At 62.0% G+C, this 272,618-nt stretch overlaps 13 protein-coding genes across 18 annotated transcripts; 8 read left to right on the top strand and 5 right to left on the bottom strand.

Annotated features, from left to right (window-relative positions):
* Nucleotides 1-4,541: 4,541 nt before the first annotated feature.
* Nucleotides 4,542-15,152, bottom strand: LOC114806029 (interferon regulatory factor 4-like). The gene is made up of 8 exons (XM_029048714.1): nucleotides 14,397-15,152; nucleotides 12,840-13,029; nucleotides 12,092-12,141; nucleotides 11,639-11,747; nucleotides 10,093-10,203; nucleotides 7,939-8,310; nucleotides 6,852-6,970; nucleotides 4,542-6,068 (listed from the first exon to the last, which is right to left on the bottom strand). Exons 1-8 carry the CDS (start codon nucleotides 14,634-14,636, stop codon nucleotides 5,979-5,981), a joined length of 1,281 nt encoding a protein of 426 aa, XP_028904547.1. The 5' UTR covers nucleotides 14,637-15,152; the 3' UTR covers nucleotides 4,542-5,978.
* A 2,467-nt stretch (nucleotides 15,153-17,619) lies between these two features.
* Nucleotides 17,620-24,298, bottom strand: DUSP15 (dual specificity phosphatase 15). Of its 2 annotated transcripts, none has more exons than XM_029048711.1 (8): nucleotides 24,222-24,298; nucleotides 23,164-23,197; nucleotides 22,513-22,595; nucleotides 21,812-21,861; nucleotides 20,949-21,023; nucleotides 20,105-20,353; nucleotides 19,205-19,404; nucleotides 17,620-18,169 (listed from the first exon to the last, which is right to left on the bottom strand). In XM_029048711.1, the coding sequence occupies exons 1-8, from the start codon at nucleotides 24,240-24,242 to the stop codon at nucleotides 17,991-17,993; spliced, it is 891 nt and encodes a 296-aa protein (XP_028904544.1). In that variant the 5' UTR covers nucleotides 24,243-24,298; the 3' UTR covers nucleotides 17,620-17,990. The 2 variants fall into 2 exon arrangements, with proteins under 2 accessions (XP_028904544.1, XP_028904545.1); XM_029048712.1 differs by having other exon boundaries at nucleotides 20,105-20,278.
* Nucleotides 24,299-26,499: 2,201 nt separating this feature from the next.
* TTLL9 (tubulin tyrosine ligase like 9) lies at nucleotides 26,500-37,061 on the top strand. 2 transcript variants are annotated; one of them, XM_029048653.2, is made up of 14 exons: nucleotides 26,500-26,605; nucleotides 27,369-27,412; nucleotides 28,053-28,166; nucleotides 28,952-29,063; nucleotides 29,911-30,096; nucleotides 32,067-32,135; nucleotides 33,223-33,313; nucleotides 34,058-34,098; nucleotides 34,340-34,427; nucleotides 34,531-34,589; nucleotides 35,277-35,473; nucleotides 36,064-36,177; nucleotides 36,638-36,759; nucleotides 36,855-37,061. In XM_029048653.2, the coding sequence occupies exons 1-14, from the start codon at nucleotides 26,591-26,593 to the stop codon at nucleotides 36,923-36,925; spliced, it is 1,323 nt and encodes a 440-aa protein (XP_028904486.1). In that variant the 5' UTR covers nucleotides 26,500-26,590; the 3' UTR covers nucleotides 36,926-37,061. The 2 variants fall into 2 exon arrangements, with proteins under 2 accessions (XP_028904486.1, XP_039771057.1); XM_039915123.1 differs by lacking the exon at nucleotides 34,058-34,098 and having other exon boundaries at nucleotides 26,501-26,605; nucleotides 34,414-34,427; nucleotides 35,384-35,473.
* A 1,319-nt stretch (nucleotides 37,062-38,380) lies between these two features.
* Nucleotides 38,381-41,347, bottom strand: PDRG1 (p53 and DNA damage regulated 1). 2 transcript variants are annotated; one of them, XM_029048693.2, is made up of 5 exons: nucleotides 41,223-41,347; nucleotides 40,948-41,023; nucleotides 39,550-39,624; nucleotides 38,769-38,849; nucleotides 38,381-38,656 (listed from the first exon to the last, which is right to left on the bottom strand). In XM_029048693.2, exons 1-5 carry the CDS (start codon nucleotides 41,319-41,321, stop codon nucleotides 38,574-38,576), a joined length of 414 nt encoding a protein of 137 aa, XP_028904526.1. In that variant the 5' UTR covers nucleotides 41,322-41,347; the 3' UTR covers nucleotides 38,381-38,573. The 2 variants fall into 2 exon arrangements, with proteins under 2 accessions (XP_028904526.1, XP_028904528.1); XM_029048695.2 differs by lacking the exon at nucleotides 39,550-39,624.
* Nucleotides 41,348-48,157: 6,810 nt separating this feature from the next.
* On the top strand, nucleotides 48,158-63,104 carry XKR7 (XK related 7). Its single transcript, XM_039915082.1, is given in 5 exon segments — nucleotides 48,158-48,287; nucleotides 49,630-50,007; nucleotides 50,116-50,207; nucleotides 60,458-60,637; nucleotides 62,003-63,104. Coding segments are annotated over 5 exon segments (1,662 nt in total). The 5' UTR covers nucleotides 48,158-48,242; the 3' UTR covers nucleotides 62,970-63,104.
* Nucleotides 63,105-71,598: 8,494 nt separating this feature from the next.
* Nucleotides 71,599-82,452, top strand: CCM2L (CCM2 like scaffold protein). The gene is made up of 10 exons (XM_029048706.1): nucleotides 71,599-71,632; nucleotides 72,520-72,714; nucleotides 72,836-72,919; nucleotides 73,924-74,113; nucleotides 74,310-74,734; nucleotides 75,847-75,982; nucleotides 76,850-76,913; nucleotides 78,264-78,396; nucleotides 81,301-81,439; nucleotides 81,565-82,452. Exons 1-10 carry the CDS (start codon nucleotides 71,603-71,605, stop codon nucleotides 82,071-82,073), a joined length of 1,905 nt encoding a protein of 634 aa, XP_028904539.1. The 5' UTR covers nucleotides 71,599-71,602; the 3' UTR covers nucleotides 82,074-82,452.
* A 2,690-nt stretch (nucleotides 82,453-85,142) lies between these two features.
* On the top strand, nucleotides 85,143-106,798 carry HCK (HCK proto-oncogene, Src family tyrosine kinase). 2 transcript variants are annotated; one of them, XM_029048678.2, is made up of 14 exons: nucleotides 85,143-85,270; nucleotides 91,858-91,975; nucleotides 92,424-92,466; nucleotides 93,020-93,116; nucleotides 94,095-94,193; nucleotides 95,992-96,095; nucleotides 96,589-96,738; nucleotides 97,424-97,576; nucleotides 99,031-99,213; nucleotides 100,497-100,573; nucleotides 104,296-104,449; nucleotides 105,374-105,505; nucleotides 106,078-106,291; nucleotides 106,588-106,798. In XM_029048678.2, the coding sequence occupies exons 2-13, from the start codon at nucleotides 91,859-91,861 to the stop codon at nucleotides 106,278-106,280; spliced, it is 1,512 nt and encodes a 503-aa protein (XP_028904511.1). In that variant the 5' UTR covers nucleotides 85,143-85,270; nucleotide 91,858; the 3' UTR covers nucleotides 106,281-106,291; nucleotides 106,588-106,798. The 2 variants fall into 2 exon arrangements, with proteins under 2 accessions (XP_028904511.1, XP_028904510.1); XM_029048677.2 differs by lacking the exon at nucleotides 85,143-85,270 and adding an exon at nucleotides 89,181-89,218.
* Nucleotides 106,799-109,105: 2,307 nt separating this feature from the next.
* On the top strand, nucleotides 109,106-125,243 carry TM9SF4 (transmembrane 9 superfamily member 4). The gene is made up of 18 exons (XM_039910063.1): nucleotides 109,106-109,109; nucleotides 110,941-111,107; nucleotides 112,875-112,974; nucleotides 113,300-113,486; nucleotides 113,976-114,150; nucleotides 114,857-114,980; nucleotides 116,365-116,483; nucleotides 117,734-117,845; nucleotides 118,708-118,778; nucleotides 119,209-119,341; nucleotides 119,746-119,827; nucleotides 120,742-120,817; nucleotides 121,835-121,918; nucleotides 122,834-123,009; nucleotides 123,115-123,178; nucleotides 123,421-123,540; nucleotides 124,053-124,142; nucleotides 124,464-125,243. Exons 1-18 carry the CDS (start codon nucleotides 109,106-109,108, stop codon nucleotides 124,611-124,613), a joined length of 2,034 nt encoding a protein of 677 aa, XP_039765997.1. The 3' UTR covers nucleotides 124,614-125,243.
* A 9,713-nt stretch (nucleotides 125,244-134,956) lies between these two features.
* Nucleotides 134,957-142,034, top strand: POFUT1 (protein O-fucosyltransferase 1). The gene is made up of 7 exons (XM_029049438.1): nucleotides 134,957-135,084; nucleotides 135,950-136,071; nucleotides 136,802-136,984; nucleotides 138,581-138,693; nucleotides 139,240-139,432; nucleotides 140,883-141,125; nucleotides 141,800-142,034. The coding sequence occupies exons 1-7, from the start codon at nucleotides 134,970-134,972 to the stop codon at nucleotides 141,986-141,988; spliced, it is 1,158 nt and encodes a 385-aa protein (XP_028905271.1). The 5' UTR covers nucleotides 134,957-134,969; the 3' UTR covers nucleotides 141,989-142,034.
* Nucleotides 142,035-148,095: 6,061 nt separating this feature from the next.
* Nucleotides 148,096-158,087, top strand: KIF3B (kinesin family member 3B). Its single transcript, XM_029049384.2, has 8 exons — nucleotides 148,096-149,529; nucleotides 150,787-150,888; nucleotides 151,689-151,811; nucleotides 152,619-152,737; nucleotides 154,263-154,376; nucleotides 154,911-155,016; nucleotides 155,746-155,924; nucleotides 156,187-158,087. The coding sequence occupies exons 1-8, from the start codon at nucleotides 148,126-148,128 to the stop codon at nucleotides 156,284-156,286; spliced, it is 2,247 nt and encodes a 748-aa protein (XP_028905217.1). The 5' UTR covers nucleotides 148,096-148,125; the 3' UTR covers nucleotides 156,287-158,087.
* Nucleotides 158,088-160,859: 2,772 nt separating this feature from the next.
* ASXL1 (ASXL transcriptional regulator 1) lies at nucleotides 160,860-176,916 on the top strand. The gene is made up of 13 exons (XM_029049561.1): nucleotides 160,860-160,952; nucleotides 164,984-165,066; nucleotides 166,424-166,426; nucleotides 167,807-167,915; nucleotides 170,465-170,800; nucleotides 170,907-171,000; nucleotides 171,185-171,307; nucleotides 171,419-171,582; nucleotides 171,720-171,816; nucleotides 172,321-172,426; nucleotides 172,555-173,011; nucleotides 175,793-176,020; nucleotides 176,761-176,916. Exons 1-13 carry the CDS (start codon nucleotides 160,896-160,898, stop codon nucleotides 176,914-176,916), a joined length of 2,013 nt encoding a protein of 670 aa, XP_028905394.1. The 5' UTR covers nucleotides 160,860-160,895.
* Nucleotides 176,917-180,481: 3,565 nt separating this feature from the next.
* On the bottom strand, nucleotides 180,482-241,792 carry NOL4L (nucleolar protein 4 like). Its single transcript, XM_029049560.1, has 13 exons — nucleotides 241,417-241,792; nucleotides 241,256-241,323; nucleotides 222,523-222,675; nucleotides 222,110-222,221; nucleotides 217,408-217,517; nucleotides 195,166-195,307; nucleotides 183,058-183,308; nucleotides 182,344-182,532; nucleotides 182,055-182,246; nucleotides 181,561-181,683; nucleotides 181,156-181,345; nucleotides 180,742-180,880; nucleotides 180,482-180,654 (listed from the first exon to the last, which is right to left on the bottom strand). Exons 1-13 carry the CDS (start codon nucleotides 241,790-241,792, stop codon nucleotides 180,528-180,530), a joined length of 2,172 nt encoding a protein of 723 aa, XP_028905393.1. The 3' UTR covers nucleotides 180,482-180,527.
* Nucleotides 241,793-257,110: 15,318 nt separating this feature from the next.
* Nucleotides 257,111-264,356, bottom strand: COMMD7 (COMM domain containing 7). 2 transcript variants are annotated; one of them, XM_029049407.1, is made up of 9 exons: nucleotides 264,192-264,356; nucleotides 262,432-262,485; nucleotides 261,620-261,722; nucleotides 260,976-261,032; nucleotides 260,597-260,634; nucleotides 260,383-260,473; nucleotides 259,705-259,754; nucleotides 258,747-258,795; nucleotides 257,111-257,399 (listed from the first exon to the last, which is right to left on the bottom strand). In XM_029049407.1, the coding sequence occupies exons 1-9, from the start codon at nucleotides 264,273-264,275 to the stop codon at nucleotides 257,323-257,325; spliced, it is 603 nt and encodes a 200-aa protein (XP_028905240.1). In that variant the 5' UTR covers nucleotides 264,276-264,356; the 3' UTR covers nucleotides 257,111-257,322. The 2 variants fall into 2 exon arrangements, with proteins under 2 accessions (XP_028905240.1, XP_028905241.1); XM_029049408.2 differs by having other exon boundaries at nucleotides 262,432-262,482.
* Nucleotides 264,357-272,618: the final 8,262 nt, after the last annotated feature.

Here is a 272,618-nt window from a genome sequence, read left to right as displayed (position 1 = left end):
GGGGACAACCTGATCACCTTCTATCTCCCCCAGCGCTTAGAACAGTGTTTGGCACATAGTGAGCGCTTAACAAATACCATCATCATTATTATTATTAGGAGACCCTAATCCAACAGGTCGAGCAGACACGATCCCTGCCCACACCGAGCAGTCTAGAGGATCGGGTGTATTCATTCATTCAATAGTATTTATTGAGCGCTTACTATGTGCAGAGCACTGTCCCCATTTTACAGAGGAGGAAACTGAAGCCCAGAGAAGTGACTGGCCCAAAGCGCAGAGGGTGGAAGGGGGGGGGGGAACCTCCCCAGGAGCCCAAACTGGAGCCCCGCCCCCATGTCTCTCCCGTCCCCTCCCCCCGGACAGCGAAAGGATGACTGCGGCGCAGTGTCTTGAACACCCGTGGCTCAACGACTTGGCGGAGAAGGCCAGGCGCTGCAATAGACGCCTCAAATCCCAGATCTTGCTGAAGAAATACGTCATGAAGAGGCGCTGGAAGGTAGGAGGGGCCGGGAGGGAAGGGTCCGGGGGTGGGGGACGACCCCCATCGGGAGAGGACGACGACACCCTCTCAATCGATCTGTCAATCGATCAATAATGCGGTCTGAGCAGAACACTGCGCTGAGCGCTGGGGAGAGTCCAGTAGACTGAGCAGACACGATTCCCGCCCTCAAGGAGCTGACCGTCTACCCTGGGCAGAGCACTGTGCTCAGCACCGGGGAGAGGTCAGTAGAGGGAACAGAGCCAATCCTCTCCCACGCTAGGAGCTGACAGTCTACTACTGGGTGCAGAGCACTGTGCTCAGCGCTAGGGAGAGTCCAGTAGAGTGAGTGGATCCAATCGCCCCCCCACCCGCCAGGACCTGACAGTTAACAGTGCTTGGCACATAGTAAGCGCTTAACGAATGCCATTATTATTATTATTATTATTATTATTATTATTATTATTATTATTATTATTATTATTATTACTACTGTGTGGGAAGCACTGTGTTGAGCGCTGTGATTGGTGGGGAGGGTGAGAATCCCGTCCCTTCCCTGTGTCACGTGGGACAGATGGGGACGGGAGGGGGGCTTTCCCGTGGCCCCGCCCCCTCACGTTTTGTCGCACGTGGGGATCCTGACGTCACCGGGAGCCGCCCCGTTGGGGGGAGGAGATTGGAGGAGACGTTCTCTGGCCACGCCCACTATGACGTCACCGGAGCCGCTCCGCCTGGGTGGGGGGCGGCTTCCGCGCGGCCCCGCCCCCTTCCCCGGCGCGCCTGCGCGCGGGGCGCTCTCTGACGTCACCGAGAGGCGGCCTTCCCCGCGGCCCCGCCCCCTCGCCCGCTGCGCCTGCGCCTGCGCGTTGGGGGGAGGGGAGTGAGCCGGATGCCCGCGATGGCCGTTCCTTTGTCTCCCAGAAAAACTTCATCGCCGTGAGCGCCGCCAACCGCTTCAAGAAGATCAGCAGCTCCGGCTCCCTCATGGCGCTCGGGGTCTGAGCGCCCAGCCCGGGAGGAGACCTCCGGCGGCGGCGGCGGTGGAGGAAGAGGAGGAGGAGGAGGCAGCCGGGCAGAACTCCGCCGGCGGCGGGCGGATGGGGGCCACCACTAGGGGGAGCTCTCGGGGGGGCGCTGGGAGGGGAGTCCTTTAGGGCGCCCTCTAGGGGACACTTTTGGTACAGCCCTGAGGGGCAGCCCTGTGGAGGGGAGGCCTCTGGGGGAACCCTCAGGGGAAACCCTATAGGTGACCCCTATAGGGGAGCTCCTATAGGGGAACCCTTTAGGGGGAGTCCTTTGGGGGTATCCTGAGGTGGGTCCTATGGTGGAGCCCTGTGAAGGGAGCCCTATTATGGAGTCCTTTGGGGGAACCCTATAGGGGAACCCCCAGGGGAGTCCTTTGGGGTATCCTGAGGTGGGCCCTATTGGGGAGCCCTATTGTTTGGTCCTCTGGGGGAGCCCTGAAGGGGAACCCTATTATGGAGTCCTCTGGGGGAGCTGTGAGGTGGGCCCTATGTGAGGCCCTTTGGGCGAGCCCTGTAGGGGAACCCTCTAGGGCAGTCCTTTGGGGAAATCCTGAGTTGGGCCCTATTGGGGAGTCCTTTGGGGGACCCCTATTATGGAGTCCTCTGGGGGAGCCCCTTAGGAGAACCCCCTCCCCACGAGAGGCGATGGGGGAACCTCCCCGCCGGAAGCCATGGGAGGAGGCCCTGTGGCCGGGGGAGGCGGGCAGCGGATGGGGCGGGGGTCCCCCCCAAGATGGACGACTCGCCCTCTCCCCCCACCCCCCCCGGCTCCAGACCAGGCCGCCGCTCCCTCCGACCCGGACCCCACCCCCCGCTTCTGCCGGACCCCCCACCCGCCGGAGAGCTAGAGGGTCCCACCCGGGGAGGGGGGCGTCCCGCGGCAGCCGCCGTGACCGTGGACGATCCGCCACCCCCACGCTTCTGCCCCCTCCCCAGGTCCCGATCGATCGATCGATCCGAGCCCAAGCCGGCCCCCGCTATGTGCAAAACGCTTTGAGCTCCAGCTTCTGCTACTCCGGCCCTCGGTCCACCCGATCCGCGGGATTTTTGTTTGAGCGCCAGCGGTGTGCTGAGCGCCGGGGTCAGTCCGATAGGCTGAGCGGGCGCGATCCCTGCCCTCGAGAAGCTGACGGTCTCCTGTGCGCAGAGCACTGGACTGAGCGCTGGGGAGCGTCCAATAGAGTGAGTAGACACCATCCCCGCCCTCGAGGAGCTTACAGATTACTGTGCAGAGCGCTGCCCTAAACGCTTGGGAGAGTCCAGTAAACTTAGTCGACGATCCCTCCCCTCAAGGAGTTTACAGCCTAGCAGTCAGTTGTATTTATTGAGCAGCTTTGGTGTGCTGAACACCTGGGAGAGTCAAGCAGCTCTTCCCTGTCTTCAAGAAGTTTACAAGCAATCAATAGTATTTATTGAGCATCTACCGTTTGCAGAGCACTGTATCGAGCGCTTGGGAGAGTCCAATAGACTGAGCAGACGCCATCCCCGCCCTCAAGGAGCTGCCAGTCTCCTGTGTGCGGAGCACTGTGCTGAGCGCTCGGGAGAGTCCAACAGACGCCATCCGTGCACTCGGTGACTTTACAAAAGTCTCTGTTATATTTATCGAGCAGCTTTGGTGTGCAGAACACTGCACTGAGCACTTGGGAGAGTCAAGCAGTAGATGGAATCCCTTGTCCTCAGGGAGCTTCCGAGCTGTCAATCAGTAGTATTGACTGGGCATCTACTGGTGGCCGAGCACTGTATTAAGCGGTGGTGGTAGTAGGAGCGACTCCTGCCCCCGAGGAGCTTACGTTATGTCGATTGATTGACACCTACAGTATCAATTTTTATTTACTGAGCAGCTTTGGTGCGCAGAGCACTACACTAAGCCCTTGGGAGAATCCGCTAGAATTAGTCGACATGATCCCGGCCCTCAAGGAGTTTACAAGTTAATAATGACGACGGCCTTAATTGAGCCCTTAGTCTGTGCCAGGCGCTGTACAAAACGCTGGGGTGGAGATGAGCAAATGGGGTTGGACCCGGTCCCCGTCCCGCGTGGGGCTCGCGGTCTCCATCCCCAAGCTGTTTATTAATCAGTAATATTCAGTGAGCACCTAATGCGTGCAGGGCTCCGTACTGAGCGCTTGGGAGAGTCCGGTAGAGTTTAGTAGTCACGGTCCCTGCCCTCAAGGAGCTGACACAGTCTACTGTGTGCTGAGCGCTGGGCCGACCGCTTGGGAGAGTCCGGTGGAGTCAGTAGACGGGGTCCTTGAGAAATTTACAATTTACCGGGAAAGTGCTTGGCACATAGTAAGCGCTTAACAAATACCATCATTATTTAAAGGTAAGTAGGAGACTCATCTGGAAAATGGGCGTTCAAACCCTGTTCTCCCTCCACACGGATCCCCGTGTGGGACAGGGACTGGTTCCCGCCTGATGAACCGCTGTCTCCCTCAGCATTTAGAACGGTGCTTGGCACATAGTAAGCTTTGATTTGAAGCAGAGACTGTGTCCAACCTGATCAGCTGGTACCTACTCCAGCCCTTAGAAGTGTGCTTGGCACATAAAAAGCGCTTAACGAATGCTGTCATTATTATTAGTGGCTAGAGCTCGGGCCTGGGAGTCCAAAGGGCCTGGGTTCTAATCCTGGCTCAGCCCCTTGTCTTTGGGTGACCTTGGGCAAATCACTTCTCTGCCTCAGTCCCCCCATCTGTAAAATGGGGATTGAGCCCGTGAGGTCCATTAGGACCTGGACCGTGTCCCATCTGATTAGTCGATCAATCACTTGGGAGCGCTAACTATGTATAGAGTGCTGTACTGAGCACTTGAGAGAGTCCAATCCAACAGAATGAGCAGACACTTTCCCTGCCCATAACAAGCTGACAAGTCTAGAGAGCCATCAGTTTCTCTCTTCCCCAGTGCTTAGTACCGTGCCTGGTACGTAGAAGAAAAAGCGCTTAATAAATGCCAATTAAACATCCAAATACTACAATAATAATCAATCAATGGTATCTATTGAGCACTTATGTGCGGAGCATTGTTCTAAGTGCTTGGGAGAGTACAATACGAATCAGCTGTATTTATTGAGGGCTCACTGTGTGCAGAGCACTGTTCTTGGGAGAGTCCAAGAGGATTAGCAGCTGGGTCCCCTGCCCGTAAACAAAGATATTATCCCGATCACCTCTTACTCCCCAGATTAAAACCGGAAGACACTTTGGAATCGATCGGTGATATTTATTGAGCGTTTACTGTGTGCAGAGCCCCGGACTCAGCGCTTGGGAGAGCCCAGTCCAACAGATTGAGCAGACACGTGCAGGGTGGCCTATCGGGTAGAGCCCTGGGTTCCAATCCAGTCTCCACCCTTTGCTGTGTGACCTTGACCCAGTCCCCTCCCTTCTGTGGGCCTCAGATGGGGATGATGACCGTGAACCCTCACCTTGGGACAACCTGTCGACCTTGTATCGCCCCACCAGCGCTCAGTACACTGTCTGGCACGTAGTAAGCGCTTAACAAATCTTTTTAAAACAAAAGGGTCAGTGATAAGGCACAGGCCTCCGCCCGCCATCCTCCAGGAGTGAGAAGGCCCCAAGAAAACCCGTCGACCCTCCCCCGGACTCCTCAGTGGACCCCCTTCCCCGGGACGCCGCCGAGCACTGGGGGAAATGATGGTTTGTGGGACAGCAAGACTCCTGACTCGATGTAAATAAATGTATAGGTGAGATTCCGCGCTCATTACTCTGGGGAAAATGAGACCCTGTTGACGACCTCAGCTCCATCCGTCCATCACTAATCAATCAATCGGTGTATCGATTGATTTATTCGGCGGTGTTGCTTGAGGGCTTACTGTGTGCAAAGCACTGTATTAAGCGCCCGGGGGAATCCACAACAGACACGGTCTCCTGCCCACGACGAGAGTGTTTAATCAATCTTATTTATTGGGTTTAGAACAGTGCCTGGCACATAGTAAGCACTTAAACACCGTAATTACTATAATTATGCGGAGCACTCGGGGGAGGACGTAGAATCGTTAGGACCCTTGCCCTCAAGGGGTGTCGAGCTTACAATCGATCCATCGGTAGTATTTATCGAGCGCTTACTGCGTGCGGAGCACCGTACCGAGCGTTTGGGCCAAGACAGTCTCAGGGAACTCAATTCCTGCCCTTAAAGAGCTTTTGGGGGTCAATCGATCCGTATGTATAGAGCATAGGGGGTGCAGAGCACCGCCCTGAGCGCTCGGAGGAGTCCACGGTGGTAGAGTTGCTAGGCGCTATCCCTGCCCTCAAGGGAGACGGGCAGAAATCATTTTCAACTAGGCAATCGTACGTATTGAGCGCCTACCGTGTGCAGAGCGCTGTACTATGCGTTTGGGAGAGGACGTCACGGCAGTGAACAGACACGATCCCCGCCCGCGATGAGCAAAAGTCACAGCCTTTCTTATGGGGGGGCCGGCTTTCTGGGGGGAAGGGGGGGGGTCCCCGGCGTCCGAGTCGTCCGATTTAGAGTTGGGGGGCGACCTCGGGGTCGACGGGGGTGGTCCTGAGCCTCTGGGCGCGGAGGACCAGCTCCCGAGCAAACACCGGCTCCACCTGCAAGGGGGGCGAGGGGAGGGGGCGTCGGTGTGGGGGAGAGGGACTTCGGGGGGGGGGGGGTTCCTGCCCCAACCAGTCAGGAAGGGAGGGAAACCCAGGCGTCCTGCTCTAATCCGGTCCCCCCAAAAAAGGAAGGGGGAACCTGGGTGGGTAGGGTCTGGGGGGGGGTTTTGGGGAATGTGAGGACCCACACACACACACACAAAGTAGGGACCCTTTTGGGAAGGGAGGGGGGAGAGGCCTGGGAGACCCCGTTTCCATTCCCCGGGGGGACCCCAGATTCCTCCACCGTCCGAGAGACCGCCGGGTGTCAGGGGTGAGGGAGGAGAGGCACGGGAGAGATGTCACTGAATGGGAGAGAGAGGACGGAGGAGGGGCGAGGTAGAAGATGAGGTGGAGGAAAACGGAGAGAGGAGGAGAGAGACGGGGGACGTGAGAACCAGCGTGGCTTAGTGGGGAGAGCCCGGGCTCGGGAGTCAGAGGTCGTGGGTTCTCATCCCGGCTCCGCCACTTGCCAGCTGGGTGGCTTTGGGCAAGTCACTTCTCTGGGCCTCAGTTCCCTCCTCTGCAAAATGGGGATTAAGTCTCCGAGGCCCACGCGGGACAAACCGATGATCTTGTTATCTCTTCCAGCGCCTAGAACGGTGCTTGGCACATAGTGAGCGCTTAACAGATACCATCATCATCGTTAGTATTAGGAGGAGGAGAGGCGGGAGGGCGGGGCAGGGGAGAGGGGGTTGTCTGTCCCCTCCCCAACCCCTCCCTCCCACGACGACTCACGTGGGCCATAATGAGCTTGTTGGGGTCCTGTCCGGGCGGCGCGGGGAACTCCTCTCCGAAACACAGGCGGATCCGGTAGCGCGGGGGCGGCTCCCCCCTCCTCAGGAAGCCCCTCAGCTCTGGGATGGGCAGACACCGGCCGTCAGGCCCGCTCCCCGCCGACCCGGGACTCCCCCCCACCCCCTTCCCCGGAAAGCCACACACGAGGTCAGCCGGCCCGGGTTCCCAGGAGACCCCCCGCTGGGACCCTCATTAATAATATAATTAATTGTGGTATTTGTTAAGCGCTTACTATGGGCCCGGCCCCGTTCTGGGCGCCGGGGGAGATAAAAGATCATCGGGTTGGACCCAGGCCCTGTCCCACACGGGGCTCACGGACTCCATCCCCATTTGACAGAGGAGGGAACCGAGGTCCACAGAAGTGAAGGGACTCGGCCAAGGTGACACGGCTGACGAGTGGCGGAGCCGGGATGAGAACCCAGGACCTTCCGACTCCCAGGCCGGGGTTCTACCCGCTGAGCCACGATGCGTCTCCAGGGCTTAGAAGGGTGCCTGCCGCATAGTAACAACTTAAACACCATAAATCCCAGCCTCAAAGCACTTATATTTCCTGATCAGTAACTATATTTGTTTCTACTCGTGTCCATCTCCCGCTCTAGACTGTCGGCTCTTTGCGGCAGGGGCTGTGTCCGCTCTATTGTTCTATTGGACTCTCCCCAGCGCTCAATAAATACCGCTGACCGACAGAAAAGAAAGGAAGAAAAACCGATGACCTCCGACCTCCCGCCTGCCCCGGCTGACCTCGGCCTCCCGCCCCGACTGACCTCCGACCTCCCGCCCCGGACTGACCTCTTACCTCCCCCCCCACCCCCGGATGACCTCCCAGCTCCCGCCCTTCCAGGTGACCCCGGACCTCCCGCCCGCCCGGCTGACCTCTGCCCTCCCGGCCCCGACTGACTTCTGACCTCCCACCACCTGACCTCCAACTCCCACCCCAGACTGACCTCTTACCTCCCACCCCCCCCCCCCCCGGATGACCTCCCACCGCCTGACCTCTGACCTCCTCCCCCCGGGCCCGGACGCTCACGTTCCAGAAAGCTGTGGGTGTCCAGGAGCTTGTAGGTCCTGTCGCGCTCCAGCTTGTTGGGGCGCTGGCGGTCCGGGGCGAGCGGCCCCTCGCAGTAGACGCGGCCCTGGCACTGGCGCTTGGCGAAGACGCCCTCGGGGGCCACCCAGAGCAGGACCCCCCCTTCCAGATGGGGCAGGAGCCTCCGCAGGAGGGCCGCCAGCGGCCGGGGCGGCGGGGGGAAGGCCATCTGGTCCAGCCGGGCGGGGCCGAAGAGGCGGCGGTCGGCGGGGGGCTCGGGCCTGGAGGACAGGCGGCAGCCCTCGGCCGTCCGCGTCGTCCACTCCCGCGCCAGCACGTTGCGGTAGAAGAGGCGAACGTGAAGCCAGCAGTCTGACGGGGACGGTGCCCGGGGAAGAACCCTCGTAAGAATCCCGCCATCCGCTCGGCGCTCACCACGGGCCGGGCGCTGGGCCGAGTGCCAGGGCGGAGCCGGGCCGGGCAGCTCGGGTCGGACCCGGTCCCCGTCCCACCTGGGGCTCACGGTCTCCCTCCCCGTTTGACAGAGGAGGGAACCGAGGCCCGGAGAATAGTGACGATGGCATCTGTTAAGAGCTTACTACGTGGCAGGCGCCGTAGCGAGCGCCGGGGCGGATAAGAGCAAATGGGGTCGGACCCGGTCCCCGTCCCGAGTGGGGCTCGCGGTCTCCGTCCCCGTTTGACAGAGGAGGGAACTGAGGCCCGGAGAAGTAAAGCGACTTGCCCAAGGTCACCCAGCGGACGAGTGGCGGAGTCGGCTTGAGAACCCCCGGCCGCCATACTCCCAGGACCAGGCTCTATCTGCTACGCCGTGCCGCTCTTAAGACAGGGCCGAGCCCTGTGATAAACACTAGGAAGGGGGGGAGGCGGGGGAGATCCGAGCTAATCAGATCAGTGACCCTCACTGTCAAGGAATGCAGTGAGGCCTAGTGGAAAGAGCATGGGCCTGGCAGCCTTGGCACATAGTAACGGCGGAAAAGGTACCACGATTATCATTATTATTATTATTATTGTCAGTATCGGGAGGTGGGGCCGGCTCCAGCCGTGTTCAGGGGGAAGTGGCTCAGGAAGCTCGGCGTGGGAAGACCTTCCCTGAAGCGCTCAGCACGTGGCGGGAACGCTTCGCCTTTGGCACCGGTGAGGCCGGAAGGGCGACGGGTCACATCGTTATAAGGGGCGAGGCCGGTTTTATGGCGGGGCGTCGGTTGGACTCGTCCCCAGGGCCGGGCCGGGCGGGATGCCGGACTCTGATCGGAAACCGAGAGGCAGCGCGGCCCAGCGGGTCGAGCCCCGGCCTGGGAGTCAGGGGACCTGGGTTCTCCTCCCGGCTCCGCCGCTCGTCCGCCGGCTGACCTTGGGCCGGTCCCTTCGCTACTCTGGGCCCCGGTTCCCTGGACCGTGAAATGGGGATTAAGACGACGAGCCCCGTGAGGGACCTGGACCGTGTCCAACCCGATCGGCTTGGATTAGTTTCAGATGCCATAAAAAAAAAAAAAAAATGGCTTCCGAGGTAGAGGACAAAAAGCCGTTGGTGGGAGAGGGTGGGGCGGGGGAGGGATGGTAGGGAAAAACACAGCTCTGACAAATAATAATAATAATGATAAAAAGAAGACTAGCAATAGCTGTGGTATTTGTTAAGCTCTTACTATGTGCCTAAGCACTGGGGTACATCCAAGCTCATCAAGTTGGATACAGTCCCTGTCCCACGCGGGCTTCACAGTATAACAGTGCTCCAGCGCTTAGAACAGTGCTTTGCACATAGTAAGCTCTTAACAAATACCATTTTTATTATCATCATAAATCAGAGGAGACCAGGGATTGAATCCCCATTTTACAGAGGAGGACATTGGATTGGTCTAGCAGAAAGAGGCCGGGCCTGGGAGGCAGAGGACCTGGGTTCTCATCCCGGCTCCACCTCTCGTCTGCTGTGTGACCTTGGGTCAGTCACTTCACTCCTTCGGGCCTCAGTTCCCTCATCTGTAAAATGGGGATGGAGACTGAGCCCCAGGTGGGACAGGGACTGTTGTCCAACTTGATTTGCTTGTCTCCACCCCCAGCGCTTAGTCCAGTGCCTGGAGCATATAACAAATACCACAGTAATAGAAAACAACAAAAAAACCCTGAGGGATTTCTTACCAGAATTACTGATATCTTCACTGGGGCTGAGAAGAGAAGTTTCTGGGCTCCTCTGCTGCAGGGGGCTGGGGACTGCACTCCAGCTGTTTAAGGCATCTTTCAGCTGATACCCTGACAGAGACGGAGAGACCAAGAGCGAGACCCAGAGGGAGAGAGAAATAGAGAGGAAGAGGGAGAGAAGTAGAAAGAGAAATAGAGAAAAAGGGAGACAGAAATAGGGAGAGATGAATAATGAGAGAGGAAGAGAGGCCAGAAGAAGAGAAAGGAGAGGTAAATATAAAAAGTGAAGGAGGGAGGGGGAGAGAAAAGGAGAAAGAAGGAGAGGTAGATATAAATAGACAAGGAGGAGGGAGAGAGAGAATAATGATGGCATTTGTTAAAAGATGATTAATAGAAAAAGGAGGAAGAGAGAGGGAGGGAGAGGAGGAAAAATAGAAGAAGAGATAAAGACGCACAGAAAGAGGAAAAGAGAAAAAGTGAAATAAAGAGAGAAAAGGGAAAAGAGGAAGACAGGAGAGGGAGATATAAATAGGAAAAGGGAGAGGGAGAAAGTGACAGAGAGAAAGGGAGAGAAAAAAGGGTGAGAGGGAGAGAAGAAAAAGAAAAAAGAGGAAGAGAGAAATAGAGAAAGAGGGAGAGAGGAAAAAATAAAGAAAAAAAGGAGATAGATAACCAAAGGTAAAGACGCAGAGAGAGAGAGAAAAAGAGGGGAGAGAGAAAGACAGAGAGAACCAGAGATAGGGAAAGACAGAAACAGAAAGAAAAAGAGAGAACCAGAGATACAGAAAGACACAGAACCAGAGATAAAGACACAGAGAAAGAGAGAAAGAAAAAGGAGAGCGAAAGAGAGAACCAGAGAGACAGAAAGACACAGAGAGAACCAGAGAAAGAAAAAGCGAGGGAACCAGAGATAAAGAGAGAAAAACCAGAGTTAGAGAAAGAGTCAGAGATAAAGTCACAGAGAAAGAAAAACCGAGAACCAGAGATAAAGACACAGAGAAAGAGAAAGAGAGAACGAGGGGAGAGAAAGACGCAGGGAAAAAGAAGGGGAGAGAGAGCAGCCCAGAGGCAGCTGGTGAGAACTTTTTGTGGGTGTCATGACCCCTGACCCCAGGGAGTTCTTCCCCCTCTTCCTCTCCCCTCTCCCCCCCCCCCACTCCCTTGAGTCTCCCCATGAGCTTCGGTCAGCCCCTCCGGGGCAGGTATGGCGTCTACTCACTCTACCGGATTCTCCCAAACGCTCAGCGCAGTGCTCCGCGTTTCCCTTCTCTGGGCCTCAGTTCCCTCATCTCTAAATTGGGGATTCAATCCGTGTGTCCCCCTCCCGCTTTAGACTGCGAACCCCATGTGGGACGGGCCCTGGGTCCATTTTACAGATGAGGGAGCGGAAGCCCCGAGAGGTGAAGTGACTTGTCCGGGGTCACACACGGCAGACAAGGGGGCGGAGCCGGGATGAGACTCGGGTCCTCTGGACTCCCAGCCCCGGGCTCTACCCATTAAGCCGCGCTGCTCTTCGGAATGGCGGGTGGGGAGGGGTCTTTCTTACTGTGGTCAGCGGATGGGCTGGGGAAGGAGGCATCCGGTTGGAAAGAGGGGCGCTGAGGGACCCCCGCCAATTTCTCATCCTTGGTGCCTAATTCACGGTCCCTTTTCACCTGGAGAGAGGGCAGGAGAGCGCAAGCTCGTTATGGGCGGGGAATGTATCCGTTTACTGCTCTTTTGGACTCTCCCAAGCGCTCGGGACGGTGCTGTGCACACAGAAAGCGCTCAGTAAATAGGATTGAATGATGTCCTCTCCCGAGCGCCTAAACCAGTGCTCTGCACCTAGCAGACTTGTCAGCTCCTTGCGGCCAGGAGCCGTGACCACTAACTCTACTGGACTCTCGCAAGCGCTCAGCACGGTGCTCTGCACACAGTAAGGCACTCGATAAATACCAAGGGTGATGGCGATTTGGGGAGGGGGATCCAGAGGGGAGGAGAGTGGGGAGGGGGCTCCCACCTGAGCAGTTTCCGGATGGAGGGTCTTGGGGCGGCCGCCCCTCGCCGGCTCTGGGGAGAGACAGAGAGAGAGAGAAGCCTCAACCCCCCCGGGTCCAACCCTCACCGTCCCCCTCCTCGGGGAAACGCTGCTCGGCGGGGCCACCGGGACAAACCACTGGCCTGGAGCCGGGCGCTCGCTGGGCCTCAGTTTCCCCCCTCTTCTCCCTCCCCCTCCGACTGCGGGTGGGTCAGTGTGCATCCCGTCCGATGATCTTGTTAAGCGACTACTATGTGCGAGGCGCTGTACTGAGCCCTGGGATGGATCCAAGCAAATCGGGTTGGACACAGTCCCTGTCCTGCAGAGGGCTCAGGGCCTCCATCCCCGTTTTACAGAGCAGGGAACGGAGGCCAGAGAATAATAATAATAATAGTAGTATTTGTTAAGCGCTTACAATGTGCCAGGGCCTGGACATTGTAAAGCGAATCCAAGCAAATCGGGTCGGTCACAGTCCCATTCCTCCATGGTGCTCACCGGCTCCATCCCCGTTTTACAGATGAGGGAACGGAGGCCCAGGGAAGTGACTTATCCAAGGTCATACGGCAGACAAATGGCAGAGCCGGGATCAGAGACGATGGGAGAAGAAAAAGGGAAAACCCGGGAGGGCTTTTTTTGGTGGGGGTGGATTAGGCCTGGACCTTCTCCAGAGAGAAGAAGGGCGGGGTGCAGAGGTGGGGGGTGGGCTGGCTGGAGGGGGCTGGGGGCGTACCCGGAGCGTGGGGGCTGGCGGAGACGATCTGATAGACCTTGTAGGGGTCGGAGATGTCCAGCTGGCTCCTCTCCGGGACCTCCTGGAAATCCGCGCTCTTGTTGAGGGCGCAGCGTAGACGCGTCTTCCAGGTGGACGGATCCGCTTTATCCGCACCCTCCCGGTACTTGCCCTTGTAGATGGCCCAGGCCTGCGGGGGAGGCACAGGGACAGGGGCGCGGGGGCGGGGGCGGGGGGAGGTTACTTTGGAAAACCCACCAGGCCTCTCCTGGGCCTCACCCTCCTCCCCGGGTTTGCTGGAAGGGATGGGCGGGGGGCACTGGGGAAATGGGAAACAGGAGGATGGAGGCAGAACAAGGGGAAGAGGAGGAAGAGGGAGAGGAGGAGAAGGAGGAAGAGGAGGAGACGGAAGAATATAAGGAGGAGGGAGAGGAGAAGGAGAAAGAGGTGGAAGAGGAGGAGAAAGAGAAGGAAGGGGGGAGAGAGGGATGAGGAGGAAGAGGAGAAAGAGGTGGAAGAGGAGAAGGAGGAGGAGAGAGGGAGGAGGAGGAGGAGGAGGAGGAAGAGGTGGAAGAGGACCTGGGTTCTCAACCCGACTCTGCCATTTGTCTTCTGGGTGACTGAACACTTCCCTTCTCTGAGCCTCAGTTCCCTCCTCTGGAAAACGGGGATGAAGACGGGGGACACGGACTGGGTCCGACCTAATCACCTCGTATCTCCCCCAGCGCTTACTACAGTGCCTGGCGCATAGGAAGCGCTTAACAAATACCATTAGGAAAAAGGCTGAAGGAATCGGGGAGGGAATGGGTAGAGGGAGAGGATAGAAGGGAAGGAGAACGCAGAAGGGAGAGAATAACAACATGAATAACGATGGGATTTGTTAAGCGCTTAACTACGTGCCCGGCACCTGTACTAAGCGCCGGGGTGGAGACAGCTAATCGGGTCGGACGCAGGCCCTGTCCCCCGTGGGGCTCACGGTCTCCATCCCCATTTGACAGATGAGGTTACTGAGGCCCAGAGAAGGGAAGTGACTGGCCCAAGGTCACCCGGCAGACAAGGGGTGGCGGCCGGATTAGAACCCAGGACTTTCTGACTCTCAGGCCGGGGACTACACCATGGGGGAGGAGGGAGACGATAAGAAGGGGGAAAGGATCCCCCTTGGTAGTGTTCGGCACACAGTTAAGCGCTCAATAAGTAGGACCGATCGAATGAAATCCCCCGCTCCCTCGGGACCCTGCGGATTGATTTCTCTTCCCGTCCGTCTCCCCCTCTGGACCGTCGGCTCCCCGTGGGCAGGGCGTCTGTTCTATTGCTCTATGGGACCCTCCCCAGCGCTTAGTCCAGTGCCCTGCGCACCCTAAGCTCTCGCTCGAAACCATCGATGGGTGGAGCGATGGAGGGATCGACTGGGAGGCAGGAGAGAGCAGATGAGGCGGAGGAGGGAGAGGGAAGAGTTTGGGGAGGGGGGGGAGGTGACCTGGGGGAGGTCGGGGGGCGCGACCCCTCCCTCCTGGGGACCCCCCCCCCCCCCGGACCTCCCCCGCGCCCCCCGGATACCCTGAAAAGGGCGGCGTCCTGCTGGGGTCGGTAGCCCTGCTTGGCGGCGTGTTTCCAGGGCAGGCGGAACAGGGTCTTGTGTCCGGGGCGACCCGCGCCGCGACCCCCGCCTTCCTCCTCTCCCTCCTCCTCCTCCTGTCCCTCCTCCTCCTCCTCCCAGCGCAGGCCCGGGTAGCGGCCGCTCTCGATCTGAGCCACCATCCAGGCCTTCAGGCGCAGGGGACCCCCGCCCTCCGCCATGAGACCCCCCCAAAATGAGGGGGGGCGTCGTCCGGGGGTGCGGGGGGCTCGCGGGGGTGCAGGGAGACGTCCGAGGCGTGTGCAGAGACGGCCGGGGCCGCAGGAGGTTTTGGAGGGTGCAGAGACGTCCGAGGGCGTGCGAGAAAGACTTGGGGATGCAGAGAGACGTCCGAAGGATGTGCAGAGACGGCCGGGGGTGCAGGAGGCTTTTGGGGGCGCAGAGGGGCGTCCGAGGGGGTGCGCGGAGACGTCCGGAGGTGCAGAAGGCTTTTGCGGGTGCAGAGAGACGTCCGGGGGGTCCGCAGAGACGCCCGGGGCTGCGGGAGGTTGGGGGGGGGGGGCAGGCGGAGAGACGTCTAGGGGTGCGGGAAGGTTTGGGGGGTGCAGAGAGAAGTCTGGGGGTACAGGAGGCTCTTGGGGGTGCAAAGAGGCGTCCGAGGGTGCAAGAGGAGGAGGAAGAGGAGAAGGTCCGAGGGAAGAAAACCGAAACCCCCTTCGGCCCCCCCGGACCTCTTTCGCTTTCCCTTTCGCCTCCCTTCCCCTCCCCCATCGGGGACCCAAGAAGCCGCTTCCTCCCGAGACCCCCCCCATTCCCTCCCCCTCCCCTCCTAGAGACCCCCCTATTCCAACCCCCACGCCCCCTACCAAGCCCGGATTCCTCTCCCGGCCTCATTTCTGCGATGGCCTCCTCCCTGACCTCCCTGCCTCCAGCCTCTCCCCCTCGCCGGACCGGCCCTTCCCCCCGCCCCGGACGCTCTCCTAAAATGTCTCCCCCTCCTCAAAACCCTTCTCTTCATGGTCGTCTCCCCCGCGTCCCCCCGAGACCGTCAGCCCCTTGCGGGCAGGGAATGGGTCTATTATGTGGTACTGGACTCTCCCAAGCGCTCAGCCCAGTGCTCTGCACACAGGACGTCGATTTCTCTTCCTGTCCGTCTCGCCCTCTGGAATGTCGGCTCTTTGCGTTCAGGGAAGGGGTCTATTCTATTGTCGTATTGGACTCTCCCCAGCGCTCAGTCCAGTGCTCTCCACCCACTCTATTCATTTCTCTTCATGTCTGTCTCCCCCTCTAGTCTGTCAGCTCGTGACGGGCAGGGAATGGATGTTTGTCCTCTCCCAAGCGCTTAGTACAGTGCTGTGCTCACGGTAAGCACTCAATAAATAGGACTGACACTGACCGACTCAAACCCCCCCTGTGACTGCCTATCCATCTCCCCAGCACACAGAAACTCCCTCCTGTTGGCTTTTAGGCGTCCAATCAACTGCCCCCCAGGGTATTTACCCTCGCCCCTCTCCCGCTCCAGCCCATCCAGCTCCTCCAACGCCAACCTGCTCACTGTCAATCCGTCGATGGTATTTATTGAGCTCCTACTACCTGCGGGAGCTTGAGCGCCGTACTAAGCATCGTTCCTCCATCTCGCCCATCTCCCCCTCTAGGACCATCGGCTGTTTGAGGGGAGGGGTCGTGTCTACTCACTCTGCTGTCCGGGACTCTCCCAAGCGTTCAGCACAGTTTAGTGCTCAATAAACATCGCCGACCCCTTGCCCACGTCCTCCCTCTGGCCTGAAACTTCCTCCCACCTCCCTATCTGTTAGAGGAGCCCTCTCCCCATATTTAAATCCCCACCGAAATCACACCTCCTTCAGGATGTCTTCCCCGACTACACTCCTCGCTTAGAACAGTGCTTGGCACATAGTAAGCGCTTAACAGGTACCATAATTAATAAATACTCCCAACTGGCTGATACTGATCCCAGACTTCTGCCCTGCCTCCGTTCTCTCTCCGCCCCTTACCAGTCAATTCGTTCGTTCATTCATTCAGTCGTATTTATTGAGCGCTTACTGGGTGCAAAGCACTGGACTAAGCGCTGGGGAGAGGAAAACAGAACAATAAACATTCCCTGCCCACAATGAGCTTGGGCGCTTACTCTGCGCAGGACACCGTAATAAGCGTTTAGAAGAGGACAGCAGAGAACAGAGAAGCAGTGTGGTTTAGTGGCTAGAGCCCGGCATTGGGAGTCAGAGGTCAATTAATCAATCAAGTATATTTATTGAGTGCCTACTGTGTGCAGAGCGCTGTACTAAGTGCTTGGGAGAGGACAAAAGGACAATAGAACAGACACATTTCCTGCCCAGAAGGAGCTGACAGTCTAGAGGGGGACGGGAATGAAGAGAAATAAATAAATTATGGCTGTGGACGTAAGTGCTGTGGGGCTGGGAGGGACAACAGGGATCGAATTCCCATTTTACAGAGGAGGAAACTGAGGCCCAGGGCAGTCAAGTGACTTTCCCGAGGTCACGCACACAGCAACCGGTGGTAGAGCGGGGATTAGAACCCAGGTGGAAAGAGCCCAAGGCTGGGAGTCCGAGGACCTGGGTTCCAATCCCACCTCCCTCACTTGCTTGCTGCGTGACCTTGGGCAAGTCACTTGCCTCTGGGCCTCCGTTTCCTCAACTGTAAAACGGGGGGATTCGATTCCTGTTCTCCCTCCGACTTAGCCCGGGAGCTCCACAGGAGACGGGGACTGGCTCCCATCTGATGATCTTCCATCTCCCCCAGCGTTCAGCACAGTGCAGAATAAATAGCACAATTATGGCTATTATTATTATTACTATTATGACATGGGAGCTCATTTCAGGTCTGTTAAGGTGGTCTCTTAAGGTAGATTGTTAAAGTGGCCCGTTAAGGTGGCTTAACGCGCTGGTTAACGAGGACCTCATTAAGGGCCCGTTAAGGTGGCTCGTTAACGAGCCCGTTAACGTGCTTGCTAACGGGCTTGTTAACGAACGCCTCATTAAGGTGAGCTGTTAACGAGCCTGTTAAGGAGCTTATTTACGAACGCCTTGTTAAGGTGACTTAACGAGCATGTTAACGAGCTTGTTAACGAACACCTTGTCAAGGTGGCTCGACGGGCATGTTAACGAGCTTGTTGACGAGCTTGTTTACGAACACCTCGTTAAGGGGGCCCGTTACGGTGACTTAACGAACCTGTTAATGAGTTTGTTAACGAGCTCGCTGACGAACACCTCGTTAAGGTGGCCCGTTAAGGTGACTTAACGAACCTGTTAATGAGCTTGTTAACGAGCTCGTTGACGAACACCTTGGTGCGTTCGTGTGTGTGTGTGTTAACTTGTTAGCTTGTTAACGTGTCCCTCCTTAAGGTGGCCCGTTAACGAGCTTGTTAACGTGCACCTCCTAAAGGTGTCCCGTTAAGGTGGCTCGTTAACGAGCTCTTTAATGAGCACCTCTTTGAGGTTGCTTATTAACGAGCTTGTTAAGGAGCAAGCCCGTTAAGGCGGTCTGTTCAAGGTGGCCCGTTAAGGTGGCCGGTTAAGGCGGTGGGTTAAGGTGGCCGGTTAAGGCGTCCCGTTACGTTGGCTCTTTCTCTTTGGCTTGTGAGGAAGGGCGGGGTCCGGCCGCAGGAGCTGCTGGCCGGTGACTTGCGGAAGGAGACGGCTGCAGCTGAGGATCCAGGGGTGAGGCTGGCGGCCGCAGACGCAGGGCCTAAGCCTCACGGCCACCGCGGCGACAAGACCTGAGGGCACACACCGTCACACGACGTCGTCCCACAATGTCACACAAGCCCACAGCCACACACGTGCACGCAGCTCCAGGGGTCCACAGACTCACGGTCACACAGGCCCCCCCTCCTCTTCCCAGCCCGACCGGGGACCGTCCCTGTTGACGGCGGGATTGTCCTTTCCCATAGCGCTCGGTCCAGGGTTTTGCACTTTCTTTTAGACGGTGAGCCCGTCGTCGGACAGGGATGGTCTCTATCTGCTGCCCAATCGCCCCTTTCAAGCGCTTATTCCTGTGCTCTGCACAGAGTAGCGCTCAGTAAATACCCCGCCTGAATGAGTGAATTTGTTCCTCCAAGTGCTCAGCACAGTGCTCAGCACGCAGGAGACGAAGCTCCTTGAGGGCGGGGTTTGCGTCTGGTAACTCGACTGGACTCTCCCGAGTGCTCAGCACAGCGCTCTGCACACGGGAGACTGTCAGCTCCTTGAAGGGAGGGAGCGTGTCTACAGATTTGGCTAGACGCTCCCAAGGGCTCCGTCCAGTGCTCAGCACGGGACAAGAGCACAATACATCACACGGATCCCTCTAGACCGTCAGCTCATTGTGGGCGGGGAATGTGTGTCTGTTTATTGTTCGCTCGGACTCTCCCAGACACTCAGCCCAGTGCTCTGCACACGTATATTCATTTCTCTTCATGCCCGTCTCCCCCTCTAGACTGTCAGCGCCCTGTGGGCGGGGAATGTGTCTGTTAATTGCTGCACTGGACTCTCCCGAGCGCTTAGTACGGGGCTCTGCACACAGCATATTGATTTCCATGAACGTTCGCACAGCATATCGATTTGTCTTCGTGTCCGTCTCCCCCTCTTAGACTGTCGGCTCCTTGTGAGCAAGGAATGTGTCCGTTAATTGCTATACCGGACCCTCCCGAGCGCTTAGTACAGTGCTCCGCACACGGTAAGCGCTCAATCAACACGATGGAATCGATGGATTTGAGACGTATCCCGGGGACCACCCGCCCCCAACCCCTCACCCGTCCACGGGAGCCGGGCACCTGGGGAAGAAGAGGCAGATCTCCATGAGACGCAGGAGGAGGGGGGGTCCGGGTCTGGGGGTGCTGGCTCCCCCCGGGCTCGCCTCCACGGTGGACGGGGAGCCCTCGCCCCCCGACTTTTGGAGGGCCTCCCGGCGGAGACTGTCCCCCACGTCGTCCAAGGTGCTCGTCCCAAACCGCTGCTGTAGCTGCTGGCCGATCTAGGAGGGAGGGTGGGCTGGGGGTCGGGGGAGCCCGGCTCTTTCCTCCCCCATGGCCCCCCAACTAACTCTCGTGTGCTCTCCCGAGCGCGCAGTACAGTGCTCCGCACGCAGTAGACTGGAAGCTTCTTGAGGGCAGGGATCGTCTCTACTCTAGTGGACTCTCCCAAGTGCTCAGCAGAGTGTTCCGCACACAGGAAGCGCTCTGTGATAGATAGATGGATGGATTGTAAGCTCCCGGAGCTACCAACTCTCTGGGACTCTCTCAAGTGCTCAGTGGTATTTATTGAGCATTTACTGTGCGCCGAGCACCGTCCCAAGAGCTTGGGAGAGTCCAGTAGAACAATTAACAGGCCGGGGCTCTGCATACAGTAAGTGCTCAGTAATAATAATGACAATAACAACTGTGGTCATTTAAGTGCTGAGGTAGATTCAAGTGAATTATGTTGGATTACAGTCCCTGTCCCACATGGCTCTCACAGTGGTAATGTCCATTTTCCAGATGGCCCGGAGGAGGGAAGTGACTGGCTCAAGGTCACACGCGGCAGACGGGAGGTGGAGCCGGGGTGAGAACCCCGGTCCTTCTGCCTCCCAGACCCGGGCTCTACCCACTGGGCCGCCCTGCTTCTCTACTAGAAGGGAAGTGACCGGCCCGAGGTCACGCAGAGGATTCGTCCCCGGTCCGGCGGGGCGGCCTACCCTTGCGGGCGGATCCCCGGCTGAAGTGCCGCAGCTGTTTCCCGGAAGCCGGGGTTGGGGTCGGCCGCTGGGCCGGACCCCTCTGACGGCCGCCAGGGCCTCCTCCCAGCCCAGCCCGACACCGCCCATGATGTAGGCCGTCACGATGGTCGCGCTCCGCGACACTCCCGCCATGCTGGAAGACCGGGGACGCCGGGGACCCTGCTCCACCTGCTCCCCTACAGCCCGCTCCCCCTTAACGGCCTGTGGGCTGGGAATGGGTCTCTTGATGGTTGGATTGGACTCTCCCGAGCGCTCAGTACGGTGCTCTGCCCACAGTAGAGTCATCTCTCTTCATGTCCATCTCCCCCTTAGACTGTCAGCTCATGCCGACGGGGAATGTATCGGTTATATTGCGCTACTGGACTCTCCCAAGCACTCAGTACAGTGCTCCGCACTCCCCATATCGATTTCTCTTCAAGTCCGTCTCCCCCTCTAGACTGTCAGCTCCTTGTGGGCAGGGAACGCGTCGGTTTACTGTTGTATTGGACTCTCCCAGGTGCTCCGTCCAGTGCTCTGCACGGCGCAGAGTCATTTCTCTTCCTGTCCGTCTCCCGCTCTAGACCGTCAGCTCGCTGTAGGCAGGGAATGGGTTGGTTTGCTGTCGTATTGGACTCTCCCAGGCGCTCAGCGCAGTGAGCTCTGCAAGGCGGTAAGCGCTCAATCGATGTTTGAATGAATGGGTGAATGCCAGGGCCGCCCGGGCCTCTGCTGCCCCCGCCCCCCACCCCAAGGGGCTTCACGCTCAGCTCCTCCCTCCCGGGGTCGGGGGAGGTGGGGAGGGAGTGGGGGGGGGGGGGTCTCACCAGTGCACGAGGCAGTTGCCCCCGGCGAGGCGGCAGCCGTGGATAAAGTCGATGCATTCCTGAAAATGCTGCTTGCTGGGAAGAGAGACAGAGACGGAGAGGTCCAGGGACCGATGGAGAGATGGAGACAGAGAGAGGCAGAAGGAGAGACGGAGGCGGGCAGAAAGACAAGCGCAGAGACAGAGGGACGGGCAGAGAGGCAGAGATGGGCAGAGAGATAGAGGGACGGAGACAGACGGAGAGAAGGAGACGGATAGAGAGATGGAGACAGAGAGGCAGACAGAGAGAGAGAGACAGGGATGGAGATAGAAAGACAGAGAAAGAGCTGGGGTCAGAAGCCACATCACTTCTCTGTGCCTCGGTTACCTCATCTGTAAAATGGGGATGAAGCCTGTGAGCCCCACGGGGGACAACCTGATCAGCTTACATCTCCCCCGGCGCTTAGAACGGTGCTTGGCGCATAGTAAGCGCTTAACGAGTACCAGCATCGTTATTATTATTATCGTTCTCCGGGCCTCAGTTCCCTCCTCTGGAAAATGGGGGTGGAGACTGTGAGCCCCACATGGGATGGGGACCGGGTCCAACCCGATTCACCCCAGCGCTTCGTACAGTGCCTGGCACATAGTAAGAGCTTGTCAAAGACCTCCCCAGAGTTGCGGGTGCTGGGAGGCCCCCCAAAACCCTCCCGGGCTCCCCACAGAACTAGGAGCCCCGGTAGGCCCAGCCCGGGGCCCCTAGAGACCTTACCGGCCCCCCCCCCCCGACTCCTCCGGGACCCCCACAGAGCCAGTCAGGCGTGTCCCCGACCCCCAGACCCAGGGGGCACCCGAAGCCCCCCACCCCCCAGCGGGCCGGGTACTCACATGGGCACCTCAGGGGCATCGGGCAGAGGGATCCGGAGGTAGGTGATGCCCTGGACGACGCCAAGGAAACATAGAAAGCCGGACTCAATAAATACAATGTTTGAATGAATCAATACTATTATTGATTGATTGATTGATTGATAGAAGACCCTACCCCCACCCCTGCCTCGAAGTAGCCTCTCCCAAGGCTCCCTCGGGGGTCCGGGCCGGGATAGAAGTGGTCTCCGTCTCCTCCCCTACACCCCTCCCAACCCCGGGCAGGATGAAGGCCTTGTGGGAAGGAGTTCATTCATTTATTCGATCGTATCTACTGAGCAGTCACTGGGTGCAGGGCACTCTACTGAGCGTTTGGGAGAGGCCAGTAGAACAGTAAACAGAAACATTCCCTGCCCACGAGGAGCTGACGGTCTAAGGCGGGAAGACGGACATGAAGAGAAAGAAATAAAATGTGGATGCGGACGGGAGCGGTGCGGGGCTGGGACGGGGGAGGAAGAAAGGGAACCGGAGAAGAGGGGGGTGCAGTCAGGGAAGGCCTCTTGGAGGAGGAGACGGGCCTTCCATAAGGCTTTGAAGGCGGTGAGAGCGACGGTCTGGGGGCCGTGAGGCGGGATGAAGGTCAGGGGGCGGGTGGTGAGATAGACGAGACGGAGGGACGGCTAGCAGGCTGGAGGTGGGGGGGCGGGCGGAGAAGCCCCCAGTACCTGGAGCAGCGTTTGGGGGGTGTCGTGGATGGAGATGATGTGGGTGATCTTATTCTTGCTCAGCTGGGCCACGTCTTTGGCATCTGACGGGAGGAACAGGTCGAGATAAGCGGGCGGATTCACTTCGACTCCGACTGTTGGCTCCGACTGGGCGGGAAGCCCCTCCGTCCTCCCCCGTCCCCCCAACTCCCAGCCCACCCCCTTCTCCCCCACAAACGTCCCCCCGAGTCCACCCCCAAGACCAGACCTGGGTCACCCGTGTCTATCAGATCAATAATAATAATGGTATTTATTAATCGTTTATTATGTGCCAGACACCGTCCTAAGCACCGGGATAACGACTAGTCAGTCGAATTGGACACAGTCCCCGTGCCCCGTGGGGCTCACGGCCTCCATCCCCATTTTACGGATGAGGGGACGGAGGTACAGAGAAGCGAAGTGTCCAGCCCGAGGTCACACACCCAGCAGACAAGCGGCAGATGGGGGATGAGAACCCAGGTCCTTCGGACTCCCAGAATCAGGCTCTACCCACTAGGCCGCACTGCTTCTTGTAGGGGGCTGGGGGGCTGGGCTGGGGGCCGGGGTGGGGGTCGGGGGGCGTAGCCCGATTTGGGGAGCGGGGCCTGGGGCCGGGGCCGGAGCATCTCTCACCTGCGAAGCTCCCGAGGAAGAGGCCGGGCAGGACCTGCACGACACGAGTGGGAGGTGGGTGGGGGTGGGGCCGGGGCCGAATTTCGGGCGACCTCCCCCCCGCCCCCCCCCCCCCCACGGGGTCCCCCACGTGACCGCCCTCCTCCTTCAGTCATTCAATCACATTTATTGAGCGCTTACCGTGCAAAGCGCCACAGTCACATTCACTGTCCGCGGTGAACTTACTAAAAGCACACCTCCTCCAAGACTCCTTCCCTGACTGCACCTTCCTTTCCTCTTCTCCCCCTCCCTTCTGCGTCGCCCCGACCGGCTCCCTTTCTTCCTCCCCCGTCCCAACCCCGCACCGCTCACGTCCACATCCCACATATTATTTCTTTCTCTTCATGTCCCTCTCCCCCTCGAGACCGTCAGCTCCCTGTGGACGAGGAATGTGTCTGTTCTGCTGTCGTACTGGACACCCCCCAAGCGCTTAGTCCAGTGCTCTGCACTCAGTATGTGCTTAACAAATACAAGTGAATGAGTATGTCTGTTTATCTGTAGAATAATACCCTCTAGACTTTCAGTGCATTTTGGGCAGGGAATAGGTCTACTGTGTGGGACTCTCCCCAGCGCTCAGTACAGTGCTCGGCACACACTATATCGATTTCTATGCACATCCGTCTCCCCCTCTAGACCGTCAGCTCCTCGTGGGCAGGGAACGTGTCTACCCACGCTGTTGGCGTGGACTCCCCCAAGTGTTTAGTCCAGTGTTCTGCACACAGGAAGCGCCCAGTACGTACCGTTGGCTGACTGTGGGCGGGACAGAGGGTGGAAGACAGATGCCAGACTGTAGAGAGGCAGAAGATGGACAGATCCGGGACTCCAGCGGGAGGGATGGACAGATAGAGCCCTGGGGGGCAGCGGGGAGGAGGAGGAGGAGAAGGAAGAGAAGGAGGACGAGGAGGACGAGGAGGAGGAACAGGAGGAAGAAGAGGGGGAGAAGGAGGGGGAACGGGATGAAGAAGAAGAAGAGGAGCGGGAAGAGGAGGAGGGAAAGGAGGAGGAGGAGGGTCCCTTACCTGGCTCATGCCATTGCCCATAGCTGCGGGGTCCGGGGCCGGGGGTCGGAGGAGGGGGGTGTCCGAGGGGCGTCCGGGCCCGGGCTCCCCGCGCTGCCGGCCCGGACGACGGCCGAGCCCCGTCCCCCCTCCCCGCGGTGAGGCGGGGCCTGCGGGGCCGGAGGGACAAAGGGGCTCAGTGTGCACGGACAGCCCGCCCCCCGACCCCCAAAGGCCGCCTTTGTCTCCCCGCCCCCGGGCCTGGCCACTGCGCTTGGCCCACGGTGAGCGAGCGCCACCATCCATCCGACCGTCCACCCGTCCATGCAGCCAGCCGTGCAGCCAGCCGTGCAGCCAGCCGTGCAGCCAGCCAGCCATGCAGCCAGCCAGCCACGCAGCCAGCCAGCCATGCAGCCAGCCAGCCACGCAGCCAGCCTGCCAGCCCCATCATAATGATGGTGTTTGTTAAGCACGTACTATGCGGCAGGCGCCGTGCTAAGGACTGGGGGAGATAAGCAGCGTGGCTCAAGTGGAAGGAGCCCGGGCTTAGGAGCCGGAGATCACGGGTTCTAATCCCAGCTCCGCCAGCTGTGTGACTTCGGGCAAGTCACTTCACTGTGCCTCAGTGACCTCATCTGGAAAAGGGGGATGAAGACGGTGAGCCTCACGTGGGACAACCCGATTACCCCGTATCTCCCCCAGCGCTTAAGAACCGTGCTCGGCACATAGTGAGCGCTTAATAAATACCAACATTATTATACAACAGAATCAGGTTGTACCCAGTCCCTATCCCCCGTGGGGCTCGCAGTCTCCATCCCCATTGTACAGAGGAGGGAACTGAGGCCCAGAGAAGTGAAGTGGCTGGCCCAAGGTCACGCAGCAGAGAAGGGGCAGAGCCAAGAGTAGAACCCAGGACCTTCTGGCTTCCATCCATCGACTTGTAGCAGAAGGAGCCGGGGGCTGGGAGTCACGGGATCCGGGTTTTCATCCTAGTGCCCGCACTTTTTTCTTTTCTTTTTTTTAAATGGCTCCAATGGTTAGGCGTTTACTGTGTGCCAAACACTGTTCTAAACACTAGGGTAGAGACGAGTCTTATTATAATGGTAATTGTTAAGGGTCTACTATGTGCCCAGCACTGTTCTAAGCTGGGATAGAAACAAGGTTATCGGATTGGACGCAGTCCCTGTCCCGCTTGGGGCTCACAGTCTCCATCCCCATTTCACAGAGGAAGGAACTGAGGCATAGAGAAGTGAATTGACTTGCCTAAGGTCATTCAGCAGACAGGTCGAGGAGGGGGGATTAGAACCCAGCCCCGTGCTCTACCTACTACGCTACGATGCTATTAATCAATCAGTCGTATTTACTGAGCGCTTATTGAGTGCACAGCACCGGATTAGGCGCTTGGGAGAGGACAATAGATAAATAAAACAGACACGTTCCCTGCCCATAACGAGCGGACAGTCTAGAGGGGGATGGAATGAATGAATGAACGAATGCATGAATTTGTATATATTTTTATTACCCTATTTATTTGGATAATGAGGTGTCCAGCTCCTTGATTCTATTTATCGTGATTATGTTTTGTTTTTGTCCGTCACCCCCGATTAGACTGTAGGCCCGTCATTGGGCAGGGATGGTCTCTATCTGTTGCCCAGTGGTTCATTCCAAGCGCTCAGTACTCTGCTCCTGCCCCTCTCCCGTCCCATCCCCTCAGCACTGTACTCGTCCGCTCAACTGTATATATCTTCATCACCCTATTTATCTTGTCAATGAGATGTACATCACCCTGATTCTATTTATTTGCTATTATTTTAATGAGATGTTCTTCCCCTCGATTCTATTTATTGCCATTGGTCTTGTCTGTCCGTCTCCCCCGATTAGACTGTAAATCCGTCAGAGGGCAGGGACGGTCTCTATCTGTTACCGCTTTGTACATTCCAAGCGGTTAGTACAGTGCTCTGCCCATAGTAAGCGCTCAATGAATACTATTGACTGAATGAAGCGGGCACCTGCGCAGCCCCTCCCCTCCCCGGCGCCGCAGCCCCTAGAGGGCGCACGCGCACCAGTCCCCTCGCCGGGATTCGGATTCTGCGCATTGGAGGTTCCCGATTCCCTCCCTCCCCTCCTTAAGCCCCGCCCCCGGCCTGCGGCGCAGGCGCAGGCGGCGCCGCCTCCGGGCACGAACGCCCCGCCTCCCGCGCTCACTGCGCAGACTCGCGGCACGAGCCCGCTCCCCCCCCCCCCCACGGCGGCCGTGCGGACTGCGCAGACTCCGGGCGTCGCCGTCTCCCCCGCCCCCTAACGGCCGGGCCGTTGCCATGGCAACAGGGGAGGCCTGGTCGCTCGGGGACTGAGCTGAGCGACGCCGGGGGGAGCGGGGCGGCGGCGTTATGTCGCGGGCCCGGGTAAGGAGCGGGGGAGACGACCCCCGACCTCCGACCCCAGCGCTGGGGCTCCACTGGACCTTTTCCTTTTTTTTTTAATGTTAAGCGCTCACTCTGTGCCAGGCACTGTGCTAGACGCCGGGGGAGGTAGAAGCTAAGCAGGATGGATCCAGTCCCCTGTCCCACGTGGGGCTCATAGTCCTCATCCCCGTTTTCCAGATGAGGGAACTGAGGCCCAGAGAAGGGAAGCGACTCACCCAAGGTCACTTCTCTACTGTTGCTGTGTCCTAACTCTGTTGAACGCTCTTAAGCACTCGGCACAGTGCTCTGCACGCAGTAGACGCTCAGCACATGCTACTGTGGGTTGCTAAGATCGTAATCTTCTTAATAATAATGGGGGTAATCGTTAAGCGCTTACTACGTGCAGAGCACCGTACTAAGCGCTGGAGATAATCGGGTCGGACACGGTGCCCGTCTCACACGGGGCTCCCAGTCTTCATCCCCATTTTCCAGATGAGGGGACTGAGGCACAGAGAAGTGAAGTGACGGGCCCAAGGTCACACAGCAGAGCAGGATTAGAACCCAGGTCTTCCTGACTCCCTGGCTCGGGCTCTGTCCACGAGGCCATGCTACTTCACTTCTCGAGGGCGAGGATCGTTTCCGCCAACTCCACCGGACTCTCCCAAGTGTTTCGTACAGTGCTCTGCACACGGGAGGTGCTCAGTAAGTAGCACGGATGGATCGCCTCCCCTGACTTGAACTCACATCCCTTCTCTTGTTGCAGAACCTGTGCTGCAAGAGCCACGGCTACCCAAAACTGAAAGAGAAGTAGGTGGTCGATTTTTATTTTTTTTTAAAGGTATTTGTTAGGTACTTATTAGGTGCCAAGCACTGTACTATACTCTGGGGTAGATGCAAGATGATCTCCCAGGCACTTATAAATGTTCAATAAATACCACCGATTGCTGGAATGTAAGCTCCTCGGGGGCGGGGTTTGTGTCTACGAACAGTATAGGACCCTCCCGAGCACTCAGTACAGTGTCCTGCATAAAGTCAGCGCTCCTCTAGACTGTCAGCTCGTTGTAGGCAGGGAATGCGTCCGTTTACGCTTCTGATGTCCTCTCCCCGGTGCTTAGGAGGGTGCCCTGCACACAGTCAGCGCTCAATAAATACGAATGAATGAACAAATACGATCGATTGCTTAATGGACTGTACTAAGTGCCAGGGAAGCTGTAGAGATGCGACACGTTTCCGGTCCACAAGGAGCTAGGATGTTAACAGCCTACTGGTAGTCATGGGATTTATTATTCCTCTGAGGGGGAGGACTGTACTGAGCACCCTCTGTGGGGGAGGACTGTACAGAGTCCCGTGCCCCCCCATGGGGGGGTATTGTGCTGAGAGCTCTCTGGGGACACTGTACTATATGCCCTTTGCGGTCACTGTACTTAGCGCCGGGGGGGGGGTGGAGGGTGGGGGATCTGTCTTGCAGGGAACCAAGACCGTGTATCCGATTCAAGTGCTCCCTGGTCAACACCATTTTAGATGTCCTCCACCAGAGGCCCGGATGGGTGGAAGTTAAAGAGTAAGAGTCATGGCGGGGATGGCTGCTTATTGGGCGGGGGAGGTATCTACCACCTCTCTTCTCTTGTCCTCTTCCAAGCACTTAGTACAGCGCCCCACGCACAGTGAGCGCCCGATAAATACCATCAATGGACCGCCAGACTCTCAGCTGGCGGTGGGCAGGGCACACGTCTCATCTCTGTTGGACTGTCCTCTCCCAAGCGCTCAGTACAGCGTTCTGCGTGGAGTAAGCGTTCAATGCATACCGTTGATGGATTCACTCATTCTTACCGAGCGCTTACTGCGCGCAAAGCGCCGTACCGAGCGCTTGGGAGCGGACAGTAGAAGAATAAACCGACATACTTTCCCCGCCCACCACGAGCTGACGTCTAGAGCCGGGCTTGGCGGATACGTAGTGAGCGCTTAACCCGAGAAGCAGCGTGGCTCAGCGGGAAGAGTCCGGGCTCGGGAGTCGGAGGTCGTGAGTTCTAATCCCGGCTCCGCCGCCTGTCAGCTGGGTGACTTGGGGCAAGTCGCTTCTCTGGGCCTCAGTGACCTCCTCTGCAAAATGGGGGCGAAGACTGGGAGCCCCACGTGGGACAACCTGACGGCCTCGTATGTACTCCAGCGCTTAGAACGGTGCTCGGCACGTAGTAAGCGCTTAACGAATACCATCGTCGTCATCGTTATCATTGACAAATAGCATGGAAACCAGAAATCCGGGGGGGTGGGAGGCGAAGGCGGGGACGTCCTCTCGACGGTGGCTCTGTCCCCTCTCCGCTCCCCGCCGCCCCCGACTCCCCACAGCGAGGGCGACTGGGACTTTTACTGGTGCGACGCCAACTGGGTCCGGGAGAGCTCTGACCACACGTACGTGGACGAGCACGTCCGCATCAGCCACTTCCGCAACCACTACGAGGTGAGTCTGCGACCGCCCCCACTGGGGGTGGGGGAGCTCCAAAATGGCGGCCCCATGGCCCGTCTTCCTCATCGGAGCTGGCCTCGTGCCTGGGGCGGATCCAAAACGGCGGCCTCCTGGCCCGTTTTCCTCGACGGAGCCGGCCTGGTGTCCGTGGAAGATCCAAAGTAGTAATCTCCTGGCCTGCTTTCCTCAACGGAGCTGGCCTCCGATCTGTGGGAGATCCAAAATGGTGGGCTTTTGGCCTGTTTTCCCTATTGGAGCCGGACCCGTCCCCGTGGCAGATCCGAAGTGGTGGCCCCCGGGCCCTTCTTCCCTATCGGAGCCGGCCTGGTGTCTGTGGAAGGCCCCGAAATGGCGGCCTCCTGGCGTGTTTTCCTCAGTGGAGCCGGCCTTGTCCCCGGGGACGGTCCAGAGTAGTGGCTTCCCGGCCTGTTTTCCCTGGTGGAGCTGGCCTCCCCCTCCCGGACTCCCCAGATCCCCATCCCCGGTCTCGCCCCTCACGCTCTCCCCCCCTTCAAGAATCCGTCAGAAAATCACACCACCTCCGGGAAGGCTTCCACGATCAAGCCCTCATCTCCCCTAGCTCGTTGCGGGCAGGGAACGTGTCTGTCGTCGTCCTCTCCCGAACGTTCAGCCCAGTGCCCCGCACCCTGTATGCGCTCAATAAACCCGATCGAACGAGCCGAGGACGAATCCGTCCCGAGCGTTCAGGACAGCGCTCTGCGCGCCGAGCGGACGCCCGGTACCCGGCCGGCGGCGGACGGATCGCCCGCGCCCGGAGTCGGTGGGGACGGTCCCTCCCCTCGAGGAGGTTTCCAGTCCGGTGCCGGTCCCCCCCCTCCAGCTGACTCGGAAGAACTACATGGTGAAGAACCTCAAGCGTTTCCGGAGGCGCGTGGAGCGCGAGGAGGGGAAACTGGAGGCCAGGAAGTACGACTTCTTCCCCAAGACGTTCGACCTGCCGTCCGAGTACCACCTGTTCGTCGAGGAATTCCGCAAAAACCCCGGCACCACGTGGATCATGAAGCCGGTGAGCCCCCGGCGAGGCGGGGGAAACGACCTCGGCGAACCCCGGAGGGGAGCGGAATCCGAAGCCGGGCTGCGGGCTCGGAGGACGTTGCGCCGGGCCCTTCCCCGCTCCGACCTGGTTCATTCAGTCGTATTTATTGAGCGCTTACTGTGTGCAGAGCACTGTCCTAAGCGCTTGGAAAGGACCATTCGACAACAGAGAGAGACAAACCCGACAGTGGGCTCCCAGGCTAGAAATCTGGGTTGGTCGACATTCAGTCAGTCGGCGGCGGTTCTCGAGCGCTTATCGTCCGGTCGTATTTATCGAGCGCTTACCGTGACGACGATGATGGTACCTGTTAAGCGCTTACTAGGTGCCCGGCGCTGTTCTAAGCGCCGGGGGAGATACGAGGTCATCCGGTGGGCCCCCGTGAGGCTCCCGGGCTTCATCCCCATCTGACAGGTGAGGGAATTGAGGCCCAGAGAAGTGAAGTGACTTGCCCAAATGCAGGGCGCCGTACTGGAGCCGTTGGGAAAGTACGGTACGACGGTAAATATCGACACTCCCTGTGCAGAGCACTGGGCTGAGCGCGTGGGAGAGCCCAAGACGACAGAGTTGGTGGGCGCGTTCCCTGCCCACAGCGAGCTGGCAGTCTAGAGGACGATCGATGGTATTTATTGAGCCCTTACTGGGTGCGGAGCGTCCCTTCGAAGATATTTATTAAGTGCTTACTGTGTGCGGAGCACTGTACTAAGCGCTTGGGGAAGCACAGTACAACGATAAAGAGTGACATTCCCTGCCCACGACGAGCTCACGAGGGGCCGACAGCCTACAGGACGTTCAGTCGATGGTATTATTGAGCGCTTACCCCGTGCGCGGCACTGTGATAAACGCTTGGGAGGCCCGGGCTCCTTCCACCGGGCCACATTAATTTCTCCGCCTGACCGGCCGATCGAAACCCAACCAGTCTCGCAGTTGGGGTCGGAGCGTAGGGAGGAGAGGGGATTTAAAGGGCTAAGCGCTTAGTACGGTGCTTTGCGCGCAGTAAGGGCACACGATCGGACGAAATGCGACGGATCGAAGGGGTGAGCGTAGAAAGGGAATTTTCGCCTCGAGCCCCGCGAGTCGCAGCAGGGAATCGTCACCAGCCACCGCCGTCGTGACAAGCCGTAATTTGCGCTAATTGGGAACGGGGAACTGCAAATTAAGAGGAGCGACAAGGCGCTTATTAAATACTGTCATTAGGGCTATTGTTTGGGGCGGCCGTGTGGGTGTAGGAGGCGACTCGTGATCTCAGAAAGCCGGAGGGGGGGGAGAGAGAGAGAGAGAGAGAGAGAGAGAGAGATATCTCGACCCAGGGTTCCTGGATTCCGATTCTAGGGACCCTGGGTTCGAATCCCAGTCCGACACACATTGGCCATGTGACCACGGGCGAGTCGCTTGGCTTCTCTGGGCCTCCGTCCCCACCTCTGTAAAATGGTAATTAAGAGCACGAGCCCCGACGAGACCGTGCCCGATAAGGGCTAAGCGCTTAGCACAGTGCCCGCCACATAGTAAGCGCTTGAACAGCACAAAAGAGCAGACAAAAATCAGTTTGCTTCTCTGGGCCTCAGCTTCCTCCTCTGTAAAATGGGGATTAAGAGCGTGAGCCCCGTGTCACGGGACGGCGGCCGTGTCCAACCCGATGAACTTGGATCTCCCCCCGCCCCCAGCGCTTCTTACATCGCCCCTACGCTACTCTACATAGTATAGTAAGCATTATATACCACGAAAAAGAGAAAACCGAAAGTTCACTTCCCCGGGTCTCGGTTTCCTCCCCCGTAAGATGGGGAGTCAGTCCCCGAGCTCCCTCCTCTTTAGACCGGGAGCCCGGTGCGGGCCGGGGCCCGGGTCGGAGGCGGCGACCCGGTAGCCCCGGCCCCGGCGAGGGGCTCGGCGCTCGACCCTCTGGGAGGACTGAGCCGCGGCCTCCACCCCGGCGCCGATTGCAGGTGGCCCGCTCCCAGGGCCGAGGCATCTTCCTCTTCCGGAAGCTCAAGGACATCATGGACTGGAGGAAGGTGACGGGCCGGCCGCCCCCGAACCCCCCGGAGACCCCCGAACCCTCCGCCCGCCTTCCTGCCCTCCTCTTCCTCCCTCCCTCCTCCTTCCCTCCTTTTCTTCCTCTCTCCCTCCTTCCCTCCTCCTCCTCAGCTCCTTTTCCTCCTCCCTCTCCTCTTCCTCTCTCCGTCCCTCTTTTCCTCCCCCCTTCCTCCTCTTCCTCTCCCTCCTCCCCTCCTCATCTTCCTTCCCTCAGTCCCTCTTTTTCCTCCCCCCTCCTCTTCTTCTCTCCCTCCTTTTCTCCCTGCCCCAGTCCCTTTTTCTTCCCACCTTCCTCTCTCCCTCCGTCCCTCCCTTTCCTTCCTCGTCTCTCCCTCCTTTTCCTCCTTCCCCGAGTCCCTCGTTTCCTTCCTCCTCTTCTTCCCAAAGTCCCTTTTCCTCCCTCCTCTTCCTCTCTCCCTCAGTTCCTCCTTCCCTTCCTCCCTCCCTCCCTGTCCCCCCTCCTTCCTTCTCTTCCTCTCTCCTTCCTGTTCCTCCCTCCCTCCTGTTCTTCCCTCTCTCTTTCTCTTCCTCTTCCTCTTGTTCCTCCCTCCCTCCCTCAGTCCCTCTTTTCCTTCCTCCCTGGGTCTCTCCTTGCCTTCATCTCTCCCTCCTGTTCTCTTCTTCCTCCCTCCTTCGGTCTCCCTTTCCCTCCCTTCTTCATTTCCCCTCTTCCTCATCTCCCTCCTCCTTCCCTCCTCTTCCTCCCCCAGTCCCTCTTTTCCTCCCTCCTCTTCTTCCTCCCTCCCTCCTCCTCTTCTTCATCCCTCCCTTTCTCCCTCCCCCCCGTTCTTCTCACCCCACCCCCATTGGAGGTGGGGGGTGGGCAACACAGCCCCTCCCTAAGCCCTCACCCCCACCCCAATCGGAGGGACCCCGGCCCAGCCCCCGCCCCCCGGGGCCCGAGACCACCTTCAACCCGGCAGGTGCCCTCGGGGGTGGTCCCGGGGAGGGAATCTGGGGGGTGGAAGAGAGTGGGCCCAGCCCATTCAAGATGGCGGCCCGCCCAGCCCATCCAAGATGGCGGCCCCCAGCCAACGGGCTTGGGCCCGGACCCTCCCTCTCCAGAACAATTCCCGCTCAGATGACCGGAAGGAAGAGGCCCCGGTGGAAAACTACGTCGCGCAGAGATACATCGAGGACCCCTACCTGATAGGCGGTGAGTGCGCCGGCCCCACAGTGCGCGGCCCATCCGCGATCGACCGACCGACCGACCGACCGGTACCGATCGAGGACGTGAGGGCGGAAGGCCGGGCCAAGCGTTTGGGAAACCGTAACGAAAGCGAGGCCGTCGAGAAGCGGCGCGGCCCGGCGGGGAGAGCCCCGGCGCCAGAAGGCCCCGGCTTCTCCTCCCTTGTCTGCCGCGGGAACTCGGGCAGGCCCCTTCACTTCCCTGGGCCCCGGTCTCCTCTCCTGTCAAATGGGGACGAGGACTGTGAGCCCCACGTGGGACAGGGACCGGGCCCGACCCGATCAGCTGGAATCTACCGCGGGGCCTAGTACGGTGCCGGTCACATAGTGAGCGCTTAACAGACGCCGTCATCGTCGTCATCGCTATCACCGTCACGAGAAACCCAGCACCGCCAGCCGTCGGCGGTGTGACCTTAGGCCAGTCCCTTCCCTCCGGCGCTCCGAACGGCGCCGGGCGCGGAGCGAGCGCTTAACGCGCACCGTCGCCCCGATTGCCGCCCGGGCCTCGGTTCCCTCAGCCGGAGAGCGGGGGGCGAAGCCTCGGCCGCCGCGGGCGGGCCGGGGGCCGGGGCCAACCGCCCGGCCCCGTCGCCCCCCCGGCGCGAGGCGCGGCGCCCGGCGCGGAGTGAGCGCCGGAGGGACGCCGCGGTCGTTATTCCGGGGGGCCGGGCCGGGGGGCGGCTCGGGAGGGCCCGGTCCTCCGCCGTCGCAGGTCGCAAGTTCGACTTGAGGGTCTACGTCCTGGTCATGTCCGTAAGTCGGGCCCCCTGCCCGAGGTCGGGGGGGAGGGGGCCGGGGGCGGGGAGAGGGGCTCGACGGGTCTGGGGGGAGGCGGTGGAGGAAAGGGGGGACGGGGGCGGATGCGGGGGGCGGAGGGGGGCGACCCCGGGGCGACCGACCCCGCCGGGGGTGACCGACCCCGCCGGGGGTGTCCTCCCCGCTCCCCCCCCCCCGCCCCCGGCCCGCTGGGCGTCGGCTCGTCGGGTGTGACCAGTACTCGCCCCTGCGGGCCTGGGTCTACCGCGACGGCTTCGCCCGCTTCTCCCACACGCGCTTCACCCTCAGCAGCCTCGACGACCACTGTATCCCCCGCCCGGGGTGGGGGGACGGGGCCTGAGGCCGGAGGGGGACGGGGGGCGGGGGCGTCCCGGAGCATCGGTGCCAAGGATCCTTAGCGCGGGGGAGACGTGCACCTCACCAACGTGGCCGTGCAGAAGACGGCGCCCGCCTACGACCCGGACAAGGTCCGTCCCGCTAATAATCGTAATCATCATCATCATAATAATAATGGTGCTCTTTGGTAAGCGCTTACTGGGTGCCGAGCACCGTTCCGAGCACCGGGGGAGATACGATGTCGGTATCGGTTAAGCGCTTACTAGATGCCGAGCGCCGTTCTAAGCGCCGGGGTAATAGTGATACTGATAATGTCGGTCTTTGTTAAGCGCTCACTAGGTGCCGAGCACCGTTGTGAGCACGGGGGGAGATAGGACGTTGGTATTTAAGCGCTCACTAGGTGCCGAACACCGTTGTGAGCACGGGGGGAGATACGAGGTCGGTATCGGTTAAGCGCTCACTAGGCGCCGAGCACAGTTCTAAGCGCCGGGGTAACAGTGATAATAATGACGAAGGTATCTGTTAAGCGCTTATTAGGTGCCGAGCACCGTTCTGAGCGCCGGGGTAATAGCGATGATGATAAAGACGAAGGTATCCGGTGAGCGCTTACTAGGTGCCGAGCGCCGTCCTAAGCGCCGGGGAGGCGGGAGGTCACCGGGCGGTCTCCCGGGGGGCTCCCGGGCTTCACCCCCATTTGCCAGAGGAGGGAACCGAGGCCCCGGGCGGGGAAGGGACCGGCCCGGGGTCGGCCGGCCGACGGGCGGCGGAGCCGGGATTCGAACCCACGCCCTCCGACTCCCGCCGGCGGCCCGGGGCAGGGCTGCAAGTGGTCGCTGCAGCGTTTCCGGCAGTACGTGACGGGGCGGCACGGGGCGGCGGCGGCGGCGGGCCTCTTCGGGGCCACGGGCGACCTGCTCGTCCGCAGCCTGCTCAGCGTCCACAGGGTCATCGTCAGCGACAGGCGCCGCTTCCAGCTCTACGGCTACGACGTCCTCATCGACCGCCGCCTCAAGCCGTGAGCCGGGCCCCCGCGACCCCGGGGGGACAGAGGGCTTGTTGTTGAGCGCTTACGCCGCGGCGGGCGCCGCGCCAAACGTGGGGTAGATCCAAGCTAATCGAGCCGGACCCGGTCCCCGTCCCACGTGGGGCCCCCGGTCTTCACCCCCGTTTTCCGGAGGAGGGAAAGGAGGCCCAGAGAAGGGAGGGGACCGGCCCGAGGTCACGCGGCAGACGGGTGGCCAAGTCGAGATGAGAACGCAGGTCCTTCTGACTCCCGGGCCCGGGCTTAAACGTGCTCGATTTTACGGCAAACGTACCCTGCGCTGAGCGCCGGGGGAGAGCCGAAGATGTTCAGAGGCCGCGGGGGTGAACCCGGGCAGAGCCCGGCCCTCTAGACCGTCCGCTCCTCGTGGGCAAGGGAACGTGTCTGCCGTCCCTGCTCTACCGGACCCTCCCAAGCGGTCCGTCCGGTGCTCTGCACGCTGTAGGCGTTCAATAAATACCACTGATGGATGGGGGGGGACCCGGACCGTGCTTTTCGGAGGAGGAAACCGAGGCCCAGAGAGGTGAGGTGACGGGGACACACCCCCCCCCCCCAACCCGCAGGTGGCTGCTGGAGGTGAACGCCTCGCCCTCCCTCACGGCCAGCAGCCCCGAAGACTACGAGCTCAAAACCTGCCTCCTGGAGGACGTCCTTCACGTGGTCGACATGGAGGCCAGGTGAGGCCCCCCCCCCGCCCCCCCCAACTCGATCAGGGAAGACTTCCCGGAGGCCGCGGGCTCAGCCGCCGAGATGCCACGAGAAGCGGCGTGGCCTAATAATAACCACGATGATGGCGGTGTGTGTGTGAGGTGCTTACTACGTGCCGAGCGCCGGGGGAGATGCGGGATCGTCGGGTGGTCCCACGGGGTGCTCCCCGGTGGCGCCCGCACCCGGTAAGCGCTCAAACGGAGGGACCGACTCATTCGTTCCGTCGTATTTATCGAGCGCTTACTGCGCGCAGAGCACCGTTCTGAGTGCTTGGGAAGTACGGTGAACGAATGGCCGTCGGCCTCGGGAAGTTCCGCTTCGTCGCTCGTCTCCCGTGTCCCGACGTGGCCCCGGTCGTCCGCCGCCCCCGAAGATCCCCCCACCCCTCCTCCTCCCCGAGCCCCTCAGCGCCCCTCTCCCCCACCGCAGGCTGACGGGGAAGGAGAAGCGGGTCGGGGGCTTCGACCTCATGTGGGACGACGGACCGGTCGGCCGGGGGGACGGGGCCTGGGACGCGGCCCGCGGGGACTTCGTGGCCAACACCCACCTGGGTACGGAGACGCGGCGCGGGGGTGGTCGGGGGTCGGCGGTGGGGGCGGGCCCCCCGGTTCCCCTCCTCTGAGGCCGGTCCCCGCTTTTATTTCAGGATGCCACAACGACCGGGAGAAGCAGCTGAGGGAACTGTTCCGCTCCCTCTGGCACCAGAAGAAAGCTTAGGCCTCGCCGCGGGCGGGGGGGCTCCGAGACACCTCCCCGGAAGCACCCCTTCCCCGCCCCGGCCGGGTAGCCGGGGAGGGGTCCGGTCGGTCGGGCCTGCGGGAAGCCCTCTGTGGCTATTAAACGATTCGGGTCACCCGGTGCCGTCTGGTGGCGGGGGAGGCGTCGCGGCGCTTCATTCATTCACTCGATCGTATTGATTGGGCGCTCGCTGGGTGCAGAGCACTGGACTGAGCGCTTGGGAGAGGGCGATTCAACAATCGACGGACACATTCCCTGCCCGCGGCGGGCTTCTTCTGGGCACGCGTCACCCGTCACCCGGGGACGGGTTCGTTCGGGAATCGGCAAGAGGGAGAGAGGGGAGACCGGGTATGGAAAGCCTGAGGTTTATACAGAATCTACTCCGCGAGGCAAATCGAATTATTGGATTGTTCAGACGCAGGGCGGTGAACTTCCCTTTAGGGAGGAATCTGATTATCTGGCGGTTAGAGCTTCCCTAACGGGAAGAACGGGCTTATAGGTTACTCGCCCGCGGCAGAACACCCGGGTCCCACCCAGGCGGGATTCGCTTAGGGTTTACTGGCATGGGGGGAGGCGGCTACCTCTCGCCCACGTGCCCTTCCCACTCGGGAGGAATCCACTTAGGCGTTCGTCACCCACCCGTGGGGAGGCACGTGGCTTCCGGCCCCACGAGCGTTCGGCGGGACGGGACCCTCACCCGTCCGTCCCACGGCTCCTCGGGGGTTGCGGGCGGACCGGGCTTCTCGCGCTCTGGGCAGAGGCGGCCCGCGGCCGGAGGCTACCGGTCCCCATCCGCTGCACGGGCTAGAGGGCGCGGGTATATATCACCTGTGCTCGTAGGCCATTCCGGCTTCCGGCCTCAGTTTATCCAATCTCTCCCCCCTCCTCCGTACCTAATCTGACTGGTACGGGGGCGAGGGGCACCTTCTGTATTCCCGGCTTGCGCCGTATCCCACCCTCTCTTCTGAGTTCCGTCTGCTGGCTCGGGGCGGGGGGGGGGGTGTCACGCGATAGCATCTGATCCCGAGACCGTCAGGACCCCGGGCTCACCTTGGGACAGCACGGAGGGTTACAGGGGAGGATGAGGGAAGAGGAGGCCAGTGGAGTGAGAAGGATGACGGTGGAAGGACGACAGTGGAGTCAGGAGGAACAGGATGAGGAGGCGAGTGGAGTGAGGGGGAGGAGGGAGGAGGAGGCCAGTGGAAGGAAGAGGAGGACAGTAGAGTGAGGAGGAAGAGGAGGAGGATGAGGCAGTGGAAGGAGGAGGCCGGTGGAGTAAGGAGGAGGGCGAGGGAGGAGGACGACGACAGTGGAGCAAGGAGAAGGAGGCCAGTGGAGGGAAGGGGAGGAGGACTGGAGCGGGGAGAAGGATGAGTGAGGATGAGGCCAATGGAAGGAGGAGGACAGCGGCGTGGGGAGGAGGCGGAGGCACTGTTTCCGATGCTGTCGGCCTTTATTCTCAAGGGCTCCGTCAGCCGCCCGCGCCGGGGGCCGCCCCGGGCCCGCCCGCCCGCCCTCCGTCCGTTCCCCGAGGCGGGTCCAGGGCGGTCCTCCCCGCCCGTCCATCCTTCCATCTGTCCGTCCGCGTGTCCGGGGGCCTGTCGGCCGCGCCCCCCGCCCCGGCCGCTCAGCCCTTGAGGATGACGGTGACCGCCTTCATCTCCTCGGGGCTCAGGGGCCGCAGGTTGAACCCTTTCACTTCCGGTTTGCCTGCGGGAAGGGGTGGACGCGGGCGCTCCCCGTCGGCCCGGGGCGACCCCGTCTCCCCCTCCCCCCCGACCCCCGCCGCGGCCAGGCCTCCCCCTCCCCCGCCGCTCATCACCTTGGACCTCCAAGAGGTTGTTGACCTTGACCCGCATCTGGTCTCGCAGTTTCTCGATCTCCTCCTCCAGATGGGCCTGGTCTGGGGTGGGCGAGGGGCGGGGAGACGGGGGAGGGCAAAGTTGGGGCGCTGCCGGGCGCCGGCGACCCCCAGACCGAGGACAGAGCTTGGGGCGGAGCTCTCGGGAAGCAGCGTGGCCTAATGGTCAGAGCTCGGGCCTGGGAGTCGGAAGGAGCCGGGTTCTCAGCCCGCCTCCGCTCCTCATCCGCCGTGGGTGACCCTGGACGAGTCACTTCACTGCTCCGGGCCTCAGTTCCCTCACTTGTCAAATGGGGATGAGGACCGTGAGCCCCACGTGGGACGGGGTCTGGGTCCAACCCGATTAACCTGGATCCACCCCAGCGCTTAGAACAGTGCTCGGCCCACACTAACTGCTTAACGAGTACCATTATCATTATTACTATCATCACTGTTAGGAGTGGACCCTCCCAAATGCTCAGTACAGCGCTCTGCTCACGGCAGGTGCTCAACAGATACTTTCGGTACGGTGCTCCGCCCCTAGTAGGTGCTCCGCAGATACGATCGGAACGGTGCTCCGCTCACAGGCGCTCGACAGGTACCATCGGAAGGGTGCTCTGCACATAGCAGGTGCTCAGCAAATACTATCGGGACGGTGCTCTGCACGTAGTTGGTGTTCAATGAATACTACCGACGGGTTCACTGAGTCCCGGAGGGGGGCCAAGAAGGCCAAGGTCCCGGTGCCTCCCGCCCCCCGCCTTACCTTTCTCGATCATCTCCTTGGTCCGCTCCCGGGGCAGGTGGACGAACATGTTGCCCAAGCAGACCATCACCTCCTCTGAAACGCACAACGGCCCCGGTGGTTCGACGCCCCCGTCGGTGGTATTTACCGAGCGCTTCCTACGAGCGCAGCGCCGTGCTGAGCGCCGGGGAGACGCCGATCCGGCGGAGTTGGGAGATGCTTTCCCTGCCCGCAAGGGGCTGAGAATCTAGAGGATGATCAGTTGATCCACGGTGTTTACTGAGCGCTTACCGTGGGGTGGGGAGCACCGTGCTGAGAGCCTAGGAGGGTCCGGTACGCAGACTAAGTCCGGTGCTTGGCACACAGTGAGCGCTCAATAAATACGACTGAATGAATGGGTGGTAGAGACGTTCCCCGCTCACCACGGGTTGAGAGTCTAGAGGGTCATCAGTCGATCCACGGTGGTTATCGAACGTCTACCGGGGGTGGGAGGAGCACGTGGGAGAGCCCAATACGATACGAAAGCGCTCGGCACGGTGCTCGGCCTACTGTAGGTTCTCTGTAGATATTACCGACAGAATAGATTGGAAGCTCCACAAGGGTAGGGATTGCGTCTACTCACTTACTGGACTCTCCCAAGTCCTCGGTACGATCCATTTGGGGTGGGAGGGGAAGAGAAGGGAATTACCGTGACGCTATTTGCTAAGCGCTTACTGTGGGCCAAGCACTGTTCTAAGCACTGGGGGTAAATATAAGGTGATCGGGTTGTCCCACCGGGGGCCCACGGTCTCCGTCCCCATTTGACAGCTGAGGTCACTGAGGCCCGGAGAAGCGAAGCGACCGGCCCCAAGGTCACGCAGCTGACAAGCGGCGGGGGCGGCATCGGAACCCAGGACCTACGACGTCCGGGCCCTCGCCACCGAGCCGCGCCGCCTTCTCGAAGCGACTCGGCCACGGTCGCCCGGCGGGGCCGCGGGGACCGGGAAGGTGACTCGGCCGAGGCGGGCGAGGGCAGGGGGTGCCCGGGGCGGGGGGGGGGGCGAGGGGTTGGAGAAGCAGCGGGGCTCAGTGGAAAGACCTCGGGCTTGGGAGTCGGAGGTCGTGGGTTCAAATCCCGGCTCTGCCGGAGTGACTTTGGGCCGGTCACTTCACTGGGCCTCGGCGACCTCATCTGTAAAATGGGGATGAAGACGGCGAGCCCCACGGGGGACCACCTGATCACCTCGTCTCCTCCCCGGCGCTCGGAACAGTGCCCGGCGCACAGTAAGCGCTTAACAGACGCGGTTATCGTGACCACCCGATCACCTTGGATTCTCCCCCCCGCGCTCAGGCCAGTGGTGGGCGCACAGTGAGCGCTCGCCAGATGCTATCATTGTGACGATGATGATGATGATGATGACGATGAGGGGGTGCACTCACCGGGCGGGCCGGGGTCCTTCTGCAGAGCACGCAGCGCTTCGCGGTTCTGGTTCTGCTTGACGTGCAGGTTGATGACCTGCGGGGGAGGGAAGCGGAGGCCCGCGGGGGGGGTCAGGGGTCACCGACGGAGATGGGCCCCCGGGGGAAAGGGACGTTGGGGGTGTTGGGCGCCTGCTGCTGACTTGCCCACGGTCACCCAGCTAAGGGGGGCGGGATCGGAACCCGCGACCCGGCTCGGCGGGGGCTGCGGGGTCGGAGGGGGGGGGGGGGCTGACCTGGCGCTTGTCGGCCAGCACGTCCTCGGCCAGCTCCTCCACCTGGCCCAGGTAGCGCAGCAGCCGCTCCGTGTCCCCGTCCGCCATGGCCGCCGCCATGACGTCACCGGCCCGGCCCGGGCGCGCCCCCGCCGCCGCCTCCCCGGGCCCGGGGCGCATGCGCCGGGAGGGACGGAGCCCCGCCCCCCGACGACGGAGCCCCGCCCCCTGGCGACGGCGCCCAGCCTCCCTAATGATGCCGCCCCGCCCCGCCCCGCCCCGCCCCGCCCCTCCCCGCGACGGCGCCCCCTGCCGGACCGTCCGGTCCCAGCCCAGTCAGGGAAGGAGCCCATCCGCCCATCCGCCCATCCGCCCACCCGCCCACCCGCAGGAGTCGCGCAGTGGGATTTACTGAGCGCTCAACTGGGTGCCAAGCGCTGTACTGAGCGCTTGGATAAGGACACTGTAGCCCTAAAGAGTGTCAGTCCCTGCCTACAACGAGCTCACAGACTTGGGGCGGCGGGGGGGGAGACAGACGTCAGTACAAATAAACACATTATTCAGTCAGTCATTCATTCAATAGTATTTACCGAGCGCTTACCACGTGCAGAACACTGTACTAACCGCTTGGAATGGACAAATCGGTAACAGATTTAAACATTACAGAACTATATATCATTCATTCATTCAGTAGTATTTATGGAGCGCTTACTATGTGCAGAGCACCGTACCGAGCGCTTGGAATAATGGCGGTAACGGTTAAGCGTACTCTGTGCCAAGCACTGTTCTAAACGCTTGGAGGAATGATGCTAATGGTTAAGCGCTTACTATGTGCCAAGCACTGTTCTAAGCCCTGGAGTAGATTCAAGGTCCGCGGGTTGGACCCAATCCCCGTCCCACGTGGGGCTCACAGGCTTCATCCCCATTTTACAGATGAGACAACTGGGGCACAGAGAGGTAACGTGACTCGTCCAGGGTCACACAGCAGACAAGGGGCGGAGCCGGGATTACTCATTCGCTAACCTTATTCATTCGATCGTATTTATCGAGCGCTTACTGGGTGCAGAACATTGGGCTAAGCGCTTGGAATCGCTTAGTACTGATTAGTATTATTAGTATCGATCGCTGGATGTCGGCATTAGAACCCGTGGCCTCTGACTCCCGGGACCGTGCTCTGAAACCCCGTTTTCAGGGGAGGAAACAGAAAGATGACAAAACTATTCATCATGAAACTGATACGGGTATGTATTAGGCGTTTACTATGTCCCACACCCTGTGCCAAACACTGGGGGCGACACGGGACAATCAGGTGGGACACAGTCACATAGGACAGGGCTTGAATCTCCATTTTCCGAGGAGGAAAGAGAATGAGGATAACAGTCTTAATATACAGTCACACGAAGGATCATATTCGCTGGGCGCTCGCTCGGTGCCAAACACTCTGCTAAGCGCTGGGGCAGATCCAAGATCGAACCCAATTCGCGTCCCACACGGGCCTCACAGCCTCTGCACACAGCGAGCGCTCAGTCCAGTGCTCTGCACATAGGACGCGCTCAATAAATAGGCTGGAACGAACGAAGGGAGGCCGGGCTGGAGTCGGGGATGGGGGGTGGGGGGACTCCGGGATCTGCCAGATTCTCCGGAATTCCTCGTTTGGGGTGAACTTACAGTCCAAGCAGGACTTGTTTTGGGTAAAACGCCTTCTGCCTCGCGAATTCCAAACGCTGATGGGGACGGGATTTCCAGAAACCATCTGCCCGTTCTTGCTTTCAATCAATCGGTCGGCTTTGCTGAGCCTTCACTGTGTGCCCAGCGCTGTGCTAGACAACCGGTAATGCATCCCCATCATTTTTTTTTTCCTAAACATGGTATCTGTTAGGCGCTTACTATGTGCCAGGCACTGGGCTAGACAACCGGTAATGCAGCCCCATCTTTTTTTTTTTCTAAACGTGGTATTTGTTAGGCGCTTACTATGTGCCAGGAACTGGGCTAGACAGCTGATGATGAACCCCCATTTTTAAAAATGATGGTCTTTGTTAAGCTCTTACTATGTGCCAGGCACTGTGCTAGATAACTACGAGAAGCAGCGTGGCTTAGTGGAAAGAGGCCGGGCTGGGGAGTCTGAAGTCACGGGTTCTAATTCCGGCTCCACCGCTTATCTGCTGGGTGACCTTGGGCAAGCCACTTCACTTCTCTGGGCCTCAGTGACCTCATCTGAAAAATGGGGATTAAGACTGTGAGCCCCACGGGGGACAATCTGATTACCGTAGAACTCCCCCAGTGCTTAGAACAGTGCTTGGCACATAGTAAGCGCTTAACAAATACCATCATCATTATTATTATTAACTGGTCATGTATCTCCAGTTTTTTAAAATATGGCATTTGTAAGCGCTTGGCACAATGTTTGCAACATACTAAGCACTTAACAAATGCCATAAAAACGGGGATTTATTACCAGTTACCTACCCCAGCGTTTAGCATAATGCTTGGCATCTAGTAAACGCTTAACGAATACTATTATTATATTGGAAATGTTAGAAAGCTGGTGATTCCCCCCCCCACGTTATCGTTAAGATTAATTTAAAAATTAATATTGATAAATTATATCATGATAATTAAGAGCACACCAATATTTAATTAATTACTTAATAATACTAATACTGTGGGGAAACCACCAGCTTTCTAATATTTCTAACCTAATAACAATACTACTAATGATAATGATGATAATACTGTTGGGAAACCACCAACTTTCTAGTATTTCTAATACAATAACGATACTATTACTTCTGATAATAATAATAATGATAATAATAAAGCCAGTGGTTTTTCCCCACCAATAAGGCTGGTGTTTGGGTCCAACCTGATCTGCTTCTATCCACCCCAGGACTTATTTCAGTGTCTAGTGCACAGTAAGTACTTTACAAATACTACAGTTATTATTATTAGATTAGACTGTAGTAATAATTAGATAATTAGATTTAATTATCCCGATTAGACTGTAAGCCCGTCAATGGGCAGGGACTGTCTCTATCTGTTGCCGATTTGTACGTTCCAAGCGCTTAGTACAGTGCTCTGCACATAGTAAGAGCTCAATAAATACTATTGAATGAATGAATGAATGAATGAATGATTCTTGCTGCTCACAAATTAGGTGCTCAATAAATACCAATGATTGACCGATCCTCCCCCCCCGCCCCCATTGGTTATCTACTGGACAGAGAGCGATTTCCTGTAGCTCCCGGCTTTTGGGATGAAGAAGTAAAATATTTCAGCCCCCAGGGCCCCCAAAAGACAGGAGGCCCTGGTTATTCAGCAGGTCCCCCCTGCCCCTTTCCCGATCCTTGATGAGAAATTCCAGATTTCCCTGGCTGAGGTCGGAAGTCAGAGGCAGTGAGGAGAGGGGAGCTGCATCTGTCTCTTCCTTTCCGTAATAATGGAGGCTGGATTGGAAGCAGGGCGGCCTAGCGGGTAGAGCCCGGGCGCCAGAGGGACCTTGGGTTCTCATCCCGGCTCCGCCACTTGTCTGCTGGGTGACCTTGGGTAAGTCACTTCCCTTCTCCGGGCCCTCGGTTCCCTCCTCTGTAAAATTAAGACTGTGAGTCTCAGATGGGATGGTGCCCAAGCGCTTAGTACAATGCCCAAGCGCTTAGTATAGTGCCCAAGTGCCTAGTACAGTGCTCCGCCCACATAAGCGCTCAATCAATACGACCGACCCTATTGATGATCTGTAGAAAGGGGATGAAATCGTATTCCCTGCTGCTTAGACTGTGAGTACAGGTTAGTAAAATACAAGAGAGTAGTTTCCTCCCCACAAGGAGCTAACAGTCTACGGTGCTCTGCACACGACAAGCGCTCGATAAATGACTGAATGAATCGATTAGTGGTATTTATTGGGTGCCTACCGGGTGCCGGGCACTGTACCGAACGTTTGGGAGAGTCCAATGCAACAGAGTAGGCACGTTTCCTGCCCAGCGGGAGCTGCCGGTCTAGAGGGGGAGGCAGACGTTAAGAGAGAGAGAAATCGCCCTGCCTTCGAGGAGCTGACATTATCTAGTTTTGACGTCTCCGTCTTCCCCCTCCAGACTGGCAGCTCCTGGTGGGCGGGGAACGGGTCCGCTCATTGTTAGATCGGCCTCTCCCAAGCGCTTAGTACAGCGTTTTGCCCTCGGGAAGCCCTCGATAAACACGACCGAACGAATGACGCCTTGGACTGGAGGCTGGAGGTTTTATGGTGACATACCTGAAGGTGGAGGTTTCAGGGTGACATCGTCATCATCATAATAATAATAATAATGATAATGTTGGTATTTGTTAAGCACTTACTATGTGCAGAGCTCTGTTCTAAGCGCTGGGGTAGATACAGGGCAGTCAGGTTGTCCCACGTGAGGTTCACAGTCTTAATCCCCATTTTACAGACGGGCGAACTGAGGCCCAGGGAAGTGAAGTGACTCGCCCACGGTCACACAGCTGCCAAGTGGCGGAGCCGGGATTCGAACCCGTGATCTCTGACTCCCAAGCCCGGGCTCTCTCCACTGAGCCACGCTGCTTCTCAACATCCAAGCAGAGGGTGGAGGTGCCATGGTGACATCAACCCGGAGGATGAAGGCTATCATGGGAATCCGACCCCGACCCTATCCCTTCGCACGCCAGCCGCCTCCACCCGCTGTCTCCATTTCCTCTCCTCCGATTCCCTCGTCGACCCCGCCCCCCCCCTCCCCCCCGGTCTGGCTTCTGCCCCCTCGGCTCCACAGAAAGCGCCCCCTCCAAGGTCAGGGGGCGTCTTCTCCTTCCCAGATCCAAAGGCCTCAACTCCATCCCGAGCCTCCCCCGCCTCTCGGCTGCCTCAGCCAGCGCAGATCGCCACCCCCTTCTCCCGGAAACGTTATCCGACCTCGGCTTGGCCGACACCGTCCTCTCCCGGGTGTCCTCCTAGCTCTCCGGCCTCTGGTTCTCGGTCTCTCTCGTGGGCTCCTCCTCTGTCTCCCACCCCCTAGGCCTGGGGGGGGGGTCCCTCGTGGTTCACGCGTGGGTCCCCTTCTCTTCTCCCTCTCCGCCCACACTCTCGGAGAGCTCCTCGTTCGCTCCCCAGGCTTCGACTCCCACCTCTATGCGGATGATTCCCAAATCTCCCTCTGGCCCCGATCTCTCTCCCTCTCCGCGGCTTCACATCTCCTCCCGCCTTCGGGATGTCTCCACTTGGATGTCCCGCCGACACCTCCGACCGAACGTATCCCAAACTGAACTCCTCGTCTTCCCACCCAAACCCCGTGCTCCCCGTGACTTTCCCTTCACCGTGGACAATAGCACTCTCCTCCCTTCCTCCCAAGCCAATAACCTCGGCGTTGTCCTGGACTCATCTCTCTCATTCCATCCACATATTTCATCTCTCACCAAATCCTGTCGGTTCTGCCTTTATGACACCTCTCAGATCTGCCCTTCCCTCTCCACCTGAGCTCCTTCCAAGTGAATCCAATCGCTTCTCTTCTCCCGCCCGGATGACTGGACCAGCCTCCCCGCTGACCTCCCTGCCTCCTGTCTCTTCCTACTCCGGTCCAGACTTGAGCCTGCTGCCCGCATCATTTCTCTACGGCAGCGTCCAGGCCGCGTCTCCCCACCCCTCGAGACTTTCCGGGGGTCGCCCATCCACCTCTGCGGCCGACGGAAACTTGCCACCGTCGGCTCGGAAGCCCCTAACCCCCTGACCCCTCCTACCTCACCTCGCTGGTCGTCTACTCCAGTCCGGCCCAGAGACTTGGCTCCTCTCATGCCACCCTCCTCCCCGGGCCTCCATCTCGCCCGTCTGGCCGCCGATCCCCCTGGCCCACGTCCCGCCTCTGGCCTGGAAGGCCCTCCCTCTTCAGCCACTTGTCGACTGTGTGACTGTGGGCAAGTCACTTAACTTCTCTGTGCCTCAGTTCCCTCATCTGTAAAATGGGGATTAAGACTGTGAGCCCCATGTGGGACAACCTGATTCCCCTATGTCTACCCCAGCGCTTAGAACAGTGTTCGGCACGTGGTAAGCGCCGAACAAATACCAACATTATTATTATTATTATTATTATCTTCATAACCGACAGACAGTGACTCTCCCACCTCTCCGAAGCTTTATCGAAGGCCCGCCTCCTCCTCCAAGAGGCCTTCCCTGACTAAGCTCTCCTTTCCTCTTTTCCCGCTCCCTTCTGCGTCGTCTATGCGCTCGGATCTGTTCCCTTTATTTCTCCCTCCGTCAGCCCCCCGGCCCTTATATCCAGATCCCCGATGGGCTAACCTGTCGGCTCATCGGTTCCCGCAGATCTTCCGGAGTCTGCCTTCTCCCAGCCTCGGCGGACCCCCTCCTCCTCCCCGTCCCGACCCTCGAGGTACCTCCCCCGGCCTCAGTCAGCCCCTGGGGTCAACAAGAGGAGATTTTAGGGCTACGGCGTGGCCTGGTGGGTAGAGCCCGGGCCTGGGAGTCCGAGGACCCGGGTTCTGATCGCGGCTCTGTCACTTGTCTGCCGTGTGACCTTGGGCAAGTCGTTTCACTTCCTCTGTGCCTCAGTTCCCCCATCTGCCAAATGGGGATTCGATCCCCGTTCTCCTTAGACCCGGAGCCCCATAAGGGATTGCGTCCGCCCTTATTAAGTCGGATCTCCCCCGGCGCTTAGTCCGGGGCCTGGCACATAGTAAGCGCTCGAAAAATAACTCAATTATTATTCGGACCCGGCCTCAGGTTTAACCCCTGGCTTTCCACCCCCACCCCTTACCCCCGTTCTGGACCGTTAGCAGGAGGGACTGGAGAGTTTGGGGAGAGGGACAAGAACCTTGAGGATTCGGCCCTACCTCTCCTCCACCCCTGGAATAAACGGGATGTGTGCGGCGGGGGGGGGACGGGGACCCTAAATGGGGGTGGGGGAGAATCTGACCCATCACCGAGGAAAAACTGGAGGGGGTGGGGGGGGGCTTCATCTGCGATTCTGGGACAGCTGCACCCGGAGACCCCTGTCCCTTTGCCATCTCCGGGTCTGCGGTGTACTGGGGTGGGGTCTTCGAGATCCCCTAATGGAAGGGGCGGGGGCTCCAGGACTCCTGGGACGAGGGGGGAAGGTTTGGGGGTTGGGAGAGTCGGGTCAGCCGGGAGGGGATGAAGGAGGGGGGAAGGGTCAGGGACGGGGAGGGGAGGCTGGGAAAATGAGGGGAAGGGGCTTGGGGTGGAAGGAGAAGAGGAGGTGGAGGAAGAGGGGGGAGGAAGAGGAGGAGGAGGGGAAAGAGGAGGGGGAGGAAGAGGAAGACAAGAAATAGGAGGACAAGGAGGACGAGAAGGAAGAGGAGGAGGAGGAGGAGGAGGAGGAGGAGGAGGAGGAGGAGGAGGAGGAGGAGGGAAAGGAGGAGGAAAGGGAGAGAAGAAAGGGGGAGGAAGAGGAAGACAAGAAGGAGGAGGAGGTGGAAGAAGAGGAGGAGGAAGAAAAAGAGGAAGAGGAGGGAAAGGAGGAGGAGGAGGAAAGGGAGGGGAGAAGAAAGGGGGAAGAAGAGGAAGACAAGAAGGAGGAGGAGGTGGAGGAGGAGGTGAAAGAGGAGGAGGAAGAAGAGGAGGAGGAGGAGGAGGAGGAAAGATGAATGGGGAGAAGGAGGGTGCCGTGGGGAGGTAGGCAAGGGAAGGGAGGTCGGGGGAGAGGGGTGACGGGCCAGGTGAGGGGCACAGCGCCCGGGAGGAAGGCGAGAGGGAGAGGAGGCGGTGGGTCTTCCTCCCAGACCCCCCTCCCGCGGGGGGGAGAGGGGAGGGGAGGGGAGGGAGCCAGGGAGGAGGAGGAGGAGGAGGAGGAGGAGGAAGGCAGGGGGGACGGGGAAGGGGAGGAGGAAGGGGAGAGGAGGGGGACGAGGAGGAAGGGAGGGGAGGGGAGAGGGGAAGGAGGAAGGGAGGGGGAGGAGGAGAAGGGGAGGGGGAGGAAGGGAGGGGAGGGAGAGAGGGAAGGGGAGGAAGAGGAGGAGGTGGAAGGAAGGGAGGAGGGGGAAGGAGAGGAGGAGGGGGAGGAGGAGGGAGGAAGGGAGGGGGCAGAGGGGAAGGGGAGGAGGAGGAGGAGCCATCCCTCCTGGCTCCCCGGCTCCCTCCCTCCCTCCCTCCCTGCGCCCGGCCCCCGGCCCCCGGCCCCTTCCCCGCCGCCGCCGCCGCCGCCCGGAAGTCTGTCCCCTCCTCCTCCTCGTCGTCCTCCTCGTCGTCCTCCTCTTCATCCTCGTCCCTCTTCATCCTCGTCCCTCCTCCTCCTCCTCCTCCTCCTGCAACATGGCGGCGAAGTCCGATGGGCGTAGCGGGGCTGGGTTTCCCGCGGGGGCGCCTGGTCCGGGCCGGGGCTCGGAGGAGGCGCCTCCGCCTCCGCCTCCGCCGCCTCCGCCTCCGCCTCCGCCGCCTCCTCCGCCTCCTCCGCCTTCTTCTTCCTCTTCCCGGGGGGAGCCCCGGCCCCGCTACGGGCTGCGGGACTGCTGCTGGGGCCTCTGCGCCCTGCTGGTCTTCTTCTCCGACGGCGCCACCGACCTGTGGCTGGCGGCCGACTACTACCGCCGGGGCCGCCCGCTCTCCTTCGGCCTGACGCTGCTCTTCGTGCTGCTGCCGTCGCTCGTCGTGCAGATGCTCAGCTTCAGGTGGCTGGTCTACGACGCCGCCCCGCCCGTCTACACCGCCGGCGCCCCGCCCGCCACCACCACCGGCGTCTCCCCCGGCGTCTCCCCCGGCGGCGCCCCCGGCGGGGCGGCCCGCAGCGCCCCCGGCGGCCGAGCGGGGAGCGTCAGCACCGCGGACAGCGCGCGGCCGCCCCGCCTCCACGGCGCCCCCGCCGGCCGGCCGGGGAACGGCGGCCCCGCCGACGCCGACGCCGACGCCGACGCCGACGCCGCGCCGGCCCCGCGCCTCCACGGCGCCCCCGGCGGCCGAGGCGGGAAGGGCGGCGGCGGGGCCCGGCGCACCTGCTGCCGCCTCTGCGTCTGGTTCCTGCAGTCGCTCATCCACCTCCTGCAACTGGGCCAGGTCTGGAGGTAATCCCCCCGCCCGTCCCCCCGTCCCCCCGTCCCCCCGTCCCCCCCGTCCCCACACCGCTTGCGTTCATTCAATCCTACTCACTGGGTGCGGAGCACTGGACTGAGCGCTTGGAAGGGACACTTGGAGATAGACGCCGTCCTTGCCCATTGACCGGCTTACAGTCTAAGCCCGTCGGCACCCCCGCGTCCCCCCGCCCGCCGTCGTGGCCCATCTAATAACGATGGGATTTGTTAAGCGCTGGGGGATGCGAGGTGATGGGGTTGTCCCACGTGGGGCTCACAATCAATCCCCATTTTACGGGTGAGGTCGCTGAGGCGCAGAGAAGTGAGGCGACTGGCCCAGAGTCCCACGGCTGACAAGCGGCGGAGTCGGGATTAGAACCCGTGACCTCTGACTCCCGAGCCCGGGCCCTTGCCACTGAGCCCCGCCCGCTTCTCTAGCCGACGCCTACCACGGCCGGTCCTGCCACCCTGACGAGCACAACTGCGGGGCTTGGCGAGGCCCTACCGTGGGCCAGGCGCTCGAATGATGGATAACGACAACTGTGCTGGCTCCGATAATAACGATAAGCGTGACTGGGGTGGGATTTCTTAAGCTCTCACTGGGTGTCGAGCTGATGATGATGATGTAGGTATTTGTGCAGAGCACTGTTCTGGGCGCTGGGGCAGGGTCATCAGGTTGTCCCACGTGAGGCTCCCAGTCTTCATCCCCACTTGACAGATGAGGGAACTGAAGCAGAGAGAAGTGAAGTGACTTGCCCAAAGTCACCCAGCTGACAGGCGGCGGAGCCGGGATTCGAACCCATGACCTCTGACTCCTAAGCCCGGGCTCTTTCCACTGAGGGCCGGAGCAGAATCATAATGATTATTCGTCGCGACGGTGTTTCTTAAGCGCTTGGGATGGGGCGGGCACCGCACCGAGCGCCGGGGTGGAGACGGGCAAGTCGGCTTGGCCGCCGGCCCCGGCCCGCCCGGGGCGCGCCGTCTCCGTCCCCGCTTTTCAGGGAGGGAACCGAGGCCCAGAGAAGTGAAGTGACTTGCCCAAGCTCACAGAGCAGACGGGCGGCGGGGCCGGGATTAGAACCCAGAACCCTCTGACTCCCAGCCCCGGGTTCTATCCCCGACGCCATGCCGCCTTACCCCTGAGGGAATAATAGCTCATCGTCGCGACTGTGGTACTCGTTATCGGCGTGACGGCGATGGTATTTGTTAAGCGCTTACTATGTGCCGAGCGCTCTTCCGAGCGTTGGGGTGGATTCTAGGTTGTCGGGTTGGACGCGGTCCCCGGCCCGCCTGTGGCTCGCGGCCTTCATCCCCGTTTCACAGATGAGGGACCGAAGCGCAGAGAAGTGAAGCGACCCGCCCAAGGTCACACGGCAGACCGGCGGCCGAAGCGCGATTAGAACCCAGGTCCTCCTGGCTCCCAGGCCCCGGGCCTAGCCACTCGCCGCGTTGCTTCTCTTAGAATGTGGTGGGCACGCTGCTTCTCTTAAGCGCTCAGTACCTGCCAGGCGGTGTGCTCAGCGCTGGGGGAGTTAGTTACGAGATCATCGGGTTGGACACAGTCCGGGCGTCCCACACGGTAGTAATCGTAAGAAGAACTGTGGTACCCGTTAAGCACTTATTATGTGCCGGGCGGGGCACTGAGCGCTGGGGGAGATCCAAGCTCGACGGGTCGAACACGGTCCCTGTCCCGCGTGGGCCTCACGGTCTTCGTCCCCATTTCACCGAGGGGGGAACCGAGGCCCAGAAAAGTGAAGGGACCGGCCCAAGGTCACCCAGCAGACGGGTGGCGGAGCCGGGCCGAGAACCCGGGTCCTTTGGACTTCCAGGCGCGGACCCTAGCCATTGGAGGGGGCCGGACTGTCCGCTCGCCGTGGGCGGGGAACGCGGCCCTTCATCGGGGTATCGTGACGCACGGTCAGCGCTCGGCACGGTGGAGTGGCTAGAGCCCGGCCCCGGGAGTCAGAAGGTCTCGGGTTCTGATCCCGGCTCCACCGCTTGCCCGCTCCGTGACCTGGGGCGAGTCGCTTCCCTTCTCTGGGCCTCGGTTCCCTCATCTGGAAAATGGGGATTGCGATGGTGAGCTCCCCCGTGGGACAGGGCCCGTGTCCAACCTGAACGGCTCGGGTCCACCCCGGCGCCCAGTACGGGGCCCGGCACCCAGTAAGTGCTTAACGAATGCCGTCGATATTATAATGATTATCTTCCCCAGAGCTCAGTACGGCGCTTGACACGGACTAAGTGCTTCACGGACGGCATAAAAAAGAAAAAGGAGACCGCCTGGCTCTACTTCCCTCTCCCTCATTCCAGGCTCCGTCCGAAAGACTGGGAGACCGGGATTCCCGGCTCTTCTCGGGTCCAACGCTTTGGCTTCACCGATGATCCCGGCAGAGAGGTTAAAGTTAATGCTTTGGGCCGCTTGGCAACCCCTCGGTGATGGGGTAGGGCAGAGTGGGAAGAAGGAGATACAGATGAACCCTCGGGCGTGAAATTGGATCTGTAAAGGCCCCGGCCAAAAGGTCTCTCACAGCAAGAATCGGGGCGGTTGAGCGGCTAGAGCCGGGTCTGGGCGTCGGAAGGACCCGGGGTTCTAATCCCCGCTCCGCCACTTGTCTGCCGGGTGACCTTGGGCCAGTCAACTCACTTGTCTTAGAGAAGCAGCGTGGTCTAGCGGGTAGGACCCGGGCCTGCCAGCCAGAAGGACGTGGGTTCTCATCCCGGCTCCGCCGCCTGTCTGCTGGGAGACCTTGGCCCAGTCCCTTCACTTCTCTGGGCCTCCGTTCCCTCATCTGCAAAATGAGGATTAAGACTGGTAGCCCCATGCGAGAAGTGGACGGCGTCCAGCCTGATGACTTTGTATCCCGCTGCGAAAAGCGCCTGGCACATAGTAAGCGCTTAAGAAATACCGATTAAAAGCAAAAACCGAGGGATCTTTTTATCAGCCCGATTCGCAAAGATCATCCCGTTCCGATCCAGGCGCGCTGAGGTGGTTTGATCTCGCCCTGGAGGGACTGGACGGATATTTTCAGGCGTGATATAACTGTCTGTTCTTGGGCGTTAAATCTAGGCGGTCTCCAGTCAGTCGATCAATCAATCCGTCGTATTTATTGAGCGTTTACTGTGTGCAGAGCACTGGACTGAGCGCTTGGGAGCGTCCGGTACAACAGAGCTGGCGGACACTGTCCCCGGCGACCCCCCGCCCACCCACCCCAAAACGCACACACCTGAAAGAGAAAGAGGTCGCGTTGAGTAGCCGTCTTGCCTTAAGGCCGGCGAATCGGGAGCAAAGCCACAGCCAGAATTCCTGGGTGAGGTTTTCTAGGAATCGTCTCTCTTCGGCTGCCGCTTATTTTCCCGCTCCGAGATTCCCCAGCCGTTCCGGTCGATCGGGACCGCTTCCAAAGCAACGGTCCCAAATCTGGGAAGCAGAGCGGCCCGGCGTCGGAGGATTTGGTTCTCATCCCGGCTCCGCCATTTGTCTGCTGTGGGACCTTGGGCCGGTCGCTTCTCTTCTCTGGGCCTCAGTTCCCTCGTCTGTCAAATGGGGGTTCAATCCCCGTTCTCCCTCCTACTCTGAGCCCCGGGTGGGACGGGGACTGTGTCCGACCGGCTTAGCTTGTATCTTCCCCAGCGCTTAGTACAGTGCTTGACACATAGTAAGCGCTTAACGAATACCCCAGTTAGTATTATTCCCTCCCGACACCCCTAAATGAAGGAGGAGGAAAGGAGAAAAGGGGGGGGAGGGAAGGGAGGGGGGGAGGACAGAGATAGGCGCTCAGTAAATACCATTGACGATCGAGTGATTTAAGCACTCGGTCTTCACCCTACCGTCAACCCCGCAGCACTTATGTCCAGGTCTGGAATTGATTTTACCGTCCATCTCCCCCTCTAGACCGTCAGCTCCTTGAGGGCAGGGAACGCGTCTACCAACTCTGTGGATTGGACTGCCCCAAGCGCTCAGTACAGTGCCCTGCACCCAGGAAGTGCTCAGTAAATCCCACTGATGGTTAATATCTGTCTCCCCCTCTAGACTGCCCGCTTCTTGCGGGCAGGGAGCGTATCTACCAGCTCCCAGGCGCCCGGTGCGGTGTTCTGCCCGTGTGGAGTGTTCAGTAAATACCATCGGTTGACTGCCAATCTCTGGCTGGCTGCCAGTCTAACGCTTGTGAGAGGAAAGTCCTGCGTGGAGAGGGTGAAAGATTTGAGCGTGTGGTCGTCCACAGACCGAACACCTTGTCGATGATTGTTTTTATGGTGTTGGTTGAGGGCTCATTGTGTGCCGGGTGCCGTTCTGAGCGCTGGGAGAGATACAGTCAGGTTGGACCCCGTCCATATCATCGAATCCCCATTTTGCAGATGAGGTCACTGAGGCCCAGAGCATTGAAGCGACTGACCCAAGGTCACACAGCAGACAAGGGGACGGAGGCGGGACTGGAACCCGGGTCCTTCGGCCTCCCAGGCCTGGGCTCTAGCCACTGGGCCACACCGCTCCTTCTCTTCCGCCGGTTGGCCGTTGGGACCGGATGATCTCGTTGGCTACGGAAGTAGAGGTGGAGTTCTCTCACTGGTTAAGGAGGCTGGGGTTGGTCCATCTCATTGGTTTAGGAGGGTTGGTCTGGGTCATTGGTTAAAGGATTTGGGCTGGCCCGGGCTGGGGAGTCAGAGGTCATGGGTTCGAATCCCGCCTCTGCCACTCGTCAGCTGTGCGACTGTGGGCGAGTCACTTCACTTCTCTGGGCCTCAGTTCCCTCAACTGTAAAATGGGGATTAACTGTGAGCCTCACGTGGGACAACCCGTTGACCCTGTATCTCCCCCAGCGCTTAGAACAGTGCTCTGCACAGAGTAAGCGCTTAACAAATACCAACACTATTATTATCCCCATTGGTTAATGGGGGTGGGGTTCCCTGTTGGTTAACGGTTTTGGAGCTGGGCTCTCTCACTGGTTGGGGGGGGGGGGGGTTGGGTGGCGTTGGGTCGTTGGTTCCCGGACTCGGGGCTGGGTTGTTTCATTGGTTTACAGGGTTGGGGCCGCTTCCTTTCACCGGTCAAAGGGGTTGGGTTCGGGTCAGCTCACTGGTTGATCGGGTGGGAGCCGGGTTATCTTATTGGTTAAAGGGAGCGGACTTGGATTAGCTCATCGGCCCAAGGGGTCGGACCCGGGTCAGCTCGTGGGTTAAGGGAGTCGAGGCGGGGTCAACTCATTGATCGGAGGGATCGGCCCCGGATTAGCTCGTTGGTTAAGGGATCTGAGGCCGGATTATCTCATTGGCTAAAGGGGCTGGACTCGGGTTAGCTCACTGGTTAAGTAGTTTGGGACTGGCACATAGGAAGCGCTTAATAAAAAAATATATAATTTTTTAAAAATACCGTTATTATTCTTGTAGCTCTAAACTGCCTTACACCTCCGAAGAAGACTTGACTCTCCGATCCCCTCAGGCTGGCGGGGTAGAGGGGGACTCATTAGGGACTTTCTATTTCAGCAAGGAGACCACCCCCCATCCGATCCCCGGCCCCCGGCAAGAGCACAATACTGAAATTCTCCATCCCCTCCTGCTGCGGATAAGCACCTTCCTGCTCCCCCTTTTCCTCGTCAAACCGGGAGGAGCACAGCTGCGGTCCGGACAGCTCGCCCCGTCCTCCCTCCCCGCCCCCCCCCCGGCCCCAGCCAGCTCCCCCCGGGTCGGTAATGGACACATAATGAAATTGGAATTGAACGATTAAAATCGCATTATTCGCTGACATTCGTGTCTCGTTCCATTGCCAAAAGCTGGGAAGTCCTTTCCTCGAAGCCGTTCGAGGAGACGGGGGAAAGTGGGGAAATGGAAGGCATTTTATTAATAATAATAATAATAACGGTATGCTAAGCACTTACTATGCGCCGAGCTCTGTTCTAAGCGCTGGGGTAGATACAAGGTCATCAGGTTGTCCCCCGTGGGGCTCACGGTCTCCATCCCCATTTGACCGATGAGGTCACTGAGGCCCAGAGAAGTGAAGAGGCTGGCCCGAGGTCACACAGCGGACAAGTGGCTTCTCCTTCCCCCGCCTTTCTCCTCTCCCCTTCTTGCCCCCCAACTTCTGGAACCCCAGATGGTCTCTTGGACATTTTAGTGGGGTACTTTAGAGAAGCGGCGCGGCCTAGCGGCTAGAGCGGGGTGTCAGAAGGATCTGGGTTCTAATCCCGGCTCCTCCCCTCATCTACTGTGCGAGCTTGGGCCGGTCTCTTCGCTTCTCGGTGCCTCAGTTCCCTCATCTGTAAAATGGGGATTAAGACGGTGAGTCCCCTTTGGGACGGGGACTGTGTCCAACCCGATTACCTCGTGTCTACCTTAGGGCTTAGAACAGTGCCCGGCACACAGTAAGCGCTTAATAAGTGCCATCATTAATTCATTCATTCATCCTTTTAGAGAAACCGCGTGCCTGGTGGGTAGACCTGGGTCCTCCTCCCGGCTCTGCCCCGTGTCTGCTGTGCGACCCTGGGCCAGTCGCTTCCCTTCCCTGTGCCTCAGTTCCCTCATCTCTAAAATGGAGACTAAGACCGACTGAGACGAGTCCTGCCAGGCGCTGTCTTGAGCGCTGGGATGGAGACAAGAAAATGGGGTTGGACACGGTCCCTGTCCCACGTGGAGCCCACAGTCTCCATCCCCATTTTCCAGATGAGGGAACTGAGGCCCAGAGAAGGCAAGCGACTTGCCCCAGGTCACACAGCAGACAAGTGACGGAGCCGGGATGGGGGTTGGGGGCTCGGAGGTTTGAGGTCTCTGGGGACTTGGCAGGGGGGAGGAGGGGGCTGTTCCTAGAGAGGGGGTGGGAGGCTTCTGGAAGCCTGAACTTTTAAGAAAGGTTGGAAGGATGGTGGAGGAGAGAACGGCGCCGAATCTCTGAGAGACCGACAGATGGAGGATAGAGGATGTGAGAGACACGCAGATAAACAGAGACCCAGACTCAGAGGGACGAGACGGAGATGGAGAAAAACAGCAGGCCGGCAGGCGGGCAGACTGACCCGGGAGCCAAGAGACAAGCCAAAACAGAAGCTAGAAGAGGGAGGCGGGGAGAGGGGGGGGGAGGGGGGGGGAACCGGGGAGAGGAAAGAAAGGGGGAGGAGAGAGAAGGAGCGGAGGACGGAGAGCCAGGGAGGGGAAGGGAGATGGAGAGGGAAAAACAGGGGAGAGGAAAGAGGGGGGAGGAGAAAGAGAGAGAGCGAGGGGATGGAGGGAAGAGAGAGAAAAACGTGAGAGGAAAGGGAGGAAGGAGAGAGGGGGAGGAGGGAGAGCCAGGGAAATTGAGGGAGATGGAGAGAAGAGAGGGAAAAGGGGGGAGGAGAGAGAAGGAGGGAATGAGGGAAGGGAACGAGGGAGAGTGAGAGAGAGAGGGAAGGGGAGGAAGAGAAGGAGGGAGAGAGGGGAGAGGGAGAGAGAGAAAGAGAGAAAAGGGAGGAGGGAGAAAAAGAGGGAGAAGGAGGGAAGAAGGGAGAGAGAAGGGGAGGAGAGGGGGGAGAAGGAGAAGTAAGTTGGGAGAGAGAGGAAGGAAGGGGAAGAAATAGAGGAAGGAGGAAGGAGGGAGGAGAGGAGAGAAAGGGAGAGGGGAGGAGAGAGGAGGAAAAGGGAAGGATGGCGGAAGAGAAAGGGAAGAAAGGAGAAAGAGAGAGAGAGAGAGAGAGAGAGAGAGAGAGAAGGAAAAGGAGGCGTAATAGGAGAAGCAGCATAAAGCAGCAAGATCTAGCTGAAAGAGCCCGGGCCTGGGAGGAAACTGAGGCCCAGAGAAGTGAAGTGACCTGCCCATCACCATCACCACCATCATCCACCACCCAAGCGCTTAGTACGGTGCCTGGCATGTAGTAAGCGCCGAACAAACACCGCAGTTATCATCATCATCACCAGCACACTATCGACGTTCTCACCATCGCCACCCCCCCTCCATTCAGTTGTATTTATTGAGTGCTCACCGCGTGCAAAGCACCGTACTAAGCGCCTGGACACCATCCCAACCACCATCGACCCGACGACCGTGACCATCTCCCTCCCCGGCCCCATCTCTGACCCCCTGCCGGAGCGCCGGGAGGACGGGGTTCGACGTCGTACCGCGTGATCAACCCCGGCTCCCCAACCCCAGGAAATTTAGCCTCCGCGGAAACGATCCAGGGGCAGGACGATCCACGCTAACCCGGCACGAGGCCTCTTCCCAGCCACCACCAGCGGGATCTCTTCCCCGCCACTTCCGATGTCGGCTGCCGGGGGCGGGGGGTCCGTTCCTTTCCCCTCAATCCAGGAGGGCTTCTCGGAGGCCGTGACTTTAGAAAGAAGCGGGGAGGCGGTCTGTGGAAGAGCGGGAGGAGATTTGGGCGTGCCCGGCTGGCCCCCGGCTACCGGTCGGCTGACGGTAATCATAACTGTGGTATTTGTTAAGCGCTTACTAGGCGCCAGGCGCTGTACTAAGTTCCGGGGAGCAGATTGGGCTGGACCCAGTCCATGTCCCACGTGGGTCTCACGGTCTCCATCCCTCTCTGACAGATGAGGGGACTGAGGCCCAGAGAAGTGAAGTGACTCATCCGAGGTCACAGAGCAGACCAGGGGAGGAGCCGGGATTAGAACCCATGACCTTCTGCCTCCCGGGCCCGGGCTCCAGCCACTGTGCCGTGCTGCGCTACTGGCCCCTCTGTTTCCAGAGCTTAAGGCGGGAGCTGGAGGGGGAAGGGGACGAAGAGGGGGCAGGGAGCGGCCCACATGGCCCGAGGGATTAGACCAAAGGGATTCTGGGAGTTCAGTCGAGCCCACGTCCCCAGGGACTGGACGAAAGGGATTCTGGGGGTTCAGTCAAGCAGGCCCGACCTGCTTTCAGCTGACCCCGAGCAGGTGAACAGAAGGTCCTCCCCGCTGGAAACTCTCCCCCACCCCCCTCCTCAGGCCTCCCCTTCCCACTGCCCAGACGGTGTTCCCGGTCCGGCCATCTGTCTTCTCCGTCCCGGGCCCGGTGTGGGACGCGGAGCGGGCGGGAGGGGCCGGAGGGGCCGAGGGGATCCCGTTCGCTTCTGGGAAAGCAGCGTGGCCTAATAATAATAGCCACTCGTTCATTCGATCGTATTTAACGAGCCCTTCCTGTGTGCAGAGCACAGTACTGAGTTCTCGGGAGAGGACGGTAGAGCTTCCCTTCGGTCAGGAGCACACAGAGCCTTGTCTCTCGAACCCAGGAACTGAGGCACGGAGAAGTGAAGTGACTCGCCCAAGGTCGCCCGGAGGACAAGCAGCGGAGCCGGGGTTAGACCCTGTCCCGCGCGAAGCTCCCGGTCTGGCTTCTTTCCAGAGGAGGAAACTGAGGCCCAGAGGGGTTAAGTGACTTGCCCGAGGTCACGCAGCAGATCGGGGACAGAGCGGGGACTAGAAGCAGCGTGTCGGAGTGAAGAGAGCCCCGGCCTGGGAGCCAGGAGACCCGGGTTCTAATCTAGAGAGGGGGGCAGACCTGAATAGAAATCAGTAAATTCCGGATGTGGACGTAAGGGCTGTGGAGCTGAGGTTAGGCGGGGCGGGGAGTAAACGGGGGGGGGGATCTAAGTGCAAGGATGATGCAGAAGGAAGAGGGAGAAGAGGAAACGGGGACTTGGTTGGGGAACGGATCCATTCATTCGGTCGTATCTACTGAGCGCTCCCCCGGTGCGGAGCACTGTACCGAGCCCTTGGGAAGGGACGCTTCTACAGTAAAACTCTCGCATTCCCCGCCCGCAACGGGATCTGGTCATAGAGACCGTGGGGCCGAGGGAAAAGGGAATAAAGGGGGCAAATTCATTCATTCGGTCATACTTACTGAGCACTTACCGTGTGCGGAGCACCGGACTAAGCGCTTGGAAACTACGGTTCGGCCACAGATAGAGACGATCCCTGCCCGACAACGGGAAGCGCAAGGGGGATGCAGAAGGGAGCGGGAGAAGAGGCGACGAGGGCCTAGTCGTGGAAGGCCTCTTGGAGGAGGCGGGCCTTCGGTCAGCCTTCGAGAGCTCTGAGAGCTTTTCCGAGACGGGGCGAAGTCTTCCCGCTAGCTGGGAATGCGCAGGGAAAGGAGGAGGGTCCGTCCCGGCTGGGAGGGTCCGGGGGAGCGGAACCAGCTCTTCCCGGGGGGGGACACCGATCGATCGCCTGCGGGATCTGGCGGTCGGCGGGCCGGGTGCGGGGAGGGAGGAGGGAGCCGGTCCCGCCGACTCGGAGGGCTCAGTCGGGGTCCGGCCTCGTGTCCCCCGCCCCCCGCTCGCCCCCAGGTACCTCCGGGCGATGTACCTGGGCCTACAGAGTCGCTGGCAGGCCGAGCCCCTGGGCCGACATTTCTACTGGCGGATGATGTTCGAGAGCGCCGACATCAGCATGCTGAGGCTCCTCGAGGCCTTCCTCAAGAGCGCGCCCCAGCTGGTCCTGCAACTCGCCATCATGGTCCACCAGGGGTACCCCGAGCCCCTGCAGGGTAAGAGGACCCCCCCCCCCATCCGCCCCGTCCCCCCACGACCTCTCCGCATCCCCTGCCGTCTCCCGGCCCCTAGTCTCGCCCCAGGACCCAGGACCCAGGACCCAGGTAACCCCCCACCCCATCCGTCCTCCAGAATTCCCTCCTGCCTTTCTCGCCCCCTTAGTCCCGGCCCCCTTAGGACTTAGATGAGCCCCCCCCGGAAATGGCTCCCGTCAGCTCCTCGAGGGCCGGGATCGTGGCAACTCGCCCTGTTGGACTCTCAAGCGCTCAGTACAGTGCCCCGCACACCGTGGTGGACCGTCAGCTTCTCGAGGGCAGGAATCCTGTCTCCCAACTCTATCGGCCTCTATTATACAAGTGTATAATAGAATACATGGGATTTATTGAGCGCTTGCCGTGTGCCAAGCACTGCACCGTCGGGACCATCGGGTCGAACCCAGTCCCCCTCCCACACGGGGCTCCCAGTCCGAGGAGGAGGGAGAACGGACCCTGAGAGCGACGGGATTCGCTGGGCGCTTCCCGAGGGCCGAGCACCGAGCTGAGCGCCGGGGGAGAAACGAGCCCGTCGGTCCCCGCCCCTCCCCACCCCCAATCAATCAATCCATCGATGGTGTTTACGGAGCGCTCACTAGGCTCAGGGCGCTGTACTGAGCGCTTGGGAGAGTTCCCCCAGAACCACACAGCCGACACCTTCCCCGCCCACAGCGAACTTCCCTCCGTTCATCCGGTCGTGTTTACCCAGCGCCTGCTGGGTGCAGAGCACTGTACTAAGCGCTTGGGCTAGGAGACGATACAACAATCGACTGACACATCCCCTACCCGCGACGCGCCGGCGGTCTAGAGCCGGGGAGGCGGATACGGGCGTAAGCGGCGTGGGGCCGGGACGGGGGAAGGACCGAGGGAGAAGGTCCGTGCGACGCGGAAGGGGGTGGGAGAAGAGGAAAGTAGTCAGGGAAGGCCTCCTGGAGGAGGTGCGCCTTCGACGAGGCAGCGCGGCTCAGTGCCGGGAGCCCGGGCTTGGGAGTCGGAGGTCATGGGTTCGAATGCCGGCTCCGCCGCTTGTCAGCTGGGTGACCGTGGGCGAGCGACTTCACCTCTCTGCGCCTCAGTCGCCTCATCTGTCGAATGGGGATGAAGACCGGGAGCCTCCCGTGGGACAACCCGATTCCCCTGTATCTCCCCCGGCGCTTAGAACGGCGCTCGGCACATAGTAAGCGCTTAACGGATCCCAACGTTATGATCATCGTAAGGCTGCGAAGCGGGGGGGAGCGACGGTCTGCGGGGCGTGAGGAGGGAGGGCCTCCGGGGCCGGAGGCGGGACGGCGAGACGGCTTTAGAGGAGCCGAGCGGGCGCCCCCCGGCCCCCGCCCCCCTGACCCCCGCTCTCCCCAGGTCTCTCGGCCTCGGCCTCGCTGGTCTCCCTGGCCTGGATGATCGCCTCCTACCAGAAGGTCCTCCGCGACTCTCGCGACGACAAGCGGCCCATGTCCTACAAGGGGGCGGTGGTCCAGGTGCTGTGGCACCTCTTCACCATCGCCGCCCGGGCCGTGGCCTTCGCCCTCTTCGCCTCCGTGTCCCGGCTCTACTTCGCCATCTTCCTGGTGGCCCACTGGTCCCTCATGACCCTGTGGATCATCCAGGGGGAGACGGACTTCTGCACCTCCAAGTGGGAGGAGGCCGTCTACAACATGATGGTCGGCATCGTCTACGTCTTCTCCTGGTTCAACGTCAAGGAGGGCAGCAGCTGCTGCCGGATGGGCGTCTACTACAGCCTGGCGCTCCTGGAGAACGCCGCCCTGACGGGCTTCTGGTACTACCACCACGGCCTCAACTCCGACTTCCAGGCCCTGCTGCTCGTCTGCGCCGTGGCCTGCTGCTTCGCGTTGGGCGTCTTCTTCATGCTCGTCTACTACTGCCTCCTGCACCCCAACGGGCCCATGTTCGGGGCCCGGGCGCCCGGACGGGGACCCCCCGGGGCCCCCGCCGCCGCCCCGGCCCCCGAGGCGGTCGCCGGCCCCCCGCGGCCCCCCGCCGGGCCGGAGAGGGACGGGGTCCCCGAGCCCGGGCCCGTCTTCCAGGTGAGGCCCGGTCTCCCGCTCCCGCCGGCCCCGGCCCGCCGGACAGAAGGGCCCGTGATCCGGATAGACCTGCCCCGGAAGAGATATCCGGCCTGGGACGCCCACTTCATCGACCGCCGGCTGAGGAAGACCGTCCTGGGCCTGGAATATTCCTCCCCCGCCACCCCCCGTCTGCAGTATTGCAGCATCGGGGCCGCCCAGGAGCTCTTGGAGTACGAGACTACGGTGTAGACCCCCCTGGGTGGAGGGGGGGAGGACCAGCTGGGCCTGGTCCTCTCACGAGCCTCTGTGACAGTCGAGGAGTCGGGCCCGGGGTGGGGGGTGGGCGTTTGAGGATGGCGCTCCCTCCCCCACGTACACACACACACACACACACGCACACACATCCGGGACCCCCCTCCGGGGTCCACGGGGAATCAAACGGTGCTAAGGAGGACCTAACACCCCCCCCCCCCCGCAACACACACACACACACACACACACCACTCACGGGGCGGTTCCCCGTCCGGATTGGTGCTCGTACCCCCGTCCGCCGTTTTCCTCCCCGTCCGCCCCCCGCCCCCCAAAGCGGGGTGTCTCCCGGGCCCCCCCCTCCCCTTCTCCGGGCCGAACCGAAGTGGTCCCATGCCCCGGGGGGGCCAGAGGGGCAGCTTCCGGGAGGGAGAGGATGGAAGGGGAGAGGAGAGAGGGTCCCAAGGCCCCCCCAACCCTGAAATACATCAGTGGGGTGTCCCGGATGGAGAAGTGGGGTCCCGCGAGAGGGCCCGGGTCCCCGCGTCCCCGCGGACTCGAGGCTTCTGCGTAAGGAGCCCCTTTGAGGGCGGCGGGATTCCGGTGGGCTTCTCCCTGCTGAGATGGGGGCGGGGGGCTGGAACGCCCTCCCCTCCCCCCGAAACCCCGGCCCCGGGGTGGCGGGCAGGGGCGAAAAGAGGATCTGGGAGGGCTGGATGGAGCAAGGAAAAATCTGATTTGGGCAGAGATGGGAGAGGAAGGAGGAGGGGGAAAAAGAGCTCCGGGGAGCTCACAGTCAGGATGTTAACACACACACACACACGCGCACACAAACACACACAGCCCGAAACCCCGGCACCACATACGAACACCCGCCAAGGGGATCGTTTCCCCACACATGCACACACACACACACACGCACGCACGCACGCACGCACGCTCTTGGCCTGAATCCTAGATACAACACCCAGACATGTGCATATGGAGAATACACACACACACACACACACAAATGCAAACTTGTCCCCGGTCTTGCAAAAATGCACCCCCTAATTCTGATGTTGCTCACCCCCCGCCCCAAGTCTGTCTCCACCCGGGCAGACTTTTGGGGTAGGAGGAAGAAACCCCTCTCTCCCTCCAAAAAAAGGACCCAGGAGTTCTGGTACCTGGACCTAACGGGGTGGGGGAGGTGCGTGAACGGAAGTCTGCACTGTGCTAAGCACTGGACCAGATCCAAGATCACCAGGTCGGACACGGTCCCTACCTCCACACGGGTCAGAGTCAGAGGGAGAACGGGTGCCGGAATCCCCCTTTTAGAGTTGGGGAAACTGAGGCCCAGCGAGGGGGAGCGACCGGCCCGAGGTCGCGCGGCAGGCCGGTTGGCGGAGCCCGGGTGAGGACCCGGGTCCCCCCGACCCCCCCGGGGCCCAGGCCTCCCCCCAGCAGGCCTCGCCGTTTCCCGATGGGTCTCTCGGGGCCCAATTTTTCCGGGGAAAGATTCCCGCCTAAGAGGGGCTTCTGGTCTGGAGCTGGATTTTAGGGTCCCGGAAGTGCCAAGTCTCTGGTCTCTCCTGGGCAGAGGGAGAGGGGAGGTGACGGGCCCGAAGTGGGGGTGGGCCTCTCCAGACTCCCCCACCCCACACTCGGGGGGCTCCGGGGCCGGCGAGGGAAAGCCCGGGGGCTCGGACTCTCGACCTGTGGCTTCGTTGTCTTTCCTGTCACCTCGATGGCACCATCTACCTCAGCTGTCTCTCCCGGGCCTGGGACTCTCGTTGGAGGAAGTGTCTCTGGCTCAGAGACGCCCCGCCTCAGAGACATCTCCCCACAACCTGGAGGTGTCTCCCACGCTCGGTGCCGTCCCCCCGCCCCAGAGATGTCTCCCCGGCTCAGAAATGCCTCGCAGGCCCGGAGATGTCTCCCCGGGCCCGAGGCATCTCCCCAAACCAGAGGTGCCTCTCTGGTTTAAGGACGTCTCAGAGATGTCTCTCCGGGCCGGAGACGTCTTCCCGATCTAGAGGGGTCTCTCTGGCTCGGAGATGTCCCCCCCCGCCCCGCCTCGGAGACATCTCCCCAAATTAGTGGTATCTCTCTGATTCGCTGGTGTCTCCCCAACTCAGAGAAGTCTCCCTGCCTCTGGGATGTCTCCCGGGCTCAGAGACACCTCCCCGATCTAGAAGTGTCTCTGGCTCAGAGATGTCTCCTTGGCTCAGAGATGACCCCCAGTTCAGAGACATCTCCCCAATCTAGAGGCGTCTCTCCGGCTCAGAGATGTCTCCCCACCTCAGGGATGTCACCACCTCAGAGATGTCATCTCCATGGCTCAGAAACATCTCTCCCCGCCTCAGAGACACCTCCGTGTCTTGGAGGCCTCTCTCCGAATCGGAAAGATCTCCCCGACTCAGAGACATCTCCCCAACTCAGAGACACCACCGGGCAACGGGGCTTTCTGGATCCAACCCCGCCAGCGCCAGAAGGGAATCCCTACGCCCCAGAAGGGTCACGGAGGGGAGAGACCGAGGCTGGCACTCTAAGCCTCGCCTCCTCGAGTGACCCTTCAGGGGCTTGGGGGAGACGCTCGCGGATGGAGCAGGGATGAATCCCGGGATGCTCCCGGATTCCCAAGATCCCCCCCCCCCCCACGTCCCCACCCCTGTGGCCACCGCCACACCGGGCCATCCGTCGACCCCACGATGCACTGAACAGACCGTGTGCCTTGTTACCCTCGTCCTGCCGTGCAACCGCCGCTCTCCTCTCGGCCGCCCTCCCCCTGCCGGGCCCGAAGCCCACCACGCTGACCCCTGTCCCTCGGGCCGGACCTTCACCCAAGCGGCCCCCTCCTCGTCACACCTCCCCGACCCAATTCCCGCTTCCGGAGAGGGATCGGGGAGCAGGCCCCGAGGGAAGAAACTGGGGGAGGGGAGCGGTCCCGGGAAGGGTTAGTCCGGCTAGGGCAGCCGTGACGGTCATTCGGTTAGTCAGATCGTGGTGACGAGCGGCGATCTCGGTTGAACGCTTCCTACGTCCCCGGCGTTATGCCGACCGCCGGGCGGAGACGATATCTGTTAAGCGCTCACTCCGGGCCGGGCACCGTACCAAGCGCCGGGGGAGCTGCAAGCGGCCCCTGTCCCGCGTGGGGCTCACAGGCTTGAGCCCCGTTTTCCAGATGAGGGAACTGAGGCCCGGAGAGGTGAAGTGACTCGCCCGAGGTCACGCCGCGGACAAGGGGCGGAGTCGGGGTGAGAACACGGGGCCTCTGACCCCCAGGCTCGGACTCCGCCTGCTAGGCCGCGCTGCAGACGAGGGGCGCAGCCGGGGTGAGGGCTTTAACCCCTAGGCCGCACCAGCCGAGATGGTCCTCGCTTTCCTCCGGCAGCTGTCGCCAAATCCGGCTGGTTCCCGGGCAGTCGGTCGTTCGGGGGGGTCAGCGGCCCGCCCGCCCCGGCCGCGGTCCGCCGTCTCGGCCGTCGGCGTTCCCGGCTCCCGGTCTGCATCCGGCGGCTCCCGACGCCCGGTTCCGGGGCTCGGGTACGGCGGCCGGAGCTGTCGGGGACCCGGGAGGGGCAGGGGCGGAGGCGGGGGTCGGGGTCCGGGTTCCGTTGGGCCGGCCGGCCCCAGCTGATTATCCGGGGCGGACCGTCTGGGGCCGATTATCTGGGGCTGACTGTCCAGGGCTGACCGTCTGGTGGTCACCGTCCCCAGCTGACTATCTGGTGCTGACCATCTGGGGTTGACCATTCAGGGCTGACCGTTCGGGACTGACCATCTGGTGCCGACCGTCCGGGACCGACCGTCTCATCCCGACCGTTCGGGGATGGTTGCCCGGGGCTGGCCGTTCGAGGCCGACCATCTGGTGCCGACCATCTGGTGCTGACCGTCCGGGACCGACCGTCTCGTCCGGACCATCGGGGGGCGGCTGGCCGGGTCCGGCCGTTGGTGGCCGACCACCCGGTGCCGACCATCCAGGGCTGACCGTCCCGGGCTGACCAACCGGAAAGGTGTGGTTCTCGGGCCGGTGGGGTGGGGGGGATGCGGAGGGAGCTGGGGGGGCCGGATGGGGCGGGGGGGGGGGTTCCCCAGATGTCCAAAGAAGAGGGGGCTGGAGAGCCTTAGGCTGACCCCCTCCGCCTTAGGCACCGAGGTTTCCCCCATCGCGTCCGGGAAGGGTCCGTGATGGATTTTAGCTGAGATGGTGAGACTTGGGGGGGTCTCTCAGCTCCAGTCCATCCAGTTCCTCCTGGGACCCCTTCCCACCCCCCCCAGAGACCCCCCCCCCCAACTTCTCCCCTCACTGCCCGGCCCCCGAGGCGTCACTGATGAACCCCAACACTCTTCGGGCTGCCTTTCTCCCGACAGGTGCTCAGCACGGCCCCCGCCTCTCCTCCGAGGTCATTCACGCTCATGCTCGGGCCTTCTTCTGCCTCTCCGATTTTGCAGCCTCTGTAAGCCGGGAGAGGGGTTTGAGACCCTCAGAGGAGAGGGTTCCTCCGGCCGGCTGAGCCGGTTCCGGTCCGGCGCTTGGGAGACCCCAAAAGATGGAATTTCTCGAGCGCTCGGAGACACGATCCCTTGCCCCCGAGCAGCTGACGGTCTATCGAACAATCCGTGGTATTTATTGAGCACTGCCCGTCAGCAGAGCACCGGATGGAGCGCTTAGGAGAGTCAGATCCGTCAGAGCGGGTAGACGTATTCCCTGCCCACAGGGAGCTTACAGTGTATCAATCGATCGGTGGTATTTACTGAGCGCCTCGTGTGTGCAGAGCACTGTGCTAAGAGTCCTGTAGAGTTAGTAGACACGCTTCCCGCCCTCAGAGAAGTTAAGGATTAGCAGCCGATCAACAGTATTTACCGAGCCCCTACTGCGTGCAGAGCACTGGGCTAAGCCCTTGGAGGAGTCCGGTCCACCAGAGTTGGTAGTCACGTTTCCCGCCCGCAAGGAGTTGACGGTCTCGCCATCCACCGGCGGCATGTATTGAGCGCTTCCTGCGGGCGGAGCACTGTACCGAGCGCTCCGAGGAGCCGAAACGAGGAGGTTGACAGGAATCCCTGCCTTCGGGGAGCAGGGTTTTGGGGGCCTGGTCGGGTATCGGCGAAGCAGTAGTCAGTCAGTCGTATTTATTGAACGCTTTATGTGTGCAAAGCACTGTACTAAGCGCTTGGGAGAGGACGATAGAACAATAAACAGACTCTCTGGGCGCAGGGAGGGGATGGGGAGATATGAAAGAGCGATGGAAAGTCGAATGGCCCGAGACCCTCCCCTTGATACCCCGCTGAGCCCGAGGCAACGGGGGAGGTTCAGGGAGGGAGGGAGACCGGGGCTTGTTCTAGAGTAGGGAAGCCGGGCGGCCTAGTGGTTAGAACCCGGGGCTGGGAGCCAGGCGACCTGGGTTCTCTTCTCAGCTCCTCCACTCGTCCGCTGTGTGACCTTGGGTCAGTCACTTCCCTTCCCTTAGAGAAACAGTCCGGCCTAGCGGAAAGAGCCCCGGCCCGGGAGACAGAGGACCCGGGTTCTCGTTCGGGCTCCGCCGCCTGCCTGCTGTTTGACCTTGGGCAAGTCATTTAACCTTCTCTGTGCCTCAGTTCCCTCATCTGCAAAATGGGGATTCACTGCCTGTTATCAACAATGGTATTTATCGAGCGCTTACTGTGCGCAGAGCACTCAGTCCGTCAATGGTATTTATTGAGTGCTTACTGTACAGGGAGCACTCAGTCCTTAACGGTATTTATTGAGTGCTTACTATGCGGAGAGCACTGTACTAAGTCCTTGGGAGAGTCCAGTACAACAGAGTTGGTAGCCACGTTCCCTGCCCACACGAGTTTATTAATAGTAATAATTATTATTATTATGGTATTTGTTATGTGCTTACTATGTGCCGGGCACCGTACTAAGCGCTTGGGTGGATACAAGCAAATCAGGTTGGACCCAGTCTCTGTCCCACGAGGGGCTCACAGTCTTCGTCCCCATTTTCCAGATGAGGGAACTGAGGCCCGGGGAAGGCAAGTGACTTGACCGAGGTCACACGGCAGAGAAGCGGCGGAGCCGGGATCAGAACCCACGACCTTCCGGGGCTCTCCCCACTGCATCACGAGCCCATCCTCCTTCCTACTTAGACTGTGAGCCCCCATGGGGGACCTGATGATCTCGTATCCTCCCCCAGCGCTTAGTACAGAGCTTCGCACATAGCAAGCGCTTAACCAACACCAGTATCGTTATTATTAGTAGTAGCAGTAGCGGCTCTCATCCCAGCTCCGCCCCGTGCCTGCTGCGTGACCTTGGGCCGGTCACTTCCCTTCTCTGGCCCTCAGTTCCCTCATCTGGAAGACGGAGATGGAGACTGGGACCCCCACGGGGGACAGGTCCTGGGTCCGACTCGACTTGCTTGTATCCTTCTCCAGTGCTCAGTACAGAGCCTGGCATGTAGGAAGCGCTTAACAATCATGATCATTATTATGAGCATTAGGAGGAGGAGGTTCGTTCAGCATCTCCCAGCCCCTCGGTAGCCACAGCCCTCCAGGTAGCCCTGCCCCCTCCCCATGTCTCTCCAGGACACCCCTCCACCCCACTGCCCAGATTGACCAGGTGGACCCGACTCTCGAAGCACATTTTTTATCCCTCCTCCATGTCCCTGTGTGTCCGATTTTTTTTTTAAAAAGGCATTTTTTTTAAGCGCTTACTATGTGCCAGGCACTGTACTAAGCGCTGGGGGACCTACGAGCTCATCGGGTTGGGCACAGTCCCCGTCCCACACGGGACTCCCAGTCTAGGTCGGAGGGTGGAGGATTTAATCGCCATTTGAATAATAAGAAGAACTGTGGTATTTGCTAAGCGCTTACTATATGTCAGGCACTATACTAAGCGAGATGAGCCAACAGAGGCCCAGAGAAGTGAAGTGACTTGCTCGAGGTCACCCAACAGGCGAGCTGGGGAGCCGGGATGAGAACCCAGGTCCTCTGACTCCCAGGCCCGGGCTCTACTCGCTAGGCCGCGCTGCTTCTCTAAGAGAAGGGAAGTGACTGGTCCAAGGTCACCCAGCAGACACGTGGCGGAGTCAGGATTAGAATCCAGGTCCTTCTGGCTCTCAGGCCCGGGCTCTACCCACTTTCCTGGTCCTTGCGGGTGGACAAGTGACCGGCGGGCGCCCCGGACTCCGGGATCCACAGGGGTCCTCAGCCCCCTCCCGAAGAGCGGGCTCCTTCTCCACGGTTCCCCTCCACTTCCTAGGCCTCTCCCCTCCCTCCACGTCCCCTCCCCGTGTCCTGTAAATACGGTCAGCGCCCCCCGCCCCTCCGAGATCTCTCGGGGGTCGGGCCCGGGGGTCGGGGTGGGCTGGGGGCCGGGTTCTGTTTTGGAACTTTTTTGTACACCACAAACTTTTTGTATATTTTTAATTTTGCTGCGACATGAACTATTAAAGTCATTTCAGTACAAGCCACCCCTGGGCCCAGATCTCTGTTGGGTCCATTTGCGGGGGGGGGGGGGGAAGGGGGAGACGGGGCCGAGGAGGAAGAAAGAGAAGGAGGAAGAGAAAAGAGGAAACGGAGGAAGAAGAGGAGAAGGGTGGGAGGAGGTGGAGGAAGAGGATAAAGAGGAGGGAAAGTGGAGGCAGAAGAAGAGGAGGGAGAGGGAGAGGAGGAAAAAAGGAAAGGGAGGAAGAGGGGAAGGAAGAAGAGGAGAAAAGGAGGAAGGAAAGGAGAGGAGGAAGAAGAGGTGGAGGAGGAGGAGGAGGAGGAAGGGGAGGAGGAGGAAGAAGAGGAGAAGGAGGAAGAAGAAGAGAAGGAGCAGGAGGAGATCGAGGAAGAGGAGGAAGAAGAAAAGGAGGAGGAGGAAGAGAAGAAGGAAGAGGAAGAAGAAGAGGAGGAAGATGAGAAGGAGGAGGACGAGAGGAAGGAGGAGGAGGAAGGAAAAAGGAAGAAGACGAGGAGAAAGCGGGGAAGGAAAAACTAAGTGCCCGACAGAGCCACGGTTCAGGAGGTAGAGTCTGCCCTCCATCCCACCCACTTCAGTCTCAGCAGAGGGAAAGGAAAGGCGGCCCCACAGGAGAAGGGCGGGGGCTACGGCCGAGACATCTCTGGGCCCCGGCAGATAACGACCACCACCCGGGTGGCACCTGTGGAAGCGTTCACTCTGTGCCAAGCACTGTACTAAGCGCTGGGGAAGAATCGAGATGACCTAGGGGGAGAGGGAGGGCCTGTGTTTCGACCCCATTTTCCGGAGGAGGAAACTGAGGCAGACCTGTCCCTCGCTATAACCCGTTTCGCTGTCCAAGGTTTCATTCGTTCGATCGATCGTATCTACCGAGCGTTTACTACGTGCGGAGCACTGGACTAAGCGCTCGGGAGAGTCCAATCCGATCATAAACAGTCACATTCCCTGCCCACATTCTCCAGGGTCGCGAGCTGGGTCAATAAATCGAGCGATTGATCGATTGGAGCAGTGTACTGAGCGCTGAATGGGTCCCCTCCCCCACGCGTCCCTTGTGTCCTGACAGCCCCCCCACCCATCCTTATCCGGCCGGGAGGGGCAGGAACCCAGGCTCTGCCGGTGGCGTTTCCTCTACAGGAAAGAACAATGAAACTTCCAGTCGGGGCGGGGGGCGGCAGAGGAGGAGGAGGAGGAGGAAGAAGAAGAGGGGGCCATGGAGGGCCAGAACAAGAAGGGGAGAAAGGTATGGGCCGGGACCCCCGGGGTCTTGGGTGGGGAGGTTGGAGGGGGGCTCCAGGGGCGACCTCAGAGTGGGAGAGCATAAGGGAATGAACAGGGTCCAGGGGGTCGAGCAAGGAAGAATGGGGGGGGGGGGTACAAGGGAAGGAGAAGGGGCTGGGAGGGGCCCCCGGGGGGAGAGCAGAGGGGAATGGAGGGGGGTGGGAGAGTAGGGGGGAGTGGGAGAGCAGAAGGGAATGAGGGGGTCCGGAGCGGGTCATCTCAGGGTGGGAAAACGGGGAGGAGGGGGGAGATCCCCAGGGTGGGAGAGCAGAGGGGAATGGTGGGGGTCCCAGGGTGGGAGAGAAGCAGGAAATGGGAGAGACGCCCCAGGGTGGGAGAGCGGAGGGGGACCGGAGGTGGTCCCAGGGTGGGAGAGCAGCGCCAAATGGGAGGGGGGGATCCCGGGGGGGACGGCAGCAGGAAATAGGGGACCCCAGGCTGGGAGAGCAAAGAGGAATGGTGGGAGGCACGGGGGGGGGGAGGCCAATGGGAAGGGGGGCTCAGGGTGGAATAGCAGAGGGAATGAGGGGTTCCCGGGTGGGAAAGCAGTAGCAAATGGAGGGGGGCACCCAGGTGGGAGAGCAGAAGGGAATGAGGGGATTCAAGGTGGAAGAGCAGAGGAGAACGGGGGGGGGGGACCCCACGGTGGGAGAGCAGCAGGAAATAGGGAATACAGGGTGGGAGAACGGCAGGAAATGGGGGAGACCCCCAGGGTGGGAGAGCGGAGAGGAATGGTGGGGGGCTCAGGGTGGGACAGCAGAGGGGAGCGGGGGAGACCTCAGGGGGCTGCGCTCCCCCCAGTTCACGGACAACCCTCCCCATCCCTCCCCACCCGCCACCGGAATGCAGGGCTTCGTGTCCCCCATCCGCCGCCTGGCCTTCTCCAAGGCCGGGCAGCGGCAGGTCCCGGCCGGGGGCGGGGCCGGGGTCGCGGCCGGGGGTCGGGGGTCTCGTCGCCCCCTGCACTCCGTCCCCCTCTACCCCCCGGACTATCTGGCCGACCCCCGCATCCTGCTCCACGACTACCTGGAGAAAGAGGTCCAGGTGAGGCCTGAGGGGGGTGGGGAGAGGGAACCGGGTTGGGGGGTGACGGGTCGGGGGTCGGGGGGTCTCTCCTCTCCCCCCAGGGGCTCAGCCCTCTCTCCCACCTGTGCCCGCCCCCCAGTTCATCGGTCAGCTGACCTGGGTGACGTCATCCTTGAACCCCTCCAGCAGAGATGAGCTCCTGCAGCTGTTGGACAAGGCACGGGTGAGTGGGGGTCCCGGGGTGGGGAGTGGGGAGTGAGGCCTCCCTCTTCTCCTCTTCCTCTTCCTCCTCCTCCTCTTCCCCTCCTCTCACTCCTCTCCGCTTCATGGAGTGCCCAGACCCAAACTGGGGGGGGGGGGGGGTGTCCAAGAGATCCAGGATAGGGGACCGCCCCCCAAGACACCGACGAGCTACAGGTGGGGGCTTCCCTCCTACCCAAGAGCACTCTGCTAAACGCTTGGGAGCATCCAATAGAACAGACGCGTTCCCTGCCCCCAGGGAGCCGACAATCCAGAGGGGGAGACGGACTTTGATAGAAATGGATACAATTCCAGAGATGGCCAAAAGCGCTGCGGGATTCCCAGCCCCGTCCCTGCCCCCTTCATTAATTCATTCATTCATTCATTCGTTCATCAATCGCATTTATTGAGAGCTTACCGTGTGCAGAGCACTGTGCTAAGCGCTCGGGAGGGTCCGAGAGAACAGACACGTTCTCTGCCCACAACGAGCTGACAGTCTAGAGGCGGATGTTAACAGAAAGCGCTTAATAGTAAAAAGCATAGCAGTGATAAATAATGATGATGATGATGGTATACGTTAAGCGCTTACCGCGTGCCAGGCACCGTTCTAAGCGCTGGGGGAGACACAAGACAATCGGGTTGGACCCAATCCCTGTCCCAGGTGGGGCTGGCGCTCTCCGTCCCCATTTTCAGACTGCGAGCCCGTCGTCGGGTAGGGATCGGCTCTCCCCGCTGCCGAACTGTACCTCCCGAGCGCTTAGGACAGCGCTCCGCACCCAGTAAGCGCTCGATAAATACGACCGAACGGATGAACTTTACAGATGAGGGGACCGAGGCCCAGAGGAGGGAAGCGCTGGGCCCAGGGTCACGGGGAGCAGACGAGTGGCCGAGCGGGGATTGGAAGCCCCGACCTTCTGACCCTATCCGCCGGGCCCTGCCGCCCGGGAATGAACGGACGAGCGAACGAGTGAACGGAGGGGCGTTCAGCAGGTGCAGGAGCTGCCTCTGCGGCGTCCCCCGGCAGCGGAGCAGGACAGCATCCTCAGCCTGTCGGCCCGCTGCCTGCTGCTCACCTGGCGGGACAACGAGGAGCTCATCCTGCGGGTGCCCACCCACCACGTGGCCGCCGCCTCCTACCTCCGAGACGACGCCCTCCACCTCCTCGTCCTCAAGACCGGTGCCCCCGGGGGCCGGGGGGCGGGAGGGGGACGGGGCGGGTGGGGGGAGAGCGGGCGGCGGGAGGACCGGACCACCGAGGGTCAGCGGGGCCCCGGGGGCCTAGTCCGACCCCTGGCCGGAGGCGTCGCGTTGGGCCCACCGCCCCGCCGGCCGCTCCCTGCCAGCCGCCCCTCTCTCCCTCTCTCGTCCCCCAGGCCTGGGGGTGGACCCGGCGCCTCCGTCGGGCCCGCCGGAGGGGACGCCCGGGTCCGGCGGGGGGCCGGAGCCCCGCCACCCCGGGGGCAACGTGGAGCGACGCCACACCATCTGCAGCCTCGACTGGAAGATGGCGCGAGGCGGGCGAGAGGGCCGGGCCGGGGCCGGGGGCAGTCTGGAGCGCCAGCGGGCCCGGGGGGCCGGCCCCAAGCCGGGGGGTCGGCCTTTCGGCAGCTGGGAGAGGAAGGGGGCCGCCAAGCCGGGGGGCAGCTGGGAGAGGAGGCAGACCTTCAGCGGCAGCTGGGAGAGGGGCAAACCCGGGGGCAGTTGGGAGAGGAGGCACGTGGGAGGAAACCCCCTGGACCCCCGGGACCCCAGCCCGGACGCCTACTGCAACCTGGTCATCCTGGCGGTGGCTAGCAGGGTGAGTCGGCCCCCGGGGCGGGCCGGGGGGGCCGCGCTGGCCACCTCGGGGTCACCGCCGGGGTGCGGAGCGCCGGCCCGAGCGGCCATCGAGCAGTAAACAGACCCGTTCCCGGCCCACAACCGGTTCATGGTCCGGGGCGGGGGGGGGGGGGGGCGGGCATTCATTCAAACCTATTTATTGAGTGCTCAGCACTGTACCGAGCGCTTGGGAGAGTCCAGTAGAACAGTAGACAGACACGTTCCCTGTCCTCAAGGAGCTGAGGGGGAGATGGGTAGGAATAGAAAGAAAGAAATTACAGCTGTGGACATATACTGGGCAGAGGAGCATCGAGGCGAAGGGCGTAGAGCGCCGGCTTGGGAGTCAGGAGGTGGTGGGTTCTAATCCCGACTCCTCCAGGTGTCTGCTGTGTGATCTTGGACAAGTCACTTTACTTCCCCGGACCTCAGTTCCCTCATCTGTAAAATGGGGATTGAGACTGCGAACCCCACGTGAGACAGGGAGTGTGTCCGACCTGATTTGTTGTTTGCATCCACCCCAGTGCTTAGTACAGTGCCTGGCACATACAGTAAACCCTTAACGGAGACCGTCATGATTATTATCGTCACTGCTGTCAGCAGCACTGTGGGCAGGGAACGTATCTGCTATACTGTTACACCGGACTCTCCCAAGCGCTCAGTACAGTGCTCCGCACCCAGGTCGTAAGCTCTAATCCTGGCTCCGCCACTTGTCTGCTGAGTGGCCTTGGGCAAGTCATTTCACTTCTCTGGGCCTCAGTACCCTCATCTGTAAAATGGGGATGAAGACCGTGAGTCCCACGTGGGACGGGGACTGTGTCCAACCCGATTGGCTCGTATCCACTCCAGCGCTTAGTACAGCGCTTGGCACATAGTATGAGCTTAACAGATACCACAATCATTATTATTATTAGAAAGCACTCAATAAAGAAGACTGACAGTGAATGAAAGTGCTGTGGGGAGAGATGGGGTAACGGGGTGGGGAGCCGGGGGTGGAGGTAGGGGGTGGTCCCGGCCTGAGGCTCCGTCCCCCCTCTCCCCCGTCCCCCGTTTTCCCCACCCCGGGGGTCTCGCCCTGGCTTCTGGCGGCGGCAGGAGGCGGCGGAGGAATCTTGCTCGTTGATCAGCCAGGCCTTCCGCATCATCTACGGAGACCGAACCATCCAGCCCGTCGACCGAGCCGGATGCCACTGCGCCCCCGGGCCCCACCGGCCCTGGCTCACCAGCCGCAGTGAGGCATCCCCTGACCCCTCCTGACCCCTGACCCCTGACCCCCGAGCCGGGGAGCGGGGAGGGAGACACGGGAGGGAGATGAGGGAGCCAGGGGAGGGAGATGAGGAAGGAGACAGGGGAGGTTGTTAGTTGAGAGAGATAGGGGAGGGAGATGAGGGAGACAGGGGAGGGAGATGAAGAGAGGGAGATGAGGAGGAAGACAGGGGAGGCCTTGGTTGAGGCAGAGATGCGGGAGACGAGGAGGGAGAGATGAGGGACACAAAGGAAGGAGATGAAGGAGACAGGGAAGAGGTTGGTGAGGGAGACAGGGAAGAGGAAGGTGAGGGAGACAGGAGAGGAAGATGAGAGACAGGGGAGGGAGTTGAGGGAGACAGAGAAGAGGGAGGACCATGAGGGAGATGAAGGAAGGTGAGGGAGACAGGGAAGAGGAAGGTGAGGAAGGAAGGTGAGGGAGACAGGGAAGGGAGGCGAGGGAGACGAGGGAAGAAGTTGAGGGAGATGGGGAGGGAGTTGAGGGAGACAGAGAAGAGGTCGGTGACAGAGATGGGAGGAAGGTGAGGGAGATGAGGGAGAAGGTGAGGGAGACAGGGAAGACGAAGGTGAGAGAGACAAGGGAGGGAGTCGAGGGAGACAGGGAAGAGGTTGCCGAGGGAGACGGGGGAGAAAGGTGAGGGAGTCGAGGGAGGAAGGTGAGGATGGTGAGGTAGCCGGGGGCGGGTGAGGGAGTGGGCTGGGAGAGGAAATGGGGGAGGGGGATGCAGCTTCCCCCTTGAACCAGTGCTCTGCACACCGTAAGCGTTCAATAAATACGATTGAATGAATCATATTGATTGAATTGAATGCCCTCTCCCCTTCCCCTCCCCAGGTGACAGCGTGAGCACGGAGGTGGCCTACAGCTACGATGCCGATTTTAGCTGTTGCAGCTCTTTGTAAGCGCCCCTTCTCTGCCCCCTCTACCCCACCGCCCCCTATCACTCACCCTAACCTTCTGACCCTCATAGTCACCGTCATCGATGGCATTTATTGAGGGCTTCCCGGGTGCAGAGCTCATGGCCTAGAGGAGAGAGCATGGGCTTGGGAATCAGTCAGATTTGCTTGGATCCGCTCCAGCGTTCAGTACAGTGACTGGCACATAGTAAGCGTTTAACCCATACCATTGTTATTAATTCCCATGGGATGAGGCAATTGAAGTGAAGTGACTCGCCTAAGGTCACCGGGCAGACAAGTGGCGGAGCCGGGATGAGAACCCAGGTCCTTCTGATTCCCAGGTCCGGGATCTACCCGCTAGCCCACGCTGCTTCCTTATGGGTAATAATAATTATTATTATAATGGTATTTGTTAAGCACTTACTATGTGCCGGGCACTGTATTAAGCACTGGGGTGGATCCAAGCAAATCCAGTTTGGTCCCATGTGGGGTTCAATGTCTCAATCCCCATTTTACAGATGAGATAGCGAATGTGTCTACCACCTCTGTTGTATTGGACTCTCCCAAGCGCTTAATACTATGCTCTGCACACAATAAGAGCTCAATAAATACGCCTGATGTACGATAGACTGTCAGCTCTTGGAGGGTGGAGGCTGTGTCTACTAACTCTGTTGGATTGAACTTTCCCAAGCGCTCAGTACAATGCTCTGCACACAGGAAGCTCTCATTTTTGACTGAGACCTATCTTTGATTGAGGAAACAGTGTGGCTTAGTGGACAGAGCCCGGGCCTGGGTGGCAGAAGGTCCCGGGTTCTAATCCTGGCTCCGCCACATGTCTGCTGGGTGACCCTGGGCTTAATCCAGTGCTCTGCACCAGTAAGCGCTCAGTAAATATGAATGGATGAACTCACTTCACTTCTCTGGACCTCAGTTCCCGCATCTGTAGAATGGGGATGAAGAAGAGCAAGAGCCCCATGTGGGACAGGGAAGGTGGCTGTGGGCAGGGAATGTGTCTGTTTATTGTTGTAGGGTCCTCTCCCAAGCGCTTAGTACAGTGCTCTGCACACAGTAAGTGCCAATAAATACCACTGAACGAACCTGATTAACTCATATCTACCCCAGCGCTTAGAACAGAGCTTGGCACATCGAAAGAGCTTAACAAAATCATTATGTTGATGATGGATGGCAGAGCACTGTACTAAGCGCTGGGGAGAGAATGGACAGGTCTTCTGACTCCGTGGGTGGTTGGGGAGGAGATGGGGAAGGATGGGGGGGGGTCCTGGAGAGGGGCAGGGGGCTCGGGGATCAACTCCCGCCCCTTCCCTCCCCCCTCACTTATGGCTGTCCCCCAGCACCGGCTCCCACGACACCTTCGAAGCCTGCTACAGCAGGGCGTCCACACCATCGTCCTTTCAGGACTCTCGCCACAGCGGCAGCGATCAGAGCAGCGGGGACGTGGAGCACTTGCAGGAGTATTTGAACACGGTGAGCACTGTTGCCCCCTACCCCCTTCCCCGCGGGGGTCCGGAATGCCGTTCGAGGATTGGGTGGGATGAGGAAGCAGCAGAGGAGAGACCCCGGGCCCGGGAGTCAGGAGGACCTGAGTTCTCATCCCGACAACTCTGCTTGTCTGCTGGGTGATCTTGGGTAAGTCACTTCACTTCTCTGGGCCTCCATTCCCTCATAGGTAAAATGGCGATGAAAACTGGGAGCCCCATGTGGGTCGGGGACTGTGTCCAACCTGATTAGTGTGTATCCTTCCCCAGCGCTTAGTACACTGCCTGGCACATAGTAAGCGCTTAACAAATACCATTTGAAAAACAAAAACAAAAATAGGAATAGGATTGACTTCCCATTTTACAGTGGAGGAAACTGAGGCCCAGAGAAGTGAAGTGACATAACAATAAATAATAACTGTGGCATTTACTGGGCGCTTATAATGTACCAGTCACTGTTTTAAACGCTGGGATAGCTATGAGATAATCAGGTGGGGCACAGTCCCTGCCCCACGTGAGGCTCACAGTCTTAATTCCCATTACACAGATGAGGGAACTGATGCCCGGAGAAGGTAAGTGACTTGACCAAGGTCACACAGCAGAGATGTAGCAGGGCAGGGATGAGAACCCAGGTCCTCTGACTCCCAGGACCGGGCTCTTTCCGCTGGACCGCACTGCTTCTCTAAGGGACGGAGGGCCACTGGCCAAGACAAGTCCCAGAAGCCCTTGCAGAGAGGGTCACCTCTGCTGCCCCTCAGTCCCTGGACAATGGGTATGTACAGAAGCAACCTGGCTTTAGTGGAAAGAGCTCAGGCTCGGGAGTCCAAGGGCGAGGGTTCTAATCCCAGCTCCGCCTCTTGTCTGCTGTGTGACCTTGGGCAAGCCACTTCACTTCTCTGGGCCTCAGTTATCTCATCTGTAAAGTGGGGATAAAGACTGTGAGCCCCATGTGGGACAACCTGATGACCTTGTATTTCCCCCTGTGCTTAGAAAAGTGCTTGGCACATAGTGAGCGCTTAACAGATACCTTTATTCGTTCATTCATACCCCAGAGGCTAGAACAGTGCTTAGCACATAGTAAGCACTTAACAAATACCATTATTATCATTATTATTATTATCCAAGCCAACATGGCGCTTCAGAGGCAGAGGACTCCAAATCCCAGAAATCCTTGCAGAGGGTTCCCCCCACCCCCACACCCCCTACCCTCAGTAGTCGGGCACTGAGCATGCTCAGTTGCCCAAATCAAGATGGCGTTTCGGAGGCAGAGGACTACAAATCCCAGAAGCCCTTGCAAAGCAGAGCACCACCCCCGGATTCTGAGCATGCGCAGTGTTCAAAACCAATATGGCGTTTCTGAGACAGAGGACTACAAATCCCAGAAGCCTTTGCAAAGCAGAGCGCCATGGCATAGCGTAGTGGATAGAGCATAGGGTTCCAACCCCGGCTCCTACACTTTCATTCATGCATTCATTTATTCAGTAGTATTTATTGATCGCTTACTATATGCCAAACACTGTACTGAGCGATTGGGAGAGTACAATATGAGAACAAACAGATGCATTCCCTGCCCACATAGAGCTCACAGTCTAGGGGAGATAGACGTTAATTATACGTAAATAGGTAAATAGATATATAGCTATATACATATGTGCTGTGGGGCTGGGAGGGAGGATGCATGAAGGGAGCAGGTCAGGGTGACGCGGAAGGGAGTGGGAGAAGAGGAAAGGAGGGTTAAGTCAGGGAAGGCCTCTCGGAGGAGGAGATAAGGCTTGGAAGCGGGAGGAGAGGATAGTCTGTGGGATCTGAGGCGGGAGGGCCTTCAGGGCCAGAGGCGGGACGTGGGCCGGGGGTCGGCGGCGAGACAGTTGAGATGGAGGCCCAGGGAGAAGGTTGGCATTAGAGGAGCCAAGTGTGTGGGCCGGCAAGGTGAGGTAGGAGAGGGCAAAGAGGTTAAGTGCATTAAAGCCAATGGTGAGGAGTTCTTTTTTGATGCAGAGGTGGATGGGCAACCACATTCCAAGTGCTTAGTACAGTGCTCTGCACATAGTAAGCGCTCAATAAATACTGTTGAATGAATGAATGATTTTCTTGAGGAGCGGGGAAAACACAGTCTGACCGTTTTTGAAGGAAATGGATCCGGAAGGCCGAATGGAGTACGGACCGGAGTGGGGAGAGACGGGAGGCGGGGAGCTCAGCGAGGAGGCCGATGCATTGATCAAGGCGGGAGAGGACGAGTGCTTGCATCAATGCGGTAGCGGTTTGGACGGAGAGGAAGGGGAGGATTTTGGCCATGTTGTGAAGGTGGAGCTGACAGGATTTAGGGACGGCTTGAATTTGTGGGATGAACGAGAGTGAGGAGTCGAGGATAATGCCAAGGCTGTGGGCTTGTGAGCACTTTGGGAAAGTCCGGTACTAGAGTTAGTAAACATGTTAGTAGTAATAATAATAATGATGATGGTATTTGTTAAGCGCTTACTTCGTGCCAAGCACTGTTCTAAGCGCTGAGGTAGATACAAGGTGATCAGGTTGTCCCCCGTGGGGCTCACAGTCTCCATCCCCATTTTACAGAGAAGGTAACTGAGGCCCAGAGAAAGAAGGTAACTGGGCCCAGGCCCAGAGGCCCAGAGATTTGCCAAGGTCACACGGCGGACAAATGGCAGAGTTGGAATTAGAACCCACTTCCTTTGACTCCCAAGCCCGGGCTTTTTCCACTAAGCCCCGCTGCTTCTCGTGTTCCCCGCCCACAAGGAGCTGACCGTCTACTGTGTGCACAGCAGTGTACTGAGTGCTTGGGAGAGTCCAGTACAACAGATTTGGTCCTCTGAGCTGCTTCCCCGTGCCCCCGCCTTAGCTCGGGCCTTACCCCCCGCCGCCCCCGTCTCCCCCTCAGCTGAGGAACAAACTGTCTCCGCCGGAAATCCAGAGGTTTGCCGTGCTGCTGCGGGAATATCGGCTGGGAATGGACGTGCAGGAATATTGCCGGGAGCTGCTCAGGCTGTACGGGGACAAGAGGAAATTCCTGCTCCTCGGTGAGAGAAGGGCCGCCGCTCCGGCCTCGCTGGCTTCCGGGCCTCGGTCTCTGTGCTAACTCCCGTGGGGCCCCTTGCCCGCCGTGCTCGGCCCGCGCCCACTTTCCCTCGCACCCTCTGCGCAGGCCTGGGGCCCTTTGTCCCCGACCAGGACGTGGGCTACTTCGAGAGCTTCCTGGAAGACCTCGGCATCCGCGAGGGAGGCATCCTCACCGACAGCTTCGGCAGGATCAAACGGGGCCGGGCCTCCGCCTCCGCCCTGGCCTCCTCCCCGGCTTCCATCCCGGCCTTCGCCCTCACCCCCTTCCCGGCCTCCACCCCGGCCTCTGCCTCCACCTCTGCCCCGGCCTCCACTCCGGCATCCATCCCAGCCTCCTCCTCGACCTCCACCCCCACCTCTGCACCGGCCTCCACCCCGGCCTCCACCCCAGCCTCCTCCTTGACCTCCATCTCAGCCCCCACCTTGGCCTCCAGCCCAGCCTTGGCACCAGCCTCCACCCCGGCCTCCACCCCAGCCTCCGCCCCTGCCTCCACCTCCCCCAACCACAGCTACGAAGCCAAAGATGGCGGCCCCCATGAGCAGCGGGTAGAGGCGGATGGGGAGGAGGAAGAGGAGGAGGACAACTATCTGTGAGCAAAGCAGTGAGGGGGCAAAGGTGTCTCCAAGCCCCTTCTCTTCCCTGGGGTCTGGCCAACACCAATCACCAGCCACTCCATCAGCTGTACTTACTGAGCGCCTACAGTGTGCGTAACTCTGTACTGAACGCCCGGGAGAGGCAATAGAATTAGTAGATAGAATTAGTAGACACGATCCCTGCCATCCAAGAGCTCACCACCCACCCATCGATCACCAGTATTTATTGAGCATCTACTGCATGCCGAGCACCACATTGAGCACTTGGGAGAGTCCAGCAGAGTTAGGAGACACGGTCATGCCCTCAAGGCATCTATGTCGCCGCTGACCTCTCATCCGTTCATTCAATCGTATTTATTGAGCGTTTACTGTGTGCAGAGCACTGTGCTAAGTGCTTGGAAAGTACAATTCGCCTCCATCCTGCTTCTGGCCTGGCCCGCCCTCCCTCCTCATATCCCATAGGCCACCGCTCTCCCCACCTTCAGAGCCTTATTAAAAGCCCACCTCCTCCAAGAAGCCTTCCCTGACTGGGCCCTCCTTTCCTCTTCTCCCACTCCCTTCTGCGTCACCCCGACTCCCTCCCTTTCTTCATCCCCCACAGTCCACTTATGTCCACATCCCTTCGCTTTATTTCTCTCTCTTCACATCCATCTCCCCCTCTAGTCCGTCGACTTGTTGTGGGCAGAAAACCCATCTACCAACACCATCGCCTCGGACTCTCCCAAGCGCTCAGTACAGTGCTCTGCACCCAGTGAGCTCAATAAATACCCTCGAGAAGCAGTATGGCCTAGCGGATAGAGCCCGGGCCTGCGAGTCAGAAGGACCTGGGTTCTCATCCCTGATCTGCCTCTTGTCTGCTGGGTGACCTTGGGCGAGTCACTTCACTGCTCTGGGCCTCAGTTCCTTCCTCTGGAAAATGGGAATCGGGGGGTGAGCCCCACGTGGGACAGGGACTGTGTCCAACCTGATGAGTTTGGAGCTCCCACGGCGCTTAGCACAGTGTCTGGCACATAATAAGCGCTTAATAAATACCCTTAACGGGGGAAGGGAGGAGTGGGGTTAGCGCGCCACCTGCAGGCGCACCACCTTCTCTCAGACCGTCCTATTTCTTGAGCGCTTCCTGTGTGCAGAGCACTGGACTAAGCGCTTGGGAGAGTCCCACACGTTCGAGTTTCTCCGGGGTCTCCAGCCGGCGCCGAGGGGAAGGGGGAGGGTTCCCACCGGGGCAATCAATCCTAATAATAACGATGGCATTTGTTAAGTTCTTACTAGGTGCCGGGCACTGTACTAAGCGCTGGGGTGGAGACCAATCAATCAATCAGTGGTATTTATTGAGCGCTTACTAAGTGCACAGCACTCTACTAATCAGGTTGGACCCAGTCCCCGTCCCACGCGGGGCTCACAGGCTTCATCCCCATTTGACAGATGAGGGAACCGAGGTCCAGAGAAGTGACGTGACTCGCCCAAGGTCACACAGCAGACAGGTGGAGGAGCCGGAATTAGAATCCGTGACCTTCTGACTCCCAGGCCCGGGCTCTAGCCACGATGCCATGCTGCTTCCCAGCCTCATCAATAGTATTTATTTAGCGCTTACTGTGTGCAGAACTCTGTACTGAGCGCTTGGGAGAGTCCGATACAGCCAACTTGGTAGAGATGAGCCCTGCCCACAAGGAGGTTAAAGTTAACCAATCAGTGGTATTTACTGAGCATTGACTGCGTACAAAGCACCGTACTGAACTCAGGGGAGAGTCTGATAGGGGCGATAGACACAAGCCCCGCTCACGAGGAGCTTTCGGTCTACTACGTGCGGAGCACTGTACTGGGCGCTGGGGCCGGTCCGATACAGCCAAGTTGGTAGCCACGAGCCCCGCCCACGAGGAGCTGACGGTCTACTACGTGAAGAGCACCGTACTGAGCGCTGGGGAGACTTCGACACAGCCAAGTCGGTAGCTTCGAACCCTGCCCCGGAGGAGCTGATAGTGAAGAGGAAGGAAGCTGAAACCCTCCTGTCTTGGCAAAGCGTCCCACTGCGAGGGGTCTCCTTCAAAGTCGTGACAGAGGCTGAGGGGGGTCTTGGGGGGCCCGAGGCCGAGGGCGTCAGAGGTCAGACGGGTGGTCCCCCCATGAGGATCCGGGCGGCCGAGGCTGAAGGGGTCAGGGTCAGGTGGGCGGCCCCCCGGCTCTGAGGCGGAGAGGGTCCCCCGCGGGGGTCCGAGGGGTCAGAGGTGAGATGGACGGTGACCCCCCCCCCACGACCCTGAGGCGATTAGAGTCTCCTCTGGGGGCTCTGAGGGGTCAGAGGTCAGATGGGGCCCCCCCAAGCCTGAGACGAGCAGGGTCTCCCGTGGGGATCTGGGGGCTCTGAGGGGTCAGAGGTCAGATGGGCAGCTCCCCCCCCCCCAACTCTGGGGCGGGCAGGGTCTCCCATAGGGGTCGGAGGTCAGTCAGGCGGGCACCCTTCCCGGCCCTGAGGCGGGCAGGGTCGCCCTCGGACCGACGGGGTTCCTCCCCAGCAGCCCCACATGAAGCAATTTCCCTTTTTCAGGGGGAAGTCCTGGCCCAGCCGCCCAGAAATCCCCTCTTTCCCAACACCGGTCAGAAGCGGCCCGTCGCTAGGTGCCTGCCCCCTCAGCCCCCCGCCCCGGGACCGACCCTCCCCCCCCCCAACCCTGGAGAGGGGCCGAGGGGGACCCCAACTCTACCTTTATTGCCTGGCACATAGTAAGTGCTCAACGAATACCATCATCGTGATTATTATCGTTATCATTACGACAGTGTCCGCTACGTAGCGCCGAACGAACGCCGTCCAGACGGAAACAAAAAACCGAATCCCGGCTGTTGGGAAAATGCAAGGGATTCCTGGATTCTCTTTCCTGCTTTGCCTCGTCGGCTCCGAAGTTTGCATGGACTTTGTTTAGGGTCAGGGAGGGAGGGGAAACGTCAACCGCAGAAAACCGGCCCGGGAGGGGGAGGAGGGGAAGAGAAGATGGAAAAAAGTAATAAATAATAATCTCGAGGGCAGGGCTTCTTCGCTTCCCCCTCCCCCAGGGGTGTCCCAAGAAGTCCCAGGGTAGACTCGGGTGCTGAGCGTTTAGGAGAGGGTCGCGTTCTCCCCACCTCCCTCCTTTGGGGGGGCCCGTTGGAGAGGAGAGAGGAGACGTTCGGGCCTAGGAAGCCCCTCGCTCTCAGCGGTTCAGGTCAGTGTCCCATCCCGCCGGCTCAGGGTACGGATTCCCCCCACCTCTGGGAATCTGGGAAGTCCGTTGACTGGGGGGCCGGGGAGGGGTCTTCTCCTGGGTTTGGGGGTCTCCGGTGGGAGGAGGAGGAGGAGGAGGAGGAAGTGGGAGGCCCTGATTTCGATCTGCCCCTTTTTGGGGGTGAAATCGGGGAGACTGAGGCTGAATAATAATAATAACGGCGGTGTTTGTTAAGCGCTCACTACGTGCCGGACACTGTTCTAAGCCCTGGGGTGGATACCGGGCAATCGGGATGCCCCACGTGGGGCTCACGGTCTTCATCCCCATCTTATTCACTCATTCGGTCGCATTTATTGAACGCTTACATCTGTGCAGAGCACCGTACCGAGAGCTCGGAAAGTACATTTCAGTAATCAAGAGAGACAATCCCTGCCCACGCCGGTAGTGATAATAATGGTGATGGTGGTCGTTAAGCGCTTACTATGCGCCAAGCGCCGTTCTAAGCGCTGGAGGAGACCCGGGGTCATCAGGGTGTCCCACCTGGGGCTCCCACTTTTAATCCCCGTGGTACAGATGAGGTCACTGAGGCTTCACAGAAAAGTGAAGTGGCTTGCCCAAAGTCACGCAGCTGACGAGGGGCGGAGCCGGGAGCGGAACCCGCCACCTCTGACTCCCAAACCCGGGCTCTTGCCGCTAAATCATCTCCCCCAGCGTTTAGTACAGTGCCTGGCACATAGTACGCGCTTAACAAATACCCTTAAAAACGTCGGTCTCCCCCGTCCTAGGCTGTCAGCTCGCAGTGGGGAGGGAACGTGTCTGTTTGTTGTTCCGCTGGACGCTCCCAAGCGCTTAGTCCAGTGCTCCGCACACAGTAAGTGCTCAATAAATACCATCGACTGACCGTGGTACAGGGAGCAGGTTGGCGTCGGAGGAGTGGAGTGTGCCGGCTGGGCTGGACTAGACACTCCGCGAGGTGAGGCGGGAGCGGGTGAGCGGGATGTATTGTTTTCGTTAGTATTATTATCATCACGACGACTAGGGGGTAAATCAACCCAGCGACGGTATTTATCGAGCGCTTACTACGTGCAGAGCACCGTACTGAGCGCTGGGGCGAGTCCAACACAACGGCTTTTGCAGACACGCGTTCCCTGCCCCGACCGAGCTGACAGCCCGTCTGTTGAATTGTTCTATTGTCCTCTCCCAAGCCCTTAGTCCAGTGGCCTGCACAGAGTATAAGCGCTCGGTAAATACGACTGAACTAAGGAGCAGATGGGGAGGTGGAAATGAATGTGAATAAACGAGTGGTTTATCAGGTATGGCATACAATTTATTCATTCAGTCGTATTTATTAGACTTAGAAGCAGCGTGGCTCAGTGGAAAGAGCTATGGGCTTTGGAGTCAGGGCTCATGAGTTCGAATCCCAGCTCTGCCACTTGTCGGCTGTGTGACTGTGGGCGAGTCACTTCACTTCTCTGGGCCTCAGTTCCCTCTTCTGTAAAATGGGGATGAAGACTGGGAGCCCCACGTGGGACGACCTGATTCCCCTGTGTCTACCCCAGCGCTTAGAACGGTGCTCGGCACATAGTAAGCGCTTAACAAATACCAACATTATTATTATTATTATTATTATTATTGTATTTATTGAGCGCTTGCTGGGTGCAGAGCACCGGACTACGCGCTTGGAAAGGGCCATTTAAAGATGGGAACATAAATGCTGCTGAGGGGTTGGGGAAGGGGGTGACTATCAAGCGTCAAAATGAGACAACCTCCGCCCCCGCCCCCGCCCCGTCCCTCCCCCGGGGAAATCTAGGACGGGGGAGGGTCCGGAAAGGCCTGGTGGACCCGGAGGGGGAAGCCGAGGTAGCCGAGGGAGAAGCCGGAAGTGCGATTGGGGCTGTGGGCCCAGCTGGGTGCCACCAGGCCTGACAGGTCAACAATAAGGGAACTGCTTGGACGCCCTTACCCTCCCCCGCCACTTCCTGTTCTCCCCCTGTGCTAAGCTCTCGGGGCGGCTGGTTTTCTAGCCACGGGCCTGGACTCCCCCGGGAAGACCTCCGTCCCCTCGCCGAGCGTCTACTACAGCCCAGTCCTCTGTCCCCTCTCCCCCTCTGGCCTCAGCTCGCCAAGCTCCTACCACAGCCCAGCCCTCAGTCTGCTCTCCCCTCTCCCGCCTCGCCCGGCCGAGCGTCTACTACAGCCCAGTCCCCACACTCCGCTCCTCTGACCCCCTCGCCTGCAACCCCCTGCCGGTCCATAGCCGGCAGACCCCCCCCCCCCGCTCTCCCCTCCTTCGAAAGCCCTCCTAAAATCCCGCCGCCTCCAGGAAGCCTTCCCCGTCCAAGCCCTCATCTCCAGTCTCCCCTCTGCATCACCTGCGCACTTGGGTCCTTGAGCACTTGATATTCAATCGATCGATCGATCAGGGGTATCGACCGGGTGCTTACTGTGTGCGCCGCACTGTATTAAGCGCCTGGGAGAGTCCAGTATGACGAAATCAGCAGACACGTTCTCTGCCCATAGCGAGTTAGTCTAGATTTAGCCCTTAGCCCCACAAAACCTATGCCCACCTCGTATTTGGTTCTTTCCCCTATCAACCCGTCAATCGATCGATGATATTTATTGAGTGCCTACCGTGTGCAGAGCACTGTACTAAGCACTCGGGCGAGCACACCACGACAAACTTGGTGGACGTATTCCTTGCCTGCAACGAGCTGACAAGTCTTTTAGTAATTTCTTTTAATATCTGTCTCCCTCTGTAGACTGTCAGCTCTTCACTCGTTCATTCAATCGTCTTTACTGAGCGCTTACTATGTGCAGAGCACAGTACTAAGCGCTTGGGAAGTACAATTCAGCAACAGATAGAGACAAGCCCTGCCCATAACTGGCTGATAGTCTAGAAGCGGGGGCAGGGAACGTATCTACCAACTCTACTGTATTGGACTCTCCCAAGTGCTCAGTACGGTGCTCTGAACACTGTGGGTGCTCAATCGATACCATTAATTAACATTAATTAATTGATTGATTGATTGATTGGGCTGTGGTCTTCTGGAGCCGGTCTATGAAGCAGCGCGGCTTAGCGGAATAATAAGGTTGGTATTTGTTAAGCGCTTACTATGTGCCGAGCACTGTTCTAAGCGCTGGGGTAGACACAGGGGAATCAGGTCGTCCCACGTGGGGCTCCCAGTCTTAATCCCCATTTTACAGATGAGGGAACTGAGGCCCAGAGAAGTGAAGTGACCCGCCCACAGTCCCACAGCCGACAAGTGGCAGAGCTGGGATTCGAACTCATGAGCCCTGACTCCAAAGCCCGTGCTCTTTCCACTGAGCCACGCTGCTTCTCGCGGAAAGAGCTCGGGCCCGGGAGTCAGAAGGTCATGGGTTCTAATCCCGGCTCTGCCACTTGTCTGCTGTGTGACCTCGGGCCAGTCGCTTCACTTCTCGGGGCCTCGGTGACCTCATCTGTAAAACGGGGATGAAGACTGGGAGCCCCACGTGGGACGGGGACTGTGTCCCACCCGATTTGCTTGGATCCACCCCAGCGCTCAGTTCGGCGCCTGGCACATAGTAAGCGCTTAACAAAATACCAGCGTTGTGATCTTTATATTAGCCATCTGCCTCCTCGCCTCCCGCCCCTCCCCCCCCCCCCCCCCGAATAAGGAAGGCGAGAAACGTGTCACTTCTTCATTCTGAGTCCTCCCAAGGGTCTAGTTACAGGCCGGCTCACCAGGTGGGTGCCACGATAAACACCGCCGCCAGCGAATGGTGTTTGTTCAGCGCTTTCTGGGTGCCAAGCACTGTGCGAAGCGCTGGGGTAGATCCAGGTTAATCCGGTGGGACACAGTCTCCCTTTCCACGCGGGGCTCGAGAACGGGGATCGAATCCCCGCTTTGCAGAAGAGGAAACTGAGGCCCAGAGAGGTCAAGTGACTCACCCAAGGTCACACGGCAGGTAAGGCGGGGGAGTCGGGATTAGAACCCGGGTCCTCTGACTCCCAGGCCCACGGCCGGATGATAATATATTATAAATCGTTTATTGATAGTCATGTCCATCTCCCCTTCTAGACCGTGAGCTCGCTGTGGTCAGGGAATGGTCTATTACAATGATCTATTGGACTCTTCCAAGCACTCAGTTCAGTGCTCTACACACAGTAAACGCTCAATAAATACCACTGATTGTCCTCTAGACTGTCAGCCCGTTGTGGGCAGGGCACGGGTCTCCCAGCTCTGTTGTATCGGACTCTCCCAAGCGCTCCGTACAGTGTCCTGCACACAATAAGCGCTCAATAAATTATTATTATTATCAAGAGCCATCGAGAGGTTTCCGATTCCACAGCGACTCCGTGGATCTATTTTCTCCGGCACGTCCCGTCTCCTGCCCTGATCCGTAACCTTGCGAACGGTTCTTCCGCACTCCTTGTTGCTCAATAAATACCATGAATAGATACCCTCGATCGAGTGACAGTTCATTCATCCAGCGGTATTTATCGAGCGCTTACCTTGGGCCGAGCAGTGTACTGAGCGTCGGGGAGAGTCCAGTACAACGTTCCCTGGCCACAGCGGTAGCGCGGAAAGATTCCCGGCCCGTGCAAATCTGCGGGTGGAAACTGAGGCTTCTGGTCGTGGTTGAGGGTGGGGGAGGGAGATCGTTCGCCCTCCACTTTGACTTCTTCATTTCTTTTCTGGAGTTCCCAGGGTTGGATGAGAGGGGGGCCAACAAACTAGTGAGAAGCGGGAAGGGGGAGGAAGATTTTTCCACTAGTGGTCAGCAGCTCTGACCCCCGTCTCCCCCACTCCGAGCCACCCATTTCCCCTTTCTGAGCTCCAGTCCCCCATTTTTTATAAAAAAAACTGTGTTCGTTCAGTGCTTGCTATGTGTCAGGCACTGTGCTAAGCACTTCTAGACTGTCAGCCGGTGTGGGCAGGGATTGTCTCTTTTTATTGCCGAATTGTACGTTCCAAGCGCTCAGTACAGTGTTCTGCACACAAGAAGCTCCGAATGAATGGAGTCTTCGTCGCAGTCTCAATCCCCATTTTGCGGATGAGGGAACTGAGGTCCAGAGAAGTGAAGTGATTCCCCCGCAAGAAGCAGCGCGGCCTAGCGGGTAGAGCCCGGGCCTGGGTGGCAGAAGGAAGTGGGTTCTAATCCCGGCTCCGCCACTTGTCCGCTGTGTGACCTTGAGCCCGTCGCTTCACTTCTCTGGGCCTCAGTTCCCTCATCTGGAAAATGGGGATGAAGGCTGTGAGTCCCATGTGGGAGAGGGGCTGTGCCCAACCCGATTAGTTTATATCTCCCCCAGCGCTTAGAACAGTGCCTGGCACATAGTAAGCGCTTAATAAATCCCATTTAAAAAAAATGGTCACCCAGCGGGTACTTATTTATTTAAGGAGTGGTCACCCTGCAGGTAAATCAGAGGTAGGTGGTAAAATAGGCGAGACGGAGGCCCAGGGAGAAGGTTGGCGTTAGAGGAGCGGAGTGTGCGGGCCGGGCTGGACTAGATGACCGGCGAGGTGAGGTCGGAGGGGGCGAGGGGACGGACGGCTTCAAAGCCGCCGGTGACCAGTTTTCGTTTGATGTGGAAGCGGACGGGCAACCCCTGGAGGGTCTCCAGGAGCGGTGGGACCCGACCCGAACGTTTTTCTAGAAAAGTGATGCGGGCAGGAGAGGGAAGTCCGGCCCGGAGTCGGGAGAGACGGGAGGCCGGGAGGTCGGCGAGGAGGCTGATGTTTTAATCAAGGCAGGGTGGGATGAGTGATCGGATTAACGGGGGAGCAGTTTGGAAGGAGAGGAAAGGGCAGATCTGAGCCACGTTGTGAAGGGGAGACCGGCAGGATTTAGTGGCGGATCGAATGAGAGAGAGGAGCCGAGGAGAAGGCCGAGGTCCCGGCCTCGTGAGACGGGAAGGACGGCGGTGCCCTCTACGGTGACGGGAAAGTCATGGGGAGGAAGGGGTTTGGCCGGCAAGACGAGGAGCTCTGTTTTAGACACGTTAAGTTGGAGGTGACGGGAGGACACCCGAGGAGGCGTGTCCCGAAGGTGGGAGGAGATGCCGGACCGCAGAGAGGGAGAGAGACCAGGGCTGGAGGTGGAGAACTGGGAATCGTCCGCGTAGAGGTGGTCGTCGAGGCCGTGGGAGCGAACGATTTCTCCCCAAGGGAGTGGGTGTAGACGGAGAACAGAAGGGGTTACGGAACTGCTCAGTACAGTGCTCTGCGCACGGTACATGTCCAATACGTAGTATTGAGTATTGATCGTAGGCTCTCTGAGGGCAGAGACGATGTCTACTAACTCTATTGGGCTCTCCCAAGAGCTCAGTACAGTGCTCTGGACACAGTAGGTGTCCAATACGTAATATCGATTGATAGACTGTAGGCACTTGAAGCGCGGGAGTGGTTGTGCTCCTACTGTAGGGCTTGGAGTTGAGAGAATAATCAGGGAAGCCTTCCTGGAGGAGGAGGCAGAGGGGTATCGGATGGCCGCTCAAGACGCAGTCTGAGGAGCCGGTCAGACCGGAAGCAGCCGCCTTCCCCGCCAACCCCGCCGGCCCTCCCAGACCCCAGCTCTCCCCCTCCTCCTCCTCTCCGCCGCAGGATGGGGTGCGTGAAGTCCAAACTCAGCCCGGAAGACGGGGGGACCCCCAAAATGGACCCCGTCTGCGGCCCCCAAAGCGCTCACTACGTGAGAGACCCTACGTCCGGCAACAAGTGGGTGAGTGAACCTCAAAGACACCCCTCGCTCCCCGACCCCGCTCTTTTTTTATTGGTATTTATTAAGCGCTCACTACGTGCCAGGCACTGTACCGAGCGCCGGGGTGCACAGAAGCAAATCGGGTTGGATCCGGTCCCTGTCCCACGGAGGGGCTCAGGGTCTCCATCCCCATTTTCCAGGTGAGGGAACTGAGGGCGGGAGAAGGGAAGTGACTGACCCAAGTTCACCCGGCAGACAAGGGGCAGAGCCGGGATTAGAACCCAGGACCTTCTGGCTCCCGGTCCGGGCTCCACTCACTAGGCCGTGCTTCTTCTCAATTTGGGTCATGGTGGTCCAGGATGCCGGGGCTTGGGGTGGGGGTCTCCACTCTCTGAGACCCCCTCCCCGTTCGCCTGCCGGACACGGAACTTGATCGTCTCCCTCTCTTTCTCTCTCCCTCCTCCCTCAGGGGACCAATATTTGCCAGCCTCCCCCTCCCGGACCTGTGGATGGTACGTGTCGCGTCACCCGGGAGGGGGTCCCGGAGGGTGGGTGGGAGGATCATTCTTTCCAGGTGGGGCCGGACCGTTCATTCGATATTTATGGAGCGCTTACTGTGTGCAGAGCACTATGTTAGGCGCTTGGGAGAGTCCAGTAGAATTAGCAGACGCCATCCCTTCCCTCAGGGAGCCTCCAGTCTCCCCTGTGCGGAGCACTGTACTGAGCGCTTGGGAGAGTCCGACAGAGTGAGTAGGCGCCCTCTCGTCCCTCGGGGAGCCCGTCTCCTCGGCCCGAGCTGGTCAGAGCTGCCCCCGTCTTGACCCACAGAGACGGGAATGATAATAACGATGATGGTATTTGTTAAGCGCTTGCTACGGGCAAAGCACCGTTCGAAGCGCTGGGGTGCCAGTCGGGACGGTCGGGGCTCGACACAGATGAACCCCAAACCCCAGACCCCTGGACCCGGGCGGAGCGGGGTGGGGGCGTCCCGGGGGACTGGGGAGGGTCCTTCCTGCCAAGCCCCCCGAGGGGTGACCCGTCCTCGTGTCCGTCCGCCGTCGCCAGGCCCGGCCGAAGTTGTCTTAGCCCTGTACGACTACGAGGCCGTCCACGACGGGGACCTCAGCTTCCGCAAAGGAGACCAGATGCTGGTGCTGGAAGAGTGAGTCTGGACCCCCCCACCCCGCCCCCCACCCCCATACCCCCCCCCCCCCGACTTCTTCCCCCCTCGGCCCCCGACCGCCCCCCAACCGCCCCGGCCAGCGGCCCTGTGGGAGAAACTTTCCTTCATTCTTGTATTCAATCGTATTTATCGAGCGCTTACAGTGTGCAGAGCACTGGACTAAGCGCTTGGGAGAGCTCAGTGCAGTCTTCTAGACCGGAAGTCCGCCGCGATTGTCCCTCTTTAGTGCTGAACCGTACTTTCCAAGCGCTCTGCACACAGTAAGCGCTCGATCAATAGGGTTGAATGAATTGAATGAATGAAATACGAGAATAAACAGGCGCTTTCTAGCGGAAAGAGCCTCGTCCCGGGAGTCAGAAGGACCCGGGTTCTAATCCTGGCTCCGCCACTCATCTGCCGGGTGACCTTGGACCAGTCATTTGATTTCTCTGCGCCTCAGTAACCTCCTCCGTAAAATGGGGACGAAGGCCACCATCCCCTCGTGGGACGGGGACTGTGTCCAACCCGATTCACTTGTATCTCCCCACTGCTTAGTACAGTGCCCGGCACACGGTAAGCGCCGAACAAATACCGTTAAAAAAACCCCTTGAGCAAGCCCCCGGGCTGAGCGCTGGGGATAGACGGGAGAGAATCAGGCCCGGCCTTGCTCCGCTTGAGGTCTGCAGTCTAGGAGGGAGACGGGGAAGGGGGTGGGGGATCTTGTCCCCCTTCTACAGAAGCGGAAAGTGAGGCACGGAAACGCAAGGGGACTCATCCAAGGTCTCGTGACGGGCAGTTGGCGGAGGCCGGATTAGAAACCGGGTCCCCGGGCCCGTCCGTCCCATTGCGGCCCGACGTCCCCCGGGAGGCCCCGATGGAGAGGAGGAGGCCGCGGGGGTGAGCCCCCCGACCCCCCGGCCCCCTGGCTGATCCCCCGGGCCCCCGGCTGACCCTCCCCGGCCCGCTGGCCGCCCACAGGTCCGGAGAGTGGTGGAGAGCCCGCTTGCTCTCGTCCAGGGCCGAAGGCTACATCCCCAGCAACTACGTGGCCCAAGTCAACTCTCTGGAGTCCGAGGAGTGAGTGACCCCGCGGTCGAGCCCCAGGGCCCCGGGGCCGGACCCCCATCCACCGAGGGACGGAGGGAGGCCCCCCGACCCTCCCCAGCAGCCCACTCCCCGGGGGAGCGGAGGGCGCCCGCCGGAGGGGGGCTGGACATGGGGCCGTTGCCCTAGTAGCTGCTGGGATGGATGCAGGCGAGGTCGGGTCTGTTGGAGCCCCCTCCTCTTTCTCCTCCTCTCTTCCCATCCCCCTCTCTTTCTTCTTCCCTTCTCTCTCTCCTTCTCCCTTCTTCTCGCCCTCTCCCTCCTTCTCTCACTCTTTCTCTCTGTCTCCCTCTCCCTCCTTTTTTTCTCTGACCTCCTTCTCCTCTCTCTGTCCTTCCCTCTCCTCCTCCCTTCTTCTCTCTCCCTGTCCTCTCTCCCTCCTTCCTTCTCTCTCCCTCCCTCCCTCCTCTTTCCTCTCCCTCTCCATCTATCTCCTTCTCTTCTCTCCCTCTCCCTCCTTTCTTCTTGTCTTTTTCCCTCCCTCCTTTTCTCTCTCTCCTCCTCCTCCTCCTCTCTGATCTTCTCTCTCCTCCCTTCTTCTCTCTCCCTCTCTCCTCTTCTCTTTCTCTCCTTCTGTCTCTCCCCTCTCCCCCTTATTTTCTCGCTCTTCTTTTTCCCCCCTCACCTTCTCTTTCTCTTCCTCCTTCTTTCTCTCTCCTTCTCCTCCCCTCTGCCTTCTCTCCTCCTCTCTCCTCCCTCCGTTTCCCTCTCTTCCTCTCCCTCCCATTCTCTCTTTCTTTCTCTCCGACTCCTCTTCCCTCCCTCCTTGTCTCCTCTCTCTCCTCCCTTCCTCCTTTTCTCTCTCCCTCCCGCCTTTTCTCTCTCCCCTCCTTCTCTCTGTTCTTCTCTCTCCCTCCTATTCTCCTTCTCTCCTCCCACCTTTTCTCTCTCCTTTTTCTCCCTCCCCTTCTCTTTCCCTCCCTCCTTCTCTCTTTCTCTCCTTTGCTCTCCTTCTCCTCTGCCTTTCCCCTTATCTCTCCTCCTTCCTCTCCCTCCTCCTTCCTTCCCTCCCTCCGTTCCCTCTCCATCTCCTTCCCCTTCTCCCCCTCTTTCTTTCTCTTCTCCTTATCTCTCCGACTCCTCTTCCTTCCCTCCTCTCCTTCTCTCTCCCCTCCCTTCCTCCTTCTCTCGGTCCTTCTCCCTCCCTCCCTCCTATTCTCCCTTTTCTCCCTCCCCTTCTCCTTCCCTCCCTCCTCTCTCTCGTTCTCTCCTTCTCCTCTCTTTCTCTCCTCCTCCCTCTCCTCCTTTGCCTTCCCACTTCTCTCTTTCTCATTCTCTATCCCCCCTCCCCTCCTTCTGCCTCTCCCTCCATTTCCCTCTCTTCCTCTCCTTCCCCTTCTCTCTTTCCCTCCTTCTCCTTATCTCTCTGACTCCTCTTCCCTCCCTCCTTCTCTCTTTTTCTCCTCCTTCTCTCTCCCTCCATCCTCTTTCTCTCCTCCTCCCTCCCTCCTTCTCTCTGTTTCTCTCCCTCTCTCTCCATCCCTAGTCATCCTCTTCCCTCTCTCTCTTCTCCCCTTCCCTCCTCCCACGGACCCCCGATCCCTCCCCCAGGACTCCCTGGGCTTGGAGTCCCTCAACCGTCCCCTCTTCCCCTTCGGGTCCCCCCAGCCATGTCCATCTTCCCCTTTGGGTCCCTACCCCGGAGGGCTCGAGACCCTCTAGGATGGGTCGGGGTCAGGGCCAAGAGGGTGGGAGGGATCCCGGTTAGGGTAGCTTAGGGGCCCTCTCCCCCATGAAGCCTTCCCCGATTGCCGACGGGCACCTCCCCCAGGTGGTTCTTCAAGGGCATCAGCCGCAAGGACGCGGAGCGTCACCTTCTGGCCCCCGGGAACGTGCTGGGCTCCTTCATGATCCGGGACAGCGAGACCACCAGAGGTGAGACACCCCTCGGCCCCCAGGACCCCTCAGTCGCCCCTCTGACCCCTGCTTGGGCGGCCGGGATACTCTGGAAGTCACCGATGGGACTGGTTGTTGGAGTCGTGGATATTGTTGGTTCCTATGAACGTCTCCCGCCTAGATTGGCAGCTCCTTGTGGGCAGCAGTGTCCGCTCCTTCCGTTGGATGGGAGTCGCCCAAGAGCTTAGAACGGTGCTCGCACATAGTCCGCGCTCCATAAATAGCATTGGTCGATCGATCGGTCGACGGGGGAGTCGCAGCCCCCCAGACGACGACCCCCTCGAGGAGAGTCAAGGCCCGTAAGACGGGACCTCCAGGGCAGAGTCACCCCTCGCCCCAGACCGGGACCCCAGACCCTCCAGACGCCCCAGGTGCTGGGCAGAGCAGAGGGAAGGGGGTCTGAAGCTGGAGACCCCCCTCCTGAGGGATTGGAGGGTGGGGGTTCTCTCCTTCTCTCCCCGGCCCGGCGTAGGAAGCTACTCCCTGTCGGTGCGGGACTACGACCCCCAGCACGGAGACGCGGTGAAGCATTACAAGATTCGCACCCTGGACAGCGGCGGCTATTACATCTCCCCCAGGAGCACTTTCGGCAACCTGCAGGAGCTCGTCAGCCACTACCAGAGTGAGCGGCCTCCCCCTTCCCCGCCAGGACCCGGGACTCCGTTCTCCCCCGCTCCCCCCCGCCCCCCCGGGTCAGAGGGCCTGGCTCACACTTGTCCGCTGCGTGGCCTTGGACGAGTCACTTCACTTCTCTGGCCTCAGTTACCTCATCTGTCAAATGGGGATTAAGAGCGTGAGCCCCACGTGAGGCAGCTGTCCAACCCGATTATCTTGCATCTCCCCTCAGGGCTTAGTACAGTGCTTGACACAGAGTGAGGGCTTAATAAATACCGCTATTATTATTATTATCCACCCCGGTGCTCAGTACGGTGGCTATTATCGTTATTATTGTAGTTATTATGATGATGATATTTGTTATGCGCTCACTACACGCCAGACGCTGTGCTAAACGCTAGGGGAGACAGAAGATCATCAGGTCGGACACGGTCCCCGTCCCACCCGGGGTTCCAGGGAGAACGGGGACGGAATCCCCATTTTACAGAGGAGGAACTCGAGGCCCAGAGAGGTGAAGGGACTTGGCCAAGGTCACCCGGCAGGCCGGGGCGGAGCCGGGCAGAGAAGCCAGATCTCCGGACTCCCGGCTCCGCGCTCTTTCCGTCGGGGCCCCCGATACGGGTCACCGGGGCGAGGGGCCGGGGAGGGCCAGAGGAAGGCCAGGCGGAGCCCGGACCCCACACCCATTTCAGAGCTGAACGACGGGTTGTGCCAGAAACTGACGAGGCCATGCAGAGCCCCCAGACCCGAGAAGCCGTGGGAGAAAGACGCCTGGGAAATCCCCCGGGAGTCCCTGAAACTGGAGAAGAGGCTGGGGGCTGGCCAGTTTGGAGAGGTCTGGATGGGTAAGTGCCACCACCCAACTACGGAGGGTGGGGGGAGAGGGAAGAGGCCGGGAGGGGGTAAGGGGAGCTGGAAGGGGTGGGAGAGTGAGGAGATGGAGGGCGGAGGAGGTGGAGGTGGGGTCTGTCAGGTCATTGTACTTACTGAGCACCAGATAATCATAACTGTGGGATTAGTGAAGTGCTTACTATGAGCCAGGCACTGTACTATGCGCTGGAAAGGATGTAAGCAAATTGGATTGGACCCAGTCCCCTGTCCCACTAGGGGCTCCCAGTCTCCATCCCCATTTACCAGATGAGGGTCCCGGGAAGTGAAGTGACTTGCCCGAGGTCACCCGGCAGACACGGGATCAGAAACCGTGACCTTCTGACTCCCAGCGTGCAGAGCACTGTCCTGAGAGTTGGGAGAGGACGATAGAACAATAGAACAGACACACTCCCCGCCCTCGAGGAGCTGACCGTCTAGAGGGGAGGTGGACATGAAGAGAAAGAAATACAATGTGGGATGTGGGCGTGAGCGGCGTGGGGAAAGAAGAGAGGGAACGAGGCGGGGCGACGCAGAAGGGGGCGGGAGAGGAGGAGAGGAGGGCGCAGTCGGGGAAGGCCTCTCGGAGGAGGAGATGGGCCTTCCGTAAGGCTTTGAAGCAGGGGAGAGTGATAGTCTGTGGGATTTGAGGCGGGAGGGCCTTCCGGGCCAGAGGCGGGACGTGGGCGAGAGGTCGGCCGGGAGACAGACAAGTTGAAGGCCCAGGGAGAAGCTTGGCGTTAGAGGAGCCAAGTGCGCGGGCTGGGCTGTAGTAGACGACCGGCGAGGTGAAGTAGGAAGCGGCGAGGGGACGGACGACTTTAAAGCTGATGGCGACGGGTCTTGAGGAGCGGGGGAGACCCGGCCTGAACGTTTTTGTAGAAAAATGATGCGGACCGTAAAGTCTGAACCGGAGAAGGGGAGAGAAGGGGGCCCGGAAGGTCGGCGAGGAGGCTGAGACGGCCATCGAGGCAGGAGAGGAGAAGTGATCGGATTAACAGGGGAGCGGTTTGGATTTTAGCTATGCGGAGAAGGTGGGACCGACAGGATTTAGTGACGGATCGACTACGGCGGTGGAATGAGAGAGAGGAATCGAGGAGAAGGCCGAGGTCCCGGCCTCGTGAGGCGGGAAGGACGGCGGTGCCGTCTACGGTGACGGGAAAGTCAGGGGGAGGATGGGGTTTGGGCGGGAAGACGGGGAGCTCTGTTTTAGGCGGGTAAAGTTTGAGGTGACGGAAGGACCTCCGAGCGGAGACGTCCCGAAGGCGGGAGGAGATGCGAGACGGCAGGGAGGGAGAGAGACGAGGGCCGGAGAGGGAGATTTGGGAATCATCCGCATGGAGGTGGTCGTCGAAGCCGTGGGAGCGAACGATTTCTCCAAGGGAGTTGGGGGAGGGTCTTCCCTTTCCACGATCCTCCTCTCCCGCTCCAGCCACCTATAACAAGCACACCAAAGTGGCGGTGAAGACCATGAAGCCGGGAAGCATGTCCGCGGAGGCCTTCCTGGAGGAGGCCAACATCATGAAGACCCTTCAGCACGACAAGCTGGTGAAGCTCCACGCTGTCATCACCAAAGAAGAACCCATCTACATTATCACCGAATTCATGGCCAATGGTAATCCCGGGCCCCACAGCTGCGCGCCGATAGACGCGGTGACGATAATTGTCAGCCCCTCAGTCCTATTTATTGAGCGCTTCCGGTGTGCGGAGCACTGAAACTAAGCGCCTGGGAGAGGAAAGTACTACAGTAAACGGACACGTTCCCTGCCCACAGTGAATAATTGCGGTATTTGTTAAGTTGCTCACTATGTGCCAGGCACTGTACTAAGCGCTGTGGTGGATACAAGATCTTCAGATCCCACAAGGGGTTCACAGCCCAAGTAGGAGGGAGGACAGGGATTGAATCTCCATTTGGCAGATGAGGGAACTGAGGGCCAGAGAATAATAATAATAATAATAGTGATAATTACTGTAGCATTTGCTAAGCACTTACTATGTGGCGGGCACTGTACTAACCGCTGTGGTAGATACAAGATCATCAGGTCCCACATGGGGCTCACAATCTAAGTAGAAGGGCGGACAGGGATTGAACCCCCATTGTACAGATGAGGGAACCGAGGTGCAGAGTAGTGAAGTGACTGGGCCAAGGTCCCACAGCCTACAAGGGGAGGAGCTGGGATTAGAACCCAGTTCCTCTGACTCCCAGGCCCGGGCTCTTTCCGCTAGGTCACGCTGCTTCTCGCGATCCCTGCCCTCCGGGAGCTGACAATCTGTCGATCCAGTAGTAGTCTTGTTTGAGGGCTTACCGTGTGCCAAACACTGTATTGAGCGCTTGGGGGAATCCAGCCGAGTGGGTTGTCATGATTCCTGCCCTCCGGCAGCCGACCTCCCCCTCTATCATCAGTCCTAGAGACTGTAACCTTCCATTTTAGACTGTGAGCTCCTTGTGGGCAGGGAACCTGTCTTTCAACCCTCTTACACTGGATTCTCCCAAGCGCTCAGCACAGTGCTCTGCACACAGTAAGTGCTCCATACATGCCACTGTGCTAAACGCTGGGATGGACAGAAGGCCCGTACCGTTCCCCCACGGGGGACCACCATCTACCTGAGCCCCTTGGTCCAGACGAAGGGGCTGGCCCAACATCACACGGCCGTCCAGAGCCGGGATTCGAACCCGGGTCTCCAGACTCTCCGGTCCCGTCCAGGGTCCTCTCGGCTGGGCCCCGCTGCCTTCGCTACCGGTTTCGCTGGGGCTGACTGGGAGGGGCCTCTGTTCTAATTTCACTCCCGACGCTCATCCCTCATTCGTTCAGTAGTATTTATCGAGCCCCTACTATGTGCAGAGCACTGTACTGAGCGCTTGGAATGTACAATTCGCATGTCCGTCTCCTCCTCCAGGAAGCCTCCTGGATTTCCTGAAAAGCAATGAAGGCAACAAGCAGCCGCTCCCCAAACTGATAGACTTCTCGGCTCAGGTGAGTGGTCGTGGGTACCTGCTGGACTCCCCGTGGCGCTCGGCGCAGTGCTCCGCCCACGGGCAGCGAGCAATCGATCAATTCAATTCAGTCGTCTTTATCGAGCGCTCACTGCGTGCAGAGCACCGTACTGAGCGCTTCGGAGAGGACAGTCCAACAATAAACGGACACATTCCCTGCCCACAACGAGCTGGCAGCCTGGCGGGGGCGGGGACAGACATCTTTCATCAATCACCGGGATCTGTTGGGCGCTTACTCCGTGCAGAGCACTGTACCGAGCGCTCGGGTGGGTCCAGTCCAACGGAGCTGGCAGGCCCGTTCCCTGCCCACAAGGAGTCTAGAGGGGGAGCTTATTAATTGATAGTAGGTTCGACCCCTTGCCCCGTAGGAAGGCGAGCAGGATTATGGCTAAGGGGTTTCTCCTCCTCTTTGCCAGCCCCTCTCCGGACTCTGTTTCGAGGAGGCCTCACTCTGGTGCCAGGCACCAGCTTGCCCTGGTGGCCACCACCTCCTTCCCTAGTGGGTGCCACCTTCTTCCTCTGGAGGCTGGCACCTCCTTCCTCTGGCATCTCCTTCCTCTGGAGGCTGACACCTTCCTCCGGAAGTTTACACCTCCTTCCTCTGGAGCTTTGCACCTTCTTCCTCTGGAGGCTGGCACTTTCTTCCTCTGGTGGCTGGCAACTCCTTCCTCTGGAGGCTGGCACCTTCTTCCTCTGGTGGCTGGCACTTCCTTCCCTTGGAGGCTGGCACCTCCTTTTTTTTTTTTTACCATATTCCTAAAGTGTTTACTACATGCCAGACACCGTGCTATGTGCCGGGGTAGATACAAAATTGGACCCAGTTCCCCATCCCGCATGGAGCGCCCAGTCTCCATCCCCATTTTCCAGATGAGAACACTGAGGCTCAGAGAAGTGAAGTGACTGGCCCGAGGTCCCACAGCAGAAAGGAGCGGTGGTGGGATTAGAACCCAAGTCCTTCTGACTCCCAGGGCGTTACCCTATCCACTAGACCACGCTGCTTCTCTAAGAGAGGCAGAGTGACTCACCCAGGGTCCCACAGCGGACAAGCGGCGGAGTCGGGATTAGAACCCAGATCCTCCGACTCCCAGGCCCGGGCTCTAACCGTTAGGCCGTAGCGGCCCCTCCCCTCTCACTGGGGTCAGGAAGTCCATCTCCGGGATGATTTTCCTAGGCAAATGTGGGATGGTGTCAGAGACCCTCCCTCTTCTCCCCGACCGCAGAGACCCCTCCCCACCCCCCGGAAGTTGTGCAGAGGGAGAGAAAGCACAGTGAACAATCAGGCCCGGTCCACCGTCCCCTGAAACATCCTCTGACCCCCAGGAAACAACGAGCCTCCTTGTTCTCGGCCCCGCCGCTTGTCTGCTGCGTGATCTTGGCCCAGTCACTTCACTTCTCTTAGAAAAGCACGCGGCCTAGCGACTATTATTATTATTATTATTATTTATTATTATTATCATAGCGCTTACTATGTGCCAAGCACCGTTCTAAGTAGTGGGATAATAATAATAATAATAATGTTGGTATTTGTTAAGCGCTTACTATGTGCCGAGCACTGTTCTAAGCGCTGGGGTAGACAGAGGGGAATCAGGTTGTCCCACGTGGGGCTCACAGTCTTCATCCCCATTTTACAGATGAGGGAACTGAGGCACAGAGAAGTCAAGTGACTTGCCCACAGTCACCCAGCCGACCAGTGGCAGAGCTGGGATTCGAACTCATGAGCCCTGACTCCAAAGCCCATGCTCTTTCCACTGAGCCACAGGTGTCCCCCGTGGGGCTCACAGTCTTCATCACCATGTGACAGATGCGGTCACTGAGGTTCAGAGAAGTGAAGTGGCTTGCCCAAGGCCATACAGCAGACGAGTGGCAGAGGCGGGGGATTAGAACCCACCTCCTCTGACTCCCAAGCGCGGCCTCTTGCCACTAAGCCGTGCTGCTTCTCTACTGGGGATGAAGCCCGTGAGCCCCACGTGGGACCACCTGGTGACCTTGTATCTCCCCCCCGTGCTTAGAACAGTGCTCAGCACATAGTAAGCGCTGAAGAAATACCATCCTTCTCTAAAGCATTATAGGTGTCACACCTCCTCCAAGAGGCCTTCCCTGCTTCGGCCCTCTTTTTCCCGGCTCGCTCTCCCTTCTGCGTCGTTTGTGTACTTGGTGTCTTTGGGCGCTTAATACAGTGCTTTGCGCCCGGCAAGCGCTCAATCAGTACGATTGGACGAATGAATGAATGACAGTCCCTCTCAACTGTAAGCTCGTTGAGGGCGGGGAATGTGTCCGTTCTCTTGTTATGCTGTCCTCTCCCAAGCGCTTAGTCCATTGCTCTGCGCACGGTAAGCGCTCAATAAGTACGATTGAATGAATGAAGAAATAAAGGCGACTGAATGAATGAATGGTTCTCCACGATAGCGCGTCCCTCTGGCGCCATCTCCTGGACATTTCGTGTTACTACAGCACAGCCTAAAGCTATTAATCGCGCTATTTGTTAATCAATCAATAAACGGTATTTATTGAGCGCCTACTGTGTGCAGAGCACTGGACTAAGCCCTTGGGAGAGTCCACTACAGCAGAGCTGGTAAAGACGTTCCCTGCCCATAACCAGCTGACAGTCTAGAGGGGGAGACAGACATCCATATAAATAGTGTATTAATGAACAATAATAATAATAATTGTTTGTTTTGTTTGTTAAGCGCTTACTATGTGCCAAACACTGTTCTAAGCGCTGGGGTAGATACAAAATAGTGAGGTCGTCCCGCGTGGGGGTCACACTCTTCATCTCCATTTTACAGATGAGGGTACTGAGGCCCAGAGAAGTGAAGTGACTTGCCCAAGGTCACATAGCAGACGAGTGGCGGAGGCGGGATGAGAACCCACGTCCCCGGGCTCTTTATACGGAGCCATGCCGCTTATCTAAATAGTGCTATCTGTTAAGCCCTTACCACGTGCCAGGCACTGTTCGAAGCGCTGGGATCAAGATCATGGGGTTGGACCCAGCCCCTGTCCCACCTGGGACTCCCAGTCTTCATCCCCATTTTACAGATGAGGGAACCGAGGCCCAGAGAAGTGAAGTGACTCATCCAAGGTCGTCCAGCAGACAGGTGGCGGAGCCGGAATGAGAACCCAGGTCCTTCTGACTCCCAGGCCCGGGCTCTACCCACTGGGCCGTGCTCCTCATCCGTAGATTAATGTTCATAAGGGTTGTGGGGTCGGGATTCCTAGTTGCAAAGCGCTGTGCTAAGCGCTGGGGGAGACGTTAATCTCCTCAGGCCGGACCCACTTCCCCCCACCCCATCCAGCGGGGGTCCCGGGCTAAGGAGGAGGGGGAACGGAGACCGTAGGCTCGTTCTGGGCAGGGGACGTGTCCGTTTATTGTTCTCTTGTCCTCCCCCAAGCGCTCAGCCCAGTGCTCGGCGCGCAGGAAGCGCTCCATAAATACGACTGGCCGCATGAATGAATGACTGAATGACACCTAGCGACGGTGGTATTTGTTAGGCGCTCACCGGGCTAAGCGCTGGGGAGACCCGGAGGGTCAGACCTGGCCAGGGGGTGATAGCTGGTGTTCAGGGGAGCCTCGGCTCTCAGGACGGGCCTGGGGTCAGAGGTCGGCCGGGCCGGGGGTCGGCCGAGTCGGGGGTTGGGGAGGTCAGGGGTCAGGGGTCGGTGGGGCGTCTCCCCCGGCGGTGTGGGGATGTATGTGACGATCAGGTGGCGGAGGGCATGGCCTTCATCGAGAAGAGGAACTACATCCACCGAGACCTCCGCGCCGCCAACGTCCTCGTCTCCGCCGGCCTCGCCTGCAAGATCGCCGACTTTGGCCTGGCCAGGATCATCGAGGACGACCAGTACACAGCCAGAGAGGGTGACGTGATCCCCCCGCCCTCGCCGCCTCCTCCTCCCCGCTCCTCGCCAGCTCCTCCCTCCTCGCTCGTCTAGTCATTCGATCGTATTTATTGAGCGCTTACTATGTGCAGAGCACTGTACTAAGCACTTGGAAAGTACAGTTCAGCAACAGATAGAGACAATCCCTGCCCACAATGGGCTCACGGCCTAGTTCATTTAATCAGTCGATCGTATTTATCGCGCGCCCGCCGTGTGCAGAGCGCTGTACTTAGTGCTTGGGAGAGAGTCCACTGCCGCTCCCCCGCCCCTCTCGTCCTCCCTTCATAATAATAATTAATAAAAATGGTATCTGCTAAGCGCTTCCTATGTGCCGAGCACCGTTCTAAGCGCTGGGGTCGATACAGCGTCATCAGGTGGTCCCGGAACGTGGGGCTCACGGTCTCCATCCCCATTTGACAGATGAGGTCACTGCGGCCCAGAGAAGTGAAGCGGCTGACCCCAGGTCACCCGGCTGACGAGTGGCGGAGCCGGGATTAGAACCCACGACCTCCGAGTCCCGAGCCCGAGCTCTTGCCACTAAGCCACGCTGCCTCTTCTTCATCCTTCCTCCTCCACCCCCTCCTCCCTCCGCAACTTCATGCCCCCCACCGGCTTCCTCCGTTCCCCTCCCGTGGGCGGCCTCGTGGGTAGAACCCGGGCCTGGGCGTCGGAAGGTCGTGGGTTCTAATCCCGCCTCCGCCCCTCGTCTGCCGCGGAGTCACCTCGGACGAGTCACTTCTCTCCTCCGGGCCTCAGTTCCCTCCTCTGGATCGAGACCGCGAGCCCCAAGGGAGACGGGGACTGCGTCCGACCCGCTCTGCCCCTCTCCGGCCCCGGCGCTCAGTACGGTGCCCCCCAAGTTCTCGACGTGTACCCTAATGGTGCTTATCGCCGCCCGTTGCAGGCGCCAAGTTTCCCATCAAGTGGACGGCCCCGGAGGCCATCAACTTCGGCTACTTCACGATCAAGTCGGACGTGTGGTCCTTCGGGATCCTGTTGACGGAGATCGTCACCTACGGCCGGATCCCCTACCCGGGTAGGCGGTTGGGGGGCGTCGGGGCGGACCCCGGGGGCATCCTCTCCCCACCCATCCCTCGAAGCCTGGGCAGGAGCAGAAGATCTTTCTGGGAGCTCAAGTCTCCTTTGAGCTCCACTTTTATTTTGGGGAGGAGCAACGCGGCCTAATAGGCAGAGCCCGGGCCCGGGAGTCAGAGGGTCCTCGTCCCGGCTCTGCCCCCGTCAGCTGGGTGACCTTGGGCCGGTCCCTTCCCCCCTCCCGGCCTCAGTTCCCGCCTCTGTAAAACGGGGATGGAGACCGGGAGCCCCACGGGGGACGGGGACCGTCTCCCACCCACTTTGCCCGTATCCGCCCCCGCGCTCAGTACAGCGCCTTCCCCGTAGTAAGCGCTTAGCAGATACCGCAGCTATTCTCATTATTACGAGCCCCCCACCCATCCGGGTGGGAGAATCCTCTCCCGCTCCCTTCCCGCCGTTTTACAGAGGGGAAACTGAGGCCCAGCCAGTCGGGAAGCCCCGGGGGAGGAAGGGGGAGCAGGAGACCCCACCTCCCCGCCAGAAGGCGAACCGGCCGGGTCCCCCCGCTCGCAGGCATGACGAACCCCGAGGTCATCCGGGCCCTGGAGCGGGGCTACCGCATGCCGCCCCCGGAGAACACCCCCAAGGAACTCTACGACCTCATGACCCACTGCTGGACCAAGAGGCCGGAGGACCGACCCACGTTCGAGTACCTGCAGAGCGTCCTGGAGGACTTCTACACCGCCACCGAGGGACAGTACCAGCATCAGCCCTAGCCCGGCCCCCGGTGAGGGGGAGCCCCCCGCCCATCGCCCCGGGACCCCTCCCCACCTCCCCCGGACCCCCGGGTCCCTCGGCGCCGGCCCGCCTTCGAGCTCCCGCAGAGGGCCCTGGGCGACGTGACCTCGGGCGAGTCGCTTCACTTCTCCGGGCCTCGGTTTCCTCCTCTGGAAAATGGGGATGGAGACGGTGGGCCCCGTGTGGGACCGGGGACCGCGTCCAGCCGCATTCACTTACTGTCGCCTCAGGACTTAGAACAGAGTAAGCACTTTAAACCCACACCGTTACTCTTTCTGAATGCAGAGCACTGTCCTAAGCGCTTGGGAGAGACCCATTGACCTAGTCGACGCGTCCCCTGCCCCGGAGGAGTTTCCAGTCTATCGGTCGATCAATAGGGCTGATTGAGAAGCAGGGCGGCCTGGTGGGCAGAGCCTGCTGGGGGTCCGAAGGACCTGGGTTCTCATCCCGGCTCTGCCCCTCGTCCGCTGTGTGACCTTGGACCGGTCACTTCACTTCTCCGCGCCTCGGTTCCCTCATCTGTCAAACGGGGATGAGGACCGTGAGCCCCGCGTGGGACGGGGACTGCGCCCGACCTGCTGACTCTGTATCCCCCCAGCGTTTAGAACAGCGCTGGCACATCGTAAGCGCTTAACGAATACCATCGAAGAAACGAATAAATAAAACAAATAAATAATTTAAAGAAGCAACTACTGGGAGAGTCCGATGATTAGTAGATTGAATCACTACCCTCAAAGACCTTACAGCCTGCAACAGTCAAGTGTAGTATTTATTGAATACCTACTGCGGGAAGAGCACTGTACTAAGCACTTGCCGGGGGTGGGGGGGGAGTTAATAGAAATCAATAAACACGATCCTTGTCATATTGTCATTATTTGAATACCCAGGGGGTGGGAAGAAAGAAGAATTGGAGGAGGGGGTGGTCCTGACTTCTTGATGGCTGCCGGTTTTCATTCTAAAGGGCCTGTTTTGTCCAATTCCCAAGTAAGAAGCAGTGTGACCCGGTAGTTAGAACCCGGGCTGGGGAGTCAGAAAGGCCTGGGTTCTAATCCCGCTCCACCCTTTATCTGCTGGGTGACCTTGGACCAGTCACTTCTCTTCTCTGGGCCTCAGTTCCCTTCTTCGGCAAATGGGGATTGGGCCCGTGAACCCCACGTGGGACGGGGACCGTGTCCAAGCCGAGTTGCTTGTATCCACCCCAACGCTTAGTACGGTGCCTGGCGCACAGTAAGTGCTTAACATATACTACAATTATTCTTGTAGAGCCCGGGCCTGGGGGTCAGAAGGTCCTGGTTTCTCATGCCGGCTCTGCCCCTTGTCTGCTGTGTGACCTTGGGCCGGTCACTTCTCTTCTCTGGGCCTCAGTTCCCTCATCTGTCAAATGAGGATGAAGACCGGGAGCCCCATGGAAGACAGGGACTGGATCCGACCCGATTTGCTTGTATCTCCCCCAGTGGTTAGTACAGTGACGGCCCCATAATAATAATAATAATAATAATGACAATAAATAATGTTGGTATTTGTTAAGCGCTTACTATGTGCTGAGCACTGTTCTAAGCCCTGCAGATTGTCCCACGTGGGGCTCACAGTCTTCATCCCCATTTGACAGATGAGGTCATTCATTCCAAAGTATTTAGTGAACGCTTACTATGTGCAGAGCACTGTACTAAGCGGTCGCTGAGGCACCGAGGAGTGAAGTGACTTGCCCAAAGTCACCCAGCTGACAGGTGGCAGGGGCGGGATTAGAACTCATGACCTCTGACTCCCAAGCCCGGGCTCTACCCATTGAGCAACGCTGCTTCTCTAGTAAGCGCTTAACAAATACCACCATTATTATTGCTAGTATTAGACCGTGAGCCTATTGTGGGCAGGGAATGTCACTGTTTATTGTTGTATTGTACTTTCCCAAGCGCTTAGTACAGTCTCCGCACACAGAAGCGCTCAATAAATACGACTGAATGAACGATTGAATGACTGAATGACTGAATGACTGACTGAGTGACAGCCCGCGCGCACCTCACGCGACTCCGCCCCCACCCGCGGGCGGGAGCGCGGCTCCTCGCCGCCGATTGGCCGAGCGGGGCCGGGCGGGGCCGGATCTCTCGTCTCCGATTGGTCGAGCGGGGCCGGGCGGGGCGGGACCTCTCGTCGCCGATTGGTCGAGCGGGACGGGCCGGGGGAGCGCACGAGCGCTCCCCGTCGATTGGCCGAGCGGGACGGAGCGGGGGGGAGGGGGGGGCGCGACTCCTCACCGTTGATTGGCCGCGACCGAGGGGCGTGGCCTCCGCGCTGACGTCACCGCCCCGCGCCAGTTCCGCCTACGTCACGGCGGCGACACGTGGAGCCAAGATGGCGGCGGCGGCGGCGGCGACGGTGAGTGGAGGGGGCGGGGGGAGGCTCGGGGTCCTGACTCCGCCCCCGCCCCCACCCCCCCGGGGCGCAAAGCCCTCTGCGCAACGCGACGCACTGCGCCCCGACCCCCCTCACGGGCGCCCCCTCTCGGCCGAGCCCTGTGCTAAGCGCCCACTCTGGACTGAGCGCCCGGGGGAGTCCCGTCCAGAGAGTCGATCGGTGCCCTGCCCGCAATAAGCCGGCGGCCCGTCCATCAATCAGGGCTATTTATTGAGCGCTTCCTCTGGAATTCGTTTAAAATGTGTGGGTTTTTTTGGTTAGTCAATAGTATGTGTTAAACGCTTACCGTGGTCCAGGCACTGGGCTAAGCACTGGGGGGCGACCCCAGCTCAGCAGGTTGGTATTTGTTAAGCGCTTTTACTCCGTGCGGGACACTGTACTGAGCGCTGGGATGGGTGCGGGCAAATGGGGTCGGCCCCGGCCCCCGTGGGGCTCACGGGCCCCATCCCCGTTTGACAGACGAGGGAAACTGAGGCCCAGAAGTGACCGGCCCGAGGTCACACAGCAGACGGGGGGGCGCAGCCGGGATTAGAACCCAGAACCCAGATGAAGCCAGTCCGACCCACCCGGGGCAGGGACGGGGGGGGGGGGGTCCGTCCTGATGAGTCAGAGGTCGTGAGTTCGAATCCCGGCTCCGCCGCTTGCCAGCTGGGGGACTGTGGGCGAGTCACCTCCCTTCTCTGGGCCTCAGTTCCCTCATCTGCAAAATGGGGATTAAAAACTGTGAGCCCCACGGGGGACCACCTGATCACCCCGTATCCCCCCAGCGCTTAGGACAGTGCTTTGCACATAGTGAGCGCTTAACAAATACCACCATTATTATTATCATCTTGCCTCTCCCCCAGCGCTCAGTCCAGTGCCTGGCGCTTAGCGAGCGCTTAACAAATACCATAAACCCCCCCCCCCCCCCGCCCCCCCCCCACTGACACATCTCTGTTTGCTTTGGGGGAACAATTCACCCAACTCGTGTTTACCAAGTTCCACCCAACACTTCCCCGTGGTTCACTCTTTCCGGGTGAGCCCAGAGGAGGTGCTTAATAAATCCATTTGGGGTTCAGGCGTATTGATCGGGCGCCCACCGTGTGCCGACCACTGTACTGAGCGCTTGGGAGGGGACGCTAGAACAATGGATCAGACCCATTCCCTCCCCACTAGGAGCTGACGGTCTGGACGGGGAGGAGGACGTGAAGAGAAATGAATATAGTGGGTGCAGGGCACTGTACCGAGCGCCGGGGAGAGTCCGATAGAACAGTATAATAGACGCATTCCCTGCCCCCTAGGAACTGACGGTCTAGAGGGAGAGACGGACACGAAGAGAAACGAATATGGTGGGTGCAGAGCACTGTACTGAGCGCCGGGGAGAGTCCGATAGAGCAATATAATAGACACGTTCCCCGCCCGCAAGGAACTGACGGTCTAGAGGGAGAGACGGACACGATGAGAAATTCATTCAATAGTATTTATCGAGCGCTTACTATGTGCAGAGCACTGTACTAAGCGCTTGGAATGGACAGATCGGTAACAGAATATAGTCGGTGCAGAGCACTGTGCTGAGCGCTGGGGAGAGTCCGATAGAGCGATATGATAGACACGTTCCCCGCCCCCGAGGAACTGACGGTCTAGAGGGGGAGAAGGACACGAGGAGAAATGAATATACTATGTGCAGAGCACTGTACTGAGCGCTGGGGAGAGGACGATAGAAGAATAAACAGACCCATTCCCTGCCCACTAGGAGCTGACAGTGTAAGATACCCGAATTATTGTTTTTTTGCTTTTACCTTCCCCTAGAACTGACAAGAACATCTCTCCCTAAATTCTCTTGGACTTGGGGCTAAAGTCGCCGGCTCAAACACCTGCGCCGCGAATAGTCATAACGATGCTACTTGTTAAGCGCTCGCTCCGTGCCAAGCACCGTCCGTCTCCCCCGATTAGACCGTAAGCCCGTCAGAGGGCCGGGACCGTCTCTGTCTGTTGCCAAATTGTCCGTTCCAAGCGCTTAGTACAGTGCTCTGCACATAGTAAGCGCTCAATAAATACTATTGAATGAATGAATGAGTGAATCCCCATTTGACAGACGAGGGAACTGAGGCACGGAGGAGGGAAGCGACGGGCCCGAGGTCACCCGGCAGGCAAGGGGCGGAGCGGGCGCGTCTGTTTACCGTCGGGGCGGCCTCTCCCAAGCGCTGGGCCCGGTGCCCCGCCCCCGGGGGAGCGCTCAGTAAATAGGAGCGAACGGAGGGGGCCCGACCGTCCCCGTGTGTCCCCGGCAGGAGGTGTGGACGTGTCCTCTGCTGCTGCTGCTGCTGCTGGGCCTGGCCGGGGGCGCGGACTCCTTCTACGTGCCCGGCGTGGCCCCCATCAACTTCCACCAGAACGACCCCGTGGAAATCAAGGCAGGCTCCGCCTCCCGGGGGGCGGTGGGGGCGGCTAGGCGGCGGTCCGGGCCACTCAGTGAGCGCCGTTGATCGACGGGATTTAGCGAGCGCTTCTTGTGCTTGGAGGGGCACTGGACCAGGAGGTACAGGGTACAGGGTCATCGGGTTGCCCCACGTGGGGCTCACGGTCTTCATCCCCATTGGGCAGATGAGGTCACCGAGGCCCAGAGAAGGGACGTGACCGGCCCAAGGTCACGCCGCTGACGAGCGGCGGAGGGGGATTAGAACCCGTGACCTCTGACTCCCAGGCCCGGGCTCTCTCCACTGAGCCGCGCTGCTTCTCAGAGTAAAAGAGAGCGGGTAGACGTGGTCCCCGCCCCCCACCTCCTCCAGGTCTAGAGGGGGAGACGGTTCTCAGTCGATCGGTGGTATTCACCGGGCGCTTCCCGTGCGCGGGGCGCTCTACCGAGCGCTCGGGGGAGTCCCGTAAAAGACAGTGGGTCGGCACGTCCCCCGCCCGCAACCTGCTCTAGGTCTAGAGGGGAAGGCGGGCATCACCGGGTCATCGATGGTATTTACCGAGCGCTCCCCGTGTGCGGGGCACTGAACCGAGCGCTTGGGGGAGTCCGCTACGAGGGAGACGGTGGACACGTTTCCCGCCCGCAGCCGGCTGACAGCGTAGAGGAATGAGGGGGGCAGATGGAAGCGCAAGGGCGACGCGGAGGGAGGAGGGGAGAGGAGGGCGTAGTCGGGGAAGGCTTCCCGGAGGAGGAGGGGTTTTTGGGAGGGCTTTCTGAGGCGGGGAGGGCGGAGGGGGGGGGAGATCCAGGCCAGGGGTCCGAGGGGGCCCTGGGGGAGCGGAGCCGGTGCCCCCCAAAACCGCGCGGGTCTCCCCCACGCCAGGCCGTCCGGGCCCCGGCCTCCGTCTCCCCTCTCTCACTGTCTCTCTCCCCCGTCTCTGTCTCCGCTCGCCATCTCTGTGTCCCTCTCTCTCCCCCCGCTTCCTTTCTCTCCCCCCCCCCCGTCTCTCCCTCATTCTCTTCCTCTATCTCTCCCTCTCTCTGTCTCTCTCTCTTCCCCTCTATGTCTCCCTCTCTCTCTCTCTCTCTTCCCCCATCTCTCCCTCCCTCTCTCTCTCTCCCTCCCTCCTCTCCTCTTTGTCTCTCTTCCCCCTTTCTCACCCCTCTCTCCCTCTCCCTCTCTCTTTCTCTCCTTCGCTGTCCCTCTCTCTCCCCCCACTCTCTTTCACTCTCTTCTCTGTCTCTGCCTCATTCTCATCCTCTCCCTCTCTCTCTTCCTCTATCTCTCCCTCTGTCTCTCTCTCTCTTCCTCTCTATCTTTCCCTCCCTCTTTCTGTCTCTCTCTTCTCCTCTTTGTCTCTCTCTTCCCCCTCTTTCTCGCCCCTCTCAGTCTCTCCCTCTTTCTCTCTGTCTCTCTCCCCCTCTCTCCCCCTCTCTCCCCCTCTCTCCCCCTCTCTTCCCCCCCACTCTCTTTCTGTCTCTGCCTCATTCTCTTCCTCTCTATCTCTCCCTCTCTCTGTCTCCCTCCCCCTCCGTCTCTCCCTTCCCCATCTCTCTCCCCTCCTGTTTCTCTCCCCTCTCTGACTCTCTCTCTCGCCCCTCTGTCTCTCTGTCTCTCCCCTCTCTCTGTCTCTTCCCTTTCCCATCTCTCTCCCCCCTCTCTGTCTCTGCCTCTCTCTGTCCCTCCCCTCCTCTGTCCCCCTCTCTCCTTTTCCATCTCTCTCGGTGTCCCCGCGCCTCCGCCGCGTGTCTGTCCCGCGGGCAGGCCGTGAAGCTGACCAGCTCCCGCACGCAGCTGCCGTACGAGTACTATTCCCTGCCGTTCTGTCAGCCCAGCCAGATCACCTACAAGGCCGAAAACCTGGGTAAGTCCTCCCGCCCCCAGCCGGGACCGTTTTCGGATCGCCCCCGGGACGCCAGCGCCCTCCCCGAGGGTGTTTTTTGAGCACCCGTCGGTCACTCGGGCAGTAATATTTACGCGGCAGACGCGGGGCGGAGCCGGGCCGAGCGCCCGGGTCCTCGGACTCCCCGCCCCGGGCCCTCCCCCGCGGGCCGCGCCGCTTCTCCGTCTCCGTCGTCCCGTGGGCGAGCCGCCCTCGGCGGGCCCTTTGCCCCCCCGTGCCCGGGCGTGCGGCGGCGAGCACCGTGCCGCCCGCGTCAGAGCGTCCGCCCCTCGGTGTCCCCCGACAGGGGAGGTGCTCCGCGGGGACCGGATCGTCAACACGCCGTTCGAGGTGCTGATGAACAGCGAGAAGAAGTGCGAGGTCCTGTGCCCGCAGCCCGCCGGGCCCGCGCAGCCCGCCCGGCCCACCACCCTCAGCCGCGCCCAGAGCCGCCTGGTCGCCGAGCGAATCCACGAGGATTACTACGTCCACCTGTGAGACCCCCACCTCTCCCCCCACCCACCCACCGAGCACGGGGCAAGGCCCGGCCCTCCCGGGACCCCCACACGGAGCCCGGGAAACTCCGGGCAGGCGGTTTCTAACCCCGGGGACCTCAAAGACAGCCGTCTCCGAGCCCGGGGGACTCTGCCGTGTGCCCTCCGCTAAGTCGCTAAATCCCTGTGGGCCTCAGTTCCCTCCCGCGGAAGACGCGGAGACGGTTAATTACCGTCACGATCGTTACGGCACACGTTAAGCCGCGCGCCGAGCCCTGCGGGAGTCGGGCCGGACACGGTCCGCGTCCCAACCGGGGCTCCCCCGCTAAGGAGGAGGGAGGACGGGGATCGAACCCCCGGATCTCGTAGGAGGCGACCGAGGCCCCGGAGGAGGGAAGCGACCGGCCCGCGGTCTCGGAGAGCGGGGGTCCGGGGTGGCGGGTCGGCGGTCCGCGGCCTTAACGGGGGTCCTCGCCCGCTTCCCGGCAGCATCGCGGACAACCTCCCGGTGGCGACGCGGCTGGAGCTGTACTCGGCCCGGGGGCCCGGCGGGGCGGCGGGGGGCGGGGGGCCGCCGGACGCGGACCCCGCCCCGTCCCGCCGCAAGGACAAGGACGTCCAGTTCGAGCACGGCTACCGCCTCGGCTTCGTGGACGGCAACAAGGTGACCCCCGTCGGCGGGGCGGAGGGGGCGGCCGGGCCGCGGAGACCCCCTTTCCGCTTTGGGAGGGTGCGGGGGTCATCCCCGGCCTCCCCCACCTCGCTCCCCACTTTTGGGAGCGTCCGACAGAGTGAGGAGACACCGTAATGATAGTAATTGTGGAATTTATTAAGCGCCTACTGCGTGCCGAGCTCCGTGCTAAGCGCTGGGGTAGGTAAAAGATCATCGGGTCGTCCCACGTGGGGCTCCCGGTCTTCATCCCCATTTTACGTAGTTAAGGGACTCGCCCGAGGTCACCCAGCAGCCGAGCGGCGGAGTCGGGATTAGAACCCACGTCCTCTGACCCCCGGGGCCCGGACTCTTGCCGCTGAAGCCACGCCGTTTCTCAGACCAGAAGGCCAGAGGCTCCTCGAGGGCGGGGACCTTGTCTGTTGACTCTGTCGGACTCTCCCAAGCGCTCAGCGCAGTGCCGTGCACACAGTAGACCGGAAACTCCTCGAGGGCGGGGACCACGTCCACTCGCCCTGTCGGACTCTCCCAAGCGCTGAGCACGGCGCCCCGCACGCAGCCGGCTGGCAGCTCCTCGAGGGCGGGGATCACGTCCAGTCGCTCTGTCGGTCTCTCCCCGGCGCTCAGCACAGCGCTGTGCCCCCCGTAGCTCCTGGCCCCGGCCCCCCGCCCCCTTAACCCCCTCCTCTCCCCGTTCCAGTTCTACCTGCACAACCACCTGTCGTTCATCCTGTACTACCACCGGGAGGAAGTGGAGGACAACCAGGAGCCCACCTACCGCGTCGTCCGCTTCGAGGTGGTCCCGCAGAGCATCAGGCTGGACGGTGAGCGGGCGGCCGGGGGGAGGGTCTTCCCCCCCGGGGCCCCCCGACGGCCCCCGCCTGGCCCGGCTCCTCACTCTCGGTTCTCGGACACGCTAAACGGTAGCCGTCCAGCGCCCGCGCCGGGCGCCGGAGCGGATCGGACCCTCCCGGCCGCTCTGCGCTCAGTAAGCGCTCAGTAGATATCTCGGTGGGGCCTACCGGAGCGGCGGCTCGGACGCGGTCCCCGTCCCGTGTTAGAAGAACGATCATGATGATCGTAATAAATCGTGGCGTCTGTCGGGTGCCTGCTATGTGCCAGGCGCTGTACCGAGCGCTGGGGGAGACGCGGGCTCGTCAGGTTGGACGCGGCCCGTGTCCCGGGTTATGATAACGGTATACTGATAGATTGTCGTCGTCGGGTGCTTACTGTGTGCCGGGCTCTCTACTGAGCACTGGGGGACATACAAGATCGTCAGGTTGGGCACGGTCCTTGTCCCGCGTTTTAATAATAACGGTAATAAATCGTGGTGCTCGTTAGGTGTTTACTTTGTGCCAGGCGCCTTACTAAGCGCTGGGGGGACACGAAAGCTCATCGGGTTGGACCCAGCGCCTGTCCCACGTTGTAATAATTGTAGTAATGATAAACCGTGGTGTTCGGCCAGTGCTTACCGTACGCCGGGCACCGTACTGAGCCCTAGGGGAGATCCAAGCTCATCAGGTCGGCCCCGGTCCCCGTCCCCCCGGGGCTCCCGGTCTGAGGAGGAGGGAGAGCGGGGATCGATTCCCCATTTTACGGGGGAGGAAACTGAGGTACAGTGAGGTGAATTGCCCCAGGTCACCCGGAAGGCAGGTGGCGGAGCCGGGATGAGAACCCACGTTGGCTGACTCCCAGCGCCGGGCTCTCTCTCTCCTCCTCGGGGGTCGGGGGTGGTACTGTCTAGATGCCCCCTGGTTCCAGCTGGGTCACTCACCCTGACTTGCCCTCTTCATTCATCCCCCCTCCCAGCCCCACACCACATAGATTCTCATCCCCTCATTTTATTTCTTCATATTCATGTCCGTCTCCCCCTCTAGACCGTCGGCTCTTTGAGGGCAGGGAATGGGTCCGCTTACTGTTCTGTTGGACTCTCCCAAGCGCCGAGCACAGCGCTGAGCACACAGGAAGCGCCCGGTCGGTCCGACTGACTGACCGTGCCCCCGCCCCGATGACCTGGTGTCCCCCCGGCCCTTCCCGCGGGCTTCCCGCTAACGATAGCGCTAATAAAAAGAGCAAGGAGAACCGCCCTCTTCGTCGTGACCGGCGCCCCCCCCCCCCCGCGCGGCCCCCAAAGGCGCGGCCCCCAAATCCCCGGCCCGTGTGACCCCCCCCCCCCCCCGCCCCCCGGCCCGGGTCCCGCCCCCGCAGAGCTGAAGGCGGACGAGAAGAAGTCGTGCATCCTGCCCGACGCCGCCAACTCCGCCCCCCAGGAGATCGATCCCGCCAAGGAAAACCAGCTGCTCTTCACCTACTCCGTGCACTGGGAGGTCAGCGGCGTCCGGGGGCGGTCGGTGGTCCGGGCCGCGTTTATGGAGCGCTTACAGGGTGCGGAGCACTGTGCCGAGCGGCCGGTTGGGAGAGGGCCACGCAACGATGCACGGACACGTTCCCCGCCCACGACGAGCTGGCAGGCGAGAGGGTGATGCTGTTGAGCGCTTGCTCTGCGCCGGGCACTGTGATGATAATAATAACAACGTTGGTATTTGCCAAGCGCTTACAGGGTGCCGGGCACCGTTCTAAGCGCTGGGGGAGATCCAGCGTCATCGGGTTGTCCCACGTGAGGCTCACGGTCTCGGTCCCCGTTCTCCGGATGAGGTCACTGAGGCACCGGGAAGTGAGGTGACTTGACCGAAGTCATGCAGCCGACAGGTGGCAGAGCTCTGACCCATTCGTTCGTTCATTCGGTGGTATTTATTGAGCGCTTACTATGTGCAGAGCGCTTGGAACGGACAGTTCGGCAACAGAATCCTAAGCCCGGGCTCTTTCCACTGAGCCACGCTGCTTCTCTGCTTAGCGCTGGGGTGGATACGAGGTCGTCGGGTCGGACGCGGTCCCGGACCCGCGTGGGGCTCGCCGTCTCAATCTCCCGAGGCCCAGAGGAGTGACGTGACTTCATAAAAATAATGGCGGTATTCGTTACGTGCTTAGTATGTGCCGAGCACCGTCCTAAGCGCTGGGGGGGGAGATACAGGGTCATCGGGTCGTCCCACGAGGGGCTCCCTTCATCCCCATTTTACAGATAGGGTCAAAGAGGCACGGAGAAGCGAAGCGGCTTGCCCGAGGTCACCCGGCAGACAAGTGGCGGAGCCGGGATGAGAACCCGGGACCTCCCGACGCCCCGGCTCTACCCGCTAGGCCGCGCCGCTCGTCTCGGTCCCCTGTCTGCCGTGTGACCTTCGGCAAGTCACTTCCCTTCTCGGTTCCCTCCTCCGGAAAACGGGGACGACGACCGCGAGCCCCGCGCGGGCCGGGGACCGGGTCCGGCCCGACGGGCTCGGATCCCCCGCCGCGCCTCGCCCGGTGCCTGGCGCGCAGTAAGCGCTTCACGAGGACCACGATGGCGATGCTTCCGATTCTGGCCCCGGCAGCCCCCCGGGACTTGCTCCGGGGCCGAACCGTCCGGCCCCCCCGGGAAGTCGAGGCGGGGGCTCCGGGGGCGGCGGCGGTGCCGGGGTTCAGTCCGGGCCCGGGGGTGGGGGGGCTCCCCTTTTCCCCTCGCCCCCGTTTCTCGCTCCAGGAAAGCGACATCAAATGGGCTTCGCGCTGGGACACGTACCTGACCATGAGCGACGTCCAGATCCACTGGTTTTCCATAATCAACTCGGTGGTGGTGGTCTTCTTCCTGTCCGGTGAGAGACGGAGACTGGGAGATACGGGGGGAGACACTCTCGCCGCGGGCCGGGGGCCGGGGGGCGCCCAGATGCCGCCACCCCCGGTAAACCACAGACCCCCCCCCCCCCCCCCCCCCCCCCCCCAAACCATCCTGTCCTCTGAAGGCGGGGGTGGGAGACGATAATAATGACCGTGGGGTTCGTTAAGCGCTTACTGCGTGCCGGGCACCGTACTGAGCGCGGGGGTGGATCCGAGCAAATGGGGCGGGACGCGGTCCCCTGTCCCACCGGGGGCTCACGGTCCTAATCCCCGATTTTCGAATGAGGGGACCGAGGCCCAGGAAAGGGCAGTGACCGGCCCGAGGTCACCCGGCCGACTGCGTCGCCCGGTAGAAAGAGCCCAGGGCCGGGAGTCGGGGGACGTGGGTTCTAATCCCGGCTCTGCCGCATGTCTGCTGTTTGATCTCGAGCGAGTCATTTCACTTCTCTGGGCCTCGGTTTCCTCATCTGTAAATGGGGATGAAGACCGTGAGCCCCGTGGGGGACAGGGACCCGGTCCGACCCGACGAGCTCAGATCCCGTGGCGCTTAAAATGGTGCTCGGCACATAGTAAGCGCTTAACGAGGACCGCGGTCGTTACCGTCATTATCAGACAAGTGGCGGGAGCCGAGCTCGAGCCCGGTTCAAGCTTCCTCTCCCAAGCGCTTAGTACAGTGCCCCGTCCGCGGTAAGCGCTCGATATATACGACCGAACGACGGAAGCGTCCTCCCCCGGACGCCCAGCACAGCTCCCGCACACACGGCGGGGGCTCGGTGAATCCCGTTCCCCGTCCGATCGGCGGAGAGCAAAACGGGGTTTTGTCTGGGGCGTCTATCGCAGGTATCCTCAGCATGATCATCATCAGGACCCTCCGCAAAGACATCGCCAACTACAACAAGGAGGATGACATCGTACGCGGCGGCGCCGGCGGGCACGGGGGGCGGCCCCCGAGAGCCCGTCTTTTGGGGGGTTTTTGGGGGGCGGGGGGTGGGTATCAGGCGCTTACTGTGTGTCAGGCACCGTACCGAGCGCTGGGGGAGATCCAAGCTCGTCGGTTCAGACCCAGTCCCGCCACGGCACTCCCGGTCTTCGCCCCCCGTTTTGCAGCCGAGGCCCCGAGAAGGGAAGTGACCGGTCCGAGGTCACCCCGCAGACGGGCGGCCGATCCGGGATCAGAACCCGGGGCCCTCCGACCCCCGGGCCGGGAGCGGCCAGACGGCGCCGCTTCTCGTTGCCTGGAGCCCGTCGGGGAGGTCGGGGTCCTTGGCTGGGGGGGGAAGGGTAGCGTTTGGGGGTCCCCGGCCCCCCCCCAGAGACGCGTCTCTCTTCCCGGGGCTCCAGGAAGACACGATGGAGGAGTCGGGCTGGAAACTGGTGCACGGAGACGTCTTCCGGCCGCCCCAGTACCCCATGATCCTCAGCTCCCTCCTGGGCTCCGGGATCCAGCTCTTCTGCATGATCCTCATCGTCATCTGTGAGTGAGGCCCGCCCGGGGCCGGCACGGCGGGACCTCCCTCGGGGGCCCCCGCCGCCGCTCATTCTCACCCGCCGCCGGCCTCCGCCCGCCGGGCACCCCTCACCGTCCCCCCGGGAAGAAGGCCGGCAGCGGAGAAGGGGTACGGGGCGGCCCGGGCCGGGCGGGGAGACCCTCCCTCGGGACCCTTGGGGTCCCCGGGCTGAAACCGCCCCAGAAGGCGAGGCCCGGCAGGACCCGCCCCGGCCCGCCTCCAGGACCGGCGGTCGCTCTCCTCGCCGAGCGGAGGGTGGGGGGCTCGGGTGGGGGGATCCCGCCCACGAGCCGGAGCCCCGTCTTCTCACCCAGGGGAGGGTGGCACGAGCGACCCTTCAACATTCCCCCCCCCCCGTCTCCGTCCGCAGTTGTGGCCATGTTGGGGATGCTGTCGCCCTCCAGCCGAGGGGCTCTGATGACCACGGCCTGCTTTCTCTTCATGTTCATGGGGTAGGTACTTATGGCTGCGGGGCTCGGGGCCGGGGGGCTTTAGTCCTCCTTTGGAGGCGGAGGGGGACACGATACGGGACCGTTCATTCAGTTGTATCTTCTGAGCCCCTCCCGTGTGCAGAACACTGTATTAAGCGCTTGGGACAGTCCGGTAGAACAGTAAACGGATTCCCCGGAGCTGACGGTCTAGAGGGGGAGACGGACAGGAAGAGAAATAAACAAACGAGGGGAGGGGGACGTGAGCGGTGCGGGGCCGGGGTCGTTTTACAGAGGAAGGAACCGAGGCTTAGAGGAGTGAAGTGACTGGTCCAGGGTCACGCAGACAAGTGGAAGCGGCGGGATCAGAACCGACGTCTTCCTGTCTCCCGGGCACGTGCTCTTTCCGTTCGGGAAATTTCTGAAATACTATTGAGTGACGAACACGAAGCTCCTCGAGGACAGAGATCGTACGTCCTGACTCTCTTGGGTGCTCCCAAGCGCTCAGCGCGCAGTAGAGGGTCCGCCCCTGAGGACGGGGATCGTGTCTACTCGCTCTGTTGGACTCTTCCAAGAGCTCGGCACAGCGCTCTGCACACAGTAGACCGGCAGCTCCCCGAGGGTAGGGATCGTACCGGGTAACCCCGCGGGACCCTCCCGAGCGCTCGGCACGGGACTCCGCACGTTGTAGACCGGAAGCTCTTTCAAGGCAGGGACCCTGTCCGGTAACTCGGTTGGACTCTCCCAGGCGCTCGGTACGGCGCCGTGCACACCGTGGACCGGAAGCTCCTCTGCTGACTCTTTCGTGCTCCCCTGACCGGTCTCTCCCCGCGGGACCGCCCGCCCCCGCTCTGCGCCCCCTCCCCGTCCCCCACGATCCCCCCCCCCCCCCAGCCGCGCCCCGACCGGTCCCGGGGGGACCCCCGCTTCTCTTCCAGAGTGTTCGGGGGCTTCTCGGCGGGGCGTCTCTACCGGACCCTGAAAGGCCACCGCTGGAAGAAAGGGGCGCTCTGCGTGAGTGGGGGACGGGGGCAGTCGATGGTATCTAGCGAGCATTTGCCGCGTGCGGAGCGCCGGGCTACCGTCACCGTTATGAAGAAGAATGATTGCGGTATTTGTTAAGCGCTTAATAAAGTTGGTATCTGTTAAGCGCTTATTACGTGGCAGGCACTAAGCACTGGGGGGGGCATCCAAGCAAGTCGGGTCGGACGCAGTCCCCGGCCCACGTGGGGCTCACGGGCTCAGGAAGCGGCGTGGCTCCGTGGGTTGAGCCCGGGTCCGGGGTCAGGAGGACCCGGCTTCTCATCCCGCTTAGAGCAGTGGCCGGCACGTAGTAAGCGCTCTATCCCGTGAGCTCCTCTGGACCGTGAGCTCTTTGTGAGCAGGAATGTGTCCGTTTATTGTTGCGTTGTCCTCTCCCAAGCGCTCAGTACGGTGCTGTGCACACAGGAGGCGCTCCATAAATACGATCAAATGAACAGGTCCCATTATTACTATGTACTAAGCGCTTGGGATGGCGCGGTATAACAACTTAACGGACACGGACAGGATCCCCGCCCCCGAGGATCGGACGGTCCAGCCCCCCAACCTGCCCCGTGATTCCCCGAAGCCCCCCCCCCCCCCCCCCGACGTCACGGCCCAGTAGCCGGAGCCCGGGAGTCAGGAGGTCACGGGTTCTAATCCCGGCTCTGCCGCTCGTCAGCTGCGTGACCTTGGGCATGTCACTTTGCTTCTCTGGGCCTCAGTGACCTCATCTGTCAAGTGGGGATGAAGCCCGTGAGCCCCACGGGGGACAACCTGATGACCTTGCATCCACCCCAGCGCTCAGAGCGGTGTTTGGCATATAGTAAGCGCTTAACAAATACGGAAATTATGATTATTAGTATCGTAGCCGGGGTGGGGTCCGGGCTTCCACCGGGCGCCTCACTGTCCTACAGTCAGACTCGCGGCAGGGGCTGGGCCCCGGGGGGTGGCGGGGGGTGGTCCTCGGCCTCTGCCCCCGCGACCGACCCCGCTCGCTCCCACCCGCAGACGGCCACGCTCTACCCCGGAGTCGTCTTCGGCATCTGCTTCGTCCTGAACTGTTTCATCTGGGGGAAGCATTCGTCCGGAGCCGTAAGCGGGGACGCCTCGGCGGGCCCACGGCCGGCCTCCCTCTGGGGTGCCGCCATCTTGTCCAGCGCCGACTGTGTGCGAGGCACTGTACTAAGTGCTGGGGGTGGGGGATTCAGGATAATCGGGTTAGACACAGCTTGGGGGGGGGGGGTCTCCCTCTCCCTCCCTCTCTCCCTCCCTCTTCTTCCCTCTCCCTTTTTCTCTTCCTTGCCCTCTCTCTCCCTCCCTCCCTGATCCTTCCTCTCCCTCTTTGTCCCTCCCCCTTCTCCCTCCCTCTTCCTCTCCCCCCTCCCTCTCCTTCTCTCTCTCTTCCTCTCCCCCCTCCCTCTGTCCTCCTCTCCCTCTTCCTCTCTTCTTCTCCTCCCTCCCTTCCCGTCTTCCTCCCCTCTTCCTCTCCTCCTCTCCCTCTTCCTTTCTCTCTCCTTCTCCCTCGGTCTTTCTCTTCTCTCCTGTCCCTCTCCCTCTCCCAGCGCCCCCTCTTCCTCTCTCTTCCTCCCTCTCTTCCTCCCTCCCTTCTCCCTCTTCTCCTTCATCCTCTCCCTTGCACTCTATCGCTCCGTCCCTCTCCCTGTCTCTCTCCTCCCTTCTTCCCCCTTTCCACGTCTCTTCTTTTCTCCCTCTCCCCTCTCCCTCATCCTCTCCCTTCCCACGTCTCTGTCTTCTTCTCTCCGTCTCCCTCTCGCTCTCCCTGTCCCCCACCCCTTCCCCGGGTACCTACCGGCGGCGGTAACGGCAGCGTTTAAGCCCCTCGTTCAAGCGCCCCGGGGGTGCGATGCGCCCTCCCGCCCCCGAGGGCCGCCCCTTCTCGGGCAGGGGCCGGCTGCAGAAGGAAAGAGGAGGGCGGACGGTGTCGGAGGGGAGGCGGCCCTCCCGCCCCGCCGGCCCGGCCGACCTCCCGGGCTCCCTCCGCGGCAGGTCCCCTTCCCCACCCTGGCGGCCCTGCTGTGCATGTGGTTCGGCATCTCGCTGCCCCTGGTCTTCCTCGGCTACTACTTCGGCTTCCGGAAGCAGCCCTACGACAACCCGGTCCGCACCAATCAGATCCCGCGCCAGATCCCGGAGCAGAGGTGGTACATGAACAGATTCGTCGGGTGAGTCCGCCCGGCGGGGGAGCGGGCGGCGCGGCGTTCCCGCGCGCGGGAGGCGCCGACGACGGAAACGGGTCCGCTGAGCGCCCCCGCCTCCGTCCCCCACAGGGTACTCATGGCCGGGATCCTGCCCTTCGGAGCCATGTTCATCGAGCTCTTCTTCATCTTCAGCGTAAGCCCCCGGGGCCCGTCCGCCCGTCTCCCCCACCCCCCTGGGGAGGGGGGGGGCGCCTCCTGATTAGGGACTGGACTCAGAGGGTTAGGGTTGCGGGGGTGGGTCTCGGGAGCGGGACTGCCAGGAGGGAAGCCGGCAGAGGCTTGGGGGCCGGCGGCGGGAAGGAGCCCGTGGCGGGGAGGGGAGGAGGGCGGCGGCGAGGGTGGTGACGCCGGGGGCCGGGGGGGATCCGCCCGCAGGCCATCTGGGAGAACCAGTTCTACTACCTGTTCGGCTTCCTTTTCCTGGTGTTCCTCATCCTGGTGGTGTCCTGCTCCCAGATCAGCATCGTCATGGTCTACTTCCAGCTCTGTGCCGAGGTGAGGGCCGGGGGGCCGCCCCGGGGCCCCCCGCCTCCCGGGGCCCGGGCTTCACCGGGTCGGGGAGAGCGACGGGGGGGCCCCGCCTCGACCGGATACGACCCCCTCCCCCGGAGACGGCCCGGCCCGGGGGGACGCTCCCGCCCCTCACTTGCGCTTGGATCTGCCCCCTCTACCCCCCGCGTCCACACCGCTCACTTATTTATCCCTATTCCTGTCCGTCTCCCCCCTCTAGAGCGTCAGCTCCTCGCGGGCGGGGATCCGGGTCTGCCCACTCTGTTGGATCATCTTCTCCCGGGGGCTCAGTACGGCGCCCGGGACACGGGGAGCGCTCAGTAAATCCCGGCGACGGACTTCCGTTAACGTCCATCTCCCCTCCCCCCAGACCGTCAGCTCCTCGCGGGCGGGGACGTGTCCGTTCTGTCGTTCCCTGGACTCTCCCGAGCGCTCGGGCCAGTGTCGCGCGCGCGGGAAGCGCTCGATAAATAGCACCGATTAATTGCCGGATGCAGGATTACCGCTGGTGGTGGAGGATATTCCTCGTCTCCGGGGGCTCGGCCTTCTACGTCCTGATTTACGCCGTCTTCTACTTCGTCAATAAGGTGATGACGACGGTTCTCGTTAAGCGCCTGCCACGTGCCGAGCACTGTTACAAGCGCCGGGGTAGATGGGGGGAGTCGGGTCGGATCCGGTCCCTGTCCCACGTCGGGGCCCCCCGCTCTTCATCCCCATTTTCCGGAGGAGGGGACCGAGGCCCAGGGAAGCGACTCGCCTCAGGTCACGCGGCGGACGGGCGGCGGGGCCGGGATCGGCACCCGCGACCCGCCGACTCCCGGGCTAAGCCGGGCCGCGCGGCCCGGGGGCGGCGGGGGTCGCCCCGAGGGGGACTGACCCCTCCCCGGCCCGGTGACCCCTCCCCGCAGCTGGACATCGTGGAGTTCGTCCCGTCCTTGCTGTACTTCGGCTACACGGCCCTGATGGTCCTCTCCTTCTGGCTCCTCACGGGCACGGTGGGCTTCTACGCGGCCTACGTCTTCGTCCGCAAGATCTACGGAGCCGTCAAGATAGACTGAGGCGGGGGGGGGGGGGAGCGCGCTTCCCGAGCCGTCCCCGGCCCCCTCCCCGCTTTCCCCTCTCCGGCCGTACGGATCTCTCCGGACGCGAATCCCGCCTTTTAACTCTGCCCTCGCCTCCCGGTCGGGCGGGAGGGCCTGGGTCTGGGGGGAAGACGACGGTCCGGTTGCCCCCCGGCGGGGGCCGCTGCTCCGCCGGTTGACCGTCGACCCCTCCTCCGCGGCCGGGGACTCCGCCGGGCCTCACCCCCGCCCCCGGGCCGGGGGAGTCCGAGGCCTCCGCCCTCGCCCCTCCTTTCTCTCCCCCCGCCCTCCACCCCGAAACTGCCTTCGCTTGAGCGGGGAGCTGGCGAGGAAGCCCCGCCTCTGCCTCGGAGGCGGGTGGGAAATGGGCAGGAGGGGACAGAGATTCCCTCCCCATCGCCACTCCCACACACACAGATAGTCGGGGTGATCGGTGCCTTTTGGGGGCGAGGAGGGGGGCGCCGGCAGAGCGAGGCCCACCGGGAGCCGACCGGGGTGGAGGCCGCGCTGGGCGTCTCTCGCAGGGTAGAGGCGGGGGAGCGGGGCCGCTTGCGCCCGGACCTTCCCTCCCTCCTCCGGAGTCCCCCCTTTCGCCCCCTCCCCCAAAAAGGCGGACGCCCCCCCCCCCCCATCTTCCGCCCCCGCCCCTCCTCGCCGGCCCCGACCTCGGGAGGGCCCCGGGGGGTTGGGGCCGGTCGGCGTGACACCCTCCCCACGGAGAGGGTCTCTCCACCTCCGCGCCCCCCGGGAAAAAACAACCGCCCACGACCGTCCTTCCTGACGCCTCCAGGGTGAGCCCGCCCCCCCCCCCCCCCCCCAAAAACGCCAAAGCTGTTTCCCCCGAGAATCAGATGGGGAGAGAGAAGGCGATTCTTAACCGAGATTTGGAAGATCGAATCCGTTCAGAACCTTGGGATCGTTTCCTCTCCCGAAGAGATGCATTTTGGAGATGAACTCGGCCATCGGATCGATCTTTTTTTTTTTAATTAACGTATGTATCGTTCGATTGTAAATAAATATGCCATGGTCCGGTTGTTCCGTTGGGTTCTAAGCAGGCACGGTGGTTCGTTTTGCATTCAGTCGTGACCTCGGGGGGGTAGAGCCCGGGCCCGGGAGCCAGAAGGAGCTGGGCTCTAATCCCGGCCCCGCTTGTCGGTCGGGCGACCTCGGGTAAGTCGCTTCACTTTTCTGGGCCTCGGTTCCCTCATCTGTAAAACGGGGGCTACGAACGTGAGCCCCCCGTGAGACGGGGACTGGGTCCGACCTGATTAGCTCACGTCTACCCCAGCGCTTAGCAAAGGGCTTGGCACGTGGTAAGCGCTCGACAAGTGCGGTAATCATCATTAGAGTTGGTAATAATAATGGGATTTGTTGAGCGCTTACTATGCGTCAGGGACCGTTCTAAGCGCCGGGGGAGATACAGGGTGGTCAGGCGGTCCCCCGTGGGGCTCTCGGTCTTCATCCCCATTTGACAGAGGAGGCCACTGAGGCACAGGGAAGTGAAGCGACTTGCCCAGACTCACACAACTGACGAGCGGCGGAGCCGGGATTAGAACCCACGACCTCCGACTCCCAAGCCCGGCCTCGTTCCCCCGAGCCCCGCCGCTTCTCATCTACCTCGACGCGGTCGAGAGGGGGAGACGAGATGTTAAATAAAAGCACGGAAACGTGCGGCGGTGCCGAGGAGCTGGACATCAGGTGCGGGAACGTGTTTTGTCGTTCTTCCGGACTCTCCCAAGCGCCCAGTACGGTGCTCTGCGCACAGGAAGCACTCAGTAAACACACGACGACGGGAGGGCTCGGTCGGCCGAGACCCCTCGGAGGAGGCGCGGGCTCTCGGGAGGGCTTCGAAGGCGTCGGCTATGGAGCGGGAGGGAGCTCCGGGCCGGAGGGGGGGAGGTGGGCGAGGGGTCGGCGGACGGGAGAGCGGGTTGGCGTCGGAGGAGCCGAGTGTGCGGGCCGGACTGTACTAGACGACGTGGGAGGGGCCGAGCGGACGGGCTGGGCCGCAGGAGACGACGGAGGTTCTCCCGTCCCTCCGGCCGCTGGGTCTCTTTCGGAGGCTCCTTCTCTGCCTCCCGCCCCCTCGCCGCGGGGGTCCCTCCAGGCTCAGTTCCGGGTCCCCTTGGCTTCTCCCTCTCCACCCCCGCCCTGGGAGAGCTCCTCATTCGCTCCCAAGCCTTCGACTTCCACCTCCGCGCCGACGATTCCCAAATCTCCACCTCCGGCCCTGATCTCTCTCCCTCTCTGCCTTCTCGCATCTCTCGCCTCCGGGACGTCTCACCCCGGGTGTCCTCCCGTCGCCTCAAACTGACCGCGCGTCCGAACGGGAGCTCCGCGGCTTCCCGCCCGAACCCCGTCCTCCCCCCGACCTTCCCGTCACGGTAGACGGCTCCGCCGTCCTTCCCGTCTCGCGAGCCCGGGACCTCGGCCTTCTCCTCGACTCCTCTCTCTGACCCCACGCGTTCAATCCGTCACGAGAGCCCGGGGGTCCCACCTTCACCACGTCGCTAAAATCCGCCCTCTCCTCTCCATCCAAACTGCTCCCACGTCGATCCGACGGCTCCCTCTCCCCCACCCGGACGACCGTGTCGGCCTCCTCGCCGACCTTCCTGCCGCCCGCCTCTCCCCGCTCCGGTCAAGACTTCACTCTGCTGCCCAGGTGATTTTCCTACAAGAGCGTCGAGTCCGCGTTTCCCCGCACCACGAGAACCTCCGGTGGTCGCCGGTCCCCCTCGCCCCCTCCGACCCCGCCGCTCGTCTAGTCCAGCCCGGCCCGCGCGCTCGGCTCCTCTGACGCCAACCTTCTCCCCGTACCTCCATCTCGTCTCTCTCGCCGCCGACCTCTCGCCTGCATCCAATACGCCGATAAACAGACGTATTCCCCGCCCACAGAGAACCGACGGACCCCGGGGGAGACGGACGCGAGTAGAGACGACCAACGGCCCCCTCCGGGCCCCCAACTCGACGACCATCGGGGTCTCCCCCCCCCCCCCCCCCCCCCCCCCCGGAAGTGAGACTCGACCTCCGCCGGCATCGGTCAACGGTATTTAATACACGACTTCATTATAAAACCTTTTTTCTTCTCAAAAAATGCAATCCCGTCAACACTGGCGAAAAGAAAAACAAATCTAATTTAACAGAGAAAACGCCCTGTACGTTTTTTTTCTAATGGCACTTAATATTTTACAATTAGAAACCTTGTTTTCTATAAAGCCCAAAAATACTCCATTAAAGAGGTTATTCGCTGTGTGGATTAAAAGTGCTAGAAAAGGTTTTGTCTTTTTTTTTTTTTTTAAATAGCTCAGGTGAAAGCCCCCCACCCCTTCGGCTCCCACCCTGGAACCTGGACCACCAGGGGTGGGAGGAATCCTTATTTTGTGGGGGTGACAGGATCTGGATTGTGAGGGAGGGGAAAGGGGGGGGTTTCCCTGTTCCTTGAGAGACCGAGGGGCTTATTTTTGGGCGGGGGGCGTTGCTGTTCTTCTGGAGGCACCAGAAACCCTAGATGGTCCCTGGTGGGAGGTGCGGAAGAATCTGGCAACACCCCCTTCTCTCTCAGGCCCCAGGGGCGAGGGGGCTTCCAAGCCACCACAGGTATATCACTCGATTTTGTTTTTGCTCAATTGACTTTTTTGGCTCAAATTTTTTTTTTTTTGGTCAACCAAATTCTTTTGTTCAATTGATTTTTTTTGTGCTCAGTCGATTTTTTTTTTTGCTCACCTGATTTTTTTCACTCAATTGTTTTGTTTTTTTTTTTTTACTCAATGGATTTTTTTCGCTCGATGGACTTTTTTTTGCTCAACTGTCATTTTTCGCTCAACTGATAATTTTTTTTTGGGGGGGGGGGAGGGACGGTGCGACCGCCTCTTGCCCACAGATCAACTCGCTCATCACGTAAACGTCCTTGTGAAAAAACCGAGTCTCCATCCTGGAGGATCCAAACTCTTGACACGGACAACCACAGAAAGACAAACTGTGCCGAGAACAAGTTCCTAGTTACGGGGGCGGGGAGAAAGGGGGGTGCGGGGAGACCCCCTCCTCCCCCCTCCCAATAAAAATGGAGAGAAATTCAAACCAATTCGCTCAACTGATAAATATATATATATATGGGGGGAGGGAGGCTTCCCCCACGTCTACCTGGGACGGTGCGACCGCCTCTCGTCTCCAGGTCAACTTGCTCATCGCCTAAACGTCCTTGTTACGAAACCAATCTCCGTCCCGGAGGATCCAAACTCTTAACGTGGACAACCACAGAGAGAGCAACTGCGCCGAGGACAAGTTCCTAGTTAGGGCGGCGGGGGAGAAGGAGGGTGCAGGGAGACCCCCCCCCCCCAGAAAAGTGGAGAGAAATCCAAACCAAACTGGGGACAAGGATTTAACGGGGCATTAACGAGGGGGAGGTGTAATAAAGGAACCATCCGACCCGCTCGGCGGGTTTGGGGTTGCGAATGTAACTCCCGGGAGGGGGCCGCAACCATCTTGGAGACCCCAAGGCCGGGAGGGAGGTCGGGAGCGGGGGGGATCGTTTGGCTTTCTTTAACGGGGGCCGGGGGGTCGTGGGGGGACGGACGGGCACGGAAGAGCCGCCGGCTGCGAACCCTTGGGGTTCGGCCGGAGAGCGAGACAGAGAGAGAGAGAGAGGTAGATGTGTGTTTCCTGGCTTAACGGGCGGGGGTTACCCACCGGCACCGACCGGACCTCGGGGGTCTCTCGGTGGCCGGACGTGGACGCCCCCCCGGAGTGAGGAATGACCGGCCGGGGAGGGGGGGAAAGGGGCGCGGGGACGGCGGCACCCCGGCTTGGCTCCGGAGGACTCCGGGAACCGAGATCCGGGGTCGGGAGGACGGTGGGACCGGACAGGAGTGCGGGGGGGGGGGGGGGCACTCGGACCGGGGTCGGGGGCGGCGGGGAACGGCGTGTACGTGTACACACACGGCCATCCTCGAGAGAGAGGCGCCGGGTGCGGACGAGGTTGCCCAACGCCCACAGTTCCCTCCTCCCGGCGGCCCCCGGTGGGCCCCGGCTTTCCGGAAAGGGTGGGGAGGGGGGAAAACCGGTCAGGGAACTCCCGCCGCCCCCGGAACAACAACAAAAAACAAAACCCACCGAGAGACGGCCCCCAACCCCCCAACACCCCACCGGACTCGAGGTCCTCGCCCGCCGCGGGGACCGGGAGCTGGGGGGGTGGGGGTGGCCGGAAGGGGTCGGAGTCGGTTGATCTCCCCGGGGGGGGTGGGGAGGAGGAGGAGAAAAGGGGGAAAAAAAAGGAGGTGTGCGATCTCCCGGGAAGTTGGGGAGGGGGCGGGGACCCCCACGGTGTGTAAACAACGGCGGCGGGTAGGGGGGCGCCGGGGGAGGTCCGCCCGGAGAGGCCGCGTGAACCGTACCGCGGCCGCCCGACGCCGAAACGGTGGGCGGGGGGGGGCGGCCGCGGGAGGCCGTGACGGGAGCGGGGGGCCGGCGGCCGCTACCGGAAGGCCTGGCGGAAGCCGGGGAGGGCGGCGGGCCCCGGGCCGGCGGCGAAGACGGGGGGCGGCGCCCCGAAGCCCCCCGGCCCGTCCGGGGCCCGCGGGGCGGCCGGCGGGGGCGGCGCCTCGGGGGGCCCGTAGCCCGGCGCCCCGGGGACCAGGCCGAAGGGCAGGAAGGCCAGCAGGCGGGACAGGTCGGCGTGGGCGCGGAGCCCCTCGGGGCCCTCGGGGAGCGGGGCCTCGGCCGGCGGGGGCGGGGCGGGGGGCTCGCCCGCGAAGCGCTCCGCCTCCGCCTCCGCCCCGGGGAACCTCTCCGGGAAGAAGGAGGTGGCGGGCGGCGGCGGGTAGCCGGCGGGCGGCGGGAGCGGGAGGCCCGGGGGGAAGGCCGGGCGGGCGGGCCGGGGCGGGGGCGGGGGCGGGGGCTGGGCGGGCTCGCCCCGGGGGGCCGGCGGGTCCACCCAGTGGGTCTTCTTCAAGTGGCGGGTCAGGTGGTCCTTGCGGCCGAACCGCTGGGTGCAGAAGGGGCAGGGGAAGTCCTTGCGGCCCGTGTGGACCACCAGGTGACGCCGCACGTCCTTGCGGGTGTAGAAGAGGCGCTCGCACTGGTGGCACGGGTGCTTCTTCTCCCGGGCGGGGGCCGCCGCGCCCCCGCCCCCGCCCCCGGCCGGCCCCGCGGGGGGCTCGGGGCCGCCCGGGCGGCCCCGGCGGGTCGGGGGGTCGGCGGGGTCGGCGGCGAGGTGGCGGCGGCAGCCCGGCTGCGTGCTGTAGGTCTCGGCGCAGCGCGGGCAGCGCAGGGCCTCCCTGTGGGGGTCGTGGGTCCGCAGGTGCTTGCGCAGGTGGTCCTTGCGGTGGAAGGTCTTGGCGCAGCAGACGCACCGGTGCGGCTTCTGGGACGAGTGGGTGGCCACGTGCCTGCGGCGGGCGGGGGGCGGGGGCGGGTCGGGCGCCGTGGACGGGCTCGGCCAGGGGAGGGGCCGGGGGGGGGGGGGGGCGCGTCCGAGGCCGGGCGCCCTGGGTTCTAATCCCGAAATCCTGAGCGCTGGGTTCTGGTCCCGGCTGGAACAGCCCGGGGCTGGAGTTTGGGAGTCCTTTTCTTTTTCGGTATCCGTTAAGCACCGACTACGTGCCAAGCACCGTTCTACGTGCTGGGGTAAATAGGGGGTCATCGGGTTGTCCACCGTGGGGCTCCCGGTCCTCATCCCCATTTGACAGATGAGGTCACTGAGGCCCAGAGAAGCGAAGCGACTCGCCCACAGTGACGCAGCCGACAGGCGTCGGAGCCGGGATTGGAACCCACGACCTCTGACTCCGAGCCCGGGGTCTTTCCGGCGAGCCGCGCCGCCGGGCTCTAATCCCGAGCCCCGACGGTCTGTCGCGGCGGGCCCCGCGGGAACGGCCCGGGGCCGGGGGTTTGGGGGTCCCGGGTCCTAATCCCGGGCCCCGACGGTCTGCCCCGGGTCTGGGAGTCAGGGCCGGGACAGTCTATCCAGGTGGGGCCCGGCGACGGGAAGAGCGGAGGGCCGGGGGTCGCAATTCCTGGGTTCTAATCCCGGGCCCGGCGGGAAGGGCCCGGGCCCTGGATTCGAAGCCTATCGGGTGGGACGCGGTCCCCGCCCCACGCGGGGGCCTCGCGGTCTTTACCCCCTTCGGTCCAGTGCTCTGCACACGGCGAGCGCTCGATAAACATGGCTGAACGGGTGAGGAGGAAACTGAGGCTCGGAGAAGCGAAACGACTCGCCCGAGGCAGGAGACGAGGGGCGGAGGCGGGGCGAGGACCCAGGTCCCCCGACTCCCGGGCCCGGGTTCTACCCGCCGAGCCAGGCCGCCTCTCCGAGGCGGCCGCCGGCCCGAGGTCACCCCGCGGACACGGGGCGGGACGGGGACGGGTCCGCTGGGGGACCTCGGGCAAGTCGCTCGGCCTCCCGGGGCCTCGGTGGCCTCGCCTGTCAAATGGGGATGGGGACCGGGTCCGACCCGACGGGCTCGGATCCGCCCCGGCGTTCGGAACTCCCGGCCCCCTCCCCGCGAGGCGAACCGAGGCCGGCCGGGGGGGGGGGGGGGGGGGCCGGGAAGACCACCTACCGGTAGAGCTTGCACTTGGAGGAGAAGGCCTTTCCGCAGAGCGCCTGGGGGCAGTTGTAGGGTCTCTCGTCCTCCGGGGGCGGGGGCGGGGGCGGGGGGGACGGGGGGAGCGGGCCCGGCCCCCCGAGTTGGCAGTGGCACCTGGGGGGCCCCCCGTCGCCGTCGGGGACCCCGAGGCCCGCTCTCCGGCAGCCGCCGCCTCCGTCCGGCGGCCGGCCGTCCCGGAACCAGGGAGGGACGCTGGGGTAGGAGGTGGTCATGGCGGGGGGCCGGGGGGGCCGGGGGGGGGCCGGCCGCGCCTTCAGAACCGGAGGTCGTCACCTGGAACGATAATCATCATCATCATCACCTCGGCGCTCACGACGGTTCTCGCCGCCTAGCAGCGGTTCGTTCGAGGGTATTTACTGAGCGCCCACCGTGTGCGGAGGACAAACCCACGACCGGCGCTTAGAACGGCGCTCGGCCCGTAGCGGGCGCTTGACAGATACCATCCTTATCGCGCTTAGCGCAATGCTCTGCGCGCAGGAAGCGCTCGATAAATACGACCGGATGAATCACGGTTACCATCGTCATCGGAGTATCTGTTCGGCGCCTAAGCGCTTGAGAAGCAGCGCGGCCCGGGGTGGGGGGGTAGAGCCCGGACCTGGGAGTCGGAAGATCCCGGGTTCCAATCCCGGCTCCGCTCGTCTGCCGGCTGACCTCGGTTCCCTCCTCTGTCCAACGGGGATGGAGACCGCGACTCCCCTGGGTCCGACCCCACTGGCTTGGATCCACCCCAGCGTCCCGCACGCCGCCCGGCACGTAGCGGGCGCCTAACGAATACCGCAGCGATCATCGCGATGAGGTGCCAGGTGCCGTACTGAGCGCCGGGGGCCAGACCCGATCGGGGGGCGGGGGTAGAGAGGGGCGGCCTCCCCCTTCGGTCTCGGTCAGAGCGCCGCTCTCCCTTCTTTCGAAGGGTTATGGAGGCGCCACCTCCTCCGGGAGGCCCTCCCTAAGCCCCTCCTTTCCTCTCCTCTCCTCTCCTCTCGCTCCCTTGGCTCTCCGATCTCTGGCTATCTGATCCTCGCCCCGGCCCCGCGGCGCTTCCGTCCCTCCTTAATTGATTATCAATGACTTCTTCATCCGTATTTCCGCCCGCCTCCCCCTCTAGCCTGTCAGCTCCCGGTGGGCAGGGAAGGCTCACTCACCCTGGCGGACTGGACGCGCTCAAGCGCTCGGTACGGTGCGCGGCACATAGCAGACGCCCGGTCCGTACGACCGACGGGTCGACCTCCCGCAGGCGACTCGCCCGGGGCCGTGCCCCGAGTGCAAGAGGCGTTCGGCAAATACGGCCGCCCGAGGGACCGTGAGATTCCCAAGGGCGGGAATTTCACCTGAACTCTGCTGGACCCTCCTAGGCGCTCAGGCCAGTGCCCGGAACATAGTAAGTGCCTAACGAATGCCACTATGTACATGTGCAAATTTTATACATTAGTAACACGGCATTTGTTAAGCGCTTATTACATGGCAGGCACTGCGCTAAGCGCCGGGGTGGAGGCAAGGAAATGGAGTCGGACGCAGTCCCCGCCCCAATAGGGCTCACAGTCTCAATCCCCGTTTTACAGATGAGGGAACCGAGGCCCAGAGAAGTAAAGTGACTGGCCCAAGGTCTCGCAGCAGACAAGGGGCGGAGGCGGGATTAGAACCCGTGACCGCCTGACTCTCAGGCCCGGGCTCTACCCGCTAGACCACGCCGCTCCCCGTCTACAGAGGATGGATCGTCCGTGTCCTCAAACAGGAGGGACTCTCCCTAGGCTGTGAGCTCGCTGAGGGCGGGAAATGGGTTCGATGTTCTATTGGACGCTCCTAAGCACTTAGTACAGCGCTCTGAGCATGACAAGCGCTCCATAGATACGACGAATAGTATTAATAATTATCCGCGTCCCCCCTTCCCGTCGACATCGGGCGGATCATCCGTGCCCCCGCCTCCCCGTTACAGACTGTGAGCCTCACGTGGGACAACCAGATGACCCTGTATCTACCCCAGCGCTTAGAACAGTGCTGTGCACATAGTAAGCGCTTAACAAATACCAACATTATTATTATTATTACGGAAGGCGGATTATCCGTGCCCCCGTTTTTCCTCTTCCAGGAGGCGGGTGATCGGCGCCCCCGTGTCCACCTCCACGGAGGGCGGATTATCCGTGGCCCTGTTCCGCGGGGGGGGGTGTGTTTTATCCGTGCCTCCTCCTCCTCGTCTGCAGAGGGCGGATTATCCGTGCTTTCTCCCTTTCCATCTACAGAGTGCGGATTATCCGCGCCCCCTCCTTTTCCGCCTACATAGAGCGGATTATCGGCGCCTCCTTCTTCCCGTCTAAAGAGGGCGGGTTATCCGTGCCCCCCCCCCATGGATCATCCGCGGCGTCCCGCCCCTGTAGGGAGGACGGATTATCCGGGCCCCCCCGGAGGGTTCGGGGTTCCGGGGGTCGGGGGGGGGGCGGGTGACTCACCCCGGTCGGGCGGCGGCGGCGGCGGGCGGTTCATGGCGCGGTGCATTGTGGGCAGGAGGGCGTTCTGGCGCAGGCGCACACGCCCCCCCCCGCCTCCCCCCTCCCGGGAGGGGGCGTGGCTAAGCCCTCTCTATGGTCGGCCTCCGGGGCGGCTAGAGCGGCCGCGCCCGTCTCTGTGCCCCGCGGCGGCCAGAGCGGCGGCCGGAAGCCCCGCCTCGCCTCCTCCGCGCGGCTAGAGCGGCCGCTCCGGGGGGAGGGGGGGGGCCGGCGGCGCGGGGGCCGACGGGATGGCGGCGGGGTGGGCGGCCCCGCGGGTCCTGCTGCTGGTCCTGCCGCTCCTCGGCCCGGGCCGCGCCCGGCCTTGGGACCCCGCCGGCTACCTGCTCTACTGCCCCTGCATGGGTGAGGACCCCCGCGCCTTCCCTCCTCTGGCCCCACGTGGCACCCCTGCATCTCCCCCAGCGCTTCCTACAGTGCTCCTCACCTAGGAAGCGCCGAACAAATAGCCACGTGCTTAGTACTCCCTTGGGCCTCAGTTACCTCCCACCCGAAATGGGCCCGGGGGGGGGGCGGGCGATGAGCGCTTAGAACAGGGCTTGGCACACGTATTAGAGAAGCAGCGGGGCTCAGCGGAAAGAGGCCGGGCTGGGGAGTCGGAGGTCAGGGGTTCGAATCCCGGCTCTGCCACTTGACAGCTGGGGGACTGTGGGCGAGTCACTTCACTTCTCTGGGCCTCAGTTTCCTCATCTGTCAGATGGGGGTGAAGACTGGGAGCCTCACGTGGGACAGCCTGATGACCCTGGATCTCCCCCAGCGCTCAGACCAGTGCATAGTAAGCGCTTAACACACGTAAGCCGATTTGTCCATTGCAAACGCGTAGTCCAGTGCTCTGCACATAGTAGGCGCCCAATAAATACTATTGAATGAATGAACAGATACCGACATTGTTATCATTATCATTATTAACTTTTTTTTTGTATTTGTTAAGCGCTTACTATGTGCCGAGCACTGTTCTAAGCGCTGGGGTAGACACAGAGGAATCAGGTCGTCCCACGTGGGGCTCCCAGTCTTCATCCCCATTTTACAGATGAGGGAACTGAGGCACAGAGAAGTGAAGTGACTCGCCCACAGTCACCCAGCTGACGAGTGGCAGAGCTGGGATTCGAACTCACGACCTCTGACTCCAAAGCCCACGCTCTTTCCACTGAGCCACGCCGCTTCTCTGATTAACTGTCGTCGTCGTGACCGTCGTTCTTTTCTTCGTCAGGACGATTCGGAAACCAGGCGGATCATTTCTTGGGGTCGTTGGCCTTCGCCAAGCTGCTGAACCGGACTCTGGCGGTGCCGCCCTGGATTGAATATCAGCATCACCGCCCTCCCTATACCAACGTGAGACCCGCCCCCTTCCCACCGGACCCCGGGTCACCCCGTGGGCGGGAACGGGGCGGCCTCCCTGTCTTGTCCTTTCCCCGGCGCTCGGTACAGGACACCGCCCCCAGGGAGCGCGCAGTAAATACCCCGACGACCCCTCGGCCGCTATCGATGCCCGGACCGCCCGTTTCGTTCTGTCGCCCGTCTTCCCCCGTAACCCACGAGCCCGTCGTTGGGCGGGGATGGTCTCCGCCTGAGGCCCGGTCCTACGGTTCCGAGCGCTTGGGACGGTGTTCTGCACTCGGGAAGCGCCCAGTAAATACGATCGAATGGAGTGGAAGCTCCTCGAGGGCGGGGAATGTGTCGGGGCTCTGTTTTGCCCCTCTGGAGCTGTCGGTACGGTGCCCCGCCCCCCCCGGAGGCGACCGATAAATACCCCGGTGACTCCTAGGCGGTTAGAATGGAAGCTCCTGGTGGGCCGGGAACGGTCTCGTCCTTTCCCCGCTGCTCTAGACCGTCAGCTCGTTGCAGGCAGAGGACGAGCTTACGTCGGACTCTCCCGACCGCTCAGTCCGGGGCTCCGCGCCCGGCGAGCGCTCAGTAAATCCCCCCGACCGCCCCCTTGACCGTCGGCTCGCGGCGGGCGGCGAACGCGTCCGTTTATCGTTGGGTCGGACTCTCCCGAGCGCTCGGGCTGAGCGCTCCGCACCCAGCGAATAGACTCGACCGAACGGACGGCTCCCCGCAGGTCCACGTGCCGTACGAGAAATACTTCGAGCTGGAGCCCCTCCTCGCCTACCACCGCGTCGTCAGCCTGGAGGACTTCATGGAGACCCTGGCCCCCCGGCACTGGCCCCCCGACGAGCGAGTGGCTTATTGCTTCCAGGCGGCCGCCGAGCGGAGCTCCGACGGGAAGACCTGCCCCATGAAGGTGGGGGACGGGGCACTGTACTGAGCAGTGCGGGGGTCTCCGGGGTGGGGCGGGGGTCCCCGGGCGGGGGTGGGGGGCTTCTCGCTCACCTGCTACTAACTAGAGCTAAATCGGGAGAATAATCGTGAGGATAACAGTAATAATAACGATAGTGTTACTGTGTGCCAAGCGCTGTTCTAAGTGCTGGAGGACATAAGTCACCAGGTTGTCTCACGTGGGGCTCAGTCTTCATCTCCATTTTACAGAGGAGGTCACTGAGGCCCCGAGAAGGTGAAGTGACTTGCCCAGAGTCACCCGGCTGACGAGTGGCGGAGGCGGGATTAGAACCCAGGACCTCTGACTCCCAAGCCCGGGCTCTACCCACTGAGCCGCGCTGTTCCTCTAGTAATAATAGTAATCGTTAGAATTGCCGCACTTAGTTGGGGTGTTGGTTAAGCGCTTACTAGGTGCCAGGCACTGGATTAAGCGCCTGGGGGGGATACAAGCAAATCGGGTTGGATACGGTCCCCGTCAGTCGTCCGTTCGTTCAAGCGTATTTATGGAGCGCTTACTGTGTGCAGACCTCTGTACTAAGTGCTGGGAAAGTACAGTTCAGCAAGAGAGACCGTTTCTGGCCACACCGGGCTCACGGTCTCCATGCACAGAGGAGGAAACTGAGGCCCAGAGAAGTGAAGTGACCGGCCCAAGGTCACGCAGCGGACGAGGGGGCGGAGCCGGGATGAGAACCCAGGTCCTTCTGACGCCCGGGCCTCGGTTCCCTCGACTTTCAAATGGGGCTGAAGCCTGGGAGCCCCACGGGGGACAGGGCCTGGGTCCGACCCGATCTGTTGGCGTCCACCCCGGCGCTTAGTACAGTGCCTGGCTCGGAGTAAGCGCCTAACAAGCGCCTTTATCAGCAGCAGCAGCAGCGGCGGCTCGTCTCTAGACGGTCTCCTTGTCCTCTAGGTTGTGAGTTTGTCCCCTAGATTCTAACCTCATCTCTAGACTGTCATCTCCTCCTCTAGGCTGTCACCTCATCTTCTTAACTGTCACTTCGTCCTTCAGGCTGTCACCTCGTCCTCTAAACCGTCAGCTCGTCCTCTAGAGCCTCACCTCGTCCCCTAGGCTGTCACCTCATCCCTTAGGCTTTCACCTCACCTCTAGACTGTCACTTTGCCTGTAGACTGTCACCTTGTCCTCTAGACTCACCCTGTCTCTGGACTGTCACCTCGTCCCCAGACTGTCACCTCATCCTCTAGGCTCACCTCATCTCCTGACTGTGACCTCGTCTCTAGACCGTCACAGTCTCTAAACTGTGCGACTCTAGAGACTGTGAGTCTCTGGACGGTCTCTGACCTGTCACCTCGTCCCCTAGACGAGTCACCTTGTGTCTCGGCTCTCAGCTCATCCTCTACACTCACCCCGTCCCTTGACCGTCGTCTCGTCTCCCGACCGTCACCTCGTCGTTGGACCGCGAGCCTCTCTGTGGGCGGGAAGCGTGTCCGCCGATTCCCGTGGCGGTGAACGCTCCCGAACGCTCAGCGTAGCGCTCCGCCCACAGTGGGCGATTAATAAGTGGCACCGCTGCATTGATTAAAGCGGGCGGGGGTCTCACAGGACGGAAACCCCTTCGGGCCATTCTGGGACCAGTTCGACGTGAACTTCAGCCGGTCGGAGGTGTTCAGCGGCCTGGCTTTCAGTCCGGGCTACAGAGATCACTGGATCCAGAGGTATGGGGCGACCGGGGGTCGGACGGGGTGGGTGCCGGGTTCCCGGCCTCCCGGGCCGGGTGGGGGCGGGCACCACGTTTCCGTCCTCCCGGGCTGGGCTGGAAGGGGGCGGTCGCCGTGTTCCTCTCCTCCGGGGCTGGAAGGGGGGCGGGCCCCGTGTTCCTGTCTACCCGGCCCGGAAGGGGGCGGGTGCCACGTTCCAGTCCTCCCGGGCCGGGCGCCCCCTTCCTGGTCCCCACCCTCGCACTTAGTACGGTGCCCGCCACCTAGTAAGCGCTCGACAGACACCCCCCCGTCGTTACGAGAAGCGGCACGGCGTAGCGGCCGGACCGCGGGTCCGGGAGCCGGAAGGTCCCGGGTTCTGATCCCATCTCCGCCCCTTACCTTAGCCGAGCGACTTCCCTCCTCTGACCAAAGCGGGTGGAGACCGCGAGCCCCACGGGGGACGGGGACCGCGTCCACCCCCGTCTGCCGGCGTCCGCCCCGGCGCTCGGTACGGAGCCCGGCACGTAGTAAGCGCCTAACGCGTCCCGTCGTTGCCGCTAGGTTCCCGGCCAGCGAGCACCCGGTGTTGGCGTTGCCCGGGGCCCCGGCGCAGTTCCCGGTCCTGGAGGAGCACCGCCGCCTGCAGAAGTACATGGTCTGGGCGCCGGCCCTGGCCCGCGACGGGGAGGCCCAGATCAGCGCCCACCTCGTTCGGCCGTACGTGGGCATCCACCTCCGGATCGGCTCCGACTGGGTAACGACGCCCTCGCCCCACGGGCACCACGGTGACCTCCCGCCAGCCCAACTCTCCCCCCTCCCCCCCCCCCGCTGCTCAGAACAGCGCCCCGCACCCTTCAGACCCCCACCGAGTAGCGCGGACTGGTCTGTTGGACTCTCCCGAGCGCTCGGCACGGTGCTCTGCGCCCTTGACAGATGCCCCCTCAGTAGCGTGGACTAGTTCCATCGAACTCTCCCGAGCGCTCGGCCCAGTGCTCCGCGCGCAGTAAGCGCTCAACAAATACCATCGACCGACTGACCGTCGTCCGCTCCTCGAGGGCGGGGAACGTGTCTGCTGACCCTCTTGGATTGAACCCTCCGGAGCGCCCGGGACGGGGCTCCGCACGCAGTAAGCGCTCAATAAATACCCTCGACCGACTGACTGACTGACCGCCGCTCCCTGTGGGCAGGGGAATCTGTGTAGTAACTCTCCCGAGCGCTCGGTGTAGCGCCCGGCGGACAGCGGCGCTCAGTAAGTAGTACGGAACGGACTAGATTGCCACCTCGCGGAGGGCGGGGAACTGGTCCTGGAGGATTCTGGGAGGCGAGGGGAGATTCGCGCCTCCCCGGGGGGCGGGGGCTGAGTTTGCAGATGGCGATTGTCGCTCCTGGAGGATTCCGAGAGATTAGAGGGGAGGTTTAAACCCTCCCGGGGGTGGGGAGGGACCGAATTTGAATCATCATTAATAAGGATGGCATCTGTTAAGCGCTTACTATGAGCCAAGCACCGTTCTGAGCTCTGGGGGAGATACCAGTCTTCGTCCCCCTTTGACAGATGAGGTGACTGAGGCGCAGAGAAGTGAAGTGGCTTGCCCAAGGTCAGCCAGCGGACGGGCGGGATCAGAACTCAGGTCCGGGTTCTAGCCACTAAGCCACGCCGCAGCTCGTGGGACAGATGTGGAGATGCCCCTGGGAGACGAGGGGGGACGATCTGAGCCCTCCCGGGGCCGCGGCGGGGGGAGGGCCCAACTCCCACGGGATCCTGGGATCCCTCCGCGGGCCCCCCCCCCAGCCCCCGGGGTGACTTGCACTCATTCAGTTGTTCATTCAGTTGTATTTATTGAGCGCTTGCTGAGAAGCAGCGTGCCTCGGTGGGTAGAGCCCGGGCTTGGGAGTCGGAGGTCGTGGGTTCTGATGCCGCCTCCGCCGCTTGTCAGCCGGGTGACCTTGGGCCAGTCGCTTCACTCTGGGCCTCAGTGTCCTCAACTGCAAAATGGGGATGAAGACCGGGAGCCCCACGGGGGACAACCCGACGACCCCGTCTCCCCCCCGGCGCTCAGCACGGTGCTCGGCCCAGAGTAAGCGCTCGACGAGTACCGTCGTGACGATTACTGTGTGCGGAGCACCGTACTAAGCGTGTGGAAAGTACGGTTCCGCAGTCGAGGGAGGTGACGGGTCTCCCTCGGGTCTCTCCCCCCGGCCCACAGAGGAACGCGTGCGGCATGCTGAAGGACGGGTCGGCCGGTCCCCACTTCATGGCGTCGCCGCAGTGCGTGGGCTACCACCGGCCCAGCGCGGCCAAGCTGACCTCGGCCATGTGCCTGCCGGACCTGGCGGAGATCGAGCGGGCCCTGAGCCTCTGGGTGGGGAAGGTCCGGGCCCGCGCCGTCTACGTCGCCACCGACTCGGAGAGCTTCGTCCCGGAGATCCGCCGGCTCTTCAAGGGGGCGGTGAGTTGAGCGCCTCGCCGCCGAACCCTCCCTTTCCCTCCTCCTCCTCCCTGGAACGATCATAATAACTGTGGTGTCCGTTAAGCGCTCGCTGTGTGCCAGGCACTGAGCGCCTGCCCCCCCGGGGCTCGCGGTCTCCGTCCCCCTTTGACAGAGGAACTGAGGGGCAGAGGAGGGGAAAGGACTGGCCCGAGGTCCCCCGGCGGATAGAGCGCGGGCCCGGGAGACAGAAGGCCGTGGGTTCTGATCCCGGCTCCGCCGCTGGTCCGCCGTGTGGCCGGGGCGGGTCACTTCGCTGGGCCTCAGTGACCTCATCTGTCAAATGGGGACGGAGGCCGTGAGCCCCACGGGGGACGGGGACTGCGTCCGACCCCGTTGGCTTGGATCCACCCCAGCGCCCGCTACGGTAGTAAGCGCTTAAGGGATACCGTAGTTGTTATTACCGAGTGGCGGAGCGGGGATCAGGACCCGCGACCTTCCGACTCCCGGGCCTCTGCTCCGCGCGCGAGGCCGTGTCGCCCGGAGGCCGCGCCCGACGCCCTGATCTCGGATCCCCCCCGGGTAGCGGGCGCTTAGCGAAAACCCCTGACCACGAGGAGGAAACCGAGGCCCAGAGAGGGGCGGCGGGCGGATCGGGCCCCGGGCTAACGGGGCCGGTCCGTCTCCCCGCGCAGGTGAAGGTGGTCTGCCTGCGGCCGGAAGTGGCCCAGCTGGACCTCTACATCCTGGGCCGGGCCGACCACTTCATCGGCAACTGCGTGTCCTCCTTCACCGCCTTCGTCAAGCGGGAGCGGGAGCTGCTGGGAAGACCCTCCTCGTTCTTCGGCATGGACCACCCCCCGCCTCCCCGGGATGAGTTCTGAGCCCCTCCGGCGCGGCCCGGCGGGTGGAGCCCGGGCCCGGGCGTCGGGAGGACCTGGGTTCTCCTCCCGGCTCCGCCCCTCCTCCGCCGGATGACCTCGGGCCGGTCACTTCCCTTCTCTGGGCCTCCGTTCCCTCCTCTGGAAAACGGGGATGAAGACCGGGACCCCCACGGGGGACGGGGCCTGTGTCCAACCCGGGTAGCTTGGATCCACCCCGGTGTGTAGAACAGTAAGCGCTTGACCGAGACCACGAGTATTATTAGTATCGTCACCACCCAACCGCCTCTGTCCCCTCCCTGAACTCTGGATTCTCGAAGGGATTTGTTAGGCGCTTACTATGTGCCAAACACCGTACTAAGCGCTGGGGGAGGTACAGTCTAAACAGACATGTGCCTAAGGTCTCAAAAGACAGACAAGGGGCGGGAACCCTGGTCCTCTGGCTTCCAGCCCCAAGCTATTTCCGGTAGGCCACGCTGCTTCTCTGTGGCATTTAAGCGCTTACTATGTGCCCGGCACTGTCCTACGCGCTGGGATGGAGATAAGCTAATCAGGTGAGGCCCGGTCCCCGGCCCACGTGAGGCTCGCGGTCTTCGTCCCCACGTTACAGATGAGGGTCCCGAACTCCAGAGGTGTAAAGTGACTGCTCCAAGGTCATCCCTTCATTCGATCATATTTAGTGGGCGCTGACTGACTGCGTGCAGAGCACTGGACTGAGCGCTCGGAACAATAATCAGACCCGTTCCCTGCCCACAGCGAGCCGACCGTGTAGAGGGGGAGATGGACGTGAAAAGGAATAAAAAAAAATTTACAAGGTCACCCGGCAGGCAAGCGGAGCCGGGATGAGAACCCAGTCCGTCTGACGTCCGGGCCTGGGCTCTACCCATTGGACCACACGGCTTCTCGTTGCAGATTTTGGATTTTTGATACAATTTTTGCCCCCCACTCCCCGATTTTTAGGATTTGCCTGGTGGGCGGGGAGTGGTCTTCCGGGAGCAGGAGATGGGGGGGGGAGAGAGGAGGGCTCTCTCGGGAACTTCACACCCCGAGGGGGTGGTTTTCGCTTCCCCTCGAAATACGACGGTGCCATCTGTGACGCGCTTACCGCGGGCCGAGCGCTGGCCGTCGATAGAAGACGACGGAGTCGGACCCAGTCCCCATCCCACACGGGGTTCCCCGTGGAAGGGGGGGGAGAATGGCGATAGGGATAACGGCGAATCAACCCCCATTTTACGGAGGAGGAAAGCGAAGCCCGAGTCAACCCCGGCTCCGCCGCTTGTCCGCCGTGTGACCTGGGGCCGGTCACTCCCCCTCTCTGGGCCTCAGTTCCCTCCTCCGGAAAACGGGGATGAAGACTGGGAGCCCCTTGGGGGACCTGGATTGGGTCCAACCTGATCACTTTGTATCTCCCCCAGTGCTTAGAACAGTGCTTGACACATAGGAAGTGCTTAACGAATGCTTTTTTTTTTTTTTAAGAAAAAACCAAGGCCGGCCACCGTTTTGGGTCATCTCAGCCCCACTGGGACGCGCTCGGGTTTGGTCAGAGCGTCGGGGGCGAGGGAAACGGGGACTCCAGGTCCCACAGCCCCTTGGGGCCGAGGACGCCCACGTTTCCGAGCCCAGTCTTCCTCCACCGGCGAGGAGCGGCTCGGCTCGCTCGGGCCTCGGGAAGTCCCCGGCTTCACGTTTCCGGGCCTCGGTTTCCTCACCCGTACGACGGGGGGTCGGGACCCGGCGCTCCCTCCGACCGGGAGGCCGCCCCGAACGCGGATCCAGCGCCCGGCACAGAGCGAATCGCCCGGCCCGTACGGCTGGGGGGTCGTAGCCTGCGGCGACGCGGACGACGTCGCCCCCGAGATCCGTTGGGAAGCGAGGACCCGGGGCCTTCCGGGGGAAAGAATGAGTTCTACCCGAAGGAATTTTTTAAATAGATATGTCTATTTTGTTTTTCTTCTTAATAAAAACCCGGAAGGGGAATTTTGGGCCCCGGTTGTTTTCAAACGGGAGGGGGGGAGAGAGGGCGGGATCCACATTTCTTCTCGATCTAAGGGTGTCGGGGCTTCAAGCGGGCGGGCGGGACAGCAGGGGGTTGCGGGATTCTCGGCTTCCTCGGCCGCCGTCACTTAATAATGGTAATGGTATCTGTTAAGCGCTTACTATGTGCAAAGCACTGTACTGAGCGCGGGGCTACAACGTGATCAAGTGATGAGAGAAGCAGCGTGGCTCAGTGCAAAGAGCACGGCCTTAGGAGTCAGAGGTCGTGGGTTCTAATCCAGGCTCCGCCACCTGTCAGCTGTGTGGCTTTGGGCAAGTCACTTGACTTCTCGATGCCTCAGTGACCTCATCTGTAAAATGGGGATTAAGACTGTGAGCCTCAATTGGGACAACCCGATTCCCCTGTATCTACCCCAGCGCTTAGAACAGTGCTCGGCACATAGTGAGCGCTTAACAAATACCAACGTTATTATCAGGTCGTCCCACGTGGGGCTCAGAGTCTTCATCCCCATTTGACAGTTGAGGTCACTGAGGCCCAGAGAAGTGAAGTGACTCGCCCAAAGTCACACAGCTGACAAACGGCAGAGCCGGGATTCAAACCCACGACCACTGACTCCCAAGCCCGGGCTCTTGCCACTGAGCCACGCAGCTTCTCTTGGTTTCTTGGGGCTTCGGTCACCTGGCCGAGCGTCTACTACAGCCCGGCCCCTCGCGCCTCAACTCGCCCGTCGTCTAGTACAGCCCAGCCCGCGCGCTTTGCTCCCCTGACGCCAACCCGTTCCCCGTCCTCCGTCTCTCGCCGCCGACCCCCCGCCCACGACCCCCTCCACAGCCGACGGATCCCCGCTCTCCCCGCCTTCGGAGCCCCCTTGAAATCCCGCCTCGCCCGAGGGGTCTCCCCCAGCGCTCTTCCCCAGCTCCCTCTCCCTTCTGCGTCCACAGCCGTATTTATTGAGCGCTTCCAGCGTGCGGAGCACTGGACTAAACGCTTGGGAGAGCCCAATAGAAGGGAGCCATTCCCCGCCCGCAAGGAGCAGACAGTCTAGAGGGGGAGACAGATGTGAATATAAATAAATTACATAAATTGCTAAATTAAGAAATTGGTTCATTTGGACCTCAGCCCCTTGGGCACTTGATATTCGCCCCACGGGACTTGTGTGCATTTCTAGAAATAATTTATTTCCTAACGTCCGTCTAGACCGTCAGCTCGTCTTGGGCAGGGTCTTCTCCCTGTCCCTAGTGTATTCTCCCAAGCGCTTAGACCAGTGTTCTGCACACATTATTGACCACAGTGAGCTTCCCAGTCAGCTCCTTGTGGGCGGGGAACGTGTCCACCACCTCCGTCGGATCGGACTCTTCCAAGCGCTCACTACGGTGCTCTGCACTCGGGAAGTGCTCAAGTAACGTGGCTTAGCGGAGAGAGCCCGGGCCTGGGAGGCAGGAGGACCTGGGTTCTTATTCCAGCTCCCCCCCTTGTCTGCTGTGTAACCTTGGGTAAGTCATTTCACTTCTCTGGGCCTCAGTTCCCTCATCTGTAAAATGGGGATGCGGAGCATGAGCCGCACATGGGAAAGGACTCCGTCCACCCCGATCAGCGTGTATCTCCCCCAGCGCTTAGCACGGTGCCTGGCACATAGTGAGCGCTTAACAAATTCCATCATTATGATTTTAGTCCAGGGCCCCTCACACAGTAGCTGCTCAATAAATACCATGGCTTGTTCATTATCATTATTATTGCTCTCGTGACCATCGTATCGTTCTCAATCCTGATAATAATTGTCATTATGATTGGTGTAATTATTTTGATTGCTTCGTTATCATCATTCACAGCGGGTCCGGCCTGCTTTGTCCGCCGGGCCGCTCTCCATAAAGTTATTGATGTTGAAGGCGGTGGTTGCTAAGGAAGGCGGTCAGGGAGGCGGGTTGCCAAGGAGGGGAGCAGAGGGAGGGGCGTTGCTAAGGGGGGGAAGGAGGGAGGGGCGTTGCTAAGGAGGAAGGAGGGAGGCGCGTTGCTAAGGGGGAAAGAGGCGCGTTGCTAAGGAAGAGGAGGGAGGCGCGTTGCTAAGGGAGGGAGGTGTGTTGCTAAGGAGGACGATGAGGGAAGCGCCGTGCCAGAGAGGGTCCCCCTTTTCCTCATCTCCCCCTCCCTTCCGCGTCTCCCTGATTTGCTCCCTTTGCTCTTCCCCCCGCTTCCCAGCCCCACCCCGCTCGTGTCCATTTTTGCCATTGTATTTCTTCGTTGTGATGTCTGTATGGGGATTAAAGACTGTGAGCCCCACGTGGGACGACCCGATGACCCTGCATCTCCCCCAGCGCTTAGAACAGTGCTTTGCACATAGTAAGCGCTTAACAAATACCAACCTTATTATTATTAAAATGAGGACGAAGACTGTGAGCCCCACGTGGGACAACTTGATTACCTCGTATCTCCCCCAGCGCTTAGAACAGCGCTTGGCACATTGTAAGCGCTTAACAAATACCACCATTATTAATATTATTATTACGATTGAATGAATGAATGACTAAAGAGGCGAGGGAGAGGGGCGCCTTGCTAAGGAGGGGAGGGAAGTGCGTTGCTAGGGAAAGCCGTCGGGGAGGCGCGTTGCTAGGGAGGGCCGTCGAGCAGGAGGGGTGCTAAGGAGGTGAAAGGAGGCGGGGCCGCGTTGCCGAGGAGCGGAGAGAGGAGGCTCGTTGCTAAGTTGAGCCGTCAGGGAGGCGCGTTGCTAGGGAGAGCCGTCGAGCAGGAGGGGTGCTAAGGAGGTGGGGGGGGCGCGTCGCCAAGGAGCGGAGAGAGGAGGCTCGTTGCTAAGTTGAGCCGTCAGGGAAGCGCGTTGCTAGGGAGGGCCGCCTAGCAGAAGGGGTGCTAAGGGGGGGGGGGGGGGCGCGTCACCAAGGAGGGGAGGGAGGCCCGTTGCTAGGGAAAGCCGTCGGGGAGGCGCGTTGCTAGGGAGGGCCGGCGAGCAGGAGGGGTGCTAAGGAGGGGAAAGAAGGAGGCGGGGCCGCGTTGCCGAGGAGGGGAGAGAGGGGGCTCGTTGCTCAGGTGAGCCGTCAGGGAGGCGCGTTGCTAGGGAGAGCTGTCGAGCAGGAGGGGGTGCTAGGGGGGGGGGGGGGGCGCGTTGCCAAGGAGAGCTGTGAGGGAGGCGCGTGGCTAAGGAAGTAAGTGAGGGCGGCTGTTGGTAGGGCAGTGGGCCGTTGCCGTTTGTCCCCGTCCGGCGCCGCGGGGACTTGGCCGAGCGCCGCCGCCGCGGCCCGATTTCGTCCGCGGGGAAGGGAGGGGGCTGACCTCGCCGGCCCGGTGCGCGGCCCCGGGGACGGGCCCGGAGAGCCGGGCGACGCAGTCCCCGCCCTCGAGGGGCCGGCGGGGCGCCACGGCGTGCGGACCGCTGGGCAGAGGCCCGCAGAGAGACCAGATAACGGTCCCCGCCCTGCGGGAGCTGACGGTGCCCTGCAGTGTGCTGAGCACCGCGCGGAGCGCTGGGCGGAGGCCCGCAGAGAGAGTAGATTAAGGTCCCCGCCCTGCGGGAGCTGACGGTCCCCTGCAGTGTGCTGAGCACTGCGCGGAGCGCTGGGCGGAGGCCCGCAGAGAGAGTAGATAACGGTCCCCGCCCTGCGGGAGCTGACGGTCCCCTGCAGCGTGCGGAGCGCTGGGCAGAGGCCCGCAGAGAGACTAGATTAAGGTCCCCGCCCTGCGGGAGCTGACGGTCCCCTGCAGCGTGCTGAGCACCGCGCCGAGCGCCGGGAGAGGACAGTAGAGTCGTTGGACACGGGCCCCGCCCTCGAGGAGGTGAGGGTCCGCCACCGTGCTGGGAGCGCGGCGCCGAGCGCCGGGGAGAGGACGACGGCGTAGACGCGACCCCCACCCCGCGGGACCGACGCGGTCTACCGCGTGCCGAGCGGCGTGCCCAGCGGCGGGGAGAGGCCGACGGAGCCAGGGGACGCGCCCCCCGCCCCGGACGAGTCGACGGCCCGCCGGCGTGCGGAGGGAGCGGGGGCGAAGCCCCAGGAGCCGACTCCGGCCGCCACCGCGCGCCCGACGCCGAGGGGGGTCGGGCGGGGGCGGTCCCGCGCGGCCGGCGGCCGCCCTCCGGCCCCCCGGCCGAGCCCCGGGCGGCGGGCCGGGCCCCCGCGCGGGGGGCTCCCGCGGCATGTCTAAGGCGAAGAGCTCGGAGGCCGTGAAGGTGGTGGTCCGCTGCCGGCCGGCCTCCAGCAAGGAGCGGGCCGCCGGCCACGCCCAGGTGGTGGCCGTGGACTCCAAGCTGGGGCAGGTTTCGGTGCGGAGCCCCCGGGCCCCCCACGAGGCCCCCAAGACCTTCACCTTCGACGCGGTCTACGACTGGACGGCCAAGCAGCTGGACCTCTACGACGAGGCCTTCCGGCCGCTGGTGGACTCGGTCCTCGGGGGCTTCAACGGCACCATCTTCGCCTACGGGCAGACGGGCACGGGGAAGACGTACACCATGGAGGGGGTCCGCGGGGACCCCGAGCGGCGCGGGGTGATCCCCAACTCCTTCGAGCACATCTTCACCCACATCTCGCGGTCGCAGAACCAGCAGTACCTGGTCCGGGCCTCCTACCTGGAGATCTACCGGGAGGAGATCCGCGACCTGCTGGGGAAGGACCAGGCCCGGCGGCTGGAGCTGAAGGAGAGGCCGGACACCGGGGTCTTCGTCCGGGACCTGTCGTCCTTCGTCACCAAGAGCGTGCGGGAGATCGAGCACGTCATGCAGGTGGGCAACCGCAACCGCTCGGTGGGGGCCACGCACATGAACGAGCACAGCTCCCGCTCCCACGCCATCTTCGTCATCACCGTGGAGTGCAGCGAGACCGGGCCGGACGGCGAGAACCACATCCGCGTGGGCAAGCTCAACCTGGTGGACCTGGCCGGCAGCGAGCGGCAGGCCAAGACCGGGGCCCGCGGCGAGCAGCTCAAGGAGGCCACCAAGATCAACCTGTCGCTGTCGGCCCTGGGCAACGTCATCTCGGCCCTGGTGGACGGGCGGACCACCCACGTGCCCTACCGCGACTCCAAGCTCACCCGCCTGCTGCAGGACTCGCTCGGCGGCAACGCCAAGACCGTCATGGTGGCCAACGTGGGGCCCGCCTCCTACAACGTGGAGGAGACCCTCACCACCCTGCGTTACGCCAACCGGGCCAAGAACATCAAGAACAAGCCCCGCGTCAACGAGGACCCCAAGGACGCCCTCCTCCGCGAGTTCCAGGAGGAGATCGCCCGCCTCAAGGCCCAGCTGGAGCGGAGGTCCGTGGGCAAGCGGGAGAGGAGGGCCAGGAGGGGCGGCGAGGAGGGCGACCCCGACGGGGACGACGAGGACGACGACGAGGAGGAGGACGGCGCCGGCGGGGCGGGCCGGGACGCCGAGGAGTACTGGAGGGCCCAGCGGGAGAAGCTCGAGGCCGAGAGGAAGGCCATAGCCGGGGACCACAGCCTGGTCGCCGAGGACCGGATGAGGCTCCTGAAGGAGAAGGAGAAGAAGGCCGAGGACCTGCAGAGGGAGAAGGACGCGGCCGAGATGCTGGGGGCCAAGATCAAGGTACCCTGCCCCCGTCCCGGTCCGGTCGGTGGGGCGCTTACGGTGGGCGGAGCGCCGGGCGGGGGTCGGCGCCGTCCGGTGCCCCGCGGGGCCCTCCGCGCGCTCGGCGCGGTGCCCCGCGCCCGGCGAGCGGAACCGAGGGAGACCATCCCCGCCCGCGGCGGGCTCACCGTCGGGGGGCGGGGAGACGGACGGCAGAACAAGTCACAGGGCCTCGGTGTGAATAAACGGAATTCCCGATCCGTCGGTAGATGCCCAGTCGATCCGTTCCATCGGACGGTCGTATTTATTGAGCGCTTCCCGCGTGCGGAGCGCTGGGGGGAGTCCTCAAGGACAGTAGACGGGCACGTTCCCCGCCCGCCACCGTCGATCTCCGTCCGTTCACGACCGTCTCCCCTTCTAGGCTGTCAGCTCGCCGTGGGGCGATTTATTCGTTCAGTCGCATTTATTGAGCGCTTTGGGGGAGTCCAATAAAGCAAGAGAACAGACACATTCCCCTCCCACAAGGAGCTGACCGTCTTGAGGGGGAGACGGGCGTGAAGGGAAATCAGTATACTGTGTGCAGAGCACTGTTCTAAGCGCTTGGGAGAGTCCGGTAGAACGGTAAACGGACCCATTCCCTGCCCGCAAGGAACCGACCGTCTAGAGGGGGAGACGGACTTGAATAGAAATGAATAACAACGGTGTGCGTTAAGCGCTTACTCCGTGCCAAGCACCCTTCTAAGCGCTGGGGGATTTACGAGGTCATCAGGTGGTCCCACGTGGGGCTCACGGTCTTCATCCCCATTTGACAGATGAGGTCACCGAGGCCCAGAGAAGTCAAGTGGCTTCCCCGAGGTCACACGGCAGACGAGTGCCGGAGCCGGGATCAGAACCCACGTCCTCTGACTCCCAGACCCGGGCTCTTGCCACTGAGCCACGTTCCCTGGCGGAGAGGACTGTACTAAGCGCTTGGGAGAGTCCGAGAGAACAACAGAACAGACCCATTCCCCGCCCACAGCCAGCTGACAGTCTAGAGGGGGACGCGGACACGGAGAGAAATCAAGAGACCGTGTGCAGAGCACTGGACCGAGCGCTTGGGGCAGTCCAATAGAGCAACGTAACAGACCCATTCCCTGCCCACGAGGAGCTGACGGTCTAGAGGGGGAGATGGACGGGAAGAGAAATGAATTGGAGGTACGATTGGGGCGGGCCCCCTGCCCGGACCTGATTGTCTCGCTCGGTCTCCCCTCCCCTGCCCGCCCCCCGCCCCGCCAGGCGATGGAGAGCAAACTTCTGGTCGGCGGGAAGAACATCATCGACCACACCAACGAGCAGCAGAAAGTCCTGGAGCAGAAGCGGCAGGAGATCGCCGAGCAGGTTAGATGGCCACCGGTCGCTTCCCGGGGCCGGGGGTGGGGACACACCCCTCCCTCCGGCTGGCCGTCCCTCCCCCCCGCCCCCCAAAGGGGGTCCCCCCTAGAGGCGGCGTCCACACCGCCAGCCTGAGAGGCGACCCGGTGACCTAATAATAATAATAATGTTGGTATTTGTTAAGCGCTTACTATGTGCTGAGCACTGTTCTAAGCGCTGGGGTAGACACAAGGGAACCAGGTTGTCCCACGTGGGGCTCACAGTCTTAATCCCCATTTTACAGATGAGGTAACTCAGGCACCGAGAAGTTAAGTGACTTGCCCAGAGTCACACGGCTGACAAATGGCCGAGCCGGGATTTGAACCCATGACCTCTGACTCCAAAGCCCGTGCTCTTTCCACTGAGCCATGCTGCTTCGACCTCTTGCGGGGCGGGAGGGGGCCAGGAGTCCCGTGGAATAGTCCCTTCACTTCTCCGGGCCTCAGTTTCCCCACTCCATCACCTCAGTTGGGGAACCCTCGGTTCTGGCGGGGAAAGGTCCGGGCCGTCTCCGGCCCGGGGCTTCCCGCCGTCCCCCGCCTATCGGTACCCCCGCTTCCGGACGGCGGGGCCGGGATGGTGTTCGTTAAGCGCTTACGACGTGCCGGGCACCGGACACGAGCTCGTCGGGCCGGACGCCGTCCCCGCCCCCCGCGGGGCTCCCCGTCTTCGCCCCCGTTTTGCGGGCGAGGGGGCCGAGGGGCGGGGAAGGGCGGCGACCGGCCCGAGGTCACGCGGCGGGGATCGCTCGGGGTTTTCCCGCCCAGAAACGCCGGGAGCGGGAAATCCAGCAGCAGGTTGAGATCCGGGACGAGGAGACCCTGGAGCTGAGGGAGACCTACAGCTCTCTGCAGCAGGAGGTGGACATCAAGACCAAAAAGCTCAAAAAGGTAACGGCCCCCCCCCCCCGTCCTCGGGGGCTGTTTACTGAGCGCTCGTTCTGTGCAGAGCCCGGTGCTAAACACCCGGGAGAGTTGGACACGTTCCTGGCCCACAGAGAGCTTACAGTCGATCGGAGCTATTTATCGGGAGCTCTCCGTGCGCAGAGCACTGTGCTAAGCGCCCGGGAGAGTTGGCGGACGCATTCCCCGCCCACAGCGAGCCTACGGTCGATCGGTGGTATTTATCGGGCGCTCTCTGCGTGCAGGGCGCTGTGCTGAGTGCCGGAGAGAGTCGGTAGACCCGTTCCCTGTCCACAAGAAACTTACAGTCAACCAGTGGTATTTGTCGAGCGCTCACTCTGTGCAGAGCACTGTATTGAGCGCCTGGAAAAGTTGGAAGGCACATTCTCTGCCCACAGGGAGCGCTGGTATTTAATCGATGGCATTTATTGAGCGCTCACCGTGGGCCGAGCACCGTCCTGAGCGCTTGGGAGAGTCCAATCCAACAGAATTGGATGGACACCTTCCCCGCCCCAAAAGGTGGCTTAAGAACGCTGTCCTAAGCACTTGGGGGAGTCCAGCCCAACAGCCGGCAGACCCGTTCCCTGACGGTCTAGAGGACGATTCGATCGACGGTTATTTACCGAGCGCTTAGCGTGTGCGGAGCACCGTGCCGAGCGCGGACGAGCGACCGCAGCGGGATCCAGGGTGTGGGGAGGGGGCGGCCCATCCCCGGGCCCGGCCCGCGACCCCCGTGACCCCCGCCGGTCGCCCGAAACCCTCTCTCCGTTCCCGTCCCGTCCCCCCCCCCCGTAGCTGTTTTCGAAGCTGCAGGCGGTGAAGGTAGAAATCCACGACCTGCAAGAGGCGCACATCAAAGAGCGACAGGAACTCGAGCAGACGCAAAACGAGCTCACCCGGGAGCTCAAGCTCAAGTAAGCGCGGGGCCGGGGGCGTCCGGGGGCGTCTGGGGTGCGGGGCCGGCGGGGAGGGTCTCTCCTGACGGGTCTCTCGCGGGAGGGTCTCCTCTCCCGGCCCCGCTCGGACGAGGTGTTGGCAGTACGAGGAACGGTAGTAGGTGTGGCGAGAGAAATTCATTCCTTCGGTCGTATCTCTTGAGCTCTTACTGCGTGCGGAGCACTGGACTAAGCGCTTGGTAATAATCCTAACGGCATTTATTAAGCGCTTATTACTGCCGAGCAATCTCCTGGTTACGAGGTCATCAGATCGTCCCACGCGGGGCTCCCGTTCTTGCAGCGTGGCTTATTGGCAAGAGCCCGGGCCTGGGAGTCAGAGGACGTGGGTTCTGATCCCGGCTCCGCCACTCGTCTGCTGTGTGACCTTGGGGAAGCCACTTCGCTTCTCTGGGCCTCGCTTATCTGTCAAATGGGGATGGAGACCGGGAGCCCCACGGGGGACAACCCGATGACCGCGCATCCACCCCAGTGTTTGGAACGACGGTGCTCGGCACATACTGAGCGCTTTTAACAAATACCGTCTTTATTATTATTAATCCCCATTTTCCAGATGAGGTAAGCGAGGCCCAGAGAAGTTAGGCGGCTCGCCCCGGGTCACACAGCAGACGAGTGGCGGAAGAAGGATTAGAACCCACGTCCTGACTCCCAGGCCTGGGGGCTGTATTCATTCATTCAACAGTATTTATTGAGCGCTCACTATGTGCAAAGCACTGTACTAAGCGCTTGGAATGGACAGTTGGGCAACAGATAGAGACAATCCCTGCCCATCGATGGGCTCACAGTCTAATCGGGGGAGACATTCGGACAAAAACGAGACAACCTAATCACGATAAATAGAATCGAGGGGATGGACACCTCATTAACAGAATAAATAGGGTAGTAAAAATTAGTGGGATCTCATAATGATGATAATAATGTTGGTATTTTGTTAAGCGCTTACTATGTGCAGAGCACTGTTCTAAGCGCTGGGGCAGACACAGGGGAATCAGGTTGTCCCACGTGGGGCTCACACAGTCTTAATCCTCATTTTACAGATGAGGTAACTGAGGCCCAGAGAAGTGAAGTGACTTGCCCACAGTCACACAGCTGACAAGCGGCAGAGGCGGGATTCGAACCCATGACCTCTGACTCCAAAGCCCGGGCTCTTTCCACTGAGCCACGCTGCTTCTCCCAATCTACCCATTAAGCCGCGCCGCTTCTAGTAACCGGCAGCAGTAGCTGGGAGATCCAGTCCAAAACATCCAGACCCGTTGGAGCCTGGCGGATCCGTTCATTCAGTCGTGTTTATCAAGCACCTACCGTGTGCAGAGAACTGTACTAAGCGCTTGGGAGAGGACAGCGCAACAATAAACAGTGACATTCCCCGCCCAGGGCGAGCTCACAGTCTAGAGGGGTCATCGAGGCCCGGCGGAGCCGGTTTTCTGAGGGCCCTCCTCCTCCCCGCCCCCCGGCCTCTCCTCGGGGGGTCTTTTTGATTCGCCAGGCATCTCATCATAGAGAACTTCATTCCCCTGGAAGAGAAATCCAAGATCATGAACAGATCCTACTTCGACGAAGAGGAAGACCAGTGGAAATTGCATCCCATCACCCGGCTGGAGTGAGCGACCTCGGACCTCGGCCCGGGGCGGGCCGGACGGCAGAGGGGAACGGGTCCGAGGCCGGTCCTGGCAGTAGTAATAATAATAATAACGATAATAACCGTTAGGCGCTCACCACGTGCCGAGTCCCGTACCGAGCGCCGGGGCAGACGCAAAGACGATGGGGTCGGCTCCCGGCCGGTTCTGGCAACGATAAGAGGAATGGTAGTTATGATGACGGTGTCCGTTCGGCGCTTACCGCGTGCCGAGCACTGCGCCGAGCGCTGGAGAGAGAAAAGATGATGAGGTCGGACCCAGTCTCCCACCCCGCACGGGGCTGCCAGTCTAAGGGGGAGGGGGAACGGGGATCGAATCCCCATTTGGAGACGGAGGCCGGGGGATGTGACCGGCCCAGGGTCACGCGGCGGGGCCGGGATCGGACGGCCGGGCCCCCGCCGGCCCAAGTAGTAGGCTTGGGGGTGGCGGGGGGGCGGTCGGGGGAGGCGTCTGCCGTGGCAAGCTGACCGGGGGGTGGGGGCGTCTCCCCCGACCAGCAACCAGCAGATGATGAGGCGGCCCGTGTCCGCCGTGGGATCCAAGCGGCCTCTCAGCCAACACGCCAAGACGTCCATGATGACGTGTGCCGAGGCCCGGTACCGGGTAAGGCCCCCTCCCCCCGCCCTCCCGACCCCCTCCGGGCGGGAAAACCAACCGGCGAGACGGCGACCGTCGCCAGTCGACCCCGCCGGCCCGCCCCCGGTGGTGGGGGTAGTCATCGTAATAATAATAATTGCGTTACTTGATAAGCGCTCAGTGTGTGGCAGGGACTGTTCCAAGCTCTGGTAGGGGATCCGAGCGGATGGGGTCGGACCCGGTCCCCGTCCTCCGTGGAGCTCACGGTCTCCACCCCCGTTTTACGGAAGGGGGAACCGAGGCCCAGAGAAGTGTAGCGACTGGCCCCAGGTCACACGGCAGACAAGGGGCGGAGTCGGGATTAGAACCCAGATCCTTCCGTCTCCCGGGCCCGGACTCTAGCCGCTAGCCACGCGGCTTCTCTTCCGTTCATTCGGTCAGATTTATTGAGCGCTTCCTGTGTGCAGAGCACCGGACTGAGCGCCCGGCAGAGTCCGACAGAACAATAGAACAGACCCGTTCCCTGCCCACGAGGAGCCGGCAGTCTAGAGAGGGAGACGGACGTGAAGAGAAGTCAAAACACTGTGTGCAGAGCACTGGACTGAGCGCTGGGGAGAGTCCGAGAGAAGAGTAAGCGGACGCATTGCCCGCGCACGACGAGCCGCGGTCCCTTTCCCGACGCCGGTGGTGCCGGGGGGAGCGGGGGGCGGGGGGCGGGGGGCGGTGACCGAGCGCCCGTCCCGACCCCCGCTGCAGGCGGAGAACATCGTGCTGCTGGAGCTGGACATGCCGAGCCGGACCACCCGCGACTACGAAGGGCCCACCGTCTCCCCCAAAGTCCAGGCGGCCCTGGAGGCCGCCCTGCAGGAGGAGGGCGAGATCCAAGTGGACGCCTCCGGCCTGGCCGGCTCCCTCACCAAGAAGCCCAAGGCCCGGTGAGGCGGGGGGGACGGCTAACCCCGGGGGCGGCGGGGCGGGACGCGGGCGAGGCGGACGAGGCGGAGGCCCGGCCAGAAGGTTGGCGGGAGAGGAGCCCGGCGCGCGGGCCGGGCTGGACTAGACGATGGGCGAGGTGAGGTGGGAGGGGGCCGGGGGCCGGACGGCTTGGGAGGAGAGCCCGGGGGGGGTGGGGTCCGCCGGCTAGAACGCCCACGGACTTAGAATCCCCTCCCCTCGACCCCCCGCGACCGCGGACAGGCCGAAGATGGTCCGGAAGCCCGCGGCCTCCTCGCTCTCCTCGGGAACGTCCGCCGGATCTCTGCTCTACCCGCAATCCCGGGGCCTGGTACCCAAATAGAGCCGGGACCCCTCCCTCCCCGCCCCCCGCCTCCTCGGCCCCTCCGCGTCGCCGACCGACGGACCCGGGCCCCCTCCCCGCCCCCCCAACCCGCCTTCAGCCGGAAGGGCGTCTGGAGGCCGTCCTCCCTCCCCTCACCGCCCCGGCCATCTTAGCCAGAGACCCGGAGCGGCCGGGGAAAGTCCGGGGTCCCCCCCGTCCCCATCCCCTCCGTCCCCCTCCCGTTCCTGGCTGTCGGTGGGGGCGGCCGGGGAGGGCGGCGGTGGGGACGCGGGCCGACGGACCCTCCCCCAAAGCCCCGGGGCTCGAGGCGGACGTCCCCGATAAAGGCGCCCGTGGCCCGGCGGGACGGGGAGTGAATCGTGGGGTCGGATGTGGGCCCGATCCGACGGTCCTCTGGTGGTTCTCGGTCCGGACCGGCGGGAAGATCCGGGCTGGAACCGGGTGCGGGGGGAGGCCCCGGGGTCACCGGGTCGCGGATGGGCGACGGGCCTCTCGTCAGGAAGCCCCTCGGACGCCATCCGCCCTCGTGGGCCGTCAGAGGGGAGCGAGGCGCTAACGCCCCCTCCCCCAACCCCGCGCCGGCCCTCAACTTCACGCTGCGTCCCCTCCCCCCGGCCCCCCGCCTGGTCACCCCCTCTCCCGCCACCCCTCCGGGGGCTGGGGGAGCCGAAGGGTCTGGTCCTCCTCCTCCTCCTCCTCCTCCCCGCCCTCCGGTGGCGCGGAAGCGATGAGAGCCGAAGGGAGGCGGCGGGGCCGCGGTTCGAGGGTGATGCCGTTTCGGGGGGGACGTCTGGAGGGGGGCGGGCCGGTTCGCGCCCCTTCCCCAACCGTCCCTCCCAGAAGCAGGCCCCGTCGAGACCCCCGAGGCCGAGGAAAACCAGGCCGGGGAACGGACGCGGCCAAGCTCCTGCCGGGGAGCCAGGTTTCACGGGCCGGTGGGTTTTGCGGGGGGCCGGTGGCGGGGACCGACCCCGGGGGAGAAGGGAAGCGCCCACGCCCACCCCCGGCCGTTCCGCTAGTAGTTCCGTTGGTAAGTTTCAGTTGGATGTGGATTGAGATTTCTCGGTTTTAAATTCCCCGGGCCGGTTCACGACGTCGCCCGTCTCCCGCCACCGCCCCCGGCGGGTGAGCGCGGCGTGCGGGGCGGCGTGCCAACCGGCGGGCATCGGTCTGGCCTCGAGGTCCGCGGCGGGCGCCTCGTGTCCCAGTGAGACGTCCCTTCGGCGACGCCCTCCGGGCCCCGGGAGGACCGTCGTCGACGGAAGACCCCCCCCGCCGCCGGCCCATGCCCGCTGAGGGGACCCGGCTCTCTCTCCGGCTTCTGGCCCGACCCCCGGCCCCGGGGGAGCGGGCGGAGACGCGGAGAGTTTCCTCCTCCACCGTCGAGTCGCGCGGGCCGCCGCTTCTAACACCGTGCTTTGCGGCAGGTCCTGCCTTCCCCTCTCTTCTCCCCGGGGGAAGCGACACCCCCAGTTTCCGGCCTCCCGGAGGCGGGAATCTCGCGGAGCACGTGCGGGACGGGGAGGGGGTGGGAGAAACCTAAGACCCCCCCCCCCCCCCCTCAGGTCCCACCCCGCCCTGTGGGACACCCGGGGGGTCCGGGGACACCCGGGGACGAGGAGGAAGCGGGGAGACGGACGGAAGAGAGACCGAGCGTCGATCCTCTCCCGCCTCGGGCCTCGACCCGCCCTCCCTCCCCGCCCCTCCGTCCATCTCGACCGGGACGCGGGCCGGGACCCAGATCCGAGCCCTGACGTCAGGAATCCCGGGAATAAAAGCACTTTCTAGAAATCTCAAAGGGCGGGTCGGGTATTTATTCTTTTCAGTGGTGTCTGGGAAGCGCTTACTTGGTGCCAGGCACCGTTCTAAGCGCCGGGGGAGGTACGAGCTCATCGGGTTGGACCCGGTCCCCGTCCCACGTGGGGCTCACGGCCTTCATCCCCGTTTTACAGAGGAGGGAACCGAGGCCCAGAGAAGGGAAGGGTTCTGTCCCCTAGGCCACGCTGCTTCTCTGTGGTATTTGCTGAGCGCCAACTATGTGCCGGGCACTGTACTAAGCGCTGGGGGAGATACAAGCTTGGACACGGTCCCTGTCCCGTTTTACAGATGAGGGAACTGAGGCCCAGAGAAGTCAAAGCGACTTGCCCGGCGTCACTCAGCAGAGCTGCTGCTGTTCTTTGTGTTCTGCCCCTAGGCTGCTTTCTTCAGTAATAATAATAATTTAAAAATAATGATGGAAATAATTATGGTACTTGTTAAGTGCTTACCGTGTGGCAGGCGCTGTACTGAGTGCTGGGGGAAGCAAATCGAGTTGGACCCAGTCCCCGTCCCACATGGGGATCACAGTCTTCATCCCCGTTTGACAGAGGAGGGAACCGAGGCCCGGAGAAGTGAGGTGGCTTGCCCAAGCCCACAGAGCAGACAAGTGACGGGGATTATATCCACCACACCGTGCTTTGTTGAGCACTTCCTAGGCGCCGTACAAGACGCCGGGCTAGACACAAGGTCACCGGGCCAGGCGCGGGCCCCGGCCCGCAGGCCGTTCGCATTCCAAGTACGAGGGAGAACGGGGATTGGATCCCCATTTTACAGGTGAGCCAACCGAGGCACGAGAACGATGATAAATTGTGGTATCTGCTAAGCGCTCACAAGGTGCAAGGCGCTGGAAAAAGCGCTGGGGTGAATACAGGCCAATCGGGTTGGACGTGGTCCCCGTCCCGCACGGGGCACGGACTCTGCCGAGTGAGGCGACCGGCCCGAGGTCGCGCGGCGGGTGATGGGCAGAGCCGGGATAAGAACCCGGGTCCCCCGACCCCCAGTCCCGGGCTCTAGCCGTTTGTCTCCCATAATCATAATAATGATGATCGTCTCATCACCAGAGGGGGAGACGGACGAGAATAGAAATAATGAAATGAGGGATGTGGACACAAGTGGTGGTGGGGTTGGAAGGAGGGGGGATGAAGAAAGAGGACGGATCCAAGCGCCAGGGCTATGCCGAAGGGAGCCAAAGGCGTCGATCGTATTTACTGAGCGCCTCCTGGGTGCAGAACGCCGGGCCAAGCGCTTGGGAGAGGACAATCTCACGCCACAACTGACCCACGAGCTTGGCCGTCTAGAGGAGGAGAGGACGCTCGGTCCAGCCCTCCGCCCGCAGTAGGCGCTCAGTCAATGCGATCGAGTGAATAAATAGCCCGAATGGGTGGGTAGGCCGGATCATCTTCCTGCAGAAAGGCTGTGGGCCTGTCGCTACGCCCCTCCTCAACAGCCTCCAGCGGTCGCCTCTGGACCTTTGCACGAAACAAAAACTCCTCACTCTAGGCTTCGAGGTTGTCCGTCGCCTCTCCCCCTCCTACCTCTCCTCCCTTCTCTCTTCCCGCCGCCCACCTCCTCGCCGTCCCCCGTTCTCGCCCGTCCCGCCGTCGACCCCGGGCCCACGTCCCCCCGCTGCCCTGCAACGCCCTCCCTCCTCACCTCCGCCAACCTCACTCTCTTCCCCTCTTCCAAGCCCTACTGAGTGCCCACCTCCTCCGGGAGGCCTTCCCAGACCGAGCCCCCCCCTTTTCCCTCTGCTCCCCCTCTCCGTTCCCCCTCCTCCCTCTGCTCTTCCCCCTCAGCACTGTGCGTATTTGGATATCTTATTTATCACTTTTATTTATGTTGTCAATGATGTGTAGAGATCTGGGATTTTATTGATCTTGATGGTGTCGATGCTACTTGTTCTGTTCTGTTGGCTGCCCCCGTTTAGACCGTGGGCCCGTCGTTGGGCGGGGATGGTCTCTATCTGTTGCCCCATTATCCATTCCGAGCAACGAGCACAGCGCCCCGCACAGCGTAAGCGCTCACTAACTACGATGGAATGAATGAGAGAAAGGGCGGGCCGAGAGCCACACACGCCGGCTCCCGGCATCCCCCGGGGCCCGGCGGCCGCCCAAACCTCGCGAGATCTCCGCCCCTGACGCGCTCCCCCGCCCCAGCCCTGTCGTCACTTCCGGGGGCAGCCAGGGGCGCCGCGCGCCGCCCGCCGGGAAACGTAGTCCCCCTCGCCGAGGGAGGCCGGCGCTTCCGGCCGGGAGAAGCCGGGGAGCCGGCCGGGACTACAACTCCCAGCGGCCCTTGCGGTTTGTTTTTGTTTAAAAAAAAAAAAAAAGCCCGAGAGAGAGAGAGAGAGAGAGAGAGAGCGAGAGAGAGAGCGCGAGCCCGGCGCCAAGACAGGCAGACGCACGGGGCCGGTGTCGCGCGCGCTCCGCCCGTCGCCCGCGTCCCTTGAGGCTCCGGAGGCCAAGGCGGCTCCTGTGGGGAAGATCGGCGGCGGCGGCGGCGGCGGCGGCGGCAGGGGGCGGGGCGGGCGCCGGAGCCGTGACCTCTGACCCCGTTGTTATGTGGGGCCGCCGCATTCCTTAGTGATCGCGGGGCCGCTGCAGCGGGACACGCGCGTGGAGGAGCCGCCGCCGCCGCCGCCTCGCGCCGCCTCGCGCCGCCGCCCCTCCCCGTCCCCCGCGCCGCCCCGCGCCGCCCCGCGCCGCCCCCGAGCAGCAGGACCGGGAGCAGCAGCAGGAGGAGGAGCAGGAGGAGGAGGAGGAGGAGGAGGAGGAGGCCCCGCGGCGGGATGAAGGAGAAGCAGAAGAGGAAGAAGGAGCGCACGTGGGCCGAGGCCGCCCGCCTGGTGAGGGGAGGCGGGGGCGCGCGCCCGGCAGCCCGACCGGGGGGGGGGGGGAGGGGCGGGACGGGACGGGGCTTTCTCTCCTTCTCCCCCTCCCCCGCATACGGGCCCCCCCCGCCCCTCCCCCACCCATCTTGCCCCGCCCCCTCCCCGAGGCCCCGCCCCTTTCGCCCTCAGCCTCGCGCCGCCTCGGGTTCAGTCCCGCCCTTTCTCCTTCGCTCCGCCCCTTCCGTCTGACCCCGCCCCTTGCCCTCAGCCTCGTGCCGCCTCAGCTCCAATCCCGCCCTTTCTCCTTAGCCCCGCCCCCTTAGCCCCGCCCCTTTTCCCCCTCAGACTCGGCCCCGCCCCTTCCCTCAGCCTCGTGCCGCCTCAGCATCAGTCCCGCCCTTTCTTCGCCCCGCCCCGCCCCGTCTTAGCTCCGCCCCCTTTCCCCTCAGCCTCGCGCCTGTTTCAGCCCCGCCCCTTTCTCTTAGCCCCGCCCCCTTTCCCTCAACTTCAGTCCCGCCCTTTCTCCCCAACCCCGCCCCTTCTCCTTGGCCCCGCCCCCTTCCCTCAGCCCCCCGCGCCTCTCCAGCTTCAGCCCCGCCCCCTTTCCCTCAGCCTCGCGCCGCCTCGGCCCCGCCCCCTTGCCTCGGCCCCGCCCCCTTTGCCTCCACCTCGTGCCCCCACAGCCCCCGATGGGGCGCCCCCTACCGCTCAGTACAGCCCCCTACACACAAAAGGCGCTCAGTAAATCCCACCGGTCCATCCATCCGTCCGTCCTACTGTGACTTCCTCGTCCGTCCCTCCCCTCATCTAGGCGCTCGGTTCGGCACCCTACCCCCAGAAGGCGCTCAGTAAACACCCCCCCGGTGGGCGGACGGACCGTCGGCATCCACAGGACAGGCAACACGTCGACCGATCGGGTGGCGCCGGAGCCCCCCAGGCGGTCCCCTTTCGGCCGACGGCTCCTCGAGGGCGGGGACGGAGTCGTCTCGGTCCTTCCCGGGCGCCTAGTACGGCACCGTGCCCACAGTGGGCGCTCAAGAAGTACCGTGTCAGGATGCTCGTATCTCGGCACTGACGCTAATGGAAACGACGGTACTTGCGAAGCGCTCGCTGCGTCCGTTTATCGAGCGCTTATTATGCCCGTTCATCCGACCGTGTCGATGGAGCGCTTGCCGCGTGCGCAACCCTGTGCCGAGCGCCGCCGGGGAGAGGTTGGGGATCGTCAGGTCGGACGCGGCTCCTGTCCCACCCGGGGTTCCCCGTCTAAGAGGATGGGCTCCCCGTTTTTCAGGGAGGGGAAACTGAGGTCCGGAGGCGGTGAAGCGACTTGGCCGAGGTCACCCAGCGGGCCATCCTGCTCACCACGATGCTAAACTGCGAGCCCACCCGCCTTCCCCCTTTGGCTGTGATCAGTACCGGGGGGCCGCGTCTAGCCCTTTCTGTTTCAGTGGTATTTGATAAGCGCCCACTGTGTGGCGGGCACCGAGCGCTGGGCTAAACACAAGTTCACCAGGTCGGACACAGTCCCTGTCTCATGTGGAGCTCTGTCTTAATTTTCATTTTTTTTAGGCATTTGTTAAGCGCTTTCTACATGCCGGGCACTGTACTGAGCGCCGGGGGAGATCCAAGCTGTTCAGATTGGACCCAGTCCCCGTCCCCCGTGGCGCTCACGGCCTTCATCCCCATTTGGCAGATGAGGGAACTGAGGCCCAGGGAAGGGAAGTGACCGGTCCAGGGTCACACGGCGGACAGGTGGCGGGGCCGGGATTAGAACCCAGGTCCTCGGGCCGCCCAGGCCCGGGCTCTACCCACTAGGGCGCACCGCTCCTTTGGGGCTGACCACCCGGTTTCCCACCCCGGGGTCCGGCCCCGCCGCCCCTCTCCCTCACGGCCGTGGTCCGAGGGCTTGGAGGTTTGGGGGGGGTCTTCCTCCCGCTCGGCCTCCGCCTCCGCGCGGACCCGCTTCTCCTCCCGGATTTCATTCACCGAAAGAAATCCCGGGCCCGTGGCTTGCTTTCGTCCTGCCCGGGTGCTCAGCGCAGCGTCCTGCACGCCGGTGGCGTCCAATAAGTCCAGTAGCATCAGTCCGGCAACGCCGGTGGTATTGATTGAGCGCCTGCTGGTTGCAGGGCGCTGTACTGAGCGCGTGGGAGAAGAATCCAGCTCGGCAGAGTGGGCGGACACGATCCCTACCCCTCAGTCCATCCGGCAGTGGTATTTGTTGAGGGCCCGTTGGGTACAGGGCACTGTACCGAGCGCTCGGGAGAACCCAACGTGAAGTGGGTGGACACGATTCCCTTCCCCCTCCGTCCGTTCATTCATTCGGTCGTATCGGCTGAGCGCTTACCGGGTGCCGAGCACCGTACTGAGCGCTTGGGAGAGGACAGTGGGACCCCAACCATTCCTGCCCACAAAGAGCTCACGGTTTAGAGGGGAAGATCGGTCAGTGGTATTTACTGAGCGCCTGCTGTGGGCCGGGCACTGTACTGAGCGTTTGGGAATGTCCGGCAGAGTCGGGAGACCCGAGCCCTGCCCTCAGGAAGCTTTGGGTCCAGTATCGGAGGAATTGTCTCGTGAAGTCTGTGGTGGTTGTCTCGGGGGTAGAAGCTGTGGTTTAAACACCCGTTCTGTGTCGTCTTTCGAAGGGGATCTTTTAGGCGCTTGCTATGTGCCAGACGCTGGACTGAGCGCTGGGGGAGACGCGAGATCATCTGGTTGGACGCAGCCCGCGTCCCAAACCGGCTCACCGTCGAAAGCGCCCAATAAATACGACAGGCCGATCGATTAAGGAGCAGCGCGGTCTAGGGGAAAGAGGCCGGGCCCGGGAGTCCGAGGGACCTGGGTTCTCCTCCCGGCTCCGCCGCCCGTCTGCCGGGTCACCTTGGGCCGGTCACGTCACTTCTCTGGGCCTCACTTTCCTCAACGGTAAAAGGGGGGTTCAGTCCCTGTTCTCCCTCCGATTTAGCCCCGTACGGGACAGGGACTATGTCCGCCCTGATGAACTTGTGTATCTACTCCAGCATTTAGTAGAGCGCTTAAATAGAATTATTATTATTATTATTATTATTATTGTTCCCCATTGGAGCTTTGAGTGAGACGTGCTCTCACACGAAATTAGAAAGCGCCCCTGATGAAGGCGCTCTTTTTCCAGCGCCTACTCTGTTCCCGGAACTTTGCTGAGCGCTGGGGTAGAAACAAGTTCATCAGGCGGGACGCATTCATTAGGTTGTATTTACCGAGCGCTTACCGTGTGCAGAGCACTGGATTGAGCGCTTTGGAGGGGACAATACAGCGCTAGGGTAGACGCCTTCCCTCCCACAGCGAGCTTTGACTTGCCCAAGGTAACAAAGCAAGTAAGCGAGAAGCGGGGCGGCCTAGCGGGCAGAGCCCGGGCCTTGAGTCGGAGGACCTGGGTTCTAATCCCGGCTCGGTCCCTTGCCTGCCGGGTGACCGTGGGCCGGTCACTTCACTTCTCCGGGCCTCAGTTCCCTCATCTGTGAAATGGGGATAAAGACCGTGAGCCCCATGTGGGATTCGGGGACCGAATCCGACCCGGTGAGACTCTTTCCACCCCGGCGCTTAGTACAATACCTGGCACGTAGGCGCTTAGTAAAAGCCACAATCATTATTCCTAACTCTATTGGTCTCTCCCAAGGGTTCAGCGCAGCGCTCCGCACACATTAGGCGCTCAGTAAACACCACCGATTGATTGAGAGACTGTCAGCCCCTTGAGGGCAGGGATGGATAGTACCTACTCTGTCGGACCTCTTCCCAGCGCTCAGCACAGCGCTGTGCAAGCATTAGGCCCTCGGGGACCACCGTCGACTGATAGATGGACCGTCGGCTCGTTGCGGGCAGGGATCTCGGTTCTGTCGGACTCCCCAGGCGCTCAGTACGGGGCTCTGCACCCGGGAAGCGCCCGCTAAGTAGCACCGACGGGCGGAGGAGGGAGGAGGGTCGTTGGGAAATCGTTGGACCTGGGTGAACGCGGAGGGGGCGGGATGCCGTTTCCGTTGTGGAATCTTTTCCCGTTCTCCTTCCTCCAGGTGTTAGAAAACTACTCGGACGCACCCATGACCCCGAAACAGATTCTACAAGTCATCGAGGCCGAGGGACTGAAGGAGATGAGGTTGGTGACGAGAGTCTGGGGGCGTGGGGGGTTGGGGGGGGGGGTCCCACGGGGACCCCGAGAGAGACGGACAGAGACAGAGACGGGTGTGGATGCGGCGGGCGATGGCTCGTGGGCGGAGGGCGCCGGGTCTGTGGGTATGGGAGAGGTGGTTGTCGGTTTCGGGGGGCTGCGGGGGGGCGGTTTGTGACGTGGGGGTGGATGTGATGGTGGTCGGTTTGGGGGTTTAGATGTGGTTTTCACTTGGTGGGTGCGGACGTGAGGATCGACGGTTTCTTTGCGCCCAGCGGGGCTCGGTTGGCGGGTGGGGATGCGATGATAATAATAGTATGTGTTAAATGCCACCTCTATGCCCAGCACTGTTCTGAGCGCTGAGGGTTGTCAGTTTCTGGGGATGTCTTTGTGTTGTTATTACTAATATTGTTATCGCGGTACTGGTTAAGCGCTTACCGCGTGCCGGGCGCTGTACTAAGCACTGGGGTGGGTAAAAGCAAATCAGGTTGGACCCCGTCCCTGTCCCGGGTGGGGCTCCCAGGCCTCATCCCCGTTTGACAGAAGGGGGAACTGAGGCCCAGAGGAGGGAGGCGACAGCCGACAGGTAGGGGAGATGAGAGTGTTGTGTGTCGGGGCGGGGAATATCTGTGCGAGTTTGTGTGTTACGGTGATTGATAATTGTAGTACTCCTTAAGCGCTTTCTGGCCGAGCAGAAAGACCCCGGGGCTGGGAGTCAGCAGGACCTGAGTCCTCACCCCGACTCAGCCCCTCGTCTGCTGGGTGACCTTGGGCCAGTCACTTCACTTCTCTGGGCCTCAGTACCCTCCTCCCTGAAAGGGGGATGTCTGCTGTCCATCCTACTTAATAATAATAATAATAATAATAATAATGATATTTGTTGAGCGCTTACTATGTGCCAAGCACCGTTCTAAGCGCTGGGGGAGATACAGGGTGATCGGGTTGCCCCCCGTGGGGCTCACGGTCTCCATCCCCATTTTACAGATGAGGTCACTGAGGCCCAGAGAAGTGAAGTGACTGGCCCAAAGTCACACGGCTGACAAGCGGCAGAGCCGGGATTAGAACCCACGACCTCCGACTCCCAAGCCCGGGCTCGTTCCATTAAGCCGCACTGCTTATGGTCCATGTGGGACGGGGACCGTGTCTGACCTGGTGATCTGGATCTCCCCCAGATCCAAATACCACACAGATAACGAATACCACCGTCGTTATTATTATTATTATTATAACGGGGGATCCGGCCTCTGTCCAACCCGGCGATCTCGGATCTCCCCCCAGCGCCTAGTACGGTGCCTGGCACAGAGTAAACGCGGCCTAGTGCGTAGAGCACAGGCCCGGGAGTCAGAAGGTCACGGGTTCTAATCCCGGCTCCGCCTCTTGTCTGCTGTGTCTCCTGGGGCAAGGCGCTTCACTTCTCTGGGCCTCAGTTCCCTCCTCTGGTAAATGGGGATGGAGACCGTGAGCCCCCAAGTGGGACAAGGGACTGTCTCCGACCCGATTTGCTTGTATCCACCCCAGCGCTTAGTACAGTCCCTGGCACGTAGCTTAACCAGTACCACAATACCACAATTATTCTAATCATGTGGGTCCCGGGCCGGGCCTGACCTGATGATCTTGTACCTCCCCCGGCGCTTAGTACGGTGCCTGGCACATAATAAGCGCTCAACAGATACCTCGATTTTTAACTTTATTATAATGTGGGTCGCGGGCTGTGTCCAATGTGATCATTTTGCATCGTCCTCAGTGTTTAGTACGGTGCCTGGCACATAGTAAGCGCTTAACCAATTCGACGATTATTATTATAATGTGGGACAGGGACTGTGTCCAACCATCTCTCTCTCATGTGCCCGGCATATACTAAGCCCATAAAGACCATTTAGAAGAAAAGAAGGTGTCCGGTGTGGGGAGGTGGGGTTGTGGGGGAGATGCCACCCTGCCGTCGACCGTGTGCCCATCTTGTAACTGCGCCATCTTCTCGTCCTTGTGCCCTCTCTCCCCGACCGCTGCCGCCCGTGTTTGCCTCTGGACCGGATTGCCCCTGTAGAAGGTAAATCCCGAACCCACCGCCACCACCCCGGGATGGGGGGGTACCCCAGAGGAGGGCCGAGGGCTGGCAGTTGGAGAAGAGCAGTAATTATCATTACTGTTATTATTATTTGTGGTGTCCGTTAAGCGCTTACTACGTGCCGGGCACCGTACTTAGCGCCGGGGGTGGGGATCCAAGCTCATCGGGTTGGACCCGGTCCCACACGCTCTTCATCCCCATTTTACAGTTGAAGGAACCGAGGCCAGAGAAGTGAGGTGACTTGGCCAAGGTCACACGGCAGACGGGAGCCGGAGCCGGGGATGAGAACCCGGGTCCTCGGACTCCCAGGCCCGGGCTCCTCCCGCTGGGCTGCGGCGCTCCTCGGTTCGACGTTTGAAGTACCAATAGAACCCATTTGGGGACAGAGACCGTATCCTCTTTGCCTCCGGGGACGCCGGAAATAAAAGAATCCCGGTCAATCGATCGATCAGTCAATATGGGCGATATTCATGTCTGCTCTGTGACCTCGGGCCGGTCACTTGACTTCTCCGGGCCTCAGTTCCCTCCTCTGGCAAATGGGGATGCAGACCGGGAGCCCCGGGAGGGGCAGGGACGGTGTCCAGCCCGATTTGATCGGATCCAGTGCCTGGCACATAACAAATACCGTAATCATAATTATTATTATTATTATTATTATCACAGTGGGACCTCCCCCCTGGCCTGCCTCAACGCCATGCTGCACTCCAACTCCAGAGGAGGCGACGCCCCCTTCTATAAGCTGCCCGGCCGAATCAGCCTCTTCACACTCAAGGTACGTTGCGCTCCGGCCCCCTTCCCCGCCCGGTCCCCGCCCCCTCTGGGAACGACCACCGCTGCCGGGGTAGCGGAACCGTCAACCGGACGATCGCACGCGGCGAGCGCTTCCCGGGCGCGGGGCGCCGCACCGCGCGCCCGGGAGCGTCCGCCGCGACGGGGTCGGTGGGCACGTCCCCTGCCCGCCAGCCGACCGGCAGTCCGACGGTGGTAGGTATCGAACGCTTCTCGCCGTCGGCGCTTGGGAGAGTCCGACGCGACCGAGCGGGTAGGCGCGTTCCCTGCCCGCAAGGAGCCCTTCGGTTCATCAGTTCGATCGTATTTATCGAGCGCTACTGAGCGCTTGGAAAGTACAATCCGGCAACAGAGAGAGACGGTCTAGAGCGGGAGACGGACGTTGATAGAAATGGATCAATTCCGGGCGTGGACCTAAGGGCCGAGGGGCAGATCTGAGTGCGAGGGCACCGCGGAGGGGAGACGAGGGCTTAGGGAGAGCCTCTCGGAGGAGGCGCGATGTCAAGTACTTTGGATCGTGGCCGGAAGGACCGGAGGGGGGCCGGGGCCTTCCCGGAGCGCAGCTCTCCGCGGTCCAGAAGCGCGGGGGCGTCCGTCTCATCGTGCGCACCCGGAGGCTGGGCTGAGGCTCAGCCTGTCGTCCTGGCTGCTGGAAGAGTTAGTCATCGTCCTCATCGTCGTATCTGTGGATGATGATGGTCTCTGTGAAGCGCTTCCTATGTGCCCGGCGCTGTTCGAAGCGCTAGGGTAGATACGAGGTCATCGGGCTGTCCTACGTGGGGCTCCCAGTCTTCGTCCCCATTTTCCAGACGAGGGAGCTGAGGCCCGGAGAAGTGAAGCGGCCTGCCCAGAGTCACCCAGGTGATGCATGGCGGGGCCGGGATCGGAGCCCACGACCTCCGGCTCCCGAGGCCCGGCTCTTGCCACTGAGCCACGCTGAGAAGCTCTTACTGTGCCCCAGGCACCGTACTAAGCTCTGGGAGAAATCCGAGGTCGTCAGGTGGCACACGGTCCCTGTCCCCCGTGGGGCTCGCGGTCTCCGTCCCCGTTTTACAGAAGAGGAAACTCAGGCCCGGACAGGCGACCTGCCCGAGGTCACGTAGCAGATAGGTGGCAGAGCCAGGATCGGAACCCGGGACCCTCTGACTCCCGGGTCCGCGGCTCAGCCACTAGGCCACGCTGCTTTTCAGCCTGGTAGTAGACTTGGCAGGCAAGAGCCCTGTCCTCAAAGAGCTGCCGGTCCGCCCATCGATCGGTACTTTTTAGTGAGCCCCTACTACGTGCGGGGCCCTGTGCTGAGCGCCCGGGAGAGCGGAAGAGAGTAAAAACAGTCCCCGCCCTCGAGGAGCGGACAGTCTGCCCGGCAGTCGGCCGCGCGTATCCGTGGGGTATTCGCTGGGCGCTCAACAGCGGGTCAAACGCTGTTCCGAGCGCCGAGGTGGAATGCGAGTCAATGAGGTCGGGCCCGGGCCCCGCCCCCCGGGAGGTTCACAGTCTAGAAGGGAGAAAGGGAGAACCGAGGCGAGGGGCGGAATCGGGAAGGGAACCCGGGTCCCTCCCGCCCGGCCCCGGGGTCGGGGTGCCGGCCGGGGTCCCTCGATGGAGCGCGGAGGGATGGGGTAATCGACACCGGCCCGATGGTTGACGTAATGAGAGTAACCACGGTACCTGTTGAACCTTTACTGGGTGGCGGGCGCTGTGCTAAGCGCCGCGGTGGACCCGGTCCCCGTGCCCCGCGGGGCTCCCGGGCTTCGTCCCCATTTCGCAGAGGAGGGAGCCGAGGCCCGGGGCAGTGAATGAAGTGACCGGGCCGGGGTCACACGGCAGACGAGGGGCGGGGCCGGGCCCGGGTCCCGCCCGCCGGGCCGCGCCGCCTCTCGCTCATCGATTTCCTAGTGATGCCCGTCTCCCCCTCCTCGCGGCCAGCTCCTCGCGGGCCGGACGCGTCTCTGCCCGTTCTGTCGTCCTCTCCCTGGCGCTCGGCCCACTGCCCTGCACGGGGGAAGCGCTCGACGAAGACCGCCCGGTCGACCCATTATAAGCGGTTGTATTTATTGGGCGCTTCCCGTCTGCCGAGCGCCGGGGAGAGTCCGATAGAACGGACACGTTCCCTGCCCGCGGTCCCGTTTCCCAGCTCTGTTGTAGGGGGCTCCCGCCCCCCCCCCCCCCCCCCCCAGGTGCTCAACAAGTAGTGGCTGATTGACTGATTATAAGCACAGTCAATGGTATTCTTCGAGCGCTTCCTGTGTGCGCAGTACTGAGCGCTCGGGCGGGTTCCGTAGAACAGACACGTTCCTTACTCTGCGTACGGTAAGCGCTCGGTAAATACCGCCGACGGAGACACGTTCCCTCTCGGCACACGGTCAGCGCTCGATAAATACCCCTGATGGATCCCGTCGATCGACGGGGCCCTTGGGGCCTGGACCGAGCAGGCGGGGGAGAGGGGGTCCGGGGTCGAGGGTCGAGGCCCGCCCGGGCTGACCCCGGCCGCGGCCACCTCGTTCCGCCTGCCTCCCCCCCCCACCCCACCAGAAGGACGCCCCCCAGTGGTCCCGCCAGGCCTCCGTGCCCGAGGGCGAAGACCCCACGGACCCCGGGAGCTGCGTGGCCAGCGAAGCCGGCGGGGACCCCGAGGGGGACTCTCCGCAGCGAGGCCGGCCTCCCCCGGCCTCCCCGGACGACACCTGCTCCTCCTCCTCCTCCTCTTCCTCCTCCTCCTCCTCCTCTTCCTCCTCCTCCTCCTCCTCCTCCTCGTCCTCCTCGTCGTCCTCCTCGTCGTCCTCGTCCTCGGCATCGTCCTGCGGCACCGCCAAGTGCCCGACCGCCCCCGTCTGCCCGGCCCAGGACGCCTGCAGAGCCGCCTCCCAGGTGGGGGCTCCGCGGGGCGGGGGCCGGGGGGGGCGGGGGGACGGCCCCCGGGCTCCGCCCCGCCCTAACCCGGACCCCCCCGCCTCTCCCCACCGCCCGGGCGCAGGCCGGCAAGCCGAAGAAGAAGGCGGGCGTCATGCTTCCGCGGGTGGTCCTCACCCCCCTCAAGGTCAACGGGGCCCGCCTGGAGCCCGCCTCAGGTGCGTGGGGGCGCGCGGGACCCCGAGGCCGCCCCCCCCGGGGTGGGCGGGGAGGGGGCCCTCCCCCCGGACGCCCGGCGGGCCCCCGGGCACCAACGGCCGAGCCCCGGGACCCCCGGGCGCCTCGGCCTCGGGGAGGGTCCGGGGTCTGACCGGGCGGCGCCCGACCTCCCGTGTCCCGCAGGGTTCTCGGGGCGAGGCGCCGCCGGGGCGGGCGGAGGCGGCGGGGGCGCGGCCCTGCGCGGCCGCCCGGAGATCGGCCGGGACCCCCCGCAGCTCCTCAGAGCCCTCCGCAGGACGGCCCCGGGTAAGCCGCCGCCGCGGGGGCCGGGGAGACCCGGGGGGAGGGGGGGGCGCGGGGGCCGGGGGGGCCCGGGGGCGGCCGCCGCCTCACGGCCCCCTCCCCGTCGGCCCGCAGGACCCCTCAAACGCGGCCGCGGGGAGGAGGTCGACTTCGAGACGCCGGGCTCCGTCCTGGTGAACACCAACCTGCGGGCGCTCATCAACTCACGCACCTTCAACTCGCTGGGCCCCCTCTGCCAGCAGCGACTCCTCGCCCTCCTGCCCGAGGTGGACAGGCAGGTACGGGCCGGACCCCCGTCCCCCGGCTTCCCCTCTCTCTCGTGTCCGGCGGCCGGGCGGGGGGGCCCGGCGGGGGACGCCCCCGGCGGTCGGGTCCCCGCCCCGCCCCCCGGTGACGCGGCACGTCGTGCCCTCAGGTGGGGACGGACGGGCAGGGGCGTCTGAGCAGCAGCGCGCTCAACAACGAGTTCTTCACGCACGCCGCCCAGAGCTGGCGGGAACGCCTGGCCGACGGTAGGGGCGGCCCGGGACCCCTCGGGGGGTGACGGGCGGGCGGGGGGACCTCTTCGCCCCCCCGCGAAGAGGCCGATCCGTCGGTCCGCGGTGCTCACCGGGCGCCTCCCGCGTGCGGAGCGCCGGGCCGAGCGCTCGGGAGAGCCCGATACGGCAGAGGCGGCAGGCACGTTCCCCGCCCGCGGCGAGCCGACGGCCTGGAGGGCGGCCGGTGGTGTCGACGGAGCGCCGTCCCGAGCGCTTCGGGGGGGGGCCGGGTGCGGCGGGGTTGGCGGGCACGTGCCCCGCCCGCAAGGGGCTGCCGGTCTCTCGATCCATCGGTAGTATTTACCGAGCGCCCGGCGTGCGCAGAGCACCGTACCGAGCGCCTGGGGGAGCGGAGCGGAGCGGAGGCGGCCGGGACGCGAGGCCGCCGGCCGGGCCGGGGGCGGGGGCGTCGCGGGGCGGCCCCCAGACGGGTGAGCGGGGCCCGGCGGGTCCGTGTCGTCGCCCCCCCCCCCGCAGGGGAGTTCACGCACGAGATGCAGGCCCGCATCCGCCAGGAGATGGAGAAGGAGAAGCGTGTGGAGCACTGGAAGGAGAAGTTCTTCGAGGACTACTACGGCCAGAAGTAAGTAGCCGGGGCGTCCTCCCCGTCCCCCAGAGCGGCCGATCCCGGGAGGCGGGTCGGGAGGGCCGGGCGGCCGGGGCGGGGGCGGAGGGGAGCCGGTGCCGACCGGTGGCCGCCGCCCGTCGCAGGTTGGGGCTGAGCCGGGAAGAGGCCCTGCGGGAAGCGGCGGGGCCGGAAGGCCGCGGACCCCCGGCCCGCCCCGCCCCGCGCCCCAGGGACGGACACCTCAAGCGCCACCGCCGGGCCGGCCTCCGCTGCCGCCCCCGCGGAGACCCCCGGCCCGCCCCGGCCGCGGGGGGCCCGCCCCGGGACGGCGACGGCGGCGACGACGGCGGGGCGGCGGCGGCGGGGAGCGGCGGCGGCGGGAGGATCCCCGGCCTGCCCGAGGAGCGTCCGCCCCGGCAGCCCCAGGACCAGAAGAGGAAGCGCTTCCAGCCGGCCCCGGCCCCGGCCGCCGCCCCCGCCCCCGCCGCCGACAAGAGACCCCGACTGGAGGAGCGTCAGTCCTTTCGTGACACAACTGAAAGTGCTCGCGACGAGAAGCCCCAGCCCTCGAAAGAGGAGCCCAAGGTCCCGCCCATCCGGGTACGTCACCCCGCTCGGGGGAGCCGGGGGCCGGCGGGCGCTCACCGCGTGCCGGGCGCCGGCGGGCGCGCCGGGGGAGAGAGAAGGCCGGCGGGCGGTCCCCCCCGGGGGGCTCGGGGGCCTCGCCCCGGGACGCGCGGCCGACGAGCGGCGGAGCCGGGATGAGAACCCGGGTCCTCTGACCCCCCGAGCCCGGGCTCGACCCCCTAGGCCGGGCGGAGCGCGTTTACCGAGCGCCCTGAGCTGAGCGGGTCCCCGAGACCGGCCGTCGGCCCCGCCCTCGGGGCCTTCACGGTCCGCCGGACGGCGGGCCGAGCGCCCCGGGAGAGAGATACGAGATCGTCCGGTTGGACGCGGTCCCCGTCCCCCGCGGGGCTCCCGGCCTGTAGCGGGAGAGGCGGGGTAGGATAACGGCGTCAGGCGCCGACCGAGTGCCGGGCGCCACGCTGAGCGCCGGGGACGTCCCGGCTCCCCGGCCCCCCGTCTCGGGAGGGGAAGGAGGCAGAGGGGACCGGTGGTGTTCGTCGAGCGCCCGCTAGGCGCGGGTTCGCCGTACCCAGCGCCGGGGGAGAGACGGGGGCGTCGGGTCCCACGGGGGGCTCCCGGGCCCTAAGGAGAAGGGAGGACGGGGCCCTACGGTCCCGAGAGACCGAGGCGCAGCCAAGCGAATCGACCGCCCAAGGGGGTCACGGCAGACGGCCGGCGGGGCCGGGACCGGAGTCGGTCGACGGACCGGTCCGAGGGGGTCCGCCGAGCGCTTCCCGCGTGCGGAGCGCCGGACCGAGCGTTCGGAAGGAATCCAGCCCGGACAGCCTTCCCTCGCCACGGCGAACTCACGGTCCGTCTTTCGACCGGTGGTATCTACCGAGCGCTCCCTGCCCTCCCTCAGAGCGCCGTCCTAAAGGCCTGGGCGAGTCCCCTCTAACGGGGACCGGTTCCCCGCGCGCGGCGAGCGGACGGTCCGTCGGCCATTCGGTCGTATTTATCGAGCGGTTGCTCTGCGGGGCGCCGGACTGGGCGCTTGGGAGAGGACAGTGGGACCGACAGATTCCCTGCCCACAGGGAGCCCCGACGGTCTAGAGGGGGAGACGGACGGGAAGAGGAGGAAACGAGGGAGGGAGGGGGACGTGAGCGGCGCGGGGCTGGGACCGGGGGGAAGAGAGGGAGCGAGTCGGGGAGACGCGGGAGGGAGAAGAGGAAAGGAGGGCGCGGTCGGGGAAGGCCTCTCGGAGGAGGAGACGGGCCTTCGACGGGGCTTTCGAAGGGGAGGGAGAGTCTGTGGGATCTGAGGCGGGAGGGCCTTCCGGGCCAGAGGCGACGGCGGGAGAGATGAGACGGAGGCCCGGGGGGGAGGTCGGCGTTAGAGGAGCCCAGTGTGCGGGCGGGCCGGACCAGACGACCAGGCGGAGGGGTCGGGGGGACGGGCGGCTTCGAAGCCGCCGGTCACCGGTCTCTGTTCCCTGCGGAGCCGGCGGGGCGACCCACCCGGGGGTCTCGGGGAGCGGGGAGACCCGGCCCCAACGTCTTTGTAGACGGACGACGCGGGCGGTGAAGTCCGGACCGGAGAAGGGGAGAGACGGGAGGTCGGGGAGGAGGCCGAGACGGTCATCGAAGCAGGAGAGGAGAAGCGATCGGGTTAACGTGGGAGCAGTTCGGACGGAGAGGGAAGGGCGGATTTTAGCCACGCGGAGAAGGTGGGACCGGCGGGATTTAGCGACGGATCGACCGGCGGCGGAACGACAGAGAGGAGCCGAGCAGGCCGAGGTCCCGGCCTCGTGAGCCGGGAAGGCCGGCGGCGCCGTCCGCGGCGACGGGAGCGTCAGGGGGAGGACGGGGTCCGGGCGGGAAGACGAGGAGCTCCGTCTCAGAGAGGCTAGGTTTGAGGTGACGGGAGGACCTCCGGGGCGGAGACGTCCCGAAGGCGGGAGGAGATGCGTCGGTGGGTCGACCCCGCCGATGAAGTAGGCGGCCGCCCCGTCGGAGGCGCCGCGTGGGAGGGGCCGGAGGACGGAGGGCCCGGGGAGGGCGACGGGCGCGGCGGCCCGCGCCGGTGGAGAAACGGTTTAGCCGGCGGAGGAGAGGGCCGGGGCCGGGCGGGCGGGGACCGGGTTAGGGGGGATGAGCGCGGCCCGATTTTCAGATCGCCGCCGGCGGCCCCGGGCGGCCCCGGGCGCCAGGGCGGAGGAGGAGGGCGAGGGAGACCCGGGCCCGTGGCCCGGCGCGACGAGACGGACGGCGGGATCGGGGAGCGGGCCGAGTCGAGAGGGCGGCGCGGGGAGCGTCTGTTCGGCCCCCGGGGGATTGGGCCGGCGCGGGGACGGGACGGATCGACGGGCCGGGCCGCCCCCGAGGGCGTCGGGGAGCGGGGCGACGCCTCCCGAACGTTTCCCTGGGAGAGACGATCCGGGCGGCCGAGCGGAGCCCGGACCGGGGCGGGGAGAGCCGGGAGGCGGGGAGGTCGGCGGGAGGGGGCGGGCGCTCGGATCGACGCGGGAGCGGTCGCCACGGAGAGGGAGGGGCGCGGTTTAGGGTATTTCCCGGGCGCCCTCTGGGTGCGGAGCACCGTCCCGAGCGCCCGGGAGAGTCCACTCCGGCCGAACGGGCCGGCGCGTTCCCCGCCCACGAGGGACTGACCGTCTAGAGGGGAGGAGGCTGCTCGAAACTGATCGGTGGGGGGGTGGGGGGGTTGCGATTTCCGGGGGACGGGGGGAGCGGTCTTTTCCCCTGCGGGACGGAGCGGCCCTTGACCCCTCCGCCCCCGCCCCTCTGTCGTCCCCGCAGATTCAACTGTCACGCATCAAACCGCCCTGGGTGGTTAAAGGTCAGCCCGCTTACCAAGTGTGCCCCCGCATCGTGCCCACCGGGCCCCAGCCCCCCGAGCCCCCCGGGCACGAGCCCCCCGGGCGCCACGGCTCCGCCCCCGCCGCCGGCCCCGCCAGGACCCTCGCCGACGTCAAGGCCCGCGCCCTGCAGGCCCGAGCCCAGCGCGGGGCCGCCGCCGCCGCCGCCGCCGCCCCTGCCGGGACCCCCGCCCGCCCGGCCCGCCCCCCGCTCCCCCGGCGGGGGCGGCCCCGGGGGGCGCCGGGTGTACAGCGAGCACAGCTACTGCCGCCTGGCCCTGTAGCGGGGGCCGGAAGCCCCCCCCGGGAGCGAGAGGAGGAGAAGAGGAGGAAGAGGAGGACGGCGGCCCGGCCCGGCCGCGGGAGCCCGCCGGCCCCCGCGCCCGCCCGCCGGCCTCGGACGGGGCGGGCCCCCCGGACGCCCCCGCCCGCCGGGACCGCGGGCCGGGGGAGCGGCCGGGCCGGAGGCGGCGGCCCGGGACGCCGGCGCGGGCCGAGCCCCCCGCCCCCAGAGACGCGCCCCGGCCCCGGCCCCCGCCCCCATGGTCTTCGGCGCGGCCGCCCCTCGCCGCCGCCGAGACGGCCGTGACGCCGGCCCCGGCCGGCCCCCGGCGGCGCCCCCGGCCCCCCGGCCCGCCGGCCGGCCGCCCGAGCGGCCCCCCGCCCCGCCCCCGGCCGGGGCCCCCCCGGCCGCCCCGCCGCCGGCCGGGCCGCCCCGCCGCGCCGCCGGCGGCGAAGGGGGCCGGCCCCCCGCCGCCCGCCCTGGACCTGAAGCAGGTCTCTACCCGCCACCTGTCCCGCCTGCGGCGCGGCCCCCCGCCCCGCGGCCCCCGCCCGGAGGCGCGGCGGGCCGGGGCGGGCCCGGGGGCGGCCGGCGGGCCGGGGCGGCGGCCGGCGCTGGCGGCCCAGGTGCTGGGCGCGGGGCGCGGCGGGCTGGGCGAGGTGGCCCTGCGCTGCTCGTGCAGCCTCAAGGCCATGACCGTGTGCAAGGGCTGCGGGGCCTTCTGCCACCACGACTGCATCGGCCCCGCCAAGCTCTGCGTCCTCTGCCTCGTCGTCAGATAAGGGGCCGCCCCCGCCGCGGGAGGACCGCGGGAGGACCGCGGGCGGGAGCCGGGCGCCCGCCCGGAGGAGGAGGGAGACGACGTTGGGACTCGGGCCTCGGCCCCGGCCGGACCCCGGACGCCCCGCGGGCGGAGGGGAGGGGCGGGGAGGCGGGCCCCCCGGCGGGACCGCCCGCCCGCCCGCCCGCCGCGTGAGCTCGGGACCCCCGCCCGGCGGCGGCGCCGGCGACCCCCTCGGCCTCCCCCCGCCGCCCCGGACCGCGCCGGCCGAGGCGCCCGGAGGGCGGGGCGCCTTTTTCCTATTCTATTTTTCTATCGTGCGTCCCCCGTCCCCGGACGGGCGCCGGCGGAGCCGCCGGTCCCTTCCGCCGGGCGGCGGGGCCCCGTGCCCGGGCGGCCTCCGGGGTCCTCGGCCGGGGCGGGGGCCGCGGAGCGGGGGGTCGGGCCGGCGGCCCCCTCCCCCTCCCCGCCCCCAAATATATTCTGTATAATCTGCGCGCCTGTGGCCGCCTCCGTTTGTCCGCGCGGGGGTGGGCCGCCTCGGGGGGTGGTGGGGGGCGCGGGGGCGGGGCCGAGGGGGTCGGTCCGGCGGCCGTCCGGCCCCCCCCCCCCGTGCCCCGTCCCCTCCGCGTCCCGGCGCCCGCCCGCCTTCCCGGCCCCCGTCGTCCTCGAGCGGGAGCCGTGACTCCGGGCCGGGCGCCCTCCCGGGCGCCGAGGTTCCCCCCGCGGACGGGGGGCGGAGGGGGGTATCGGGACCCGGGTCCTCCGGGGGAATTAGAACCGCGGGGTGAGGTGGGGGGCGGGAGTCGTCCGTCGGCCGGGCCGCGCCGCTTCTCGCCCGGGCGTCGACGGTCAGCTCTCGGGCCCGGCCCGGCGGGAGCCGGCGGCCCGCCTCGCGTCCCGTGCCGTGCCGGGCGGCCCCCGTCGTGCGGCGGGCGCCGGGGCCGGGGGCCTCGGGTCGGAAGCGGCCCCCGGCCCCACCGGAGCGGTGGCGACGGCGGCGCGGGAGGGAACCCGGGATCGGAGAAGCCGGGCGAGCGGCCGCCGCGGGTCGGCCCGGGGCGTCCGCCGCCACCGTGGGGACCCCCCGGCGCGGAGGTGCGTCCGGAGGGGTGCGTGGGACGGGGGTCCCCCGGCCGCACCCACCCCCCGCCCCGGGTCCCGGCCGCCCCCCGCCGCGAGGCCCGGAGCGTCGCTCGGTCTGTTGTTCAGCGTGTGTTTATTAAGTAGACTGGAGGCGTACTGATGGTCACGGGAGAGAGGCGGGGCCCCCGGGGGGGGCAGGGGGCTCCGCGGGCTGACTGGGGGGGGGGGATCGGTGCACTCACACCCAAAGGGGTCACCGGGGACGGGGGGGCGGGAGGACGGGCAGGGGGAGGACGGGCAGGGCTCGGGGGGGGGGGTGTCCTGCGCTAAGACCGTTCCCAAACAGAAGAGCGTTCCCTCACCGGCCACTCACGCACACGTGCACACACGCACACACACACACGGCTGCTAGAGGAGGAGGAGGAGGGTCTGGGGGTCCCGGGGGTCCCGGGGGTCCCGGGGCCCGTTCCGGGCCGCCCGCCGCAGGGAGCCACGCCGAAGTTTGCATAGGTGCAGGTGGGGGAAATCAGGATCGGGCGGGTTTTGGGGGTGGGGGTGAGCTCCCGCCCCCTCCCCGCCTCAGCATCCCCAGGCCGCCGGAGGGGCGAGGCGCCCCCGTTCCGGGGGGCGCGTGCGGGGCGCGCGCGTCCGCGAGAAGTGGGCGAGACGGAGTCGGGCGACTCTGCTTGGGCGTCGGGGGGAAAGGAGCGTCGCCCCCCGGGCACCCGCCTCCCCCCCCCCGCCCCGACGGATGGGCCTCGGTGGGGTTTTCGAGGGTGTTGGGGGATTTTCCTGTACATGTAAACAGTAGACTCTCACCGAGTCCCCAGAAATCGGGAGCAGAAACGGGCGGGCGGGGCAGGGCCGGGGAGGCCGCTCTTCCGGGGAAGGGACTTGACGGGTTGTACAAAGTTTTCCCGAAACCGTAGAGAGGGTGGACGCGGTGGGTTTTTGGGGGGGGGGGACGGGTGGTCGATCCCCTCCCTCTGTTCCCCCCTCCCCGCCGGCTCCCCCGAAACCCCCCCACCCCCCCAAAAAAGACCTAAGGCGGCGATTGTCCCGGGCCACTGATTCTTCCTTTTTTTTTTCTTTTCCCTTAAACGTTAAGACTCACAGATTGGGGGGGGCGGGGGGGGCTACCGCGTCAACGTCATCGCACACGAAAAATATTTACAGGGGTTCGGAAACCCGGGGGTCGGGGAGAGACGGAGACTGCGGGAGAGGGCCCGCCGAGGCGGGGAGACGGAGAAACGGGTAGGAAAAGAGAGAGGCGGGGAGAGAGGGAGAGACGGTGCCGAGGGTCTCCCCGGGGGGTGTCGGAGAGCGGGGTCCGGGGGGGGCGCGGGCCGGCGGCCCGCCCGCCCCCTCGCCGAGGGCGGGCCGTGGCTTTTACAAGTGCCGGCGTCTTGGGGGGGCGGAAGGCCGCCGTCCGGGGTCCAGCGTGCGTGTCTGTGTGCGCGCGGGGGGCCTGGGGGGGCCCCGGGGTCAGCAGGCCCGGCCGTACGGCTCCGGGACGGGGGGGCGGGCCGGGAGATGGGGATCTCCCCCCCGGGCGCGGCAGCAGCAGAATTTGGGGGGGTGGGAAGGGGGTATTGCACTGAGCGGGGGGTCCTGGGGGATCCATGCGGGGGGGGTCCCGGGGTTGGGGGTGTGGGGGTCTGTGAGCTGCTGGTTTTTGGCGATGGAGAAACCTCCCTCCGTCTCTAGCAGGTCCTCCCCCGAACCCGTCTCACCTCCTGGGCCGGCGCGGGTGGGGGGTCCGGGGGGGGGGGGGGGGGGAGACCCAGCGACGTAGAGCAGGAGGCCTCGAGCGCCCGGAGCGTGAGGTAGTACGGAGACGGGGCGCGGCCCGGGGGGGGCTTTCTCTCTCTCTGCCCCTGCTGGGGTCCCCCCGGGAGGCGGGGGTTGCTCGCGCCCCTGGGGCGGGGGGGAGGCTTGGGGGGGGGGTGTCTCCCTCCCCTAGCAGCGGGGGGTCAGCGGGAGGGTGGACCGGGGACACGAGCTGAGCGGGCCGGGGGGGGGGGTTGGGGGTCCCTCGGAGGGGTCCCCAGACGCCCCCCGAGGCCCGCCGAGTAGTGACGTGGAATGTTCAACTGTAGGAACGGAGTCCTTCCCGACGGACGGACGGACGGGCGGATCTTTACAAAACACAGACATACGCGCACACGTACACGCACGCACGCACGCACACGAAAAGAGGGTCCATTTTCGGGAACAAAATAAATTACTAAAGGAGGGAGAGGAAGAGGAGGAGGAGGAGGGGGCGGAGGGGAAGAGAGGAGGAGGAGGAGGAAGGTCCTCTTTCTTTTTCTCAATAAATACGCAGCTCTGCTCACCTAAGACTGGAAAGGGAGGGATTGGGGGGGGGGGGGGTCCTCCGGGGTCACGGGGCGCGCGCCGGCGGCCCCGGCCCCCGGTCCCCCCCTCGGCCCCGCCGGCCGCCCGGGCCTCCGCCCCTCCCCCCCGGCCCGGGCCCCCTCCCCGGGGCGCCCCCGGGCCCCCCGGCCCCCCAACACCGGGGGGCTTTCAGTTCTGCTGCAGGATGAGGTTTTCCAGTTCGTCGGCGGAGCGGAGCAGGAAGGCGGCCGACTCGCGGTAGCCGGCGATGAGCTGGCGCACGGCCCCGATCTCGGTGGGGCTGAGCTGGGCCGTCATCCCCCGGCCCCCGTTGCCCCCGCCGCCCCCGCCCGCCCCGCCCCCGTTGTTGTTGTTGTTGTTGTTGGAGGAGGAGCAGGAGGAGGCGGCGGGGGCCGAGGACGACGACGAGGACGACGACGACGAGGAGGACGAGGACGACGAGGAGGCCGGGCCCGAGGCCGAGGCGGCGGCGGCCGCCGAGGCGGCGGCGGCCCCCCCTTTCATGCTGAGATCCGTGGGACCTGTGTCGGGCGGGGGGGGGGGGGGGGACGCGGAGCGCGCGCGTGGGTGAGAGGGCGGCGGGGGCGGGGGGTCCCGGGGGAGCCGCGGACCGGGGGGGGGGGCCGGGAGGGGGATCCCTCCGGGCCGGCCCGAGTCGTCCGTCCCCCCCCCGGCCGACACCCCGGGGGCCGCCGGGTCGGGGCTCGGAGGGAGGAGGATGGGGAGGAGGACGGGGGCGGTCGGGGACCGTGGCGGCCGGGGCTGGGGGGGGGGGACGGGGGGACGGTCGTCTCACCGTTACTGTGGTTGGCGGTCTGGAGGGAGGCGGGGGTCTGCAGGCCGGGCCCCAGGGCCCCGTAGCCCCGGTAGCTGTAATTGAGGGTGCCGTTGACGTAGACGGGGTCCTGGGCGTAGGAGGCGGCGGGGGCGGGCGCGGCGGGGGCGGGCGGGCCGGGGGGCTGCTTGTCCAGGGCGATGGGCTCGTCCTGCGGGCCGCCACACGCGGGGTCTCGGGCCGCCCGCCTCCCCCCGGGCCCCCCGCCTCTCCGGCCTCCTCTCCCGCGACCCGCTTCCCTCTCCCGGGGCCCCGGAGCCCGGGCCCCCGTCCCCGACGGTCCGACGGGCGCGCTCCCGGGTCCCCCCGGGGGGCCGGCGGGGGCGGGGCGGGGGGGGGGACCACGACGACGGGGGCGGCTCTGACCTGGGAGGTCTGGTAGACCTCCAGCCGCATCCTCTTGGCGGCCTTCCGGGTCTCGCTCTCGCAGGCGGCGGCCAGGATGTTCTCGGCCATGGCGGAGGTCAGGTGCGGAGGCGTGGGCCTGGTCTGAGCGGACGGGGTGGACGCCGTCAGGACCCCCCCCCCCCCCCGCCCCCGTGCCCGATCCCGGGGGGGCGCCGGGGTCCCCGAGGGGCAGAGTCGTCGTCGTCACGATAGCGTGCGCCAGGCACCGCCGGGGTAGACGCGAGCCCGAGCTCCTCGCGGGCGGGGAACGCGTCCGTCCTCTAGGAGCCGGAACGGTGCCCGGCCCGTAGCGGGCGCTTAACCGCCGCCGTTAGCGCTACTGCTCCGCCGCAGTCTCCCGGGCGCTCGGCCCGGGGCTCCGCACCCGGGAAGCGCTGGACGGAGGGAACGCGCGGATGAAGAGGAGGGGCGGGGGGCGGGGAGGACGGAGGAGGGTCCCGGGGGCCGCTGACCATCTCCATGCCGTTCTTCTTCATGCGCCGGCAGGACTTGAGGTAGGTGCGGATGCGTTTTCGGGCCCGCTCCTGGAACTCGGGGAACTGGCGGCTGCAGGACTCGATGATGGCCTGGATCTTCTCCTTGGGCTGCTTGGAGATGGGCACCATCCGGTCCAGGTTCTCGTCCACGAAGAGCCGCACGAACATCTGCGGGGACGGGGACGGGGGACGGGGGGGGGGGGCTGAGGGCCGCGGCCCTTCCCCACCCGGGACCCTCCCCCGGGACCCTCCCCGGGGGGCTCACGTTGAAGGCCTTGAGCCTCTCGGGGTCGAGCCCCTCCGAGTCGTTCATCTTGTCGGCGTCGTCGTGGTCGTCGTCGTCCTCGTCGTCGGGCGGCGGGGGCGGGGGCGGCCGGCCCACCGTCAGGTCCTCGGGGCAGACGCTCCCCTCCGTCCTCACCGACTCGTAGCTGCCCGAGCTGTAAGGGGGGGACTGGGCGGGCGCGCGGAGAGGGAGAGGGAGAGGGTCGTGCGCCGGCTCGGACCCGCCGGCCCGCCCCGGAGAAGCCTCCCGTCCCGGACCTCGTCGTCCCCGGTCCGGCGCCCGGCCCGCGGGAGGTGCTCGACGAATAGCGCGGATGGATTGGGGCCCCGGCACCACCCTCTTCCCCCGGGCCCGAGGCTCGGACCACCCCGGGACAACGATAACGCTAACGCTGACGGTATCGGCTCGGCGCGCTCTAAGCGCGGGGTGAGATGCAAGGTGACCGTCCCCCACGGGGCTCACGGTCTCAATCCCCGATTGACAGACGAGGGGACCGAGGCCCAGAGAAGGGAAGGGGCTTGCCCGAGGCCACCCGGCAGACGAGGGGCGGAGCCGGGATCGGGACCCGGGTCCTCCCGCTCCTCGTGGCCTCTCGGACCGGGCCCGGGTCGGCTCCCGGTCTGAGGGACCCCCCGTTCCGCAGGTGAGGGGAGCGAGCCCCCCCCCCCCCCCCCCCCTCTCCCCCGGACCTACCTCGGGGGTCCCCTTGAGGGCGTACTTGCCCCGGGCCCTGAGGCCGCCGTCGAGCCCCCCGGGTTCGGGCGCGTAGGGGGGCGGCGGGTGGGCGTGGGCCGGGGTCTTGTCGCAGAGGTTGACGGGCTGGTCGTCGGGGGGACCGTGGCCGTTCACGTCCGAGAAGGCGCAGTCGCCCTGGGTGCTGCTGGACGCCGAGGGGTTCAGGGTGGACGAGCCCTGCCCGCTGCAGCTCTCCGACGACGAGTCATCTGCGCGCGCACGGGGGGACGGTCCCGATTACCGAGCGCGGAGCACCGGGCCGACCCCGCCCGGCCCCGCCGGGCTCCGCCTCGGCCCACCCGACCCCCCGGCCGCCCGCCCGCTGGGGCCGCCGCCTAGCCGTCCCACGGATCGCCCGCCCGTCCGACCGGCCCACCCCCCCCGGCCCTCCGACCGACCACAAGTACCGCCGATACTAACTGTGGCATCCGGGAAGCGCTCGCTACGGGCCGGGCGCCGTCCTAAGCGAGTCGGGTCGGACGCGGTCCCCGTCCCGCGTGGGGCTCACGGTCTCCGTCCCCGTTTTACAGTCGAGGGAACCGAGGCCCGGGGAAGGGAGGCGACCCGGCAGGCGGGCGGCGGGGCCGGGACGAGGACCCGGGGCCCCGCGGCTGGCCGGGCGCCGCTCCTCGTCCGCCCGCCCCCCTCCGTCCGGCCGACCGGCTCCCCGTCCGACGGAGGACGGCCGGGCCGCTCGGCGGGCATCTCCTTTACGCCCGGCACCGCCCTGAGCGCGCGAGGGGAGCCGCGAGACGGTCGGACGAGAGAAGGGGGACGGCATCCCCGTCTCGCCGAGAAGCCAAGCGACCGGCCCAAGGTGATCAGGTTGCGCCACGTGGGGCTCCCGGGCTTCATCCCCATTTGACAGATGAGGTCACCGAGGCCCAGAGAAGCGAAGTGACTGGCCCACGGTCACCCAGCTGACCAGCGGCGGAGCCGGGATTAGAACCCATGGCCAACAAAGGGGGAGTGGGGGGGGGGGGGGAGAGACGGCCAGATGGCGGGGGGCACCTGGCGGCCAAGGGCCCGCCCCAAACCGCCCCCCCACCCCAGCGCGGGGGCTGAGGGCCTGCGCATGCGCAGAGAGAGAAGCGGGGGGGGGCAGTTTCGCGCGGGGGGGGGGGGGGGGGCGGGGCCGCATTAGAGCAGGCCGGATCGGCCCGGCCGTCGCCATGGCAACAGCGGGGCGGCGGCGGCCAATGAGGAGGCCGGAGGCGGGCTGGGGGGGGGGCGCTCGGGGCACCCCTCCCCTCCCCAGCCCCGCCTCACCCCCTGACCCCTGACCCCCAGCCCCCCGACTCCCCACAGCCCCAACGAGAAATAAATAATAATGATGATGATAACGATGATGGTGTCCGTTAAGCGCTTCCCGTGGGGCAGGCGCTGTCCTAAGCGCTGGGGTGGAACCGAGCAGATGGGGTGGGGCCCGGTCCCCGGTCGGGCTCCCGGCCTCTATCTTTCGATTCTACGTTATAAATGACCTCGTCGTTCATATGGCCGTCCGGCTCCTTCGGGGCGGGGGGCCTTCCCCCTAATTCTGTCAGATCGGACTCTCCCGAGCGTTCAGTTCGGCGCCCCGCCCGCGGTAGGCGCTCGGATACCACCGGTTGACCGTACTTTGCCGAGTACGCCGCTCCGTACACACGGTGTGCTCGATAGACACGATCGATGCCGATACCGATCGATCGATGACGCTCTCCCGTTTCCCCTCTCCCCGATCCGTTTTCACGTCCGTCCGTCGCCCCCGCTGGACCGTCGGCTCGTTGTCGACCGACTCCGCCGCGCCGGGCTCTCCCGAGCATTTAGTAGGGCGTTCGGCACACGCACGGTAAGTGCCCGGTAAATGCCACGGACCGACCGCCGGCCCGCCGGCCCCCGGAGGGCAGGGATCGCGTCTTCCGACTCCGCTGGACCGCCCTCTCCCGAGCGCTCGGTCCGGTGCCCCGCACCCGGCGGGCGCTCGGTAAATACCCCGGACCGACCGCCGGACGGAGCGGCGTCCCGGGCGCCGGGACGGGTCCCCGTCCCGCACGGGGCCCGCGGTCCCCGTCCCGCACGGGGCCCGCGGTCCCCGTCCCGCACGGGGCCCGCGGTCCGAGTCGGAGGGAGAGCGGGGATGGAGTCCCCGTTTCAGGGAGGAGGAGGGCGAGGCCCCCGCTGGAGGCGGGCCGGGCCGGGCCGGGCCGGGGTTTGAAGCCAGGTCCCCCGGGGCCCTTCCGCTGGGCCGCACCGCTGCCCCGGGAGCTTCTGGGGGACCTGGGGGGAACGGGGCCTCGCCCGGTCGCCCCCCCCCCACCCCCCCGACCGTCGGCCCTCTCGGCGTCGGGCCCGGCTGCTCTCCTCACGGGGGAACGAGGGACACCAGCGGGAGAAATTCTCCTCCTCTTCCTCACCCTCCTCCTCCACCCTCTCCTCGTCCTCCTCGTCATCTCCACCATCTCCTCTTCGTCTCCGACTCCTCGTCCTCATCCTTTTCCTGCACCTCATTCTCCTCCCCCTCCACCACGCTTCTCCTCTTCCTCCTCTTCAGTTTTCTTCCTCTCATCCTTCTCGTCTCCATCTCCTCCTCCTCTTCCTCATTCTCCTCCCCCTCCAACACCCTTTTCCTCTTCCTTCTCCTCCGTTTTCTCCCTCGTCCTCTTCTTCTCCGCCATCTCCTCCTGCTCATCCCCCTGCTCCTCATTCTCCTCCCGCTCCACCACCCTTTTCCTCCTCCTCCGTTTTCTCCCTCTCCTCTTCCTCCTCCTCCTCCTCCCGCTCCACCACCACCTCTTTCTCCTCTTCTTCCTCCTCCTGCTCCTCATTCTCTTCCTCCTCCTCACGGTCCTGCTCCTCCCCCTGATGAAATAATCATCATAACAACAACGGTGGTATTTGTCGAGTGCTTACTCTGTGCCAGGCACTGTATTCAGCGCTCATCAGGTTGGGCACAGTCCCCGTCCCACGTGGGGCTTCCCGTCTCCATCCCCACTTTGCAGATTAGGGAACGGAGGCACAGAGAACCGAAGGGACTCGGCCAAGGTCACCCAGCGGACGGGCGGCGGAGTCGGGATAACAACAGTGTCGGTATTTGTTAAGCGCCTACGATGTGCAGAGCGCCGTTCTAAGCGCTGGGGAGATACAGGGTCAACAGGCTGTCCCACGTGAGGCTCACGGTCTTCGTCCCCATTTGGCAGATGAGGTCACTGAGGCCCAGAGAAGCGAAGCGACTCGCCCACGGTCACACGGCTGGCAGGTGGCAGAGCCGGGATTCGAACCCACGATCTCTGCCTCCCAGCCCCGGGTTCTACCCGCTAGGCCGCGCTGCTGTCCTAAGAGGAAGGGGAGCGACGGGCCCGAGGTCACCGGGCAGAGACGGGGCGGAGCCGGGGCGGGGACCCGGGTCCCGCCGCCTCCCGGGCCCGGGCTCTACCCGCGGGGCCGCGCCGCGCCCCTCCCGCCGGCGGCCGCGGTCCGGCTGGGGCTCGGGCCCTCGCGTCTCCGGCGAGGACACAAAGGCGTCTTTGACCTCAGGGAACAATGACCTTGTGTGAGCGGCGGGGGTGGCTGGGGGGGCCCCCTCCCCTCCCCTCCCCCCCTTCCCCCCCCGGTGTCCCCTCCCAACCCCCCCCCCCCGGCCCTGCCCCCCGCCAGGCCCACCTCTGGGAGCGGGCTCGGCCGCGGGCCGCCCGCACCGGGGGCACGTGGGGCATCCGGGGGCCGTGCCAGGCTCGGGGCCGGGCCGGGGGGAGCGGGGAGGCCGGCGGCCCCCGTCACCGCGTGGGGACGACCCGGTCCCGGAGGCGGGGAGAGGCTCAGAGGCCGCGCGGCCCGGCGGGTAGAGCCCGGGGACCTGGGTTCTCCTCCCGGCTCCCGCTCTCGCCCGCTGGGGGATCTCGGGTCAGTCGCTTCACCTGGAGGAGCGGCGCGGCCCGGAGGGTAGGGCCCGGGCCTGGCGGTCACGGGGTCCTGGGTTCTAACCCCGCCTCGCCCCTTGTTTGCTGTGGGGCCTTGGGCAAGTCCCGGGCCTCCTCTGTAACACGGGAAGGCAGAGGGTGAGCCCCACGGGGGACGGGGCCCGTGTCCACCCCGACGGGCTTGGTTCCACCCCGGCGCTCAGAACGGTGCCCGGCACAGAGTGAGCGCTTAACAGATACCACAGTTATCATCAACTCCTCCGGCGCTTAGTACGGTGCCCGGCACCCAGCGAAAGCCCGACAAATACCGCGATCATCATCATCATCATCTCCCCCGGCGCTGAGTGCGGCGCCTGGCACGGAGTAAGCGCTCAACGAATACCACGATTGTCACCGTCTCCCCCCCGGCGCTTAATAAGGTGCCCGGCACACAGCGAGCCCTTAACGAATACCGCAAATCGTCGTCGTCGTCTTCCCCGGCGCTCGGTACGGAACCCGGCGCGCGGTAAGCGCTTAACAGATACCGCTGTCATCGTCATCTCCGGCGCTCAGTACGCTGCCTGACACCCAGTAAAAGCTTAACGAATACCACAGTCGTCGTCGTCGTCTCCCCCGGCCCCCGGTACGGTGCCCGACACACAGTAAGGCCTCAACAGACGCCACGAGCGTAATCGTTATTATTAGGATCTGGGCGAGGCCCACGGGTCACGGGGCTACCGCGTCCCGGGGCCGGGCCCCTGCCCCGGCAGAGTTGCTCTGCACGGGGGAAGCGCTCACTAAATACCTCTGAGCGGCCGTTAGACCGGCAGCTGGCCGCGGGGCGGGGGACGGAGTCTACCGCCTCCGTCGGACTGGACTCTCCCAGGCGCTCAGTGCGGCGCTCCGCCCACGGGAAGGGCTCCGTAAGAACCGGGATCAGCGAACGGGCAAGCGACGGGGTTTACCGAGTACCGTGCTGAGCGCTCGGGAGGGTCCGGCAGAAGAGAGTCGGGAGGCACGTTCCCCGCCCACGAGGAGTCGCCAATCTAGCGGAGGAGAGCCCGGGTCCGCTGCGGTGTGATTTCTCAGGGCTCGGGGATTCTCCACGCCCTCCCCCCGGGGATCCGGTCGGAGGGGTTTCTGCCGTTCCTATGGTCTCCGTTAAGCGCTCACTACGTGCCGGGCACCGTACCGAGCGCTGGGGTAGATACCGGCTCATCGGGTCGGACACGGTCCCCGTCCCCCGTGGGGCTCGCGGTCTCCATCCCCACTGTCCGAAAGAGGGAACCGAGGCCCGGAGCAGCCCAGCCGCCGGCCCGAGGTCCCACGGCGGACGGGCGGCGGAGCCGGGATGAGAACCCGGGTCCCTCGGACTCCCAGGCCGGGGCTCCGCCCGCCTGGCCGCCCCGCTTCCTGTTACTGGTCGGTCACCGGCCACCGCCCCCCGCCCCCCATCCTCCTCCTCCTCCTCCTCGTCCCCCAGAGCTCCGAGCGGCTTCCGGGTCTGGGAGGAGGGGGTCGGTCTTCCCACGGGGAATTTTCTCCTCATCTGGCCGCCGGCGAGGCGGGCGGGAAAGAGGGAAGTTGGGGGCGGGGAAGGGGGAACGGAGTTTTCGGTTCTGCCTCCGATTCACCGGGGCCTCCTTCGACCTCCCGCCCTCCTCCCCGCCCCCCAAAACCCTCCGGGCCGGGAACCGCAGCACGAGGGACCCGCGCCTCTTCTGGCTCCCCTTCAGGTGCTCAGCTCGGGGCGGGCAGGGACTACGTCCGTGACATCGTTAGACCGGACTCTCCCCGGCGCTCGGTACAACTCGGCCGCGCACGGGAGGGCAGGGACTATCTCCGTTGCCGAACTGTACTTTCCAGGCGCTTAGTACAGAGCTCCGCGCACGGTAAGCGCTCAATAAATACGACGGGATTAAGCGCTCGGGAAATGACACCGACCGTACGCTCCCCGAGGGCGGGGATCTCACCCGCTAACTCTACGGGACTCTCCCAAGCGCCCGGTACGGTGTCCCGCGCACCGTAGGTACTCAATAGATACTACTCTCAGGCTCCCCGCGGGCAGGGATCGCCCCGACCTAGTAAGTTTTTAACGAACACCACTCTCATTATTACCGTTATTATTACGTTGTTGGAGGGGCGCCATTATCATCAGTAATGATATCATAACGAAGCTGCCGGAGGGCAGCCGGTACCCCGGGGTGCCCGGTGCGAAGATCGGGGCGAGGAGTCCGACGCCTGCCCCCGGGCGCCTCCCCCGCCCCCGCCCTGACCTGCCACGTGGACCCAAGCTCCGCCCCCTACCTCCCTGAGCCTCGGTTTCCCCCCCGCCCCCGAGAGCGTTCGCGTGGCACCATGTGAGGGAGCGGAAAGAAAGAGAGGGAGCGAGAGACAGACCGAGAGAGTCAGAGATAGAGTGAGACAAAGGGAGTGAGAGCGAGACAGATGGAGAAACAAAGAGAAAAAGGGAGAGTGTAAGAGAGATGGACAGAGAAAAAGGGAGAGTGAGAGATGGGGAGACTGAGAGGGAAAGCGCGAGATGAACAAGATTGAGAGATGATGAGTGAGAGCAAGAGTGAGAGATGGAAAGAGTGAGAGAGAGAGAGGAGCAAGAATGAGTGAGAGAACGAGAGAGAGGGACCAAGAGTGAGAGATGGAGGGTGAAAGAGAGAGATAGTGAGAGAGAGATAGGGAGTGAGGGTCGAGGGCTCCGCGGGGTGTGGGCGAGGGGCTGCCAAGGATGAAGGAGGCCGGGGTCGGAGAGACGCGGGGAGGGAAACTCACGGGGAAAAGCCCCCGAAGCCCCTCCGGTGCCGCCCCCCGCCCCCACCGGGGCGCTCGGCCTTCCCCCAGCGGCTTCCCCGGAGGGACCGGGAGTGGAGGGAGGGCGAAGAGGAGGAGGGGGAAGAGGAGGACGAGGAAGGAGGAGGAGGAGGAGGAGGAGGAGGCGGTGGCAGCGGCGGTTGGGATGGGACGGGTCCCCGGTCGTCCCCGGGGAGATCTGGGTTTCCCGTCGCCCTCTGTTAGCGCGGCCCTGACTCCGACGGTCCCCACGAAGAGACGGACGTCCGCCCCCCGGCCCTGCCTCTGGCCGCCCCCCCACGCCACACGCGCCCCTCGCCCCCGGGTTGCGCCTGGGGGTCCGGGGGAACCGAGGGGTCAAAGGGCCGTCGAGGACCACGGTGTCCGGGCGGGTGAGCGGCCGAGGCGGGAAGGGCCCCCCCCGACCCCACCCCGGGAGAAAGGGTCCCCCGGGCCCCGAGGGGATGAAGGGTCCGCCTCTGAGCAACCCCCCACCCCAGGCTTCCCCCGCGGCCTGCGCCGCCCTCCGTGAGGGACACGGGACGGGACGTGGGCGGCCGCCCCTCGGACCTCCGGCCGCCCCCGCGCCCCCACCCCGGGCCCTCGGCCTCCTCCGGGGACTCGGGACCCCGGGGTCCCGGGGCGGGCGGGGGGGGGGGGGGGCGGCCTGGCCCGTCCCGAAGGAGGTTGGTCTGGCCCACCGAGACGCGGGCCCCGCGGAGGGGGCACAGACGCACCCCACGTCTCTTCTCCACACGAGACAGGGACGCTCACACTTGGAGACCCCCGCCGCCCCCTGAGCCTCTCTCCCCCTCGGGGAGACCGCCCTCTCCCTCGCTCTCTCTCTCTCTCTCTCAGAGACCACCTTCTCTCTCTTCCTCTCTCTGAGACCACATTCTCTCTATCTCTGGGAGACCACCTTCTCTGTCTCTCTCTGGGAGATGACCCTCTCCCTCTCTGGGAGACCACCTCCCGGAAACTCCCCTCTCACTCTTTCCCTCTGGGAGGCCGCTCTCTTTCTCGGGGACCACCCCGCCACCTCCCTCGGGGACGCCACCGAAACTGCCTCAGGGAGATATCTCTCTCTCTCCCTCTGAGAGACCACCTTCTCTCTCTCTCCCCGAGGGAGACCACCAAAGCTCTCTCTCCCTCAGGGAGATCTCTCTCTCCCTCTCTGAGAGACCATCTTCTTTCTCTCTCCCTCAGGGAGACCAACAAAAGTCTCTCTCCCCCAGGGAGATCTCTCTCCCCCCTCAGGGAGATCTCTCTCCCTCTCTGAGAGACCACCAAAACTCTCTCCCTCAGGGAGATCTCTCTCCGGCCCCCACCTTCTTTCTCTCTGTCCCTCTCTCTCCCCCCCCTCGGAGAGACCACCTTCTCTCTCCCCCTGGGAGATCTCTCTCTCCCCCTCCCTCAGGGAGACCACCCTTTCTGTCTGTCTCTCTCTGTAGTTCAACGCTCCTACAGTCCAGTCAGTCGGACTTACTGAGCGCTTACTGGGCGCAGAACACTGGACTGAGCGCTTGGGCGAGGACAACAGACGGTAAACAGACACACGGCCTGCCCCCAGGGAGCTGTACACTCTAGCCCGGTCCTTTTTAGTAGAGTGCCGCGCAGTACGCCGCCGCTCCGTAGGCCGCCGGCTCGACGCGCGTTTACGGTTCTACCGTCCTCTCCCCGGGGCTTAGTCCGGTGCTCCGCACACGGTCGGCGCTCGAGAAATACGATCGAATGAGCGAACGTGGCAGGGCGCTCTGCAGTTCAGTCCCCTAGAGCCCCGTGCTCGGGCGTTGGGCGGTCTGGGGTTCAGGGGTCCGTGGGGCGAGGCCCGGGGGCCGGGGCGGATCGGGTGATCCCGGCGTGGCGGCCCGTCGAGTCGCAAACCGGTTCCGTGGCCCGGCCCCCCCGCCCCGCCCCGCCCGGGGCAACGAGAGGAAGGTGGGGGGTCCGGGGTGGGGGGGGAGGGGCCCCGCCCGGCCCGCTACGGAGGAGGAGACCCAGGCCCCGTCAAGGACGGAGGGCGGCGGGCGGCGGGCTCGTGGATCCGCCCGGCGGGACCGCAAGTCCCCACGCCTCCCGGGACCGCCCGCTCCCCCACCCCCCGCCGCGGCCGAAAGAGGGGCTTCGGGATGAAGGGGTGGGGAGACGCCCCCCCACCCCCCCGGGGGTCAAGAGCCCAAAATAGACCCCCGCCCCCCATCTAAGAGGGCGCCTGTGTACGTGTGTGTGCATGTGTGTGCTGCCTCGAGGCAGGAAGTCGGGACTAAAGAGAAAGCCCCCCCCCCCCCCCCCGCGCCCAAGGGGGCTGGGGTCGGGAAAGGAAGGAGGGAGGGAGGGAGGGCAGGAAGGAAGGAAGGAGGGAAGTAGGAAGGGAGGAAGGAGCCCGGGGCCCATCGCCTGAGGAAGGGCCGCTCCGCTCCGAGGCCCTCGGATTCGCTCGGGCCGAGGCCGCGCCCTTGGCGACTTTGTGTGCGTGTGGGGGTGGGGGCGGCCCTCCCGAGGGCTATTTCTGTCGGAGATCTCCCCCTCCCACCCCTGGAGAGCCCCGGACCCCCGCCTCCCACCCCGGCTCCTCGGAGCAGGCGGGGCGGGCTCCACCCGGGCCTAATCGCTTCCAAGCGCCCCGCGGGGGCCGGGATTGGGGCCGGGATTGGGGCCGGGGGCGGGGGAGCCTAAAGCTGAGCTCCCCTCCGGGAGGATTTCACTTCCCGCTAAGCTAAGCGGCTTTGGAGGTGAGTAACATCCTCCGCGGCCCCCCCGGCCCCCCGGCCGTCCCTTCCGCTCCGGGAAAGAGCCCGGAGACCGACGGGCCGGGCTGGGGGAAGGGGAGCCCGGCCGTCCACGGGGCGCTGGGGGAGACGCCCCTCGACGGCCCCCCGCCCTCCCGAGGCCCGGCTGGCCCCCGGCAGCTGTGGCCGGATTGGGTCGCGGGGACCCCCGCCGCCCCCCCCCCCGACCCACCCATCCCCCCACCCATCCCCCTCCATCGCCTCCCTTCCGAGCCGGATTTTCCCAGAATCCTCCTGGGCCCCTCCACATCCCCAGCGGCGGAGGCGGCTCTTTCCTGCCATCCCCTTTCAAGTCGTCCCGCTAGCAGGCACGGCGGTACTAGTGGCCGCGGTACAACTACTAACGGCAGAGGCGGGAATGATAACGATAACCGCGGGGTCTCTCAAGCGCTTACCGCGCGCCGGGCCCCGCGCCAAGCGCCGGGGCGGACGCGAGGCGACGGGGCCGGACGCGGCCCCCGTCCCCCCGTGGGGCTCACCGTCTCCGTCCCCATTTTCCAGAGGAGGGAACTGAGGCCCGGAGAAGTCAAGCGACCGGCCCGAGGTCACGCGGCAGACGGGGGACGGGCCGGGAACCCGGCGCCTTCTGACTCCCGGGCTCGGACTCTACCCGCTAGGCCACGCCGCTTCTCCGCTGACTGTCGTACGCGGTGCCTGGCGCGTAGTAAGCGCTCAACGGATATCGTTATCGTTATTATCGGATCCCCCAATTGGCGCTTACTAAGATGACAGATTGATTGATTTTGGGGTCCCCCCCCCAATCCCCCCGGGGCCAGGCCGAGCGCTCACACACGCAGACCCCCCTTCCCGGCCCTGCCCCAGCCGGCCCGGCCCCACCCCCTCGGGGACAAAGGGCCTTTGAGCCACCCGGGGGCCGCGCCCCGCCCGCGGCCGCCATGGAGATGACCTCTGACCCCGGCTCCCCTACAGAGGCTGACACATCGCCCCCCACCCCCGGCCAACATCACACCCCGCCTTAACTCGGGGGGGGGGGGAAGGGGGGGGCACCTCCTCCCACCCACATTCCCGGCCGACGACCTTCGACCCCTCTCCGCCCCCAACCCTCCCCCGGGGGACCATCCCGCCCCCCTCCCCCGGACCCCGCCAAACCATCCCACCCGTCACCTCCTCCCCGCAGCACTCGGCGCATAGCGTGCGCTCGGCCGGGGCCCACGGCCACTCTCGCCCTTAGCTACGTCGCTCCCCTCGATCCCCAATACATTCTCGGGTCGGTCTCCCCGCCCCCCGGCACCGTCAGTTCCCCGTGGGCAACCTTCGCGTCTCTCGACCCGGTGGGGTCGGACCCTCCCAGGCGCTCGGTACGGTCGTCCGCACGGACCGGGCGCTCAGTAAACGGCAGGCGTGGACCGACGGACCGTCCGGTCCTCAAGAGCGGGGACCGCGTCCGCCGACCCCGTCGGGTCGGACTCCCCCAAGCGTTCCGTACGGTGCTCCGTACGAGGCGGACGCTCGATAAATACCACCGACTGATGGTCCGCTTCCACGCGCTCAAGACAACGCCCCGTCTCCGCCGAGTGCCGTCGACTGACCGACCGTCGGCATCTCGAGGGCGGCGACCGCTTCCACCAGCTCTGTCGGACTCTCCCAAGCGCTCGGTACAGCGCTCCGCGTCCAACAGGCATTTGATAAACACCCGAACGTGCCCACAAGCTCCCCTCCTCTCTCAGGCGCCCGGTACGGTGCTCCGCGCCCAACAGGCGCTCGACGAACCACCGCTGAGCGTGCCTAGAAGCTCCCTTTCCTCTCCCGAGTGCTCGGTGCCGCGCCCCGCGCCCAGCGGGAGCTCGAGAAACGCCACCGAGCGTGTCTGCGAGTTCCCCGTCTTCTCCCAAGCGCTCAGCACGGCTCACGTGGGATCCCGGTCTTCACCCCCATTTTACCAAGGAGGGAACCGAGGCCCGGAGGAGTGAAGCGACTGGCCCGGGGTCACCCAGCAGACTGTCAGCTCGCCGTGGGCGGGGAGCGTGCCCGTCTGTCGTCGTATTGGACCCTCCCGGGCGGTTAGTACGGTGCTCTGCGCACGGCGAGCGCTCCATCAATGCGACCGAGTGAATGAGGTGGCGGGGCCGGGATTAGAACCCAGGTCCCTCCGACTCCCGGGCGGGCCCCGGCCCGCCCGCCACCCACCCCCCGCCCCCTCCCTGGAGGGATGGAGAGATGGAGGAGGGGAAGAGGGACGGGAGGGATCGGGGGCACAGACGGATGGGGGAGATGAGCGACGTGGCCCAGTCGCGAGGGTCCGGGCTTGGGAGTCGGAGGCCTCGGGTTCTGATCCCGCCTCCGCCATTCGTCTGCTGGGAGACCTCGGGCGAGTCGCTTCACTTCTCTGGGCCTCAGTTCCCTCCTCTGGAAATGGGGATGGAGACCGCGAGCCCCCACGGGACGGGGACCGGGTCCGACCCGACGACCTCCCATCTACCCCGGCGCCCAGCACGGCGCTCGGCACCTAGCGGGCGCCGAACGGGCACCGTCGTTCCGACCACGAGGGCGATGATGATGAGAGACGGGGCGGCGGGGGACGGAGGGAGGGGGAGAGGAGAGACGGGGACGACGGGGAGATGAGGGGACGGACTGACCGTCGTCGTGGCTGTGGAGGCCCTGGGGGCTGCGCATGGCGGGGTCCGGTGGGGGGCTGAGGCCGGCGCGGAGGTGCGGGTCAGCTGACGTCCATGAGGCCTCGTTCAGGTCGAACTCCTCGCTGCTCACCGACGTCTCATCCTGCGTGCGGACACACCGCGGGCGGGGGGGAGGCGGTCACCACGGGGGTGAGGAGGAGGGGACCGGCGACCCCCGGCGGACCCCCGCCCGGACGCCTCCGCCCCGCCGCCCCCTCCCCTCGCCTCCGGGCCCAGCTCTCCGGGCTTCGGGAACGCGGGGCCGGGATCCCGCCCCCCCCCGCGCCAGGCCCCCGGGATCTGAAAGGCCGGAAGCGGGTGGGGGGGGGTAGCGGAGGGGCCGGGGCCGGCCGGGGGCCGAGGGGCGGGGGGGTCCTCTCCCCGAGCCTCCTGGGCTCGGATTGGGGGGGGGGGGGTGATGATGTGGAGAGGCGAGGGCGGGGGGGCTCTTGCTTTCCCTCTGGGGGCTTCGTGGCGGGCGGGGCATCCGACGGCGGGACCCCTCCCCCCGCCCGGACGCCCGGGCCTCTGGGGGGGGCGGGGGGGAACGGGGACGGGGCCGAGGAAGGAGGGGGTGTCTGGGCCGGGGGAGGGGGGAGGGGCCCTTCCTGCCATTTCCTGCTTGTGTCCGGCCTCCGAGGCCGCACCTTCACACGCCGACCCGCAGCCGCGCTCCCCGCCCGGACCGGCTGACCGTCTAGATGGGAGCCGGAGGAACGAGGGAGGGTTCTGGGTTCTGGGTTTCCCGGGCCGGAAGACTGCGGGTAGCGGGGCTCAGCCCAGGGGATTCCGGGGGAGCGGGGCTCGACCCAGAGGATTCTGGGTAGCGGGGCCCAACCCCCACGTGCGGGTCGAAGCCCCCCCCGCCCCCCAAAGACGGCCCTGTGAAAGGTGACCCCTCCCTCCGTCCCCCCCGCCCCCACCGGCTTCCGCGAAAAGAGATCTCTGGAGTCAACACTGAGGGACATTCATCGCGATCGTCCTCCGCGCTCACACGCGCGCGCACACGCTCCCTCTCCCTCCCTCCCTCCCTCCCTCCCTCCCTCTCCCGCTGACAGTCTCTCTCTGTCTCCAAGTGGACACATTGTTTCCGCGGTCCGGCCCGAACTCAGGGCGGCCGGGCCCGGTGGAAGGAGCCCCGGACCGGGCTCGTCGGGGCTGGGGACTCGGGGTTCGGGGCGGCCTCGGGCGGCGATAAGAGGCGCTCACCGGGTGCCGGACGCTCCGCCGAGCGCCGGCGGAGATACGGGCTAATCGGGCCGGGCACGGGCCCCGCCCCACGTGGGGCTCCCGGTCTCCGTCCCCGTGTTGCGGATGAGGGGGCCGAGGCCCGGAGAGGGGAAGCGACTTGCCCGAGGTCACCCAGCAGACAGGCGGCGGAGCCGGGATGGGAACCCGGGTCCCAGGCCCGGGCTCCGCCCACCGGGCCGCCCTGTCTCCCGTTACCGGTCGGTCCCTGGTCCTCGCCGTCCCCAGGGGCTCGGAGTGCCTTCCGAGCACCGCGGAGGTTCACTTATTTTAGAGTCTCCCGGGCATTCGGTACAGTGTCCCGCTCCCGGAGGGCGCCCAGAGAACGCTATCGCCGGACCACAAGGGTGGAAGCTCACTTGTTCATCATGGACTCTCCCGGGCGGCTCAGGAGAGCGCCCCACTCACCCAGGGCGCCCAAAAGGTACCCTTCCCAGACCACCACGGTGGGAGCTCATCTGTTCATCACGGACTCTCCCGGGCGCTCAGAACGGTGCCCCGCTCCCAGAGGGCGTCCCCAAAATACCCTTCCCGGACCACTACGACGGATGCTCGCTTGCCCGTTCTGGCCTCCTCTGAGTGCTCGGTAGAGAGCCCCGCTCCCGCAGGGTGCTCGGAAAATGGCCGGCCGCGCCCGCTGTCTTAGTCCCCCGGGATCAGCCCCGGGAGGGGAATCCGATCGCCTGGTCTCCCGGGCACGGGAAGGAAGTGGCCCTCCGACCCCTGGATGCACCCGGACGTCCCGAGCCCCCCGGTGCCCCCAGGTTCCCGGAGGGTCACCCGAAGCACGGGGCCGGGCCGGGGGCGGGGGGGGGGGGATCCCGGCAGCGGGGAAGACCCCCGGGCTCCGTCTCCCGGACAGTTTGGCCTCTGAGCCTGACCCGGCCTCACTGCCTCCACCTCCTCCTCCCCACGCCCCCAGCCTGGCTCAGTAATGGGGGGCGGGGGGAAGCGGGGGGCAGACCGAGGAGGGCCCCCCTCGGGGGACGGCGGGGGGGACGGCCAGAGGAGAGGAGAGGGAGGAGGGAAGAGAAGGGAGGAAGAGGAAAAGAGGGCGGAGAAAGGGAGGAAGGGACGGTGGGGGGGAGAGCAGAGAAGATGGAGGAGAAAGGGGGGAGGGGCAGAGAGAGAGAGAGACACACAGAGAGACCCAGAGAGAGACAGGAGGAGGAGGAGAAGGAGGAAGAGGAGGGGAGCTAAATGGTGGCTGCGGCGAGGGCAAGGCCAGGCCGCCGGGCCGGGCTCGCGCGTCTGTCAGTCGACCCTGATGATTTTACAACGGCCCAGAGTCCGTTTCTCTGGAGCGAAGTTCCCGGGGAGGCCGGCCCACCCCCTCCCCAGCCCGGCCCGGAGCTCGGGGGGGCCGGGGGGCCGGGGTCTCGCCCCGCCGCGTGATCCTCTGGGCCCCAGAGAGGGCAGCGCCGGGCCCGGGGCCCGGGGAGGGGCCGGGGCGAGGCCGGGAGGGCCCGGGGTGGCGGGGGGCCGGGTTGGGGGACCGGGGAGGGCCCGGCGGGCCCGGGGTCGGGTTGGGAGGGTCCGGCGGACCCCCGAGCCCGGGGGTGGGGGCGGGGAGGAGGGTCCCGCCGTCGTCCGGGCGACCGCTCCATCCTTCCGGCCCCGGTGGGCCCCTCCCCGGGACCGGTCACCCCGGGCTGGGCTCCGGCCAAAGGCCTCGCACTCCCTCCCGCCGGTCACCTCACCCGGTGCCGGTGGGGCGGGACCGGGGGGCCCGGCAGCTCCAGACCACCCCCCGCCCCCCCACCCCGGCCCGCCCCCGACCGAACCGCTCGGCCTCCTGGCTCGGGCGGGCGAGAAGGGAAGGGGCAGAGAGGGGCGGCTCCGCGGGGTCAGAGGTCACGGGTCCCGGAGAGGGGCGAACGGGCCGAGAGGACCGGACGACCCGGAAGCCTCCGCTTCTCCCCTTCCCGCCGGCTCCGGCCGACACCAGGGCACCGACGGGTCGACGCGCGCGGGCGCGCGGCCGCTCCCGACGCGCACGCACACGGGCGACCCACGGGCGACCCACACGGACACAGACGCTCGCGCTCTCCTGGGAGATCTGGAGACTTGGGGCGGGGGGCAGGTGCAGGGAGGGAGGCAGATGAGCGGAGATCCGAGGGGTGTGACACGACAGACACACACGGACGCACACGGACGCAAACGGGTGCTCTTCTGGGATATTTGGGGGCTCGGGGTGGGGGGGCGGGACCGGGGAGGAAGGGAGATGAGGGAAGATGGGGGGGGGGCGGTGTGAGACACACACAGACACACACACAACCGCAGGAGACCCAGGAGGGACTGGGGGAGGGGGAAGAAGAGGAGATGAAGGCGGAGGGAGTGGGGGGAGGGAGAGGAGGCGGAAGGGAGAGGGAGAAGGGGGGAGGACGACAGGGTGGAAGGAGAGACGGGGGGGATTATGGGAGATTCTTCACCTGCAATCGCACGCACACACACAAACACACTCATCGTAGACGTTCCCTACGAAACGTACGTAAGGAACGCACACTCCGTGTGAGGTGGGCAGCTCCCCAGTTCCTCCGAGAGCGGCAAAACCGCCCCAAATCCAAGATATCCCCCCCACCCCCGGCCCCCCGGCAGGAGAGCGACAGAGACGCACGGCGAGAGCCAGAGACCCACGGGAGAGAGCCAGGGAGGAAAGTCAGAGACCTCGGGAGAAAGTCGGAGGCCCCGGGAGGCGGCCGGAGACCCGCGGGAGAGAGCCGGAGACCCACGGAGACAAAGACCCAGGGGACGGAGGCGGAGACCCACGGAGCCGGAATCCCGTGGAGAGAGCCAGAGACCCAGGGGGAGAGGGAGAGACCCACGGGAGAGAGCCGGAGACCCAGGGAGAGAGAGACAAAAGACCCACAGAGAAGAGAATGTGAGAGGGAGGGAGGGAAGAAACATTACACTAGAAACCGGGGGCAGGACTGGGAAAGGGCAAACACAAAGGACTCAGGGCCTTATCTCTGCCAGCCGTGGGGGTGTCTATCGCACAGACACACACACACACACACACACAATGACCCAAGGGCACCCGGCCACACAGACCCACAACCGCACCGACAGCGGCCCTCAGACACACGGCCGCACGGACACGCCATCACCCACCCGGACGCGCGATCGCCGGGAAACACACCGTCACCTGCGGACCCGCGTCACCCCCGGACCCGCCACCGCCCACGGGCTCCCAACCACCCGCGGACGCGCCGTCGTCCGGGAACACGATGACACGGGCCCGCGATCGCCCCGAGACGCGATCACGGGGACCCACAACTCCCCCGTGGAACCAGCCTTCCTTCCTCCTCCAACGGGGAATCCGAGGAGGGGGCCGGGGGAGGAGGGCGGGTACGGGATGGGCACGGGGTGAAGAGGCCCGCACGTGGTGAGGAGGGACTTGTATTTTCTTTCGGGGGACGGTGAGGGTCTCTCTCGGAACCCCTCTGCCTCTCTCTTTGTTGACGGACAACCTCTCCCACCTCTCACCGCCCACACCACAGGGAACGGGAATCGGCCCGCGGAAGGGACGGGAAAGAGAAAGAAACAGAAAGAGAAACGGAATAGGAGGAGAAAAGAAACGGGAAAAGAGAGGAAACGGAGAAAGGAAGAGAAAAAGAAGAGAAGAAGGAGAAAGAGTAGGAGGAGGACAAGAAGGAGAAGGAGGGGGAGGTGGAAAAGAGGGAGGAGAAGAAAAGAGAAAGAAAATGAAAAAGAAAAAAGGGAAAAGAAAAAAGAGGAAAACGAAACAGAGAAAGAAGGAGGAGGAGAAGGAGAAGAAAAAAGAGGAAAAAGAGAAAGATTAAAAAGAAAGAGAGGAAAGAGCAAAAGCAGAGTCGTGGAAACAAAACAATCGCTTTCCCCTCAGCTCGTGATCGGCGGGGACCGTGTCTGCTAATTCTGTTGGATCGGACTCTCCCGAGCGCTCGGCACAGGGCTCTGCCCACGGCAGTGATGGTGACGATGGTACTCGTTGAGTGCTTACAGTGAGCCGAGCACTGTCCTAAACGCTGGGGGAGATGCGAGTCAGGTTGGAGCCGGTCCCTGTCCGGCGGGCTTCATCCCCCCACCCCGTTTTACAGCTGAGGGGACTGAGGCCCAGAGAAGTGAAGCGACTCGGCCGAGGTCCCGCGGCAGGCGAGGGGCGGAGCCGGTGAGCGCTCGGTGAGGACCGGCCGCTGATCGACCGACTCTGGGGAGGCCGTTTCCGGCGATCCAGCCACCCGTGGTATTTATTGAGCGCTTCCCGCGGGCAGACCCCGGTACCGAGCGCTTGAGAGAGTCCGATCCCCGGTAGACGTGCTTCCAATCGAGGGTGTTTATTACCCTCCGACTGTGTTCGGAGCACCGTACCGAGCGCTTGGGAGAGTCCGATGCGACCGGGACCCGGCAGGCGCGATCCCGGCCCCCGCCGAGCTGACGGTCTAAAGCCGGAGAGCCCCTCCGTGGTATCTGCTGAGCGCCTGCTGGGTGCAGGGTGCAGGGTGCGGGGTGCTGGGTGCAGGGCACTGTGCCGAGCCCCTGGGAGAGCAAAGCCGGCCTAGTCGACACGAGCCTCGGGCGCTGAGAGCCTGTCAATCAAGGGGACGTAGCGAGCGCCTCTGGTGCGCAAAACACTGGCCGGAGCGTTTCGGGGAGCCCAACGGAGTGGTCCCGCTGGGTCCCCGCCCTCGAGGAGCCGACAACCCTTCAACCGATCGTACCGCCCGAGTGCTAGTGTGGGCCGAGCGCCGTACCGAGCGCCTGCTGCCTGCACGACGCTGTGCTGAGCGTCTGCTGCGGGCAGAGCACTGTACTCAACAGAGCCGGGTTGCACCTGCCCCTACGGGGCGAAGCCCCCGCCGTCTCACGGGCCTCGGGGGGGCCTGTTACGCGCTTGCTATGGGCCGAGCCCCGCCCCGAGCGCCGGGGTAGACACGAACCCATGGGGCCGGACCCAGTCCCTGTCCCACGCGGGGCTCACGCTCTTCCTCCCCATTTTACAGGCGAGGAGACTGAGGCACGGGGCAGATAAGTGACTCGCCCAAGGTCCCGGGGCAGACAGGTGGCGGGGCCGGGATGAGAACCCCGCTCCTTCTGACTCCCAGGCCCGGGCTGTACCCACCAGGCCACGCTTCGTCTCTATTATCAGTACACCCAGCACAGCGCTGGGCACACGGTAAGCGCCGGCTCCAACCCCGCGATTATCCTCAGTCTACCCGGCAGGCCGAACCCCGCCGTTCCCACCGGTCTGCCTAGCGCGGCGTTAGGCACACAGTCAGCGCTCACCAAGCACCACGCCCGGCCCGTCGTAAGCGCTTCCCAGACGCCACGGCTATCGGCCCAGCACAGCGCTTCGCGCATAACGAGAGCTTCCCGGACACCACAGTCGTTAGCAGCCGACCCGGCACGGCTCTCTCGGACGCCACGGTTCTCATCGGTCCGGCACGGCGCTTGTTACAGAGTAAGCGCCGGATCGGACGGCCCGATCGCTAGCGGTGCGGCGCAGGGCTTGGCCCAGAGTAAGCGCTTCCCGGACAGCCCGATTATTATCGGTCCACCCCAACACGGCGCCCGGCGCCGAGAAAGCGATCTATCGAACGCCGCGATTATTAATCACGATCCTCCCGCTTATTCGTTCATTCAGTAGTATTTATTGAGCGCTTACTATGTGCAGAGCACTGTACTAAGCGCCTGGAACGGACAATTCGGCGACAGTTCCCCCGCTCCGGACGGTCGGCTGGCTGCGGGCAGGGAAGGTGTCTGTTTTCGACGTACTGTATTTTCCCGAGCGCTCAGTACGGTGCTCTGCACGGAGTGAGCGCTCAATAAATACGATCTAACGAACGGTACGGTGCTCTGCACGCGGTAAGCGCTCAATAGGTACGACTGAGCGAATGAACGACTATCAGTCTAGCACGCTGAGCACCGCAGCACCGGGCGGCCTAGTGCGGTGCCGGTAGCACGGTGGGGGCTCCCCAAGCACCACCATCCCCAGTGGTACAGGGGGCACATAGTAAGCGCCTCCCAAACCCCACAGTTAACATCGGTCTACCTAGGCCGGGCCCTGGATTCTCCTCCCGGCTCCGCCCCTCGTCTGCCGGGTGACCTCGGGCCGGTCGCTTCACCGCCCCGGGCCTCCGTTTCCTCGTCTGGAAAATGGGGATGGAGAGCGGGAGGCCTACGTGGGACGGGGACCGCGTCCGACTCGGTGCGCCTGTATCCACCCCGGCGCTTGGCGCAGTGCCCGGCACATCGTAAGCACCTAACGTACGACCGTCATCGTTATTATTTTCGGCACGCCGAACCCCGCCGTCCTTAGCGGCCTAGCGCGGCCCTCGGCACATGGCGGGCGCTCACCGAGCGCCACGATTACCAGCGGAACCCGTAGTAGGGCTTCCCAAACGCAACGCCACAGTCGCTCCCGGTCGGTCTAGCGCAGTGTCTGGCCCATAGTAAGTGCCTAACAAACACTACCGTCACCATTATCATCTGCAGGCCGAACACCACGATTCCTACCGGTCCATCTAGCACGGCGCAAGGCACCCAGTAGGCGCTCACCATTTACCGGCACAACGCCCAGCACACAGTAAGCGCTCCCCAAACACCTCAGATATTATCGGGTCCCTAGGGCAGCAGCGGGCACACGGTAAGCGCTCGCCCAGCGCCCCGGTGACCAGCTGGCGTGAGTCGTCGGGGAGATTCTCCCCCCCCCCCCCCCGGCGTAACTGTCCCGTCTCATCCCGCACACGGACACACACACGCAAACACACGCGTCCATACACCCCGAGAGCGTTACGCAGGCGCGAAGTTATCACCCCCGTCCCCTCTCAGTCCTCGACACCCCCGCCCGCCCCCCAGACCCTCTCCCCACCCCCCACCTCAACCGCGTCCGTCGGACCTCTGGCTCCGACTCTCCGGAGCGCTCGGCCCAGCGCTCCGGGCAGGGCGGACGCTCAGTCCGACCCGCCGGTGTCCGGAAGTCCCTCCTGGTGCGAGCCGCCCCCCTCCCCACCCGGGGGATGGGCCTTGATGTAGGGGGGAGGGGGAAAGAGAGCGATAGGAAAACCAAGTCAACAAGAATGGGGGGGGGGGGGCGGCGATTAACCCTTTCGACCGACCAGTCCCGGAAAAGGGGGGGGGGTGCTCTGAAGGTGGGGGAGGGGCTGCACCCGTGGCCCGGAGGGGGGCTTTCAGCCCCAGGGGAATAAAGATATCCCGGCTGACCGGTGGTGGTCCTCACCATGGGGGGGAGACGGGGTGGGGGCGTGGGGGTCGGGGAGAGTGAGGGAGGGGCTGCTTCCACCACAAATGGCGGGGGGGGGGGGGTCGCAGAGGCCCGTTCCGGTTTGGGGGTGGGATGAGAGGGTTAATTCATCTCCCCTCGGCATAGACCGAGAGAGGGGGGGTGGGGGGGGGAGAAAAAAATCAATGTTTTAGAAAAAAAAACAAGTGTTCCATTGGAATTAATGGGTTTGTGGCTCCTCCTCCTCCTCCTCTTCTTCCTCCTCCTCTCACACTTTCTTTTTGTGCTTTTGTGCTCTCGGAAGGGGGGGGGGGAGGCTGTGTGTGTGTGTGTGTACATGGGGGGGGGGGGGCCGTTCTCCCGGTAAGGAAAAGGACGGTGTAACCTTAACCTTTCTCCGGGAATAACGCTAATTACACACAGCCTTAATGACAACTTCTTCCCCGGGAAGAAGCGCCGCTCCAGGGAGGGAGAGACACACACACACATACACACACACACACACGCCCAGAGACAGAGACGGGGGAGACCGGGAGAGACAAGGGGGTGGGGGAGGAGAGGACAGGAAGGAGAGGAATGAAGAAGGGAGGGAAGGGAGGAGATGGGATGGAAGGGGGGAAGGAGAGGAGGGGTGGAAGGAAGGAAAGGGGGAAGGAGAGAAGGAAGGGAGGAAAGGGGGAAGGGAGGAGAGAGGAGGCAGAGAAGGAAGGCAGGAAAGAGAGAAAAGAAGGAGAGAAGGAAGAAAGGAAGCGGAGAAAGAGGAAGGAGGAAAGGAAAGAGGAAAGGAGAGAAGATAAAAAAGGAGAGGCTGGAGAGGAGGGAAGGAAGGAAAGAAGGAGGGAAAGGAGAGAGGGCGGGGAGGGGAAGAGGGAGAGGAAGAAGGAAGGAAAGGGGAGAGAGAAGAAAGAAGGAGAGAAGGAAGAAGAAAGGAAGTAGAGGAAGAAGGAGAGAGGATAAAAAGGAGAGGCTGGAGAGGAGGGGAGGAAGGAGGGAAGGAGGGAAGGAGGGAAGGAGGGAAGGAAGGAAGGAAGGAAGGAAGGAAGGAAGGAAGGAAGGAAGGAAGGAAGGAAGGAAGGAAGGAAGGAAGGAAGGAAGGAAGGAAGGAAGGAAGGAAGGAGAAAAGGTGGGCAGGAGAGAGGGTCGGAAGGAGAAGAGGGAGAGGAGGAAGGCAGGAAGGGGGGGGAGAAGAAAAGGAAGGAGGGAGGGAAGTCGAGAGAGGAGGAAGGAAGGAGAGGGGCTGGGGGTGGGGGGAGGCCTGGGGTCCGTTTGGTTCCGCCGGTGGGGACTTTGGGGGGGGGGGGACGGGCGCCGCTGGACTGTTTTTGCCCGAAAGGCAAATCTCGGTGGAGCCGGCGGACCCCCGAACCCCCCACCACCCCCGACCCCCGGACCAACTTCTCCGGGGAGGCCCCTCGCCCCCCAACACACACAAAGTGAGTCCCCCTCCCCCCCCGCCCCAACCGCGGCTCGACGGAGGGAGGGAGGGAGGGAGGGAGAGCGGGGCGGGGGGCTCGGTACCTGGGCGGCGGCGGCGGCGGCGGCGGCGGCGGCGGGAGGAGCGGAGCTTGGGCAGAGACAGACACAGAGCCGCGGGGCAACACCGGCGGCCACTCACTGGGCCGCCCGACCCGGACACGGGGGAGCGACAGCGACAGCGCCAGCGCCAGCGCCGGGGGGAGGAGGACGAGGACGAGGAGCGGGAGGAGGAGCAGGAGGAGGAGGGGAGGGCCACGGGCACGGCCACGGCCACGGGGGGAGGAGGAGGAGGAGGAGAAGGAGGAGGAGGAGGAGGAGGAGGAGGGGGAGGGCCCGGTGCCAGCCCTGCCCAGCCGCCGACCACCGGCCGACCCGGGGGCGGAGCGAGGGGCGGGAAGAAGACGAGGGGGCGGCCGGGACCGGGACCGGGACCACCACCACGACGACGAGGAGGAGGAGGAGGAGGCCCCCGGCGGGCAGGGAAAAAGAAGAGCCCCTGCCCCTTCCTTCCCTCTTCCCCCCGCCGCCCCGGTCAACCGGTCCTTCGCCTCCTCCTCCTCGGTCCCGTCATGGCTTCCCGGGGCCCCGACGGGAGGCCGCCACGAGGGACCGGCCCCATGGAGGCCGGGGGAGACCGTCGGCACCGGCTCAGCGGGACGGGCCCGACGGGAGAGGCCTCGACAGGACCGCGGGAAGCCGTGAGGGAGGGGACGGGAGAGGCCGCCGTGATGGGACGGGCCCGCGGGAGGTCACGACGGAGAGGACGACAGAGGCCGCCGTGACGGATCCTCGGGAGGCCGTGACGGGACCGCCGAGAGAGGCCTCGACGGGACCGCGGGCAGCCGTGATGGAGGGGACGGGAGAGGCCCGCGGGACGGGACCGCCGAGAGAGGCCTCGACGGGACCGCGGGAGAGGCCGCTGTGACGGGGCCGGTATTGGCCGTGACGGGCCCTCGGGAGGCCGTGCGGGGCCGCCGAGAGAGGCCTGCGGGACGGGACCGCCGGAGGCCTCGACGGGACCGCGGGAAGCCGTGATGGAGGGGACGGGAGAGGCCGCCGTGACGGGACCTCTGGGAGAGGACTGCGCGTCGGGACGGCCGTAGGCCACGACGGGACCAGAGGAGGCCGGGAGACGCGGTACGGAGAGGAGGGTGTGTAGGAGGCCACGACAGGGCCAGCAGAGGCGATGACGGGACCGTTTGGATCGGTCCCGGCGCTTAGCACGCTGCCTGGAGCGTAGAAAACACTGCAACACCACCGTTATTATTACAATCTGGGACATGAACTGTGTCCGACCTGATTAGCTCAGATCTGTCCCGGCACTCAGTACGGTTCCCGGCACGTAGTAAACACACAACCGACAGCACTGTTGTTATTACCGTTCTTACGAGGTAGGCCACGGACTGTTTCCAACCTCACTAGCTTGGCTCTCCCCCGGCGCTGGGTACAGTGCCTGGCGCATAGTAAGCGCTTAACAAGTACCACGGTTATTACTTATCACGATGTGGGACACGGGTTGCGTCCCACCTGGATACCTTGGATCTACCCTTTTGAGTATTAAGCGCTTCCCCGCTACCATTAAAAAAAAGAAGAGAGTTCAACCCGCAAGGATGGGACTGGGAGAAAAAAGTAATAAAAAAATCAAATCCTGGCGTGAAATGGCACAAATCGGATCCCTTGCTCACGCCTGGGCCAGTGAGGGTTCAACCCGCAAGGATGGGACTGGGAGAAAAAAGTAATAAAAAAATCAAATCCTGGCGTGAAATGGCACAAATCGGATCCCTTGCTCACGCCTGGGCCAGTGAGGGTCCGGGGGGCGAGGGGGCTGGGGGAGCGAGGTTTTGGGGGGCTAGGATGGGCCGGGAGAGGGAGGCATGGCTTAGTGGGTAGAGCCAAGGCCTGGGAGTCTGAAAGTCATGGGTTCTAATCCCAGCTCCACCCCATGTCTGCCGTGTGACCTTGGGCCGGTCATTTCGCTTCTCTGGGCCTCGGTTCCCTCATCTGGAAAATGGGGATGGAGACAATGAGCCCCATGTGGGACAGGGACTGTGTTCAACCTAACTTATACCTACTCTAGTGCTTGGAACAGTGCTTGGCACGTAGTAAGAGCTTAACAAGTACCATAGTTTTTTTGGGGGGGGGGAGGCTGGGAGTGGGAGGTTGGGGGGCTTGGAGGGGGAGGCTGGGTGGGGAGGGGGAGGTTTTTCAAGGGGCTGGGCCGGGAGGGGAAGGTTCGGGGGGGGGGGGGTGGCTGGACCGGGGGGCTGGGATGGGCTGGCAGGGGGGAGGTTTTCAGGGAGCTGGGCTGGGCGGGGGAGGTTTTTTGGGGGGGCTGGGCCAGCGGGAGGTTTTTGAGGGGCTGGGGGATAGGCTGGGGGGGCGGGGAGCATTTCGAGGGGCTGGGCTGGGCCTGGTGGGGGGAGGTTTTCGAGGGGCGGGGCTGGGGACTCCCTCCTGCAGGGAAGCCCAGCCTCGCTGGCTGCTTCCGCTGGGACAGTCTCTCTTCTAAAGGATTATAATAATAATAATAATAGTAATGGTATGTGTTAAGCGCTTACTATGTGTCGGGCACTGCACTAAGCCCTGAGGTGGATACAAGCAAACGGGAAGTGGGCTTCCTTCCCCTCAGGCTCCACGGAGAGGTGTGGGAAGCGGCTTCCTGCCAGAATGCTTTCAGTCTTTTGTATTTATTATGGTGATTATCCTCCAAGAGCCCTTCCCTAAACTCTCCTTTCCTCTTCTCCCCCTCCCTTCTTCATCGCCCTGATTTGCCCCCTTTCTTCATCCCCCCCTCCCGGCCCCTAAACGCTAATGTCCACATCCCTCATTTATTTCTTTCTATTCACGTCTCCCCCTCTGGACTGTCAGCTCCCTGTGGGCGGGGAATATAGCGGTTTGTTGTTCTCTCGGACTCTCCCAGGCGCTCAGTCCAGTGCTCTGCACCCAGTAAGCGCTCAACAGATACGACTGACTGACCGAATGGCTGACTCTTATCCAAAGCCCCCTGCCACAGCTCAGCACGTACCATAATTAATAATATTATTAATATTACTCAAAGCCACACTGCCACGAACTTCACAAATACCACGGTTATTATTGTTATTATTAGCAGTATCCAAGGCCACAGTGCCACCAGCTTAACAAATATTTGTTATTATTATTATAAATAATCATTATTATTATCCAAAGCCACACCAGCTATGTCCCGGGGACGATGAAGTCTGGTGCTCATTTTAAGGTCGGCAAGCGAATTTCTCAAAACGTCAGCTCGAGACCGGAAGCTCGTTACGGGCAGGAAATTGGGTCTGCTAAGCGCTCGATCCGGTGCTCTGCACAGAGTAAGCGCTCAATAAATACCACTGACTGATTATAGGAGGACCCCGCTGGAGAGAGGATTTTTTTTTTTAACGTTATGTCTTAAGCACTTACTCTGTGCCAGGCACTGTTCTAAGCACTGGGGGACTTGATCAGGTCGGACACAGGCCCTGGCCCACGTGGGGCTCTCAGTCTTCATCCCCATTTTCCGAATGAGGGAACTGAGGCCCAGAGAAGTGACGTGACCGGCCCGAGATCACCCAGCAGATGTGCGGCGGAGCCGCGATGAGAACCCGGGTCCTCTGACCCCCAGGCCCGGGCTCTCTCTGCTAGGCCGCGCTGCTTTGAATCATTTTAACAAAAACAACACAAGATTTTCCCTCTAGACTGTGAGGTCACTGGGGACAGGGAACGTGTCTACTAACTCTGTTGGACTGGACTCCCCCGAGCGCTCGGTACAGTGCTCTGCACGCCGAAAGCGCTCAAAAAATACTAATGACTTTTTGATCGTGAGCTCCCTGTGGGCAGGGAACGTGTCTTCCGACTCTGTTGTGTAGGAGTCTCCCAGGTGCCGAGTCTAACGTTGTGCACACGGTGAGCGCCCAATAGAGCGGCGTGGCTCAGTGGAAAGAGCCCGGGTCTGGGAGTCAGAGGTCGTGGGTTCTAATCCCGGCTCCGCCGCTTGTCAGCTGTGTGACTTGGGGCAAGCCGCTTCGCTTCTCTGGGCCTCAGTGACCTCATCTGTCAAATGGGGGCGAAGCCTGTGAGCCCCACGTGGGACAACCTGATTACCTTCTATCTACCCCAGCGCTTAGAACAGCGCTTGGCACATAGTGACCACTTAACAAATAGCGTCATTATTATTATTACTGGGAGTCGGAGGGTTGCGGGTTCAAATTCCGGCCCCACCACTTGTCGGCCGCGTGACTCTGGGCCAGTCGCTTCGCTTCACTGGGCCTCAGGGACCTCATCTGTAAAATGGGGATGAAGACTGGGAGCCCCACGTGGGACAACCTGCTCACCCTGTTCCTACCCCAGTGCTTAGCACACAGTCAGTGCTTAACAAATAGCATTATTATATATTGGTGCTGTCGACGCCTGTTGACTTGTTTTGAGGCCTGTCTCCCCTCTTCTAGTCTGTGAGCCTGTCGTGGGCAGCGATTCCAAGCGCCTAGTCCAGTGCTCTGCCCACAGTAAGCGCTCGATAAATATGATTGAATGCACGAGTAAATGCCACTGATGGATTAATCAATGGACGGATCTGTTCTCTTTAAAGCCGTCCATCGGGTCGCCCCCTTCCTACCTCACCTGGCCGCTCTCCTCCTCCGGCCCGGCCCGCACACTCGGCTCCTCACACGCCAACCTCCATCTCGTCTCCCTCGCCGCCGACCTCTGGTCGCGCGAGTCCCGCCTCGGGCCCGGAAGGCGCCCTCCCTCCTCAAATCCCACTGACCGTCACTCTCCCCCCAGCTTCGGATCCTTACTGAAGGCCCGCCTCCTCCTCCGAGAGGCCTTCCCCGACTGCGCCCTCCTCTCCTCCCCTTCCCTTCTGCGTCGTCTCTGCCCTTGGATCTGTGACCTTTGGGACATCTGCTATTCGCCCCACCCCCAACCCCAGGGCGCTTATGTACAGATCTTTAAATTACGTGTCGTAAATGACTTATTTATCTAGTATCAATGTCTGTCTCCCCCTCGGACTGTCAGCTCGTTGGGCGTCGGGAACGTCTCTGGTAACCCTGTTCCACTGAACCCTCCCGAGCGCTTCGTACGGTGCCCTGCACCTAGTAGGCGCTCAATAAATACCACTGATTGATAGATTGAGAAGCAGCGGGGCCTGGCGGAAAGAGGCCGGGCCTGGGAGTCGGAAGGACCTGGGTTCTCATCCCGGATCCGCCCCTTGACTGCTGGGTGACCTCGCTCGAGTCACTTCCCTTCTCTGGGCCTCAGTACTCTCATCTGGAAAATGAGGCTGGAGACCGTGAGCCCCACACAGGACAAGGACCGTGTCCCACCTGATTAGCCTGGATCTCCCCCAGCGCTTAGAACGGTGCCGGGCACATAGTAAGCGCTTAACCGATATCATAAAAAAAAAATTTATCGTGAGCAGGGAACGTGTCTGCTAATTCTGTCGTATTGGAGTCTCCCAGGAGCTCAGTACAGTGCTCTGCACATAGTAAGAGCTCAATGAATACCACTGATTGGTCCGCTAGCTTATGGAAAATCTCTGAGCCCTGAAAAAAATCTCCCCAGGACCAACCGCAATGGACCTGGCTTCTCCCCCTTTAGTCATCATCATCATTCTGGTATTTGTTAAGCGCTTACTATGTGCCAGACACTGTACTAAGCGCTAGGGTGGGTACAAGCCAATCGGGTTGGACACAGCCCCTGTCCTACGTGGGGCTCCCGGTCTCCATCCCCATTTTACAGAGGAGGGAACTGAGGCCCAGAGAAGTGAAGTGACTTGCCCACCGTCCCACGGCAGACCAGACCAGCAGCTCGCTGTGGGCAGGGAGCGACTCCGTACTCTCCCAAGCGCTCAGCCCAGTGCTCTGCACGCCGGAAGCGCTCAATAAGTAGCAGCGATGGATTGACAGACCGTCACCTCGCTGCGGGCAGGGAACGTGTCTACCAACCCTCCGGAACGTCAGCTCGTTGTGGGCCGGGAACGTGGCTGCTTATTGCAGAGAAGCAGCGTGGCTCAGCGGAAAGAGCCCGGGCTTGGGAGTCAGGGGTCATGGGTTCGAATCCCGGCTCTGCCTCTTGTCAGCTGCGTGACTGTGGGCCAGTCACTTCACTTCTCTGGGCCTCAGTGACCTCATCTGGAAAATGGGGATGAAGACTGGGAGCCTCCCGTGGGACGCCCTGATGACCAGGAATCGACCCCAGCGCTTAGAAAGTGCTCTGCACATAGTAGGCGCTTAACAAATACCAACATTATTATCGTTCTCCTGTACTCTCCCACGCGCTCAGTAGAGTGCTCTGCACACAGTCAGCGCTCGGCCGATACGACCGGGTGGACGGACCCCTCCGGACGGTCCCTCCCCAGGGCCGACCCCGACCCTAATCGGCGTCCAGAGCCGAGGGCCGAGTCCAGCGCTCCGGACGGATCCTCCCGGCCGGGGGTGGAGGCGGGAGGCCTTATCTCCAACTGATCTCCAGACGTGGACTGCAAACCCTCTTGCATCATTCAGATCCTGGTTCCAAAGTCCGGGCTGAGGGGCGTCCCGGGCTACCAGCTGCTTCCTCCTCCTGTCCCAGACGAAGGGTGCCCACCTGCTGTTCCTGGGGGGGGGCGGGGCGGCACAGGGAGGAAGCGGGGCCCCCCCCAAGTCCGCCCAACCCAACTCTCGGACGTCACGTTCCCCGAGGCCGAGGAGCGGCGGGGGCGTCTCCCGCCGCCCCGCGTCCCGCTCCGTCCACCCATCTCCGAGGGTGGGGCGAGCTTTATTTCCCGTCCTCCCCTTCTTTTTTTTTTTAGGGTGTCTGACGCTTCCTAGGTGCCAGGCACCGTGCTAAGCGAGGGCCGGGGGGCTCGTCGGGTCGGACGCGGTCCCCGTCCCACGCGGGGCAGCCCCGATTTTCCGGCTGAGGGAACTGAGGCCCAGGGAAGGGAAGTGACCGGTCCGAGGTCACGTGGAGCGGAGCCGGGAGGAGGACCCAGGTCCTCCCGCCTCCCGGGCCCGGGCTCTAGCCGCCGGCTCACGCGGCTCGTCGAGAAAATCGGGATAGGTTGAATCGTGAGGTCGGTGTGGGGCGGGGACCGTGTCTTATAATGATGATAATAATAATAATAAAAAGTTACGGTCCTCGTTAAGCGCTTACTACGTGCCGAGCATTGCTCTAAGCGCTGGGGTAGATACAAGTTAATCAGGTTGGGCACAGTCCCTGTCCCCCACGGGGCTCCCACTCTTCATCCCCATTTTCCAGATGAGGAAACCGAGGCCCAGAGAAGCCAAGTGACTCGCCTAAGGTCACCCAGCAGCCACGTGGAGGAGCCGGGACGAGAACCCCCGACCGTGGGACCCTCAGGCCCGGGCTCTACCCGCTAGGCCTCGCCGCTTCTCACCGTCCCCCCTCCCATCCCCACGGCACATCTGTATAGATCTGCAATTGATTCATCCATTTATTAATTCTATTCATGTCTGTCTCAGTACTTAGTACAGTGCTCTGCACATAGTAAGCGCTCAATAAATACTACTGAATGAATGAACGAACGTCTCCCCCTCTGGCCAGTCAGCTCGTCGGGGGCAGGGATGTGTCTGTTCGTTGTTCTACTGGACTCTCCCAGGCGCTCAGTCCAGTGCTCTGCACCCAGTAAGCGCTCAATCAAGCGCCGAGCACTGTGCTCCGCACCGAGTAAGCGCTCAATAAACAGGCCTGAACGGGTCGATGGGGTTGAAGGAACGAATGAAGCGTTCTCCGGGAGAAGCAGGCAGACCGAACGGGCAGTGGTCTGCCCACCCCCCAGCACCCCAGCTGTCAGACGGGGGCTTCGGGCCGTGCCGGGGGGTCCGCCCAGGCCCCCCGACCCCCCACCCGGCGGGCCTGACGCTTTTCCCAGGGCCTCCAGGAGGTGGCGCCCGGACACCGGACCAGGCCGGGGCCCACCTGCTCCTGCCCCCCACGGCCGGGGGCCGGGTCACGGGGGTCATCACAGGGACCCCCACGGGGCCGTCACGGTCACAGTCCCCAAGAGGCCCGGTCACGGGGCCCCCCACAGGGCGTCGTGGTCACAGGGTGGTCACGGGGCTCCCACGGGGCCGTCGCAGGGACCCAGCGGGCCATCGCGGTCACAGGGTGGTCCGAGGGCCGTCACAGGGCCGTCACAGGGCCGTCGTGGTCACAGAGTCCCCCCGGGGCCCGGTCACGGGGCCGCCACGGGACCATCACAGGACCCCCACAGGGCCGTCACGGTCACAGGATGGTCACGGGGCTCCCACGGGGCCCCCACAGGGCCGTCACCGTCACGGGGCCGTCACACGGACCCCACAGGGTCATCACAGGGCTGTCACAGGACCCCCTCCGAGCCATCATGGTCACAGGGTGGTCACAGGGCCGTCACAGGACACCCGCAGGGCCATCACAGGGACCTCACAGGGCAGTCACGGTCACAGGGTGGTCACGGGATCATCACAGGGACCCCACAGGGCCATCATGGTCAACGGGGCGGTCACAGGGCCATCACAGGGCCATCACAGGGCCCCCACAGGGCCGTCACGGTCACACAGTGGTCACAGGGCCGTCACGGGGCCCCCTCGGAGCCATCCCAGGGACCCCACAGGGCGGTCATGGTCACGGGGTGGTCACGGGCCATCGGAGGGCCCCCACAGGGCGGTCACGGTCAGAGGATCCGGTCACAGGGCCCCCCCCGCAGGGCCGCGGCCTCCTCCATCTCCTCTGGGGATGGGCCGCCGCCTGTCCACGGTGGGGGCTCTGAGTACCGGGGGAGGGTCTGTGGGTGAGGGTCCCGGGTGGGGGCTCCGAGAGGGGGGGGGGCCCTCGATGGGGTCTCTGAGTGGGGTCCCTAACTGTCTCCTAACTACACTGGACGCTCCCAAACGCTCAGTCCGCTGCTCTGCACGGAGCAGGCGCTCAATCGATCAGAGAGAGAGGAGGGGAGGCCGAGGGCGGGGTGGGGGGGCCGCGGACCCTGGACACCGAGACTGCGAGCCCCAGGGAGGACGGGGACTGGGTCCACCGAGCGCTTAGTACAGTGCGTGGCGCAAAGTAAGCGCTTAAGGAGCACGGAGGAGGAGGAGGAGGAAGACTTTTCCCAGGGGGCGGCCCAGCGCGCAGGGGGTTCTCGCCGGCAGAGGGCGATGTCGCTCCAGGGTCTCTGACCCCTCCCCCCCAAAACCCCCACCCACTCCACTTTGTGCACAGCACTGCGCTGAGCGCTGTGGGGAGTCCACTACAGCTTGGACACACGGTACCCGCCCTCAAGAAGCTGACAGTCTCCCGTGCGCAGAGCACCGTGCTCAGCGCCGGGGAGAGTCCAGTAGTCAGCAGACACAATCCATGCCCTCGAGGAGCCGGCGGTCTACCGTGTGCCGAGCACTGTGCTGAGCGCTGGGGAGAGTCCACTAGAATTCGCAGGCACGATCCCTGGCCTCGAGGAGCTGGCAGTCTACCGTGTGCCGAACACTGCGCTGAGCGCCGGGGAGAGTCCAATACAGCTAAGAGGCACAGTCCCTGCCCTCGAGGAGCTGGCAGTCTCCGGCTGTGTGCGGGGCGCCGTGCTGAGCACTGGGAAGGGTCCAGTAAAGTGAGCGGACACTATCCCCGCCCTCAAGGAGCCGACAGTCTACAGCGCGCAGGGCACCGTGTTGGGCGCTGGGGAGAGTCCGATACGGTCAGTAGACGTGGTCCCTGCCCTTCCGGAGCTGAGAGTCCGCCACATGCACAGCACTGTGCTGAGCGCTTGGGAGGGTCCAGTTGAGTTAATGAGACACGATCCCTGCCTTCGAAGGAGCTGCCGGCCTTCTGTGCGCGGAGCACTGGGCCGAGCACCGGGGAGAGTCCGATACAGTTAGTAGACACGGAGCCCTATGTCCAAACTTGGATCTCCCCCGGAGCTTAGAACGGCGTGTGGCACCGAGTAAGCACTTAACAGGCATCGGCCTCATCGTTATGTTATCATCATTAATTCATTATTATAATTAATAATAAGTAGCACGGTCTTAAGGAAAGAAACCGGGTCCGGGAGTCGGAGGACCTGGGTTCTCATCCCGGCTCTGCCGCCTGTCTGCTGTGTGACCTTGGGCAAGCCCCTTAACTTCTCTGGGCCTCAGTGACCTCATCTGTCAAATGGGGATAAAGACCGTGAGCCCCACGTGGGACAACTGATTACCTTGTATCCACCCCAGGGCTTAGAACAGCGCTTGGCACCTAGTCGGGGCTTAACGAGTACCATAATTATAATTATTACTACTGGGTGTCTACTACACGCTGAGCGCTGTACTGAGCGGATTGCCCTCTGCCCTTGAGGAGCTCACAATCTCTCCATCAATACTATTTACTGGGCATCTACAGCATGCCGAGCGCCGTACCGAGCAGATGGGTCCCTGCCTCGGGGGAGGCTTACAATCTACCCGTCGATTGCGTTTTCTGGGAGTCTACTACTTGTCCAACTCATCGGCTCCCACGGCTTCAACTACCATCTCTACGCAGGCGACACCCAAATCTCCATCTCCTCCCCGTTTCTCTCCCCCTCCCTCCAGGCTCGTGTCTCCTCCCGCCTCCGGGACGTCTCCACCCGGACGTCCGCCCGCCACCTAACACTCAACACGTCCAAGACCGAGCTCCCCATCTTCCCTCCCAAACCCCGTCCTCCTGTCCCTGACTTGCCCGGCACTGTGGACGGCACCACCGTCCTTCCCGTCTCGCGGGCCCGCAACCTCCGTGTCGTCGTCGACTCCGCTCTCTCATTCGCCCCACACATCCGATCCGTCGCCAACGCCTGCCGGTCTCACCTTCGCGACATCGCCACGATCCGCCCTTTCCTCTCCATCCAAACGGCTACCGTGCCGGTACAGGCTCTCATTATATCCCCACCGGATTTATTCCATCAGCCTCCTCTCGGATCTCCCTTCCTCCTGTCTCTCCCCGCTGCAGTCTGTTCTTCGTTCCGCTGCCCGGCTCATCTTTCTACAGAAAGGCTCTGGGCCTGTCACCACTCCCCTTCTCAAAAACCTCCGGCGGTCGCCTATCGACCTCCGCACGAAACGAAAACTCCTCACTCTGGGCTTCCAAGCCGCCCATCCCCCGGCCCCCTCCGACCTCACCTCCCTTCTCTCCTTCTCCGGCCCGGCCCGCACGCTCCGCTCCTCCGCCGCCGCTCACCTCCTCCCCGTCCCCCGTTCTCGCCCGTCCCGCCGTCGACCCCCGGGCCGCGTCCCCCCGCTGTCCCGGAACGCCCTCCCTCCTCACCTCCGCCAAACTGATTCTCTTCCCCTCTTCCAAGCCCTACTGAGAGCTCACCTCTTCCAAGAGGCCTTCCCAGACCGAGCCCTCCCTTTCCCTCCGCTCCCCATTCCCCCTCCTCCCGCCCTCTGCTCTTCCCCCTTCCCCTCCCCATAGCACGAGTGCCTATTTGTATATATTATTTATCACTCTATTTATGTTGTTAATGATGTGTATATATCTATGATTCTATTTATCTTGATGGTATCGATGTCAGACTACTTGTTTTGTTCTTTTTTGTTGTCTGTCTCCCCCGTTTAGACCGCGAGCCCGTCGTTGGGCAGGGATTGTCTCTATCTGTTGCCCGACTGTACATTCCGAGCACTTAATACAGTGCTCTGCACACAGTAAGCGCTCAATAAATACGACTGAATGAATGAATGAATGTACCGAGCAGAAAAGTCCTTACTCTTGAGGGGCTTACGACCTATCCGTGGATAATAGCGTTTTTTGGGCGCCTACGACGGGCCAGAGCGCTGTACTGAGAAGAACAGTCCCCGCCTTCCAGGGGCTTACAGGCTATCAACAGCACGTATTGGACGTCTACTACGAGCTGAACGCTGTACTGAAAAGACCGGTCCCCGCCCTCGAGGGGCTTACAACTTATCCATCGATAGTGTTTTCCGGGCGTCTGTTCTGCGCCGAAGCCCTGACCGGTCCCTGCCCTCAAGGGGCTACAATCTACCCAGTGATAGCATCTTCTGGGCATCTACTACATGCCGGGTGTTGTACTGAGCAGAGCAGTCCCTGCCCCGGAGGGGCTCGCAATCCACCCATCGATAGCGCTTCCTGGGTGTCTAATAGGCGCCGAAGCGCTGCACCGAGGAGACGGATCCCTGCCCCGGAGGGATTTCTTTCCGAGCGAGGCGTGGCGGAGCGACCCCTCGTCCCCGTCCTGTGCCCCGGGGAGGGGGGGACGACCCCCGTGGCCCCCCAGGACCGCCCCCGCCCCCCATCCTCCTGCCCCCCGCGCTTCTCACCTGCTCCTGGGAGTTCATCACCCTCAGCTTCATCTGCTTCAGGTAGGTGGAGGTGAGCGGCATGTTGTAGTCGATGATCCCGGAGACCAGCGTGGAGGGGGCTTCGCTCTCTGGAAGGACAAGGCAGGCCGAAGCCCTGAGCGGCAGCGGCGACCTGGGGGGGTCCGGCTCGGGGTGGGGGTCCCGCCCGGGGAAATCGAGGACCTCCTGGGAAACCATCGCGACGGGCTGGAGTCCCGGCCGGGGCGCCTTGGCTGAATGACAGGCTCCAGCGCTCAGTACGGTGCCTGGAACGTAGTAAGCACTCAACAAATACCACGACCGCTCGGTCGGTCCGTCGGTGGGCTCGAGGGGGCGCTTACTGTACGCGGAGCACCGCGCTAGACACCTGGGAGGGTCCAATATGAAAGAGTTGGCGGACACGCTCCTTGCCTGAAAGTGCTCTGTCTCCCCCTCCGGACTGTCAGTTCGTCGTGGGCCCGGAATGTGTCTCTCTATTGTTGCAGTGGACTCTCCCAAACGCTTAGTACAGCGCTCTGCACACGATAAGCACTCAATAAATACGACTGATGGATCAATTTTGATTCACGTCTGCCTCTCCCTCTAGACTGTCAGCTTGTTGTGGGCAGGGACTGGGTCTCTTTATTGTCATAATGGTCTCTCCCAAGTGCTTGGAAAATGCCCTGCACAGGGTAAGTGCTCAATAAATACCGTTGATGGATCGACTTCAATTCATGTCTGTCTCCCCCTCTAGACTGTCATCTCGCTGTGGGCAGGGAATGTGCCTGTGATACTGTTCTACTGGACTCTCCCAAGTGCTTACCACAGTGCTCTGCACACGGTAAGCGCTCAATAAATACCACCGTCTGACTGACTAACTTGCAAAGCTTTGGGTCAGAAACTGCCCCTCAAAGTCTGATGAGGAGGGGGATTCGATCCCCACTTTCCAGATGAGGGAACTGAGGCCCAGAGCAGTGAAGTGACTGGCCCAAGGTCACCCAGCAGACAGGTGGTAGCGCCGGGATGTGAACCCAGCGCCGGGCTCCCTCGGCTAGGCCGCGCTGTTCCCGGTGTTTGTCAGGCGTTAACTATGTGCCCAACCCTGCTGTAAACTCTGAGGGACATACAAGACAACCAGGTCAGAAGCCCCCGTCCTACACGGGGCTCTAAGGAGGAGGGAGAACGGGGATGAATTCTCCATTTTACAGAAGAGAAAACTGAGGCCCAGAGCAGCGAAGTGACTGGTTCGAGGTCACCCAGCAGACAGGTGGTGGAGCCAGCTTTCGTACTTCCCAAGCGCTTAGTACAGTGCTCTGCACACAGTAAGCACTCAATAAATATGATTGAATGAATGAATCCTCTCCCTCCATGTGTCTCCCTCCTCTCTCTCTCTTCCCCCAATTTCTCTCCCACTCTGTTTTTCCCTCCCTCCACTTCTCTCCTTCCTCTCTCCCTTCCTCCATTTCACTCTCCTCTCTATTTCCCTCCCTCCGTTTCTCTCCCTCTCCTCTTTCCCGGCCTCTATTTTTCTCCCACTGTTTTTCTCTCCCCCCATCTATTTCTCTCCCTCCTCTCTCTCCCCTCTTTCCCTTCCCTCCCTTTCTCCTCTTTTTATTTCCCTCCATTTCTTTTCCTCTTTTCCCCCATTACTCTCCCACTCTATTTTCTCTCCCTCCCTCTATTTCTCTCCCTCTTCCCCTTCCTCCATCTCTCCTATTTCTTTCCTTCCCTCTATCCTCTCCCTATCCTCTTCCCCTCCCTTTACTTCTCCCAAATTCTCTCCCTCCCGCCTTTCTCTTCCTCCATTTCTCTTTTTCTCACTAGCTTTCTCTCCCTCCTCTCTCTTTCCTTCCCACTCTATTTTTCTCTCCTTCCCTCTATTTCTCTTTTTCTCCCTCTCTCCATTTCTCTCTACTTTCTCTCTCCTTTTACTCTCCCTCTCCTCTTTCCCTCCTATTTTTCTCCTTCTCTATTTCTCTTACAGTTCACTTTTCTCTCCATTTGTCTCTCTCCTCTTTCTCTCCTCTCTCTGTTTTTCTCTCTCCCTTTCTGCCTCTTTTTATCTTTCCTTTTCTATCTTCCTGGGTCTCTCTCCCGCCATCTCTCCCCTCCCCTCTGTCTGTCCCTCTATCTCTCCCTCTCGGTCCACCTCTGTCTCTCTCTCCCTTTCAGTCTCTCTCCCTCTCTCTCTGCCCCTTCCCTCTGTCTCTCTCCCTCGCCATCTCTTCCTTCTACCTCTCTCTTTCTGTCCATCTTTGTCTCTCTCCCTCTCTCCATGTCTCCTTCTTTGTCTCTCCCTCCCCTTCTCTCTCTCCTCCGTCTTCCCAGACTGTGAACTCCCCGTGGGAAGGGACTGTCTCTCTTTTATTATTGTATTGCATTTTCCCAAGCGCTCGGTACAGTGGTCTGCACACAGTCAGCGCTCTATAAATACGACTGAATGAATGAATCTCTCTCTTCTCTGTCTCTCTCCTTCCACCTCTCCCTTTCCGCCCACATCTCTCCCTCCTTCGCTCTGTCTCTCAGATCCCTCTATCTCTCCCTTTCAGCCTCTGCCCTTCTACCTCTCCCTTTTTCTCCCTGTCTCTCCCCTTCTCTGTGCCTCCCTCCCTATCTCCCTCTCCCTCTTTGTCTCTTTCTCTGTCCCTCCCTCCTCGTCTCTCTCTCTCCCCGGGCCTCGGTCTCTCCCTCGCTGCGCTGCGGGCCGCCAGCTGGGTTGAGCCCCCCGCCCCGACGAAGGGCGGAGGGCGGCCCAGGAGACCCTCTGCAGCCTTAATTGGGGGGAGGGCTGGCGGGCCTGGCGCGCACATTAGTCCCCTGACGATCTCCAGACCCTGACGGGGAGGAGGGGGCCGGGGGACCCCACCCCCCGCTGAGCCCCCGCCCGGCCCTGCCCGGCCAGGCCCTGCGGGAGGGTCCGCGGGCCCGGCCGAAGGGGCCGGGGGCCGGGAGGGAGTCGGGGGTCGGGGGCTGGCCCGGTGCCCGAGGGAGGATCCCGGGGCGGGAGGGAAGCCGAGAATGGCCGCTCCCCCCGGTCCCAGACTCCTCCGCTCTCCCTCGTCGCCCCCTCGCCGCCCCACGGCCTTGCTTCCTCCCCACCCCGTGGCCCCGTCTCCTCGCTTTCCCGCCATCCCTTTCCCTCACCGCCCCGCCACCCTGTCCCCTCGCTTCCCTCCTCTCCTGCTGCCTCACGGCCCCACCGCCCTGTTCCCTCACCGCCCCGCGGCCCTGGCCCCTCACCACCCCGAGGCCCCGTCTCCTCGCTTCCCCGCCATCCCGTTCCCTCACTTCCCTCCTCCCCTGCTGCCTCACGACCCCACCGCCCTGTTCCCTCACCGCCCCGCGGCCATGTTCCCTCACTGCCTGCTGTCCTGTTCCTTCACCATCCCCTCGCCGCCCTGCGGCCCTGTTCCCCCACCGCTCGGCTCCCCTGTTCCCTCACGGCCCTCACGGCTCCCTCGCCGGCCCGGCGCCCTGATCCCTCACCACCCCGCCGCCCTGTCTCCTCACTCCCCCGCTCCCTCACTGCCCCGTGGCCCCGTTTCCTCACCGCCCCGCAGAGACCGTGTCCAACCCGATGCCCTTGTACCTATCCCAGCGCTCAGAACGGTGTCTGGCACATAGTAAGTGCTTAACAAGTACCATCATTATTATGATGACGACGATGATCTTGTACGTACCTCAGTGTTTAGCACAGTGCTAGGCCCACGGGGAGTGATTCACAAATACCACAATTTGTTTTATTATAATATCACATTATAATGAAATGACTATAATGATTATATGTACCCCTACACTCTATTTTTCCTGTCTGAAATTCATTTCCATGCCCGTCTCCCCCTCTAGTCTGACAGCCTGTGGTGGGCAGGAACGTATCTACCAACTCTGCTGCCTTGGACGCTCCCGAGCGTTTAGTACAGTGCTCAGCACACCAGGTAAGCTCTCAGTCAATTCCACGGGAAGTCTGCCTCCTTCTCTGGACTGTCACTTCCTTGTGGGCAGGGAACGTTTCCCCCAACCCTGTTATACTGGTCTCTTCCAATCAACCAATCCATCGGTCGTATTTATTGAGCACTTACTATGTGATGAGCACCGTACCGAGCGCTTGGGAGAGTCCGGGAGAAGACAATAACAGGCACGTCCCCTGCCCACAGAGAGCTGACGATCAAAATCACTCCATCGACCAGTGGTATTTACTGAGCGCTCGCAATGTGCAGAGACCTGTACTGAGCACTTGGGAGACTCCAATCCGACAGAATTAGCAGACGCGTTCCCTGTCCACAAGGAGCTGACGGACATCATCAGTCAACGGTATTTATCGAGCGCTTACTATGTGTTCCGGACACCTGGGAGCGGCCAATCCAACAGAATGGGCAGACACGTGCCCTGCCCACGACGACCTAACGGTCTAGAGGGGGAGAGAGGCGTCATCCCTCAATCGACGGTATTTATTGAGCGCTCACTATGTGCAGAGCACTGTACCGACCGCTTGGGAGAGTCCAATCCAACAGAACGAGCAGGTAGGTTCCTCCCCACACGAGCTGTGGGTGGAGAACGGGGAGACCGACGTCAATATGAAGAGCTCGGGGCAGTGCTCCGCACACTCGGCAAGTATCCCCGATGATTGCTATGGGGGGGACGGGGGTTTCCGGGGGCGCCCAGCTACCCGGGGTCGGCGGGGTGCTTCTCCACGGCCTCTCACCTTTGGGCTCCAGCCCGTTGGAGTTGAAGTGCATCCTCTTCTGACACTCAGTACAGCTCATCAGGAAACGAGTCACCGCTTCCCGCGGCAGGAAGGCGTACGTCTCGGCGATCTGCGGAGGAGGCGGGGAGAGACGGGGCGGTCGGGTCATTCTCGGGCAGGTGGGCTTCCCCTTCCCGCCCACCCAGAGAGAAGCTGGCCGGACTCCCCGGGGGACCGAAATTGGACCCACGTTTTTTGCTTTTTCATGGTATTTGTTAAGCGCTTACTATGTGCCGTGCCTCCCCTCTCCGTACCCCACCGGGCAGGCCCGGGACCGCTGCGATTCCAGGCCGGCCTGGTCCTGTCCGTGCTTCGGGGGGTCCGGGGAGGTCCGGGGGGGGGGGAGGGGGCTTCGGGGGTCCGGGTCTCACCGCTCGGTAGGTCTTCTTCTGTCCCGCATGTTTGGGGGCGCGGCCGGGTTCCGCCGAACTCTCCACGTGCATCGAGTAGATGATGTCAAAGAAGTCTTCCACCACGGCCACCTGCTTCAGCGAGCCCTTGGGCTCCCCCAGGCCATCTGTGCCCTGCAACGATTTGGGACGGGGGGCGGTGCCCTCAGTGCCAGCGGGGGTCGGGGGCGAGGGGGTCGCCGCCGCCCCGCTCTCCACTCCTCAGATGGCTCGGGCAAGGGGCGGTTGGGGGAACGGGCGTCTCGGGCCGGGCGGGGAGCCCCACTCTGTCCAACTCCATTTGCTTGTGTCCACTCCAGCGCTCAGTACAGGGCCTGGCACAAGGTAAGCGCTTAACAAATACCATCACTATTATTATTATTATTATAAGGGTCCCCGCTCTACTCACCGCCCCACCCGGGTCACCGGTTGGGCGGAACATTGAAGGGAGAAAGTGCGGCCTAGTGGGTAGAGCCTGGGAGACCGAGGACCCGGGTTCTTATCCGGCTCCGTCCCGGCCTGCTTTCTGACCGCGGCCGACTGTTTAGTAATAATAAGGATTATGATAATAATAATGATGGTATTTAAGTACTTACTACGTTCCAGGCACTGTACTAAGCGCCGGGGTGGATCCAAGCAATCGGGTGGGACCCAATCCCCGTCCCACGTGGGGCTCACGGTCTCCCTCCCCATTTGACAGATGAGGTCAGTGAGGCCCGGAGAGGTGAAGTGACTTGCCCAAGGTCACATAGCAGATGAGGGGCGGAGCCGGGATCAGAACCCAGGTCCTTCTGACTCCCAGCCCGGTGCTCTTCTCCTCCCTGGGCCTCCGTTTGCTCCTCCGTCAAACGGGGGGCTCTGACCTCTGCCCCCACTTTGACCGTGGGGCAAGGGACCGGGTGCGAACGCCATCTCCCCCAGCGCCTAGCACACAGTAAGCGCCTTCCCGGGGCCACGGTGATTATTATCGGTGTGGAGACGGCGAGGGAAAGGTCAGGGGGCAATTTATCGGACTCGGTGACTTGGGGGTCTGCAGTGGAGGGGTCCCCCCTTCCCCCCAAGGGGCGAACAGCAGGAAGCAGAGGCCGGGGTGGGGGAGAGCGGGGGGTCGGGATCAGCTTTAAGCAAGGGGGCTGCTGGGAGGAGGGAGAGGAAAGAGGCGGGGAGGAAGTGAGAAACCGCACCCAGAACCCAGGGGCGGGGGTGACAGAAGGGATGAAGAAAACAATGTCAAAAAAACCACTTTCTTCAGGATGGTCAGAGTGTGCTGGGGACAGAAAAAAACCACCCACACCCACACAAGCGGTGCGGCCCAGTGGGTAGCGCCCGGGCCTGGGAGTCAGAACGACCTGGGTTCTAATCCCGGCTCCGCCACCTGTCTGCTGTGTGACCTCGGGCCGGTCGCTTCACTTCTCTGGGCCACAGTCAAATACTTCACGGTATCTGTCAGGTGCTTACTATGTGCCCGGGCACTGTACTAAGCGCCGGGGTGGATCCAAGCAGATCGGGTTGAACGCAGTCCCCGTCCCACGTGGGCTCCGTCCCCATTTGACAGATGTTACTGAGGCCCAGAGAAGGGAAGTGACCGGCCCGAGGTCCCTCGGCAGACAAGTGGCGGAGCCGGGATCAGAACCCACGACCTTCTGGCTGTCGGGCTCTACCCGCTAGACCGCGCTGCTTCTCTACTATGAGCTTTCAACCAGGAGTATTTCCTGAGCGTCTACTGTAGGCAGGGTGCTGTACTGAGCGCTCGGCTGGGTCCCCGGGGGCGCTTCCACTGTCACCTGGGGAGTCCGGGGCCCTAGGAATCTGGGGCGGGGGGGGGGGCCTCCCAGGCCCCAGGGGGGCAATTACGGGGGCAATAATCAGCAGGCGCAACCTGAGAAGCGGATAAATGAGCAGGGCCGGGGTCCCCATCCCGCCCCCGCCAGCTGCCGCACCACGGGCCGGGGCTGAGGGGCACGGGGGGCACGGGGCTGGGGGGGCAGGGGGAAGGGGAGGACAGGAGGGAAAAGGGGGGTGGGGGGGCGAGAGGGGGTCAGAGGGGAGGGGGAGGGGGATGCAGGGGATGGGAGGCAGGGGATGGGAGAGGGGAATGGGGGAGTAAGGGGTGGGGGGACGGGGAGGGGAATGGGGGAGCAAGAGGAGGGTCGGAGGGGGGGGGATGGGGGGCAAGAGGAGGGGGCAAGAGGGGTCAGAGGGGAAGGGATGTGGGGAGCAGGGGGAGGGGGCAAGAGGGGGGTCAGAGGGCGGGATGAAGGGAAGCGGGGGCTGAGGGAAGAAGCCTGAGGAGATTGGCGAGGATGTGCGCGGGCCCGTGCGCGCCCCCTGGAGGCGGGGACCCGGGGGGCGCGCGCGCGCGACGGCGGACACGCGCGCGCGACGGCGGACACGCGCGGCGCGAGCCCCCCGCGCAGGCGCAGAGGAGGACGGGCGACAGCTGCTCGGGCGGGCGGGGGCGGGGCTCGGAGCAGCGGGGTAACCATGGCGACCCCGGCCAGGAGGCGCGTGCCCCGCCGCTCCCCGCCCCCTCCCCTTTGCCCTCATTCATTCATTCACTCATTCACTCATTCAGGGGTACTTATGGAGCGCTTACAGTGTGCGGAGCGCTGGACTAAGCGCTCGGATTGGACAATCCGGCAACAGATAGCGACCAGTCCTGCCCGACGACCGGCTCACGGTCTAAAAGACTGCGGAAAGCCCAGCAGGGCTATTTACTGGACGCTTTGGGCCTATTTGGTCATAGCGGGGCCTTCCGTGGGGCAGCTCCCCCTTCTCTGTGCCTCAGTGACCTCATCTGCAAAATGGGGATTAACCGTGAGCCTCACGCGGGACAACCTGATGACCCTGGATCTCCCCCTGCGCTCAGAACAGTGCTCTGCACATAGTGAGCGCTTAACAAATACCAACGTTATTATTATTATAACCTCCTCTTGCATATTCCACCCACCCATCCCTCCATCCGCCCAACCAGCAGCACGGCAGGGGGGATTGGGCCCGGGGCCTGGGAGTCAGCGGGTCATGGGTTCTAATCCCGGCTCCACCCCTGCTCTGCTGAGTGACCTGGGGCAGGCCACTTAAACATCTCCGAGCCTCGGTTCCCTCGTCTGGAAAACGGGGATTGAGACTGTGAAGCCCACGCGGGACGGGCGCTATGTCTGTACTAAGTATCTGCGAGTGCGCCGTGGGCAGGGAAGGGGTCTGTGGTAATATTATCCTCTCCCAAGCACTCAGTACAGTGCTTTGCACCCAGTAAGCACTCAATAAATACGACTGAATGAATGAATGAGTGAATGGGAGAGTTCAATAAACGATAAACCAGACACGTTCCCGGCCCCCAACGAGCTGACAGTCTAGAGGGTGGGTAGGCATCCCCGACCCATCGATCGGTGGTATTTATTGAGCGCTTCCCGTGTACGGGCTTGGGAGAGTCTAGTACGGCGGGGCTGGTGGGTACGTTCCTCGTGTTTATTGAGCACTTTCTGAGTGCAGAGCACTGTACTGGGCACTGAGTAGAGTCCAGTACAACAGAGGTGGTAGACGCCCTCCCCGCCCCCAACAAGCTGACAGTCTAGAGGGGGAATTTTGGGGATGTGGACTATCACCTCCTCCAGGGCTCCTGGACTCTCTACTGGACTCTCCCAGGCGCTCAGGACAGTGCTCTTCCCACTGTACACTAGAAGGTCCCCGAGGGCGGGGATGGTGTCTATTCACTCTTTTGGACTCACAGTAAGACACTCTCCCCACGGTAGGGGCTCAGTAAATACCCACGATGGGTGGACTGTCGGCTCTTCGAGGACAGAAGCGGCGTGGCTCAGTGGAAAGGGCGCGGGCTTGGGAGTCAGAGGTCGTGGGTTCTAATCCCCCTCCGCCACTTGTCAGCTGGGTGACTTTGGGCAAGTCGCTTCACTTCTCTGGCCCTCAGTTCCCTCATCTGGAAAATGGGGATGGAGACTGTGAGCCCCACGTGGGACAAGCTGATGACCTTGCATCTACCCCAGCGCTTAGAGCAGTGCTTAGCACATAGTAAGCGCTTAACCAATACCATCATCATTATTATTATTATATCTACTAACTCTTTAGGCCTCTCCCAAGCCCTCAGTACAGTGCTCTGCACCCAGTAGGACACTCAAATACTTTTAAAGCAGCGTGGCTCAGTGGGAAGAGCCCGGGCTTGGGAGTCAGAGGTCGTGGGTTCTAATCCCGGCTCCGCCGCTTGTCAGCTGGGTGACTTTGGGCGAGTCGCTTCACTTCTCTGGGCCTCGGTTCCCTCACCTCTAAAATGGGGATGAAGACTGGGAGCCCCACGGGGGACAACCTGATCGCCTTGTATCCTCCCCAGCGCTTAGAACAGTGCTTTGCACACAGTAAGCGCTTAACAAATGCCAACATTATTATTATTATGCATATATCTACCTGTAGTTTATCTATTTGTTAATTCATTTCTATTACCGTCTGTCTCCCCCTCTAGACCGTCAGCTCATCGCGGACAGGAAGGTGTCACTTATTTGTTCTCTTGTACTCTACCGAGCGCTTAGTACAATGCTTTGCACAGAGTGAGCACTCGATAAATCCAACTGAATGAACGACTGCTTAAGGGCAGAGATAGCGTCTCCCGTCTGTCGGAGTCTCCCGGGCGCTCAGCGCAGTGCTCTGCACCCGGGAGGCGCTCGGGAAATGCGACTGATGGATTTTTTTTTCCCGCTCTTGATCCAAGAGCCCTTTCCAATCCGGGGCAGAGCAGACTGTCGTTCTCCTTCAGCTGTGAGAGTCGGCGGCTTCCCACCCCATTCCCCCAGGAATTTTTTGTTTGCCGCTTAAATTGGTTCTGTGGGGACGGGGAAGGGAGGAAAAGCCGAAAAGGGGAGCTCGGCCTAAAAGCCTTTATTTTGTTTTTGAAACCTGACTAGCCCGGTTGGGCCCAGGAGGCCCCGGAAGCAAAGAGAGCAGAGGAGGAAAGAGGATGGAGCCCATCAAAGCGCATTCTGCTGTTTCGGTGTTGCCGCTGTTCTTGTTAATACTAATTAATGTGCGGTTTGTTAAGCGCTTACTATGTGGCAGGCACTGTAATAATAATGATTAGACTGGAAGCCCGTCACTGGGCAGGGATTGTCTCTATCTGTTGCCGAACTGTATATTCCAAGAGCTTAGTACGGTGCTCTGCACATAGTAAGCGCTCCATAAATACTATTGAATGAATAATAATAACGATGGCATTCGTTAAGCTCTTACTATGTGCCAAGCACTGTTCTAAGTGCTGGAACAGATACAAGGTCAGCAGGCCGTCCCACGTGGGGCTCCCGGTCTTCATCCCCGTTTTACAGATGGAGGGAACTGAGGCGCAGAGAAGCGAAGGGACTTGCCCAAGGTCACCCGACTGACAGGCGGCGGAGCCGGGATTAGAACTCATGACTTCTGACTCCCAAGCCCGGGCTCTTTCCACGAAGCCACGCTGCTTCTCTACTGAGCGCTGGGGTGAATACAAGCAAATCGAGTGGGACCCAGGCCCTGTCCCACGTGGGGCTCACAGTCTCTGTCCCCTTTTTCCAGATGAGGGAACTGAGGCCCAGAGAAGTGAAGTGACTTGCCCTAGGTCATACCGCAGACACGTGGCGGAGCCGGGATTAGAACCCACGACCTTCTGACTCCCAGACCCGGTCTCTACCCGCTACGCCACGCTGCTTCTCTGTTGCTGTTTTATGGTATTTGGTAAGCGCTTACTATGTGCCAGGCACTGTTCTAAGCGCTGGGGGAGATCCAGGATAATCCGGTTGGACGCGGTCCCTGTCCCGCGTGGGGCTCACAGTCTTCATCCCCATTTTCCGGATGAGGGAACCGAGGCCCAGAGAAGACCGGCCCGAGGTCACACGGCTGCTTCTCTGAGAATGCGTCGGCTTTGTGAAAATCAACTATTTTTCTTTTCAAATAATAGTATTCACCAAGCGCACTGGATTTGAAGACACAGTGTCCGGAGCTAGGTACAAGTGGTGAACAACCCAGAGTTCCTGCCATGTGCAAAGCACTGTACTAAGCACTGGGAGGAGTCCAATCGAGTTAGAAGACACGATCCCTGCCCTCGGGGAGTTTAATTTTTGAAAGAGGCCGGCAACACCGTGGAAGCAAAGAAGGGGCGAGGCCTAGTGGCCAGGGCCCGGGCCTGGGAGTCAGAGGACCTGGGTTCTCATCCCAGCTCCGCCTTCTCTCTGCCGTGTGAACCTGCGTAGGTCACCGTGGCGCAGTGGAAAGAGCACGGGCTTTGGAGTCAGGGCTCATGAGTTCGAATCCCAGCTCTGCCACTTGTCAGCTGTGTGACTGTGGGCAAGTCACTTAACTTCTCTGTGCCTCAGTTCCCTCATCTGTAAAATGGGGATTAAGACTGTGAGCCCACGTGGGACAACCTGATTCCCCTGTGTCTACCCCAGCGCTTAGAACAGTGCTCTGCACATAGTAAGCGCTTAACAAATACCAACATTATTACTTCCCGGTGCCTCAGTTTCCTCCTCTGTAAAATGGGGATTCAAATCCCGTACTGTCTCCCCCTAAGACTGTGAGCCCCAGGTGGGACGGGGACTGCGTCCTACCCGATTAGCCGCTATCCACCCCAGTGCTTAGGAAGGTGCTTGGCCGATAGGAAGCGCTTAAAAAATGCCATTAAAAAATGCATATTGTACTCTTCTCAAGTGCTTAGTCGATAGGAAGCGTTTAACAAATACTATGGAGAACACTGTTTTGTTCTCTCCCAGGTGCTCAGTGTTCTGTGCTCGGCCACAGGAAGAGCTTAAGAAATACCCTAAAAAGAAATCGCATTCTCCCAAGTGCTTAGTACGGCGCTCGGCCGATAGGAAGAGCGCTTAACAGATACCCCAAAGTCGCCCCTTCCTCTCCATCCGAACTGCTCCCACGTTAATCCAAGCATTTCTCCTACCCCGTCTCGACGACCGTACCAGCCTCCTCGCCGACCTCCCGTCTCTCCCCACTCCGGTCCGGACTCCCCTCTGCTGCCCGCATCGTTTTTCTACAAAGAAACGTTCAGGCCACGCTTCCCCGCTCCTCAAGACCCTTCGGCGGTTGCCCATCCACCTCCGCAGCGAACAGAAACTGGTCACCGGTGGCTTTAAAACCCTCGATCCCCTCGCCCCCTCTGACCTCACCTCGCCGGTCGTCTAGTCCAGCCCGGCCCGCATGCTCGGCTCCTCTCATGCCAACCTTCTCCCCGTCCCTCCGGCTCGTCCATCTCGCCACCGACCTCTGGCCCACGTCCCGCCTCTGGCCCGGAGGGCCCTCCCTCCTCAGATCCCACAGACGATGACTCTTCCCTCTTCAAAGCCTTATCGGAGGCCCATCTCCTCCTCCCAGAGGCCTTCCCTGACTGCACCCTCCTTTCCTCTTCTCCCCCTCCCTTCCGCGTCACCCCGACTCGCTCCCTTTCTTCATCCCCCCTTCCCAGCCCCGCACCGCTCACGTCCACCTCCCTCATTTATTTCTTTCTATTCACGTCCACCTCCCCCTCTGGACTGTCAGCTTCTGTCTGGCAGGGAGTGTCTGTTATACTTTTTATTGTCCTCTCCCCAACGCTTAGTACAGTGCTCTGCACACAGTGAGAGCTCGATAAATACAACTGACTGTCTGACCCTAAAAAAAAATACATAAATCATATTATACTCTCCCAGGTGCTAAGTAAAGTGCTCGGCTGATAGGAAACGTTTAACAAATACACTGAAAAAAATCGTGCCGAACGGTCCCAAGTGCTTAGTACAGTGCTTGGCGGATAGGCAATGTTTAGCAAATACCCTAAAAAAAATAGTATCGTGCTGTCCCAAGAGTTTAGTTCAGCGCTCGGCCACGCTTAACAAATACCCCCCCCCCAAAAAATCGTATCATCCTCTCCCAAGCACTCGGTACAGTGCTCAGCCGATAAGAAGCGCGTAATGAGGAACCTAAAAATAATCAGATCTTACCCTCCGAATCGCTAAGTACAGCGCCCGGCCGCTAGGAAGAGCTTGACGAATAGCCCTCCCCAAAATTGTATCGTACTTTCTCAAGCACTGAGTACAGTGCTCGGACGACTGGAAACGCTCAACAGATATCCCCCCCCCCCCCCCCAATCGTATCGTACTTTCCCTGGCACAGAGTACGGGTGCTCGGCCGACTGGAAGCGCTTAACAAATACCCGCCAAAAAATCGTATCGTTCTCTCTCAAGCATTTGGTACAGTTCTCGGCCGACTGGAAGCGTTGAACAGATACCACTAAGAACAAAAACTGGGTGGCCCGGTTGCATCCATCCACGTGGCCTGTGGGGTCGGAGGGGTTCCAGGTGGTCTGATGGGGGGCTGAAAGCTTTCATCCCAGATCTTTTTTATATCACTGTGCCTGTGGGAAGGGGGTCTCTGTCTCTGCCTTTCCCTCCTCCTGGTCCTCCCTCTCCTCCTCATCCTCCTCCACCTCCTCGACCTTCTCATCCTCCTCCTCCCCCCTTCCTCATCTCCCTCCTCCCCCTCCTCCTTCTCTTCCTCTGCCCTTCTTCTTCCTTCTCCCCTTCCTCCTCCTCTCCCTCTTCCCCTTCCTCCTCTCCCTCCACCTCCCCCATGTTCTTCCTCCTCCTCCTCTTCCTTCTCCTCTCCCTCCTTCTCTTCCTCCTCCTCCCCCCGCCCCCATCTTCGTCCTCCTCCTCCCGGTCCACGCGGTCTGCTGGCCTGGCGATAAGCCCTTTTCTCTGCCCTCTGGCCCGAAGGCTGATACCGGCTGAATTCAACTTCCCGACAGTGAAAAGCCACTTCCTGCCACACGCCAGTTGATACCAGAAACCCTTGTGTTCCACTCCCACCCACCTACCCCCGCTGAGCCCCACTCTCATTTTTCAGCTTTGCGACTCCCCGCTGCGTCGGACTCTCCCAGCCGCTCGGGACGGTGCTCCGCGCACAGTAAGCGCTCCATAAATACCCCCGATGGATCGCCTGATCGTTAGCTCCTTGCGGGCAGGGAACGGGTCTACCGACTGTTGTACCGGACTCTCTCAAGCGTTCAGTCCAGTGTTCTGCACACGGGAAGCACTCAATAAACGCCACGGACGATGGATGGGGAAAGAACTGAGCTAGTCGGAGCCTAGAACGCTTGGCTTCCCATTTTTACAACCCACCCCCGTGCCTCACACCTCCTCCACCCGGAGGCCTTCCCTGACTGCGCCCTCCTTTCCTCTTTTCCCCCTCCCTTCTACGTCACCCTGACTCGCTCCTTTTCTTCATCCCCTCCACCCTGCCCCACACCCCTTATGTCCACGTCTCTCATTTATTTATTTCTCTTCACATCCGTCTCCCCGTCTAGACGGTCGGCTCATCGTGGGCAGGGAATGTGTCAGTTTATTGTCCACTCCAAAACGCTCAAGATAGTGTTCTGCACATGGTCAGCGCTCAATAAATATGACTGACTGGCTGACTGACAAACTGTCTCACAGGAGTCTGGTCCCGCTCTGCCGAGTGACCTCGAGCCTGTCCCTTCGCCTCTCTGGGCCTCCATTTCTTCATCTGTAAAATAGGGATTCATCGCCTGTTCTCTCTCTTACCATCAATTAATGCATTTACCGTCATTTTTTATTATTATACCTACTAAATGCAATCAATTAATTGATTAACCACCATTTACTATTATTAGTATTATTATTATTCTTATTATCATCACCGTAACTACATCTGGCTCTCAGCAAACACCATCGATTGGTAAATTGACCATTATTTATTATCACTATTATAACTAAATGAGGCCCAGTAAGTACCACTGATTGACAGAATGACCACTGACCACGGCTTATTAGTAGGAGTGGTGCTCATGGGTTCGAATCCTGGCTCTGCCACCTGTCTGCTGTGTGACCGTGAGTAAGTCAGTTTAGTTCTCCGTGCCTCGGTGACCTCATCTGGAAAATGGGGCTGGAGACTGTGAGCCCCAGGTGGGGCGGGGACCGTGTCCAACCCGATTTGGTTGTATCCACCCCCAGCGCTTAGTACGGTGCCTGGCACACAGTAAGCGCTTAGCAAATACCAAACAATAACAATAATTATTTACAAATTCGTAGTAGTAGATCAGGGGAAGGAGGGTCCCTCGTCTCCTGCCAAGTCAGGGCGGGGTGGGGAGGTGGTCCTCGGGGGGCGTTTGTTCTGGGGGTCTTAGCTCAGGTGTTCAGGAAGCAGGTGGGGTTGTCATTCCAAATAGTGGCATTAATTGGTTCCCCTGAGGGGTGATGGATTGGATGGGGGCTCCTCCTACCCTCCCTCCCGCCAAGATGCCCCCCTGGGACTCCCCCTCCCCTTCTCTCCCCACCCGCCGGGGCAGGGTGATGCGGAAGGGAGTGGGAGAAGAGGAAAGGGGGAGGGGGGACCTAGTCTGGGAAGGCCTCTTGGAGGAGATGGGCCTTCAATAAGGCTTTGAAGCGGGAGAGTCACTGACTTCGTTTCAACCTATATCGGTAAAATCCACCCTTTCCTCTCCTTCCAAACTGCTCCCCCGTTAATCCGATCGCTCCTCCTCTCCCGCCCGGATGACCGTATCAGCCTCCTCGCTGACCTCCCGTCTCTCCCCACTCCGGCCCGGACTCCACTCTGCCGCCCGCATCGTTCTTCTCCAAAAACGTTCGGGCCGGGCCTCCCCCGCTCCTCGGGACCCTCCAGGGGTTGCCCGTCCACCTCCGCAGCAAACAGAAACTGGTCTCGGCGGCTTTAAAGCCCTCGCCGTCCTCGCCCCCTCCGACCTCACCTCGCCGCTCTCCTGCTGCAACCCGGCCCACACACTCGGCTCCTCTCCCGCCGACCTTCTCCCTGGGCCTCCATCTCGTCTCTCTCGCCGCCGACTCCTCGCCCACGTCCCGCCTCTGGCCCGGAACGCCCTGCCCGCTCCATATCCCCAGCATATAGCACATGCTGAGAAGCAGCACGGCCTAGCGGGTAGAGCCCCGGGCCCGGGAGCCAGAAGGCCCTGGGTTCTCATCCCGGCTCCGCCGATCGTCTGCCGTGTGACCTCGGGCCGGTCACTTCGCGTCTCTGGGCCTCAGTTCTCTCCTCTGTAAAATGGGGGTGAAGGCTGGGAGCCCTCTGTAGGACGGGGACTGGGTCCCCTTGTATCTACTCCAGAGCTCAGTACAGCACCTGGCACAAAGGAAGCGCTTTACAAATCATTATTACTATCATCACGAGCACCTAACAAATAAAGTAAGCGCTTATTATGTGCCAAGCAGCGTGCTAAGCAGTAGGGGAGATCCGAGATCATCAGGTCGGACACAGTCCCTGTCCCATATGGGGCTCACAGCCTAAGGGGGGAGGGAGGATACGGACTGAACCCCCAATTTATAGTCGAGGCAACCGAGGCCCAGGGAAGTCAACTGACCCCCAGCCACTCACAGCGGGAAACTGGCGGAGCCAGGAGGAAAACCCAGATTCTCTGATTCCAGCACCTGGGCTCTTTCCCCTGTGGGATTTGCATTCCCAATAGGAGGAGATTTCATCCCCATTTCACAGATGAGGAAAACTGTGGCCCGGAGAAGTCGGGTGACTCGCGTGAGGTCTCCAGCAGAAGTTCAGCCTGGGTGAGGGAGCATATCTGGAGGGGCTGAAATATTCCGAGCTTCTCCTCTGTGTCTTTCCCCTGTCAGAACTAAATCCTATTTTGAAAGCCGGGGGGGGGGGGGGGGGGGGGGGGGAGGACCGCCGCCCCGCACACTCTCCAGGCTCCCCACTGCCTTTGTTTCAGGGGAAGGGGGGTTCCTCGAGGTTCTCTGCTGCCTTCCTGTTTCAGCCTGAGGGGCGACCATGTCTCTCAGCTTGCTTGTCTTCATCCTCTTCCTCCTCCTCCTCCCCCTTTCTTCGTCCTTCTTCTTCTCCCGGCTCTTCTTCCTCCTTTTCCTCCTCCTCCTCCTGCCCCACCCACTCTTCCTCCTTCAACCTCCTCCTTTCTTCCTTCTCCTCCTCCTCCCCTCTCTTCTTCCTCCTCCACTTCCGTCTCCCTTTTTCTTTCTTCTCCTCTTCCTCCTTTACCTTTCCTCCCCCCTTCTTCCTCCTTCTCCTCCTCCCCTTTTCTTCCCCTTCTCCGCCTCTTCCTCCCCGCTCTTCTTCCTCCTTTTCCTCCTCCTCCTTCTCCCCCTTCTTCTTCCTTCTCCTCCTCCCTGCTCTTCCTCCTCCTTTTCCTCCTACTCCTCCCCTCTTCTTCCCCCGTCTCCTCTTCCTCCTCCTCCTTTTCGTCCTCTTCCTTCTCCTTTTTCTCCTCCTCCTCCTCCAGCATCCCCCCCCGCCCCCAGACCCCCGGTCCTCAATGACATGAAGGAGGGGAGAGTGCTTTTGCTCCCAGATGCTCAGGAGACAAGACTCCTGAACTCAGGAGCCCGAGACCCCCGCCCCCCGCCCCGCCTTGGGGCTGTGGGCTGAGCTCGGGTGGGTCACGGGTGGCTGGAGCGGCGGGGAGGGGGCCGGGGTCACAGTATCACAACGCGTGTCTGTGTCAGGGCCTGTGGGTGTCGGGGGTGGGGGGGTGTATGTGACTCCAAGAGTGTGTGGGTAGCTGACTCTCTACATGTGCATGTACATGTGTGTAGGTGTGTGTGGGTGCGTGTGTGAGTGTTTAGTGTGTGTGGAAAGCTGGGGGGGAGCTGCGTCTTCCCCTGTGCCTCTCTCTGTCTCTCTTCCTCTCTCTCGGAGTCTCTGTTTCTGCCTGGATCTCTGATCCTTTCTCCGTCTCTGTGTCCCCGATTCTCTCTCGGCTGCTGTGTCTCTCTGCGTCTCTCGCTCTCTCTCTCTTTCATTCTTAGCCTGTTCCTTGTTTCTTTCCCCAACTGATTAAAAAAAACACAACACAAACCAAAAAACCCCAACAACAAACCCTGCCCAGATGAATTTGGAATATTTATTTTCCCAGGGCACCTGCTGGGAATCCCCAGGTCGATTCAGTGTGTGTAGGTCACAGTACACTAACCACTGGGTTTTTATTCCTGGTCGGGGACAGCTGGGGAGGGAGAGGGCGGAGAGAGCCGGGAGGAGGGGACAGAGGAAGGAGAGGAGGAGGACAAGGAGAGGAGGAGGACAAGGAGAGGAGGAGGACAAGGAGAGATGAGGATGGACAAGGAGAGAGGAGGATGGACAAGGAGAGAGGAGGAGGAGGAGAGGGAGAAGGAGGAGAAGGAGGAGGAGGAGGAGGTGGAAGAGGAGGAGGAGGAGAGGGAGAAGGAGGAGGAGGAGGAGTGGGAGAAGGAGGAGGAGAAAGAGGAGGAGGAGGAGAGGGAGGAGGAGGAGGAGCAAGAGGAGGAAGAGAGGTAGAAGGAGGAGGAGGAGGAGGGAAGAGAAGGAGGGCCAAAGCAAGACCTGTCCCTCCCCCTTTGGGTGCCTCTTCCTCCTCCTCCTCCTCCATTTCTATCTTCCCCTCTTCTTCTCCAGCTCCATCTCTCCTTCCTCCTCCTCCCCAATCCTCTCGTCCATCACCTCCTCCTCCTCCATTTCTATCTTCCCCTCCTCTTCTCCAGCTTCATCTCTCCTTCCCCAATCCCCTCGTCCATCACCTTCTCCTCCTCCTCCTCCTCCTCCACCGTCTCCTCTTCCGCCTCCTTCTTCATTTTCCTCATCAGTAAAATGGGGCGGGGAGGGGGGTTGATTGAACGCAAGTCTGGGTGGGACAGGGACTGCGTCCGCTCTGATAACCTCACGCCTCCCCAAGCGCTCAGGACATCGATCGATCGATTGACGGATCAATGGGGCTTGGAGAGTCCAGTGCAATAAAGTTGGTAGACACAATCCCTGTCCTCGAGGAGTTTATAATCCCGGACACGGTGAACGCTCACTAGGAGAGAAGCGGCGTAGCCTTGTGGCTAGAGCCCGGGGCCGGGAGTCAGAAGGACCTGGGTTCCCATCCCGGCTCCACCCGTCTGCTGTGTGACCTTGGGCCGGTCACTTCTCTTAGAGAAGCAGCATGGCCTAATGGATAGAGCCCAAGCCTGGGAGTCAGAAGGACCTGGGTTCTCATTCCGGCTCCGCCCTCGTCTGCTGTGTGACCTTGGGCCAGTCACTTCACTCGTCTTCCTTCATCTTTCAAATGGGGATGAAGACTGTGAGCCCCATTCGGGACAGAGACCGCGTCCAACCTGATTGCCTCGAATCTACCCCAGTGCTTAGTACAGTGCCTGACACATAGCAAGGGTTTAACAAATATCATTATTATCATCGTTATCATCCCCCCTCCCATCTCCAAGGCGCTCATGTTCATATCTGTTATTGATATATTTATAGTAACGTCTGTCTCCCCCCTCTTGACTGTCACCTCACTGTGGGCAAGGAATGTTTCTGTTTACTGTTCTCTTGTCCTCTCCCCAGCGCTCAGTCCAGTGCTCTGCACAAGGTAAGCGCTCAATAAATACGACTGACTGACGGATTGGTGGATTGAGATGTGGACCTGTCGGGTGCCCGGGGGAGGGGTGCGGGGCAGTGGGGGTACAAACGGTTTCGGGGAACCGCAACCACCCAGGCCGAAAGGGCTTAAAACCCAGGCAAACGTGCCGAGGGCCTTTTCCTTCGGCGGGAAAGAGGAAGTTATTTCCGCGCTCGGAAAGGCGAGAAGAAGAAGTAGCCAAAGTCCCCCGGGGTGGGAGAGGACAACGGCCCCTCTGCTTCTCCCACAGTTCTCCTGGGCACCGCCAACGGGAGAGGCCCTAAGGGATAAATGACGAATCGGGTTTTGCAAATAAAATCTGAAAAGCCCCCAAACCCGCACGCACAAAGCCGGAGGCCCTTGACCCCGAAGGGATCTTAAACCCTCGCTGCTGTGACGAGGAAAACGGGGGGCCGGCTCCCCCAGATTCTAGGCTCCTCTCGCACAGTCCCCCCTACTTTATATTTCCCGGCATGACCGGCACAACCGCCCCACCCCACTCCATCATCCCCTCCGTCCCGGGGCCTTTCAGGCCCTGCCCGATGAACCCTCCGTCAGAGACATCCGGGCAGGGAAGAGGGCAGATGGATGGAGGAGGGAGAGGGGTGTCGGATGAACGCGGCGACCCCTCCACCCAAGACCCTCCCCCCCGGCCCAAACCCAAGATGTGGGGGGAGACGTGGTGGGCTGGAAGCGGGGGGGAGGATGCAGAGGAAGAGGGAGGAAAAAAAAAGAGGAGACCAAACGGGCAAAGTCTCTCCTCTTTGCTGAGGTAAAACGCGGGCCTTCGAAAGACCTCTGAGAGGGAGAATGTGGGATGGGGGTGGGTAGGTGGGGGGCACGTTTTAATACCACAGTCTGAAACCTCTGGATTCTCTCCCAAATTATTTTTTTTTCTGGGGGGAGGTGGAGGGGGCACGTTTTAATACCAGAGTCTAAAACCTCTGGATTCTCTCCCGAATTGGTTTTTCTGGGGAGTGCGGGGGGCACCTTTTAATACCACAGTCTAAAACCTCTGGATTCACTCTCAAACTGTTATGGGGGGCGACGACGGCACACGTTTTAATACCACAGTCTGAAACCTCTGGATTCACTCTCGAATTGTAATTTTTTGGGTGGGGGGGAGGTTGCATCTTGAGGACTCTAAAAACTAAGACTCATCCTCTCTGAGAAAAGCCTAGCACACTTGGAGGCCCCCCCCACCTACACACACACACCCCGACACCCACACCGCCCCCCCACCCCCGATTCCCTGAATTAACCAACTAGTTCATCTGTAATCATTGAAAAGGGGAAAAAAACACATAAAAATCCAACTTTTCCAGATCTAGCAGGCACCTGGAGTGTAGAAGTTTTGGCCTTTCCTACAGTCAGTGGGGGCGAGGGGGGTGGGTCCTCTCTGTCCTGGGTGACCCCGGCCCCGCTCCCCACAAACCAAGAGGCCCCGGAGAGACCCTCGGGAAACGGATGGTGACTTGCGGGATTCAGTGGGGGGCTTGGATTGGGGGGTCGGCGCGGGGCGTTCCTGTGAAGATGTGCAGAGGAATCTCGGTTGGGGGGGGATTTCTACTGAGTCAGGGGCTCTGTGGGTCACAGCGGAAACCCAATTTTGGTGATCACACGGGGGGGAGGGGCGGGAGGGCATGGGGGGAGAACAGAGGGTCTGGGGGGTGGGAGGTGGGTGGCCTTAGGAGAGCGGATGGGGGAATGGGAGGGTCTAGCTGGGTGGGAGATGGGTGGATTTGAGATAGTGGATGGAGGGGAACTGGAGGATCTGGGGGGTGGGAGATGGGTGGGCTTGGGATAGTGGATGGGGGAATGGCGGGGGGTCTGGGGGAGGCGGGGGGCAGGTGGGTTTGGGACGGTGAATGAGGGGAACGGAAGGACCTGGGGAGCGAGAGACGGGTGGGCTTGGGATAGTGGATGGGGGAACGGGGGGGGGGCCTGGGGGGCGCGGGGCAGGTGGGTTTGGGACGGTGAATGGGGGAACGGGAGGGTCTGGTGGGTGGGAGACGGGTGGGCTTGGGGCAGTGGATGGGGGAATGGGGGGGTCTGGGGGGCAGGGGACAGATGGGTTTGGGGGCAGGGGACAGATGGGTTTGGGACAGTGGACGGGGAAAACAGGGAAGTCTGCATGGGTGGGTGGGAGTCAGGTGGGCTTGGGAGAGTGGATGGAGGGGAACGGGGGGGTGGGGCGCGGAAGACGGGTGGGCTTGGGACAGTGGATGGGGGTGTCCAGGGGGCGGGAGGTGGGTCTGGGGGCAGGCTAAATCGCCCCCCCCCCGCCCTTCCCCCTGTGCTACTTAAGCAGATGGGAGGGAAACGGCGCGTTTCGAGCCATTTGACACAGATGGGGATGGGGGTGGGGGGTCGGGGGTCGGGGTCTCCCAGAAAAGGAAGACACAAAACGCTACCGAGCAAAAAGATCCCCTCTCCTCGCACCCCTCTGCGGCCCCCGCCCACCCCATCCCGCCCCTCCTTCTGGGGAGGGGGAGAGGGGGAGGGGAAGGGGAGGAGGGGCACTTTTGGCCCCGACAAAATCAATTGTGTGTGACGGTCCGACTCCCGGGCGGGCAGATGGCGCAGAGGGCAGGCGGGGGGCGGGGGCCCGGGGTGGGGGAACCCCCAGATTCAAGCCTCCCCCCCACCCCGAAGGGGAGCCGCCCGTCTGTCCGTCCGGGGTGGGGAGGGGGCAGCTCCTGGAAACAGACAAGCTACGGTTTCGCCCACCCCCCCAAAGTTGGATGATGGGAGCCGGCGCGCCCCCCGCCCCAAATCCTCGGCAGAGACAATGAAGAGGGGGGGGGTCCCCGGGGTGGGGATGGGGGACTCCCTCCGCCGCCCGGCGCTGCCTCGGGCCGCTCCCCTCCCCTCCCAGACTCTTGGGGCGCCGAGAGATGGACGACCGCCACCCCAGACAGGATCCTGATCCGCATCCATCCTGCTGTTGTCCTGGGGCGGGGAGGAGGGGGCGGGGCCGGGACGGATGGGATGGGATGCGATGGGATGGGGTGGGATGGGATGGAGTGGGATGGGGTGGGGTGGGAGAGGATGGGATGGGACGGGGTGGGGTGGGATGGGATGGGGTGGGGGCGGGGCCGGAGCATCCTCCCGGCCTGGACCAGTCGGGCGCCCCGCCCCACCCCGCCCCGCCCGGGCCTGCGGATGGGGGTGCGGGGATGAGGGGGTGCGGAGGCTGGGAGGGTGGGGGAGGGAAGCAGGGAGAGGACCCAGGCCCCCCCCCCCCCCCGCCCCTCAGCCTGGACCAGCTGCGCCTCCGGGCTAACGGCTGTCTCAAACAGGGCAAGGAGGAGGGGGCCGGGACCGGGACCGGGACCGGGACCGGGCACGGGAGGAGGAAGATGGGGGGAAGACGAGGGGAGGAAGACAAGGAAAGGCGGGAGGGAGGAAGGAAGAAGACGGGGGTGGGAGGGGGCGCTTCCTCCCGGGACAGTCCGGCGGCCACGGGACCCCCTCCCCCTCCTCCCCGTCCCCTATCTCGGTCGAGGGGAGGGGAGTCCAAGGGAGGGGAGGAGGGCGGGGGCGACAGGGGACGGGAGCAGGAGGAGGAGGAGGAGGAGGAGGGGGGCGGTCCGGCACGCAGGAGGTGCAGAGGATGGGAGGGAGGAGGATTGGGGGGCGGGGGTTGCAGAGGGTTGGGGCGTAGTGGAGCATAGGATGAGGGTCAAGGGGGGTACAGGGTGGGGGTCCGAGGACGGGGGGTCGGGGCGGCAGAGGGTGGAGAGGATGGGGGTGTCAGAGGATGGGACGTCTGGGGGAGCGGAGGATGGGGGGGGCGGAGGATGGGGAGGGCCAGAGGGTGGGGGGGTCCGACAATGGGGCGTCTGGAGTGGCGGGGGGGGGGGTCCGAGAGTGGGAGCGGTCAGAGGGTGGAGAGGATGGGGGCGTCAGAGGATGGGGCATCTGGGGGGGGCAGAGGGAGGGGAGTCCGAGGAGGGGGCGTCCGGGGGGGTAGAGGAGGGGGGGGTCCGAGAGTGGGAGCGGTCAGAGGGTGCAGAGGATGGGGGGGGTCAGAGGATGGGGGGTCAGGGGGTGCGGAGGATGGAGGGATCGGAGGATGCGGGGGTCGGAGAGCGGAGGGGGGGGGGTCGGCGGATGCAGAGGATGGGAGGGGTCGGAGAACGGGGGGCTGAGAGGATGGGAGGGTCGGAGGACGGGGGGGGGTCCGGGGATGGGGGGGTCAGCGGGTGCAGAGAAGGGGGGGCGGTGGGAGGATGGGGGGCTCCCAGGGCAGGACACAGATGGCGGGCCGGGGCGGGGCGGGGGATGGTGTGTGCGTGTGTCCCGGAGGCGCGCACTGACCGTTCCCGTCTTGACCGGCACATAGACCACTTGTCCGGCCGCCGGGTCCCCGGGCCCGTCGCCGCCGCCTCCTCCTCCTCCTGCTCCTCCTCCTCCACCCCCTCCTCCTCCTGCTGCCGCCGCCGCCGCTCCTCGTCCTCTTCCTCCTCCTCCTCCTGAACCGGCGCCTCCTCCGAGCCGAAATCCCTTCGACTTGACCCAGAACTGGAACTTGCCCTTCTCCCCGGCGGCGGCGGCGGCGGCGGCGGCGGCGGCGGGGCCGGGGCCGGGGCCGGGGCCGGGGGCGGGGGCGGGGTCCGGGGGCGGGCCGGTCCCGGGCCCGGGGGTCCCGGCGCCGGCGAGGGTCCCGGGCCCGGGGGTCCCGGCCCTGAGCACCTCGGCGATGCGCTGGTACTTGCTGCGGGTGACGGTCTTGGTCTTGGCGGAGTCCCCGTAGGTCCGGAGGCACCAGGCCCGGAACTGGCGGCCGAGCTCCGTGTCCCCGGGCCGGGGCGGCGGGGACGGGGAAGGGGCCGGCGGCCCCCCGGCCTTGGGCATCCTCGGCGACCCCCGAGCCCGGCGGCGGTGGACGGGGCGGGGACCGGCTCTGCGGGGGGGAGGGGCGGGGGGGGGGGGGGGGGCCGCACGGGGACCGGTCCCTCCCGCCACCGGCCGGGCCGGGATGCAGGAAGAAGGGATGAGGAGGAGGAGGGAGCGGGAGGTGCAGAGCGGGCGGGGGGCGGGCGGGGCAGGGTGGGGGTGGGGAGGAGGAGGAGGAGGAGGAGCAGGGGGCGGGGGGCGGCCGCTTCTGCGGCGGCTGTCAGGCCCGGCGGGCGGTCCGGGCTGGCCGGCCCCCTCCCCCGCTCCGCGGGACGCCACCTGTCGGAGCCGCCCCCCGCCCCCCGCCCCGGGATGGGGGGGGACGCGGGGGAGGGGGCGGCGGCCAGGGAGGGGGGAGGGGGCGGCCCGGACTCAGGCTAAGGCCGCCCCGGCCCGCGGAGGCGTCTGGGAGGCGAGCGGGAGGGGATGGAGAGGCGGGCGGCGGGGGGAGGGGGGGGCTCCGCGGGCCCGGGACCCTCCCGGGGGGGGCCGCCCGTCCTAGCCACCGAGCGCTCGCCCCGGGCAGGCCCACGGCCGCACACGTCGCCGCCTGAAATTGACCCAATTTCACCCGCCCGGCGCTGCCTCGCCGTGGACGGGTCCGTCCCCCGCGCTTAGGGCCTTCATTCCTTCCCTAGTATTTATTGAGCGCTTCCTCCGTGCAGAGCACCGGACTAAGCGCTCGGAATGGCCAAGTCGGCAGCGCTCCGCCCAGAGCGGGGGCTCCGCGAATAGCCCCGAATGAATGGTGGAGAAGCAGCGTGGCTCAGTGGAAAGAGCCCGGGCTTGGGAGTCAGAGGTCATGAGTTCGAATCCCGGCTCTGCCACTTGTCAGCTGGGTGGCTGTGGGCGAGTCACTTGACTTCTCTGGGCCTCGGTTCCCTCATCTGGAAAATGGGGATGAAGACTGGGAGTCCCACAGGGGACATCCTGATTCCCCTGTGTCTCCCCCAGCGCTTAGAACAGTGCTTGGCACATAGTAAGCGCTTAACAAATACCAACATTATTATTATTATTATTATGAATGAATGAATGAATGAATTCCAAGCGCTCTGCACAGAGTCGGGGCGCAAGAGATACCATTGAATGGAGGGAATCCGAGCGCTTAGTACGCTGCGCTCTTCGCAGAGCGAGGGGTCCAGCGAGGCGATTGCATGAACGAAGGAGCGAACTCGAAGCGCTTCGTCCCGCGCTCTGCACAGAGTAAGGGCTCGATAGATACCGCTGGATGAATGAATGAATGAATGAAGTCCAAACACTTCGTACAGCGCTCTGCACAGAGTAAGCGCTCGATAAATACCATTGGAGGAATGAATGAATTCCAAGCACTTCGTACACAGCTCTGCACAGAGTAAGCGCTCAATAAATACCACTGGATGAATGAATGAATGAATGAAGTCCAAACACTTCGTACAGCGCTCTGCACAGAGTAAGCGCTCGATAAATACCGTTGAATGAATGAATGAATGAATTCCAAGCACTTCGTACAGCGCTCTGCACAGAGTAAGCGCTCGATAAATACCATTGAATGAATGAATGAACTCCAAGCACTTCGTACAGCGCTCTGCACAGAGTAAGGGTTCAATAAATACGATTGCATGCATGCATGCATGAATGAATGAACTCGAAGCACTTCGTACAGCACTCTGCACAGAGTAAGGGCTCAATAAATGCAATTGAATGAATGAATGAATTCCAAGCTCTTCGTACAGCACTCTGCACAGAGTAAGGGTTCGATAAATACGATTGCATGAATGAATGAACGGACTCGAAGCACTTCGTACAGCGCTCTGCATAGAGTAGGGGCTCAATAAATACCACTGAATGAATGAATGAATGAATGAACTCGAAGCACTTCGTACAGCGCTCTGCACAGAGTAAGGGCTCAGTAAATACCATTGATGAATGAATTCCAAGCGCTCTGCACATACTAAGGGCTTATTAAATACCATTGAATGAATGAATTCCAAGCGCTTCGTACAGTGCTCTGCACAGAGTAAGTGCTCAATAAATACCACTGAATGAATGAATTCCAATCGCTCTGCACATACTAAGGGCTTAATAAATACCATTGGAATGAATGAATTTCAAACGCTTCATACAGTGCTCTGCACATAGTAAGGGCTCAATAAATATCATTGAATGAATGAATGAATGAATGAATGAATGAATGAATGAACTAAACGCCCTGGAGAGCTCAATCCAACCGACTGAGCAGACACGTTGCCTTCCTATAACGAGCTGACAAGTCTAGAAGGGAAGACAGACGTTAATAGTCCGGTCTTGGGAGTCAGAGGTCGTGGGTTCTAATCCCACCTCCGCCCCTTGTCAGCTGTGTGACCTTGGGCAAGTCACTTTGCTTCTCTGGGCCTCAGTGACCTCATCTGGAAAATGGGGACGAAGACTGGGAGCCCCACGGGGGACAACCTCATCACCTTGCATCTACCCCAGCGCTTAGAACAGTGCTGGGTACATAGTAAGCGCTTAACGAATGCCATTATGATTAATAGGCAGAAATAAATAATTTGATTATTTATTCAGACGACAGGCTCCGCCCCCTCCCGGGGGTGGCTGGTCAGACGAAGGCCCCGCCCCCTCCCGCCGTAGCTCAGGCAGGCAGGCCACGCCCCCCCTCTCCGCATTGGTCAGGTGTCGGGCTCCGCCCCCTTCTTGGGTTGGCCAGGCGACAAGCTCCGCCCCCTCGCGCGGTTGCTCGGGGAACAGGCCTCCGTCCCCGAGGTTGGCCAGACAACAGGCTCCGCCCCTCGGGATTGGTCAAAAGACAGGCCCCGCCCCCTCCCGGGGGGGTTGGTCAGATGGCAGGCCCCGCCCCTCCCGGGGTTGCTCAGGCAACAGTCCCCGCCCCCAGATCTCTGTCAGCACCGGGCCCCGCCCCCTCGCGGTTGCTCAGACGACAGTCCCCGCCCCCGCCCGGGGATTGGTCGGATGGCAGGCCCCGCCCCCGTGGTTGCTCGGGCAACAGTGCCCACCCCCTCCCGGGTTGCCAAGACGACAGGCTCCGCCCCCGCCCATAGGGGGCGTTCAGCTAGCAGATTCCGCCCCCTCCCCTAGGGGGCGCCCAGACAGCAGCCCCCGCGCCGTCGCTCAAACTTTGGCTCCGCCCCCTCCCCCGGGAACGGGGTCTCAGTGTCCAGACTAGTCTGCGTCCAGGTCCGGACCTAAGCTTCATTCATTCATTCATTCATTCATTCAGTGTCATTTATTGGGCGCTTACTATGTGCAGAGCACTGGACTAAGCGCTTGGAATGGACAATTCGGCAACAGAGAGAGACAAGCCCTGGCCGATGCTTCCCCCACCACCCCCCTTTATTCTTTCAATTCAGTCATTCAATCGTGTTTATTGAGCGCCTGCTGTGGGCAGTGCACTGGACTAAGCGCTTGGAATGTAGAGTTGGGCAGCAGATCCCTCTGGGTCCAGGTTCGGGGCCCTCCCCCCCCCCCCCCCCCCCAGGACCGACCCTCCCCAACAGCCAGTGTAGAACCAGGCCCTCAATCCCCCACCCCCACCCCGGTCCCAGGCCCCCCCAGTGTAATAGTAATAATGTTGGTATTTAAGCGCTTACTATGTGCAGAGGACTGTTCTAAGCGCTGGAGTAGTTTTCCAGGGTCATCAGGTTGTCCCACGTGAGGCTCACAGTCTTCATCCCCATTTTACAGACGGGGGCACTGAGGCCCAGAGAAGTGAAGTGACGCCCACAGTCACACAGCTGCAGAGCCGGGATTCGAACCCATGACCTCTGACTCCCGAGCCCGGGTATTTTCCACTGCGCCACGCTGCTTCTCAACCGAGCCCCACCCCCACGCCCCCCCCCCGGCCCCGACGCCCCCCGTGTAGAACCAGGCCCTCACCCCAGATCTAGATCCCCCCCCCCGGCCTAGAACCCGGCCCCCCTCCCACCCGGAGCTGGGACCTCCGGCCTAGAAGCAGCCCCCTCCCACCAGAGCCCGCACTCCAAAGTCCCCCAACCGGGCCCCCCACCATCTCGAGCCAGGACCCCTGACCTAGAAAAGGGACCCTCCGACCACAGGACCAGGGACCCCAGCCCAGGACCGGGTCCTCGCCCCCGAACCAGCTCCCCCCACCCAGCCTAGTAATTCGGGTACTTGTTCATCGTGGTATTACTATGCGCGAGGCACTCTACTAAACGCTGGGGTGGATCCAAGCCAATCGGGTTGGACCCAGGCCCCGTCTCAGAAGAGAAGCAGCGTGGCTCAGTGGAAAGAGCCCGGGCTTGGGAGTCAGAGGTCACGGGTTCGAATGCCGGCTCTGCAGCTGCGTGACTGTGGGCGAGTCACTTCACTTCTCTGGGCCTCAGGGACCTCATCTGGGAAACGGGGATGAAGACCGGGAGCCTCACGTGGGACAACCTGATGATCCCGTATCTCCCCCAGCGCTTAGAACAGTGCTCTGCACATAGGAAGCGCTTAACGAATACCAACATTAATATTATTATGTGGGGCTCACGGTCTTCACCCCCACTTTACAGATGAGGGGACCGAGGCCTCGAGAAGTGACCGGTCCAAGGTCACACGGCAAACAAAAGACCCTCCAAACCCTCCGGCCCCCGACTCTCCTTCAGCCTCCCCGGAAAACAACCCCCTGCTCGGTCCGACTCCTTTGTCCTTTCCAGAAGGGTGAGCCGCTCTGAGGTGCCCTAGGCCCCAGGTGACCAGCCTAAATGACCCAGTTAATTCTTGGAGGTCCCTATTAGCCACAGACGCTCCAGAAATAATAACAGTCATCACCGTCCTAATAATAGTTGTGGCATCTCTTACGCGCTTTACTCTGCGCCGGGCACTGTCCTAAGCGCCGGGGTGGCCGCGGGCCAAGCGGGTTGGATGCCGTCCCTGTCTCACGGGGGGCTCACATTCTCCATCCCTCTCGGGGGTCCCCGAGACGTGAAGCGACTCGGCCAAGGTCACGCGGCGGACGAGCGGCGGAGCCGGGATGAGAACCCAGGTCCTTCCGACTCCCGGGCCCGGGCTCGACCCGCTGGGCCGCGCTGCTTCTCCGACATCGTCATCTATGCGTTCGGCGATTACTGCTGAGCTCTTAGAACAGTGCTGGGCACATAGTAAGCGCTTAACAAATACCATCCTTATTCTAAGCGCTGGGATGGATACGAACAAGTCAGTTTGGACACAGTCCCTGTCCCACGAGCGGCTCAGTCTTCACCCTCATTTTCCATTCATTCATTCAGTAGTATTTATTGAGCACCTACTCTGTGCAGAGCACTGTTCCAAGCGCCAGATGAGGGAACGGAGGCACAGCGAAGCCAAGTGACTTCCCCAAGGTGACGCAGCCGGCAGTCGATTTCTAAACTTTTCCTGAGACGTTCACTTCGGTTCGGTCGTTCTCTGTGCCTCGGTTCCCTCATCTGTAAAATGGGGATGAAGACCGTGAGCCCCACGTGGGACAACCTGATGACCTTGTATCTGCCCCAGCGCTTAGAACAGTGCTTGGCACATAGTAAGCGCTTAGCAAACACCGTCATCATCATTATTATCTTTAAACTCACCATTATAAATTACCGATTCATTCATACTAATGTCCAGCTCTCCCTCCAGGCTGTCGGTTCGTTCATTCCACCGTATTTATTGAGCGCTTACTGTGTGCAGAGCACTGTACTAAGCGCTTGGAAAGCACAGTTCGCTGCGGGCAGGGAACGCGCCCGCTAGGTCTGTCGTACTGGACTCCCCCAAGTGCTCGCTGCATAGTAAGCACGCAGTGAATATCACCGATCGATCGACTGATGCACGCTCTCGATCGATCCAGGACCTCTGGACATTTGATATTCTCCCCGCCCTCAACCCCACAGCACTTTTGTACTTATTTTTAAATGATATATTACCAATGATTTATTTATATTAATGCCTTGTTGAAGGCCCACCTCCTCCAAGAAGCTTTCCCTGACTACGCCCTCCTTTCTCCTCTCGCCGCTCCCTTCCGCGTCGCCCCGTCTCGCTCCCTTTCTTCCCTCCCAGCCCCACACCCCTTATTCATTCATTCCGTTCACTCGATGGTATTTATTGAGCGCTTCCTGTGTGCGGAGCGCTGTCCTAAGCGCTTAGAAAATACAATTTGGCAATAAGCGCTCATAGCCACATCCCTCATTCGTTTCTTTCCTTCCACGTCCGTCTCCCCCTCTGGACTGTCAGGTCCTTGTGGGCAGGGAAAGGTAATTGTTCTATTGTTTTAGCGTCTCCTCCCAAACATTTAGTTCACTCAGTCGTATTTATTGAGCGCTTACTGTGTGCAGAGCGCTGTACTAAGTGCTTGGAATGGACAATTTGGCAACAAATGGAGACCGTCCCTGCCCAACAACGGGCTCACAGTAGCCAATACCACTGATGGACCGATCAGAAGCAGCGATCACGTGAACAGTGCTTTGCACATAGTAAGCGCTTAACAAATACCAGCATTATTATTATTTTTATCTTACCGTTCTCCGCGGTGAAGAGCTGAGGCGAATTCCAACCTCCTTAGGGGTAAAGCCCGGGGCCTGGACGTCGGAAGGACCCGGCTCCCCATCCCGGCTCCGCCACCTGTCTGCCGGGTGACCTCGGGCCGGTCGCTTCCCTCCTCCGGGCCTCGGTTCCCTCGCCTGGAAAATGGGGATGAAGATCGTGAGCCCCACGGGGGACGGGGGACCGTGTCCAACCCGATGAGCTTGGACACAAGCGCTCAGAACAGTGCTTGACACATAGTAAGCGCTCAACATCCACCATCATCATCACGATTCTCTCTCCTCACCCCCGCGGGCTCGATCGAGCTCGGGGGCTTGAACCCAGGCGTCCGACCGGCCCTCGGCTCCCCGCGCTAACCGTCTGCGGATGAAATAAGAGGCATCGTTGTCAGGCAGTCACTCGATCGTATTTATTGAGCGCTTACTATGTGCGGAGCACTGGACTGAGCGCTTGGGAGAGGACAATAGAATAACAGAACAGACACGTCTCCTGTCCACGAGGAGCTGACGGTCTAGAGGGGGAGACGGACAGGAAGAGGAAAAAATAAATGAGGGGAGGTGGACGTGAGCGGTGCGGGGCCGGGACGGGGGGGGGGTGGAAGAAAGGGAGCCGGTCGGGGTGACGCGGAAGGGAAGGGGAGAAGAGGGAAGGAAGGCGCAGTCAGGGAAGGCTTCTTGGAGGAGGTGGGCCTTCGATAAGGCTTTGAAGGTGGGGAGAACGACGGTCGGTGGGATTTGAGGAGGGAGGGCCTTCCAGGCCGGAGGCGGGACGGGGGCCAGAGGTCGGCGGCCAGAGAGATGAGATGGAGGGAGAGGTCGGCGTGAGGGGGGCGAGACTTTTCCACACCACCCTACAAGCAGGAAAGGCTTTACAGTCATAATTTATCGACCGATTTATTCAGACCGATGTCTGTCTTCCCCCACCTCCCCCGGTCCCGTGCCTCCCCGGGGCCGGCCGCCCCGAGCCGGAAGGGGTTAAGCCGTGCGCTCGGTTTCCCCGGCGAACAGCTGTCCGTTGTCATGGTGACGGTAGGCACGAAGGGGGTGCCCGATGATCACCCGTAGCCCCCCCACCCCCATCCTCGCCACCCGCCGTTTGCCGCCCCCCGACCCGGGACCCCCGGACTAGGACCCCCCTCCCAGCCGGGAGGCCGCCCACACCCACTCTCTGACCGCCAGGGGGGAGACTGAGGCCTCGCTGCCGTTACAATAATCGTCGACGCTGGGGGTGAGGCCGGGGGGGGGCTCTGGACTGGCTCACTAGGTGCCCGGCACCGTGCTAAGCGCCTGGCCGGCACGAGGAGCAGCGTGGCCGAGCGGGAGCCGGGGGGATCTGGGTTCTCTTCCCGGCTCCGCCCCCGGGATCGCTGCGTGACCTCGGGCCGGTCACTTTACTTCTCTGGGCCTCCGTTTCCTCCTCTGTAAAATCGGGAGGCTTGGCGGGGGGGGGGGGGACGGGGGGGGGGGGGGGACGACACAATCCTTGCCCTCCTTCCTCTGAGCCCGGAAGCCCCCAGAGGGCCGGGGTTCGATCTGACCGTTTTCGAAGGGGAAACGTAAGGGGGAGGTTTGTTGAGCATTTACGGTGATAATGATGCTAATAATCCCAATGATCACAGTGATGCTTAAGGCCTTCCCGAAGGCACACCTCCTCCAGGAGGCCCGCCCCGGCTAAGCCTTTAGCGGGAATCGGAAGAACCTGGGTTCTCCTCCCGGCTCTGTCACCTGCCCGCTGTGTGGCCCTGGGCAAGTCACTTCACTTCTCCTCGGCTACCTCATCTGGAAAATGGGGATGAAGACCGCGAGCCCCACGTGGGACAGGGGCCGCGTCCAACCCAATTACCCTGTATCGCCCCCGGCGCTTAATACAGTGCCTGGCACATAGTAAGCACTTAACCAACACCCCAATTGTTGTCATTATTATTATAGAGCCCGGGCCTGGGAGTCCGAGGACCTGGGTTCTCATCTCATCCCGCCTCCGCCACTTGTCTGCTGTGGGACCTTAACTTCCCCGGGCCTCGGTTCCCTCATCTGTAAAATGGGGATGAAGACAGTGAGCCCCACGTGGGACACGGACGGTGTCCAACACAACTGTATCTCCCCCAGAGCTCAGACCAGTGCTTGGCACATAGTAAGCGCTTAACAAGTACCATTATTATTATTAACATATGCCACCATTATCACTGTTATTCTTATTATTAATAATAATAATGGCACTTATTAAGCGCTTACTACGTGCCAAGCACTGTTCTAAGAGCTGGGGCGGGATACGAGGTCATCAGGTTATCCCACAATGGGCTCCCAGCCTTCATCCCCATTTTCCAGATGAGGTCATGGAGGCCCAGAGAAGTGAAGTGACTTGCCCAAAGTCACCCAGCTGATAAGTGGCGGAGTCAGGATTAGAACCTATGACCTCTGACTCCCAAGCCCAGGCTCTTTCCACTGAGCCACGCTGCTTCATTTATTATATTATTGTTTACTATTATATTTATATTATATATTATATTATATTTACAGTATTACTCTTACCGTTACTAATAATCTCCTCCGCAGCCCCCTTGCAGTTGAATTTGCTCCCTTAATGCCCCCCTCCCGCTGACCGGGTGGGTGATGAGGGGAGGGGACGGAGCTTGGCTGAGCGCAAAGAGCCCGAGCTGGGGAGTTAGAGGTCACGAGTTCTAATTCCGCCTCGGCCGCTTGTCAGCTTTGTGACTTTGGGCGAGTCACTTCACTTCTCTGGGCCTCAGTGACCTCATCTGTCATATGGGGATGAAAACTGTGAGCCCCACGGGGGACAACCTGATGACCTTGTATCCCCCTAGCGCGTAGAACAGTGCTTTGCACATAATAAGCGCTTAACAAATACCAACATTATTATTATTATTATTATTATTAATAATAAGCCAGGCGTCCCGCGCCCCCTGCTGGCTCCCGGGGGAAGAGCCGCAGTGCATGTAGTGCCGACTGTGTCCACCAGGGGGCAGCCCAGCCGGCGCCCAAGGCCAGGCCTAGCGTTTCATTCATTCATTCAACTGTATTTATTGAGCGCTTACTATGTGCAGAGCACTGTACTAAGCGCTAGGAATGGGCAATTGGGCTACAGATAGAGACAAGCCCTACCCATCAACGGACTCGCAGTCTAAAAGGGGGAGACAGACAGCAAAACAAAACCAGTAGTCAGACATCGATACCATCAAAATAAACAGAATCATAGGTATATACACATCGTTAATAAAATTGAGTAATAAATAGCATATACAAATATACACAAGTGCTGTGGGGAGAGGAAGGAGGTAGAGCAGAGGGAGGAGAGGGGAATGGGGAGGAAAGGAGGGGCAGAGGGAAAGGGAGGGCTCAGTGTGGGAAGGCCTCCAGGAGGAGGTTAGCTCTCAGTAGGGCTTGGAAGAGGGGAAGAGTGATTCATTCATTCAATAATATTTAGTGAGCACTTACTATGTGCAGAGCACTGTACTAAGTGCTTGGAATGGACAATTCGGCAACAGATAGAGACGATCCCTGCCCAACGAAACGGGGGAGTCAAGACAGCAGAGCAAAACAGAACAAAACAAAAACGACATCATCAAGATAAATAGAATCAAGGAGATATGCACCTCATTAACAAAATGTATAGGGTAATAAATAATCTATACCAATGAGCACAGCGCTGAGGGGAAGTGAAGGGGGAAGAGCAGAGGGTGGAAGGGAATGGGGAGGGGGAGCAGAGGGAAAGGGGACTCAGTGTGGGAAGACCTCCTGGAGGAGGTGAGCTCTCAGTAGGGCTTGGAAGAGGGGAAGAGAGTGAGTTTGGCGGAGGTGAGGAGGGAGGGCGTTCCGGGACAGCGGGAGGACGCGGCCCGGGGGTCGACGGCGGGACGGGCGAGAACGGGCGACGGTGAGGAGGTGAGCGGCGGCGGAGGAGCGGAGCGTGCGGGCCGGGCCGGAGAGGAGAGAAGGGAGGTGAGGTCGGAGGAGGCCGGGGGATGGACGGCTTGGAAGCCCAGAGTGAGGAGTTTTTGTTTCGTGCGGAGGTCGATAGGCGACCGTCGGAGGTTTTTGAGGAGGGGAGTGGTGACAGGCCCACAGCCTTTCTGTAGGAAGATGATCCGGGCAGCGGAATGAAGAACAGACTGCAGCGGGGAGAGGCAGGAGGAAGGGAGATCCGAGAGGACGGAATAAATCAAGTCGGGACGAATGCCCCATGTGGGACAGGGACTGCGTCCCATCAGATTAGCTTGTATCTACCCCAACGCTTAGAACATAGTAGGAGGTTAACAAATCCCACACTTGTCATTATTTTTCACTCTCTAGGCTTCAGTCTCCTCCTGGGGAAAATGGGGATTAAGACTGTGAGCCCCACTGGGGACAGGTGTCCGGCCGGACGACCTGGGATCTCCCCTGGCTCTCGGACCAGTGACCGGCAGGTGATAAGCGCTTAACAAATACCACTCCTCGACACTCTCCAGGGCTTGCCCATCCATCTCTGCATTAAACAAAAACTGGTCCCCGGCGGCTTTAAAGCCCTCCATCCCCTCGCCCCCTCCAACCTCACCTCGCCGGTCGTCTAGTCCCGCCCGGCCCTGACTCGCTCCCTTTCTTCATCCCCCCTCCCAGCCCCACATTCCTCATTTCTTTCTTTCTATTAACGTCTGTCTCCTCCTCTAGATTGTAAGATCCTTGAAGGCGGGGAATGTGTCTGTTTACTGTCATGCTGTCCTCTCCCAAGCGCTTAGTACAGTCCTCTGCACACAGTAAGAGCTCAATAAATACACAGTTGACTATTACTAGCGTTCATTCATTCCATCGTGAGCACTTACTTTGCGCAGAGCACTGGACTAAGCGCTTGGAAAGTACAATTGGGCAACAAATAGAGGCAATCCCAACGGGCTCACAGTCTTGAAGGGGGGAGAACACAGTAAGCGCTCAATAAATTCAACTATTATTACCTCAGTAAGGGCTCAATAAATACAATAGACTATTATTACTATTATTATTATTATTATTAGAGAAGCAGTGTGGCTTAGTGGCAAGAGCCCGGGCTTGGGAGTCAGAGGTCGTGGGTTCTAATCCCGCCTCCTCCACTTGTCAGCGGTGTGACTTTGGGCAAGTCACTTCACTTCTCTGGGCCTCAGTTCCCTCATCTGTAAAACGGGGATTAACCCTGAGCCTCACGTAAGACAACCTGATGACCCTGTATCTCCCCCGGCGCTTAGAACAGTGCTCTGCACAGAGTAAGCGCTTAACAAATACCAACATTCTTATTATTAAGTCACTTCACTGTGCCTCAGTTCCCTCATCTGTAAGATGGGGATTAAGACTGTGAGCCTCACGTGGGACAACCTGAAGACCCTGTATCTCCCCCGGCGCTTAGAACAGTGCTCTGCACAGAGTAAGCGCTTAACAAATACCAACATTCTTATTATTAAGTCACTTCACTGTGCCTCAGTTCCCTCATCTGTAAGATGGGGATTAAGACTGTGAGCCTCACGTGGGACAACCTGAAGACCCTGTATCTCCCCCGGCGCTTAGAACAGTGCTCTGCACATAGTAAGCACTTAACAGATACCAACATCATTATTATTATTAAGTCACTTCACTTCTCTGGGCCTCAGTTCCCTCATCTGTCAAATGGGGATGAAGACTGGGACCACCTGATGCCCTTCTATCTCCCCCCAGCGCTCAGAACAGTGCTTAGCACATAGTAAGCGCTTATCAAGTACCAATATTATGATTATTATAGTAAGCGCTTGACAAATACCATCATTATTATTATCATTAATAATCTTGCTCCCTCTTAGACTGAGAGCCCCATGTGGGCCAGGGACGGTCTGTGCCCTCATTACCTTGCGCCTTGGCCCCAGCGCTTGGCCCACAGTGAGCACTTTGCTCAAGCCCCCAAGGAGCAGGAGGCCAAGAGCGCCACCGGAAATCCTCCTGCCAGGAGGGGGCGGGGGAGGGGGACGGCGCCTCTCTAGGCCGCCCGCAACTCGGTCGTTTCTCCGGAGCCCCCTCAGGGCCCCTCTAGCCCCGCCGCAACTCGGTGGCCTCCCCTGGGCCGCCGCTCTAGCCTCAGGGCAACTCGGTGGTCTCCCCACCGGAAGTCCCTCTTTCTCTGCCTCTCTAGGCCTCTCGCGACTCGGTTGGTCCTCCGGGAGGATCCTCTCCTCTAAGGATAAAGACCGTGATGGTATTTGCTAAGCGCTTCCTACGTGGCAGGCACTGTACTAAGCGCTGGGGGTCTACTCTGGTCATGGGTTCGAATCCCGGCTCGGCCACTTGTCAGCTGTGGGACTGTGGGCAAGGCACTTACTTCTCTGGGCCTCAGTGACCTCATCTGGAAAATGGGGATGAAATGCGAGCCTCACGTGGGACAACCTGATGACCCCGTATCTGCCCCAGCGCTTAGAACGGTGCTCTGCACAGAGTAAGAGCTTAACCAATACCAACATTATGAATATAATACAGTGCTCTCCCCACGGAAGGTGCTCAAAGGATACAATTGATAGATTATAAACTCTTTCAGGGCAGGGGAAGTGTCAACTCTATAGACTCACCCAAGCGCTCTGCACACAGTGGTCACTCAATAAAGCGCCTACTGGAAGTCAGGAGGATCCGGATTCTAATCCTGGCGCCGCCACTTGCCCGCTGTTTGACTTCGGGCGAGTCGTTTCCCTCTCCTGGGCCTCCGTGCCCTCATCTGTCAAAGGGGGACGGATTCCGTGAGCCCCAGGCGGGACGGGGACCGGGTCCGACCCGACGGGCTTGGATGTTCCCCGGGGCTTGGGTCAGACCCCCGGCCCACCGCTGGGTCTTCTGGGACGGAACCGTGCCTCGGCGGCCCCGCTCCGGGCTCCTCGCTGAGGCCTCCGGGACAGAACCGCACCCTGGCAGCCCCTCGACTGCCCGGGACCCCCGGGCCCACATCGGACCCCTCCCGGGAAGGGGGAGCCCCAGGGGCCTGGGCCCACCCTGCCGCCGTTCGCGGCCTCCTTGCCCCGGAGCCGCCGATGCCGTTTGGGGCGCCTTTCTGCAGCCCCTCCTGCCCGGGTGGCGCGGGTGGGTCGCCTGGGCCTCGGCTGCGGGAACTGCGCGTCCCTCCTTTCCGAACCGGACCCCCCCGCCTCTCTCTCCGACCTCCTCAGAGGGCCGCTTTCCAGGCCCTCTCGCCGTGGGTGACCTCTGACCCTGCGGGTGTCTCCGGGTCCCGCCCCCCAGCCCGTGTGTGTTTGTGTGTACGCCTCTTTCCCTTCTCTGGCCCTGTGTGTGTGTGTGTCTATCTGCGAAGCGCTCCACATTTCTTATTTATATTGCCGTCTGTCCCCCGCCGCCAGCCCGGCACCAGATCGCGAGCTGGTGGTGGGCCGCGATTGTCACTCTATTGCTGTAACGTCCTCTCCTAAGCGCTCAGTACGGTGCTCTGCCCCCAGTAAGTGCTTCGTGACTTCGGTCCAGTCACTTCACTTCTCTGGGCTTCCCTCCTCTGTGAAACGGGGATGAAGCCCCACGCGGAACAACCCGATGACCTTGCATCTCCCCCCGCGCTTAGAACGGTGCCTGGCGCATAGTAAGCGCTTAACAAATACCAGCATTATTATTTCCCCCATCTCTGGCCCTCTGTGTTTGTCTGTGTGTCTGAGGAGCAGCGTGGCCTAACGGGCGGAGCCCGGGAATCAGAAAGCCGTGGGTTCTCATCCCGGCTCCGCCGCTGGCCGCTGTGGGACCCTGGGCCGGTCACTTCGCTTCTCCGGGCCTCAGTTCCCTCCTCTGGAAGACGGGGACGGGGACGGTGAGACGGGGACTGGGTCCGACGCGACTGGCTTGGATCCACCCCGGCGCTTAGAACGGGGCCCGGCCCAGAGTGAGGGCTTGACGGACGCCGCCATCTTTATGGTCATCATCATCACCGGGTGAGGTGGGTCTGGGCCGTCAGGCGGGCCGGGGGGTCTCGGGGCCAGACCCCGGGTGGGGGCAGCGCGAAGAGCGTCGCAGGAAGGCGGTTAGCCCCACCCCCCGGCGGCCAGGGGCCCCCGCTTCCTCCCCGGAACCAGCTGCCGGGGCCTGATAAGGTCCCGGGGCCGGGGTTGGGCTGACAGCCGGAAGGAGCAATCCGCAGGGCAGCCTGGCGGAGGGGGGGACGTGTCCACCCCGGCCCCCGATCCCACCCAGCCCCCAACTGCTCCAATAACGCCACGGTCTAGCGGGGAGAGCCCGGGGCCTAGGGGTCAGAGGACCTGGGTTCTCATCCCGGCTCCGCCACTCGCCTGCCGAGGGGCCTTGGGCCGGTCACTTCCCTCCTCCGTGCCTCAGCTGCCTCATCTGTCAAATGGGGCTGAAGACTGTGAGCCCCACATGGGACACGGACTGTGTCCAGCCTGATGATCTTGTATCTCTCCCAGCGCTTCTAACAGCGCTTGGCACATAGTAAGAGCTTAACAGACTCCATCCAAAAAGAAAAAAGTAGCCCAGGCCTGGGAGTCAGAAGGACCCGGGTTCTAATCCCGGCTCCGCCGCTTGCCTGCTGAGTGACCTTGGGCCAGTCACTTCACTTCTCCGGGCCTCCGTTCCCTCGTCTGTAAAATGGGGGGTGAAGACCGAGACCCCCCCCCCGTGGGACGGGGACTGGGTCCAACCTGACTGGCCTGTCTCTCCCCCAGCGCTCAGTATAGCGCCTGGCACGTGGTAAGCGCTTAACAAATGCCATAATAATAATAACTGTGTTGCGCTGTCCCCTCCCGAGCGCTCAGTCCACTGATCCGCACGCGGTAGGCGTTCAATAAATACCATTGCCGGATTGAGGTCAGAAGGTTCCCCTTTTTACTGCGTTGCGTCTCAGAAGGGTTGGAAGGGGACGGTCCTCCTCCCCGGAGCCCCGGGAAAGGCCGACCCTGCCTCCAGGTTGAATTTGGGGGGTGGGCCGTGATTAATGGTGGGCTTCGAGGGGGCGGGGGGCTACCTTCTGGCCGCCCCCCGGGTCGGAGGATGGGGCGGTCCCGTGTGGGGCGATCAGCCGAAACACTCCAGGCTGGCTCTGGCCCGCTCCATCTCGTGCAGGAAACTGTAGAACTGTGGCAGGGTTAATTCTGGGGAGAGAAGACCCACCCCCGACTTCCAGTCAGTTTTGGGGGGGACCCCCGTCCCCCCACCCCGCATCTCACCCCCTATAGGGGTCCCGGGCCAAGCGCCCGCGCTGAACCCCGGAGCAGCGGCTACGGCCCGGGCCTGAGAGTCGGGAAGACCCGGGTTCTAATCCCCGCTCCGCCACGATCATTCATTCGATCGTATTTATTGAGCTCTTACTGTGCGCAGGCCACCGGACCGATAGATACTAACGGGATTTATGGAGCGCTTACTACGTGCGGAGCTGTGTGTGACCCGGGGCGGGTCACTTCACTTCTCGGGGCCTCGGTTCCCTCATCCGTCAGCCCCCACGTGTTTAGAACAGTCCCTGCCCTATAGTAAGCGCTTACCGGATTCACTTTTTCAAATTAATTATTATTTATCTGTGCCCGGCCCATAAGAAGTGCTGAAAAATACCCCGACCATGAGGAGGGGTACGTAGTAAATACTTAATACTTAACAAATAAAGACTTTCTCCTCTAGACTGTTGGCTCCTTGTGGGGGAGGTGTTCTGTCGCACTGGGCCCTCCCAGGCCCTTAGTACAGTGCTCTGCACATAGTTAGGGCTCGATAAATACCACTGATGGGTGGACCGGGTCCCGCACCTGATCATCTTGTACCTACCCCGGCGCTTAGCTCATAGTCAGCGCTTAATAGAGGAGCAGCCTGGCCCAGCGGGTAGGGCCCGGGCCCGGGACTCGGAGGACCCGGGTTCTCATCCCGGCTCCGCCACCCGCCTGCTGCGGAACCCTGGGCAAGCCACTTCAACTAATCAATTATTTCTCGAGCGCTTCCTGTGTGCCGAACACTGTGCTAAGCGCTTGGGAGAGTCCCATCTCACCCATTTGGTAGATACCCTCTCTGCCCACAAACTGCAGCCTAGAAGAAACGCAGTCAGTGGTAACGATACTAATGACGACGGTATGCGTTGAGCGCTTACTATGTGCCGAGCACTGTTGTTGTCCCCCGTGGGGCTCACGGTCTCCATCCCCGTTTTCCAGGTGAGGGAACTGAGGCCCAGAGAAGTGGCGGAGGCGGGATTAGAACCCACGACCTCCGACTCCCAAGCCCGGCCTCTTGCCGCGACGCCACGCTGTACTTACTGAGCGCCCGGGAGAGTCCGACCGAGCCGGCGGACGCGTTCCCCGCCCACGGCGAGCGGGCGGTCCAGACGACCCTCCATCCCAGTGCGTACCGAGCGCCTCCCGTGTGCCGGGCACCGTCCCGAGCGGCTGGGAGAGTCCGACCCGACGGAGTTGGTAGGCGGGGGGGGAGGACGGGGCAGGTCCCCGGGGTCATTTGCGACTCACCGATATAGAGAGGCTCCGCCCGGTTGCCTTTCTTCACCACCAGCTTCAACTGAGGGGAGAGAAGGACGAAGAAAGGATATGGCGGCCCGAGGCCGATCCGCCCTCCGACGGGGTGGCCAGGCGGGGCTCTGTAAACCCGCTCGCAGAGAGGCGGTGCTGCCTGGCGGGTAGAGCCGGGCCCGGGCGTCCCGGGGACCTGGGTTCTAGTCCCGGCTCCGCCGCCGCTGGTCGACTGTGGGACCTCGGCCGAGTCGCTTCCCTTCGCGGCCTGGTGGGCAGGCCCCGGGCGGCGGAGGAACCGGGTCCTCCTCTCGGCTCCACCGTTCGCTGGGCGACCTTGGGCCGGTCGTTTCACTTCTCCAAGAGAAGCGGTGCGGCCTGGCGGGCGGGACCCGGGCCTGGGAGTCAGAGGTCGTGAGTTCTAATCCCACCACCTCCGCCGCTTGTCTGCTGGGTGACCTTGGGCCGGTCACCTCACTTCTCTTAGAGAAGCGGTGCGGCCTAGTGGGTGGAATCCAGGCCCGGGAGACAGAGGACCTGGGTTCTTATCTCAGCTGTACCAAGTGTGCGGGCTAATAATCACAATCGTGGGATTTGACGAACGCCTCCTACGCGCCAGACACCGCACTGAGCGTTGGGTGCCGGGCAGTGTGATGATGATAACGACGATATTTGTTAAGCGCTTACTACGCGCACAGCACTGCTACGTGCCGGGGTGATACTAACTGATCAGGTCGGACCCAGTCCCTGTCCCACATGGGGCTCCCGGTCTTCATCCCCGTTTTTCGGATGTGGAAACTGAGGCCCGGAGCAGCGATGTGACTTGCCCAAGGTCGCTCACGGCAGACAAGGGGCGGGGCCGGGATCAGAACCCAGATCCTCTGGGTAGAAGACAGTCGGGCGGGACCCAGGAGCGGGGAGGGAGGAAGGGAGGGGCCCAGAAACTCCAAGACTTTACCTGCAGGAAGATGTTTCCCGTCTTCTGGAGTTCGCTGCTCCCGGCCGTCACTGAGTAAGACGAGAAAAGCGGAGGAGATAAAGACGGTGGTCTCCGTTAAGCGTTTCCCGAGTGCCCGGCACTGTGCTGAGCGCTGGCGGAGATTCAAGAACGTCGGGTTGGACACGGTCCCACACGGCGCTCCAAGGTTGAGGGGCAGGCTGTTCTGAAAAGGTCTGAACCAATTAATCGACTGACGGTCCTGACGGGCGCTTACAATGTGCAGAGCACTGTATTGAGCGATTTGAAGAGTCCAATCCAACAGAGTGGGTAGTCACGTCCCCTACCCTCAAGGAGCTGACAGTCTATAGATCAATCGATGGTATGTATTGAGTGCTTACAGTGGGCAGAACAATGTGCTGAACGCTTAGGAGAGTCCACAGAATCGGTAGTCACGTTCCCTACCCTCAAGGTGCTGACAGTCTGTCGATCGATCGATGTTACGTACTGAGCGCTTACTGCGGGCAGGGCACTGGACTGAGCGCTTTGGAGAGTCCAATCCGACGGAATCGGTAGAGCTCCAGTGGCGGGCACGTGGGCAGGGCACCGTGCTGAGCGGTTGGGTTCCCGGGGGTCTTCCCGCCCGGCCGCCGGTGCCCCCCGCCGCCCGCCCGCCCGCGTCTCCCGCCGCCCGGGTACCTCCGAACTTCCACTCCATGTCGACGAGCTGGTTGACGGCGAGGGTCCGGCCGGCCGCCAGCCGGGCGAGGGACGGGCCGAGCCGCTGCCACTGCGAGGATGGCGACGGATGGAGCCCGCCCCGCCGGCCCCCGCGCCCGCCCCGGCCCCGACCCTCCGCCGCCGGGTGACCCTGGGCCAGTCGCTTCACTTCCCCGGGCCTCAGAATACCTACCTTATCTGCAAAGCATTTGGCTTTCTCTTCAGTGAGGCCTGTGGAGAAACACAACGGTGTCTTATGTATCTTTTGTAACATTTACTTAGTTAATCTATTTATTTCTCTCGATGCCCGTCTCCCCCTCTAGACCACGAGCTCTTTGTGGGCAGGAATGTGTCTCTTTGTGGTTGGCAGTGCTTGGCACCCGGTAAGCGCTTAATAAATACCATAATTATTATTATCATCGTCCTCTGATTTTCTCCCAAGCACTCAGCACGGTGCTTTGCACACGGTAAGCGCTCAATAAGCCCGGCCGACTGAATGGACGACCGCCTTCGTCTCCTCAGAGCGGCTGTTCCATTTAATAATTAAAAAAAGAGAAAATAGAAGGACATACCAAGCGTGATCCAGTCCTCTCTGATCTGTTCTGCCGTCATATTCTTCTTCAAAGCCCCTGGAAATGGAAGGCGTCCAAACAAGCTTATAATTAATACTACATTGTAATTTAATACGGTATTTGTTAAGCGCTTACTAGATGCCAAGCGCTGTTCTAAGCGCTGGGGAGGATGCAAGCTGACCGGGTCGGACCCAGTCCCCTTCCCCCGTGGGGCTCACGGTCCCCATCCCCATTTTACAGAGGAGGGAACCGAGGCCCAGAGAAGGGAAGTGACCGGCCCAGGGTCACACCGCAGACAGGTGGCCGAGCCGAGCTGCAAAGGGGTAAAGGCAACGAAAAACCCTCAATAAATGGTGAGGATATTTACGAGTGGATGGTGGAAGCAGCGTGGCTTAGTGGACGGAGCACGGGCTGGGAATCAGAAGGACCTGGGTTCTAATCCCGGCTCTGCCACGTGTCTCCTGGTTGACTTTGGGCAAGTCCCTTCACTTCTCTGGGCCTCAGTGACCTCATCTGGAAAATGGGGATGGAAACTGGGAGCTCCACGGGGGAGAACCTGATGACCCTGTATCCTCCCCAGCGCTCAGCACATGGGCTTGGCACCTGGTAAGCGCTTAATAAATACCAATATTATTACTACTCACCCTGGGGCACGAGGAGCAGGGTTTTCGTCAGGCTCTTGAGATGTCCTAGGCCGAGCTGATGGGCCAGGGCGAGTTCCGACAGCTGACCCAGAAACCTCTCCACCTAAGGTGGGAGACACAGCGTTTATGTCCGGGTGCGGGCCCCGCCTGAGCCTCCATTTCCTAGAAGCGGCGCGGCCCAGCGGGTAGAGCCCGGGCCCGGGAGTCGGGAAGGACCTGGGTTCTCGTCCCGGCTCCGCCCCTTCAGCCCTTAGAACAGCGCTTGGCACATAGTAAGCGCTTACCAAATGCCATCATCATCATCATTATTGTTATGGTCTGCTGGGTGACCACGGGCCGGTCATTTCCCTTCTCCGGGCCTCAGTTCCCTCCTCTGCGAAAGGGGGATGAAGACTGTCAGCCTCCCGTGGGACGGGGACCGTGTCCAACCCGACTGACTTGATCCCCCCCCAGCGCTCAGAACAGTGCTCGGCACATAGTAGGCGCTGAACCACCACCGGCTCCGTCATCATCGTCACGGGCAGAGGTGGCGGGTTCTAACCCCGGCTCCGACCCTCGGCCGCTGTGTGGCTTTGGGCCAGTCCTTTTGCTTCTCTGCGCCTCAGTCACCTCCCCTGTGAAATGGGGATGAAGACGGGACCAACCTCATTAGCCTGTACACACCCCGGGGCCGAGACCGGTGCTTGGCACAGAGTAAGCGCTTAATTACCGCCATCAGTATCATTAGGCCGTTATTATACCATTTTTATGATTATCATCATCACCGTTCCCCGGCCACCCCTTTCCCTGCCCGCTTCCCGGGACCCCCTCACCTCTCCGGGTTCGAGGAGGAGGCGGAAGACCACGTCCGTCAGCGCGGAGAACTGCTGTGGGGAGAAGGAAAGGTCAGGAAGCGGCCGCCCCCTCCTCCGTCGGCCCCTTCCCCCCGAACTTCCGAGGGCCGGCCGCAAGGGATTTGCGCTGGGATTTGCCCCCCGTTTTCCCCCCACCTTTCCTCAGCCTTGGTACATTGCTTAGTACGGTGCCTGGTGCATAATAAGCACTGGACAATTACGATTAGTAGCATTAGTAAAGTGTTCTGCACCCAGGAAGTGCTCAGTAGATAGCACTCATTAATTATGAGAAGCAGTGTGGCTCATTGGTAAGAGCCCGGGCTTGGGGGTCGGAGGTCGTGGGTTCGAATCCCAGCTCTGCCACTTTTCATTCATTCAATCGTATTTATTGAACGCTTACTATGTGCAGAGCACCGGACTAAGCGCTTGGAATGCACTTGACTTCTGTGTGACCTGGGGCAAGTCGCTTGGCTTCTCTGGGCCTCAGTTTCCTCGTCTGTCAAATGGGGGTCGGGGTCCACCCCGATCGGCTTGTCATTCATTCATTCAACAGTATTTATTAGACTATTTATTAGAATATCCTATTAGACCGTAAGCCCGTCAATGGGCAGGGACTGTCTCTGTTGCCGATTTGTCCATTCCAAGCGCTTGGTACAGTGCTCTGCACATAGTAAGCGCTCAATAAATACTAGTGAGCGTTTACTATGCGCCAAGCACTGTACCAAGCGCTTGGAATGGACAATTTGTCAACAGATAGAGACAATCCCTGCCCAATAAAAGGCTCACCCTTCCCAGCGCTTAGTACAGTGCTTGGCGTATAGTAAGCACTGAATACCATTATTATCATAATTATAATTACTATTATTACTAATGGTAATAACCCCAGCTGGGCCACCCCCCTTGCAGGCCTCAGCCCCGCCCCCAGCCAGGACCGGAAGTCCTTGCCCACAGAGGTGCGAAGCCCCGCCCCCAACCGGAAGTCGTTCATTCAATGGTATCTATTGGGCGCTTACTGTGTGCAGAGCACTGCACTAAGCGCCTGGAATGTATAATTCGGCAGTAAAGAGGGACGACCCACCCGGGGAATCGCGGAAGCCCCGCCCCCCTTGCCCTGACAGGAAGTCCCGCCCCCTGCCGACCCTGCCCCCCCTCGCCCTGACCGGAAGTCCCGCCCCCGCCGTGGACAAGACACGCCCATCATCCACAATTCCGTTCGGCGGCCTCGCCCATGTCCCGGGGAGACCACGCCCCCTTCAGCGTCATCGGACGAAGCCCCGCCCTCTGCATGCACGCCACGCGTGGCTCCGCCCACACACCTGCTAGACCACGCCCCCTTCGCCCCCAACCCCACCGGGAGCCCCGCCCCCCGCCTCCAACCCCGGCAGGGAGCCCCGCCCACTTACCCTAGAATAATAATAATGTTGGTATTTGCGAGGCGCTTACTACGTGCCAAGCACTGCTCTAAGCGCTGGAGAGGATACAAGCCGACCAGGCGGTCCCCCGTGGGGCTCCCAGTCTTCATCCCCATTTTAGGGAGGAGGTCACTGAGGCCCAGAGAGGGGAAGCGACTCGCCCAAAGTCACGCAGCAGACAAGAACCCAGGACCCGTGGCGCCCAAGCCCGGGCTGCCAAGCACCTGACCGGAAGCCCCGCCCCCACCCCGGCCTCCGGTGGCTGCCGCGGCGGGAGCCCCCTCCCCGTCCCGCGCGCGCTCAGCCCGGCCCCGCTCCGCCCCGCACCTCGAGGCCCAGCTGGTTCAGGCTGTGCACGTCGCCGCCCACCGACTCGGGGACCGGCTCCCGGCTGAAGTGGAGCGGCGCCATGACGGCCAAAGCCTCCCGGGCCCGCTCCGGCCTCCAAACAGCGGCGCCCTTTCCCACCCCCCGCGCCGCCTCCGCCCAGCGGGGCCCCGCTCCCGCAGGCCCCGCCCCCCGCACAGCGCCCTGTCCATCACCACAGGCCACGCCCCATTTCCCGCCCAGCGCCGCCCTCCGCCATTCAAGGCCCCGCTCGTTCGGGCCCCGCCCCTTTATCCGACCGGCCCCCGGCCTCCGCCAATCAGGGCCCTGCTCGGCCAGATCCCCGCCCCTCCGCCCAGCGCCCTGTCCATCACCACAGGCCACGCCCCCTCCCCCCCGACCGGCGTCGCCCTCCGCCAATCGGGGCCCCGCTCCCTCAGGCCCCGCCCCTCACTCCGAACCCCGCCACCACGCCTCCTTCGCCGACCTCCGCCAATCGGGGCCCCGCTCCTTCAGGCCCCGCCCCCCTCGCTCCCATCCCAGACCACGCCTCCTTCTCCGACCTCCGCCAATCAGGGCCCTGCTCCGCCAGGCCCCGCCCCTCCGCCCAGCCTTGTGCCCGTCGCGCTGGCCCCTCCCGCTCGTCCGACCTGCGCCGGCCTCCGCCAATGGGGGCCCCGCTCCCACAGGCCCCGCCCCCTCCGACCACCGCGACTCGGCCGCGCCCCGCGCCCCCTCGCGGAGGCCCGGGGCAGCGCACCCCGGCCTTGCCCGCCCGCCGTCGACGCTGCCTTTGCCATGACAAATCATCCGTTCATTCATTCAGTGGTAATAATAATAATGGTATCTGTTAATAATAATAATAATAATGACGGTATTTGCTAAGCGCTTACTGTGCGCAGAGCACTGTTCTAAGCGCTGGGGAGATACAGGGTCATCAGGTTGTTCCACGTGAGGCTCCCAGTCTTCATCCCCATTTTGCAGATGAGGTCACTGAGGCCCAGAGAAGTGAAGGGACTTGCCCACAGTCACCCGGCTGACTAGGGGCAGAGCCGGCATTCGAACCCATGACCTCTGACTCCCAAGCCCGGGCTCTTTCCATTGAGCCACGCTGCTTCTCCAAGTGCTTACTCTGTGCAAAGCACTGTTCTAAGCGCTGGGGAGATACAAGGTGATGAGGTGGTCCCACGTGGGGCTCCCAGGCTTCATCCCCATTTTCCAGATGAGGGAACTGAGGCCCCTGAGAAGAATAATGATAATAATGTTGGTATTTGCTAAGCGCTTCCCATGTGCCGAGCACTGTTCTAAGCGCTGGGGGAGATGCAGGGTCATCAGATTGTCCCGCGTGAGGCTCACAGTCTTCATCCCCATTTTACAGAGGAGGGAACTGAGGCCCAGAGAAGTGAAGTGACTCGCCCACGGTCACACAGCTGACAAGCGGCGGGGCAGGGATTAGAACTCACAACCTTTGACTCCCAAGCCCGGGCTCTTTCCACTAAACCACCCTGCTTCTCACTTTCCAAGCGCTCAGTACAATGCTCTGCACACAGTAAGCGCTCAATAAATACCATTGACTGACTGAATGAATGACAAGGGACGGTCTCCAACCCGATTTGCTTGTACCCACCCCAGCGCCTAGCACAGTCCTGGCACATAGTAAGCGCTTGACAAACACCGTCATTATTATAATTATCATTACGACTGATCGATTGCCCTCTAGACTGTCAGCTCCTGGGGGCAGGGAAAGTCTACCAATTAATTTCATTCGATCATTCAATATTATTTATTGAGCACTGTGTGCAGAGCACTGTACTAAGTGCTTAGGTATTTGTTCATTCATTCGATCGTATTTATTGAGCGTTTACTGTGTGCAGATCACTGTACTAAGTGCTTGGAAAGTGCAATTTGGCAACAGATAGGGACCATCCCTGCCCAGCAATGGGGTTCACAGTCTCAAAGAGGGGAAAGGCAACGAAACAAAACAAGTAGACAGGCACAGAACAAGTAGACAGGCAATGATGATGCTATCGGTTAAGCGCTTACTCTGTGCCGAGCACTGTTCTAAACCCGGGGGGATACAAGGTGATCAGGTTGCCCCACTTTGGGGCTGACAGTCTTCACCCCCATTTTTCAGATGAGGTCACCGAGGCCCGGAGAAGTGAAGTGACTGGTCCGAGGTCACCCGGCAGACGAGTGGCGGAGCTGGGAATTAGAACCCACGACCTTCTGACTTCCAGGCCCGCCTCTTCCCACCAGGCCACGTTGCTTCGGCCTCTCCCCAGCGCTCGGTCTCTGAGCCCGGTAAAGCCCCGACAAAAGCGATGGACGAATTGATCGAGGGATATCTGTCGCCGAATTGTCCATTCCGAGCGCTTAGTATAGTGCTCTGCACATAGTAAGCGTTCAATAAATAGTACTGAATGAATTGAGGGCCCACAGTTCTGGGGCCTTGTCTGTCCTTCTCTTGGAGCCCCAAGGTCCTTCTGAGTGTCCTCTTCAAGGCCGCCACCTCCCCCCTTCCAAACTGCCCCTTTTCAGATGCAGCCGAATCTCAATCGTTTTCTTCTAAAATGAATAAAGCTGAAAGGGGTTAAGAATGGCAGTCGCTAATGGGGGTGTTCAGCACTGAGCCTCCCTCCTCCTCAAATCCCCCTTCCCCTTTTTTGCTTTTAAGCCTGTGGCCCCAAGGACCTGGGAGTCACAAGGACCTGGGTTCTAATTTCGGCCCTGCCAGTCGTTTGCTGCTGGGTGACCTTGTTCTGGTTTGTTTTGCCCTCTGTCTCCCCCCCACATTAGACCGCGAGCCCCTCGTTGGGCAGGGCTGGTCTCTATAATAATAATGTTGGTATTTGTGAAGCGCTCACTATGCTATGTGCCGAGCACTGTTGTAAAATGGTAGTATTTGTTAAGCGCTTACTATGTGCAGAGCACTGTTGTAAGCGCTGGGGGATGCAAGGTGATCAGGTTGGCCCACGTGAGGCTCACAGTTTTAATCCCCATTTTACAGATGAGGGAACTGAGGCCCAGAGAAGTGAAGTGGCTTGCCCACAGTCACACAGCTGGCAGAGGCGGGATTCGAACTCATGACCTCTGACGCCAAAGCCCGGGCTCTTTCCACTGAGCCACGCTGCTTCTCGCCGCTCTATCTGTTGCTGAATCGTCCATTCCAAGCGCTTAGCCCAGTGCTCTGCACAGAGTAAGCGCTCAATAAATACTATTGAATGAATGACTGTGCTAAGCACTGGGGGAGGTACGGGGCAATCAGTTTGTCAGGTTACAGGGGAATCAGATTAAGACTGTGAGCCCCGAGTGGGACAACCTGATGACCTTGTATGCGCCCCAGCGCTTAGAACAGGGCTTGGCACATAGGAAGTGTGGCTTAGAGGAAAGAGGCCGGGCTTGGGAGTCACAGGTCGTGGGTTCTAATCCCGGCTCCGCCGCTTATCAGCCGGGCGACTCTGGGGCCAGTCACCTCACCTCTCGGTGCCTCAGTTACCTCATCTGTAAAATGGGGATGAAGACTGTGAGCCCCACGCGGAACATCCTGATTCCCCTGTGTCTACCCCAGCGCTTGGCACACAGTAAGCGCTTAACAAATACCAAATACCAACATTAATTCTCTGCACCTCAGCTGCCTCATCTGGAAAATGGGGATGAAGAATGGGAGCCCCACGTGGGACAACCCGATTACCCTGTACCTATCCCAGCGCTTAGCACAGTGCTCGGCACATAGTAAGCGCTTAACAAATGCCAACATTATTATTATAATTATTATTATTATAAAATGGGGATGAAGACGACAACCCACTCACCTTGTATCTCCCCCAGAGTTTAGACCAGCGCTTGGCACATTGCTAGAGCTTAACAAATACCATCACCAATCATTATTATCATTATTGAGAAGCAGCGCGGCTTCGGTGGCAAGAGCCCGGGCTTGGGAGTCAGAGGTCATGGGTTCGAATCCCGCCTCTGCCCCTTGGCCGCTGGGTGACTGTGGGCGAGTCACTTCACTTCTCTGGGCCTCAGTTCCCTCATCTGGAAAATGGGGATGAAGAGTGGGAGCCTCACGTGGGACAACCTGATGACCCCGTGTCTCCCCCAGCGCTTAGAACAGTGCTCTGCACATAGTAAGCGCTTAACAAATACCAACATTATTATTATTATCTGGCTTTGACTCCGGGGTTTTCAGGGCTCATTGTCATTCTGAAAGAGCAGGACCCTGCCTTTTCATTGAAATTTTAAGGAGGTCATTAGCGCTTTTAAGGGTTTCATTGTATTCTCAAGTGGACGCCCCCTCTTCTTCTCGGGGAGGGGATCCTCATCTATTAAAGAGCCCTAAGGGTTTCTCTCTCCCCTCCCCCCGCCCCCACCAGTGACCAATAGGTCCCTTAATAATTATGGTACTTGTTAAGCGCTTCTTATGTGCCAAGCACTGTTCTAAGCGCCAGGGTAGATAGGAGTTAATGGGGCCGGATCCAGTCCCCGTCCCCCGTGGGGCTCACAGCTCTTCATCCCCCTTTTCCAGATGAGGCAACTGAGGCCCAGAGAAGGGAAGTGACCTGCCCGAGATCACCAGCGGAAGCGACATTAGAACCCAGGTCCTCTGACTCCCAGGCCCCGACTCGATCCACTAGGCCGTGCCGCTTCCCGCTTGAATAATAATGTTGGTATCTGTTAAGCGCTCACTATGTGCAGAGCACCGTTCTAAGCGCTGGGGTAGATACAGGGTCATCGGGTTGTCCCACGTGAGACTCACAGTCGATCCCCATTTTATAGATGAGGGAACTGAGGCACAGAGGAGTGAAGTGACTCGCCCACGGTCACCCAGCTGACAAGGGGCAGAGCCGGGAGTCGAACCCATGACCTCGGACTCCCAAGCCCGGGCTCTTGCCACTGAGCCACGCTGCTTCTTGAAGGGGAACGTAAGGATTTGGGTGACAGGAAGTTGAAGTTGGCCCTACAGAACATATCGACGTCTTTCAGGTTCAGGCTTCGGAGGAAAAACACGATGGTGGTATCGGTTAGTCCAATTAATTAATCAATCAATCGTATTTACTGAGTGCTTAGAGCACTGTACTAATAATAGTGATAAAGATGATAGTATTTGTTGGGCACTTACTATGTTTCAAGCACTGTTCTAAGCGCTGGCGTAATAATAATATTAATTATGGGATTTATTAAGCGCTTACTATGTGCCAGGCACTGTTCTAAGCACGGGGGTAATAATGATAATAATTATCACATTTGTTAAATGTTTACTAGGTGCCAGGCGTTTTTCTAAGCACTGGGGGAGATACGAGGTCAGCAGTGGCTCAGTGGAAAGAGCACAGGCTTGGGAGTCGGAGGTCGTGGGTTCTAATCCTGCCTCGGCCACTTGTCAGCTGTGGGACTTGGGGCAAGTCACTTCACTTCTCTGTGCTTCAGTGACCTCATCTGTAAAAGGGGGGTGAAGACTGTGAGCCCCACATGGGACAACCTGATCCCCTTGTATCCCCTAGCACTTAGAACAGTGCTTTGCACATAGTAAGCGCTTAACAAATACCATCATTATGATTATATACCTATAATTCTGTTTATATTGCTGCCCGGTCCCCCTCCCTAGATTGTAAACCCCGTGGGGGCAGGGATTGTCTCTCTTTATTGCTCTATTGAACTTTCCCGAGGGCTTAGCACAGTGCCCTGCACACAGTAAGCGCTCAATAAATGCCCTTGAACGAATGGATGAATGAACTACACATAATCCCGGCTCTGCCGCTCGTCTGCTGTGTGACCTTGGACAATTCACTTCACTTCTCTGGGCCTCAGTTCCCTCATCTGTAAAATGGGGATGAAGAGTGGGAGCCTCACGTGGGACAACCTGATGACCCCGTGTCTCCCCCAGCGCTTAGAACAGTGCTCTGCACATAGTAAGCGCTTAACAAATACCAACATGATGATGATGATTGGCCCCATAATTAGCGTTTTTACAGATACCCTGAAAATATGTCTTTATGTCTAATACGTGCGATATAATATCCCTTGAGTAAGACTATTCGAAAGCATCTTGGTAGAAAACGGAACGATTTGAGTCAGTTTCATCCTCATTTCAATCCCCAGTTTCGTTATGAATTGAATTGACTAATTTGGGGCAGAATTATTTCTTCCGTAGGTGGTGAAAGCGAATATTTGAAATAATTTTGGCTTTTTTTTCTTCTCTGCCCTGAGATCCACAGGAGTGGGAGAGAGGGGAGAGATGGAGGCAGCCGCGGGGGGGCCGAGAAAGATGGTTCCTCGGTGCACTTTCGCTTCTGGGTAAAAATAGTAGCGATAAAAATAATGATACCGATGTTTGTTAAACGCTTATTATTTTACCAGACGCCGGGTTATTAGAATGATCATCGCGGTATTTACACTGCGATTTAATAGAAGCAGCGTAAACCTAGCGGAAAGAGCCCGGGCCTGGGAGGCAGAAGGACCTGGGTTCCCGTCCAGGCTTCGCCACCGGTCTGCTGTGGGATCTGGATATAAGCGCTGCGGGGTTGGAAGTGGGGTGAAGCGCTTACCACAGTGCTCTGCACGCAGTAATAATGATAATGATGGGATTTGTTAAGCGCTTACGATGGGCCAAGCACCGTTCTAAGCGCTGAGGGGGATTAAAGGGGATCAGGGTGTCACAGTCTTCATCCCCATTTTCCAGATGAGGTCACGGAGGCCCAGAGAAATGAAGTGACTTACCCAAAGTCACCCAGCTGAGAGGCGGCGGAGTCAGGATTCGAACCCATGACCTCTGACTCCTAAGCCCGGGCTCTCTCCAATGAGCCACGCTGCTTCTCCCGGTGGGCGTGCACTGTCGTCACCCCACCCTAATAATAATAGTAAGTGCTTGACAAATACCATCACTGTTATAATAATATGATAGGTAATGATAATAATAATAATGGCATTTGTCAGGGTGCTTACTATGTGTCAGGCACTGTTCTAAGCACTGGGGAGGATACAAGATGATGAGATTGGATCCAGTCCCTGTCCCACGTGGGGCTCCCAGTCTTCATCCCCATTTCCCAGAGGAGGGAACTGAGGCCCAGAGAAGTGAAGTGACCGGCCCAGGGTCGCGCAGCAGATAAGGGGCGGAGTCGGGATCAGAACCCATGACCTTCTGACTACCAAGCCTGAGCGAGAAGCAGCGTGGCTCAGTGGAAAGAGCCCAGGCTTGGGAGTCACAGGTCATCAGTTCGAATGCCGCCTCTGCCCCTTGTCAGCTGTGTGACCGTGGGCGAGTCACTTCACTTCTCTGGGCCTCAGTGACCTCATCTGTAAAATGGGGATTAACTGGGAGCCTCACGTGGGACAACCTGATGACCCTGATGACCCTGTATCTCCCCCAGCGCTTAGAACAGTACTCTGCACATAGTAAGCGCTTAACAAATACCAACATTATCAAGCCATGTGAGCTCATGCAGGCGGGGCGCACGTCTGTCCATTCTATTGTAATGATGATGATGATGATGACATCTGTTAAGCGCTTACTATGTGCCGAGCACTGTTCTAAGCACTGGAGTAACTAGAAGGTCATCAGGTGGTCCCACGTGGGGCTCCCAGTCTTCATCCCCATTTTCCAGATGAGGGAACCGAGGCCCAGAGAAGTGAAGCGACTTGCCCAAAGTCACACAGCTGACGGGCGGCGCAGCTGGGATTAGAACCCACGACCTCTGACTCTCAAGCCCGGGCTCTTTCCGCTGAGCCACGCTGCTGTTGTATTGGCCTCTCCCAAGCGCTTAATACAGTGCTCTGCCTGAAGTAAGCGCTCACTAAACTCCTTAGATTGATTGTTCTCTAGACTGTGGGGTTGCTATAGGCAGGGAAGCCTCTGCTGATTCTGTTGTACCGGACACTCCCAAGTGCCCAGAACAGTGCTCAGCACATAGTGAGAGCTCAACAAATACCACTGACTGAATGATCCCTGCTGTGCTATTCCCCAGGAGAGACCCCGGGAAGCGTATAAACTGAGGCACCAGTGGAGAGAGCGCCCAGGCTTAATAATAATAATAATAATAATGTTGGTATTTGTTAAGCGCTTACTATGTGCCGAGCACTGTTCCAAGCGCTGGGGTAGACACAGGGGAATCAGGATGTCCCCCGTGGGGCTCCCAGTCTTCATCCCCATTTTACAGATGAGGGAACTGAGGCCCAGAGAAGTGAAGTGACTCGGCCACGGTCACCCAGCCGACGAGTGGCAGAGCTGGGATGCGAACTCATGACCTCTGACTCCAAAGCCTGTGCTCTTTCCACTGAGCCACGCTGGCTTGAGCTTCAGAGGACCTGGGTTCTAATCCCGGCTCCGCCACTCGTCTGCTAGGTGACCCTGGGCAAGCCACTTCACTTCTCTGCGCCTCAGTTTCCTCATCTGCAAAATGGGGATAAAGACTGTGAGCCCCACGGGGGACAACC

This window comes from Ornithorhynchus anatinus, chromosome 21 (assembly GCF_004115215.2).
Source record: "Ornithorhynchus anatinus isolate Pmale09 chromosome 21, mOrnAna1.pri.v4, whole genome shotgun sequence".
Taxonomy (NCBI): Eukaryota; Metazoa; Chordata; class Mammalia; order Monotremata; family Ornithorhynchidae; genus Ornithorhynchus; species Ornithorhynchus anatinus.
This window is presented reverse-complemented; position numbering and strand designations above follow the sequence as displayed.

Bases quoted from the DNA above. Each gene is read 5' to 3' on its own strand.
- LOC114806029 (XM_029048714.1), bottom strand. From the start codon at position 14,636: ATGGCGGAGGGCGGGGGTCCCCTGCGCCTGAAGGCCTGGATGGTGGCT. The intron at 8,311-10,092 runs GTAAGAAATCCC...CGTCCCCGTCAG, and splicing joins TGAAGATATCAGTAATTCTG to ACTGCTGGCTTCACGTTCGC. The intron at 6,069-6,851 runs GTGAGTCGTCGT...CCCCCCTTGCAG, and splicing joins ACAAGCTCATTATGGCCCAC to GTGGAGCCGGTGTTTGCTCG.
- DUSP15 (XM_029048711.1), bottom strand. From the start codon at position 24,242: ATGGGCAATGGCATGAGCCAG. The intron at 23,198-24,221 runs GTAAGGGACCCT...CGTGTCGTGCAG, and splicing joins TGGGCAATGGCATGAGCCAG to GTCCTGCCCGGCCTCTTCCT. The intron at 21,862-22,512 runs GTACTGGGGGCT...GGCGTCGTCCAG, and splicing joins CCCCCCAAACGCTGCTCCAG to GGCATCACCTACCTCCGGAT.
- TTLL9 (XM_029048653.2), top strand. The intron at 27,413-28,052 runs GTAGGTGGTCGA...GGGGGGGTGGAG, and splicing joins TACCCAAAACTGAAAGAGAA to GGTGGGGGATCTGTCTTGCA. The intron at 33,314-34,057 runs GTGAGTGCGCCG...CCGCCGTCGCAG, and splicing joins GGACCCCTACCTGATAGGCG to GTCGCAAGTTCGACTTGAGG.
- PDRG1 (XM_029048693.2), bottom strand. From the start codon at position 41,321: ATGGCGGCGGCCATGGCGGACGGGGACACGGAGCGGCTGCTGCGCTAC. The intron at 38,850-39,549 runs GTAAGGCGGGGG...CGCCCACCCCAG, and splicing joins CAAGGAGATGATCGAGAAAG to ACCAGGCCCATCTGGAGGAG. The intron at 38,657-38,768 runs GTGATGAGCGGC...CCCTTCCCGCAG, and splicing joins CAACCTCTTGGAGGTCCAAG to GCAAACCGGAAGTGAAAGGG.
- CCM2L (XM_029048706.1), top strand. From the start codon at position 71,603: ATGGAGGGCCAGAACAAGAAGGGGAGAAAG. The intron at 75,983-76,849 runs GTGAGGCATCCC...TCCCCTCCCCAG, and splicing joins GCCCTGGCTCACCAGCCGCA to GTGACAGCGTGAGCACGGAG. The intron at 81,440-81,564 runs GTGAGAGAAGGG...CCCTCTGCGCAG, and splicing joins GAGGAAATTCCTGCTCCTCG to GCCTGGGGCCCTTTGTCCCC.
- HCK (XM_029048678.2), top strand. From the start codon at position 91,859: ATGGGGTGCGTGAAGTCCAAACTCAGCCCGGAAGACGGGGGGACCCCC. The intron at 91,976-92,423 runs GTGAGTGAACCT...CTCCTCCCTCAG, and splicing joins CTACGTCCGGCAACAAGTGG to GGGACCAATATTTGCCAGCC. The intron at 105,506-106,077 runs GTAGGCGGTTGG...CCCCGCTCGCAG, and splicing joins CGGCCGGATCCCCTACCCGG to GCATGACGAACCCCGAGGTC.
- TM9SF4 (XM_039910063.1), top strand. The intron at 113,487-113,975 runs GTGAGACCCCCA...GCTTCCCGGCAG, and splicing joins GAGGATTACTACGTCCACCT to CATCGCGGACAACCTCCCGG. The intron at 120,818-121,834 runs GTGAGTGGGGGA...TCCCACCCGCAG, and splicing joins GGAAGAAAGGGGCGCTCTGC to ACGGCCACGCTCTACCCCGG.
- POFUT1 (XM_029049438.1), top strand. From the start codon at position 134,970: ATGGCGGCGGGGTGGGCGGCCCCGCGGGTCCTGCTGCTGGTCCTGCCG. The intron at 135,085-135,949 runs GTGAGGACCCCC...TTTCTTCGTCAG, and splicing joins GCTCTACTGCCCCTGCATGG to GACGATTCGGAAACCAGGCG. The intron at 138,694-139,239 runs GTATGGGGCGAC...CGTTGCCGCTAG, and splicing joins AGAGATCACTGGATCCAGAG to GTTCCCGGCCAGCGAGCACC.
- KIF3B (XM_029049384.2), top strand. From the start codon at position 148,126: ATGTCTAAGGCGAAGAGCTCGGAGGCCGTGAAGGTGGTGGTCCGCTGC. The intron at 152,738-154,262 runs GTAAGCGCGGGG...TTGATTCGCCAG, and splicing joins ACCCGGGAGCTCAAGCTCAA to GCATCTCATCATAGAGAACT. The intron at 155,925-156,186 runs GTGAGGCGGGGG...GACCGCGGACAG, and splicing joins ACCAAGAAGCCCAAGGCCCG to GCCGAAGATGGTCCGGAAGC.
- ASXL1 (XM_029049561.1), top strand. From the start codon at position 160,896: ATGAAGGAGAAGCAGAAGAGGAAGAAGGAGCGCACGTGGGCCGAGGCC. The intron at 160,953-164,983 runs GTGAGGGGAGGC...TCCTTCCTCCAG, and splicing joins GGGCCGAGGCCGCCCGCCTG to GTGTTAGAAAACTACTCGGA. The intron at 171,001-171,184 runs GTGCGTGGGGGC...CGTGTCCCGCAG, and splicing joins CCGCCTGGAGCCCGCCTCAG to GGTTCTCGGGGCGAGGCGCC.
- NOL4L (XM_029049560.1), bottom strand. From the start codon at position 241,792: ATGCCCAAGGCCGGGGGGCCGCCGGCCCCTTCCCCGTCCCCGCCGCCC. The intron at 241,324-241,416 runs GTTCAGGAGGAG...GAGGAGGAGGAG, and splicing joins TCGGCTCGGAGGAGGCGCCG to GCGGCGGCGACGGGCCCGGG. The intron at 222,222-222,522 runs GTGAGACCCGGA...CCTCCTCCGCAG, and splicing joins AGAAGAAGACCTACCGAGCG to ATCGCCGAGACGTACGCCTT.
- COMMD7 (XM_029049407.1), bottom strand. From the start codon at position 264,275: ATGGCGCCGCTCCACTTCAGCCGGGAGCCGGTCCCCGAGTCGGTGGGC. The intron at 261,033-261,619 runs GTGAGTAGTAAT...TTCCATTTCCAG, and splicing joins CCTGCTCCTCGTGCCCCAGG to GGGCTTTGAAGAAGAATATG. The intron at 260,635-260,975 runs GTATGTCCTTCT...GTTTCTCCACAG, and splicing joins AGAGGACTGGATCACGCTTG to GCCTCACTGAAGAGAAAGCC.